Source organism: Homo sapiens, chromosome 8 (genome assembly GCF_000001405.40).
Source record: "Homo sapiens chromosome 8, GRCh38.p14 Primary Assembly".
In the NCBI taxonomy this organism is placed as follows: Eukaryota; Metazoa; Chordata; class Mammalia; order Primates; family Hominidae; genus Homo; species Homo sapiens.
Genome location: NC_000008.11, coordinates 76,085,356 through 76,373,713, shown reverse-complemented (window position 1 = coordinate 76,373,713; position 288,358 = coordinate 76,085,356). Strand labels below are relative to the sequence as shown.

At 34.4% G+C, this 288,358-nt stretch overlaps 1 long non-coding RNA gene and 1 pseudogene across 5 annotated transcripts, besides 1 other annotated feature; both read left to right on the top strand.

The window, feature by feature from the left end:
- The first annotated feature begins 65,093 nt into the window (after positions 1–65,093).
- On the top strand, positions 65,094–240,441 carry LOC102724858 (uncharacterized). 5 transcript variants are annotated; one of them, XR_001745961.3, is made up of 5 exons: positions 65,106–65,261; positions 67,247–67,376; positions 210,700–210,753; positions 219,536–219,626; positions 219,717–223,125. It is a non-coding gene; the product is annotated as an uncharacterized LOC102724858 (long non-coding RNA). The 5 variants fall into 5 exon arrangements; XR_007060968.1 differs by lacking the exon at positions 219,717–223,125 and adding an exon at positions 231,907–240,441 and having other exon boundaries at positions 65,111–65,261; XR_929062.4 differs by lacking the exons at positions 219,536–219,626; positions 219,717–223,125 and adding an exon at positions 214,649–215,249.
- On the top strand, positions 107,982–108,171 carry RNU2-54P (RNA, U2 small nuclear 54, pseudogene; annotated as a pseudogene).
- Positions 171,546–171,840: a silencer, noted in NCBI's record as "tiled region #13261; HepG2 Repressive non-DNase unmatched - State 24:Quies". NCBI's record gives its function as "represses a minimal TATA promoter and a strong SV40 promoter by Sharpr-MPRA in HepG2 cells {active_cell/tissue: HepG2}" and the evidence as "EXISTENCE:reporter gene assay evidence [ECO:0000049][PMID:27701403]".
- Positions 240,442–288,358: the final 47,917 nt, after the last annotated feature.

Genomic DNA, 288,358 nt, shown 5'->3' with positions numbered 1-288,358 from the left:
ACAATTTACAGATGTATTTAGGAAAAATGGTGAAATTTTTCCTTGACTGCCACCTTTTCTCCATTTTTTAATCCTCAGGCTTAAATACTATTACTATTTTGCTATGTGTCCTAAGAAAGCTTTTATTTTAAGAAATAAAAATGAAATGCTCAGGAAGGATTGTGGGAAGGGTTGGAGGCAGAGAGAAGCAAGGAAACAAGGTTCCTTTTTTTTTTTTCTTTTTCTTTTTTCCCTTATCAGTGATCAGGCTGAGAGCTGTGTTTTCCTACTTTCTTCCTTGGCCAGCAGATACATTTTATTTTTTTCTATCTCACTTGAACTATACTTCTCCAAGGATCCTGATTTGTATAGAAACTCTCATACATCTTGGTGTGCTTTTTTTTTTCCCCAACATAAACATTTGTTTTTGAGAAGTGTAGATATAACTAGCTGCTTTAGATGGCTATAACATGTTTAATAGTGAGGATGTCAGATTGTCTATTTTAATATTCCCCTGATGGTGTACATGTTTTTCGTTTCAAGTTATTCACTCTTATAAAGTGCTGTGATAAACATTTCTGTACCTGTCGTGCTTGTAGTGCCTTTTCTTGGCAATGGCTCACTCTTTCCTCACCACAACCCTAGATATCAGAAACAAGATCAGAGAGGTTACTACCTTGTTGAACCAGATCCAGGTGGTAAAGGGGAGGGTGCACTTGAATGCAGGCCCAGATTCCAAAACTAGTTTTCTTCCTACACAAATTATGTCTCTGGCCACCATATGCAATATACAGTATCATTTTTAAGTGCTCTAACTCAGCAATAACAGATTGTTGGTAACCAATGTAAGAAAATCTCATGTTAACATTTTTCTCCTAGCTATTCTCCAACTCCAACATGTGATGCTTCCCTTGTTTTGTGTGTTTGAATGTTGTCCAGTTTTTACCAAACTCAGCACGCTTTCTCATTTTTTGCTCAGTCTTTTGCTATGCCATTTCCGTGGTATGTCTTGCTTGATCTCTCTGCACTTCGTTCTCCCTCAAACTTGTTTGCAGAATCTCCCTACCATAGATCAAAGCCGGAGACTTCATTCTGGTCTTAATTTAGCTTTCTAAAGCCAGCTTTTCATACAGAGGTAAGAAGGGAGGGTCACGCTTCCTTATAAAATGAAGCAATTTTGCATAATTATATGTTAAAATTTTCTCACATGTATAAAATGAACATAAGAAACTGACCGCCACGCGTGGTGGCTCACGCCCGTAATCCCAGCACTTTGGGAGGCCCAGGCGGGAGGATCACCTGAGGTGAGGAGTTCAAGACCCGCCTGGCCGACATGGTGAAACCCTGTCTCTACTAAAAATACAAAAATTAGCCGGACATGGTGGCGCATGCCTATAATCCCAGCTACTCGGGAGACTGAGGCAGGAGAATCGCTTGAACCCAGGAGGCTGAGGTTGCAGTGAGCCGAGATTACACCACTGCACTCTAGCCTGGGCAACAAAGAGCAAAACTCCGTCCAAAAAAAAAAAAAAAAAAAACCTGAAAAAAGCAACAAAATAATAATAGCTAATAAAAAATAATGAGTCTAACTCATTTGCCTGATAGTGGGCCAAATTCTTCACATGTATTTTTTTTTTAATACTTCTAATTTCTTTCTGAGGTTTTTAGTATTAGTGTGTTCGTTTTATAGGTAAGAAATTGAAGCTTAGAAAAGTTAAATAACTTGGCAAAAATAATTCATTTATTAGAGAAGAAACATAGATTTCAATCAGATCTGTCTGGTTTCAGAGACTTACACTGTGTTTCCTTCTTCAGGTGAATAATCAGATGCATAAGTATGATTTCTATTATACTGAGGGACAAATTATCTTCCTACAAATGTAATCTCTGAAATAATAATGGGAGTAAATGTTGAAATAGATTTATATATATGTATATATATGTGTATATATATGTATATATGTGTATATATGTATATATATGTATATATGTATATATATGTATATATATGTATATATGTATATATGTATATATATGTATATATGTATATATGTGTATATATGTATATATGTGTATATATGTATATATGTGTATATACATGTATATATATGTGTATATATATGTGTGTGTGTGTGTATATATATATATATATATATATATATATATATATAAATTTGACTTACAACTTTTCAGGATTTTATCCAAGGCTTAGGGAAAGGCAATATTGTGTATAAAACTGTGATTGTGTCTGTTGCCTTAATTTATTTTGTATGCTATGCTAATATATAGTTTCTGGGCTTCAATAGAAAGCTATTGCTAATTTATCATATTGACTTATTTAGGATATTTCTTATTTAAGACGAATACAGTAAACATTCAAGAGCCATAGATCTAGGGTAAAATACTTGGAACATATATTGAGATAGAATAATAAGATCCATTCAGAAGGCAGATTTAGCATGGGAAGTAAAGCTAAAGTAGGAAAACTAAAGATAGCATGAGGTCAAGACGAGGAGACTCCTCATAATAAACATTAATAATAACACCCCACCTGTAGGTCAAATAATTCTCATATGAATACAGTCTATGTGACAGCCTAGTAGAGACATCTCTCAGTGTCTGATGCTGCCTTTGATAAAAATATTGTTATTGTCTTAATAATATTTTATCAGTCTGTCATTGTATTTATATTCATTATATTTATTTTATTCAACAAATTATGAAATTCTTTTCAGAGTGTTAATAAACAAAATGTTGTGTGAAAAATAGAGAAAACATCATCACCATGGATAGAAAAACAGGCAGAATATGGTAGGATCTGAGAAGGTATAATTGCATGCTTTGATATTTATGATGAAACACCACAGCTGAAAGAAAAATAACAAAAATGCTATCTTAGCCCTTTATGAAACAAAGAAAACTTGAAGGTCGTGCAATAGTAATTTTCATCATTCCTTCCAAAGGTTTGGCAAGCTTTGAAAATTCATATGTAATAGCAGCTAGCATTTCTAAGTGAAAATACTTTAAAATCATCTTGGGATATATAGTCTATTAAGGGAAAAACTTCATTTTCTTTCCATAAAGAACATATAATTCTATTTCAGAACCTTATATTGAGTCTATTTAAATAAGTGTATTTTCAGTGCATATTTTTTATTGCATAGTTGATGGTTATATCTTCCTTTCTCTTTTTGCTTTATTTCAAAACAGGAAGTACATTTAGTTAAAAATCAAGGATCATATATTCAACAAATTTCTGAAAACTATTTTGTTAAAAAATGACTTTCTGGACAAAGAATAGGTTGAGAAATCTAAAATACTGCTGTACTTTCTCTTATTCTACAACGGATATTGTGAAAATCATATAAATACAAATTTCCTAGAGAATTGAAGGGAAAATATTTTAAATATTTTAAAGTTCTTAATAAAACCCAATTTCTTTTACATCAGTTGAACATGTTATAAGACAGCCAGAGCTTTTGCCTTATAGAATTACTTATTTATGTACATTCATATATTCTCTCATGAAAGTATGGCTTTTGTTGTTCTATTACTGGGAAACATGAAATATTTTTAAGTGATTCCAAAACTTGTTTTCTCCTGTCTAGGAACATAAAAATGAATAAATTCTAGAGGACAATTAACTGAGCTAGCCTTGTCCCAACATATGTCTAAAATAACTACCAAACAAGTAAAATATTTATTTCCATTCATGATATATCATTTTAAGTGATGCTTTTTAAAAATATTTATTACTTAAATATAAACATCTATTTGCTCTCTTGAATTCACGACACAGTTGTAGGACATCATGGGAGAGAATGAATTTTTTCATTGTAGTGTTGTTGATTGTTTTTTCTCTCCATTTCTGCCTTGCTTTTACCAACACTCCTTATTTTAAAAGAATTTTTAAATAGGGGAAACATAACGATTATTCAAAAAAGGAAAGTATGACTCTTACTTAAGCAGTTAATACTATGTGAATGTGCCAAACATCTGGGCTTTATATTACTTTGGTTAAAACATCTGTTACCTTTAGCTCTTTCATGTCTGTCATCCTTATAAAATTTCCCAGTAAGGTCTTAGTGATTCTTTTTCCATCCTTTAATTAAGATGTGCTTTAACTATGTAGTACTACAGTGAGTCACTTCCAGGAACTTCTTTATTAAAAAGTAAAAAAAAAATAATTAATTAGATACTTCACTTGGATGAAAATTCAAGGAATGATTATGGCTGAAATAAGGTAGAAAGGAAGGCATATTTATAATCACAACTTTAGGGGTAGACAGTTTTTTTTTGATGCAATAAATTTACAATTTATAGAGATACAACTGTCCTAATTGCAAAGAAAAATCCTGACCTACCATCCCAGGAATCAAAAACAAAGCCAAACTTCTCATTTCTTTTCAATTATAACACAATCATAATCTTATATAAAATATTGTTGAGGTAAATCCTACATATTAAAGCAGAAATTTTACTTCAATAATTTACTAAGTTACCTACTTGTCAATCTATTTTTTCTACTGAAATATTTACTTGGAATACCTTTTTTGGTCGCTATGCATTGACTTCTAAAAGTATTATTTTGACTCATATTTAGTTCTCTTTAGTATCCGAAAGCTGTCTAAACAGCTTCCTAGTGAAAATGGTAGCCCACTGCTAGCCCGCTGATGAGAGACGCTGTGTAGCAAATAGAATTTTGTGTCATTGGCTATGCCAGCAATGTGTTATTGCCTATGTTTTGATTTTGAGTAATAGGGTATACGTTCTTATTACTCAGTAGACTGTTTTTCCAACAACACAAAACACTGTATCTCAGCTTTACTAGATTTTCTGTTTGCTCTGAACATATTGCCTTAAATAAATTATTCTTTTCATATTTAAAAAGTGAGTCACAAGTATAATATCAAAGACTATACAAAGCACAATGTATTCACGTCAGAATCATCTTTGACCCATTAACCCTGAGAGGGAAGAGATGTCATGGGTTTTGGGAGGCAACATAAATGGCCATATTTGGACTTGCATATTTGAATTTGTAAACGATATTTAAGAAGAGCCAAGGAGATAAAATTCTTTTAACACTATGCTATACCTTATAAATTATAAATTGCTATTGTTTTGATTAAGTAAAAATACAGTTATCTTAAAGACAAGATCTTTTTTTTTCTACAGAGTCAAGAATCATGAAGATCGGAGGTAGAATGATACTCACAGAAATCAAATAAATAAAAAATAGGTTATTTACATTCAAAAATATTTCACGGTGAGAATTTTGCAAAGTATTGTAGGGAACAAGCTAAAAAATAACTGTTTCTCTTAGATTTGGGCATGCATATACTTCTGATTGTTCCCAGAAATTTACCATATATAATACTTTTGTTACTATAATTAATAAGAACTAACTATTGTGGAATAAGTTTGGTAGAAGCCATGGTCTGTTTGTGACAATTAATAGAGTGAGAACTAATTAGTATTTAAGAATGTAGCAAGAATTTACTCTCAATTAAAGCTGGGTTCCATGATGAGAATGTAGTTAATAAATACCATAGGAAAGCTTATAAAGTACTTTGAAGATAGGATGCAAGAGGACATGAAATCCTTAACTATTTTCATGGATATATTTTGCCATAAAAGACCATAATTTGTTTAGGGTGGCAATTGCCATTTCTGAAGTCGCCACGCCAGGAAAAACAGGTGGCTGATTTATGTCCCAAGGGTGCCAGAGTGCCATCAGTGCCATCTAGTGGCAGTCATGGTGAACTGAGGGTACCTGGCCCCTATGATGTAAAAAACTTGACAATAGGAACCAACATTTGAACGTCTTTGTCTTTTACTGTTGACAGAATTCACATCCAAACAACAGTAATGTTAAATATGAATAAAAGTTAAATGCATATGAAATATTTTATTACATGACTGATTCAATCATCATGGAATGGATTTTCTTGGACTCCTCAATATCCTTATTTTTAAATTATAATGTTGATTTGCCATGAATTTGACATGATTTGACAGTTATTGTGGCACAAATGTCAAATATAATAACACTTGGTTTATATATTTCCTATTTTTTGTTTCTCTCAAACTGATTTACACTAATTATATAAGCATTATATAAATAATCTGATCTCTCAATTTAACAGTCTCCTTTAAATCCATTCACTTTAGGTAAAACATTGTAACAAATAGCCTATGGAAGTATTTCCTCTCCCCAAAACACCAGCATACTATTTCTAAATGTATGAAAACCATTTGATATTTGGAGTTTTCTACATAGAAATGATGACCTGTTTTTAAAATATATTAACAGTGGATTCCTATAAAATAGATTACAATTGTTAGTTTTGACATTTCCAGATTGACCTCTTATTCTTCACAATAGTTTTTGAACAATCTTATCATAGGGCTAACAAATGACTACCACAGACTAAGAGGCCAGTAAGTTCCATTTGTTGTTAATGCAGAAAAGTGAGGCTGGGCACGGTGGTTCACCCCTGTGGTCCCAGCACTTTGGGAGGCCGAGGCGGGTGAATCATGAAGTCAGGAGTTCAAGACCAGCCTGGCCAAGATGGTGAAACCCCATCTCTACTAAAAATACAAAAGTTACCCAGACGTGGTGGCAGGCGCCTGTAATCCCAGTTACTTGGGAGGTTGAGGCAGAAAATTGCTTGAACCCGGGAAGCGGATGTTGCAGTGAGCTGAGATCACACCACTGCACTCCAGCCTGGGCAACAGAGCAAGACTCTGTCCAAAAAAAAAAGAGTCAGTTACCGGGAGTCAGGAGACTTATCCTAGTCTTGGTTAGCTTCTGACTTTATGGCTATGGTCACCCAATTCTTCTTTTTCCCACTTATTTCATCTATAAAATGAGGTAACTTGTTCTCAACAGAATCACTTAGGGAGCGATAAACAAGACCTACTATAACCAAAACAGCATGGTACTGGTATCAAAACAGAGATATAGATCGATGGAACAGAACAGAGCCCTCAGAAATAATGCCGCGTATCTACAACTATCTGATCTTTGACAAACATGAGAAAAACAAGCAATGGGGAAAGGATTCCCTATTTAATAAATGGTGCTGGGAAAACAGGCTAGCCATATGTAGAAAGCTGAAACTGGATCCCTTCCTTACACCTTATACAAAAATTAATTCAAGATGGATTAAAGACTTAAACATTAGACCTAAAACCATAAAAACCCTAGAAGAAAACCTCGGCATTACCATTCAGGACATAGGCATGGGCAAGGACTTCATGTCTAAAACACCAAAAGCAATGGCAACAAAAGCCAAAATTGACAAATGGGATCTAATTAAACTAAAGAGCTTCTGCACAGCAAAAGAAACTACCATCAGAGTGAACAGGCAACCTATAAAATGGGAGAAAATTTTCATAACCTACTCATCTGACAAAGGGCTAATATCCAGAATCTACAATGAACTCAAACAAATTTACAAGAAAAAAAACAAACAACCCCATCAAAAATTGGGCAAAGGATATGAACAGACACTTCTCAAAAGCAGACATTTATGCAGCCAAAAAACACATGAAAAAATGCTCACCATCACTGGCCATCAGAGAAATGCAAATCAAAACCACAATGAGATACCATCTCACACCAGTTAGAATGGCAATCATTAAAATGTCAGGAAACAACAGGTGCTGGAGAGGATGTGGAGAAATAGGAACACTTTTACACTGTTGGTGGGACTGTAAACTAGTTCAACCATTGTGGAAGTCGGTGTGGCGATTCCTCAGGGATCTAGAAGAAGAAATACCCTTTGACCCAGCCATCCCATTACTGGGTATATACCCAAAGGACTATAAATCATGCTGCTATAAAGACACATACACACGTATGTTTATTGCATCACTATTCACAATAGCAAAGACTTGGAACCAACCCATCAATTTTTATGGCTGCATAGTATTCCGTGGTTTATATGTGCCACATTTTCTTACTCCAGTCAACCATTGTTGGACATTTGGGTTGGTTCCAAGTCTTTGCTATTGTGAATAGTGCCACAATAAACATACGTGTGCATGTGTCTTTATAGCAGCATGATTTATAGTCCTTTGGGTATATACCCAGTAATGGGATGGCTGGGTCAAATGGTATTTCTAGTTCTAGATCCCTGAGGAATCGCCACACCGACTTCCACAATGGTTGAACTAGTTTACAGTCCCACCAACAGTGTAAAAGTGTTCCTATTTCTCCACATCCTCTCCAGCACCTGTTGTTTCCTGACTTTTTAATGATTGCCATTCTAACTGGTGTGAGATCGTATCTCATTGGGATTTTGATTTGCATTTCTCTGATGGCCAGTGATGGTGAGCATTTTTTCATGTGTTTTTTTGGCTGCATAAATGTCTTCTTTTGAGAAGTGTCTGTTCATATCCTTTGCCCACTTTTTGATGGGGTTGTTTGTTTTTTTCTTGTAAATTTGTTTGAGTTCATTGTAGATTCTGGATATTAGCCCTTTGTCAGATGAGTAGGTTGCGAAAATTTTCTCCCATTCTGTAGGTTACCTGTTCACTCTGATGGTAGATTCTTTTGCTGTGCAGAAGCTCTTTAGTTTAATTAGATCCCATTTGTCAATTTTGGCTTTTGTTGCCTTTGCTTTTGGTGTTTTAGACATGAAGTCCTTGCCCATGCCTATGTCCTGAATGATATTGCCTAGGTTTTCTTCTAGGGTTTTTATGGTTTTAGGTCTAACATGTAAGTCTTTCATCCATCTTGAACTAATTTTTGTATAAGGTGCAAGGAAGGGATCCAGTTTCAGCTTTCTACATATGGCTAGCCAGTTTTCCCAGCACCATTTATTAAACAGGGAATCCTTTCCCCATTGCTTGTTTTTCTCACGTTTGTCAAAGATCAGATAGTTGTAGATACGTGGCATTATTTCTGAGGGCTCTGTTCTGTTCCATAAGTCTATGCCTCTGTTTTGGTACCAGTACCATGCTGTTTTGGTTACTGTAGCCTTGTAGTGTAGTTTGAAGTCAGGTAGTGTGATGCCCCCAGCTTTGTTCTTTTGGCTTAGGATAGACTTGGCAATGCAGGCTCTTTTTTGGTTCCATATGAACTTTAAGGTAGTTTTTTCCAATTCTGTGAAAAAAGTCATTGGTAGCTTGATGGGGATGGCATTGAATCTATAAATTACCTTGGGCAGTATGGCCATTTTCACGATATTGATTCTTCCCACCCATAAGCATGGAATATTCTTCCATTTGTTTGTATCCTCTTTTATTTCCATGAGCAGTGGTTTGTAGTTCTCCTTGAAGAGGTCCTTCACATCCCTTGTAAGTTGGATTCCTAGGTATTTTATTCTCTTTGAAGCAATTGTGAAAGGGAGTTCCCTCATGATTTGGCTCTCTGTTTGTCTCTTATTAGTGTATAAGAATGCTTGTGATTTTTGCACATTGATTTTGTATCCTGAGACTTTGCTGAAGTTGCTTATCAGCTTAAGGAGATTTTGGGCTGAGACAGGGGTTTTCTAGATATACAATCATGTCATCTGCAAACAGGGACAATTTGGCTTCCTCTTTTCCTAATTGAATACACTTTATTTCCTTCTCCTGCCTGATTGCCCTGGCCAGAACTTCCAACACTATGTTAAATAGGAGTGGTGAGAGAGGGCATCCCTGTCTTGTGCCAGTTTTCAAAGGGAATGCTTCCAGTTTTTGTCCATTCAGTATGATATTGGCTGTGGGTTTGTCATAGATAGCTCTTATTATTTTGAGATATGTCCCATCAATACCTAATTTATTGAGAGTTTTTAGCATGAAGCGTTGTTGAATTTTGTCAAAGATCTTTTCTGCATCTATTGAGATAATCATGTGGTTTTTGTCTTTGGTTCTGTTTATATGCTGGATTACGTTTATTGATTTGCGTATGTTGAACCAGCCTTGCATCCCAGGGATGAAGCCCACTTGATCATGGTGGAGAAGCTTTTTGATGTGTTACTGGATTCAGTTTGCCAGTATTTTATTGAGGATTGTTGCATCAATGTTCATCAAGGATATTGGTCTAAAATTCTCTTTTTTCGTTGTGTCTCTGCCCGGCTTTGGTATCAGGATGACGCTGGCCTCATAAAATGAGTTAGGGAGGATTCCCTCTTTTTCTATTGATTGGAATAGTTTCAGAAGGAATGGTACCAGCTCCTCCTTGTACCTCTGGTAGAATTCGGCTGTGAATCCATCTGGTCCTGGATTTTTTTAGTTGGTTGGTAAGCTATTAATTATTGCCTCGATTTCAGAGCCTGTTATTGTTCTATTCAGAGATTCAACTTCTTCCTGGTTCAGTCTTGGGAGAGTGTATGTGTCGAGGAATTTATCCGTTTCTTCTAGATTTTCTAGTTTATTTGCATAGAGGTGTTTATAGTATTCTCAGGTGGTAGTTTGTATTTCTGTGGGATCAGTGGTGATATCCCCTTTGTCATTTTTTATTGCATATATTTGATTCTTCTCTCTTTTCTTCTTTATTAGTCTTGGTAGTGGTCTATCAATTTTGTTGATATTTTCAAAAAACCAGCTCCTGGATTCATTGATTTTTTGAAGGGTTTTTTTTTTGTCTTTATTTCCTTCAGTTCTGCTATGACCTTAGTTATTTCTTGCCTTCTGCTAGCTTTTGAAAGTGTTTGCTCTTGCTTCTCTAGTTCTCTTAATTTTGATGTTAGGGTGTCAATTTTAGATCTCTCCTGCTTTCTCTTGTGGGCATTTACTGCTATAAATTTCCCTCTACACACTGCTTTGAATGTATCCCAGAGATTCTGGTATGTTGTGTCTTTGTTCTCGTTGGTTTCAAAAAACATCTTTATTTCTGCCTTCATTTCGTTATGTACCCAGTAGTCATTCAGGAGCAGGTTGTTCCGTTTCCATGTAGTTGAGTGGTTTTGAGTGAGTTTCTTAATCCTGAGTTCTAGTTTGATTGCACTGTGGTCTGAGAGACAGTTTGTTATAATTTATGTTCTTTTACATTTGCTGAGGAGTGCTTTACTTCCAACTATGTGGTCAGTTTTGGAGTAGGTGTGGTGTGGTGCTGAAAAGAATGTATATTCTGTTGATTTGGGGTAGAGAGTTCTGTAGATGTCTATTAGATCTGCTTGGTGAAGAGCTGAGATCAATTCCTGGATATGCTTATTAACTTTCTGTCTCATTGATCTGTCTAATGTTGACAGTGGGGTGTTCAAGTCTCCCATTATTATTGTGTGGGAGTCTAAGTCTCTTTGTAGGTCATTAAGGACTTGCTTTATGAATCTGGGTGCTCCTGTATTGGGTTCATGTATATTTAGGATAGTTAGTTCTTCTTGTTGAATTGATCCCTTTACCATTATGTAATGGCCTTCTTTGCCTCTTTTGATCTTTGTTGGTTTAAAGTCTGTTTTATCAGAGACTAGGATTGCAACCCCTGCCTTTTTTTGTTTTCCATTTGCTTGGTAGATCTTCCTCCATCCCTTTATTTTGAGCCTATGTGTGTCTCTGCACGTGAGATGGGTTTCCTGAATACAGCACACTGATGAGTCTTGACTCTTTATCCAATTTGCCAGTCTGTGCCTTTTAATTGGAGCATTTAGTCCATTTACATTTAAGGTTAGTATTGTTATGTGTGAATTTGATCCTGTCATTATGATGTTAGCTGGTTATTTTGCTCGTTAGCTGATGCAGTTTCCTCCTAACCTTGATGGTCTTTACAATTTGTCATGTTTTTGCAGTGGCTGGTACCGGTTGTTCCTTTCCATGTTTAGTGCTTCCCTCAGGAGCTCTTTTAGGGCAGGCCTGATGGTGACAAAATCTCTCAGCATTTGCTTGTCTGTAAAGGATTTTATTTCTCCTTCACATATGAAGCTTAGTTTGGCTGGATATGAGATTCTGGGTTGAAAATTCTTTTCTTTAAGAATGTTGAATATTGGCCCTCACTCTCTTCTAGCTTATAGAGTTTCTGCCAAGAGATCAGCTGTTAGTCTGATGGGCTTCCCTTTGTGGGTAACCTGACCTTTCTCTCTGGCTGCCCTTAACATTTTTTCCTTCATTTCAACTTTGGTGAATCTGACAATTATGTGTCTTGGAGTTGCTCTTCTCGAGGAGTATCTTTGTGGCATTCTCTGTATTTCCTGAATTTGAATGCTGGCCTGCCTTGCTAGATTGGGGAAGTTCTCCTGGATAATATCCTGCAGAGTGTTTCCAACTTGGTTCCATTCTCCTCGTCACTTTCAGGTACACCAATCAGACGTAGATTTGGTCTTTTCACATAATCCCGTATTTCTTGGAGGCTTTGTTCATTTCTTTTGATTCTTTTTTCTCTAAACTTCTCTTCACGCTTCATTTCATTCATTTCGTCTTCCATCACTGATACCCTTTCTTCCAGTTGATTGCATTGATTACTGAGGCTTGTGCATTCGTCACGTAGTTCTCGTGCCATGGTTTTCAGCTCCATCAGTTCCTTTAAGGATTTCTCTCCATTGGTTATTCTGGTTATCCATTCATCTAATTTTTTAACTTCTTTGCCATTTGTTCAAACTTCCTCCTTTAGCTCATAGTAGTTTGATCTTCTGAAGCCTTCCTCTCTCAACTCTTCAAAGTCATTCTCCATCCAGCTTTGTTCCGTTGCTGGTGAGGAGCTGCGTTCCTTTGGAGGAGAAGAGATGCTATGATTTTTAGAGTTTCCAGTTTTTCTGCTCTGTTTTTTCCCCATCTTTGTGGTTTTATCTACCTTTGGTCTTTGATGATGGTGACGTACAGATGGGTTTTTGGTTTGGATGTCCTTTCTGTTTGTTGGTTTTCCTTCTAACAGTCAGGAATCTCAGCTGCAGGTCTGTTGGAGTTTACCAGAGGTCCACTCCAGACCCTGTTTGCCTGGGTATCAGCAGCGGTGGCTGCAGAACAATGGATATTGGTGAACCGCAAATGCTGCTGCCTGATCGTTCCTCTGGAAGTTTTGTCACAGAGGAGTACCCGGCCGTGTGAGGTGTCAGTCCGCCCCTACTGGGGGATGCCTCCCAGTTAGGCTATTCGTGGATCAGGGACCTACTTGAGGAGGCAGTCTGCCCATTCTCAGGTCTCAAGCTGCGTGCTGGGAGAACCACCACTCTCTTCAAAGCTGTCAGACAGGGACATTTAAGTCTGCAGAGGTTATTGCTGTCTTTTGTTTGTCTCTGACCTGCCCCCAGAGGTGGAGTCTACAGAGGCAGGCAGGCCTCCTTGAGCTGTGCTGGGCTCCACCCAGTTCGAGCTTCCCCACCGCTGTGTTTACCTACTGAAGCCTGAGCAATGGCGGGCACCCCTCCCCCAGCCTCACTCCCACCTTGCAGTTTGATCTCAGACTGCTGTGCTAGCAATGAGTGAGGCTCCGTGGGTGTAGGATTCTCCTAGCCAGGTGCGGGATATAATCTCCTGGTATGCCGTTTGATAAGCCTGTTGGAAAAGTGCAGTATCAGGGTGGGAGTGACCTGATTTTCCAGGTGCTGCCTGTCACCCCTTTCTTTGACTAAGAAAAGGAATTCCCTGACCCCGTCTGCTTCCCGGGTGAGGTGATGCCTTGCCCTGCTTCAGCTCATGCATGGTGTGCCGCACCCACTGTCCTGCACCCACTGTCTGGCACTCCCCAGTGAGATGAGCCTGGTACCTCAGTTGGAAATGCAGAAATCACCCGTATTCTGCATCACTCACACTGGGAGCTGTAGACTGGAGCTGTTCCTATTCAGCCATCTTTGGTCCACCCCAATATTAGGTTTTAAAAAATCTCATTGCTTCCTGTTGGATGTTACTAGAATACCAGATAATTATTTTGAAAATTGAAAATGCTAACAAGCATTTAGTTTGCTCTTCCTGCATAAAATGTATTTTAGGTTAACAAAATAGCGAGTAAGTGTTTTAGTCTGCTTGGATGCCATGACCAAATATCATTGACTGTGTAGCTTAAGCAACAGTAATGTATTTTTCACAGTTCTAGAGGCTGGAAAATTCAAGATCAGGGTGCCAACTGATTCAGTGTCTGGTAAGGACTCTCCTCCTCACTTCCTGGTGCCACCCTCTCCATGTAGTCTCATAGAATCTTTCCTAAGTCAGTGTTATTGGAGAGAGAGAGAGCAAGTTTCTGTCCTTACAAGGGCACTAATCCCATCTTGAGGGCCCCACCTTCACGAACTTCAGTAACTCTAATATCTCCCCAAGACTCCCAGCTCCAAATATCACATTGGGGGGTTAGGGCTTCACTATATGAATTTGGGGAGAGGGCATAAAAATATTCAGTCTATAACAATAAGGGAAACGTCTTTAAAAAAGAATTCTGGTTGTTAAAAGCAGAAGGAAGAGTAAAATAAAAATTAACCATTCTGCATGCTTTTAAAAATGAAAAATAAAAAAACATGCACCTAGATTACAATCACCCATGGATATTAAAACATTGAGATAAATGCTTATGGGCATATTTTTACTAGAAGAATCATGCTAACACCACATGAACTCAACAATCCGTTTTAACATCACTGAAAGTATGTGGTGGATTGAATGATTGGTACCAATTCCTTTTCTTTATTTTAGTCTTTAATTCTCTTTTATTAATATATAATAATTTACATACTTATTGGGGGCATGTGAGTCTTCCTTATGTGCAGAGAATGTATAATGATCAAGTCAGGGTAACTGGGGTACCCATCATCCCGAGTGCTTATCATTTTTATGTGTTGGTATCATTTCAGATCCTCTCTTCCAGCTACTTCAAAATCTACCTAATATTGTTGCTATGTGTTGTCACCCTGGTCTGCTCTCAAACATGAGACCTTTTTACAAGAAGTCCACCAAATGCTTGTTCCCATAGCCAACCTCTCTTCATCCTCCTCTCTCCCCACCCACTCTTATCCATTTCTGATATCTATGGTTGTATTCCCTGTGTCCATGAGATCAATATTTTTAGCTCCAACATACAGGTGAGAAAATACAATCTTTGTCTTTCTGTGCCTGGCTTATTTCACTTACCATAGTGACCACCAGTTCAATGCACATTACTGCAAATAACATGATTTTATTCTTTTTATGGCTAAATAGTATTCCATGGGGTATCTTTACTATGTTTTCTTTATCCATTTGTCTGTTGATGATGATCTCAATTCTGTAACCCTTTTATATTGCCAGGTTTCACTTGGTCTGGACATGCGATTTGCTTTGGCTGAGGTATATTTGTGGAACTACTATGCCCATTTCAAGGCTGGGCTTTAGGAAGTTTTACGGGTTTCCACCTATTTTCCTGTGCCTTTTCCATTCTGTCAAGAACAAAGCTGATGCTCTAAGGTGGATGAGAGAACTTTCAAGCAGAGCTCCCCCAGCCGTCAGTGCCTATATCTAACCACCTTCCTAATGTACAGATTTGCTGAAACACAGCTGACACACAGATCCTTGAGAATAAATGCTCATTTTTATACACCACTGAGATGTTGTGGCTTTCTTTTGTTCTGTAACATTATTGTATTAATAACTCACTGACACAAATGAGATAAACTATGTGCCTCATGATGAATGTAATAGGAAGGACATAACACAACCTGTGAATCATTTGTCTCCAAACAATGGAAAGTTAATCTAATCTATTCAAATGTTAAGAATAAAAGGATGTTAAACTTTGTCTCAAAGAAACAGTTGGACATTCTGCAAGTTAAATGACAGTTTTTAACAAAAATTGGGAAAAAATAAAAGGAAGAAAAGAGAGAAAAATGGAGAAACAGTTACAAAATAAAAGAGACTTTAGAAATACAACTAATGCTGCAAGTAGACTTTCGACAGTCATTTGAACCAACCAATTATAAGAAAAAGATGTGTGAGACAGTCAAGAAAATGTGAATAAAAATAGACATCAATGAATTATTGTCAATTTAAATATGACAATGCTGTGATAATTGTGTTTAAAAAGTCCTAAAACAGCTAACAAAGTTAACTGTTAATAAAAGTCTGAAATATGAGTTTTTCTTCATACTAAGAAAGTGAATATTCAGAAATATATTTAGTTCTTAAAAGTTGTATTGTGGATAAAAGTTAAATTCGAAATGGGTATCAAGAGTTCATTATTCTACACAATTGAAATTTGAAGCTCAATTTTACATTGCACCATAAATGGATAACATTATATGAACAGCCAATATGTCCCCTTCAGTGTCAGTTCTATTAATAATATGTGTAGTATTCACATAAGCACTGAATTCTGGAGAATTTACACAGTGGGGAGGCTGAACATAGAAAATATTCCTGTTAACTGTGATGCTGCATAATGTGTACGTATCTGTATATGTGTATGTACATGTGAATTTAGTCATCCCCTAAAACGGCACAGCATTTTCAATAACCTACACACATCCTCCCACATACTTTAAATCCTCTCTAGATTACTTCCTCTCTAGATTGCTTATGATACCTAATGCAATGTAAATGCCATGTAAATAGTTGGTGTATTGTACTCTTTTTTATTTGTATTTTTATTATTGTAATGTTATTATTTATTGACTTCCAAATACAGTATCTGCAATTGGCTGAATCTGCAGATGGAGGATTCACAGATAGGAAAGGCCAGATGTATATGTATATTTATATTATTTGTGTGCTTTTTCATGTTGTTTATCACAGAAAGGAAAACTCAAAATTAGGTTGTATTAAGTTCATGTTGATAGAACCACTCCTAGACTGCTATCCCCACCCTCCGTGCTCCTTTTTATTCTCATTAGTTTTTCAATATAATTACTAAAAACAACTTTGAAACACCCTCCTGTTCGTTAAATTGCCTGTTAGAATTGGCATATCCTATAAGCACCAATGACTTATTTCAACTGGATGAAGTTATCTAATCACTCAAAATCATGAAGGATCAATCAGTCAGTGGAAAAATCAAAACAATGCTCTTATTTCTGACAAAACCAAGCAGGTCTTGGACTTTTCTTTTTATAGTGTCATAAACGAATTAGCTAAAATATTTACAACAGCTATATATTTTTATTGATTAGTTTAAAAAGCATCTCCAAAGCACTGAAACTATAATGATAGTCTACCTTTCACTTAGCTTCCCATACCCTTGCAAGTCATCAACATACTCTTGGCTGCATCTCGGCAAATGACTAGCCACCTGAATTCATTCTACGGAAGTGTCCTGCTAAGCCAGAAGCAGACCATGTGCCATTTTGAATAGATGATCGTTATCTTGACTATGAGCTCCATGGGAAAGTTATTTAATCCCTTCCTTCTTTGGGTTTGTAGTTGGGACGATGGAATTGCTGATTCTTATTGCTTACTCTAACAGTGACATATGAGACATAATGACAAAGTTTCTAAGGAGTTTTGAAACTTTCAGAAACATATTTTCTAACACTTTGGTGGTATGTTCTCACCATTCATTTGAAATTAACGGGGAATTCTTTTGTTAATTTCTTGAATTTCCCATCTTATTAAGTAGTAAAATCTCAAATAAGAATGACTCCAAACTTTCTAAAAGCATTTGTTTCACAAAATGAGAAGTCATGGAATAATTTTGGAGTTAATGGTAGCTCATTATTTATCTATGAAAGGATGCTACTTTCACAATATGTAAAGTAGGAAATAGATTCTAGAAATAACACTTTTCAGATTTATTGAATAACGTCTTCAGCAGAAAGAAATGGCTAAATGCAGAACAACAAAAAATGTTCAAGTTAAAATTAGTTTCTTATATATATAAAGCTACTTTATAAGTCTGGCTGATTTGGTAATCGTCTAGCTTTTTTTTAATTATACAGCTTTTTTATTGAATATTGGCAAATTATAATTATATGTATTTGTAGGAAGCAAAGTCGTGCTATGATATACGTATACATTATTTGGAATGGTGGATATGTTAATTAGCTGATCTAACCTAGCTTTAGAAATGATAGCCTTCATAATAATGTTCGACTCAGTGATTTTACACTAACCTATAGTATGTGGCAAGAAAAATGCTTTTGTATATTTTGCAGCAGCAATTTTACCAAAGGAAAACTTTCCTGTTATTTAGTCATTTTAATGAACTGTTTATTTAAAAAGGGTGCATAGATAAAATTCACCATGTAAGATCAAAGTTTCAGTAAGAATTACAGACATTAGTAGTCTGTGTTTAGCATATGAGACTGTTTTAGGTAATTTAGGTTAGAGATTATGTATATGGTCACACACATATATACTTTTTTCAGTTCTGCTTAATGTGGCTTTAAAGTCATTGTGTTGATGATTCACCCTGTCAAATAATATCATCTTGTGGCTATAAATGATATGTTGAAAATCTGTTTTTGCTTTCTCATGTACTTTAAAATGTTTTTTATTTTTTATTTTTATGCATACATAGTAGGTGCATATATTTGTGGGGTACGTAAGATATTCTGACACAGGCATATAATGCATAATAATCACATCAGGATAAATGGAATATCCATACCTCAAGCATTTATCCTTTCTTTTTGTTACAAACAATCCTATTACATTCTTTTAGTTTTTAAACATACAATAGATAATTGTTGACTGTAATCATCCTGTTGTGCTAACAAACACTAGATCTTATTCACTGCTTTCTTATGCAGTTTTCAAAATGTCCCTGCTTAAGTTTGGGAATTTTTCAAATGCATACATTATATATTTATCCACATTTTGGGTATTATTCTACATTTCTACATTATGAGCATTTTGAAATAGGATTATTCCGTGTTGATACAGCACTTAGGATTGAAGAATTGAAAAAATATTCTAATACATTTATCTAGGAATTTAGTCATAAATGCATTATGGCAAGAACTGAAAGATAACCAAAATTATTTTGCTTTAATGCATTATTATTTTGTTGTACTGAATATTTCTGAGACTATGTAACAAACTAGGTCTGGGAATTCTTTAACTTGAGATTATCATTGAACCCATGTACTTTCCTTAATATAAAATCATATGTTACCAGAAAATAGCAGTGTTGTATGTATGATTTTTAACCTAATAAATATCAATTTGAGAGAGGGACACACATCATTTCTCTATATGATGGTATTATATAATTACACCATTTGAAAGGTTTAAAACCATCTTTTTGATTAGAATAACAACCTTTAATAAGCAATGTTTTGAAAAGTATGCTTTCTAATACCAGACATTATTACATTAAGAGCAGTCATATAATGACATTGTTTACAGTGGAATTTTTCTGTATTATGGAAATGAGTACTAACCTTATTATTAGCTTTCCTCAAGTAGTTGTTTACTTAATTGTGTACCATATGATATTCTTACAAGTAATACTGATTAATAATGGAAAAATAACACATGTTCCTTGTTCAAAAATTGTTGAGAATTCTATAGTGTTTACTGTTCTCTTGTGGTGCTTAGGGAAAAAAAATTACCAGACCTTTTCAGTACTTTTCTTATTAAAGGAAAGGATGGGAGAAAAGGATGATATAATTATTCAAATTTTTTTGTCTACAACTTGATTTTTTACAAAAAGAAAGTATTGTAATTATGTATCTTGACACCTTAACAGACGTAAACTAATTTATGTCCATAAAACATTCAAAACAGAATCTTCTCAAAAATGAAAGGAAGTTAATAGATGGGGGTGAAAAGAGAAATAGCAAAATTCTATGAGAAGTTTGAAAAGGTAGAATGACCATTAAAGAGCACAGGCATGCTACAATTCAATATTCTAGCAAAGCCTCTGCTTACAAGACTCAACCTATTTGTGTTCACAAAGTCCTAAGTTTAAAAAGGACATAAACCAAAAAAAAAAAGGAAAATGAGCTTCTATTTGAAACCTCAAAAACAAAAAGGGGGGCAATACTTCTGAGAATTCTTGGTTGTTTACAAACTCAACATTCTAATGTTTTCATCAAAAGCTTATTCTGGGAAGTTAATGAAGTAATCTTTTTGGAAAGTAATAGGATTTTATTCTCATGAGATTCCCCCACAAAGAGGTGGCCACTTCCTTAAATCAACCAGTCAGGTATGATGATACCTCAAGTCCCAACTGCTGGAAGCAAATAAATAATAAATGAAGATGGTATTTGAGTCTGAAAAAATCATCTGCGAGGTCAAGAACCTCCTTTTTGTGAACTCCGTAAGATGTGTCATGCAGAAACAAGAGTTAAAGGTTGGGAGCTTGACCACACACTCCACTTTGGCTTGTAAACTGAGAGTGGCTACTAACCCAGCACCACGTGAGTCACTGGTGGAAGTGTTTTCTTTTCTATTTTTTTTCTCTCTTTCTTTCTTTTAAAGGCATAAGTTCTTCTTTCACGCCAGGATAGCTGAGAGTGAGAAATACTAGGAAGAAAAGTTAGCATTCTTACTGAGCACAAACCTGCTGCTAAGCTGGTATTTTGTATTGATTTTTCCTGAAGCCTGTAATCTTGAAAGCTTGTAACAGAGGATGAGGTAAATATCATTTTATTTGCTCAAATAGGTTTAGATTAGATTGAGATGAAAAAGTAGGGATGGGCCAAATTAGTACTGAAAGCAGCAATTACAGATTATTGTTTCCAGCAGTAACTAGAATAGGTTATTTCACTGATAAAAAGGCTTATTGAAAAAATTGGTGATTTTCTTTATTTTTTAAATAAATAAGTAAAAGGAAAACATGAAATTAAAACTATGTTTAAGTATTAAAGTCATTGATCTTCTTTCAAATCAAAGCAGAACTTGAATGTGTAAATTTACCTACAAATATAGCCCCTTAACAATGAGTTCTTACAATGCATAAAGTGGCAAATCAGTAAAATACATTTTTGATTATGCAAGCATATTATATGTGATATTATTATTTAGCTTAAAAAAGTCTCTGAACCCTAAAGTCTGAAAGCATAAAATAGGCTCTAAAATTAATTCCTTAAATGACATGATTTCAGAAAAAATAGTGTACCAAACCATTCAAATGATACTGACAATAGGGCATGGAATTTAAAAGGTTTAACCATGTCTTATCTCAGAGTCTGTTTTATTTCTTCATCTTCTGAGCACTTCAAACATATAAGCTTTTATTCCATCTTTAGATCAGTAACTTTGAATTGTTCTACCTGTCATTCTGCAGTGACTAGCCCAGCTAGATGTCATACAATGATTGTTTGCACTTTCATTCTTTCACATTAAATGGCAATCATTCGGTCCTTTTGATTTGTTTCTTTTATTTAGCCCTGAAGTTTTTACACTAGAATCTCATTAAAGCTGAACTAGTGTACTCCTGTCAAAAAACTAATGGAAAAAAGTTTAAAAGTGAAATGTGTCCTCTATATTGTCACTACTAGAGAAGTTGCATCTATCAAGATTTTGCAAGTTTAGCACTTTGATTTATGTTCTATTGGGTCTGCTTGTCTCTTACTTTCTCTCTTCCATCTCATCTACAAAATGAGGAAAACCCAAAGAAACCAAGTTCATTTATGTAAAAGGAAGGACAGAAATATTTAGAAATATTTATGTTACCTCAAGTTCTCTGCTATTTAAATTATGTGTGTGTATACAGCTGAAAAAAAAATAACATTAATGTGTTTTGACATTCAGATGCTTTATTAGCAAGGCAAGTTACAATTGAAATCTTTTCAAAAATAAGTGTATTAAAATAGATCACTTAATGGCTTATTATATAAATGCTTATAGAGAACTCCATTTTTTCTTTCAGAATTAAGAAAATATTCTTCATATAAGGCAAATAACTTATGATCAAGGTAAGGATATCAATCATGACTAAAAATGAGAACTAATAAGAATGATAGTTCTTATATTGCATAGGATTTATTTATGCACAAGTATGTCCCATTGTTTTCAGAAAAAAAAAGTCTGGGTCATATTCATATAATCTAGGCACCACGGACAATGACAAATATATTCATTCAACATGAATCTCCTTTCATCATGTGCTGCTGTTCTGAAAGATAAGTGAAATAGATTGTGTGGAGGCTGATCCCTTTCTGAATTCCAGAAAATAAGATAAATGTCTTCAGAATGCTGGCAAATTAATCCCAGTGAAATTATGAACCACTGACTAAAGATCCGTCCAGAAAGGGATATAAATGGAAAGGGTGATAGCTGTAATTTTACAGGCACCTTTTCTATTCCTGCTGTATTTGTTCACTGATACTATGGTGTATTTTGCTCCTAAATTCTGTATCCAGAAATAAGATGTCCAATATATCTCAATTGAAGTCATAGGTTATATATATAGAATATGTGTGATTCTATTATAGCTATCTTTGTACTCAATATATAGATAGGATTTGAGATTTAGAATACAATTTCATTGTCAATCTCAAATATCTTTCTATTTTAATTATGCATCTATAAATAATTTTAATGGCATACAAGTGAATATAAGCTTTCTAAAAATATTGCTTGATAAAAAAATTTTAGAAAATCTGTTTTCTCTTGTCTTAAATATTTTCTGGATTGCCTAATGCAAATGAACATTTTGCAATGATTTATATAAGGAAGCCTCTAGATTACATAACACTAAATTATTTACTAAGAATTATGACCCCAGAAAGAGACAAATTTAAAGTACATTTTTTTTTGAAATCCTCTCAACAAAACAGCTGTATTTCTACCTTATCACCCATACAATGGCTTTCATAAGTTAATCTCCCCCCAGTATGTGAAACTTTTAATCAGCCCTCTGGTTCTCATTTTTTTTTTTTTTTTTTTTGCTTGTCATTAGTGTTTTATTTTTTAGTGTCAAAGAATCTAAAAAGCCATTTTAAAACAGGTACAAATTTATGCCTATCTAGTATATATGTTGCTTTTCTTATTTTATTTTATTTTTTTAATTTTATTATTATTATACTTTAAGTTTTAGGGTACATGTGCACAACGTGCAAGTTTGTTACATATGTATACATGTGCCATGTTGGTGTACTGCAACCATTAACTCATCATTTAGTATTAGGTATATCTCCTAATGCTATCCCTCCCCCCTCCCCCCACCCCACTAAAGTACATTTCTTATATAATACCATAAAACATGAGAAGGTTTACATTTACGAAAATGTACCATGTGACTTGAAGTGGATCTTTGCTTTTATATAATAAATATACATTATATATAAACAAACACAGACACACACACATATATATCATGTTTTAAATAAACACTTTAAAATAAAATTCAAAGTCATCTATTTGACATGAGCTACTGAGACAAAAGCATTTATTTAAACCTATATGCACCTTTTATGCAGAGTTTGAAGTTTCATATGTAAATGTGAACAGTATTTTATCATTTATTTGAGACTAGAAGCAAGTACTTGGAATATGACTACATGTATACTTTCACTTGATTATGCAAAAAACACAAACGGCTTTATTAAGTGTTATGATCTTCTTGATGCCAAGTCCCCATTCTTTCCTTCTCTCTCAGGGAGTTGATTACATTGCTTCGTTGTTTCTCCCTGTACTAGCAACACAGCCTGAGTGAGTGATTAGTAGGCTCACGATTGGACTTAAGAACTTTCATCTTCGAGCCCTGGTGTGGGGTCTATCCACTAGGTTATGCTGCTGCTCCTCTGGAGAGCAGAGCGGAACCCACCTGGTGTGGTCTGGGAGAAGATGCTTGTTTTCAAGGCCTGTCCCAAAGAAATGAATGCTGCGGCTTTATTTTTTTTTTCCTCCTCAGAGCAATCTTGTTTGAAAAATCAACATTGCTACTGCAACACTACTTGGATGAAATTTTGTAAAAATTGGGCATGCTGTGCCATACACTTTGAAAAACTGAAAAACAGAAATTTTTATTTGAATTAAGAAAATTCAAACAAATTGCTTTTCTGTAGTTGGAGGCCTGCTTGATTTTGAATGTGTCTGCAGGTTCCTGAGCTTGTTGCTGTATATTAAACAATAAGAAATTCAGGAACAAAATCAGCAGGCAAATAATATAAACAGAACTGGTGAATGCTGTGCCAATTTACCCAAACAAATCTTCCATTATGTCATGGTGATTATTTGAAATATCCCTGTTGCTTTCAATAGTTTGCTTATTTTATTGTAGTATATGTGACTAACACATTGGAAGTATTGGCTCCAGTTGTGGACACCAAGCAGAAACACAAAGACTACAGATTTTATGATACTTGAGGTAAAATTACAATCCAGAGATAATATTGAAAAGATAAAATGAAAAAAAAATTTTGTCTAATGGCATATATGAAGTTGTGTTTAAATTCTATTTTGCATTAGTAAAATGTGGTTAAAATCAACTTTTTTAAATAAAATTTTCTTAGAGCTCTTTCAAATAAAAAAAAATAAAATGCATTTATTGGACCAAATGTTCAAATTTGATATAAATTAAAACACTCATTACAAGGAAGCTATCAAGGAGAAAAGTAAATCAATTGGAAATAGATCAGAACTAACTTACCAGGTTTTGTATGAAATTACAGATTAGTCCTAGAGATGTGAACAAGAATTAAAAAGCACAGTTCATTTTGACAGATTCAGTGCCAAGAGAAAGCTTGTAATAGGCTTAGGATAGATGTTTAACTTGTTCAGTGAGGAAACCAATCTTCTTGCATTTTAAATGCAATGAGTTAATAAATGTTCATTGGATATACTTCCTGTACACAAAATTATAATCAAACTTTCTCAAAACCTGAAAAATGGCAAAGTATAAACAAACTACAGAATAAATTGACAACTGTACTTTTCACGGTGACAACAGTTGGAAATTGATACAGCATTTCAAAATGTCTTCCACTACAACATAACACCTCTAGTCGAAGCCAAATTTCCATTTGACCCATTGCCAGTGTCTCCAATATTTTTAGAAATCAAAAAAGTTGATTATTTAATTTGATCAGTTCACATTTTTTTAAGTTATGGATGGATTTAGGAGCTCCTGCTGTGTACAAGGCATGTGCTGGGCAGTATGAATCTGGAGGAGCTGCACTCAATTCTAAATATTTTTGTAGGTTATAGAGGAAATTAAGTCTGCCAACTACTAATTTCAATAGCATCTTCTATCATGAAACTGACACGTGTAACAAAATACTGAATTTTTCCATGAAGGAAAGTTTTTTTTTTGTCTAAAATGAGAGTTCAAATAAAAGATGTTTCATGCAGGAGATAACATTTAAGTTTAGCCTTGATGATGGATAGATTTTGAAGATGCAGAGTTGAGGCCAAAAGACATTAGAAACATTCTTGGGAGATGGTGTTATGAAGAAATATGTATAAAGGAGAAGATTCCCTTAAAGAGTATCATAGCTCTTACAATTCTAGAGTAACAATTTAAAAATAAGGTAGACAGTCAGTGCTTCCACTCTGATTCCAATTTATATTTGAGAAAAATAAACTTGACAGCACTTTTCCACTCTCTGCCATCTGCATACTTTTGTGTTAACTCAATAGAAACCAACAGTGGATGAATACTACTATGATAACAGTAATTGCTATCAGATTTTAAATGCCAGATATGTTCCTCTTTTACTGATTCACAAAAACAATGATGATCAGGAAGCCTGCAAATTCACCTTTTAAAAATCTCAGTTAGACCCTCAACTGCCGAGGCTAATTTTTTGTAGTAATCCTTGATCAACTCCTCTCCTGCTTCCTTTCAATGACTACTTCAAGTCTTTATTACTTGTCTCAAGGAGTACTACTCAATATCTATCTCCATCATTTTCTGTGGTCCTTCTACAACGTAAAGAAAGAATGATTATCAGTCTCAGAGAAAGAAGGGACTCTCCCTCTAACTATTCATGACCAATCTCTTCACTAGAGTTTCTCTTTATACCCCAAGCTCCGGACTCCAATCACCTATCTTGAAATATTTTCTCCCATCTGGCTTTCAATCAAAACACATATTTGGGCCAGGCACGGTGGCTCACACCTGTAATCCCAGCACTTTGGGAGGCCGAGGTGGGTGGATCACCTGAGGTTGGAGTTCGAGACTAGCCTGACCAGCATGGAGAAACCCCATCTCTACTAAAACTACAAAATTAGCCAGACGTGGTGGCACATGCCTGTAAACGTAGCTACTGCACAGGCTGAGGCAGGAGAATCTCTTGAACCCAGGAGTCAGAGGTTGCAGCGAGCCGAGATTGCGCCATTGCACTACAGCCTGGGCAACAAGAGTGAAACTCCGTCTCAAAACAAACAAACAAACAAACAAACAAACAAAAATACATATTAGACTCTCTTCTTTCTACAAACTGACAATGGAAAGAAGGGGGAAAAAAAAAGAACTGCTAAGATTCAGATTTTATGTTGCATTCTGGGGAAAACCTTTCTTCTGTCCAGCTTACACGGCATTCTGTGATTTTGTAGCATCCATAGTATTCTGTTTTGAAATGCCAACTTACATGTTTGTCTCCTCTGCTAAACGTTGGAAGCCTTAAGGTCAGCTATGGTATCTGATTCACTGTTAAATTGCGAGTTCTAACTGAGTAGAGGGTTGGTAAATATTTGGAAAATAAATCAATAAATGATGTGTTATGATTTTTCTGTTCCTTTATACTCCTTTAATTTTCTGAACTTTCAAATATGATCATGTATATTTTGGGTACAAGACAAACTAAATTAAAAATATAAACAAGAATAAGGATCATTTGCCATTTAAGATGATAAACTGAATGAATCTGTCAGCTGCTAGCATCCATAGCAGTTGTTAAAACTCTGTTTTTCTACATGGAAAACAATACTGATGTTTCTGATTTAAAAGAAAAAATATGAGAAAAAGGTAATTTTTTATGACAAAATATAGCAAAAGTCACAGGTTTATTTTAAGAACAATTGCATGTAGATGTCACAAATGGTTCATAGTAAATCTATATTGTATATTTCATCCAGTCGTACTTAAATTGGTATCTCCTTTATTATATTATTTTCGTAGTTTTAAGTATTCAAATGGGTTTGTCAACAAATTGGCATTAATATTTATGTTATTTGTGAAATGACAAAATTAACTCTGGAAAGTTTACTTTTAAATGTAATCAATTAATTTTAGATATTTGATCTTGAATAACAAAATAGCACCATCAAGTGGAAATAAACTCAAAATCCAGTGAAAACTACCTCTTGATAGTTTCACAGTTCTTCTGACATGAGGCTAGAGTTTACGTTTATTTTCATTTACTCAACTGCGACTTATCAGCACGTGAGCTGCTCCTAAACCAGCTCTACTCTTCTCACTGGGAGAAATCTTGGCTCTTCTTTTATTTTCCCTCAGTTTCCTTGCATCTTTCATGCCCCCACGCAATTTACCCTCCACCTGTCTTTATCTTACTCTTATATTCTTAATTTCAAAGCTTACACCACTTTTCTCCAGTAATCTAATTCTCAGTAATAAATTATTTTAGTATATTCTCCATTTGCCTTATTATATTTTATTGCTATATCTCAAGCTGAAAAGTAGCTTGGCTGCTGAAAGTTTTGTATATGTTTCCTGCAGCATGGTTATTGGCACATACTAAGTGCTCAGTAAATCCTAATTGATTTATTGACTAATGTAGCACATTGACTTTTCCTTCACATTTTGTCTTAGAAATGAGTAAGAAAAAGCAAATCACTTTTTCCTAGCAAAGATTCCACCTTTTTTTAAGTTAAATTAGACTAAAAGAGAAAAGGTTTATCTGTAAAAAAGTTAAAACAAAGTTGAGCATGAGAGTACAACAAAGACTACTGTAGCTACCAGAGATATTGCATTTGACTTCCCAAAAATCAAAAACAAATTGTATATATATATATATACATATATATATATATACGTCAGATATAAAAAAGAAGAATAAAGAGAGATAAGATATTTTAGGGCAAATTTAAAGAAACTTTAAGCAAAGGTTCAATTGGTCTCCTATATATACACATTACTTTGTGTTTATTCTAATAACTTTTAAAGTCAGAGAGAAATTCAAAATGATTTTTGATTAGCATAATAGCTAGATTAAAATATCAAGATAGATTGCAGAACAGGTATCATCTACATCAAACACTAATGTATATTTCTGCTTGTATCACTCACATTACAGTAATTGTATGACATTTTCAAAACTCCAGAAAGTTGTTTGAGAAATACTATAAGGACCAGAGTGAAAGCAGAGAGCTTCATTTATTAAACTATGTTCAGTATTGATTTAGTATTATTTACATCCTTCACTACTGAGATTACTTTAACAGAGAACACTAAATAGGTAAAATCCATGTGTAAAAACTGAGAAACCCAGATGACATAACTAAAATGTCTTCAACTGCCAGAAATCAGATTGGTTCTTTTGCTTCACAATACTCCTTGAGTATCTGGATATTATGCTTAAATTTGCCTGCCAAATTCATTAGATAGCCATCTTCTAAAAACTGAGAAAATATTGAACTTTTATGTAATAACCTGATTAAAAGCTGACCTTATACTTTTTGCTTAAGGCAGGAGTTTGAATAATCCTGTTTACAATGCAAGGCAATTGCTTTTTTTTTTTTTCTACAGCCCTAGTAAAAATCATGATTTAACTTCCTTTTTTTCTGTGACACTGTAAAACACAATGGCCCTTATAAAAAGCCTTAGAGATGCCTCCAGAAATATTAGCTCATCTATATGCCTTAGCCCATCTAATTAAATAGAAATTGTATGTCTTCAGTATAAAACTCCCTTTGATTAAAGTTAGTCTGAGAATATGGCTGAGAAGATAATGAATTTCAGTTACCCTATCTCCAAGAGATGCAGTGAAATGGCCCTTTAAAAAATTCTTTATAACTTGGATACAAACAATTTAATGAAGAGAACTTGAATTTTTCAAAGTATTGCTGAATTCAGCTTTGAACTCCCTGTCTATTAATGAAGCTATGTTTCCTAAAACAATAAGGCCTTTTGTAGCCTTGCAGATGCATTTCTGAAAACATTCCTATTTAATACTACATGCCATTGCCCCGTCTTCCTCCCAGTAACTGTCACTGACTGTCAGTTCCTGTGTGGTGGTGTTGCCTATGCTGTCAGATCAATTTTTAGAGATAGGGCAAAGTCACAATAAAATTCAGTAGAGTAGAAAACCCATTAATGTTGAAGGGCCTATGTATGTTGTATTCTCCAATGAAGCAAAGCTAGCAAGGATTTTAATAATGATGAAATCAAACATACAAATAGTCAAAACAAACATCATCAACAAACTCTTCTATGTCTCAGTGAAAGATCAAACAACACAAAAGAGTAAATATTGTCTCTGAAACTTTGGAAAGCAGCACTATAGGACTGGAGAAGAAAAGTATAAGGCTGTTGCAAAAAGCCAACAGGTCAAGGTCGAGTTTAAACCTTTTAGGATTGATTTAGCTGGTGACTCCAAGCCTTCAAGTTTTTGCGAATACCCTTCATAGCTTTTGCTATAAGTATCACCTGGGTTAAATAAAAACTACACTTACACAATAATTTTCTTTAGATTTACTCACTTTTTAATCTTAAGTAAATCTGGCCTCAACCTAAATATCAGTATGTATAAAATTAGAAGCTTGATATGACAATTTATATATATATAGTACGTACACTTTAAAATAAAAAAAATTAAATTAAAAATTTAAAAGTTCATCTGCCTAATTGCCCTCATGTGCCACTATCTCTACTTATACCAAGGTTTGGGAAAGCAGGGTCCAATTAACCATGTTTCTATAAAGAGAGAATATAGTCTTCTATGCCAAGGCAGAAATAACAATACCCAAATGTCAAATCAACTTAGTCTGGAAGTATTCTGTCTTGTATAGAAGCCTCCCTACTGAAGGCACAGCAGACGTGGGATCATTGAGCATTGGAGCAGGAAGGCTTTCATGAACATTTAGCCTAAATCCCTGGTTTAAGTGAAATAAAGTAGAGAGCCACGAGATTTAAATGGCTCCTCCTCTGCCCTGCAGCTGGTGGGAGGAGCTCCTGAGAATCCAGCTCTCCTGGGTCTCATTACTGTGCCTTGCACACTCTAATGCTTATTTCAATGTCACAAAAAATCACGATGCATTGAAACAGAACTGTAAAAATGCCAATTTTCACACCAATAAATATCAAAAATATAAAGTATAGTTTTAAAATATATGTTATGGTTAAAACAATAAAATACATGCCATCAGTAATTTGAGTAGAAGAATACAAAGTAATCATATGGTAACATCTGAAGATGAGGGCTTAAAGGTATAAGTGAGTTTAGTATAATATAAACTCTGTAGTGTTTAGCACAGCTATAGTGAAATGGTTATACAACTACTGCCAATTTAAGAATATGCAAGACAGAATAAGAGTGAAACCAGCAACATGGGAATGAGATTTGGATACCAAGAAAACAGTACAAGATACAGTGTAAGAGGTGGTGTGGAGTATTGGGATAACATAAGGGGTATTAATTAATGTCATCCTCACTAGGTTTCATAGTGGAGGTAGTAGGGTCGTAGTTTGTGGAAAGATATTAAAAAATTAAAGAATGAGAAAATAAATGGAAGAAAAAAGAAGTAGAATTCTAGAGAGGAATATCAGGCCAAGTGACTATTACTGGTTGTAGATTGGTTTAAGGTTGCTTGTCGGAAGCCTGGCATAGTAATAAGCAGCCTTTATCACTGACAGCGTGCAACCTTGATTTAGAGACTGTTTCTTCTATTCTGCATCTGTATTTCTCTATTAACTATTTCCTAGGATTCTTCTTCAACTTACTTTTACCTGGAGCTATTTCATTAAAACAGCAATTTAAAAAAATACAAACAACGACAAAAAGCCCTACAGTTTAAAGTTTTAACAGTTACATTTTTTCCCCATGGTTTGCCAAAGTCGTAATGACAATGATTTACCTTGTTAGTTAGTCTTGGAACTTTATTGAATACTTGTTGATTTGCCCTGGAGTTAGCTTTATTTTTACCCAGCTAATAATAATTATGAAGATAATAAAAAAGTCTCACATTTATAAAAGGCTATTATGTAGTTTGCAAAAAATTATATTAACTTTCTCATTAAAATCAGCATCACTACCCATCCATTTATTCACTCATTTTTTGCATGCTTTCAACAATATGAAGTGCATACTTCCTATGTAGCAATCATTGTTCTACAAGTTTAAGATACACCAGTGAGCCAAACAGAGAAAGTTCTTGCTTTCATGAAGCTTATGACATTATAGTGGAGGCAGCAGTCGTTAAAATAATCCCACCAATAGCCATAAATTATATATTCATATTAACACAGTGATGGATATATTGTAGGAAAGTATCAGTGCTATCAAATAATAAAATATGGTATGAATTTTAACTTCATTAGGTGCAAATAATAGAACAGATTTTGAGAAACTATTTTAATCTGGTACCAAAGAATGAGAAGGAATAATGCAGAGAGAAAAGTGGAGAGTAGCGGGTGGGGAATCAGAGAATTGGGATGAGAAGATAATTTCAAGTAGAAGAAAAAGACTGCCCAAAAATCCTTCCCTGGATGAGAGCATAGAGATGTGGAAAATCTAGAAGATTTATGTGTTTAAAGAACAGTGAAAAATGAGTTATGAAGAAAATAATCATATGCAGACTAATAAACTATGTGAAAGAGAATTTTTAAAACTACTCGACATTTACTCTCAAGAACCTCAGTAAAATCTCTTAATTTTGTTTGAAGGTCCATCCTCCCCGTTCCTTTCTTGTTCAGATCGAGCTGCCTACTACTAGCTTCCAGGCGGAATGAAGTATTAGCCACCACTGACTCATCAGTATCTCCCTTTCCTAGCCTCAAGGATGGATTTAAAGTAGGCAAGTCTTTTGAAATTACTAATTGAACTTACTTACACTTGAAGGAAAAGAGAAATGGCGGTGAGGGGAAAGTACAAAGATACACGGCATCCCAGAGAGACAACAGAAAGAGGAGTCAGTGAAAAAGACCATAGAAGGAGATTCATGTAGCTCTCATTATACCATAATGTACTATTTGTTATAGTATTTGCAAATAAGCGTTACATCCTCAATATGATCATTGGTCCCTTGTTATGTGGTTTATGTCTTATGTATTACATGTAATTGGCAGCATGGCCCTAGATAAGCAGTGGATGATCAATAATTCATTAATCAGATGTTTCTAGTGTGGATGTGATGGCAGGTTGCAGGGTGCTACCCGTACTTAAGTTGCCAATGAGCAATAGTATTGCATTCACAAATATGCAAAGCAGGTCAAGACTGCAGTAGAGAGAGAGCTGGCTCTCTTTTCTTCTCTCTGCCTCAGTGTGTCTCTCTGCCTCGGTGTGTCTCTCTGTAGAAGTCCCTTTCTACCTGCCTCTTTGGTCTTTCTCTATCTCACATATATTTCCATTTATGTATATGAATGATTAAAAGTTGGTAGAGAAACACTATGGCTTAGTGAATTTCAGTTTTCTTAAAAGACCAAATGATTTTTCTGAGCATATTAAAAGTAAAGATATGAGAAAAATAGAATGTTCTTGGTTCAACGAAAGAAAGAATAAAGCATGTCTTTTTAATCTCTGAAGAACAGAAGCCTTGCTGAATCTCTCCACTCTTCCTATTTTTGCCCAGTGAAGCAGACAAATTCAGAAACAGCCAACATTTATGACTTGGATGTGAATGGTACTGTTTCATAGTGACCATTAAAGAAATATATGATCTTAGGATAATATTCCAGAATTGGTTCTTATTATTCACACTATAAAGAGGCTAGAGATCCCAGTGAAATCCACTTGAAGATAAAAGATACTCAGAGCCCATCAGATACAAATTCTCTGCTAATTTTGTGAAAAATGCTAGGTTAGTCACAAATTAGTAAGTGTGCTTCTAAGTTAAAGAGTCAACTAGTATTAATTATTTTAAATATAGGATGATAATTTAACCTTATTTTCATATTGTTAGGTAAGCTGACACATTTTCTAAGAACTACTACTTTAAACGTTTTTCAGATTCTTAAATAATCTATAAAGGAAATTAGCTTTCAATGGAGGAGTATTTTAAAATTGTATTCTTTCTTCCTATTCCCCTGCCACAACCAGTTGTATTTTTCATATGGAACTTTATCATAATCGAACTTGTATACATGCACAAATTAATTACATCATAAACAAAATGCATTTGTTTTCACAATAAATGATATTCTAAAACTTCTTGAATAATAAAGAAAAATTTAAATATTCTACAAGCATTCATAGATATCAGGTATTAGATATCAACTCCATTGAAGAAACTATATAGAATTGAGAATAAATCTCTGAGGAGCCAAATGATGTGATTTGATCCAAACTTTTCATGTGATTCCACTCAATATTTTCCCTAAGAAAGAGTAAATTATTAGGATTTTAATAGAGTGGACTCTTTCTGTCATGTTCGATGATGAAAGTAAACTATTCATCACTGGCATATCTGGGGTTCCTCATATAGAAAAAAATGGTTTTTACATTCATTTACTAGCTAAAATAAGTACTGTAATGGTTCCTATTTTGTTCTCCTATTTGAAACACACTCTGTGCTTCAGAGTCCTCTCTCTAACCCCCAATTCCCACACATAGATACTTCTCTACCCATTATGTAAAGGTGACATTATCTCTAGGTGACTATACAGTTTATTCTAGGACTTTCAAGCCCTGAGAATAACACCTTAATTTCTTTTTATGAAGAAAGCTTTCTTTGAATATAACTCAAAGGGTGAACTACTCAATAGCAACAACAATAACAACAAAACATTTCTTTGGGAGTTATTAATAGCAATTTGGAAAAAAAACTAATATTTACTAAGCAGCAAATCAAACAATACAGCTCTCTATTCCATTAATAATATAGTCTTCAGGTATGATAACGATACTTGAATTCGAGTTGGCAACAATTTGCTAACTTTGGAATCTATATTCATCCTCCTTTCAGGATATTCTGTTGTTCTTGTCTGATATTCAAACCACTAGATATCAAATTGGCGAGTACCTGCTATGTGTCAAATCATACCAGATAAACAATACATTCTTAGTCATGTATTTGCTTTACAGTCTATGTTAATAAGCTTTAAGATGGTTTTAGATTTACAAAAAAGTATCAGATGATACAAAGTTCCCATATCATCTCCATACACTTTTCCTTATTACTCACATTTTACTTAATAGAATACATTTGTTATACTTAACTCAAATTGATACATTACTATTAACTGAAGTCTCAGCTTTATTCAGTTTCTCTTTTCTTTTCTGCAGTCTCATTCAAGATACTATGTTATATTTAATAGCCATGTCTCCTTAGGATCCTCTTGGATGTCACATTCTCTGACTTTCTTTGTATTTGATGACCTTGAGGGTTTTGGGGTATACCTTTCAGGTATTTTGTAGGATGCCTTACTACTGGAATTCATCTGTTGTTTTTCTTATGATTAGACTAGAATTACGGATTTTTAGAAGACGGACCACAGAGGTGAAGTGCCATTTTCATTACATCATATCAAGAGTACATAGTATCAATATGATATGTGATGTTGTTGTTGACCTTGATAGCCTGGCTGATGCATGTTTGTAAGATTGCTCCACTGTAAAGCTACTCTCTCCCTCACCCCCTTCCCTTTCCATATTGTACCTTTTGGAAGGAAGTCACTATGCTCAGCCCACACTTCAGGGGTGAGAAGTTATGACATTCCCCTTATGCAGTAGAGTAATTGATTTCATAATTGATTTCAAATTCCTCTGCATAGAAGATTGCTCTTTTTTCTCTCATTTATTAATTCATTCAATCATTTATATCAGCATGGACTCATGGCTATTTATTTTACACTTTTGGTTATAATGTAATGCAATTTCACTTGTTTTATTGCTCCGGTTGTTCCAGCTTTGGCCATTGGGCACTTGCTCTGTTGGCTTCTGCACCTCTGATGTACCCCATAATGTCTCTGTGTGTGTGCGTGTGTGTGTGTTGAGCATTTTCTTAAATTCTGACACTATAAAGCTCATCTAGTATATTTTATGCCCCCGTTCTAAAATCAGCCATTTCTTCAAGGAACTGTGGTTTGTTTTAATGGACAATGGTATTAAAAAATCTAGATGGGGGCAATATGTGTGCTTGTTGCAAGTAGGAAGTCATTTTTTAGATCCTCTCAGCTGACAAAGCAAAGAAGTGTGCATATATAATAACTCATGTGAAATGGTTAGGCTTTGTGTCCTCACCGAAATCTCACCTTGAATTATAATCCCCATAATTCTCACCTGTCAAGGGAGAGACCAGGTGGAGGTACTTGAATCATGGGAGTGGTTTTCCCCATGCTGTTCTCATGACAGTGAGTGAGTACTCAGGAGACCTGAAGGCTTTATAAGGGACTCTTTCCCTTTTGCCTGGCACTTCTCCTTCCCGCTGCTTTGTGAAGAAGGTGCCTTGCTTCCCCTTCACCTTCCGCCATGATTGTAAGTTTCCTGAGGCTTCCGAAGCCATGCTGAACTGTGAGTCAATTAAACCACTTTCCTTTTTAAATTATCCAGTCTCAGACAGTTCTTTATAGCAGTATGAAAATGGACTAATATATCACGTGTACCCAAATATCTAGAAATATTTCTATAGGTAACTATCTGTATCTATATCAAGTTAAATATAAGTTCTTATTGATGTCTCCATCTCTTAACTCATTACCACATAGTTTATTCTAGCCTCCTGTTTTTGCTTATCTGTAAATTCCCACTCCAACGATGAGAATCCAGGCTTCCACCACCTACCTTCTATTTATGTCATTGTTCCATTCCAGTGTACATACAAATCAGTATGAAATTTGTACCCTCATGGCCGGGCGCGGTGGCTCACGCCTATAATCCCAGCACTTTGGGAGGCCAAGGCGGGCAGATCACCTGAAGTCAGGAGTTCGAGACCAGCCTGGTCAACACGGTGAAACCCCATCTCAACTAAAAGTATAGAAGTTAGCAGGGCGTGGTGGCGGGCTCCTGTAATTCCAGCTACTCAGGAGGCTGAGGCAGGAGAAGCTTGAACCCGAGTGGTGGAGGTTGCAGTGAGCCAAGATCGCACCATTGCACTCCAGCTTGGGTGACAAGAGCAAGACTCTTGTCTCAACAACAACAACACACAAAAAAGAAAGAGAGAAAATTGTACCCTCATAAGAAGCAACTTTATCCACTGGAGTACAGTGCTTATATGCAGTTATTTACAAAGTTACTTCAGCCAGCACCTTTTCTTCCATCCTCTTCAGTGAGGTTGTTTGAAACATTTGTAATATAGTTATACAATTAGAGTTCCCCTTTCTCTATATCTTCTCCAGAATTTGGCATTTTCAGCTTTTTAAATTTTAGTCATCGTGATAGGTGTGTAATGGTATCTCATGTTGTTTTAATCCCTTTGTGATAAATGATGTTGAACTTTTTTTCATGTGGCTATTTTCTATCTATATCATCTTTGGTCAGCTGCCAGTCATATCTTTTGCTTGCTTTAAAATGGGGTTGTTTATTGACTATTAAAAGTTTTTTTTTATATTATGGATACAAGTTGTTTTTCAGACATGTGTTTTGCAAATATTTTTCCCAGTCTGTGGCTTGTCTTTTCATTCTCTTAATAGTGTCTTCACAGAGCAGAAGTTTTTAAATTTAATGAAGTCCAACATACCTATATATTTTACAGAACATGTTAGTCATTTAATTTGAAAAACATCCTTATATGGCACATTTATTTTTGCATATTTTACTGGTGAATAAATGTACTCAGATATGTTAAACAACTGGTTTTATCTCACACAGCTGCTAAATGCTAGAACAAAAGTTAAAATTATACTTGTGTGACTACAAACTTTGTTTTACTTATTGTCTCCCTGTTTTTATGCTGCCAAAAAAATTTAAATATTCTATAAAATGGATCCAATGCCCAATTTTATTTGTTGTGTGTGTACTGTACATAACACAGAGTGGCCAAAAGTCTGGACATTTGAGTTTGAAAGTCCATTTTTTCATCTTTAAAATGGAGATTGTTTTTTAAATTTTTATAGAATTGTAATGAAAAGTAAATGAAGTTACCTATAATAAAGCACTTGGCAATATCTTATCCAAATTAATTTAATCAATTTACCAATATTATCCTATTTATTATTATTTTATGGTATTGTCACTATTACTACAAATACCTGATGTAGTATAGTTCCTCTCGTAGGATAGATGCTCAATATATTTTCTTAAATAAAAAAATGTATTTCTCTACACACTTTTTAATTTATGGTATGGATTTCTGCGATTTTTCATTTATTTTCTTTTCTTGCAGTATTTTTTTTTATCATCACTAGCTTTATTTTCTTTCTTGTTGATACTTTTATCACTATTTTTTATTTGCTATTGTTGGCTTCTGACCTATAGGCTAAACCATTTCAGAATTTTCTGGTTATGATTATGTCTCATGTATTAGGCTCTGGAGTTCTTACTTTTCCCTATCAGAAAATAGCCGTTTTGACAGGTTTGACAGGATTTGAGAGAGGACCATCTGGAAGACCTTTCTTTCTGGAAGAAAACAAAATATTACCACTGTCTCTGTAGTGTGTAATGTCTTTCTTACTTAGGCATCTTCACCAAGACATACAATATAAAATTTAATGTACATGCAAAGACAAGGCAACTGGAGCTGAGGCCTCCGTAGCAAAAATATCATTAATGTGGTTTAACTATTTAGCTCATTGCATCAAGTATTCTCATCTTTTCCCTTTAGACTCTTTCACTCAAAAGACTTTCTATCCAAAACTGAAAATCACATAAACTCCTTTGCTATGGATTTGCTTATATTTTTGTGTTCTGCATCTTTAGTCCAAGTAACCAAATGATATGTTAAACTCCTTGAGACAAGGAATAGCATCCATCTTGTTTCCCATTTTACCTCAGTGCCTACCCTACATAATAGGCTCTTGGAAAATATTTTATGAATGCATAAATGAAAGTGAATCTAGAAATGAAGAACTCATATTTTGTTCTGGTAAGACGTGCAGTGACTACTTATTAAATAGAAATAATTTCTGGTTGAAGACAATTTTTGTTGTTGTTGTTCATCTTGACTTGTGAGTATCCCCATTGTTGCCCTATATGATTCAAACTCTTTCTTTCTATCCCTCCCTCCTTCCTTCCCTCCCTTACTTCTTTCCTCTCTCTCTTTTATCTTTTCATCTTTTCTTCTCCCTCTCTCTCCATTTCCTTCTATCCTTTTCATATAAACCAAGCACAAAAATAAACCAAGCATTGTACTGGATTCCAAGGATACAAGTAAGGTGATACAACATTACCCAATTATAGTCTATGTTTTTATTGTCTATAAACATTTATGGTCTATAAAGTTATTGTCTACTGACAATAAATACTACCTCAGTGTGCCAATTACATTCATTTATGATTCTAGCATGGCCTGTGTTCAGGGGGTCAGGCTTCAGTATAGTTTTTTTTAAAAAAAGGATGCCTCCCATTCAAACTTAATCTTCAGAGTGACAGATATTTATAGATTTCTACATTTTTTGGTATAGATTCTCCTTAGGTGTCTTCCTAATATCATTTTATCCAGTTTTTAATAACAGTTTATTATAATTAATTATAAAACTCTTACTGTAGAAAAGTATGAAAACGATAAAGAAAAAATTTAAAATACTCATCATTATTTAAAGTTATAAGGATATGTAACCAAATGCTTTGATATATTTTCCTGCAATATTTTTAATGAAATGTCACTGATATTATTTAAAAACTTATAATGTATATGTAAATTTTATCTAATCTTACCTAAGATTCAATCATAAATATTTTCTGTATCAAAAAAATTGCACTTCATGAAAATAACTTTCAATGTCAATATAATTTGTGGTCATTTTAATGTTTTTATAGCCCTTTAATATCTATTTTCTGCTTGTTTGTTGGCTAACATAATAACAGTGTTACCCATAAAACATATGAATTTCTTGGATTATTTACCAAGGATATATTCTGAGAAGACAGGAATGAGTGTCAATTCTTTACATATCACAACTTTCTTACATATCTGTGTACTGATAATTTTTATTATCTTGTTTTGCTGGAATATATCTTCAAGTTGTATGTTAAAGATTACAGGTGATTTTTTTTGTGTGTATATATATATGAGAATGTCTTTTTGTCACTTTCACAACCAAGATGTCTTGACTGACAGTGAAGTGTGTTTATGGGGAATTAATGTTTCAGTCTGAAAATTCTGTTCTCTGTCATTTGGTGTCACAGTGACGTTTAAGCCAGTAATTCTCTTTGTAGTTATCATTTATCCATTTTTTTTCCTGAATAGAATCTTATAGTATTATTTAACTTAAAAATTCTAATATTTTTGGGTAACAAAGTGTTTAGCACATGTAAAAACCTCAATAATATTTTTGAATAAAAAAAATCTCTGTAAGCATGCTAAAATGACTCCTAATAATGTTGCCTCTTTATCCTCTTCATATTCATGCCCTTGTAGAAGTTCCTCCTTTTGAGTATTGTCTGCATTTATTGACTTGCTTATAACAAATAAATATGATAGATATGATGGGATGTTACATGTAATATATGACTTTAAAAACACTGTGACTTTCATCTAGAGTGCTCTCACTCGCTCATTTTCTCTTGCTTCATGCACCTGGCAGGAAATCAGCTGTCAAGTTGTGAGGGATCCCTGTGGAGAGGTCTACGTTGCCATCAACCACATGGGTGGGCTTAGAAGTAGATTGTACAGCTCTAGTCATACCTGGACATGACTGCAATTGACCCCAGACCACACAAGACATCTTGAGCCAGAGGCACCCAGTGAAAGTTATGCTAAGATTCCTGAACCACAGAAACTGAAATATAATAAATGTTTCTTGTTTTCAGCTCCTAATTTTTGAGCTATTTTCTAACACATCTGTATATAATAGACTACTTTTCCCGTTGTTTCCTGGAATATGACAACTCTTTTCCTTTATTTATTTAGGATTTTATTTTCCAATGAGAAGAATTTATTTCAATTATGTCTTTATTAATTTTTTCTAATAAAACTGTTAAAGTTTCTTCCCTGCACATACCTACTTTTTATCTTCAAAATCTATTATATTAAGTCCTTTATATGTTTTTCTTCAATCATGAAATTTCTCAACTTTTTCTCTCACTTCACTGATTTTATTTTACTTTTTGGAACTTAGATGCACAGATTTGAATTAATCGTATTCCAAGTTTGTAAAACACTGTAATTTTGTTAATCCAAAGCCAAACTTTTTATCTGGTTTATTATTTCTTCTTAATCCCTTATCTCTACTCCCATCCCCTTTACCCCATAGACACCTACCTAAGCATTTATTTAGGTTTGTATGTATCCTTGTAACTTATATTGTTTGGCTGAGTGTTTAAATGTACAGAAGAAGAGTTTTGAAATAATTTTAATCTAACTTCTCATTTAATACTATGTTTCTACAAGGCATCCACATCACTACATTTGAGGATAGTTCATTAACTCCGATTGCTGAAAATTATTCTATTATATGCACATACCATGCACATTTTACATTTTATTTAGCCAACCAAGTGATCTCCAAACTCTTGTTATTAAATCCAGTCACTGTAATACAAATCCTTGTATGTACTTATGTGAACATTTTTGTGGATATATACCTAGGATAGGTTTAGCTACATTTAGGATGTAAAATACTGACTTTTATGAAACACTGGCAGACTGTTCTTCAAAATTTCTGTGCCGATTTGTACTCCAACCACCAGATTTTGAGGGCTCTTACTAGCTCAGGTTTTCAATAGCCCTTCATAAGGTTTGTCTTTATTTCTTCAAACCTGATAGCTAAAATTTGTAATATCACTGATGTTCCCTAACCCCGTCCTCCTTCCTCTGGTTACTAGAAAAGTTGTTCACTTCCTCATTTATAAGAAAGCTGTCCATTTAGAATCTACCAGTTTGACCGTAGTTTTTGTTAATGGGCTTCATGTATTTTTCTTGATGATCTGGAGAAGTACCATGGATATTTTATATATTAATGCCTGTAACTTTACACATTGTATTAACTACTGCTTTGGGGTTTGTTCCTGATTTTTGAATTAATCTATAATACAAGTTATTCAATTAAAGTCATTAATTTTGAGAAGCTTTAATACATTTACCTCTGTTAATTTTTAATTTTTAAGTTTTGATTAAAAACCATTTCCTAGAATCAGAGTGATGCAATGTGAGAAAGACTTCACTGGCTTTTGCTGGTTTTGAAAATTCTACAAGCCAAGGAATGTGGTCAGCCTCTAGAATCTAGAATAGATCATCATGGCTGACAGGAGGCAGGACTAGATTGCAGCTCCAACCCAGGCTGACAGAACAGTGTGCAGAGGCTCAAATCATGAATTTTAGCTCTAGAATGACTGCAAGAACAAAACAGGAATCCCAAGAGGACCCACAGACCCTCTGAAGGAAACAGACTGATTCTGCAGGACCTGGGAGATGTGCTGGCATCTATGGCTAAGAGACTCATAGATGGTTCACATCACAGCACTCTGTGCAGACAAGCCCCAGTACCAGCCCAGAGCCTGGAAGACACGCTGGATGGCTAGACCCAGAAGAGGGATAACAATCACTGCAGCTCAGCTTTCAGGAAGCCACATCCATAGCAAAAGGGAGAGAGTACTACATCAAGGGAACACTGAATAGGACAAAATAATCTGAACCATAGCTTTCAGCCCTAGACCTTCCCTCTGACAGAACCTACCCAAATGAGAAGGAACCAAAAAACCCAACTCTGGTAATACGACAACACAAAGCTCTTCAACACCCCTAAAAATCACACTAGCTCACTAGGGAGCCAAACCAAGCAGAAATCCTCGATTTACCTGAAAAGGAATTCAGGAGGTTAGTTATTAAGCTAATCAGGGAGGCACCAGAGAAAGGTAAAGCCAAATGCAAGGAAATTTAAAAAATAATACAAGAAGTAAAGGGAGAAATATTCAAGGAAATAGATAGCATAAAGAAAAAACAAAATTTCAGGAAACATTGGACACACTTATAGAAATGCAAAATGCTCTGGAAAGTCTCAGCAATAGAACTGAACAAGCAGAAGAAAGAAATTCAGAGCTTGAAGACAAGGTCTTTGAATTAACCCAATCCAACAAAGACAAAGAAAGAAGAATAAGAAAATATGAACAAAGCCTCCAAGCAGTCTGGGATTATGTTAAACGACCAAACCTAAGAATAACTGGGGTTGCTGAGGAAGAAGAGAAATCTGAAAGTTTTTGAAACATATTTGCGGGAACAATTGAGGAAATCTTTCCCAGCCTTGCTAGAGACCTAGACATCCAAATACAAGAAGCACAAAGAACACCTGGGAAATTCATCGCCAAAAGATCATTGCCTAGGCACACTGTCATCAGGTTATCTAAAGTTCAGATGAAGGAAAGAACCTTAAGAGCTGTGAGACTAAAGTACCAGGTAACCTATAAAGGGAAATCTATCAGATTAACAGCAGATTTCTCAGCAGTAACCCTACAAGCTAGAAGGGATTGGGGCCCCATCTTCAGCCTCCTCAAACGAAACAATTATCAGCCAAGAATTTTGTAGCCCATCATATATGAAGGAAAGATAGTCTCTTTCAGACAAAAAATGCCGAGAGAATTCACCAGTGCCAAGCCACCACCACAAGAACTGCTAAAAGGAGCTCTAAATATTGAAACAAATCCTGGAAACACATTAAACAGAACCTCTTTAAAGCATAAATCACCCAGGATCTATAAAACAAAAATACAATTTAAAAAACAAAAACAAAAACAAAAAACAAGGTACACAGGCAACAAATAGCATGATTAATGCAATGGTACCTCACATCTCAATATTAACGTTGGTTGTAAATGGTCTAAATGCTCCACTTAAAAGATACAGAACTGCAGAATGGATAAGAATTCACCAACCAACTATCTGCTGCCTTCAGGAGACTCACCTAACACATAAGGACACACATAAACCTAAAGTAAAGGGATAGAAAAAGGCATTTCATGCAAATAAACACCAAAAGCCAGGAGGGGTAGCTATTCTTATATCAGACAAAACAAACCTTAAAGCAGCAGCAGTTAAAAGAGACAAAGAGGGACATTATATAATGGTAAAAGACCTTGTCCAACAGGAAAATATCACAATCCTAGACATATATGCACCTAACACTGGAGCTCTGAAATTTATAAAACAATTACTAATAGACCTAAGAAATGAGATAGACAGCAACACAATAACAGTGGGCAACTTCAATACTCCACTGACAGCACTAGTCAGGTCATCAAGACAGAAAGTCAACAAAGAAACAATGGATTTAAACTATAGCCTGGAACAAATGGACTTAACAGATATATACAGAACATTTCATGCAACAACCACAGAATACACATTCTATTCAACAGTGCATGGAATGTTCTCCAAGGTAGACCATATGATAGGCCATAAACAAGGCTCAATAAATTTAAGAAAATTGAAATTATATCAGGCATTCTCTCAGACCACAGTGGAATAAAACTGGAAATGAACTCCAAAAGGAACCTTCAAAACCATACAAATACATGGAAATTAAATAACCTGGTCCTGAATGAGCATTGGGTCAAAAATGAAAACAAGATGGAAATTAAAAAATTCTTTGAACTTAATGACAATAATTATACAACCTATCAAAACCTCTGGGATACAGCAAAGGTGGTGCTAAGAGGAAAGTTCATAGCCCTAAACACCTACATGGAAAAGACTGAAAGAACACAAACTGACATTCTAAGTTCACACCTCAAGGAAGTAGGAAATCATCATTCTCAGTAAACTATTGCAAGAACAAAAAACCAAACACCGCATATACTCACTCATAGGTGAGAAATAAGAATAAACCAAACCCAAACTAAGCAGAAGAAAGGAAATAACCAAGATCAGAGCAGAACTAAATGAAATTGAAACAAACAACAACAACACAAAAATACAAAGGATACATGAAACAAAAAGCTGGCTCTTTGAAAAGATAAATAAAATTGATAGACCATTAGCAAGATTAACCAAGAAAAGAAGAGAGGAAATCCAAATAGCCTTATTAAGAAACAAAACAGGAGATATTACAACTGACACCACTGAAACACAAGAGATCATTCAAGGCTACTATGAACACGTTTATGCACATAAACTAGAAAACCTAGAAGAGATGGATAAGTTCCTGGAAAACTACAACCCTCCTAGTTTAAGTCAGGAATAATCAGATACCCTGAACAGATCAATAACACACAGTGAGAATGAAATGGTAATTTTAAAATTTCCAACAAAGAAAGTCCAGGACCAGACAGATTCACAGCAGAATTCTACCAGACATTCAAAGAAGAATTGGTACCAATCCTTTTGACACTATTCCACAAGACACAGAGGAAACACTCCCTAATTCATTCTGTGAAGCCAGCATCACCCTAATAACCAAAACCAGGAAAGGACATAACCAAAAAAGAAAACTACAGACTGATATGCCTGATGAACATAGATACTAAAATCCTTAGCAAAATACTAGCTAACCAAATCTGACAACATATCAAAAAGATAATCCACCATGATCAAGTTGATTTCATACCAGAGATGCAGGGATGGTTTAACATAAGCAAGTCAATAAATGTGATACATCACATTAACAGAATTGAAAACAAAAATTACATAATCTCAATGGATGCAGAAAAAGCATTCAAAAAAATCCAGCATCCCTTTATTATTAAAACTCTCAGCAAAATCGGTATACGAAGGACATACTTCAATGTAATAAAAGCCATCTATGACAAACTCACAGCCAACATAATACTGAATGGGGAAAAGCTGAAAGCATTTCCTCTGAGAAATGGAACAAGAAAATGATGCCCACACTCTCACCACTCATCTTCAACTTAGTACTGGAAGTCCTAGCCAGAGCAATCAGACAAGAGAAAAAAATAAAGGGCATCCAAATCAGTAAAAAGAAAGTCAAACTGTTCCTGTTTGCTGACAATATGATTGTTTACCTTGAAAACCATAAAGACTCCTTCAGAAAGCTCTTAGAACTGCAAAGTTTCTGGATACAAGATTAATGTACAAAAATCAGTAGCTCTTCCAAACACCAACAGCAACCAAGTGGATAATAAAATCAAGAACTCAACCCCTTTTACAATAGCTACAAAAAAATTAAAATACTTAAGAATACACCTAACCAAGGAGACGAAAGACCTCTACAAGGAAAACTAGAAAACACTGCTGAAAGAAATCATAGATGACACAAACATACATAAATACAGCCTATACTCCTGGATGGGTAGAATCAATATTGTGAAAATGACCATATTGCCAAAATCAATCTACAAATTTAATGCGATCCCCACCAAAATACCACCATCATTCTTCACAGAATTAGGAAAAGTAATTCAAAAATTTATATGGAAACAAACCAATTCAGTAAAGTTGCAGGGTAAAAGTAAACATGAAAATTAGTAGTGTTTATTTATATACACCATAAAGAACTAGCTGAGAAAGAAATAAGAAGACTAGACCATTTATAATAGACTAAAAAATATATACAGCTATGAATAAATTTAGCCAACCCGGTAAAAGAACTCTTTGATGTGTGTATATATATATATATGGTGCATATATATGTGGTATATATATGGTGTATATATATGTGGTATATATGTGGTATATATAGATGTGAGAGATATATATGTATATATATAGTGTATATCTATATATGATGGAATACTACTCAGCCATAAAAAGGAATGAATTAATGGCATTTACAGAGACCTGGGTGAGATTGGAGTCTATTATTCTACGTGAAGTAACTCCGGAATGGAAAACCAAACATTGTATGTTCTCACTGATATGTGAGAGCTAAGCTATGAGGACGCAAAGGCGTAAGAATGATACTTTGGTGACTTGGGGGGAAGGTTGGGAGAGAGGTGAGGGATATAAGACTACAAATAGGGTGCAGTGTACACTGCTCGGGTGATGGGTGCACCGAAATCTCACAAATTACCACTAAAGAACTTACTCATGTAACCAAACACCACCTGTACCACCATAACCTATAGAAAAAATTTTTTAAAATTCCTATCCCATAGTCAAAAAGATATGTATGTTTCTCCTTTAATATCTCATATAGAAGTATTTAATTCACTAGGAATCAATTTTTTTCCATTTTATAATGTGTAGATAACCTTGATTTTCTATAAGCAGTGAGGCAGTTTTTCCAATACCATCTAGGACTAAGAAATTCTTATGTTTCCTCTTAATTTGTTATGTGATGTCTATCCATTCTTCTTTCAGTGATATGTTTGTCTTTTTCAACACAAATAGCCCACTCTTAAATTTTATTATTTTAACTTTCTAATGTATCTTAATGTCTAGTAAGGCAAATTATCTTTCTCTAATTTTTAAAATTTTCTCCGCTATTGATCAAACTTTATTCTTCCATATGAATTTCAAAATCAGTTTGTCATACTGATTCAAGAATGCTAAGAATCCTGTTGGGGTTTTATTGTTATTTAATTGAATTTATAGATTTATTAGAGCAAACTGACATCATATTGTGTTATGTTTTGCCATCCATGAACATCATGTCTATTTCATTTATGTAGTTCTCTTTCAATGTTCTGTAATAGTCTGAAGATATTCATTATAAAGGACGTGTGTGTTCTTGGTTTTGTCCATTACTATAAAATCCTATTAAATGTTATAATTTATAGATGGTAAATTTTTGTAGATAAATCTTATATCTGAAAACCTTGCTGAACCCTCATATTTGTTTAATTAATTCATTGATTCTTTTGGATTTTCTAAATAGAGTCATATCTACAAATAAGAATAATTTAAATTCTCTGTCAACTGGCTAATAATTTACATCTACTTTTCATAGCTGCTGGTTTTACTTGGGGTTTTATGAATTATTTTGTTAATATTTTTTCATATTTATTTTTGTATATCATTAAACTTATTTTATACTCTTGATCCATCTGTAGTAATACTTCTGCTTCTGGTGATATATTTTGCTTGGTTTGTTGTGTCTCATTATTTTGGCTCGTGAGAATAGATTCTTTTTGGGCTCTAGGATTCTTTTCTAGAAAAAGTTTGGGGAAGTTAGAAGCCCACACCCTAGTCTCTGGTGAGGAGAGGGAAAGGGTTGATGCCTTGGATGGAGATGGTCAGACACAACAAAATTCCAGTTCATCACTCTGTCATTCAATAGCTCACCTACAGATCATCTAGGAGAAGCAGCCCTGGCAGGAGGCATCTACCTCGGCCAGGCTGAACTGTTTGGAGGTAAAAGGGTAAACGAATGAGTGTCAAAGAAATGCACTTACTTTCTTCAACTTCTCACCCTGCAACATTTTATACTTTCCTGATTTTACATCTCTAGACACCTGCATGAGAGGTTTGAGCCATTATTATAGATTGCCACAGGAATGGAACAGGGAATTATTGGCAGAAGGCAAGAGTGTGGGAAAGAGAAAAAAATCAAAAGGTTTCTCTTCAGTTCCTACTCCCAGAATGTCAGCCATGCTGTGCTCCAAGTGGCAGCCACCCGCTCAGGGTCTCTGGGTTATATAAAGTCAGAGGACAACTTTCACGTCATGGTTGATGTAAATAGCACTCTCTGGAGTTGGATCTAGCAACTCTAACCACTCTCTCCAGTCCCACATACAGTAGTTCAGAGGAATCATCCATTGATTCAGCTATTTCTAGTTTATTGTTGTTGCTGTTTCCTTGGCATTTCTCGTATCTATTTTTGTATACTATTAAACTTATTTTATATTCTTGGCCCATCTGTAGCAATACATTTTGTTTCTACGTTTACATGTTCCTCCATAGCTTAGCCAGGGTTTAGAGAAGGAACAAGCAGCCCATGGTATTACATAATCTTGGCCGAACCCAAAATAACTGGGTTTCAGTTTTAATCCTGCTTTTGAAGTCAGGTATTTCTCTCTCTCTCTCTCTCTGCTACAGTATTACAGTAGAAAGGACCTCCAGTGCTATAGTTAAAGAATATTGATAGTTCTCATTACTGTTTTCACCCTCACTTTAAATGGAATGTGCGTACGTTTTCTTCATTAAGTGTAATATTTGCTGCAAGTTTTGGCGGAATGACCTTGAGGAAATTCTCTCACATTCTTCATGTGCAGTTTTAAAATCCTAAGTAGGTTTCAAAGTTTGTATAATATTTGGTGTCCTGTAGAATTTTTGTTTTTAATTCCTTATAATGATGAATTCCAATGATAGGTTTTCTAAGTTTAATTGCCCTTCTATTTCTGGGATAAGTCCTACATTATTATGGCTTTCTTTTTCCTAACCCTGGAGAATTAGGTTAGCTAAGATTTTTTTTTTAGTTTTGTTCTGTTTTCTGCAACAACACATAAGATAGGAATTCTTTATTCCTTGACAATTTTTAACACTCAGGAAACCTTCTTAACCTGTCATCTTTATTTCCTTATTGCAATTTCCTCATTGTAATGTAGTTTATTCACATTTCCATTTATTCTTTTATCACTTTTGGAATTTTGTTTCCAGATATTTAGTTAGGTTTTACAAATTTATTTTAATTCGGTTGTGTATGATATTGTTTTTATGATCATAATTGATTTCTTCATATCAATTTCACTCTTCATTGCTTCGTTAAGATTTTAATTCTGCTTCTACATTTTTTGTTTCACTATAATTATTTTTTAATCTCACATTTTTTCTTATGTCACCAAATGATCTTTCATCTCAATCTATACTCTTTTTTTTTCTTTTTTTAAGACGGAGTCTCACTCTATTGACTAGGATAGAGTGCAGTGGCGTGATCTCAGCTCACTGCAACCTCTGCCTCCCGGGTTCAAGCGATTCTCCTGCGTCAGCCTCCTGAGTAGGTGGGATTACAGGCACCCGCCAACACATCTGGCTAGTTTTTGTATTTTTAGTAGAGATAGGGTTTTGCCATGTTGGCCAGGCTGGTCTCAAACTCCTGACCTCAGGTGATCCGCCCGCCTTGGCCTCGCAAAGTACTGGGATTACAGGCATGAGCCACCACTCCTGGCCTCAACTATACTTATATTATGCCTTTCCATCTCTGTTTCATTGAGTTTGCTTAAATCTCATACAGAGTTTAACATAGTTTCCTAAAATTATTATTATTTTTGTTTCCTGTGGCAAATGATTGTTAGAGATTGCCTTTTAATTGGAAGGATTTCATTTTCTTTCTGCTACAGTGCAATTTTTGTTGTTGTTCTTGCTATTATTTCCCCCAGTTTCTTCTTTTATTGCATTAGAAAAAATATCATTTTAGATTAAGTTCTGTTCTGCTTAGTTTTTTTGATGAACTTCAACAGCATGCTAGCTTTTTATTTTATGTCATTCACAATTTTTAAAATATAAAATTAATATTAGGCATTAAGTTATTAATCTTCAACAAATATTTTAATAAACATAAAGATTTACAAACATACTTTTAAAACTAGATATATTTATGTACAAGAGGTATGTATAGAGAAGTAAGTGACTCTCAATGGGCTAAGATAGAATGAAAAATGACTGTATAGTGTGAAAAATTATTAATAATATACTAATAATTTAAAAATATTTGCAACAAAATTCTCATCACTTAAACTTCAAAACATATATCATAATCAAGATGATTTGCAGAAGCTAGACAATTTGAGATGGGAGATTTGACTGGAATGAAGTGTTAATTGAAGAAACAGTGAGAAATACTATTCTAAGCACTGCGTCTCAGGTCACAGAATACTAACTACTGATTATTCTTTGTCTAAGTTAATTTTGTTTTCTGTACATATTTCCTCTATGATTCAATTTATATTAATAAGCATTTACTGACAATCCATGTACCAGGTAATATGTTAAATATTGGAGGTGATACAAAGGCGAGTCAGTACAAATTCTTGCCCTTCCTTTGCTTAAAATACTTTAAGTTAGATGAGCAGATTTTAAGAGCATAATCTCCTAATTCATACCACCTGCGTTTGCATCTTGACTCCAACCTTTACTAGCTGCATGAACTTGAGCAAGATGTTTGACATATTGGTGTCTCAGTGTCCACATCTGAATAATCATTTTAAGATTGTTGTGAAGATCAAATGAGTAATCCAAGTAAAGCACTTAGAAGAGGTCTTAACACATAATGTATTACCTGTAAATATTAGGCATTATTTTTATTAAAATGAAAACTTGATACAAGCAATTAAATTGAGTACCGTATAAAAAGTACAAAGAACACCTTTTAGTTAGGCAATTTTATCTAGAAATTATACATTTTGGAGCAGTATTCATTTGCGAGTGTGTCTGACTTTTTAATAAGTATATAATACTATTTTGTCTTCAGTTTTTATACTGAAATGGGTATACACCTGACTTTGTAATACACTCCCTTCTAAAGTGTTAGGATTAAATAAGTATTAGTTGATACTGTTACTTAAGAAACTACTTCAGGGAAAAACCTATGCCTTTATTTTCTCTCTTTGAGATGTTTACTTTAAAAAAATTTTCATTTCTTGGTCAGACAGTTAGCCAATGATTTAGAAAAAGTTAAAGTTTGCAGACCTAAGAAGGCTTCTGATATGGGTAATTCCTATTCATTTTTTTCAGAAACAGCTCTACAGTTAATAACGTATGACTTGTAATAGTTTAATTTATATCTGTGCCCTACAGTTATCTCCCTGTATCACTTGAAATCTATCCTAGTTAGTCTCATCAAATAAAAAGTATCCTTAGGTATAACAAAGGGAAAAAGCCTCGATCATTATTTAATAGATAGTCTACTAACTACTGGATAAAGTAGTTTTATTTAAACTCTGGGCACAAAACAATCGACCCCCCACCCGCAAAAAAAAACACCCAAACCACAAAAAAAATTGACAATATTCTCTGTTTCAAAGCCTGTGACCTGGCTTATATTGGATTATTTGTTTTTAAAAAGTTCACCAAGATTAAGGTTGTATAAAGATTTTTCTAAGACAAAAACTAAGTTCACTACTAAGAGAACCTTCCTAACTTGTATCAAAACTCAGTTTATATTCCCACAGATGTCTAACAAGCTCTGTATATGGTCTTGGATTATAGACAGGGAAAAATCAATAGCCTGCTGTCTCAAAGGCACCGATATAGATTATGAATCACAGCCAGGAAGTTGTCAGTGATTTCGGCTGCCAACAGCGCTTCAGTAAAGATATTTGCTACCTCATATTCTTTTAATGTGAAGCTTTCATATATGAAATAGAACAGGTCACTTTTGGACAAAAACATAAGAGAATTTTAAGTAGAGCAATGAGAGCACACACATAGCTGTGCTCTGGATTGATCAAATAAAAGCTACACCTTCTCCATTTGCCCACATGCTGTGTGAAAACAAAGATCCACATAAATGTCCTGTGTTGCTAGTTATTAGTTCCTTCTCCACCTGGCTGTATCTACATATACATACACATGCAATGGCTTGGATGGACTAGGCCAAGCCCATCTAAATCACCTTTTATGCCTCTAATAAAAAGAGCTCACTGGTCTAAGTGAAGAAAGTGCAAAACAACACTGAACTTTTGAGTTGAAATAGGCTTCAGATTCTCAAGTCAATCTTCTCTCATTGGTCGATGAGAAAACTGAGTCTCAGAGATAATGCAGGTGACTCAGCCAGATCAGTCAAGGAAAAGGTGTTGGAGACAAGATGAGAACCTTCTAGTGAATCACATTTACTCAAGATAGGTCTACAATATTCTGAAAACCCGTATGACAAACATTCCTCAAAGGTAAACACAATATTGTGTCTAAAACATTAGTAAATAGAGTCTAAAGAATATTTTAAGTGTTTTGAATTTAAGAATAAAAGTATTAAAGGTTTTTTCTCTATATATATTTATATATGTTTATATACGATATTATACCTATATTAATATATATGGTCAGCGTAAGATTTATGGCAAAAATTTTAAGCATTCCTCATGTATTTTTTGGAAAAGTGACTAAAAAAAGGTGTGAAAAAATTTAGTAACAGTCAAATGAACAGACTGGAACAGTGAATATATGAGACTGTCATTCTGTTACATGCCTGTTAACCTTTATGTGCATCAATTTCCTCATTTATAAAATGAGCATAATTAATATCTTGATACAATGCCAAGAGGATTAAATTTAATTTATGCAAATCATATAGTATACTTTTTAGCACTTAGCATTTAGGTAGTCAATACCTGGTTGTTCCTTTTATTACCTGATTTGTTTCAAAAAAAAAAAAAAGAGTCTGAATCAAATGTGCCAGAAAAGAACCAAATGCAGTGACGTGGCGAAAGTCAGAGATCTACACTAGGCTTTAATTGAAAAATTACTTAGAAGATGGGAGATAATAAAAATCTGTTCCTTTGATAACTTATGGGAGAATTAGAGAAGATAATGCTGTTCCCATTTTTAGAAAAAGGAAGAAAAGTTGATTCTGTAAATTAGAGCAGTTCAGTGTGAAAAATTGTGAAGATAATAGAATAATCAGCAATCAATCTAGTGATCTTCTAGAATACTCTCAGGTACAACACATATCTTTGCAAAGAACATATCTCACAGACAGTTTACATAGGCAAAAGTGGCATATAAGATATAATATATATGTGTATATGATTTTAAGAAGGTTCTCAATTCAATATCATATGATATTCTGATTAACAAGGACACCTCTGGAGCATGTTCCTTTCAGTTCTTAGATGATTCATAAACATAACTTGGAGGCCAAAGCCAAAAAAATGGCTTAGGAAAAACTTGGGCTACCATGAATGTTACTTTAAGAGTGTCCTCTGACATCAAATGCCGTTAAAAAATGATCTACTTAGTATTTCAATTATATTGTAGAAAACAAGAATTCTCCAATTAAGATATAAGCAGGAAGAAATAAAACAGGAGAAAAGAAGCACAAACTCCAGAACAAATGCAGATTTGGCAAGGACTGGTTGGACATGAAAGTTAACCTGCTTTAAACACATCAAAAGATGAATCTTACGAGAATCAGCCAGATAAAAATGTTAATGTTCTTTTAATTATGTGTTCTGTTATGTTCACTGCGCTAAAGTCATACAAAAAAATGTTGGAGATCATTCACAGAAGAAAAGCAGAGGTGTTTAAAGGGAGAAAATTGATTCCATGAAAAGTAAATAAATTGTGATGTCAAATTAGATAAGATCAAAGCTAAAGGATAATTTATTTATTTGTCTTTAATGTGGGATAGTGTTATTTCTGGAGTGTAATGTATTGTTCTTGACTGGGTGCAGTGGCTCATGCCTGTGATCCTACCACTTTGGGAAGCCCAGGCAAGAGGATCTTTTGAGGTCATGTGTTTGAGACCAGCCTTTGTAACACAGTGAGATCCTGTCTCAACTAAAAACAGCAAGGCATGGTGGTGCACACCTCCCAGCTACTTGGGAGGCGGGAGGTGAGAGGATCGCTTGAGTAGATTAAGGCTGCAGTGAGCTATGATCATGTCACAGCACTCCAGCCTGGGTGTCAGAGTGAAACCTTGTCTCCAAAATAAATAGATACACACATAAATAATAATATACTGTTACTTTTACAGAGGGCCAAATATTACATTTGACCCCGTGAGAGTAAGGACAGGCCACACACTCACTATTGCATCCTCTGACAATGTCTCACTGCCTGTACTCCATTAGTGTTTAGGGATAAGTGAAACAGAAAATCATAACCCGCGGTGCCTCAAGTTAGTCCCCTCTTGGATATTCTTCTGCCCTAAGGTACCTGTGATGGTTAATTTTATGTGTCAACCTGACCGGGCTAAGGGATACCCAGAAAAGTGGTAAAAAACAAAACAAAACAAAACAAAAAAATATTCCTACCAGGGATGTCTGGGACGGTGTTTCTAGAAGAGATTAGTATTTGAAGGAGTAGACTGTGTAAAGAAGATCTGCCCTCACCGGTGTGGGTGAGCACCACTCAATCCATTGAGGATCCACATAAGACAAAAATGTGAAGGAAAGGTGAATTCACTCTTTGCCTTGAGCTGGAGAGTACATCTTCTGCCCTCAGACATCAGCACACCTGGTTCTCAGGCCTTCAGACTTGGACTGGGACTTGCACCATTGACCCCCAGTCCTTGGACATTCAGAATTCAACTGGAATTGCACCACTGGCTTTCCTGGCTGTCCAGCTTGCAGAGGGCAGATTGTGGGACTTCCTAGCCTCCATAGGCTCCTGAGCCAATATCTTACAATAAATCTCTTACTACATATCTATGTATATCCTATCCTTTCTGTTTCTCTGGAGAACCCTGACTAACACAATACCCTTTAGAGTTCCCATTACATCTTTATAGTTACAGCTTTATCGTAAGTTTAGTTTTCTTTATATTAAACTTCCCCGATTCAAATTACTATGTACTTCGATCTCCTAATGGTACCCAGACTTTTAGTTTTCCTCTTTTCTGAGTCTTTATTTTTAAAATATGTTTCTCATACACACTACATTGCTCAGTTTGATTTACTTTTTAATTTTTCAGTTGAAGTTTTTTGTCCCTTTAAATGGATTGTGATTACTGTTATATATGTCTGGATTTATTTCCCTCATCTATCTTATCTTGTGCTTTCTGATTTTTCTACTTCCCCTCCTTCTTCCTCCATCTCTCTCTTCCTCCTTTCTTTTTTACTTCCTCTTTCTTTGTCTTTTCCTTACCTGTTAGAAATTTATATGCTTTAGTCTACTTTCTTCTTAGAATGTTTAGCATGTATATTTAAATTAATATAATCTCATCAATATCTTTACTCTCCTTCTGAAAAAATGTTTTGCTCATATTAAATCTCTTCTGAATTGTTTGCTATGGTTGTCAAGATTCTATCATAATTATTTAAGCTTACAAATTAGGCATAATCATTGTCACTTAATCAGCCATATAATTTGGGCTCATCAGAAAATTTATAATTTAATTTTTCTTACCCTTTCTTCTAACATTTTTACAGATTTCCTTTGGGGACCATTTTTCTTTCTTTTTCTGAAGTGTATCCATTAGATTTTTCTTTTAGTGAATGTCTGTTCTTAATGAATTTATTCTGCTTTTTCCCCTTTGATAATCGCTTCACTTTTTCCTTAAAATATAATTTTTGAAGTTATATAATACTGTGTTTACTGCTGTTTTTATGAGACTTTCAAGACATTTTATGTATTTATTAATTTTATTTATTTTCTTAAAGATTTTCCAGTTTTTATTTCCTCCATTTTTGCCTTGAGAATTCCACTCTCACTCTAATTAATGTTCATTTGTAGGTAATTTTTTTCTGACTACTTTTGAAATGTTATTTTTTGCCTTTGGAGGTTTGTAGATTCACTAAAATGTGAATATCATTTTATCTTGGAATTTTTAGCTCCTTTAATCTAAATGTTAATATCTATATTAGTCAGGGTTCTCTAGAGAAGACATTTAGTAAGATGTATAAGAGCGAGTGTGTGTATGTCTGTGTGTGTGTGTGCGTGTGTGCATGCGGAGAGAGGGATTTAGAGAGAGATTTATTTTAAGCAATTGGACCACACAATTTTGGGGACTGGAAAGTCCAAACTCTGTAGGGCAGGCTGGCAGGCTGGAGACCCAGGGAACTGTTGTCATTGAAGCTGGAGTCCAAAGGCAGTCAGAAAGCAGAATTCCACTTCCACAGTGGACCTCAGTTTTTTCTGTGATGCTTTTCTACTGATTGGATGCAGCTCATCCACATTACGGACGGTAACCTGCTTTGCTCCAAGTATACCGAGTTAAATATTAAGCACATCCAACAAATACCTTCATGGTAACATCTAGATTGGTGTTTCAGAGAACATCTGGGCATGATAGCCTAGCCAAGTTGACACATAAAATTAACCTTCATGGTATCTTTTATCAATTCTGGTAAAAATACAGGCAATATTTATTTCTATATTTCATTTGACTATTCTCTTTATTGTTCTCTTCTGAATATAACAAAAATGCATATTGGATTTTATTTTCTATCCTTTATATCTCTTATCTCTCAACGTTTTCATATTTGTGTTACATTCGGGAGGTTTCAAATCTTTTCTCAGTTTGTTAATCACCTCTCCATCAGTCACATGGTACAACCAAAGAAGCAGAACAAGTAGGAGATATGTGCTAAGAGACTTATTGCAGAGAGTTGGTTTATGAGATGCTGGGTCTAGCAAGGAAAGTTCAAGTACACAGGGCAGGCTTTTAGGAAGGTCAGGTTGAAACTCCAGTCATATGCTCCAGCTTCTGTCCCACAAGCAGAATTTCTTTTCTTTCAAGGAAACCTCAGATCTGCTCTTAAAATCTTTCATGTGACTTACTCAGGTGCATCCAGATTGTCCAGAAAAATCTCCATTACTTCATGGCAACTGATTACAGACTTCAGTCACATCTACAAAATACCTTCGTAACAACACGCCTAGATTGCTACTTGATTGAATAATTGGGGATGACTAGCCAAGCTGACACGTAAAACTAGCCAAGTTGACATAGAAAAATCCCTGTTACTTCATGGCAACTGATTATAGACTTTTGTCACATCTGCAAAATACCTTCACAACAACATACCTTGATTAAATAATTGGGGATGACTAGCCAAATTGACACATAAAACTGACCATCACAATCTCCTAAAGAGTGTCTAATTTGTTTTCTAATATAAAAATTTGGTTTTTAATTTCAATTATTATATTTTTCCAGATGCTCTACTTAGTTCTTTTTAAAAAATATCCAGGTTGCTCTTGGTGATATCTTGTACTTTACTTCTGAATTCCTTCTTTTATTTTTAAAGTATTTGACAAACATTCATTTTACATCGTGAATGTGATCATACCAAAATATGCAATTTTCATGGGCCTTGTTTCTTCTGGTTGTTGTTTCTGCTGGCTTTTGTTCTTGATGGCTTGATTTCTTGTGAGGAGTGTGGTGTGTGTGTGTGTGTGTGTGTGAGAGAGAGAGAGACAGTGGGAGAGAGAGAGAGAGAGCACTCATGCTGCTTTTTTTTATCTGTTCAAATTCTAAGATTATGCAGATTAAAATACACTCACCAAGTGATAATTTGACTTTACTTTTGCTAGGTGATTGGTGACACTCCAAGCCTGTGACCACGTTACACTAAATTTTGGCTTGAGCTCCAAAGGGGATGTACATTCTGGTCCTCAGGTCACATAAATGCTGGGTTTTGTTTAGGAATTCTCATAAGTTTCTTTCTCCATCAGCCCTCTTAGCTATGACAAAGACCAAAATAATCAACTCTTTGTCTTTGAAGTGAATGTTTTACTACTGTATCTACTAAGAGTATCTTAGCTTTATACTTGGTCTCTATCTTGACTTCCAACTTGAATAGGCCCCAAATTTGTCTTTTGTCTCCTAATGCCTGTTGGTCATTAAACCCAGATTTAGGCTTTGAGAGTAGAGCAGGATTTTTAGAGTGTACTCTTTTGCAATGACAAATCTTTATTGTTTCCCATTTTAATTGTTTCTCTTACTTTACTGATAGCTCAGCCATGCTTTTAAAGAGATGTTTCTTATATTTTAGGCAGTCTTTTAGGTGTTCTGCTCTAAAAAACATTTTTTTTCCTGCAAAATCTAGTCAACCATATGACTAGAAATGGAAGTATCTCATTCTCTTTTTCACATGTTTTCATCAGAATTTCATCCCCATTGCTCTACAGAAACTTCTTTTTTCTAGGTCAACAATGACATCCACTTGCCAGATCTTATATTCATCTTGCTGGGCTCACATAGTTTGACCTGAGCAGGACTTGACAGTTTGATCTCTTTCTTCTTCTTAGGAAAGTTTCTTTACTTTGCTTCTGCTCACTAAGTTTTTAAGTAAACTATACAGTTTACTTCCTGTGTCACATATTTGGTGTTACTTTCCTGAATCTGTCTCTTTTATCAGAACTCAGCCCTCAAACTCTATCTCTTCTTAATTTATACTCTTGATAATTGCATTTGCCTGAACTCTCATCCTGACCTTCCAGATTTGTAGATTTCTGCCTGAGGACTAATGAGATCTCAACAGAGCAGGTGTAAAATAGAAATTTTGATTTTTGTTCCTCAAATTTGGCCCTCTTAACTTGCCTCAAACTCACTAAATAGCACTATCATCCTTCTAGTTGTTAAGCCAAAACTCTAGACCTAGTTCTTAATCCTGCTCTTTCCTTTATACCTTACATTCCATTAGCTGCAGTCTTCTTACTTCACTTTTGTAATATATGCAGAGTCCAACCACTTCTCACCATCATTCTCTCTTAAATGAGTAACTGCAGTAGATTTCTTACTGTTCTCCCAGCTCTCATCCTTGCCCCTGAACTATCTGTTCGTAACACAACTACCAGAGTGATCGTTTAAAAATATAAATAAGGGCCAGTCGCGGTGGTTCACACCTGTAATCCCAGCACTTTGGGAGGCTGAGGTGGGCAGATCACAAGGTCAAGGGATCGAGATCATCTGGCCAACATGGTGAAACCCCGTCTCTATTAAAAATACAAAAACTAGATGGGTGTGGTGGTGTGTGCCTGTAGTCCCAGCTATTCGGGAGGCTGAGGCAGGAGAATAGCTTGAACCCAGGAGGTGGAAGTTGCAGTTTGCTGAGATCGCATCACTGCACTGTTGCTTGGTGACAGAGTGAGACTCCATCTCACGATTTTATCATTATGTTCAATGTACTCCAATGGCTTCTCATCTTATTCAGAGTAAAGGCAAATTGCTTGTAATGGCCTAAAATACTCTAAACACTCTTTCACTTCTTTCTGACTTCTACCACTCTTAATCTACTTTCTGGACTCTGTTCTGTTTTTTTATTCTATGTGTCTATACTTGTGCAAACACCCCACTGTCTTTTTTTTTTTTAACTGTAGATTACTAATTAATGAAAAATCCACAAAATTTGTTCTTTCATATTGACTTACTATCTTCTTGGCTTGTTCATATACATCTTAGAATAAGCTTGTTGATTTATACACACACACACACACACACACACACACACACACTTTCATACCTGCTGAGATTTAAACTGAGATTGAACTGAATCTGTAGCTCATTTTAAGGAGATGACATCATTGCAGTATTAAGAGTTTTATGCAATGTTTCTGCATTATTAAGAGACTCTGTTTTTCTGTTGGCAAATACTACTTTTATCCTGAATAAATATTAACTACTATTATCAAACGTCTTTTCAGCACCTATGATGATGGTGCCATTTTTATTCTTTGTTTCTCTGATATTAGTACATATTAATAGGGTTTCTTATGTTGTTTCCTCATTATCTAACTAGACTAGACCCTACTTGGTTATGTTTTTATTACTTGACTAACAACACTCCGGATTTGCTTTGCTAGTTTTTCATTACGAATATTCTTAAATGAGTTCTGTCTTTAGGTTTTTCTGCCTGTTTTTGCTAATGGGTTATGTTGTCTTCTAAAAACAAATTAACACAATTTTCTAATTTTTCTATGCTCTGGAACCATTTCTAGGAGACAATTTTTTGTTTCTCGTGGATTTAGAAGAAATTATAATACCAAATGAATCTGAAAACTTTCCTTGGGAAATCTGGAATATCAATTATGAAACATATTTTATTATTATTTATTCTGTTAAACCACTAAGCATTGGGAAATCATTTTTGTTAATTTATATATTCTTAGAATACTGTATTTCACAAAGCTTTTAAAAAGTATTAGCATAGGCATTTCTTTCTTTTTCTTTTGCTTTTGTTTGTTTGTTTTTGTTTTTTTTTTGTTTTTTTTAAATTATACTTTAAGTTTTAGGGTACATGGGCACAATGTGCAGGTTAGTTACATATGTATACATGTGCCATGCTGGTGCACTGCACCCACTAACTTGTCTTCTAGCATTAGGTATATCTCCCAGTGCTATCCCTCCCCGCTCCCCCCACCCCACAACAGTCCCCAGAGTGTGATATTCCCCTTCCTGTGTCCATGTGATCTCATTGTTCAATTCCCACCTATGAGTGAGAATATGCGATGTTTGGTTTTTTGTTCTTGCGATAGTTTACTGAGAATGATGTTTTCCAATTTCATCCATGTCCCTACAAAGGACATGAACTCATCATTTGTTTTGGCTGCATAGCATTCCATGGTGTATATGTGCCACATTTTCTTAATCCAGTCTATCATTGTTGGACATTTGGGTTGGTTCCAAGTCTTTGCTATTGTGAATAATGCCGCAATAAACATATGTGTGCATGTGTCTTTATAGCAGCATGATTTATAGTCCTTTGGGTATATACCCAGTAATGGGATGGCTGGGTCAAATGGTATTTCCAGTTCTAGATCCCTGAGGAATTGCCACACTGACTTCCACAATGATTGAACTAGTTTACAGTCCCACCAACAGTGTAAAAGTGTTCCTATTTCTCCACGTCCTCTCCAGCACCTGTTGTTTCCTGACTTTTTAATGATTGCCATTCTAACTAGTGTGAGATGGTATCTCATTGTGGTTTTGATTTGCATTTCTCTGATGGCCAGTGATGATGAGCATTTTTTCATGTGTTTTTTGGCTGCATAAATGTCTTCTTTTGAGAAGTGTCTGTTCATGTCCTTCGCCCACTTTTTGATGGGGTTGTTTGTTTTTTTCTTGTAAATTTGTTTGAGTTCATTGTAGATTCTGGATATTAGCCCTTTGTCAGATGAGTAGGTTGCAAAAATTTTCTCCCATTTTGTAGGTTGCCTGTTCACTCTGTTGGTAGTTTCTTTTGCTGTGCAGAAGCTCTTTAGTTTAATTAGATCCCATTTGTCAATTTTGGCTTTTGTTGCCATTGCTTTTGGTGTTTTAGACATGAAGTCCTTGCCCATGCCTATGTCCTGAATGGTAATGCCTAGGTTTTCTTCTAGGGTTTTTATGGTTTTAGGTCTAATGTTTAAGTCTTTAATCCATCTTGAATTAATTTTTGTATAAGGTGTAAGGAAAGGATCCAGTTTCAGCTTTCTACATATGGCTAGCCAGTTTTTCCAGCACCATTTATTAAACAGGGAATCCTTTCCCCATTGCTTGTTTTTCTCAGGTTTGTCAAAGATCAGATAGTTGTAGATACGCGGCATTATTTCTGAGGGCTCTGTTCTGTTCCATTGATCTGTATCTCTGTTTTGGTACCAGTACCATGCTGTTTTGGTTACTGTAGCCTTGTAGTATAGTTTGAAGTCAGGTAGTGTGATGCCTCCAGCTTTGTTCTTTTGGCTTAGGACTGACTTGGCGATGTGGGCTCTTTTTTTGGTTCCATATGAAATTTAAAGTAGTTTTTTTTAATTCTGTGAAGAAAGTCATTGGTAGCTTGATGGGGATGGCATTGAATCTGTAAATTACCTTGGGCAGTATGGCCATTTTCACGATATTGATTCTTCCTACCCATGAGCATGGAATGTTCTTCCATTTGTTTGTATCCTCTTTTATTTCCTTGAGCAGTGGTTTGTAGTTCTCCTTGAAGAGGTCCTTCACATCCCTTGTAAGTTGGATTCCTAGGTATTTTATTCTCTTTGAAGCAATTGTGAATGGGAGTTCACTCATGATTTGGCTCTCTGTTTGTCTGTTGTTGGTGTATAAGAATGCTTGTGACTTTTGTACATTGATTTTGTATCCTGAGACTTTGCTGAAGTTGCTTATCAGCTTTTGGGCTGAGACAATGGGGTTTTCTAGATATACAATCATGTCATCTGCAAACAGGGACAATTTGACTTCCTCTTTTCCTAATTGAATACCCTTTATTTCCTTCTCCTGCCTAATTGCCCTGGCCAGAAATTCCAACACTATGTTGAATAGGAGTGGTGAGAGAGGGCATCCCTGTCTAGTGCCAGTTTTCAAAGTGAATGCTTCCAGTTTTTGCCCATTCAGTATGATATTGGCTGTGGGTTTGTCATAGATAGCTCTTATTATTTTGAAATACGTCCCATCAATACCTAATTTATTAAGAGTTTTTAGCATGAAGTGTTGTTGAATTTTGTCAAAGGCTTTTTATGCATTTATTGAGATAATCATGTGGTTTTTGTCTTTGCCTCTGTTTATATGCTGGATTACATTTATTGATTTGCATATATTGAACCAGCCTTGCATCCCAGGGATGAAGCCCACTTGATCATGGTGGATAAGCTTTTTGATGTGCTGCTGGATTCGTTTTGCCAGTGTTTTATTGAGGATTTTTGCATCAATGTTCATCAAGGATATTGGTCTAAAATTCTTTTTTTGTTGTGTCTCTGCCTGGCTTTGGTATCAGAATGATGCTGGCCTCATAAAATGAGTTAGGGAGTATTCCCTCTTTTTCTATTGATTGGAATAGTTTCAGAAGGAATGGTATCAGTTCCTCCTTTTACCTCTGGTAGAATTCGGCTGTGAATCCATCTGGTCCTGGACTCTTTTTGGTTGTTAAGCTATTGATTATTGCCACAATTTCAGATCCTGTTATTGGTCTATTCAGAGATTCAACTTCTTCCTGGTTTAGTCTTGGGAGAGTGTATGTGTCCAGGAATTTATCCATTTCTTCTAGATTTTCTAGTTTATTTGCATAGAGGTGTTTGTAGTATTCTCTGATGGTAGTTTGTATTTCTGTGGGATCGGTGGTGATATCCCCTTTATCATTTTTTATTGCGTCTATTAGATTCTTCTCCCTTTTTTTCTTTATTAGTCTTGCTAGCTGTCTATCAATTTTGTTGATCCTTTCAAAAAACCAGCTCCTGGATTCATTAATTTTTTGAACGGTTTTTTGTGTCTCTATTTCCTTCAGTTCTGCTCTGATTTTAGTTATTTCTTGCCTTCTGCTAGCTTTTGAATGTGTTTGCTCTTGCTTTTCTAGTTCTTTTAATTGTGATGTTAGGGTGTCAATTTTGGATCTTCCCTGCTTTCTCTTGTGGGCATTTAGTGCTACAAATTTCCCTCTACACACTGCTTTGAATGCGTCCCAGAGATTCTGGTATGTTGTGTCTTTGTTCTCATTGGTTTCAAAGAACATCTTTATTTCTGCCTTCATTTCGTTATGTACCCAGTAGTCATCCAGGAGCAGGTTGTTCAGTTTCCATGTAGTTGAGCGGTTTTGAGTGAGATTCTTAATCCTGAGTTCTAGTTTGATTGCACTGTCATCTGAGAGATAGTTTGTTATAATTTCTGTTCTTTTACATTCGCTGAGGAGAGCTTTACTTCCAAGTATGTGGTCAGTTTTGGAATAGGTGTGGTGTGGTGCTGAAAAAAATGTATATTCTGTTGATTTGGGGTGCAGAGTTCTGTAGATGTCTATTAGGTCTGCCTGGTGTGGAGCTGAGTTCAATTCCTGGGTATCCTTGTTGACTTTCTGTCTTGTTGATCTGTCTAATGTTGACAGTGGGGTGTTAAAGTCTCCCATTATTAATGTGTGGGAGTCTAAGTCTCTTTGTAAGTCACTCAGGACTTGCTTTATGAATCTGGGTGCTCCTGTATTGGGTGTATATATATTTAGGATAGTTAGCTCTTCTTGTTGAATTGATCCCTTTACCATTATGTAATGGCCTTCTTTGTCTCTTTTGATCTTTGTTGGTTTAAAGTCTGTTTTATCAAAGACTAGGATTGCAACCCCTGCCTTTTTTTGTTTTCCATTTGCTTGGTAGATCTTCCTCCATCCTTTTATTTTGAGCCTATGTGTGTCTCTGCACGTGAGATGCGTTTCCTGAATACAGCTGGGTCTTGACTCTTTATCCAATTTGCCAGTCTGTGTCTTTTAATTGGAGCATTTAGTCCATTTACATTTAAAGTTAATATTGTTATGTGTGAATTTGATCCTGTCATTATGATGTTAGCTGGTTATTTTGCTCGTTAGTTGATGCAGTTTCTTCCTAGTCTCGATGGTCTTTACATTTTGGCATGATTTTGCAGCAGCTGGTACTGGTTGTTCCTTTCCATGTTTAGTGCTTCCTTCAGGAGCTCTTTTAGGGCAGGCCTGGTGGTGACAAAATCTCTCAGCATTTGATTGTCTGTAAAGTATTTTATTTCTCCTTCGCTTATGAAGCTTAATTTGGCTGGATATGAAATTCTGGGTTGAAAATTCTTTTCTTTAAGAATGTTGAATATTGGCCCCCACTCTCTTCTGGCTTGTAGAGTTTCTGCCGAGAGATCCACTGTTAGTCTGATGGGCTTCCCTTTGAGGGTAACCCCACCTTTCTCTCTGGCTGCCCTTAACATTTTTTCCTTCATTTCAACTTTGGTGAATCTGACAATTATGTGTCTTGGAGTTGCTCTTCTCGAGGAGTATCTTTGTGGAGTTCTCTGTATTTCCTGAATCTGAACGTTGGCCTGCCTTGCTAGATTGGGGAAGTTCTCCTGGATAATATCTTGCAGAGTGTTTTCCAACTTGGTTCCATTCTCCCCATCACTTTCAGGTACACCAATCAGACGTAGATTTGGTCTTTTCACATAGTCCCATATTTCTTGGAGGCTTTGCTCATTTCTTTTTATTCTTTTTTCTCTAAACTTCCCTTCTCACTTCATTCCATTCATTTCATCTTCCATCGCTGATACCCTTTCTTCCAGTTGATCGCATCAGCTCCTGAGGCTTCTGCATTCTTCACGTAGTTCTCGAGCCTTGGTTTTCAGCTCCATCAGCTCCTTTAAGCACTTCTCTGTATTGGTTATTCTAGTTATACATTCTTCTAAATTTTTTCAAAGTTTTCAACTTCTTTGCCTTTGGTTTGAATGTCCTCCCGTAGCTCAGAGTAATTTGATCATCTGAAGCCTTCTTCTCTCAGCTCGTCAAAGTCATTCTCCATCCAGCTTTGTTCCATTGCTGGTGAGGAACTGCGTTCCTTTGGAAGAGGAGAGGCGCTCTGCTTTTTAGAGTTTCCAGTTTTTCTGTTCTGTTTTTTCCCCATCTTTGTGGTTTTATCTACTTTTGGTCTTTGATGATGGTGATGTACAGATGGGTTTTTGGTGTGGATGTCCTTTCTGTTTGTTAGTTTTCCTTCTAACAGACAGGACCCTCAGCTGCAGGTCTGTTGGAATACCCTGCCGTGTGAGGTGTCAGTGTGCCCCTGCTGGGGGGTTCCTCCCAGTTAGGCTGCTCAGGGGTCAGGGGTCAGGGACTCACTTGAGGAGGCAGTCTGCCAGTTCCCAGATCTCCAGCTGCGTGCTGGGAGAACCACTCCTCTCTTCAAAGCTGTCAGGGAAATTTAAGTCTGCAGAGGTTACTGCTGTCTTTTTGTTTGTCTGTGCCCTGCCCCCAGAGGTGGAGCCTACAGAGGCGGGCAGGCCTCCTTGAGCTGTGGTGGGCTCCGCCCAGTTCGAGCTTCCCGGCTGCTTTGTTTACCTAATCAAGCCTGGGCAATGGCGGGCGCCCCTGCCCCAGCCTCGCTGCCGCCTTGCAGTTTGATCTCAGACTGCTGTGCTAGCAATCAGCGAGACTCCATGGGCGTAGGACCCTCTGAGCCAGGTGCGGGTTATAATCTCGTGGTGCGCCGTTTTTTAAGCCCGTCGGAAAAGCGCAGTATTCGGGTGGGAGTGACCGGATTTTCCAGGTGCTGTCCGTCACCCCTTTCTTTGACTCGGAAAGGGAACTCCCTGACCCCTTGGGCTTCTCAAGTGAGGCAATGCCTCGCCCTGCTTCAGCTCGCGCACGGTGCGGGCACCCACTGACCTGCGCCCACTGTCTGGCACTCCCTAGTGAGATGAACCCAGTACCTCAGATGGAAATGCAGAAATCACCGTCTTCTGCATTGGTGTGAGCTGTAGACCGGAGCTGTTCCTATTCGGCCATCTTGGCTCCTCCTGGCATTTCTTTCTTATGTTTCCATATTTCTGTTTATTTTCCCTTACTTATTTTTAGCCTTTTTAAATTTATATGTCTTATGTATTTTTCTTTGTTTCTTTTTTTTGCTTAAATATACTACTTAGAGGCTTCTCAACTATGTTGTGCTTTCCTATTGTTTTAATAATGTGGTTATTTTAAAATTTATTTATTTATTTAAAAATATATCAATTTCTGCCATAATTCTCATTTGTTCATTTTTTCTATGGCTAATTTTATGTTTTTAATTTTTTAAAAATATAGTCTAACTCTGAGCAATTTATTGCTTAATAATAAAAAAAAGGCTCAAAAGTTCAGCTTTCACATCACTGATTCAGTTTTTACAGTATGGATTCCTCTCTTTACTGCTTTCAAAGCAGTTTTAAAATTAGTTATTGTATCTTGAGTTTCCTTTCATTTTTTCCTTATCTCGTTCAGCTCCTTTTGCCCTTCTGTCTGGCTCCCAGCTAGCTCCATTTTATATCTCAGTCTGTTGTCTTATCCTCTCATCTTTCATCTCTTGTTTCATGGTGTTCAATTCTTTTCTTTTTACTGCAAGACAAAGCAGGCACTTTTTAAAATCTACTTCTTTATTCTGTAGGTTTGGAAAAACTTTTTAAGTAGGTTTTTTCTCTGATTCTGATGGGCTGAGCTCACCTTATCTTATTGTGTGTACTCTTTTTATATGCTATGTGTTATGATTTTTTCCTCTTTACCCACACACAAATGGTGGCATGATTATCAATAACAAATATGTCCAAAATCAAGTGCGTATATTAACCTTTTCTCCTCAAAGTCTAGTTGGTATCAGTGCCCACTGTAGCCGGCAGCAGGCCTGCTGATCCAGAGAAAAGCCCAATTATGCTGAGGTAGGGAGAAAGCAGCTGTTGATGCCCACTGTGTTTTCTACTTGGAGATGCTTCTGGAATTCTCTATGAATTACTTTCTAATATTCTTATTCTTACTGGAGAAAGGGATTCCAAGGCAAGGGTTCTGTCATTACCCCTCTTTCTAGCTCTTGCCTCTAGCAATCAGGTCCATTTGTTGCATCCAAATATTCCTCTCTTGTCTTTCTGCTTTTACTTTGTTTGTTGTTGTTGTTATTTCAAAATTTTCATTTGAACTCTATCTAGAAAATATCCAACTGAAATTCCTCTGTGTTATTTTTAGGTAAATTGTACTTCCTATTAATCCTGGATCCTGAGGCATGATATCTCTAATTTTTCTATCATTTAAATAATTTTAGAAGGAATTTAGAATAGGATAAGTTAGCACGCTGTGTTCACTATGAATCTTCAGCTAGTATCTGAAAGTTATGTTTATATAAATGTTTATTTTTTGCTGAGAACACATGTCCATGAATGAATGTGATTGAAATTGTAACACCTCATAATGGTGAATTATTAAAAGAATAGACACTGTATATTATTAAATTACACATATGTCTTAGTCTGGGTTCCCCAGAGAGAGACAGAACCAAAGGGAAATATATTTTTATACACAATGTTAAATTATATAAATATGTATGCAATGTTATATATATGTATAAATATTAAATGTGTAAATATATACACATAATATATATGCTTGTAAATAAATTTATTATATGGCATTGTCTCATGAAATTATAGAGGCTGAGTAGTCTCAAGATCTGAAGACAGCAGAAACCTGGGAAAGTTAATGATATACGTTGTTATACTCCAAGTGTGAGTCTGAAGACAAGGGAAGACCAACGTCCAAGCTTGAAGACAGTCAGATAGAGTGAGTAAACTCTCCCTTACTTTGCTTTTTGTTCTACAGAGGCTTTCAGCTGAGTGGATGATGCCCATCCACATCGGGGAGGGCAATCTGCTTTACTCAGACCACCAATTCAAATGTTAATCTCCCCCAGAAACACCCCCATAGACACAACCAGAATAATGCTTCACTAAATATATAGGCGCCCTGTGGTGCAGTCAAGTTGGCACATTAAAATTAACCATTACACAATGTTTTACTTCTGGTTTCATGAATTTTCACTATTCACACTCTGGAACCATCAAAGGTAGGAGCTCCCGTGTAACTACCTGTCAGCTAAATCTTTGTTAAAACAGACATATATATTGTCAGGCCAGTGACTTGCGCTTTGCAGACCTTTTGTATCGATGCTCTTGAGTTCCTTAAGATGAGCTGGTGGGGGGAAGCTGAATCTCCCGTGTGACAGAAGTGTAAGGAGAATATGAAAAAGTCATCCTGCATGTCTAGGGAGAGCAAGACTCTGAGAATAGGTTCAAAAATTGACCATGAATATATGTGGAAATAATATATGAAAGTCCGTTTGTATGCCTGCTTTCTATTCTGCAGTCAGTTTTCTCACTAAGAATATCCCATCTTCAGCAGAAATTTGTAAAGGAATAAAAATAAGAAGGCAGACATAAACACATAGAAACTGAAAAACCCACTCAAGGGATTTTGGTATGTCAGCCTAGCTTCTTTCTCTTCTAATATCTGCATTTTATTCACAGTATTATGAGTAAAGATTCATGTCTGCACTTACATAGAATTCAGTCAATTTCCAGCCGAGCCCAGTAAGGAATTTATCTGCATTTCTGCTGAGATTTTAAAAACTGCAGTATACCTTGGAAATTGTCAAAATGGTGATGCAATGTTAAACTTGCAAATCAGAAATGCAAATAAAAGTGTAAGTTTTATGAGGTTTATATTGCATTGTTTATTCTGCTCGATAGATTCTTATTTTTTAACTGCCTAGCCTAATAATAATCTGAAATACTGTAAACAGCATACGTGTTGGCATATAAGTGAATAAACCTTTGCATTTTGTTATTTCCTCTTTTCAGTCCTTGAAATTCCAGGCTTAATATTGCAGGGCTGGAAGCTTTTTATTCTGCCATGTGAATTGTACAAGTGTCTATCTATGTACGGGCACAATCCATTTTAAATATCCACAAATTTCCCTAAAGTCCCAAGTGGTTTCCTTGGCAACAAGGCTGCTGAAATGTAAAGGGCTAAGGTAGTTAGGATATTGCCTATCATTCTCCCTCTCTAGGTTATTTTAAATAGCTGCAATTTTCTTTGCACATTTGAAAAAATCCACAGTGGTTGGTGATGCAAAGGCGAATATGAGAGACATTAGAGAATAGTAGTACATCAGAGTCTAATTTGTGTGGACAAATTATTACTTTCACTACTCCCTGATTTGTGGAGCACCATTTTCATGTACCAAATTGTAGTACAAAAGAAGAGCAAACCATAAATACATCGGAATAATTTTTAGATAGAATGAGATAAAATATCTGCAAATAGCTTTTGACAATAGAGGCAGTGATTAATAATGGCAAGGTATCTATGCAACTTCTTTTCAATTCACCTGGAATAGCATGCTTATAATGAGGCCAGACCTTGGTACAATGAGTAGAAGAAAATTAAACACACTGAGGGGGACAAGGAATATTCTCTACAACCCTTCCACCAGATGAAACTTCAAATGCCTGTACATGCATTTAGTGACTTATTTTGTAAGTTGTCTTGGTAAATTATTTCAGTTGTTATTGTTTGCTCTCGTTTGTCAATCCACTTCTCACTGTACTTCCTCACAATGGTTTAGCATGCTGTAGGATTTATTTATTTTTAGTTCAGCCCATGGAATACATTCTACAGAGATTATCAAAGCAAAGGGACATTTCCCACTGTTAGCAATTTTGTGGATCAAACTGCACAATTTCCTTCCAGTGTCTCCTACTATGCTGCTATTTCCCATATCTGCATAAAGTCCCTAGCAATGAAGGCACTTGTCTAGTAGCAACAACTCCCCTGAATAAAAATAGCCTATTAAAAATTATAAGCCAGGCTTTTTAGACCCTATCTCACACCCCTATAAACACAGTGATCAGAAGCCTTTGGGAGAACCAAATCAGAATTTGTATCAGTAAAACATGGCAATCCCACTCAAACATCAAGTCCCCATGTTTTCTTGACTAGTACCTGCCATCCTACTGGATAGCATCCTTCCAATTCAGAAATTTGGAAAGAGATTGTTAATTTTGTTTCTTAATAATTTTCTTGTGTATAGGATAAGGAAAAAATGGAATGTGGTGATGGCTTTTGATGGCATATTAATAGTTTCTTATACAGATTTCTGATATTATAAATCTTCACTTACAAAAATTATTTTAAATTATATATTTTAAAAGTGATAAATGCCACTCCAACAAATTTTATTATTCTTAACAAATACCACTCCAACAAATTGTATTATTCTTAACAGATAGCACAACTCTTCAGACTTTCCAATTGAGATTCAACACCTGCCACCCTGGTTCTTTTTTACAACTTCTTTCCTTTCTTCCTTCCTTCCTTCCTTCCTCCCTTTCTCCATTTCTCTTTTTCTTCTTCCTTTCCTCCATCCCTGCCTCTCTCTGTTGTTCTTCTTTCTTTCTTTTTCTTTCCTTCTTTTCCTTCCTTCCTTTCTTCCTTCCTTCTTTCTTTCATTCTTTTTCTTTCTCTTTCATTCTTTCTTTCCTTTTTCTTCTTTCTCTCTTTTCTTCTTTCTTTTTTTCCTTCTTTCTTTCTTTCCTTCCTTCTCACCTATTCAACCAACCTACATGTGGTTCCAGGGTAATTACCAGAGCAAAAATCCTTAACAATAAATACAGTAGTTTTTGACTACAAAGATTCACAAATAGAGACTGTGGCCTATTTTTATATGCTTAATACTTACCGCAAAACATTATATATGTATGAAGCATTTAGTAAATGCTAGCTGAAAGAATGAATGGAAGTATATAAAAGGTGATTTGTGAGAATAAAATATGACTAATTCTATCTGAAGTAGTAGCTATTAGAAATCTTGCATGATTCTAGACTTCATGGCAAATTCTGAGCATGGCTGGACTATCAGATACTTAAAGGACAATGGAGGAAAAGCAAAATGGAATGGTTATAAGGATTTTACATTCATCTTAAGGAATATGAACTTTATCTTGTAGGGTAACTGTTCTTAACATTTTTAGTACATAAATCCTTTTAACTTTTATGATAACTGTGCATTATCTCTCTTTATCTCATTCTCTTTTGCTCTCTCTGTATGCATGTATAAAATCAGAAAATGCACAACTACCTGAAACCCATTGATGGGTCTTCTAGGTCGGGGGTCCCCAAACCCCAGACCATGAACCAGTACCAATCATGGCCTGAACCAGGCCTCACAGCAGGAGGTGAGGAGTGGGCCAGTGAACAAAGCTTCATCTGTATTTAAAGCCATTCCTCATCATTCTCATTACTGTCTGAGCTCCGTCTCCTGTCAGATCAGCAGCAGCATTAGATTTTTGTAGGAGGACAAATCCTATTGTGAACTGTGCATGCGAGGGCTCTAGATTGCATGCTCCTTAGGATAATCTAATGCGTGATGATCTGTCACTGTCTTTCATCACCATGAGACGGGACCATCTAATTTCAGAAAAACAAGCTCAGGGCTCCCACTGATTCTATGTTATGGTGAATTGTATAATTATTTCATTATATAATACAATGTAACAATAACAGACTAAAGAGCACAGTAAATGTAATATGCTTGGCTTATCCTGAAGCGACTCCCCATGCCTTGTCCCCGGGTCCATGGAAAAATTGTCTTCTACAAAACCCATCCCTAGTGCCAAAAAGGTTGGGACCATTGCTCTAGGTCCTTGCCACTCAAGCTGAGGTTCGTGGATCATCAATGTTGATGTCACATGGAAGCTTGTTAGAAATGCTGACCCTCAAGTACCACCTCAGACTAAGATTTTTTTAAAAATCTCAAAATTATCCATACACCTTTATATTTGAGAATTACTGCTTTAGGCATTAAATTAAATTGGCATAGTAAAAAATGATTAAGATACAACATAAGGAGAATAATAAAATGCTCAGATTTTCCACATTCATCTGCCTTTGCTTGTAAAATTCGACATTTTGGAATATTTGATAACTATATCTAAAACAACTGGATGCATTTTGAGAGCAAAAATCCTGCCTCTCACCAAAAATGGGAAGACATTTCTGAATGATATAAGAGAAGCAGAAGAGTATGCTAAATGTATTTGTCTTATTATTCTGGAATCCCTGGCTCTAATTCTTTCTCCATAATTAACTGTGATACCTTGTATTTAAGACCTCAGTTACTTCTTCTCATCTTATAGATGATGACAAAAGTCCCTTGCAAGCTCAATAGTCAAAAATGAATACTTTTGAAAAAAAAAAAAAACTAAAATGTGGAAAGGTAGTGCATGTGACAGTATAGTTTTTGTACCTCTTTAAGAGCCCATAGAAACAAGTAAGATAGAAAAAAAAAATCAAAACCCACAAAACTTTAACAGCAAAGGTAGGAGGAAAAATACCACTGAGTAGAGACAAGTCACCACGATTTGGCAGATCACAAATTTACCATAGTGTCAATGAGACGTCCTGCAGACTGGTTAGAGCAATAGCTGAAGTAGGAGGTGGCCTTCACAAGCTCCAATGTGTGGAGAGAACAAGGAAACTGCAGGAAATTTGAATAATTATGGAATAGTCCAGAACCTATGAGATCTCAGAACTAGTCAACCAAAACATCATTGCTGCATCACAGGATATTAGTTTTCTATCACTGTGTAACAAATGACCACAAACTTGGCACTTTAACACCACACATATTACTGAAGGGTTTGGGAAAATGAGTGCTAACTTGAGTAACTTTGGAAAATGGCTTTGACTGGAAACCGTAAGACTAAAGACAAAAGGATCTGCACATATCTGCACATACATACTGTACTCTAGTTGGTAAAATTGTTTCTTAGGTGGGAATGGGTTATCAATTCTAAAACTGCTATACCTGTAAATGAGAGTTGAACAAACACATGCATGGAGGTGGAGGGTGGGAGCCAGACTTCTCATTTTTGGAGTGGGTGGTGTAGGTAAGCAAGAGGCTTTTTATTAAAAAGTCCCAATAAATCACATTGTACTGGGTGACAGTGAAGGGTATCAGTATTGATGCTTTTTTAGCTTAATATAAATACAGATGGACAGATACAGAAATAATTATAGATATGTATGTACACATGAGTAGATATGCATGCATATATTTCCTAGTTCTGCCCACTGAGAGGGCATAGAAGCAAGAATGCTCAGTCTAGCAATGAGCAAGCCCAGTGTTCAGATCTTAGTTTCTAATGCCATTTGCCAATAGAAAGAACTAGGGTTCTTTGGAGAACTGGTTATAACTAGGGCTGGGCCAGGGAGTACACCAATGAGCCTAGAGCATCTTGCACTACCAGAAAGTAAGGAAGCAAGCACTAAAAAACAAAATGATAGGGGTATGTCAAAGGGACAGAGAAGACAACCTGGAAAAGACCAGAACATTTTGACTAACAAAATAGGTAATGTGGTATTGGGTTATGGCTCAAAGTGTAAAATAAACACCCATGAGTCAGCACTGACATAGTTAAATTATTGAATAATTTTGTAAATGAAGGAGAAAGACAAATCTCCTGAAGAGAAAAATTCCAAATAGTTTATGTGGATATCCCTCTTTTAGGGAGGTGGGGCTTAACTTCCCACTACTTGAGTGTGGGTGTGATAAATGACTTGTTCTCAAATATTAGAGAATGAAAATGGGGGAAATAGTCATTTTACAGTGGAGAAACCTGGCAAGTGATACCTTGGCCAGGAGATAAAAGTTACCACAATCAGTAATATGTTGTGTTGATAATATGCATCCTTGATACAATGTGATGAGAATGTCACTTCACCTTTGTGATCTTCTTCTCAAAACCTAATGCTCCATTCTAATCATGATAAAAACATCAACATGTTCCAATAGAAGGAGATTCTACAAAATAACTGACCAAGAATCTTCAATACCCTCAAAGTTATTGAAACCGCAGAAAATCTGAAAAACTTTCACAAACCAGAGGAGGCTAATGATATGATAACTGAATGTAATGTGGAGTCTTGGAGAATATTCTGGTTCAGAAAAAAGACATCATGGAAAAAATAATAAAAAACAAATGATACTATGGTAATCTAACATGTTGGTAATGGTTGTAAACTGAGTGTGAGGTATATGAGGCAACGAGGGAAAGAAAAAACTCAGTAAAACAAGTGCTACAGCCTTAGGTAGCATAGTCATGTAGTATATGTAATTACATATGTTCAACCACCTTGGCTCTATTTCATTGGTTGTGAAAAAAATACAGGTTCTGCCTACACTCTAGGGGAGAAGGTCATGAAAGCCACATTAATAGTCCATCTGTCACAAGAGCTCTGTGCTGAGGAAAGGTTGTGAGGATTCTAATTCACCTCTAGGATAAGGACTGGAGAGGCAAAGGAAAGTTAAGTATTCAGACGAAACTGCAGGAAGGACACAGACCCAGCAGTCCTCATAAACTGCAAGGTCACTTTGTAAAAAACACTGAAAAAATAAAGAAAAAAAAAGCTGCAGCATTTGTCAAAACCTACCAAACTACTCATTTTATTTTATGCAAATTATACTTAATAAAAATAATATAAAAATTAAAACATAAAATCATGGATCTACTTTGAAGATGCTATGAGTACATTTTCTGAAAAAGTAAAATTGAACACAATTTACCTCAGAATAGACAGAAAGGCTTAATCACCACACCAGAAGCACAGAATTAAAGTGCAAAAATAACACCAGGCCTATATGGATTCACAGGTGAACTCTAACAAACACTTAAAGGTCAGTAATCGCAATTCTACTTTAACTCACTTATACTATAAAAGTAATAAAATTTCTACATTGATTTAAAATAAATTGTATACCACTGATTTCCTAAATCTATCAAAAATCAAAGGCCCCCAAAATAAAACCGTATTTATGATTATCAATATAAATATCTCAAATAAAATATAGCTAATCAGAAACACAGCCTTTATAAAAAATAATACAGCATGTTCATGTGGGTTTATTTCATAGATGCATAAGTGGTTTAATATTAAGAAATCCATTAATATTATTCATCACATTTACAGAATAAGTAAGAATGTTTTTTGATCATTTCTATAGATGCAGAAAATTAATACCCTTCTCTCAGTACAACAGGATTGCATAGAAACTTACTTAACATAATCAAATATGTATCATAGAACAAAAGACAGCATCATACTTAATGTGGAAGCACAAGAAGTTTTCCTGGTAAAGTCAGAAATAAGATTAAGATGCCAACTAACTACCCAGCATCTGTATTGTAGATATTAAACAAGGCAATTAGAAAAAAGAAAGTAATCAGCAGCATGAGAAAGAGTCGAAAAGGGAGAGGAAATGCTGTTTCTATGTTTGCATGATAGGATAATACATCTGGAAAGCCCAGTGGAAATTATGGAGAAAATTACTACAAAAAAAGATAATTTATTAAAGTAATACCTTATAAAGTCAATATACAAAATCAGTAATCTTCAAGTATACATTTAAAAATGAATAAAATCCAAAATGGATGATACTATCTATTTTATGTTGGAGATAGATATATGGAGTATAAATAAAGAACTGAAGAAGTATTCCTGAAGGGTTCAAAGACAGACTTGAATAAATGTAAAGACAATATGTTTTGAATAGAAAATCTGTATCTAATCTCTATCTGTCTATGATCAGGTTTTTGTTAATTTGTAAAATAGACACAATTCTAATAAATATACAATTAGGCTTTTTCTATTTCCCAAAAGGTAGACAAACTATTTTTTAAAATTAAGATCATCTGTAATAACAAATAAGCATAATCATAAAATCCTGATATAGAAATGACTTGGGAAGAAGCAGTGGAAGACAACTAAGCCTGTTTGACATTATAACATATTGTAAAGACACTCTAACTAAAACAGTGTAATACTAGTGTATGCATAGCCTGAAAAGTTAATGTAGAAAAAATAAAATTTAGAATTATTCTTAATTGTATATGGAAATATGGCTTCTTAAATCGGTGAAGATAATATGAAAGGATAGTTATATATTTTAAAAGATAAAGTTGGATTCATTATCATGAGACAAATTTTAAAAATTCCAATTCATCAGAAACTTTAATGTAAAATGTGAGGGCATGAAAGTTCTAGAAGAATACCTAAGTGCGTTTTTCTATGATTACAGGGAAATGTTTCATAATTATTATTAAAACCCATAAGCAATATGGATAATTATAATATTGATTAAAATAAAACATTCACAAAAATAAATGTACATTTCTAAAAATACATTAATAAATTCACTTAAGATAAATATAAGTTAAAAGTACATTGATTTACCACCTCCCAGATATTAAAAATTTTGATAATATAAAATGTGGGTGAGCTTTTGGTAATATTACCATTCTTAGTGGGTATAAAAAATTAAACAACTTCACTGGAGAAGTCGTTGGGTAATTCTAGTAATATTATATAGGCATTTATTCTTTGATATGGTAACATCACTTCTAAAACTCTCTTTTTAACTTGTGCAGACAAATAGAGAGTGATACAGATAACTATCATTGCAGTACTATTTGAAAGAAGAAAAGACTGCAAACCACTTAATGTCCATCTATAATGGACTAGAATATAGAACACTATTGTCACACAATACTAAGCAGTTCCAAAGGGGAAAAGAGGAGTAGTTCTATACGACTGTGGAGTCATTTCAGAGTATATTAAAGAGAAAGCAAGAGGAGAAAAATTCATAAAGTATGTCACTGTTCTCTAAGAAAGGTTGGATAAAAACACATAAGTCACTTTTTTATGTCAAATAAAAACAGGGAAAAGGGAAGTACAATAGTCAAGAAAGGGTCATTCATGTGAATGGGAAAAGGAAATTGTGTGTGTGTGTTTAAGTTTATATGCATGTGCATTTTGGTATGTGTATGCGTAAGCAATAGAATCTAGACATCTCTTTTTTCTTTTTGGAGATGGAGTCTCGCTATGTCACCCAGGCTGGAGTGCAGTGGTGCGATCTTGGCTCACCACAACCTCCGTCTCCCGGGTTCAAGTGATTCTCCGGCCTCAGCCTCCCAAGTAGCTGCGATTACAGGCACGCACCACCACGCCTGGATAATTTTTGTATTTTTAGTAGAGATGGGGTTTCACCATATTCACCAGGCTGATCTCAAAGTCCTGACCTCAGATGATCCACCGGCCTCAGCCACCCAGAGTGATGGGATTACAGACATGAGCCACCATGCCTGGCCAAGACATCTCTGAATATATCTATTTCATAGATTTGACTTTGGAATCACATAAATATTCTGTATAACTAAAACTACTTTTTAAAAAATCCCTAAAAATGTAAAGCAAAATGAATAAAATGAATCTAATATTAGATCAAATTGATGGTATAACTCATAACCACCAAAGAGGAATTATTTCTAGATACTTTAAAACCCAATGATAAGATTAAATGTTCCTAGTTCATATACTGTGAAAAAAAAAGAACTGCAAATGAAACTCAAAAGTAGACAAAATTTAAACTCTGGTCAGTAATCATATTGTTGGAAGTAGTATTAGTATTATTATTCTGAAATTACTGCATGCATCTAATGAGATAAAACAAATAACTATGTTAGTGTCATTGAGAAACTGGATTTTAACTTAGGGGAAACAAGATACAAAAGTAAGATTAAAGAGGCTAAGTAAAAACCCTATAGTTTTGAATTTGAATTTAATATGAAAGTAAGATTTTACAATTTATTTTATTTTATGTTTTAAAATACATTTTCTAGCTCTGTCCACCAAAAGGCTCAGAAACAATCAAACCAGTAGCAATAAACAACTTGGTTCCCAGAATTTGGTGTCTACGTACCAGTTCTAACAGGGAGGAAACGGGTTTTGCAGAAATGGCTGATTTCATATTTTGGGCATAAAATATATGAGATAATCTTGCAAAGTCTTGGCATACCAGAAATAAAAGATGATTTTAATGATTTGTAGGGTCATGACCAATGGGCTTTGCCACAACCTTTATCTGAGCATCAATGCATGTAATAATTGCAAGTGTTGAAATGTGTCAAATATGTCTGAATACATGAGTTTATGATGATTATTTATAAGCAAAATAAGTTTCACAACCTAAAACCTCATTGGTCACATTTGCATAGAGTGACTATCCTGGTTTACAAATAACAGGCAGTGTGGATTATTTTGTTGTCCCAGTATAATAATGAATAATGTCCACTTTCACTTTGAAGTATGTCCAGCTTTGAACAATAAATTATATGTTCAACTTAGCTTTGAAGAATGACAGAGGGAAGATATATTAAATAAAACTTGATAAGCAAAAGTAAATAATTAAGCATTTTAGCCTGACTTTTCTACAGAAAAAAGTCAGAATAGTTATCTTTTACATCAAGATAACTAAATAATAGTTGAAGGGTTTTCCTTATGAAGTATTTCAGCTAATTAATGAATCAAATTTGATAAACTCTTTAACTTAATAGTTTTAAACCTCCAATCAATAAATGAATTTAGGCCATGATTATAATAAAAAAGACAACAAGATATCATATCGTTTATACTGGAATTATACTATAACATCACTTATAAAACATATTTGCCAAAAAATTAAACCTTATCAAGATTTTTTTGTCTTTTTTTCTAATCACCAGTTTACATGATATACAGTGGAGAAGGAAATATGTTAAATAACACTTTAAGGAGGCAATCTGCAAACTCTAGACTGTGGGAAACTAAATTTCTAGTTTCTTAAGCATGAGTTGCAAGAGGAAATAATTAAAAAGGCAGGAAAACCTATAAATTAAATGAGATTTAATAAACATTAACTCATTGCAATATACAAAGTTAATTTGGATATGGTTTCATACAAGCTCTTTAAAATATTTATGTGACAATGAGGTAACTTTACAAACTAATGAGATATTTAATGATGTGAAGTTGTGATAATTGATTGAAATATTTTTTTTTTCAAAACAGCATATTGCACATGATAATTATATACAATCTTGTCAATTAAAAATACTTTTTAAAAAAAGTCCTATTTTAGAAATGTGCACTGACATAAATTAAATCATATGTAAATCCAAGTTTTATTCTAAATAACCTGGGGGATGGAGATGTGAGAGTTATAGATAAACTCATTTGGATCATATGTTCACAGCTGTAGAAGTTGAATGACAGGTAGGTGGGAGGGGAGTGAGTAATTATTATCTCTACCTTTATATATGTTTTAAATGTTTCTTAACAAAATGTTTACCCAAAAGTGCAGGAAAAATGACATATATGGCTGTCTGTATACATAGATTAATCTAAATATGTTTAGTAACTGACTATCTTCATTTAGCCAAGTCATGCTTCTCTTGATTCAAGGAACTCTTGAGTTGGAGATGGGCAGAGGGAGATATTTCTTCCATACATGAAGCATAGTGTGCACATCCACTCAGACCTGAAATGGAGAATGAAGTCCATTCATGTGATTCCCGGACACTGCCACTTTCATAAAGTCAAAATTCCTTCATAAATAGGCTTTTCTTTGTCATTTAGTATTAAGTGGTAATACTATTTTGCCGTTAAAATGAAAAGTAATTTAAAAATTCAATAACTGGTTAAATGTACCCATATAGAGTCTATTTTTGGAACACAAAACTGAAAAATTACGCTGGGCACAAATTCTTTTTAGTTCAACTTTAAAGTGCCATTAAACTTACTGCTTCTTACAGAATGAGGAGTATGCTGATTCTTTAAAACATCAAAAATCTTTGCCATCAAGTCTTATCCACCACCTTGTTTAGGGAATATCTTTTATTAGAACATGCATCTTATAAGCACATATTATATATACTATCATCTGAAATATTTCTTGATTTAAAACATTCATTAGGACAATCATTCTCCTTTTCCTGATTCAAAGATCCATAAATGGGCACATTTAAAGAAACATATCAAAAGAAAAAGTCTGAGAGCTTAACACATGGAATCAATGCTGTATTTTTAACAATAAGATAATATTATATAAACTGAGGGAAAGGAGAAACCATTAACAGAAATACTGAGCATGTTTTGGTTTTGAAATTTTTTTATTGACTATAAATTTTCATATGCTTTAAAAAATTGTATTAGCGGGAGGGATCAAATTTTAAAGAGTGAGAGAGCGTCAATAGCATTAAAAAACTTCCTTTGACCAGACTTCCTTTAAGATATTTCATATGATATTCCTGCAATTACTCCAATCACATTATATTGCTTATTTAAAAAACTGGAGATTGTGGTCTGATTGAGTCAAAAAGGAAGATGTAAAATCCTGGCTATGAAGCTGAGATCCTTTAAAAGTGTACTATTTTCTTACTTCATTTTTAATGTTTAGATCATTTCCTCTTTTAGGCTGTAAGTTTAAGGATGCCTAAAGACCGTATAACAAATCCACTCAAAACCAATGAATAATCTCATAAAATATATAAGCAGTTTGGGTAAGGTAATCTTGTTCATTTTATATTTCCTTCATGATTCTATAATATATATAAAATATGGTTTATTATTTAAAATTATATATAAAAGATTTGGATAGGAAAAAAATTGTAATTGGGTTCCAAAGCCTTTCATCCCTAGATCATTAGTAACTAATATCTCAAACTCAAGAGAATGATGTATTTACCATCTACTTATCATATCCTCCAGAAAAATAGTACTCATGTGTAACAGAGTCACTGGTGTATCTTAAATTCACTGGTTAACTGAAAAAATATGGACTATTATAAACTTTGGTATCTCCACAAATTAAAGCAGTATGTTACTCAGTTCAAACTACCAAACAGTAACAACAGGTATTGTTGGCTGGCAAAATCAGAGGGCTTTTCCTTTTTACCTTATTTTCAGATGCAATTTGTTCTGGGCTTTGTAGTAAACTATAGCTACCTTTTAGTTTTAAATTTATGTCTATACTGTAAATTCCTATCCTCTTTATTTTATAGAGTTAGATTAATTTTCATCATAAGTAATGTGATGACAAAATATAAACAGAAAAAAACATGCAAATATTTAAGGAAATTCTAAATTCTATGACTGTTTCAGGTATGAAGAAACTTGCTCCTTCAAAGGTAAATTTGCTCTCCTAAGAGAAGGCATAATACCTCAATGGATTTTAAATAATTCATTTCCAGTGGGAAAGGACCCAAAATGTTACTTTGGAATAGTTCACATTTAAGTTAATTTAATTATTAACTTTGATACAGTCCAATCTAACTTTGAATCAAAGTCTGAGAAAGACAACAATTAAATACCAAGTGCTAGAATGGGGTGCTCAATAAGAAAACATGAATTTTCCCTATTTTCAGAAGAAAATTGATATATTCCTAATTTACCACAGACTTTTATAGCAAACAAGAAAAAGACAAAAATAGAATACAAGGCAATCAATGTTAATGATTAATATATCTCCTCATTCATTATGACTGCATAGAGCCAAATATGTTATAGGAAAAATTAGAAAGAATATCTACTTAATAGGCCTATTTGTTAATTGAATCACTCTTGCAGATTTCTTAAATTTCATTGTCCCTTATATTTTGACTATATGCATATACATATGCAAGAAAACTTAATACAAATGCATGTATCTATACATATATGAATGTATATATCATGTATATCAAGTTAGTTCTAGCTTTTCTTGAAATTCTCTGAATGGTTTTGAAAATCAGTTCTGCTTTTTCTGAATTCTCTGAAAAGTCATCTTTATTTTGTGCTCTTTTTGCACAGAATATAGCAATATAGACTTGACCGTGGTTATTAAAAGTCCCAATTAATTAAAATACACACACACACACACACACACACACCACCCTTCTTGATCATTTGATAACAGATACTATTTTTATCTGTTTCCTTAGTCTGATGACTTGGAATGAAATATTTAAATTTATTGTATAAATTATTCTTAAACACAAATTACCCAAAAATTATGATGCATGAATTTAGAATTAAAGACTCAAATCTCTTATGATTGTGTACATTTCTTCTAAGCATCAATAAGATGAATGTGGCTTTCCTGAAGGACATTCATATTAAAAAAAATTCATGAATCATTCATTTTGAGTATTGTGATAAATCTATGCTTACCTTTATGTTGTAATTCTTACTAGGACTACGACTGATTCTTCATGCTATGTATCCTTGTTATTAGTCCCTTTCTGATTGCTTTTATCTGGAACAGGAATGAGTAAAAGAAATACTTTCCTTTTGTGGTTCTGGATATTTTAAATTAATACATTGGGCCAGGTGTGGTGGCTCATGCCCGTAATCCCAGCATTTCGGGTGGCCAAGGCAGGCAGATCATTTGAGGCCAGGAGTTTGAGAGCAGTCTGGCAAACATAGCAAAACTTGGTCTCTACTAAAAATACAAAAAAATTAGCCAGGCATGGTGGCATATGCCTGTAATCCCAGATAGCTGGGAGGCTGACGCACGAGAATCATTTGAACCCAGGAGGCAGAGGTTGCAGTGAGCAAAGATGGTACCACGGCACTCCAGCCTGGATGACAGAGCAAGAGTCTGCTTCAAAATAATAATAATAATAATACATGATAGGTGTGCACTGAGATTTAATCAAAGGTGTTTATTTATCTGCTTACAGCGCAATCACTTTTGGAAGCAAAGTGTTGTAATGGATGAAACATAGAAAATATGGAGTAAACTTTATTGTAGCTCTGCCATATACTGCTAGGTATTACCATGAACATTACTATAGTCTCTGAATATTGGTTTCCTGATGATCCAATTAAATGATACCAACCATGCAATCAGAGAAAATTAGACAGTAACTACACTTCGTATTATTTATTGAGTACTGTGTTATATTATTGGCATGAAGTACCCCATTAGTTTAAAAAAAAAATCTTTGTGGCAAAGATATAATCCCATTTTTCCAAATAAGAAAATTGAGATTTGGTGGCAAAGTGAATTGGGGAAGGTGGTTTAACCTGTAAAATTGTCAAGTTCCGAAACTTTTAAATTTGTATGTGTACTTCCAAGTGTTGCCAACAAACCCCAAAGGGGACTCAGCTTGGGAGGGCTCTTGGCTTTGCCAAGAAATACTTCACGAGTGAGCTAGCAAAGCAAAGTAAAAGCGGGTTTATTAGAGCAACAGAATACAGGAAAATGGCTGCTCCAGAAACAGAGTAGTAGCAGCAGCAGCAGTCTTCGTGGATTGCTGGCTAGCCACACACACACACACACACACACACACACACACACACACACACACACACACACACACACACATATGGCTATTCCTTGATTATATGCTAAATAAGGGGTGGGTTATACATGAATTTTCTGGAAGAGGGGCAGGGAGTTTCTGGAACCTAGGGTTCCTCCCCCTTAAAACCATATAGCGTAACTTCTGGGGGTTGTCATGGCATTTGTAAACTGTCATGGCCCTGTAGGGGTTTCTCCTAGCATACAAATACACTATAATTAGCATATAAGGAGTAGTGAGGGCAACCTGAGGTTGCTTTTGTCACCATCCTGGTTTTAGCTAGTTTTGGGCAGTTTCTTTGCTGCATCCTGTTTTGGTCAGCCCCTCTTTTGTTCAGCAGTGTCTTGTGACCAGCGCTTGGAAAACAAGTCCTCCTGATCTACCTCACAAGGTCTATGTTCTTGAATACTACGGTAGACTAACTACACAATGATCTTAACTAGAGTGCACATACTTTTACTATACACCCAAAAGCACTATTTTAACAGTGATATTAGATTCATATTTGACTTCTTAACATCTGGGTCCTCTCTTACACTTACCCATCTTAGCGAAAGTATACTCCATTCATTTGGAGTTTTTTTAGCCCCAAACCATAAAGCCAGTCTTTACTCTTCTTCTCTAGCATTCTAACTCCAACTCCAGAGTAAATTCTGCCAGTGTACCTATAAAATAACTGGTTAATGTTTTCTCTTATATGTTAATGTTTTCTCTTATATTAAAAATATATTAAGTACTTTCTACTATTGTTTTTAATTTGCGTTTAGACTCTGATATAATGCTTTATATTTTGTAATGTGAGTCAAATGAGTTAGGGCACTTATAAAAACTCCTTTATCGGCCGGGTGTGGTGGCTCACGCCTGTAATCCCAGCACTTTGGGAGGCCAAGGCAGGTGGGTTACCTGAGGTCAGGAATTTGAGACCAGCCTCACCAACATGGTGAAACTCCATCTCTACTAAAAATTCAAAAATTAGCTGGATGTGGTGGTGTGTACCTGTAGTCCCAGCTACTCAACAGGCTGAGACAGGAGAATCGCTTGAACCCAGGAGGTGGGTTGCAGTGAGCCAAGATCATACCACTGCACTCCAGCCTGGGCGACAGAGTGAGACTCTGTTTCAAAAAAAAAAAAATTCCTTCATCAAGAGTCATTTGTAAAATGATATATTAGACATGTATGGAAATCAAACTCCTAAATCATAAATAAAATGGTGCATGCAGATGGTTTTTATATTGTGATTGTTTCTATTGCAAAAATGGCCTTTCTCAAATAGTTTTTTTTTTGTACCACAAAAGTAATTACATTTCTTATAATGCATTCTACCAAGCTCCAAATGTAGTAGGAAAATAGTGTTGTTATAGAAAAGTAATTAAATAATTTTTGTAAGCTATTTCTCACCTTGTACTCTATGCATATCAATGCTTTTACTTAAAAGTGTGGAAATATATATTTTGAAATTCTATGAATGTGAAAGAGCTAGGAGAGTATACATTTAAAATTGTGTGTCAACTGTAACCAAGTAGTAATAGCTGCTTGAAGTATTGTGTTGAAAATTCCTGCCTATATTCAGGGTCAGAAAGAAGATTACTCTGACTGATTAGTGCATCTGCCATAGGTATAGGAGAGGAAACTGGCAGCAAGGCACAAATTCATTATCTGTGAACATGGAAGAACAAAGTTCTGACTTTTCTTTAAAACTCCTGAATAGCAACTTCTATGAAAGAAGGGGTATATCTTACTCACCTCTGCTGCTAAGGAATTTAGCACATAGCATTGTACATAATATACTCATAATACTACTGACTAATTAAATAAAAGTATATAATAGTAAAAATAATTTACCCGTTCAAAAATAAATATGAATTTTAAATAATGTCACAAATGTTTTAAAAATTCATTATAAGATAAAGTAAAATGTGTCAACTAACTTGATTAAGAAATGACAAGCTACTAGTGAGTTTCTCCCCAATTTGTCCCCATCCCCGAGGGTAACATGTTTATTATCCTTTTATATTTGTTTATATTTGTACCTCTTTTGCTTTTGTTTATAATTGTGTTGCATATATATGCATGTTTTGCGTGCTATAAGTATTTGAAATGTATGTGACTGTTATAATGTATATCTCTGTATGTTATACTGTTATTCTGGGCCAGATGTGGTGGCTCACGGCTGTAATCCCAACACTTTGGGAGGCCAAAGCGGAAGGACTGCTTGAGGCTAGGAGTTCAAGACCAGCCTGGCAAACATAAAGAGACCCCTCCTCTCTAAAAATAATAAAAGAAAAACAAGCAAACAAAAATAAACTAACTTTGATGTCTTAAATACATATTCTCTTCCAGAATGTTCCAAATTTTCTTTTTAACATTTAAATCTTTAATTTTCTCTGTCCAGCTTTTTACGTATGAAGTGAATTTAGAATCTGCAATAGCCCGAGTAAACTCACTGCTGCAATCAAAACACACACATATACACACAACTTCAGTAGCTTTGCAAAATAAATGTTTATTTATTCTTCATGGAACAATATAATGTAGGTCAGCAGGGGCTCTACTCCATACAGTGATTCAGATTTTCAGGGTCCTTTCATTTTGTGGCTATGTTATCCTCTAAAGTCCTCAGTATTTTCTCCATTCTACTGACAAACAGATGAAGAGAATGAAAAATCACACATGGGAGGGTTTTATGGACCAGGCCTGAAAATGATGTAGGTCACATCTACTCATATTACAGTGGCCAGAACTCAGGCACATGGCTATGCCTAGCTTCAAGAATACTAAGAAATGTAGTCTTCATGTGTGCCCAGTAGGAAACAAACAAACAAAAAAACTTGATAAAAAATTAGGCATTTTCTGTTACAGAATCAAATTAAAATTTTTTTCCCATTAGGTATAAGCACAAATTAGAACAAGAAAGATCTTACTCAGTTTAAGAATGCAATCATGTAATTCATTCTAAGGGATATGTTTCAATAAACAGTGGAATTTCCTCATTCTCTTAGAATGATATAGGGAAACCTTACACCTGAATTAAAACATTATGAAGCTATTACACATTGAGGATAGTACTAGAGTAAGAATTCATCCCTATATAATTATTATACAATTAATGTGGTGTTTTAAAACATTGAAAAAGCTAAATACAGCAGGCATTTTTAACATAAAATTTAAAGATAAAACATTACTGATATTGAATGAAACACTGGTGTTTCAATTTCATTCCTAATACTGCTACAACAGTAAAAATTATATTGTATAATTTATTCCGTGCATAGCATAATGGTTTAAATACAAAACCTTATTCTGTATAAGATATTTTCCAATATAGCTACATTAAATTACTATTTAATTATTACAAAATTTTTATTAAGTTATCAAGTATAACTGTGTTTTACAAATGTCCTTCAAAGTGAAATTATCTAGATAGACTTTATTCTGAAATAAAAAATAAATTCAGAACCAATATAACATAAATATTTTATACATATTTTGCTTTAATATTGTATTAGAAGCAAATTGGGATCCAAGCCCTGATTTCATGTTTTGAATATTAACTGTTGAAGCTTCATGGAAATTTTCAAGAGTCTGTGAAATCCCAAGTAATCATTATTATATTGTAAAAGATAAAAAATATCTATTAAAAACTAGTATTCTATTAGGTCAATATAAGAAGGTACAAATGCCTCAAAATTAAGATGAACAAAAAACTATTGATAAGCTTACAAGAAAAAAGGACATTTTGGTTTTAACATGAACCTTAGAATCATATTTTCTGTTGAAGAATATTTTTGCTTAAATATAAATACTTTTGTTAGTAGGCAAGGGAGCTACATATTTATATAATCAATGAACTCCACTGTTTTAAAAGAATGTTTAAGACATTCATTAGGGTGGCTGGCAAGATGGCCAAATAGGAAGAGCTCTGGTCTGCAGCACCCAGTGAGATCAACACAGAAGGTGGGTGATTTCTCCATTTCCAACTGAGGTACCTGGCCTATCTCATTGGGACTGGTTAGACAGTGGGTGCAGCCCAAGGACGATGAGCAGAAGCAGAGTGGGGCAACACCTCACCCTGGAAACCCAAGGGGTTGGGGAACTCCCTCCTCTAGCCAAGGGAAGCCCTGAGGGAATGTGCCATGAGGAATGGTGCACTGCGGCCCAGATAGGATGCTTTTCCCATGGTCTTCGCAACCCGCAGACCAAGAGATTCCCTCCAGTGCCTACGCCACCAGGGCCCTGGGTTTCAAGCACAAAACCGGGCAGCCATTTGGGCAGACACCAAGCTAGCTGCAGGAGTTTTTTTTCATATCTTAGTGGTGCCTGGAACACCAGCGAGACAGAACTGTTCACTCCCCTGGAAAGGGGGCTGAAGCCAGGGAGCCAAGTGGTCTAGCTCGGTGGATCCCACCCCCATGGAGCCCAGCAAGCTAAGATCCACTGGCTTGAAATTCTCGCTGCCAGCACAGCAGTCTGAAGTTGACCTGGGATGCTCGAGCTTGGTCGGGGGAAGGATATCCACCATTACTGTGGCTTGAGTAGGTGGTTTTCCCCTCACAGTATACAAAGAAGGGCATTACATAATTGTAAAGGAATCAATGCAACAAGAAGAGCTAACTAACCTAAATATACATGCACCCAATACAGGAGCACCCAGATTCATAAAGCAAGTTCTTAGAGACCTACAGAGGGACTTAGACTCCTACACAATAATAGTGGGAGACTTTAACACCTCAGTGTCAATATTGGACAGATCAATGAGATGGAAAATTAACAAGGATATTCAGGACTTGAACTCAGCTCTGGACCAAGCAAACCTAATAGACATCAATAGAACTCTCCACCCCAAATCAATAGAATATACATTCTTTTTAGCACCATATTGCACTTATTCTAAAATTGACCACATAATTGGAAGTAAAAAACTTTTCAGCAAATGTAGAACAACAGAAATCATAACAAACAGTCTCTCAGACCACAGTGCAATGAAATTAGAACTCAGGATTAAGAAACTCACTCAAAACTGCAAAACTACATGGAAACTGAACAGCCTACTCCTGAATGACTACTGGGTAAATAACAAAATTAAGGCAGAAATAAATAAGTTCTTTGAAACCAATATGAACAAAGACACAAAGTATCAGAATCTCTGGGGCACAGCTAAAGCAGTGTTTAGAGGGAAATGTATAGCACAAAATACCCACAAGAGAAAGCAGTAAAGAACTAAAACTGACACCGTAATATCATAATTAAAGAACTAGAGAAGCAAGGGCAAACAAATTTAAGAGCTAGCAGAGGAAAAGAAATAACTAAGATCTGAGCAGAACTGAAGGAGATAGAGACATGAAAAACCCTTCAAAAAATCAAGGAATCCAGGAGATGGTTTTTTGAAAATATCAACAAAATAGATAGACCACTAGCCTGAATAATAAAGAGGAAAAGAGAGAAGAACCAAATAGACACAATAAAAAATGATAAAGGGGATATCACCAATGATCCCACAGAAATAGAAACTACCATCAGAGAATACTATAAACATCTCTATGCAAATAATCTAGAAAATCTAGAAGAAATGGATACATTCCTGGACACATACACCCTCCCAAGACTAAACCAGGAAGAAGTCGAATCCCTGAATAGACCAATAACAATTTCTAAAATTGAGGCAGTGATGAATAGCCTACCAACCAAAAAAAGTCCAGGACCAGAAGGATTCACAGCCAAATTCTACCAGAGGTACAGAGAGGAGCTGGTACCATTCCTTCTAAAAATATTTCAAACAATAGAAAAAGAAGGATTCCTCCTTAACTCATTTTATGAGGGCAGCATCATCCTGATGCCAAAACCTGGCAGAGACACAACAAAAAAAAGAATATTTCAGGCCAATGTCCCTGATGAACATCGATGTGAAAATCTTCAATAAAATACTGGCAAACTGAATCCAGCAGCACATCAAAAAGCTTATCCACCACAATCAAGTTGGTTTCATTCCTGGGATGCAAGGCTAGCTCAACATACAAAAATCAATAAACTTAATCCATCACATAAACAGAACCAATGACAATAACGACATGATTATCTCAATAGATGCAGAATAGGCCTTTGACAAAATTCAACACCCCTTTATGCTAAAAACTCTCAATAAAATAGGTATTGATCGAATGTATCTCAAAATAATAGGAGCTATATATGACAAACCCGCAGCCAATATCACACTGAATGGACAAAAGCTAAAAGCATTCCCTTTGAAAACCAGCACAAGACAAGGATGCCCTCTCACCACTCCTGTTTAACATAATATTGGAAGTTCTGGCCAGGACAATCAGGCAAGAGAAAGGAATGAAGCATATTCAAATAGAATAGAGGAAGTCAAATTGTCTCTGTTTGCAGATGACATGATTGTATATTTAGAAAACCGCATCGTCTCAGCCCAAAATCTCCTTAAGCTGATAAGAAACTTCAGCAAAGTCACAGGATACAAAATCAATGTGCAAAAATCACAAACATTCCTATACACCAATCATAGACAAATAGAGAGCCAAATCATGAGTGAACTCCCATTCACAATTGCTACAAAGAGAATAAAATACCTAGGAATACAACTTACAGGGATGTGAAGGACTTCTTCAAGGAGAACTATAAACCACTGCTCAAGAAAATTAGGACACAAACAAATGGAAAAACATTCCATGCTCATGGATAGGAAGAATTAATTTTGTGAAAATGGCCATACTGCCCAAAAATGTATAGATTGAATGCTATCCCCATCAAGCTACCATTGACTTTCTTCACAGAATTAAAAAAAACTACTTTAAATTTCATATGGAACCAAAAAAGAGACCATATAGCCAAGGCAATCCTAAGCAAAAAGATCAAAGCTGGAGGCATCATGCTACCTGACTTCAAACTATACTGCAAAGCTACAGTAAACAAAACAGCATGGTACTGATACCAAAACAGATATATAGACCAATGGAACAGAACAGAGGCCACAGAAATAACACCACACATCTACAACCATCTGATCTTTGACAAACCTGACACAAACAAGCAATGGGGAAAGGATTCCCTATTTAATAAATGGTGTTGGGAAAACTGGCTAGCCATATGCAGAAAACTGAAACTGGACCCCTTCCTTAAACCTTATACAAAAATTAACTCAAGATGGATTAAAGACTTAAACGTAAGACCTAAAACCATAAAAACCCTAGAAGAAAACCTAGGCAATAACATTCAGGACATAGGCATGGGCAAAGTCTTCATGACTAAAACACCAAAAGCAATGTCAACAAAAGCCAAAATTGATAAATGGGATCTAATTAAACTAAAGAGCTTCTGCACAGCAAAAGAAACTATCATCAGAGTGAACAGGCAACCTACAGAATAGGAGAAAATTTTTGCAATCTATCCATCTGACAAAGGGCTAATATCCAGAATCTACAAGGAACTTAAACACATTTAATAGAAAAAAACAAACCCATCAAAAAGTGGGCTAAGGATATTAACAGACACTTCTCAAAAGAAGACTTTTATGTGGACAACAAGCATGTCAAAAAAGCTCATCATCACTGGTCATTAGAGAAATGCCAATCAAAACCACATCTCACGCCATTTGAGATGGTATCAAAATACCATCTCACGCCAGTTAGAATGGTGATCATTAAAAAGTCAGGAAACAACAGATGCTACAGAGGATGTGGAAAAATAGGAAGGCTTTTACATTGTTAATGGGAGTGTAAATTAGTTCAACCATTGTGGAAGACAGTATGGTGATTCCTCAAGGATCTAGAACCAGAAATACCATTTGACCCAGCAAACCCATTACTGAGTATATACCCAAAGGATTATAAGTCGTTCTACTAAAAAGACACATGCATACGTATGTTTATTGCAGCACTGTTCACAATAGCAAAGACTTGGAACCAACCCAAATGCCCATCAGTGATAGACTGGATAAAGAAAATGTGGCACATACACAGCCATCAAAAAGGATGAATTCATGTCTTTTGCAGGAACATGGATGAAGCTGGAAACCATCATTCTCAGCAAACTAGCACAGGAACAGAAAACCAACCACCTCATGTTCTCACTCATAAGTGGGAGTTGAACAATGAGAACACATAGACACAGGGAGGGGATTAATATCATTACTTTAGTGGATATAACAGCATGAATAATTATCTTGATTTAGTCTGTGAGATTGTCAGAAATATAATTCTAATAATCAAACAGAGAGACTTAAATCACTAGTCTCTAAAATGAAGGTCTCTGGTGTAAAGTTAGTACCAATTTTGATAAGGATATGCTTATCATAATTAGAGTATCATATAATGGTATAATACTGTGTTTTTCAATGAATAAAATATTACGATATGTGCAACTAATTACTGATACATAATTTTTATCTTCAAATATTGATATATTTTATAATAAAAATTAAAATTATAAAGCAATACTAACAATATGATGCTTTATTAGAACAGACACGGCTAAATTTATAGCAAATGTTCAATTCCTGATTTGATGACCTAGATACATTGCACGTGTGATACACTGTATAGTAAATACAATACAAGGGTAAAGATTTTGAATACAGATAGACCTGGATTAAATCTAGAGTTCATCTTGTATTTACTGTATGATTGTGGCCTAGTTGCAAATTTTTTTCAAAGCAAAAGTTCTTCACCTGTAAAATGAAGATAGATTATAACACCTATCCAGCATAGGATTACTCTAAAGAATCAGTAAATTATGTAATATGCTTGGTTCAGGCTTGGAAATCACAAGCACCAAGTCTGTGGACATTTACATAATACTTGAACATTATTTCAGCAAACATTGCTACATCTAGTGATAAGCATGTGGTATAGTGATATGAAGGTATATATAGATTATATATGCTGTATATATAGATTATATATGCTATATATATATCATGACTGTAGGCAATTCATTAAAATAATAAATTTGTTATAATTTATCTGTAGTAATAAAGATTTTCTTAACAGTGATTACCTGAAGAGTCCATCACTGCTAAAAAATATGGCTGTAGTAATTCTCTGATACTTCTGCACACATGGAGAACCTCAAAGCTAACAAATCTGCATTCTTTCAGAAGATATTCTACAACTGATAAAATTATTATTCCATATCATAAAAAAAATGGATTTTTTTTAAATGTATTTATAATAATGGCTTCTAGTTTTGAAGGTAAATCCAGGCAGGAAGAAGTGAGAAATCAGGAAAGTCGTCTCTGAATTGTGCTATTATTACCTGACATTGGTGCACTGTGGAATAGGCATATATTTATATGGACTTCTTTCTCTTGTGAATGGTGTTGTTTCTTAACACCAAAACTAACATGTCTATTTTACATATCCGTATTCATACTTAATCACACAAATACTTGAAAATTCTATAGGTTTGCTATTCACTTCCCTCAGGGCAAATTAAATGTCATTTAAAATTTTCTTCTACATTTTGACTTACAATTTGAACTAAAATTCTATTAGGAACAATACTCTTTCATATTCCACAGGTTCCATATGCTATTTTTTTCACATATTTGATGTTGATCACCACTTTCCAATCAATCTTATCTTCTCTATATTCAACATATGCACAGTCTTTAATTTTGGTTACTTTTGTGTCAAGCCATTTCACAATTACAGTATCTTTTCTGTTTTTTACTTTCCATGTGAGATATGAATATAGCATAATAGAGTGGATAAAAGCATTCTCAGGCTATTTTCCTTCTGACATTTACTGACTGGGTAACCCCAGACCAGCTAAACTTTTTCCCTCAGTTTTTCCATCTCTGCAATAAGTATACAAATCTCACAAGGTTATTGTGAAGTTCATGTGAGATATAAATAAAATTAATTTTTTTTTGTTGTGAGATGCTCAGCTCAGTATTTATTCAATATTAATTATGATATTATAAAAAATTAACTTAAAGGTGTAAAAAAGGTGGAAGGCATCAAGGTTAGGGTTATGAAATGAGTACATGAGAAAGCACACAGGAAAAAGTTGGAGAGAAGATAGAAACAAAAAAGAGACTATCTCCCGTAAACATTACATCTTAGCTTTATGGGGAAGAAAAGAAAGAAAAAAATTCTTGTTTTTTACATAAAGGGAATTCTTGGGAATTTTGTGACTGACCTCAGGATGAGAATTGCTGGAAGTTTGATCCCTTAGTACAGTTTAGATGTCCATTCTTTGGTGCTTAGGTAACTTGCCTTTTCTCACCATAGAACTTATTATTCTATGTAGTAACTTCTTGTTCATTTGTTGGAATTCCCAAAGATCATATGCACTATGTAGATAGGAGATAGAAAATGCTGAATAAAATTTTCTGAAAGAATTTTAAGTATAAACACACTCATATATAGGGTTGAAGTTATATTATTTCTCTGAGCTATGGGCTATCTATGCAATGATGAAAACTCCTCACTCAATCTCAACTTTGCCAAGTCTTACAAAATTTTACTTTTTATAAGAGTAAAAATAATACAGCTTGAAAGATTTAAGAAAACACTTCAAAAATAAGAAATTTGAGCAGAAAACAAAATTTAGGGGCAAAAACCAACACTTTGCAAAAGAAAGGTAAATATGTAAAGGAAATATCTACTAGTAAATGGGATTAATACATTTTCTTACATCTGTATAGCTCAAGACAAATTATTGTCTACTTAATGCTGGTCTATGCTTTATGTATATATCAATGGTTACACAAGGAGACTTATAAGGGAAGAAAAGAGAGCTATACTAATTAGTAATTTTTTAATCTTTGAGTTTTTTCCTGTTCACATTTGTGAATATCGATACTAGTTTTTTTTAACAAAATAGTTAGAAATTGTGATTGTTTGAGTATTTCACTCTCTTTCTGGCCCCTTTCATCTTCCAAATTAATGGACTGTGTTTATCCTTTCCCAACTGTCTAACTGCCTATCAAACAAAACAACAACAAAACAGATGGGAGAATAAGATAATTCTCAGGAGATTTGTTAATACAGTGAGTCCTCCATATCCGCAGGTTCCACAAATGAAGGTTCAGTGAATCATGAATCAAAAATATTCACGAAAAAACAAAGAACTATAAAAAAATTCAAATTTAAAAACCAATATAGTATAATAATTATTTACATAGCATTTGCATTGTATTAGGTATTATAAGTAATCTAGAGATTACAGTCTATGAAAGGATGTCTGTAGGTTACATGCAAATATTATGCCATTTTATATCACTGACTTGAGCATTCAAGGATTTTGATATTTGAGAAGTGTCCTGAAACCAATCCCCTATGGATACTGAGAGACAACTGATTGGAATGGGATGGTAATATCAGATCATATGAAATTCCAAAATTTAATAGTGACATCCTGGAAGAGAATATATGGATGCAAATAATTTAGGCAGAATAAAAGTTACATTTTTATATGAGTATGACTAAATGAATGTTTCCCAAACATGGTTTATTTTCACACTCATCTGGGTAGTTATTTAAAATGTCATTCATAGCCCTGTTCTCAATCTCCTGCATTTAAATGTTTGAAATTAGGTTCTAGAATTGATAGATTTAACCAGCTTTAGTTCTTAGACAATTATAAAACTGCCAGCAGATGGACATGTGGGAGCCTTTACTATAAATACTTGGCCAGATATAGATCATAAAACTGAGCTGCAAAGAGTCAATGATACCATGGGGACCTTCAAATATCAGTAAAGTACTGTAGTATGATAAGAAATATATTTGGTCTTTTTTCAGGCTTCCTGGCACAGAGTTCCAAAAATCCTTGGAATTTCCTGAGTGATAGCAGTAGCTTTTGTTATTTATAATGAGCCTGTTTTGATCATACCTGAGTTTATGCTAATGAGGTGACTTGTGGTGGAGCTCTAGGTAGCCTCAGGCTGGGTTCAGTCCCCCAGAAAGACCAAGTGATTAGAAGATTGGAACTTCAAGCCCCAACCAACAACCTCCAGGAAAGTAGGGTAGGGCTGAAGATTAAGCTCTATAAAATCTCTTGAGCAATGAGATTTGATGAGCTTCCAGGTTGATAAATACATCAGGGTGAGACAGCCTAGAAATTCTGTGTCCCACTTCCTTCATACCTTGCCCTATGCATCTCTTTTATTTGGCTGTTCCTGAGTTGTATACTTCATTATAAACCAGTAGACATAGGAAAAGTTTCTCTGAATTCTATGAACCATTCTAGCAAATTATGGAAAATAAGGAGAGGATCATGGGAACCCTGAATTCATAGCCAGTCAAAATTGTGATAAGTATCTTCAGCAGGGGAAGACTTATGAAACTAAGCCCTTAACTTCTGATATCTGACACTAACTCCAGGTAGGTAGTGTCAGGATCGAATTGAATTGTAGGACACCCATCTAGTGTCAGAGAATTGGTCAGTATCAAAAAAGCCCAAACTTCTGGTGCCTGAAGTGTTCTGTGTTAGAGTGCAGAGAGACAGTGGCTATATGTTCTAACCTTTTTGTAAATTTGGGACATTTTCAAGTACTGAGAGAAAATAGTGATTTTTTTTTCCCCGTTGCAAACCACTTTATATCTCAGAAGATTAACAAAAAAAGAAACAAAGAGAAATGCTAATATAGATTTAAATTAACCAATATAGAGAATCTGTTTTGTGAAATGACAAAGATGTCACTTATGGATAAATTAATTATATCATATGTGGTTATATGTGCTGTTTGAAGTGCTAGTCTCAACATCTATTTTAAGTGAATAAATGAAGTAGTAAAATGTTAACATTGATGTCGTGAATATCAGACTTTGGCAAGAATAATTCAATATATTCATAGAAACCATGCTTTAACTCTAGATGTGGAAATGTTTTATAGGAAACTTTCAAAATGTGTTTTGACCATGGAATTCTGAATGACCTTGGTAAAAAAGAACAGGGAGAGTTATCTAGGAAGATCAAAGTGCTTTCTATAAAGTTCTCTGGTAAGCACAGATTAAAAGTAAACTACACAAGAAAAAAGCAAAGAGAGAATTAAAGAATATGGCAAGACATTAGCAGGTGTATTTCAGAACAGCAACAGGAATGCTAAATCTCAAAGTGCACTAATATTTCCAAAATCTCTAAAAAAGCAAAGTTTTTACTTATGTTGTGAACCAGATTGTGAAAGTTCTCTCCCTAGGCCAAATACTATAATAATAAATAGCTAAAGAGGAAAAGATGATCTTTTTAACCTCAATTTTGTTTTCATCTTTTCTTTCAAACGTGATAATCCTCATGTTGGAAGGAAGAAACTAAAATGATGAAGAGAAGTTAAAATTCCAAATAGTTGAAGAAATATGAACAGAAAAAGTATAACAAATTCTCCAAATGACTTACTTTTCTGGCTTAGGAAGTATCTAATTTAGGGTGCTGAGTAATTTTGAAGATAAGATCGATGTCAGTAATCTTTGAGGAGCTATTGATAATTGGGGAGCTGCCAGGAGAGTAAAGAAAGGAAAATGTCCTAAGTTTACGAAAAGGTTAGGCAGAGTCTTAAAACTATAGACCAGGGATCTTGACATTTATGCTCAGTAAAATATTTGAAGGAAATGGACGGATGATTTTTGAGTACTGGGAAAGGTCATAATTAGCAGCAGTGAGCACATGTTCACTAAGAATAAGGTATGGTAGGCTGTCTTTATTCCCTATTTTTGACATAATGACTAAGTTGGTATTCCAGAGGACTGATATAGAAATAGCATATTTGGATTAACGAGGCATTTTTAATCTTTTGCACAAGATAGAAATGTGTGAACTGTATGATAATAGCAATAAGCAGGCTCACCACTAGTTTGGTATTTTACCTAATGAATATTAATTACTAAAGTAGCATCGTCTTAGAAAGAAATAGATCTGTCCTCTTTTTTTTTTAGCTTTTGTTTTAATAACATGAAGAAATGTCAGGTGTTGCAATGTTAGGTGTTTTAAATTGCATATCACTAGTCCAAGCAGTAAAGATTTTATATATTTACAACTATGGAAGTGAATTAGCAGTAGACCAGGAACATGTGACATTTATAAATTTGAAAGACAACTACTTATGAGGTAGACAGCTGCAGCTGAGAGAAACAAAGGATAGCTTTATGGTCTAGGAAAGAACTTTAAATCTGGAAACCTTCAGATGTCACAGCTGGTACATCAATGAAAAAGATGCAAAGTGGTCACTACAGTTCAAGTCCAGAGATTAAGCAGAGAATTAGAATCATAGGCGACAACACTTTAGCTTGAAACACTCTTGAGACAGTTGGAAATAAGAACCAGGGCAGCACTGTAACCAAAAACATCCAGATGGAATTAGAAGATCTTTGTACATCTCTGTAACTTTGTACAGAGCCAAAATATAATTGCAAAAATCCCAAAGCCCAAATTCATAATATGCTTAGAAAAAACTTTACCACAACTGAGTTTGTTTTGAAATATGGAATTTCAGGCTTTGGTGGGCTAGAAATATACATATATTCTATCTATCTACCTACCTATCTATCATCTATATCACTCTCTCTCTCTATCCATTTATCTATCTATCTATCTATCCTTTGTATTTATCGTGGTTAAAAAAAACACATAAAATTTGCCATCTGAACCATTTTATACATACAATTAAATGGTGTTAAGTATATTCACATTGTTGTAAAACAGACCTCTAGAACTTTTTCATCTTGCAAATTTGAAACTCTATATCCATTGAACAACAACTTCCCTTTTTCCTCTTTCCAGCCTCTGGTAACAACTATTCTACTTTCTGTTTCTATGAACTAGGCTATATTAAATATATCTCACATGTAGTATCATACAGTATTTGTCTTCTTGCAACTGGCCTATTTCATTTATCAAAATGTCCCCAAGGTTCGTCCATGTTGTAGCATATGACAGGATTTCCTATGTTTTAAAATTTAGTAATATTCCATTGTATGTGTATATGACATTTTGTTTGTACATTCCTCTATTGATGGGCATTTGGGTCACTTCTACCTCTTTGCTATTGTGAATAGTGTTACTATGAGCATGGGAGTGCAAATATCTCTTTGAGATCCTGCTATCAGTTCTCCTGGTTATAGCCCAGAAGTGAAATTGTTGGATAATATGGTACTTTCCTTTTTAATTTTTTGAAGAAGCTCCATACTGTTTGTCATAACAGTTGTGTTACCAGACAGGGATCCCGATCCAGAACCCAAGAAAGGGTTCTCAGACCTCACACATGAAATAATTTGGGGCAAGTCCATAGAGTAAAGTGAAAGCAAGTTTATTAGAGAAATAAAGCAAAGAAAGAATGACTGGCTACTCCATAGTGGGAGCAGTGGCATTGGCTGCTCTCCTGAGTATACTTACAGTTATTTCTTGATTATATGTTGAACAAGGGGTGGATTATTCATGAGTTTTCTGGGAAACGGGTGGGCAATTCCTGGAGTTGAGAGTTTGTCCCCTGTTTAGACCATATAGGGTAACTTCCTGATATTGCCTTGACATTTGTAAGCTGTCTTAGTGCTGGTGGGAGTGTCTATTATTAACATGCTAATGCATTATAATTAGCATGTAATGAGCAGTGAGGACAACCAGAGGTCACTTTTGTCACCATGTTGGTTTTGATGGGTTTTGGCCAGTTTCTTTGCTGCAACCTGTTTTATGATCTTTAATGTCCTATGATCAGCAAGGTCTCCTATCTATCTCATCCTCTGACTAAGAATGCCTGACCTCCTGGGAACACAGCTCAGTATGTCTAAGCCTTATTTTACCCAGCCTCTATTCAAGATAAAGTCACTCGGGTTCCAACGCCTTCGACAGTTGTGCCATTTTACAATCCCACAAGCAGGGCACAAGGATTCTAAGTTCTTCATATCCTTGTCAACTCTTGTTATTTTCTGTGTTTTTGATAGTAGGTATTCTAAAGGGTGTCAATATTTTACTGTGGTTTTGCTTTGCATTTCTCTGATGATTAGTGATGTTGACCATTATTTCAAATGCTTGATGACAATTTGTATATAATCTTTGGAGAATTGTCTGTTCAAGCCATTTGCTCATTTTTAAATTGGTTTATTTTAATTTTGTTAACTTGTAGGAGTTCTTTATCAGATATATGATTTGCAGATATCTCTATCATCCATAGGTTGCATTTTCCTTTCATTAACTGTATCATTTGACTGTTTTAAAGTTTGATATAATCTCATCTAATTTGGCTTTCATTCCCTATGCTTTTTGGGTGTCATATTTAAGAAATCATTGCCATGCTGAGTGTCACCAAGTTTTTCCCCTATGTTTTCTTCTAGAAGTTTTATAGTTTCAGATCTCTAATAAAGTTTGAATTAATTTCCATATACGTATGATATAAGGTTCCAACTTTATATTTTTGCATATGGGTATTCAGTTTTCACAACACAATTTTTGAAGAGACAGTTTTTTTCCCATGTAGTGGTTGTGGCACTCTTGTTGATGATCATTTGATTATACATGCTTGGGTTTATTTTGGGGCTCTTTATTCTATTCCGTCAGTTTATATGTCTGTCTTAACATAAATACAACACTATTTTGTTTACTAAATCCGTATTAGCCAGAGTTCTCCAGAGAAACAGAACCAATAAGCAATATAAGTGTATATAATTATTATAAGAAATTGGCTAAAGTGATTATGAAGGCTGGGAAGTCTTGCATAGTTCCAGCCTGTGGCTAAAAGTCTGAGAATCAGGAAGACCAATGGTATAAGCTCCATTCTTAAAAGTGGCAGGTTGGAGACTCGAGAAGAGCCAATATTTCAGTCTGAATTCCAAGATCACAAAAGACCAATGTCTCAGCTCCAAAGTCAAGCAAGAATTTCCTCTTAGCATTTTTGTTCTATTCAAGTCTGCAATTGATTGGAAGAGGCCCATCCACATTAGGGAGGGCAATCTGCTTTCATTAGTGTGCTGATTCAAATGTTAATCTTATCCAGAAACACCCTCACAGACATAAGATGAATAATGTTTGACCAAATAACCTGAGCACACAATGACCCAGTCAAATTGACATATAGAATGAACTATTATAGTATCTTTGTAATATGTCTGAACTCAGGAAATGTGAGCCTTCTTTACTATTTTTCAAAAATGTTTTAGGCTATTCAGTGTCTCTTGAGATTAGATATAAATTTTAGGATAATATTTTTTCTATTCCTGAAAGGAAAATGCCGTTGAGAAAATAATAGAAATTGTATTGAATCTGTAGATTACTTTGGGTACTATTGCCGTCTAAACAAAATTAAGTCTTCCACTCCATGAAAATGGGAGTTTCCATTTGTTTGTGTCTTCTTAAAGTTTTTATAGCAAGTTTTGTAGTTTTCATTGTATAAATCTTTCACTTAATTCCTAAGTGTTTTATTATTTTTAATGCTGTTATGAATAGAATTATTTTTAAAATTTTATTTCTGTATTTATTGTTTGATATGGAAATACAACCAATTTTTGACTGCTGATTTGTTTTCTGCAATATTGCTAAATTCATGTATTAGTTCTAGCAACTTTGCATGTATGAGTGTATGTGTGTAACCTTTACAATTTTCTATATATAAGATCATACCATCGGTAAACAGAGATAATTTTACTTCTTCCTTTGCAATTTGAATGACTATATCTTTTTCCTTTCTAACTGCTCTGGCTACGACTTCCAATACTATTGAATAGAAGTGCTGAGAGTAGGCATCTTTGCCTCATTTCTCATCTTAGAGAAAAACCTCTCAGTCTTTCACCATTGAGTATGATGGTAGCTGTGTGCTTTTTATAAATGCCCTTCATTTTGTTAAAGTAATTTTCTTCTATTTCTAGTGTAATCAGGGTTTTTATAATGAAAGGGTTTTAAATTCTGTTAAATGCTCTTTCTGCATTAATTGAAATGATCATGTAGGTTTTCACCTTCATTTTATTAATGTAGTATATTACCTTGATCTATTTTTTTGTATATTGGACAACATCCTTGAATTCAAGGTATAAATCCCCTTTGGTTGTGGTGTAGAATCTTTTTTTTTTTTTTTGAGACAGAGTCTTGCTCTGTTGCCAAGCTGTAGTTCAGTGTCATGATCTTGGCTCACCGCAACCTCTGCCTCCTGGGTTCGAGTGATTCCCCTGCCTCAGCCTCCTGAGTAGCTGAGACTACAGGCACACATCACAACACCAGGCTAATTTTTTGTGTTTTAGTAGAGACAGGGTTTCACCACGTTGGCCAGGATGGTCTCAATCTCCTGACCTCATGATCCACCTGCCTTGGCCTCCCAAAGTGCTGGGATTACAGGCATGACCCACCGTGCCTGGATAGTTTATAATCTTTTTAACGTGCTGTTGAATTTGATTTGCTAGTGTCTTGTTGATAATTTTTGAATCAACATTTATCCAATTGGTCTTTAGTTGTCTTTTTTTTTATTGTCTTTGTATGACTTTGGTATTAAGGTAATGCTGATCTCATAGAATGAGCTTGCAAGTATTCTTTATTCTTCAATTTATTGGAAGAGTTTTCAGAGGATTGGTGTTAATTCTTTAATAGTTCAGTAGAATTCTTCAGTTAAAAATATCTCATTCTGATTTTTTTTTTATTTGGAGGTTTCTGATTACTGTTCCAATCTCCTTATGTATTACTGGTCTATTCAAACTTCCTATTTCTTCATAATTTAGTTTTGATAGGTGTGTGTTTCTAGGAATTTGTCCATTTCTTCTAGGTTATCCAGTTTGTTGGCATATAATTTTTCACTGCATTCTGTTATAATTCTTTTTAATTTCTGCAATATCTGTAGTAATACACATTCTTTTATTTCTGATTTTGAGTATTTGAGTCTTCCCTCTTTTTTCTTAATCTAAGAATTTTTCAGTTTTGTCCATCTTTAAAAAAATTATTAGTTTTTAATTATTTTTATTGTCTATTCGGTTTATCTTTGCTGTAATCTGTTTTTTTTCCTTCTGCTAGATTTTAGGTTTAGTTTGTTGTTCTTTTCCTAGTTTCTTGATTCCTAAATCTAGTTCTTTGATTTGAGGTTTTTCTTATTTTTCATGTATGTAATTATGAGGCAGAAATTTAAAAATAAATAAGCATTCATTCACTTCAAGAAAACTAACAGGCAAGTCAAGGGTTCAAAAGAAAAGAACAAGTTTTCCTCTGCCTAGCAAGCTCACTTCAAGGACAGTTACAAGATAACGCTGTCTGCCACTGTCCGGGAAGCCAAGGCCAAAGGAATGAGCTCCAGACACTGCCCCCTTCCAGAGCAAGGTTGAAGGGAAAAAAGAAGAGAGAGACAAATTCTTTTACTGTTACTCCTTTCCCTGGCTTCTTAAACATAACTATGTTTTACAAATGTCTGTATTTAGGCAGCTCTTGTTTTTCTTTTGATGCAGCTACAAGGTCACTAGATACGCAAGGCCACAAGTTATGCTAAGTCAACAGTTATGCTATAGATTATGTGACCTGTCACTGTATGATTAACTGCTTTTTTGCTTCTGTAAGTTTTCTTATAAAAACCCTGCTTAGTCTTTGCTCAATGCTCAGGTTTTTGGATGTGAATCCACTGAGCTGGTGCGTACCTAAAATAAACAATCCTCCTGTTCTCCATATCGGTCTCTCCAGTCCTCAGTTTCCCACAACAATTACAGCTATAAGCTTCCTATATCCCATAAGTTTTAGTATGTTGTGCTTTGATTTTAATTTCCAATTTTCTCAAGGTATTTTCTAATTTCTGCTGTAATTTCTTTGACTCATTGGTGTTTAAGAGGGTGTTGATTAATTTTTACATACTTGTGAATTTTTCTGTTTTCTTCTTGCTGTTTTCCTTGTGTTCCTGTTTTCTTGTGCTTTGATGTTTAGTTTCATATCACTGTGATCAGATAAGATACTTTGCTTAATTTCAATCTTCTTGAATTGGTAAGAGTTGTTTTGTGTCCTACCATGTGGTTTATCCTATAGAATGCTTCATGTGCATTTGAGAAGAAAGTATATTCTGTTGTTGGGGAGTGTTCTTTATATGTCTGTTAGGTTCAATTGCCTATAGTATTGTTCAAGTCCTCTATTTCATTATTGATCTTTTGTCTAGTTTTTTATTTGATTATTTAATGTAAGATTTTGAAGTCTCCTACCATTATTGTGCTGCTGTCTATTTCTCTATTGAATTCTATCAAAGTATGCTTTATGTATTTAGGAGTTCTAAGGTTTTCTGCATAAATGTTTACAAGTGCTATATCTTTTTAGTGAATTGACCCCTTTAACATTATATAATATGCTTAATTGTCTCTTGTGACAGTTTTTACTTAAAGTCTATTTTTTAATATTAATATAGCATCCCCCACTCTCTTTTAATTGTCATCTGCATGGGATATCTTTTTTTATACTTTTATTTTCATCCTCCATTGTCCTTAGAATGCCTTGCAGACAATATATAGTTGGATCCTGTTTTTTAATCCTTTTGGCAAATCTCAGTCTTTTGATCAAGAAATTTAATCTAGTTACATTTAAAGTCATTATAAATGGGGAAGGACTTACTATTGCCTGTTTGTTAATTGTTTTATGTATGTCTTATAGTTTTTCTGTCTCTTCTTTCCTCTCCTGCTGCCGTTCTTTACTTTTCAATGATATTTTGTGGTGACATGCTTTTATTCCTTTCTCATTTCCTTTTGAGTATATTTTATAAATATATTATTTGTGGCTACCATGGCAATTATATAAAATATCTTAAAGTTATTTTATCCTATTTTAAACTGATAACAACTTAGCTTCAATTGCATACAAAAACTCTACTCCCTTATAGCCCATCCCCCACTTTGTTATGAATTTTACAAATTGCATCTTTATGTATTATATGCCCATTAACATAGATTTATAATTTTAAAAATATTTTTGATTATTTTGATTTCTATGTTTCAAAATTGTAATAATACATGTCATGATAAGTGTCTATGTATTTACCTTTATCAAAGAGTCTTATATTTTTGTAGGGCTTTGTGTTGCTGTCTACTGTACTTTCATTTTATTTTGAAAAAAATCCCTTTAGTATTCCTGCAGAACAGGTCTAGGGATAACAAACTGCCTTTGCTTTTGTTTACTTGGGAGTCTTAATTTCTCCATTTTTAAAGAATGGTTTTGCCAGACACAATATTCTTGGTTGATAGTATATTTTTTCTTTTAGCACTTTGAATATGTCATTCTATTTCATTCTAGCATTCAAAATTTCTGCTGCAAGAAAACACTGATAATATAATGAATGCTTCCTATGTGATGGACTACTTTCCTCCTGTTGCTTTCAAGATTCTCTGTACTTGACTTCAGACAGTTTTATTCTATAGTGTGTCTCAGTGTGATTCTCTTTGAATTTATCCTAGTTAATATTTTCTGAGCTTCTTGAACTGTATGTCCATTTCTTTTCTGAGATTTGGGAAGTTTGGGGTCATTATTTCTTCATATAACCTCTTCTTTCCTCTTTCTCTTCTCCTTCTGGGATTCTCACAATGCATATGTTACTCCATGTGATAATGTCTCTTAAGTCTCTTCTCTTTTCTTCATTTTTTTTTCTTTTATTCCCCTGACATAATGATTTCAAATGAACGGTTTCCAGTTTTGCTAATTTTTTCTTCTGCCTGAAGAAGCCTGCTGTTAACCCTCTCTATGAATTTTTTAGTTCACTTACTGTATTTTTTTCAGCTCCAGAGTTTCTGTTTGGTTCTATGTTACAATTTCTGTCTCTTTGTTGATATTCTCATTTTGTTCATGTGTCATTTTTCTGATTTTATACAGTTGCCTATGTTCTCTTTTAGCTCATTGAACATCTTTTTGAACAATTATTTTAAATTATTTGTCAAGAAGCTCATAGATCTATCTTTCTACATGGGTCATTTATGGCATTTTATTTTTTTCCTCTGGTTGGGTCACATTTTTCTATGTCTTTTATGCCTTGCAGTCTTTTGCTAGGATTTTGGAATTCGGAAAAACAAACATCTTCCATTGTTTGTATATCAGCTGCCTGTATTACTCAGGGTTCTCTAGAGAGACAGAACTAATGGAATATATATATATATATATATATATATATATATATATATACAAAAAAATATATATATATATATTATATATACACACACACACACACACACACACACACACACACATACATGTAGGAATTTATTAAGTATTAACTCACATGATCACAAGGTCCTACAATAGGCCACCTACAGGCTGAGGAACAGATAGAGCCAGTCCGAGTTCCAAAACTGAAGAATTTGGAGTCCAATGTTCGAGGGCAAGAGGCATCCAGCACGAGAGAAAGATGTAGGCTGGGAGGCTAGGCCAATCTCTGTTTTCACAGTTTTTTGCATGCTTATATTCTAGTCACTCTAGCAGCTAATTAGATTGTGCCCACCCAGATTAAGGATGGGTCTGCCTTTCGCAGCCCACTAACTCAAATGTTAATCTCCTTTGGCAACATCCTCACTGACACATCCAGGATCAATACTTTGTATCTTTCAATCCAATCAAATTAACACTCAGTGTTAACCATTATATTTCCTAAAGAGGAAGAGTTTTACCAATCAGCAGAGCAAGAGTTTCTAGGACTTCTCAAACCCTTTTTATTCTCTTGCTTCCCCTAGCCTATGCCTTTGGAGCCATAGGTCTAATGTTCTTTGTTCTTACCTATGTTTTTAGTGGCTTTCAAAATCTGATACTGGACCCATGAACGCTCCAAGTTAGATAAGATAGAAATCAGTTGTTTTGGCAGTTCCCAGATGGTCTGGAATGTTGGAACTGGGCCACTCTTTTGTTTCCATTCCAAGAGAGAAGCCTAAATATGAGGGTTTTCTTGCAATTGCTCCACTCTATCTTCATAAAGGGAGGGCATAAATACATGCGCCAAAGGCTACTATATATATATATATATATGTATATATATATATATATATATATATATATGTGTATATATATATATATATATATTGCCCTTTCACTTGAATTGCTTCTTTATTTTACTATGACCTGGGTGATTCTCAACTGTTCTCCAGAGTTCTCACAAAGATATTTTGGTCTGTATATTATTGCTAACTCTGCGTCCCTGTGGCAGAAGGAGGTCCTGTAGCTTGCTAGTCTTCTATCTTGCGGACATCACTTCAGAACTAGAATTTTGAACATCATTCACCAAGAACAAAGCAGGCAGTTATCTGGTCCTGTTTAGGCTACTCTAGTGAAATTTTATCTAGAGCATTACATTTATTTTGAGACAGTATATATTAAGACCTACAGAAAATAACTAGACCATGTTTAAAGTAGAGAATGCAGAATTATAAAAGGGCTAAAAATTATACCATGTAAAAGCAGAGAAAAAGAGCTTGGAACATCAATAGAAATCAGAAAGTAATGGCTTATGTGATAAGATTTGATGATCTTCATCTTTGAACCTTAGTAACTAGTGCATACCAGGGGCTCGACAAGTATTATTCTAAAAAATCATAATATTATGGATTAGTAATGTATAATATTACCTCCAACCAGTTGAAATAATGTGTTTGTTCCATTGTCACAAATTAGCATTTGTGTATGTGTGTGTAGGTCAATATAGCTACCTGATTTTATATCTTAGGATACTAAGAAAGCAGAGAGGGTGAGCATGTTGCCTGTATTCACTTAGCAAATAAAAAGAATTTAGAATTTGTTTTGAAACTAATTTCATGCTGCTAAATAGACCTAAGCACATCTTCCTTATGTTTTTCATTTATTAAAAAAAAATATAAAATTTGTTCCACATGTGGTATTGAGAAGCTGAGAAACTAGGATGTAATAAAGGCTATTTATATCACAGAATAAGACAAAAACTACAAATCAGTGCTTTTTCATTTTAAAGATCCTGAACTAGCACACCAGTAAATATATGCCTTAGAAATGATAGAAACATGGAAAATGTTTTCTTACATTTAAAACTGCTGGTAGTCTAATCAGGTATTTGATGGGGAAAATCTCTATTAAATGTTTTCTATGGAGCTGTTCAATTTTTCTATTGAGAATCTAGATAAACCATATTGAAGACTGGTCCTAGTTGTTAATAATATCTAATTTTTATATTATAAATTGCAATGACAATTATGTTTACCACTAATTGAGGTCCCATTATACTTTAGGTACTCAGTCAGTCAATTTACATGTGCTATTATTTTCTCGTATATTTATTTTCATGTATTTATTTATTTTATTTGCTCAACAAATATTTTTCAAGGCCAAATAGCTGAGAAAGGTTTTATATGCACACAGTGCTTACCGTTGGTGAAGAAAATATTAAAAAGTTATAAGAAATCTTCTCAGTACTCCTAGTAACCAGGTGCTAGTGTACCCATCTTAACAAATGAGAAAAATAAAGCCAAGTAATTTGAACAAGAGTTTATTATTAATTAGTGGTATAATTTATATTCAAATTCAAATATATATATCTCTTTCAAGTTACACTCTTTCCAATTTATAAACTATTTTTGAAAATATTTATTATGACCTTCAAAAAGCTACCAATGTTTCTAATAAAGGGAAGATATTTACAGTAATTTGAAGTGCCAGATTAAAATATTTCAGAGTGATTCACTGATGTAAAGACAATGATGATTTTAAAATAAAAGTATGAATAAAATTTGGACTTAATAATTAAATACTGTAGCTCTTTCTATAGAGAATATTTGAACATTTTGAAACATACATCTGAATATCAAATATTAACCTCATGAATATCATTGATTTGTCCTTATTTTTGTCAACTTACATACTTTGATTTTATTCTGAAGAATATAGTCTTCTTCCATATAATGCAAAAAAGTCATCCACTTAAAGGTGGATGACTATTTGTGGTTTGGAAGAAGTAGGATTTGAACTATATCTTTCTCAAGTCAAGTATAGCAATATGGGAAATGCTTCTCTTTAATGAACACGAATATGCACCAGATTAGCATTACACTATTTGTAGTTACATACTTGGTCATAAGAAAATGAATAACATTGGGTTAGCTATTTGCACGTTAGGCTTTTCATACTTTATTTGCAGAAAGAGAGAATTGGATTAGATCATTTGTTTTCAATTGATTTCCTAGAAGTATTTATTATGATGCCTAAAATATGAACTCAATATTTTGAAAAATCCTTTATTTACTATATATGAAAAGATAATACGTTTATTAGGAGATGATTTATGATTGTTTCTCAGCCCTTTGGCTGAGATCAAGCGTACATCTGTTCTTTCCAGTTTAATACTTGGTATGTCCTCTATTTGAGGATGCAATATTAAATGAATTTTTGGAACTCAGAGATGGAATAGGAGCTTGCTCAATCCACTTCATATATTGACCTGGCCTATCAGTATTCTCAGAAATGGTACCTCCAAGAGGAATTTTAAAAAATACATTATTGACTTACTTTTCTTTTAAACATAACAAAGTACTGCATAATATTAAATTAGACCTTTTGATCTGAAATGTAACTATTAGTTACTACAGTCTAGCTAAATGGAAAGAATCAATATTTTACTTGGCTTACCATGGGTTAGTCTCCTTTCTTTGGTCATTTGTTATACTAAGGTATTTCAAAGATGAGTTGAGATATCTTGGAGACCATTAAATCCCAGGTAGGAATCCATCACAAATAATGACTGTTAAACTTCTTTTGAATTTTTGAAATCCTATGAGCCTTTCTCCTTTCTCATTTGAGCACTGAAATAAGAATTTTACATTGTTTTCCTGACTATGAAAGAAATACAGTCCTAGGACTCTTCTGGTAACAGTTAAATTAAGCCAACATTATTTATTTTGCATGGTTTTTTTTTGCATTACAGAAAGCCAAGTAAATAACAAATGCTTTTTTGAGGTCTTTTTCTTTCAGTTGCTACCCTAATCAGAAATTTTCATTTTCTCTTTCACTATTATAGTGGATAGTTGACATTTTAATATTGCTCGACTACTTTTCTATGAATATACAGTAATTATTGTCCCATTGATTGTGAGCTCTGGAGAAGGTAAAAAAATGTTTATTTTAGTGTCAAAAAGAAGATTAGAATGAAAATGGTTCCTTTTATAAGGCAAAATAATGAAAAGAATACCAATGGCCACTGGAAAGTTACTTTTTAAAATAAATTGTTTAATATTAATGAATTATTTTATAGCGATTTGCTATTTTTGCTCTTGTGGAAAAGTCATGACTTCTGAATTTATGATGAATTTTTATTATTAGTCTTCTACAAATTCCTCACATTTTATGAATTCCCGATAATACAATACTATTAATTCCAGATAATAGAATAGAAACACATACTATTTTATACACACACACACACACACACACACACACAGTTATATTTCACCTAATTTCAATAACAGTTTGCCTCAATAACTGCTTTACAATGTCCAGTGATCTAATTTAATGATCATGGCAATTTTACTCATGTTTGTAGTGGAAAGTCTGGAGGCTTAAGTGACTTCAACAAGGTAAACTTAATTAATAGAAGATTTGCTCTTATAACTTAAATATACTATTTGCAAATTCAATCCTGACTCATTAATTTACTGATTAATCTATTCCATGACTATTTAATGAGACATGTGTAGCAGTAAGGACCCACAGAGTTTCTCCTTCATGAGAATATACATTGGAGGATAGGAACAAGACAATAGCCAAGTGAACAAACAAACCAGGAGTTTTCAAAGTGGTATGAAGTAGTATAAAATAAAAAAGTCGAGTAACAAGATGGAGACTGAGGGGTTCAGGTGGGAAGGTTGACATGTTTATAGGCACACTTGTCAAGGATGATGACTTTATGGAAATAATATTTTAATTTAGAAATAAAGAATGAGAAGGAGAAAGCAATCTTTAGTGCTGAGTGAAGCTATTCTATGCAGAATAAATAGGAAGGTAAACATTTCTGAAGTAGGAAACAGTTGAACCAGTGTAATTTACAGGAAGAGTTTGGTTCTATAAGAAAGAGATAGAAAGAAAGCTGAATTCTAATAAATAATGGATAGGGCAGAGAGAGAAAAGGTTGGAAAGACATTTAGGAGGCAGATCATGCAGTCTTGTGAGTAGTTGGATATAGGGGAAGAGTTTAATGGAATCTACAATCGTGCTGGGATGGACCCTTCAATTTTAATCAGTGTATTGGAATGGAATCAGATCCCTTATGACTAGGAATGAAAACTATAATGATCTATCTTCCAACTATGTAAAATTGTAGGTGTTTCTCTCATTTTTATTACAATCAGATTCAACTAAATTATAAAAAAAAATGGTACAAGAGATAGGCTGAATTGATTTGAATGAACATGTGAGTGTGTGTGTGTGTTTGAATCCTTATTATCTTATCCCTCTAGGATAAGGCAAATTACTTTAATCACTTTTTAATAAAATTTATAGAAAAATATGTTATATCTCTACATAGCAGCAAGTGTCATGGCTTTTATTAAAAAAAACACTTCTTATATTTAAATATTTTTTCTTTCCTAAATTTAGGGATTAAAATCAGAAACAGTACACTAAGAAAACTCAAGCATTTTATGAACTAAATATATATTCCTCATATATTTTGCCTATAGAAGCAAGATCATGAAAGATGATACACAGTGGTCAGTCAAGCTGATGAATTTCACTATGAGAGTAGTCAGACTACTTGAATTCAGAACTCATTTATACTTTTAAAAAATAAATGCTCCAACTATTTTGTGTATGTCAGTCATATCTATAAATACTTATTATATCATATATTAAAACTGAATTTAAAAAATATCTCTTAATTTATTTGGGGAGCAACAATAATAAGCTCATAATATATTAACATAAATAACATTTTTGTTTTAAAAATGTATGTTTTCCAAGCCAAAACAACATTTCAGAGAAGAATGGCATTGTTTATATATTTTCAAATCTTTTTAATATCTTTTTAAATAGAATTTTCACATCTATTTCTATATTCGATCTATTGTCATATATTGTGTGGTTGCCATATGTGAAAGAAATCACAAATAAATAGTTGGATAAGAGAGTAATATTTAATAGTCTTTTAGATAACTGTGGATATTCGTTTTTGGCATGACACCAAAACCAAGTTGTAGTTTCTTAAAGGTTAGTTGCAGTGTGGAATCTGAAACTGTCCTAATAAACTTTTCTTATTCTGTCTCATTAAAATCCAGTGGTTTATCTTAAACTTTAAATGTGTCTTTACCCATGAATTAGGCTATACTATTATGCACTGGTTATTTGGAAAATAATGGTTGACTGAGTTTTGCAGATCCCTCATGTGTTGACACATTTCTTTATATGATATTTTAAAAACAATGTTAATGGTATCTCCTCTGTCTTATCAGAAAAGTCATTACAAATTAGGAAACTGTCAGGCGCTGAGTTTTACACACCATTACTTTTGCTCTGTCAGTGAAAATAAGAACAAGTAAAAAAGGCAAATAACATCTTCGTATTATTAATAAAACAGTTTTGACATTGCAGATCCCCTGAAAGTGTCTCGAAGATCCCCATGGGTCTGCAGAGCACATTTTGATAAGTGCTGCTCTGTGACACAGGCCGAGATAAGCTTAGATTTTATTTTTAGAGCATTTTGAAGCTTTTGAAAAATTTTAAGCAGAGGAGTAATATGATCTTGTTTAAGACTTAAAAATAACCATTTTGGCTACTAAGTGGAAAAGGATATTTTTGGGAGTAAGAAGGGAAATAGGAGAGAGATAAATTAGAAGGAATCATAAGTAATATAAGAAAAGAGTTAATGATGGCTTTGAGTAGAATGGTAACAGTGGAAATGGAGGAAAAATGACAGAAAGTTTTGAAGATAGAACCATGGTCTTGCCAAAAGATTAAATCTGAGATACATTAAGCTATGGTGACAGTTATAGAAGAGGCTTAGGAGAGGCATAAAATGTTTTGAAGAACAACAAAAGTTCTTTTTTATATAGTATTAATTTTAAAAATACTTCATTAACTGTGTTGAGGGGAAAATAGTATATATTAATTATAAAAATATTTAATTAACTGTGTTGAGGGGAACATAGTATCTTCTAAATATTACCCTTGTGTCCTGCAACCTTACTAAACACTCTGTATTAGTGTTAGTAGCTTTTTAATGGATTTGAAGGAATTTCTATATTCCAAATTATGCTTGAAGATACAGATAGTTATATTTCATCTTTTTTACTATGAATATCTTTTTATTTCTTGCCTTATCTCATTTGCAAGGGGAAGCCATCTCTTTGTATTTTTTTGCTTTTTTACTGATGCAGAATATTTGTACATACTTATCGGGTTCATGTGACATTATTTATAGACTGTGTAACAATGAAGTCAGGGTATTTGGGTTGTCCATCACCTTGACTATTTATATAATTTCTATATTTGTGGAACATTTCAAGTGCTCTCTCATAGCTATTTTGAAATACACAATTCATTGTTGTTGACTATACTCACTCTGCTATCAAACATTAGAATTTATTTTCTATCTAACGTATGTTTGTACTCATTAATCCATTACCACCCACTCTTTACAAACACTCTCCTCACTAATCCATATACCTTTCTTAGCCTCTGGTATGTATCAGTCTACTTTCTACCTCCATGAGAACAACTAATTAAGCTCCCACACATGAGTGAGACCATATAGTATTTGTCTTTCTGTGCCTTATTTCACTTAACACAATGACCACCAGCTCCATCCATGTCGCTGCAAATGACATAATGTCATTCCTTTTATGGTTGAATAGTATTCCACTATGTGTATATATACCACATTTTCTTTATCCATTTATCTATTGATGAACATGGGTTGATTCCATCTCTTGGCTATTGTGAATAGTCCTGCAATGAAGAGAGATATGTAGGCATTTCTTTGATATACTAATTCCTTTTCCTTTGGATAAATACCCAGTAGTAGGATTGCTAGACTATATGGTAATTCTATTTTTATTTTTTGAGAATTATTCATATGTTTTCCATAGTGGCAGAACTAATTTACATGCCCACCAATAGTGTATGAGAGCCCCCTTTTCTCTGTATCCTCACCAGCCATCTGATATTTTGCCTTTTTAATAATAGCTCTTTTAACTGGAGTCAGATGATATTTCATTGTGGTTTTGATTTGGATTTCTCTGATGATTAGTTATACTGAACATTTTTTATATACCTGTTGGCCTCTTATATGTCTTCTTTTGAGGAATGTATATTTATGTTCTTTCCCCACTTTTTAATGGGATTATTATTATTATTACTATTGAGATGTCTGAGTTACTTGTATATTCTGGATATTAGTTCCTTGTCAGACGAATAGTTTGCAATCATTTCCTTGCATTAAAGAGGTTGTCTCTTCACCTTGTTGATTGTCATTTTTGCTGTGCAGTTTTCTAGCTTAATATAATCCCATTTGCCTATTTCTGTTTCTGCTCCCTGTACTTTTGAGGTCTTAACCATAAAATCTTTGCCTAGACCATTGTCTTGGAGTGTTTATATTGTTTTCCTCTTTTATAGTTTCAGGTCTTACATTTAAGTCTTTGATCCATCTTCAGTTGATTGTTGCATATGGTAAGAAATAGGGGTCCGGTTTCATTCTTCTGCATATGGATATCCAGTTTTCCCAGCATTATTTATTGAAGAAGGTATTATTTCCCCAACACATGTTCTTGACACCTTTGTCAAAAATCAGTTGGCAGTAAATATGTGGATTTATTTCTGGATTGTCTATTCTGTTCCATTGGTCTATATGATTGTTTTTATACCAATATCCTGATGTTTTGTTTACTATAGCCTTGTACTATATTTTGAAGACAGGCAGTCTAATGCCTCCAGCTTTGTTCTTTTTGCTCTGGATTGCTTTGGCTATTTGGGGTCTTTTTTGATTCCATACAAATTTTAGGATTGTTTGTTCTATTTCTGTGAAAATATATGTTGGTATTTTGATAATATTTGCATTGACTCTGTAGATCACTTTGAGCAGTACAGTCAATTTAGTGATATTAATTCTTTCAGTCTGTGAGTATGGGATGTCTTTTTATTTGTTTGTCTCCTCTTTAATTTCTTTTATCAATGTTTTATAGTTTTTTTTGCAGAGTTCTTTAACCTGGCTGGCTAAATTTATTCCTAGCAATAAAATATTTTTTAATCTATTATAAATGAGCTAGCCTTCTTATTTCTTTCTCACCTAATTCATTATGGGTGTTTATAAATAAACACTACTAATTTTCATGTTTACTTTTATCCTGCAATTTACTGAATTTATTTATCAGATCTAAGAGCTTTTTGGTGGAGTCTTTATGTTCTCCTAGATATAAGAGAATATCATCTGCAAAGAGAGATAACTTGACTTCCTCTTTTTGAATTTAGATGGCTTTTATTTCCTTCTCTTGGCTGATTGCTCTAGGTAGGACCTCCAGAGGATTCTTACGTTGAATAGGATTGATGAAAGTAGAAATCCTTGTCCTATTTCAATTATTAGAGGGAAGGCTTTCAGCTTTTCCCCATTCAGCATTATGTTAACTGTGGGTTTGTCATATATGGCCTTTATTACACTGAGATATGTTCCTTCAATGCCTAGTTTGTTGAGAATTTTTATCTTAAAGAAATTTTGAATTTTGTAAGTGCTTTTTCTACATCTATTGAAATGATCATATGGTTTTTGTCCTTCATACCATTGATATGACTTGTCACATTTATTGATCTGTATATGTTGAACCACCCTTGCATTCCTAGGAGGAATCCAACTTGATCATGGTGTATCAACTTTTTGATATGCTGTGGAATTCAGCTTGCTAGTATATTGTTGAGAATTATTGCATCAAAGTTCATCAGGTGTTTTGGCCTGTTTTCTTTCTTTCTTGTGTTTTTAGCTAGTGTTGGTGTCAAAGTATGTTGGACTCATAGAATGAGCTAGTGAGAATGTTGCCCTGTTTAGTTTTTTGGAGTATTTTTGAGGAGAATTTTTTCTTAGTTATTTGAAAGATAGAATTTAACACAGAAGCCATCCAGTCCTGAACTTTTCTTTGTGGATAATTTTTTATTACTGATTCAATATAATTACTTGTTATTGGTCTGTTTAGGTTTCCTATTTCTTCCTGATTCAATCTTGGTAGGTGGTATGTGTCTAGGAATTTATTTCCAGTGGGTTTTCCAGTTCGTTACTGTATAGTCGTTTATAGAAATCTCTGGCTGCCTTTTTTTGTTTTGTTTTGTTTTTTGAGATGGAGTCTCGCTCTGTCGCCCAGGCTGAGTGCAGTGGCACAATCTCGGCTCACTGCAACCTCTGTCTCCTGGGTTCAAGCGGATTCTCCTGCCTCAGCCTCCCAAGTAGCTGCGACTACAGGTGCGTGCCACCACACCTGACTAATTTTTTGTATTGTTAGTAGAGATGGGTTTTCACCATGTTAGCCAGGATGGTCTTTATTTCCTCACCTCCTGATCTGCTCGATTCCACCTCACAAAGTCCTGGGATTACAAGCATGAGCCACCGCACCCGGCCAGCCTTTTGTGTTTCTCTGTTACCTTTGTAATGTCTCCTTTTTCATTTCTGATTATGATTATTTGTGTCTACTCTCTTTTTTTCTTTGTTATTCTAGTTAGCATTTTATTGACTTTATGTTTTCAAAAAAGCTACTTTTCATTTTATTGATATTTTGTATATTTTTTTCTATTTCGTTTAGTTCTCTGATCTTTGTTATTTCTTACTTTCTACTAATTTTTGGATTGACCTGTTCTCACTTTTCTTGTTTCTTGAGGTGAATTTTTATATTGCTATTTGGAATATTTCTACCTTTTTGATGTAAGCATTTGTTGCTTTTCTTTTAGAGACATCGGTTTGTTTTTTTTTTAATCCCATAGATTTTATGTTTTGTTTAGATTTTCAGTTGTTTCCAGAAATTTTTTGATTTCCTGCTTAATTTCTGTCTTGACCCAGTGATCATTTGGGACTATGCTATTTAATATCCATGATTGTGTACAGTCTCCCAAGTTTCTCTTGTTATCAGTTTTTAGTTTTATTCCATTGTGGTCTGAGAAGATACTTGATATGATTTTGATTTCTTTTCAATTTGTTGAGAATTGTTTTGTGTCCTAACCTATGGTCTATCCTGGAGAATTCTCAAGTGCTAATTAGAAAAATGTGTATTATGTAGCTGTTAAATTAAACATTCTGTAAATATCTCTTAGGTCCATTTGGTCTAATGTCCAATTTAAATCCAATATTTCTTTGTTAATTTTCTGACTAGATGATCTGTCTAATGCTGAGACTGAAGTGTTGACATCTGCAACTATTATCGTATTGAAGTCTATCTCCCCTTTAACATTTAATATTGTTAGCTTTATATATCTAGGTGTGCTCCAGTGTTGGAAGCACATATGTTTAGAATGGTTACATCCTCTTGCTGAATTGATCCATTTATCATTAAATAAAGGCCTTCTTTGCTTCTTTTTATAGTTTTTGACTTAAAGTTTGTTTTATCTAAGAAAAGTATAGCTACTCTGGCTCGCTTTTGGTTTTTGTTTGTATGGAATATCTTTTTACATCCCTTTACTTTCAGTCTGTATGTGTCTTTATAGGTGAGGTGAGTTTCTTGCAGGCATCATATAGTTAGGTCAAGTTTTCTTATCCATTCAGCCACTCTGTATCTTTCAAGTAGAAAGGCTAATCTGTTACTTTTCAGATTATCATTGATATGTGAGGGCTTATTCCTATTATTTTATTAGGAATTGATTTCTGACATTAAAATAATTAATATCATTATTTTAATTGACTTCTGGTTGTTTTGTATATTTTCTGTTCCTTTTTCTCTCTCTTATTATTTATCATTGTGGCTCAGTGGTTTCCTGTATTGGTAACATTTGATTCCTTTCTCTCCCTTATCTGTGTGTTTGCTTTACTAGTGGATTTTACACATTCATGTATTTTCATAATTGTAGCTATCATCATTTGCTTCCAGGTGTAGGACTCCCTTAAGGACTTTTAGTAGGGCTGGCCTACTGGTGATAATTTTTTTCCACTTTTGCTTGTCTGGTAAAAACTTCATTTTTTGTTCATTTATAAAAGATTACATTACTGGGTATATTATTATTTATGGCAGTTTGTTTCTTTCAGCACTTTGAATATATGATCCTATGTTTCTACTAAACTATAAGGCTTTTGCTGAGAAGTCCACTCTTAGTATCATGGGGGTTCTCTCATAAGTGATTAGTTACTTTTATTTTGCTATTTATAGAATGCTTTATTTGTCTTTGACTTTTGATCATTAGACTATAATGTGCCATGTAGAAGACCTTTTTGAACTGTATCTGTTTAGAAATCTCTAAGCTTCCTGTATGTGGATGTCTAAATCTTTTGTTAGACTTTGGAAGTTTCCAGCTTTATTTTATTAAGTAGGAATTTTTAAATCTTCTTTTATTTTGTCTTCACACTCTGGGACACCAAAAAATTTGAAAATTTGGTAATTTTATGATGTTTCATATGTTGTATAGGCTTTGTTTATTCTTTTAAATTATTTTTCTTTATTTTTGTTTGGCTGGATTATTTCAAAAGACCTGTCTTCAGTTACTGAATTTATTTTTCCTGCTTGATCTAGTCTATTGTTAGAGCTTTTAAATGTATTTTGTATTTCATTTAATAAATTCTTTAGTTACAGAATTTTTTGTGGGGGGGGGGGTTCTATCTCTTTGTTAAATTTCTCATTTATATCCCAAATTGTTCTGATTCATTTATATTCTTTTTTCTGTATTCTCTTGTACCTCACCAAGCTTCTTTAATATCATTATTTTAAGTTCCTTTCCTGGGACCTTATAAATCTCTTTTTCATTAGAATCTGTTGCTGGAGAATTATTGTATTCCTTTAGAGGTGTCATATTGTCTTGCTTTTTTATATTTCTTGTGTCATGTTGATAGTGTGCATCTGGTGTAACAGTTGCTTCTTCCATTTTTTTTTTTAATTTGTTATAGTGGGGGAAAACTTTTTTCCTGAATATGTATCTATGCTATTGGTATGAAAGAGTACTTTGGCTTTGATTCGGGGCACATGAAGTAATTTAATCTCTGCATTATTTCTTCAGCTCTAAACAGTGTCAATGGTGTCTTTGGTTTTCTTGGTGGTGTAGGGTGTTGTTGTAGTGGAGGCTGTGGTAAAGTTTTGATGGAGACAGGGACTAGATCTACATAGACTGTATCTTTGGGTCCCAGTGGTGGCAGTAGTAGGCTAAGCATGCCTGTCCCCAGGGAGGTGTGTGCTGGCACCAGTGTTATTGGTTCTAGGTGGTCTGATTCTTGGTCTTCCAGGCAGCTTGCTCAGGTGCCAGTACTAGCAGTGGCGTACCTGGTGGGTGGGCACATTTTCAGGCCAATGGGAAGCAAGCATAGTATGAGTGATGGCAGTAGCAATGGCAGGACAAGCCTCTGGCTCTCAAGTGGTCCATGCTGGTGTTTGTGGTAGCTGTAATAGGTTGAGTAGGCCAGTATCCAGGCCCACCAGTGACACATGAGGGTGTGTACCAGATGTGGTGGTAGTGGCAAGTTGGGTGGGCCCAAATTCAGTCCCCCAGGAAGAGTGCCAAGGTAAAACTGTGGCAGACTCAACTGGGTATTTCCCAGGCCCCCAGATGCCATGCTTGGGCCCTGACTGGGGGCAATGCTGGGCTGGGTTGACCTTTCCTCTGGCCCCCTGATGGTGGATACAGGTGCTGGCTGTGGCAGGCAGGAGCAGGATGATCTCCCAGGCCTCCAGGGGAATGTTCTGGTAGAGGCAGCAACAGCTGTATTGCAGCCCTGCTACTAAGGAGGGTGAGACTGCTTTTAACAGCAACAGTCATATTTAAGTGGCTGGGTAGCATGCACATTTTGGCCTGGTGGTGGCAGCCCACAGCAGCAGTGTCTGTAGGCAGGGGACTTTGTCCCTGGGGCATGTGAAAATGCATGACTGCCTCACTGTAGGCAGTGGAGTAATTGCCAGTGATTTGTACTTCAGCCCTGGCAGCAGCAGCTACCTTTGGTGGTGACTGGACATGGGGATTGTCAGTGGGGCTGCATGGATATGAAGATGCAGGAGCTGTGGGGCCCCCAGGCAGAATGCAGTATGGTGGGGACTGGGATCTCAATATGGCGCCTGCTGTGGCTGCTTAGGATTAGGGGTGTGTGGGACCCTTTCTGGAACAATACTGTCTTTTAGTCTCCAGGCAGCTTCCTTTGTTAGTCTTGGGCCTGTGATGTTCTAGGGGCTCTCCTGTGGCTAGGGTTGAAGAAATCTGCATTAGTCATGTGGGCTTCTGGGATTCTCCTACTTACCATTTTCCTTCATTGAGTCTCCAGACTCCCAGCTGATCCTGGCAAAGCAGGGTGCCTCACTTACCTCTCCTTCCCTGCCTTAGGTGTTCTCTGTCACTTCTCTGTTGGATTCCAATTTTCTCTCTTAGATGATCTATTTGAAATGTGATTATTTACTTGCTATTTTGGCTCTTCTCTGTGGAGAAAGTGAGTACCAGGTGCCTGTAATCAGCCACTTGAAGTTCCTCTTTAGGTAAAGCCGTCTTACCTGAAATTTTTTATGTTAAAACGTTTTTAACTCAATTCACCTTTTAAAATAGTTATAATGAAAAATGTAGTTACAATGCAGTTTGTATCTTTCAAGAATTTTATGCGTTTTTATCTAAGATGTTGAATTTATGGGCCTAGCACTGTTCGTACTACTCCTTGATTATCTATTAAATGCCCATAGGATCTATAGTGATGCCTGCTCCTTTATTTCTTACATCTGTAATATATTTTCATTCAGTTTTTCCTTTGTCAGGCTGGCTAAGAATGTATCGTGTTTTCTGATCTTTACAATGAACCAGGTTTTGGTTTCACTAATTTTTAAATTGTTTTTCTGTTCTTAATTATACCAATTTCTACTTTTTTCTTTATTTCCTTCCTTCTCCTTGCTTTGGGTTTAATTTGATCCTTTTTTTCTTTTTTCTGGCTTCTTAATACTGGAGTTTCTGTTATTCATGTGACATATTTCATCTTTTCTGTATAAACTTTATATTTCCCTTAGCTGCATCCTACTAATTTTTATATACTGTGCTTTCATTTTTATTTAATATAAATATTTTCTAATTTCCCTTAATATATTCCTTTAGACCGATGGACTATTTAGAAATACGTTGCTTACATGTATACATATGTAACAAACCTGAACATTGTGCACATGTACCCTAAAACTTAAAGTATAATAATAAAAAAAAGAAATATGTTGCCTAATTTATAAATATTATTTATTTGCTAGGGCTTCCATAACAGTTTGGGTGGCTTAAAAAATGGAAGTTTATTTCTTATAGTTCCGGAGGTTACAAGTCCAAGATAAAGGTGTCAGCAGGTTTGGTTTCTTCTGTGGCTTCTCCCGTTTGTTTGCAGATAACTGGCTTCTTTCTGTGTTCTTGCATGATCTTTTTTGTATGCATATGCATGCCTGGTGTCTCTGTCTGTCTTAATATTCTCTTCTCATAAGGACATCAATCAGATTGAATTGGACCCACCCTAATGACCTCATTTTAACTTCATTCCCTCCATAAAGACTCTATCTCCAAATATAGTCACATTTTGATATATTGGCGGTTGAGACTTCAACACATGAATTTTTAGAATACACAATTCAACTCATAACACAAATATTTGGTGATTTTAAATATATATTTCTGTTATTGATTTTTTAGGTAAATTCTGCAGTGTGAGTTGTATGTCTGTATGATTTTAATTCTTTTAATTTTGTTAAAGTATACTTTATCCCCAGAATATTCTCTTTCTTAGTGAATGTTCCATGTGCACTTGAAATAAATGTCTATCCTGCTATTGTTAGGTGGAGTGCTCTATAAATGTTTTTCTTTTGTTTTTTTTTTTTTGTTGTTGTTTTTTGTTTTTTCTTTGAGTCTTGCTCTGTTGCCTAGGCTGGAATGCAGTGGCATGATCTCGGCTCACTACCACCTCTGCCTCCTGGGTTTAAGTGATTCTTCTGAGTTAGACAGCTGAGTAGCTGGGATTGCAGGTGTGCGCCACCATGCCCAGCTAATTTTTGAATTTTTAGTAGAGACAGGGTTTCACCATGTTGGCCAGACTGGTCTCAAATTCCTGACTTCAGGTGATCTGCCTGCCTTGGCATCCCAAAGTGCTGGGATTACAGGCATGAGCCACTGGACCGGCCAAATGTTAATTAGGCCAAGTTGGTTGATAGTGGTATTCAGCTTTTCTGTAGCCTTGGTGATTTTCTGACCACTTGCGCTATCACTTACTGAGTGAAAAGTATAAAAGTGTCTGACTATAATTGTAGAGTTGTCTATTTCTTTTTACAGTTCTATCAGATTTTGTATCTTATATTTAGAAGCTCTCTTGATAGGTGCATATACATTTAAGATTGTTATATCTTCTTGGAAAGTTAACCTTTTGCTATTACATGTTTTCCTTTATCCCTGGTGATATCTCTTGTTTTAAAGTCTCTGATATTGACATAGCTACTCCTGTTGGGTATGGTTTTTTTTGCTGTTGTTGTTGCCATGGTTACATTCAGTGCATCAGAAGTGTTCAATTTCTCTGTGTTATTTTATGTTTAGAATGGGGGCTAGTTTGCCAGAGGATTATTTTTAATAACTACTCCACTTTCAGCTCTAGGTCTTCCTTTTGTGGACATGCCTCCGAGACTGTCTCTCCTTGCTCTCAGATAGCCTGCTGTTACATGTCATTCATTCAGTGCTTGCTTGCCTGGTGGTGAGAGTGGGAAGAGAATGTTCTCTGCTCTTCTATTTTCAGTTTGTGTCAGTCTGAGGCATCCATTGTTTCCCCGGGTGTAGGGTATAGGGTATTCTCATTTGTCCTATCCTGCTCACTATAGTGGTAGACTTCCAGTGGTCTGGTTTCAGGGTAAATGTATGCTCCACTGCAAGGGTAAAAATATATATTTTTTCCCTTTTTCCTTCCCTTAGCTTCAGTTGGTCTTCACAGTGTCCAAAGGGCAACAAGGTTTTCTGCTCTTTCCAGGTGGTTGAAGGCTTTTGCTTTTTTAGAGAGATAGAGAACATGGATTTGGGCAGAGCTTTTTGCCTTTGTTGTAGTGACTGATGCTCTCTTCCCCAAGCCTGTATTATGAGGAACATTTTCTCAGAACTCTTGTCCTGTCCTTGTTCTTTCTTGTGAGTATCTAGTGATGTATGTAGATAAGAGCTCTGAGCGAGTGTGAATATTTCTTGTGTCTGCAACTACTAGGGCTTCTATATTTTTATGCTAGCCACTTTAGCAATGTGTTAAAAAAAATTAGGTAAAATGTTACCCAATTTTATGGTGTCCAGCATCATCTGTCACTGGTGAACAAGTGCTCACATTATGTCTCTCCTTTGATACATCTGTATTTCTTTAGATTTGGGGTTAGTTAGTTAACTTTTAACCTCAACTCTCTGAGGAGCTTAAAAAAAGCTCTGAACTTACATTCTTTGCCACTATTTTATTTTATAGAAAGGAGTGATAAGTTTTCCAGTTTTCATCTTAAGCTGATGCCAAACATCTCAAGATCTACTCTTAAAAATTCAAAATGGGCCAGGCGCGGTAGCTCACGCCTGTAATCCCAGCACTTTGGGAGGCTGAGGTGGGCAGATCACCTGAGGTCAGGAGTTCGAGACCAGCCTGGCTAACATGGTGAAACCCCCAACTCTACTAAAAATGAAAAATTTAGCCGGGTGTGGTGGCAGGCACCTGTAATCTCAGCTACTCGGGAGACTGAGGCGGGAGAATCTCTTGAACCAGGGAGGCAGAGTTTGCAGTGAGCTGAGATCACGCCATTGCACTCCAGCCTGGGGGACAAGAGCGAGACTTCATCCCAAAAAAAAAAAAAATTCAAAATGGAAAGTTCTATTGAATCTATTTTAGATTTGAAACTATCCTATCCTACTTTGAGTCTACAAATATGCCTGAACTACTAAATATAGCTTTGGACTTTAATAGGTTCTTTATGACATCAAGATGCTTTAAGATGTTTCTTTGATATAAAACTTTTAGGAAAATAGTCAAACACACTTTTTATTAAACTCCAATCTTTAGTGTTGTTTCCAAAGATAGCCATCACAGAAATTTGTTACAAGTATTCTATTTTTAATTTTTAGAATGCCAAGATAAATTAGCCTCTTTTTATGTACATACTTTCTTCCTTTAAATAGTTCCAGAAAATATTGACTTCCTTTGACATAAACTTCATAACATACCAATAGGTTGAGTTGTTTATGCAGTGAAGAACCCTATTGTTGAATGTAATCCTAGGAAATTTGCCAACTATGAAATAGAGATGATTTGGCTTACAGGTCATCTTTTAAAGCCTCTACAGGGAGTTAAATAGTCAATCAGCCAATACGTCAAAATAAAGAACACTTATGATAACATATAATATACTTTAGTCATTTCCATTATTTCATCTTTGAGTTCTTTCAAGGATCTTATGTAGATTCAGTCCAATTTCAATTACTCCATTGATTATTTTTTCCATTTGACTTACAATGTTTATGTACATGGGCCTTGAACAATGTGGGGGTTAGGAATGCCAACACCCCATGCTGTCAAAAATCCATGTATAACCTCGACTCTCCAAAAGTTTTTGACTCTTCAAAAACTTAATTATTAGCAGTTTAATGTTGATCAGAAGCCTGATTTGTAACTGAAACAGTCAACACATTTTGTATGTTATATATATTTTACAGTGTATTCTTACAATAAAGGAAGCTAGAGAAAAGAAAATGTTATTGAGAAAATCAGAAGGAAGATAAAATATATTTACTGTTCATTAAGTGGAAGCAGATCACCATAAAGGTATTCATCTTTGCCATCTTAATGTTGAGTAGATTGAGAAGAAGGAGGAAGAGGAAGGGTTAGTCTTGTTCTTTTGGGGTGGCAGAAGCAGAAGAAAATCTACATGTAAATGGACCAACATCATTCAAATTTATATTGTTTAAGGGTCAAGTATACGTTACCATCAGTTAATTTAATACATTGGTTGCTTATCTCAAAAGAAAATTTGAGCTTGGCTCACTTCATAAAATCTTTATGGAATAATGGAAATTAAATTTCTTTCTTGTAGTGGTATTTTTTAAAAACGTAATTATTGACAGACCCTGCCTTTAATTATATTCTAAAAACCTTTTATTATCAGTGTTAACATCTCTTCTAGAAAAATCCTTATTAAATAGCAACAATGATTGATTGAATAGCTAAAAAATATTATGCACTTTAATGAGTAGTGGATTTGGAATGATTTTTACTTCTATTTTTAACTCTCATTTTTATCGCATCTGACCTGTTATTTATCATTTTATTTATTTGTTAATTAGCCTAGTTAAAAATGTCCTTTGGGAGGGGCCACTTGTAGTAATAGTGCAGTAGGAAATTCAGAACAATACTGACATTGAAAACACCTAGAAAAGCTAGAAAAATAAAGCTGTTTGAAGACACTGTAAAGTTAAGAAGCTAATAAGGAAATACGAGGTCAAGATATAAAAGAGTTGGAGAGGAAAGAAACCTAGAGAGGTGAGCCCATCATTTTAGAATGCTCTTACTTAGGAGATTTTTTACTTATGGGATTTTTCTGATTACTGCAGAGGTGGCTGAAGGGTTGAGAAGCTGAACAAAGCTTTGACAGCCTTATGGAGCCTGAGGACAGAAACTGGAATCCAAGGCCCTCAGGCTTTATGTTAGGTCATAAAGGTCTACAAGATAGGAGTAAGGGTTAATCAGAAATAGTTTAGTCATTTCAGGGACTAAAGCACAGTTTCTGCTCATCTCCTTGGAATTGGATTATGTGATCTGAAATTCCAAGTGCCTGTAGCCATCTGCAAGTACATAAGTATATTCTCTCTGAAGGAAAGTATAATCATTCCAGGCCTCAAATTATTTCTATGATATTATAAACCCTGGCACTCTGTCAAAGTAACAAGGTATGTAATAAGACTACATGATTTAGAACCAAGAAAAACAATAGAAATGGAAATGCAATCTAAGGTAATGCAGTAAATGAAATAATGAGACACAGAATTTGAAATGGCTGAGCTTGATATAATTAAGGATTTCAAGACAAGATTGAGAATTTTGACTGGCAACTAAAATGTACAAAAATAAGACTGATGAAAATTCAGGAATTAAAAAAATCAGTAAACAAATTTACAATTATGAATGTGTTTAACATTATATTAGACACAGATGCAGACAGAATCACTTACATAATGTATAGAGCAGAAAAAAAGTATCTAGAAGAGGCATGGAAAAATAAAAGGATGAAAAATGCATTTAAAAAGAAAAGGAAAGATATAAATAGTATGTTGAGAAGACCAAGCATAGATATAACAGGAGTTTCAGAAAGAAAGAGTAAAGCAAATAGGTGGAATCAATGTTTGAAACGATAATGCTGTTGAGAATTTTCTGACACTGATGAAATACATCAAGCTTCAGATTTAAGAATCACTGTGGATCCCATGCAAAATAAATACAAAGAAAATAAGAGCAAAATTGCAAAAAAGCAATTATAGAGGGAACATTTTAAAACCATTTACTGACACAAAATATATTACTTTAAAAAGAGCAAAAATAAGCTTGAGTTAGGTTTTCTCAATAACAAAAAATAAAAATCAGAATATAGAGAAATCATATTCTTAAAGTATTAAAATACATTGGAAAACTCTTTAATATGTTAAAGTTGTACATGGATGTATATACCTATAGGAAGAGTCATGAGACAAAAAGAGATCATGGCAAATCAATGTCATAGGGGGCAGGCATAGAGGGAAGCTGGGATGCCATAAGGGAGATTTCATGTGGCCTGTGAGATAGAAAAGGAATAGCAGGTTCCTAGATTCTATGAGGTTCTACTATAAACTCTATTTTTTCTTTAAGCATATTTATAGACTATTTGTTTGAAACAAAAGAGCTACACTGGAAGAAAGTTAAAACATGAGTTAAAACTGTCAAAAATTAAAATTGAAATTAGTTGCCTAAAGATTATGAGAAACACTTGGGATGCTGCTCTGTAATGATTATTTCTTCTCATAACGTTAAATGGTAATAATATACTGTGGTTATGGTTTTTAAGCAAATTTTAAGATGTCTGTGCTCCTTCCATAAGAAAGGCTAAGCATCTCAGAGAAGAAAGAAAAACAGTGTATCTGCAGATGTTTTACCTGAAAATGTTTCTCTTTTGGTTTTGAAACCATGCTTCCTTGCTATTTGTTCTCCTATAAGAGAATAGGAAACTATTGCCCCTCAAAGTCTTGAAAGTTTTGCTGAATCTCACCATTGTTGCAGTATCCACTAAAAAAAAAAAAATTCTGGAAGTGTTCAGTGCGACTCTGCCCCTTGAAATGGTGTCCCACTTTGGCCTTCAGAGGTGGAGTGGCAGGGAGTGGGTAATACTAGGATTCCTACTCCTTTCATTAGTAATGACAGCTGTATGGCTCAAAAACTTTTGGAAAATTAAATGATCACATTTTCATGTAGTTGGCTAGAAGCACTGCAGTTACTATTTGGGCTTTGTTTGACATCATTTGAATAAAAAAAGAAAGGCAGGATAAAACCTGCCTTTAGTTTTTCACCCTTCAATTAAAAAATATATTAATGTATGGTCTGGTTCAGAGAGGGAAGCAGTCCCTAATTTGGTAAATATGACTGGCTATTTTTAGCATTTGCTGAAAGAATTTATAATCAAATGGGAAAGAAGTTGCAGGCGGTGGTTCTCAAAGTGTGGTCTAGTAAATTTTATTTTGTCAGCATAATTATATTTTTATTAGAAATAAATTTTAATGTTAAAAGGTAGGACGTTGTCTAGGACCTTTACTTTTTATTATGAATTGACATAATAACTGTACATATTTATGAGGTACAGTGTGCTATTTTGATACATGTACACAATGCATAATGATCAAATCAGATTAATTACCATATCCCTCACCTCAAACATTTATAATTTCTTTCTGTTGGGAACAGTCAGAATTCTTTCTTCTAGCTATTTTAAAATATCCAATAAATTGTTGTTAACTATATTCACTGTATGGGACTATAGATCCCTAGAAATTATTTCTTCTGTCTCGCTCTAATTTTATATTCATTAAGCAGCTTTTCTTTATTTTTCTCTCCTTTCTATCCCTCTCACCTTCTAGTAACCACCATTTTACTCTCTACTTCTATGAGACCAACTTTTTTAGCTTTCATTCATATATATGTGAGAATATGTGGTATTCGTCTTTCTGGTCCTGGCTTATTTCACTTAATATACTCTCCTCCAGATTCATCTGTGTTTCCATTAATAAAATAATTTCATTCTTTGTTATGGATGAATAATATTTCATTGTTTATATATATATATATATATAGTTTTTTTTTAGTAGATTAGTAGTACTTTTTTTTTTTTTTAGTGGATACTGCAACAATGGTGAGATTCAGCAAAACTTTCAAGACTTTGAGGAGCAATAGTTTCCTATTCTCTTATAGGAGAACAAATAGCAAGGAAGCACGCTTTCAAAACCAAAAGAGAAACATTTTCAGGTAAAACATCTGCAGACACACTGTGTTTTTCTTTCTTCTCTGAGATGCTTAGCCTTTCTTATGGAAGTGTATATATATATACACACACACTGCATTTTAGTTTGTTTGTTTTTATTCCAGTACCACGCTGTTTTGGTTTCTACAGTTTTGTAGTATGTTTTGAAGTCAAGTAGTGTGATGCCCCAGCTCTGTTATTTTTGCTCAAAATTACTTTGGCTAATCAGGGTCTTATGTGGTTTCATACAAATTCTATAATTTTTTTTCTATTTCTGTAAAGAATGTTATATTTAATTGCAAGATTGCTTTGGGTCATTTTAACAATATTATTTTTTTCAATCTCTAAACATGGTGTGTCTTTCTGTATTGTGGTATCCTCTTCAGTTTCTCTTATCAGTGTTTTATAGCTTTTCTTTTAGAGCTCTATCATGCTGCTGATTAATTCCCAGGTATATTGTTTATTTACTTATTTATTGTGGCTATTGTAGATGAGATTGTTTTCTTGATTTTTTTTCCAGCTATAAAAAATTTTCATAATAACACTAGAGGTGATTTACCTTTTTTTCACTATTTTTCTAGCAAATATACAGTGAGTTTGTCAGATCCTATGTAATGTGTGATAATATCACAGCAGATTGAGTGCTGAAAAGATATAAGAATCCAGCTGTCATCTATTAAGCCAGATATTAAAGAAATTTAAAAATGTAAAAAATAAAAATGTAATCAAAATTGTAAAAATGAGACTACAGCTACTTTTAAAAACAAAGTATATCATTTATAATAACATAAAATGAGCTTATCATGGTTATTTTAAAACAAATTAAGAAATAAATAAATATTTTTAAATGCATGCTTTTATTTTTAATGGTGTCCATCAGTAAATATAACTCACAAAAACAAAAATTCATTGAAGCGCTCCATATTTTTTCACAGTGTGCAGAGGGTTTGAGACCAAAACATTTAAAAACTTCTATATTACATACTTCTCAATATAATAACCAGTCCCTTTATTTTTCATACATTTTTATTAAAAAATATGTATGTTTCATATTTACTTTAACAATCTTTTCAGGTTTCTTCAAGCAATTAAGGGTATTTAATTCTAGTTAATATTTTTAAATTAATCACATGATTTTGTTTGTTTCTAATCTTAAACCCATTTTGTTCATTATTATTGCAAAAAAAAATGCTCACTATAAGTCATAATTTCTGCCGGTACTTACAGCCACCAAACACAGGTCATGGTGCACCATTTTCTAATAATTAGGATGTAGTAATTTTTATTGACCAAGGTCTTGTTTAGGTTTACTCAAGGATAATGTAATGAATATTGGCTCTATATGTTTTGTAGGCACTGTAGATAATAAAATAAATAATATAATGTTGGAGGACATTATTTTTCATTTGGTAGGAATAATATGTAAAATTGCCAAAAAATAAGCAATATATAAAGAAAAATATTGGGTCTTGAGTTTAAGATTTTTAAAAAATATATAAAGTAAGATTGGTGTTTAGTATAATTATTAAAGTTCTCAAAGGAATGAGTGGGGCCTTTAAGGAAGTGTAAGATTTGAACAAGTAAATAAAGCTATGAATGCTTTATCATTTAGGAAAATAGTAAGATCGAAAGCACAAACAGCATAAAGAATGAAAATAGCAGGGCAAGGACAACCAACATCATCCAAACTTGGGGAAAAATCAAAGAAAAATTCCAATTTGTGAACTGGTAAAAGGGAAGTAGATATGCAAATGAGGAATAGAAGAAAGTAAAAAAAAAAGTCATATTTGAAAACACTGCAATGCATAGAAAACAAAATGTAATAATTTATTTATTTCACAAATATCTGTTGAGTGTCTAACATGGTTAGACCCAATGTTAGGTGCTTGGTATCCAGTGAAGAATAAGGTACAGTCTCTTTCCTGAACAAGGTCATTTGGTAATGGGTCCATATCATGGACAGGAGGTAGAGAATAAAACGTGGAATAATTGAAGCTATCAAGAGAAAATTCTTGGCTAAATATAGACATTCTGTATTATTAATTTTGTTATAATATTATAGCTTTCCCTATTTTTAAAATTATTAGACCATTATGGGTTTTATTATTTCATTAGATATGAAATTTTGCCAACAAAGATTACATAATATAGCTAATACTTGTTATAGGTTTTATGCCATATTTTATTATTTTCTCAATGCAGTGAACACCTCCATCATTCATAACTCACTTGCCTATAGTTTGTAGTCTGAGTCATTTTTTGTGTAGTTTTATTCTTTCATATAAACAATCAACAATTATTTGCTGACTGAGTGCTATGTTTAGGCAAAATTTTAAGCTGGGCTTTGAAGAGCAAAGAGGATATGGAAAGACACAAGTGGCAGGAGAACAGAGAGTAAAGGCTTTATAAGTGGAAGAAAAGTGAAAAGTTCCAAGAAATAAGCAAGATGATAAACCTGCTGAACGCAAAGGGAAAATAATATCATGAATTATGAGGAAATAATATGGATAGATAGAGTTGGGCATACTCTGGGAAGCCTTAAACATTATCAGAAAAGTTTAAACCTGAGCCAGTGTGTAATAGAAAACTATCAGAACTTTTTATACTGGTAGAAATGACATGATTATATTGGCATTTCAGGAAAACTTGTAAGATGTGTCACCCATTATATTTCTTAATTATCTATTTTCTAAGAAAAATAAAACAACAGAAATTAAAATGATAATAACACAATCATTATTTTATGTATTCTGCTGAAGACGTACTGTCCCACAATGTCATCAAAAGTATTAACTGGGAAGCTCCATTTGTTTTTGAATCTTCAGGTTGGTTACTATTATAAATTTCATAATATATATGGTAATAATATATATTGTAATATACACTTTATGTTTTATAACATAATATATAAACATATAATATAGATAGTAGACAAAAATTTCCTACCATATATATAATATATATCATGTATGGTAGACACACATTTTTGAAGACAATAGTAAACAACCTGGAGATTCAAAAATATAATCTACATATATGGTGGACAAATGTATATATTATAAATATATATATAATATATAATATATATATAATTTCACCATATATCGTAAAATTATAACTGGAAAATCTATGTATACACGCTCACACATACACATATATTCCCACTATACATATATATTTTCCATGTTCTTACAATACATATCTTTCTAATACTTATGATGTTTTTGTTAATCGAATGAGTTTCAATACCAAGAACTATGGTGAACTGGGATAGACATTTACCTCAAAGTATGTTTTAGTTTGTAGGCATTGTAGATACGTAAATAACCAACCAATTATGAGGCAATATACAAACACAAAATAATGTGTCTTGAATTTAAATTTTTTTTAATGCAAGGGCAATACTGATGTTTAGTGTAATTATTCTTTAAAGTTATTAGAGAAGTGAGTTGGGACTAAGGGTACATTAGCAATAGAAGGACCGATTCTAAGGTCTTAGAATTTATACAATACTTTTCTTCTTATCTTTTAATGTAGAGTTATTTTCTGCATAAGTGACAGTATTTGCTTATTTTGAAATGCTTCTATTTGGATAAGAATTCAACATATTTAGATTATTTAGGAAAAGTATAAAATGGTTTTAATGATTAATTACTTTAGAATAGATTTGCCCAGTTCTGTCAAATATCTTAAACAAGTACTATTACCTGACTTTACCCAAACTTCCAAACTATGTCTATACCAGACATCCTAATCATTCCCATCTGATGCTGGATTCAGCTTCAACATTTATACAATATGAGGATCTACCATTTCTCTTGCAATCCACGATAATTGGCATCCTCTTTCCAAATTAGATAATATATTGATAATACTTAAAGCCCTAATATTCTTTCACACAAGTTGAAAATTATGGTTGGAAAATCTATGTACTTAGATATACTGATGCTGTATGTGTTTATTCCAGTTTACTGGCCGATATTAATTTGAGAAATAGAAAAGAAACAGCTTGAATACTTTTAAACTTTTAGTACCTTTCATTGCTCTAAATTGTAAACCAATAAAGATGATCTGTTTTCAAAAGCATTGTCTAAGTAAACTCAACTCAATGTTTAATGATACTGTGAAAGAAATTGAAATCATTCCCCTAACTGATATGGTAAAATGTATAATTTATGAGCTTTTCATATTGATCTTTTAAAATAATTTTCTAGATAGTTTCAAAGTACATATTTGCATTTCTATTACTGACTTCAAAGATGTGGTATTAAAACATAAAGCAATAAATGACAAACATAGAGACAAAAACTCATAATATTCCCTGAAATTATAAAATTTCATATATATTCCATAAGTCTTAAATTTATATATTAGCATCATTCTTCAGGAAAGTGTGTGTGCGCACACACACACACACACATCACACCACAAACACACACAACGCTTCTTCAAAAGTTCATGGAAAATGTGTATTATCAAAAAGCTATCATGAATTTCAACATTTTTTGCACAAATATAAACTCATACTAATTTATTATAACATGTCTGTACAGAACAGAATCTAGCTGGAGGCATTAAGAAAGATAAGATTAGTTTGAAAAGGGCCCCCGTCAGAGTAACCTAAATTCTGTTAAAACTGACACAAGAATGTTTGTGGTAAACATTCAAATTTGTGCTGAAGTTGAGGTGGAAAAATGATGAAATCATTGATCCTTTACCAAAAGTTTATGGGGACAATGCACCAAAGAAATCAAGAGTTTACAAATAGGTAACTTGTTTTAAGAAGAAACAGAAGGAACAAGACAATATTGAAGATGAAGCCTGTCATGGCAGACCATCCACATCAATCTGTGAGAAAAAAATTCATCTTGTTCATGGCCTAATTAAAGAGGACAAACAATTAACAGCAGACACAGTAGTCAACACCAAACACATCACAGTTACCTTGGGTTACAAAACTTTGACTGAAAAATTAAAGTAAACTTTCCACTCAATAAATGCATGCCAAACAGTTGGGCCCCGATCAGTGCAGACAAGATCAGAGCTTTCACTGGAAATTTTAAACAATTGGGATCAAGATCCTTAAGTGTTTTATCAAATAAATTGTAACCACAGATGAAACATGGCTTTATCAGTATGATCCGGAAGACAAAACACAATCAAAGCAGTGGCTACCATGATGTGGAAGTGATCCAGTCAAAGCAAAAGTGGACCTGTGAAGAGCAGAGGTCATGGCAACATTTTGTGGGGATGCTCAAGACATTTTAGTGGTTGACTTTCTGGAGAGCCAAAGAATGATAACATCTACTTATTATGAGACTGTTTTAAGAAAGTTAGCCAAGTTTTAGCATGAAAGAGAAACCTTCTTCACCTCGACAGTACTCCTATTCATTTCTCTCATCAAGTAAGGGCAATTTTGTGAGAGTTTTTATGAGGAATCATTAGCATGCACCTTGCAGTCTTTATTTTTCTCTAACTTCTTTTTGTCTCCTAATCTTAAAAAAAATTAAGATATTAAAGAGAACCCATTTTTCTTTAGTTAATAATTTTAAAAAGACTACATTGACATGGTTAAATTCCCAGGTCCCTTAGTTCTTTATGGATAGACTAAATGGCTTATAAAAATGTCTTGAACTCCTGACCTCAGGTGATCCACCTGCCTCAGTCTCCCAAAGTGCTGAGAATACAGGCAGGAGCCACCGCACCTGGCCAGCCTGACCAACATTGTGAAACTCCATCTCTACTAAAAATAGAAAAATTAGCTGGGCATGGTGGTGTAATCCCAGCTACTTGGGAAGCTGAGGCAGGAGAACCGCTCGAACCTGGGAGGCGAAAGTTGCAGTGAGCCGAGATGGCACCATTGCACTATTGCACTCCAGCCTGGGTGACAGAGCAGGACTCTGTTTCAGAAAAATAAAATTAAAAAGTCTTGACCTTGATTCTGAGAAATAAATTTTGTATTTCAAATTTTGTCTTTTAATTATATTTTTTCTATGAACTTTTTGAAGTCTTCCTTGTATATTTATAGATTTATCTTAAAAAGTCAACTCATGAGATTGTGGAAACTGCCAAGGCTGAGATCCGTAGAAAATTCAGAGGGCAGGAGTTAATGCTGCAGTATTGAGGCAAAATTTCTTCTTCTCTGGAAAACCCAAATATTTGTTCTTAAGGTCTTCCATGGTTTGGATGAGGTCCCACTCAAATTATCAAGGACAATCTCCTTTACTTAAAGTCAACTGATTGTAAATCACAACCACATGTACAAAATATCTTCACAGCAAAACCTATATTAGTGTTTGATTAAATAACTGCATACCATAGCCTAGCCAAATTGGTGAAACTAACCGTCACAATAAATGCATGTCCCTCTGTATGAATAAGTGAGAAAATAGGAAAAGAACAAAACATGAATATAGCATAAGGAACGGAAAACCAAATACCACATGTTCTCACTTACAAGTGGGAGCTAAGCATTGAGTATACATGAACATAAAGATGAAAACAATAGATACTGGGCATGAGGCTACTAGAAGGGAGAGGGTAGGAATGGGGTAAGAGTTGAAAAACTACCTATGAGGTAGTATACCCACTACCTGGGTAATGGAATCATTTATACATCAAACCTCAGCAACACACAATTTACCCATGTAACAAAATTGTATATGATATATCTTCTGCACCTAAAATACAATTTGAGAACAAATCTTAAATATGAGATGCATAAAGCATACATAATTATTTGTAATGACATGCTTGATATTCATTATAATTAATAGAATAGGTATTTAGTATAATTAAAGCAAAATTGAAGTTCACATTAGATACAAGATCAAAATACAGATTGAAAATTTACATTTTACTGGTCACAGAGTCTCTGGGATTCGTCCATAATATTATCTCAAAGACTTTATAATCTATAAGAAGACAGGTGTTTAGATTACCTTCTGCATCTAGCGGCAAATTTGGGAGAGCATAGAAACAACAACATTTCAAATAATACATATGATATCTGTGTTTTTAAGGTTAATATGTAATACAGTCAAGATATGCTATGGATGAAAGAGATTTTCCAAGACTTATTTTTTAAAGAATACCTTAGCAATTCCCATTACATAATTTAGCTCTCTCACAATTTATTATAATTATTTCCTTATCAAAACAGAAAAACGATATTTTTTTAACCAAGGAAAAACATATTCCAAATATATCGTCAGCTTGTGAAAGGCTCATCAGGAAAGACAGTTTTGCTCAGAGAGGGTGGAGCAGAAAACACTGCCAACAGCCGAATTACATTTCTTTTCTCCTTTTTTTGGTCTTCATTCTATTGACAGAATCTGTGACAAGAGCCTGAACAGTTTTGTTGTTTCCAGATTTAAGGGCTTGTATTTGTAGCAGTCCCATCTTTTGTTAGAGGTAAGCACTAGCACAAAGTTGACGGAGGACACCATTATCCACTGATATTCTTAAGATCATATTACCTAGATAATCTTCTTGTCTTTCTTCTCCCAAACTTTTGCGTTGGATCCAGGAAAAGAAAGAGGTACTGAATTACTCTATTTGTTTTGTACGGAGCTGTAACTCAACCCTCATTCTCCTTCATTATTTTTTCAAACCATCAGGGCTAATTGACAGCAAGCCTTTATATCTAGATTTGTTCCCATTAGAAGTCCTTGTGTCCTTGACTACACAGGTAAGGTAAGAACTTTAATTACTGCCGTAATTAGATGTATTTTAGGCAGCTGTGCTTTGGCTTAACCAAAGGGAAAGCTCAGAAATGAGCTCTCTCCAACATTGATAGGGATGCTGTACTTCATGTTATTTTCTGAATAATCAAAAACTTGGCAAGTAGGGAAAGGAATAGTTACAGTTTGAGGGAATTGTAATCCTTTCCCAATTCTAACCGCTGTGCTCACTTCATCCCTAGTTGAATTTTTAAGTAAAATTTCATTTATTATCGTTACAGAACATAGATCTGTAAGGAAAATACTATAAAATATACAAGGAAGCTCTGAAAAATTCATAGCCTGTTGTACTAATAAAAAACCAAAAACAAAACAATAAATTTTTAATGTGGTAAAATGATATCTTAATTGATTATATATCATGTATTATAACCATTTAGTTTCTGTTAAGAGAACACATACATATATCTGTATGTGTATATGTATGTGTATATGTATGTGTGTGTGTATATATATATACACACATATATACACACATATACACACATACACACTCCTGTATATATACTTTAAAAAAATTATCTTCTCGAATCAAAATTATTCCTTCAGAACTCAAAAGGCATTACTCTAATGTGTTCTATCATCTACTGAAGAAAAGTCTAATGTCAATTTGATCTTATTTCTCTGTAAATTTCTTGACTTTTCACTTTCTTATTACATATAAATATATATAAACATGATATATTTTAATGTTTTATTCTGAAGTTTCACAAGTATATATTGTACCTATTATTATTGCATACCAAATTACAGTACCAAATTACTGCATAAAGAATTATAGTACCAAATATTTTGTTCTGGTTACTTACTGATGCATAAAACATCATGCTAAAATTTAGTGACTTAAAAAACAGCTATCATTTGTTTGTGTACAAATCTGCATTTTTGCAGGGTTTAGCATGGATGGTTAATTTCTGATGTACACAGCATCACCTGAAGTGGCTTAACTGGGGCTAAGGATCCACTTCTAAAGTGGCTTCCTTCATGGCTGGCAATTTGTATTAGTTGTCACCTGTGAACCTAGTGGGGGGCTGTTGGCCAGAGACTTCTGATTGTCTCCACATAGGCCTGTCCATGGGAATCCTTTGATTTCCCACAGAGTGTCAGCTGCCTCCTCCAAGAATGTGATCCAAGAAGCAGAAAGTAGAAACTGCCAGCCTTTCAAGGTCAAGGCCTGGAAACCGGCAAAGCTTCAGTTCTAACGTCTTCTATAGGTCAAGTAGTCACAGAGCTTTCCCAGATTAAAGGCAAGGAAACATAGACCTTTTTTTAATTAGAGATAATCCAAAAGAGCAAAAGACTTGCAATTAACTTTAATGTACTATAGGCCAAACTCTGACCACAAATTATTTACATTCTTTTCATGTACAAAATCCTGCCCACTCCCAAGATCCTAAATACATTAGCACAGTATGATATTGGCCTGAAGTTTAGTTTACCATCACCTAAACCAGGTCTAGGTACAGATGGTGCTCCTAGAGTGCGATTTTTCTCTCTGTTGACCTGTGAAGTAAATAGACAAGTTTCCTGCCCCCTACATTTGAACACATTATGGTGAAACAGGCATCAAATAATCACAACAGACACTTTTCTTTAAAAGGAGAAAGACCAGGAGACATGTAGAATTCAGTTGCCAATAGAAACTGAAATCCAGCCAGACACGTATCATCACAGTCTTGATTAAAACCCAAATCTGCTTCCTGAGAAGGAATCTACTTAGCTTCTGGCTGTGTTTTCCGAAGATTTGATTCAGCTCTCTGAGTCCTACCTTTCCCATAATAAATGGATTGTTTTAGCTGAGAAGTGTTTTCAGTCTTGTCCCTGCCCAAATAAGTTTGGAAATACAACACATTTTTAAAAAAATTTTTGACTGTCTCTTTCTCTTTCAGATGAAGCTGATACAGTATCTTTAAACTTTTTCATATTTTTTACTTATATTTTATGTTTTACTCTTTTTGAATTCTTATACATTAAATATTAGATACCCATTATTGAGAATTTATGTTTTTAATATTTTCTCTGTTTTTTTTAACCGTTCTGCTATTTTTACCCCCATTTGGCCATATATTATTAATTTTATAGTTAACTCATTGTTTTGAAATTTTAGATATTTATTTTTCATAAATTTCAAAAATACACTTAGTGTCTCTGAATTTTTCTATTTTGAGGCATCTTATTCTTGCTTTTGTAGGTGTGCTATTTCTTAAATCTCTTTGAGGCTATACCAAGTTTTTAATAAGTTCTCTTCTTTTCCTGAATTATCTCCATTTATCTGGGGTAAGCTGCTCTTTTTACATTTCCTTTTATCAAGGGAAATTATTATCCTTCACTGACCATTCATATTTACAGAATTCAAGTTTTAATTGATTTCTCTGGGCAACTGGTGTGGGTTTCCTTTATTACTGTGTATGTGGGATGGCTATTCCCTGTAAGTATCTCCTCTGAAATGGAAATGGAAGGCTTCCTGGAAAGTCTGCATATAATAGAAGCATATCGATGAGCAGGAATGAAAATGGTTTTACTCTGTGACACTAACTCACATACTAGCAGACTTAGTTCTTTCTAGACAATACATTCAGATGAGTGTTAGTGGGATTTTAATGAATTATCTTCCAGTAACTGCAGAGGGAACTCACAGGCAATTTCCAGCCCCCTGGTTCTCAAACTTTAGTTTGAATTAGAACTATCTGGAAGGTTATCTGGCGTGGCTAATACAAAGTAGCCATATGTACTCCAGAGTGTTTGACTCAGTATGTGTGGGCATGGTCTAGGAATTTGCCTTTTAATAAGTTTTCAGCTGGTTGCATGTTATGGATCCACACTTTGATAACCATTGCTCCAGACCGACTTTCAATTAATTTCTCCCTACTTCAATCTATTCTTCCATCCCATTGTCCTGTATTTGCTGTGCTGCCTTTCCTTATTCTTGTTCTATTATTAATGTGTGTAACAAACCACCCAAACCCAGTGGCTTAAAGCAACAATGATTATTAATATTCTGCTTGCTGAACTCCTATTTCGGTGGGGCTCAGTAGTGATAACTCATCCTTAATTCTTTTAGTATTAGCTGCAGCAGTTTGAAGGCTGGGGGCTGAAATAATCTGAAATTTCATTTTCTCACATTTCTGGTATTTAAGACCCTGTATGAGGCTATGGGCAAAAATACCACATCTTCTCCATATGGCCTGACACATTCCTCAGTACGTGGTGGCTGGATTTCAAGGGTAATTATCCAGGAGAGCCAGATGGAGGTCATATTACCTTTTATGATTCAGCCTTAGAGGTCATGCATAGTCACTTCTGCTGCATTCTATTTATGCAAGTAGCTACAAAGTCCTTTCCAAATTCAAAGGAAGGAGGAAAAACCTTCTTCTTTTCTTTTTTAAAAAAAAATTAGTGTAGTGGCAAGACTCTAGAAGAGTGCGTTGGAAAAGAAATGTTGCAGTAAGTGTTGCTGCTATAAAGTTCCATCTATTATTATCCTTACTCTAAGCATAATTCACTGCATCATCACATGCAAAATATTGATACAATCACACTTTTCCTCCAAGGAAATCCAAAATCTCATCCATTATAGCATCAGTTTTATGCTCAAGGACCAGGATTTTGTCAACTAAATCAGGTCTAGGTGTGAATAAATTTTTTCATGTGTGTTTCCCTTGGTAAAACTTGTTAAATAGAGTTCTCAGTCTATAGACCAGTGAATTAAAAGGGACATATTCTTTGTCTTTGATATAGTCTTTGATATAGTCAAACAGTGATGGGTGGGTCATAGGATAACTGCTGTACATACTCCTATTCAAAAAAGGAGAAAGTGGGAGGAACACAGTATTCAAAGTTTCATAATTATTCTGGGATCCATTCAGGCACATATTTGAGCTCACTGATTAGGGCTCAGCACTACTGCCTGGGAATGATTCTCCATAGCTTCACTGTGACTTTTAGGCTCTGGGCATTACCCTCTGAGTCACCCTTTCTTTTCCATAAACAATGGCTATTGTTTGCAGCTGAATAGTTTTATCAACTTGCTTTATGTTAATAGTGATTCAAGGATCTAAAAATTAATTTTCATTTTGTAATGTCACTGTCTCTTTTTGTCTAAGCTGGTGATGTTTCCAACCACACAATTCCTTTTAAAAATTCAGTGAGTTTTCCATGAATCTTGTTATTTAGCCAAGTTATACTCAACAATCTTTTTGAGGTAAATCCTCCTCCACATTTGGCTTCTTATAAGCCTTCTCATATACAACACCCTTAGAATTTTTAGCCCTACTGTTTAATAGAGAAGATCTGTTAGACTTTCAGAGGGCTTTATCTGATTAAGTGAATTGCTCAGGCAATCCTTAAGACTTCTGAAGTATTAAGAATAACGCCATTTCCCACCTTGGATTTGATATTTACTCAGAAGTTCTTTGTCATTTGAGAACCTCAGATAAACTAATAATATGAAGCATTTTTATTTTTGAACTCAGTAAGACCTAGCTGCTTTATAACTCCTTTCAATTTCACTTAAATGAAAACATTTTAGCTAACCTATTTTCCCCTCTCATTTTATCAAATTCAGTAGGAAGAAACCAGGTGACAATTTAAGTATTCTACCTAGAACTCTCCTTAGCTATGTCATCCAGTTCATTAGGTATATTTTCTATCTTCCAGATTACCACAGACAAGGTGTGGTTACATTTTTTGCCTTTTGTCTGCTTTTCTCCAGGTTTCAGTAATATTTTCCTCATTATCTTTAAGCCATTACCAATAGCCTTCTAGAGGGCCATCAACGATTTGCTAATAATCTTGTTCACGGTCCCATAGTCTTTGTCTAATACCTTCCTCAAAGCTCTTACAGCTTCCACCTGCTAGCTGACCCCAAAACCACATGTTTTACATTTGTTATAACAACACACTACCCAATTAACAAAATTAGCTACCTATTGCTACCTAAAAATGACCCCAAAACTTGGTGACTTAAAAGAAAAGTAACATTAATTTTGATTATGATGTCACAACTTGCTGAAGGCTTTACAGAGATAGCTCACTCTGCACCATTTGGTATCAGCTGGGGCAACAGTTAGGAACTAGAGTCATATGAAGACTTTTGCATTTATATATCCCCCAGTTGATACTGGCTGTCAGTTGAGACCTTAATGGGGTTGGTGACCAGAATATCTGCTCCACGGGATGTCTCCAGGTGGCTTGGGTTTCCTCACAACATTAGGTCTGGATTCTATGGGGGAGCATCCCAAGAAGAGAGCCAGGGAAAGGCCATATCACACTTCACAGCGTAGTCTCAGGAGTCGCATATCATCTTTTTGGCCATATTATACACATCCATACAGTGAGACAGGTCCACCCAATTTCAAGGGAAGAAAAAGAGATTCTACCGTTTCATGAGGGAATAGCAAGGTTCTTCAGTAGCAACAACCTCATGTGGAGTTGGAAATATAGCTGTGGTCACCTTTGGAAAATACAATTTTCCACACCTCTCTTTCATCTATTGACATGCTTTCACCTATTTTCCATGTTTCAGAATTTTGTGCAATTTCTTATTTTCTCATTTATGTCTAATTTTTATTTGCTTTTCTGGGTTTATGTATTTAACCATTTCTTTGCTGACATTACAGTTGTGTTTCATGAGAAAAGATAAGCAAATGCATGACTGAGACCATTTTTTAAAACTGGAATCATTGGCTAGGCGCGGTGGCTCATGCCTGTAATCCCAGCACTTTGGGAGGCTAAGGCAGGTAGATCATGAGGTCAAGAGATTGAGACCATCCTGGCCAGCATGGTGAAACCCTGTCTCTACTAAAAATACAAAAAATTAGCTGAGCATGGTGGTGTGCGCCTGTAGTCCCAGCTACTCGGGAGACTGAGGCAGGAGGATCGCTTGAACCTGGGAGTCGGAGGTTGCAGTGAACCGAGATCACACCACTGCACTCCAGCCTGGCAACAGAGTGAGACTCCATCTCAAAAAAAAAAAAAAAAAAAAAAGCAGAAAACAAAAAACAAAACAAAACAAAACAAAACAAACAAAAAACACGAATCATCACTTTCATTTTTTTGTAAATAGCTATATTAATATTTTTGAATAAGAATCCCTTGAATTGAATTGCCTTTAATAATTACAATTGTATATTGAGGTTGAAAATTACATTACAGTAATGGGTCAATTAAATACTGCTAGTTGTGCCCTAGGTAACATTAGCAGCAAACAAAACTTAAATAATATGAATTAACAAGTCATATATGGACAATAAATTGATATTATCTAAAATAAAAGAATTCTTACTAATTTTTTAACTAATAACAATAAATCATTTAAAGTCATATAGTAACAACAGGGACCATAATTATAAACAAATGTGAAAGATTCTAATGAGAGACATTTTAATCATGTCCTGAACCATCCTCACTTGAATTTCAATAGTATTTCTTAAATATTCTGATTCAAATTAACTTCTTTGACATCTTTAAATTTGTTCCTCAGTCCCTGGGAACACTTCGATGTATGCTAGGGTAAAGTAAATACATTAGAAACAGATAAAAATACTTCACTTTTAGAGTTATAGGATTACTTGGAACTTACCACAGAAAACTTGAACACCATACTTACAAGCATAATCTTGAACCCTACATACATCTAGCCAATAAAGACAGAAGGACCAATTTGATCTATCTCCTACACTAGAACTCTAACCCTTTGGAGGCTATCTGGCGATTACACTTTTTAAAAGATAATTTTTACACCATCATGAAAAACCACATATCAATTTTTAATTTCTAACCAAATTAACACTTTTCTTATTACACAACAAAAGTGACTTTATTTAAAAATATGCAGTAAAATAAACTAAATAAATTTAAATTACTTACAATTTTACTTTAAAAGACATGCTAATATTTTATTAATTTCCTTCTATTCCACTGCTTTTTTCTTCTTTGTCTACCTCCTCCTTTCCTCCTTTATGTATTTCTTTCAGCGTTCCTCTGTAATGATCATACACAGCATTTATTTTTCGTCTTCCTAACAGGCACTGAGCTAGAATGCCATTATTTAAAAGTTTATTATATAGAGTTAGATATGAAAGTATTCTACATCTATGTTTACACAATTTTATGTGTTTAAACATAAAATTCATGTGTTCATCTTGTATTTCAAATATTTATTATCACAGTTATACATCTCTTAGGGGAAGAGTATTTTTTGCACTCAATTAGCATAGCCTTTTAGCTGGAGATTTTGGAGTTGGAAACTATAGTCTAGGGTGCTGGTAATGTGAGCTCATGTGAGCTCTCTGAATATGACTAAGACTCCTCCAAGTCTAAGGGGAAAAGAGTAAATCATGATGTCTATTCGAAGACATTTCATAAATGAATATCTTTCTGATTAAGAAGTCCATTCAATTTAAACACATTTAACGTGTCATTTATGACTCATGAAAGAGCAGACACAATTCTACAGGGATATGGGTTCCACCAGTGATTTTTATATTAAAGGAATTGTTTGCTTCAAAATATGATCTATATTATTTAAAAGTTCTCCTTCAACTGCATTTCAGCCCTGACTTCAAATAATCATAATCATACACACTGTTTCCTGACTTCTTAACAGCACCAAGACACGATCAAAAACAAGTGTACTTGAACAAGTTAGCTGCTTAGTAAAAACATTATCTCCGGAAAAAAAGAGCTGGGACAGGGACAACCATATACAAGATTTTTATTGTTGCAGAATGATTTTTTTCACACTTCAGCTATTAAAGGAGAAGCTCAGATCGCAAAAGGTGTATATTTCAAAGCTTCTTTCAAAGAGAGAGATTCCTTTCTGCTATAGTTACCTGAATGAGAAATAAATTGTAAAGGCTAACTGACCAATAAATGGATTTTAAAGGTGCAGTTTAGTTGGACTTTCCACCTTTTTCATTTGAATCCTGTTTTGATTACGATTTTTCAGAAGCTTTCAAATGTTTACAATTTATCATAAGGGTCTTCTTTTATACAGCACAGTATCTCCTTCCAGCGGGCACATCCCAGCATGACTCCAGCATTTATAAAGAGGGGATGACTCCTAATAGCCTAGTTTTTCAACTGCAAGTGGAATCAAGGCTAATTGCAACAAACCACCTCAGTTTAGTAAAACTAGAAGTCTCCTGGCCAGTCAGACAAATCCATTAGGATTTTATTGGGTCCTAAAAAGAGTTATGTGATTCCCTAGGATCCAATCCTTGTCAATCAGGCATGTTAAATTGGATTCTTGAATAGGGAAATCCCTTAGGGAGAGTAGATGTTATCTAGATCAGATGCAGTGATTTTTTCGACTCTGTGCTCACTAGGTTCTGTTCTCTCTTTAGTGAACCAATAAAACCATAATAAGTATTGATTAACCCATTACTGAGCATTATCCACTGGCTTCTGCCTGGCTGTATTTAAACACTACATTGTACTTTCACAGTGCCACTCTACAGACACTTGCCTTGCTGTGGCTGTCTTGCCAAAATGGTGCCAAGTGTATTTATTTTTAGTACAAACCAAATATTCCAATTACACTACCTCTGTCAGCTTCCAAGGTGTTCTGCTGGTTTTCTAAAGAAAGAAAATTATGCAATTGTTTTTGGTACAGTTGACTATATGGTAATTCAAGTGTTTGAATATTTTGAAATCTGAGATATTGTTTTCCACTAGGAAAAAACATAAAAATCTTATCACAAGACCTAAGTCAGTTTCCCTGTTGATTACAAAAAAAAAAAACAACAAAAACAAAAAACTGCCATTTAAATTAGTCTTGCATGTGTAATCTTTGAACAAATTATGTAATCTAATCATTTATGATGTCAGTAGAGGGAGTTTTCATTAGCACACAGCTGATTTCATTAACTATTGGAAATGTCATAACATTCAGGAGGCAGCAAAATCATAGTCTGTCTCAAGCTGTGAAGTTTTAGTGGACGTGTTTAAGATTCCCCTGTAAATTGACTGTTCACAAGTGAAGGTAAAATTTCTGGCAAGGCTGATCTATAATGTTTTCAGAATTTCCTTGTAAGCACTAGCTTATTCATGGCTGTCTGCTTTTCTTTCTGCAGGCTGCTTAATACTTAGAAATGCAAAGATCAACCAGACAAATTAAGTGTGATTAGAGGGGACAAGGTCATGTGCTGAATGGAGATAGGTCAATCTCAGGCATCAGAGCAAAAAAATAAAATAAAATAAAATTCACATTCACATTCACATTAATTATTATGCTTTTAGTATATATTTTGTTTCATATTTATTCTGACTACATATGCAGTTTTTAGGAAAGAATGTGCTTTGAGAAATCGATATATATTTGTTATTTTGGAGTTTATAGTTTGCAAGTCTATATTACCTTTTGTGTTCATTACAGAATAGTCATTTGATCAAGTGATTTTCAATACATTGTCAAAATAAATTACATTCACTTCATTAGATGTACAGGAAGTGTAGCCAAAGCAGGGACAAGTATTAATTTAGGACTCTGCAGAAACTGACACTCCATCTTATGACCCTGAGGCTGTATTATTCAAGATACCTAGTGATGGAAGGAAGTCTGTCTCCATAGCAATTACCTAAATCTTTTATCAGTCATTTCTGGAAAGAAAATTAGAGCAATTGTGTCAGGATGGTCATATGGGCAGAAATTGCACACTCATTCAAACCACTTATGTCTCTGATTTTGTCCTTGTTTGATAGCTGCTTTTGTTTACCACTCTGTGTTTGAAAGCTTGATTGGGCATGAGCAGATGTGCCAAACTGTAACCACAAAAGGTTGGTGTTTTGTTTTCTTCTCATTTCTTTTTTTCTTCCTTCATTACTTTATTTCTCTTTCTCTCCTCTTTTCTTGCCTTCTCTTTTTCTTTCTTAGCAAAACTACTAAATCTTACCACTTTTGTCTATTAAGCAAATTAGATGTCGTTAATAATGTGAAGAAACACAATTAGGAATAGTTGAAATAAGTTGCAGCAGTCCTTCCTCATTATTTATTTATTAAATTTAGTTATTATTAAACTAAACTTGGTAATATTTAACAGTTAGATGATTGCCAACTTGGGAAAAAGACTGCAAAGAATATATCCTTTTTCTTATATTTTATGACACAGGAATATTAATTGATTAGATAATTGATATCACACCAGTAAAGTCAATTGTTAGTGTGGAGGTCCATTGCCTAAATATGATTTAATTGATCTAGAATTTTGAAAAATATTCAAACAAATTAATAACCAAAGAGGAATTTTAGTCGCGCTGTGGAAACAGCTTCAAAAATCCCTCTGAACGTTTAGGTTTTTGCACCATTGGATTTTGAAATAAAAATAAAAAGCTTAACTCTTGATCAATGAGAGTTGCAGTTTTCTTTGAGTGGTATGAACAACGCAGTTTAAGCTTTCCCTTCAAGTTCCTTGTTCAGGAAAATTTACAATTAATGGCTTTCTTCAACAGCAAAGATATCCCCTTCTTCGTGGCTCAGCTAGGGACCTGCCAGACTAATCTATTCCCAGTGGGCTGGCCATGGTCCTTTACTCTATCTGTCTTAGCATATTGATTTCTGAGCTGTCTTATTGGTTCCTAACATAATTATAGCAGGAGTGGGTCTCTTAGTACAGCTAATACATTTACACTATGGCATCTAGGGGAGCTTATTATAACGGCATCCGGTAGTGCTGCTATAGTTAAGGGTCAGTTTCTATTTCCATTATAAACTCCATTTTTCAGTGAGTATATACCTTAGCAGTTTTAATTTATTTAAAGGTAAAAAAGAAAAAGAAACCCTGGCTTTGTGTCATCCAAGATCCACACATTTCTGCTCCTAAAAGTTAATAAAACTGAAGTCTCTATCCTTGCCATACTTTTGATATTTTCAGGAAAACAAATGATATTTTCTATTCTTATGGGATCTTTGACTTAGTAACTAATTTGACACATAGCTCAATTGTGGTATCAACAGAAGTGGTTTTAATACCCTAAACACGTTATGAATAGCATATATTATTATGTTTTTATCTATAAAAAGTGTGATGACTTTCAGCTTCCAAAGACTAAGGAAATATGTTTATCCACCTAACAGATAGATATTTGACGGAAACAATATTTCTTGAAATAGAAAAATTACCATCAAGATGATCTTTTACTGAAATGTTCATAATAGAAAACTCTAAATATGATAGCATAATATGTAAAGAAATAAATGTACCTCATGTAGGACAATTTTGTTCACTTAGCAAAATTTAAGATATAAAAAGGATTTTAAACAATTGACTAATAAAAATGTGGTTTGTATTTTTGTACGTTTAAACAGTATAAAGTTGTCTTGTCTCTAAACCAGCAACAGTTAATTTAGAGTTAGTTAAGCTTCCTAGCCATAGATGACTCACTCAATTCATAGATGAATATTTGAGACTTCAAACAGTAATAACCTATAACTAAATATTTCACTGTGTGGTTTTGTGTCCTAGCATCTTAGAATTCAGCATGAATTCTAGAACATATGAAAACTTATATGCTTGATTATATGTATTTTTTTTTACCATTCCTAGAAAGTGATAGAAGATGGTGCTAAAGGCTCCAAGTGAAATTTGTGGAAAGGTTAATTCATAGTATTTCAATTGTCCATGTCTAGATGTATGTTATACAAGCGCTAGTTAATCTATGGAAAAATGAAATTCATATAATAGCCACATTGGCATTAGAATTATTCCTATTTTTAATATTTAATAATAGTACAATAAATTGATTATATAGTATTAAATATGCATTTAAATTTATATATAATTACCATATATAATACATTTTATATAACATATGTAGGTAGATGAGCTTTTATGGTAAATCAAAATTTACTCCTCTAAGGAAAACAAACTTATAACCTGAAAATTCATTTCTAAATTGGATTTTTTTTCCATTATAAACAAAATGTAATAAGCAAGTTTTAACACTTTCAGTATGAAAATATCTTGAATATCAGCACTTGTATTTTTTCCTGCTGTAATACTGGATTTTATCTGATATTTTTGGAATGTTGTTTGATTCATCCATTTTACGTATTTTTATGGAAAGCATTGTGGTAAGCACAGAGATTGCAGAAAGATTAAAAAATAAAATTAAAAAAAATTGTCCCCAGTCTATAAAAACTCATATTTTTAAAAGGAAAAGATGTTGTAATTACCATAGTGGAGGTAAGTAAAAAATATTGAGGAATCTAAATTTCAGAAGACATAGTGATAATTCTGACAAAGAATCAAGGAATGCTTTACAAAGAACATTACACTGGAAATACGTTTTCAAAAATGGTAGAAGGTTTCACCATATGCTAAGTAGCTTTGAATTATTATGATTGATTGACTATGTCTTTATTTACCTGTCTTATAGCCTTACTTGCATGGAAGGCTGTTTTCTGTGTAAGACCATGGCAACATCTATTCTTTTTCTCATTCTCATTTATTTCTTTTAATTTATGGTAGACTCAGAAATCAAGTAACATATGTAAAGACTAAACAAGAAGCAAAAATTAATTAGTACCTCTCTAATTAATGTCTGTATAATCTATGATATTCAGGTACTTTAATTCCTGTACTTTACAATATCTATATTAGATGCTCTGAGCACCTCTTTGCTTAATGACCGCTGCATTCCAGTTATAGAAGGGTGCTAAATATTTAGTTCAAGTAGATAAAGTTGACATTTAAATGAGGATTGTTGTGCATTATATAAGTGCGGCCGATCAAATCTATGTTCACCTCTTTCTAGCAGAAAGAGGTGACTGTGGTTAGCTGTACCCATGTGACTGCCAGCTAGTCAATAAAATGTAAGAGAGGGGAATAGGTGCCACTTCCAGGTGACGGCTTTTAAGATATGAGTATACTTCCATGTTCTCTTTGATCTCTAGGCTAGATAACATGGCCCTGGTGGGTGGTGGAGCCACAGAATGGAAGGTACTTGAAGGTTCTGAATCATCAAGTAGGGAAGAGCCATGCTTCCCAAGCTTACAACTTCACCAACCAGGATACCAATTTGGACTGTTATATGAGGGGAAAACAAACTCTTAATCTACTTATCTGGAGGGAGATTACTGTAGTACGGACCACCTAAAAGAGTACAATATATTGTATGCATGTTTGACTATATATGGAGCCCTATATACATATTAATTACTGGCTCTAATTTTACAGATTGTGTATATGAGATTTCAGTTTCCAGAATTTTCAATACTTTAACTTTTAGTTTTGTAAAATATATTCGTAACAGCTGCTTTTTGTTTTATTTTACTTTTATTTTATTTTTTCAGAGAAATCCTGGGTAAGTTGACTAATGCAATGACTGTATGGGATGTGAAGCTACTAATGAGTTTTTCAATGATTTGACAAACTCAGTTCAAATAATCAATAGCAGCTTTCGACAGGACTTGTTCAAATTTCTGACCAAATGGACTGGTAGTTTTGTATCCGGCTGATGAAATATCACTATTTCCTGTTATCAGTTATACTCTTTAGATCAGTGTAAACATACAGATTCATACCATTTGAAAATCAAAGAAATTAACTAAAGATTAACCTCTCAACATGTGAATTTGAAGTTTATAAACTATATCAAATTAGAATAAACTTTAAAGACTTAGAATTTCAGCCACCCCTCTTGAGTCATTTAGATTTTGCCAGAATATTTCATGAAATATTATGGTTAGATACTTCATACTAAAAATAAACTTTAACTTGACATGTAAGTTTTTTTAAAACCGTTTTGTGGGTTCTATAGGAAGCATGGAATTGCAGTGGCACAGGAATTTTACAAATAATGAGGTGAAAACAGCTTAACCAAACTTTTTAAATCTTCAAAAGGATTCTACTCTGGTTCATAATAGATGTGCCTACAGATTCTCAGTCACAGCAAGATGGCTGGGCACTGCATTTCATATTCACAAAATAGGCTTTTTCTTGGTAAAGATGGTTTTACATCCCCTGTCATAACAAAGAAGGATTGCCAACTATTTATTTCAGTGTTCCTAATTGTTGTCAGAATGTGACCTAAAATCTGACACAGAATTTTTCAAAGTCAGGCTCCCACCCGGCATGTACATTTATCAACGTTTTTTCCACACTCACCTATGCAGCAGCACTTGTGAAGGTCTGTTTTTATTTAATTCTCAAGATTTTGTTGTTAATAGGAAAACTGTCTCATAAATTAGGGAAGTGCTCAATTACAAGCCTGACAGAGATTGATTTTGGTTCTGCTGTTGGTCACTACCAGCAAGTGAAGGCCGCAGAAACCACAACTCCAGCTAATGCTGGAATCGCTTCAGAGGTGCTCACTGAACAAGTGTTCATTAAGAAGTGAGAACTGTTGGCAGCATATCTGCATGTTGTTTGTGTTTATAGCAAGAATCTATATGAGTATCCTTTCACTATTTAGTTACATACACTCGTGACAGAATAACGTAACTTTCAATTTTTTGCATATATTAATAGATTTTAAAAAGCCAACAGAACAACTTAAAGGCTTTAGCTGCCACATATTTAAAAAGACAATATATTCCAAAGGTCTGAAATTGCAGTTGTCACATTGGAAATCCACAAAATAAAATGACTCACAAACTGAAAGACAATAGGCACAAATGGCAAACTTAAAAAAAATCCAACTTGGGCAGCTAAATGTCAGGAATTCTTTTCTGAAACTCATTAAAAAATAAGATTCAATCAAGTAGAATTATAAGAGAATTCTAATATGAAATATTCTAATAAAGGAATGCTTTGGTTCTAATCCTTTGAGATAAAAATTATGGTAGAGTTTTAGAAAATAATTTTTCCTTGGCTTTAGGATAGATAATCCATTTGAATAAAGTTTCTATTGCTTTTTTTGTTTAAATTTTCAAAATTACTACATGATAATAAAGGACTGATTTGATGTGTTTGGAAAAATAAAGATATATTTTCTGCCTCAAGTAATGGATAAGGAAAGTGGCATTTTAAAGTGAGTATAAAATATACCAAAACTATGATTTTAGAGAAATTATGTTTACTTCAATTCCTAGGAAGACCCATTCCTATTATTCCAGCATGGGGTAGCTAGCATAACAGCCTCTTTCCTTTACAGTCTTAATATTATACTTTGATTACTAAATAAGGTTTTTTTTTCTAGTTTTTGACCACAGATTACTTATTTTCATAATTAAATAAGGCAGAATAAGTGTAAAAGCTAAAAGTGTCTTAATTGTGAGGCTTATTCAAGATATTATTGGGAAGGTACACAAAACACTCCCTAAGTCTGATCTTTTGCTTTGCAGGATAAAAAAGGATACTTAAAAATGTATATGTATTATATCATTTTAGGATTCTGATATTCTGATACTACTTAGCTATCATCAGAAAGCTTCATATTTGGATGTACATAAGATTAAAGGAATGGTATATGCAAGATATTCTCTTTCTCTTCTCCTTACTTATTCACTACTAAGTAAGTTAAACATTTATTTATTCTCAACAATTTTATTGCAGAATCTGAAATAGGTAAATACTTCAAACTTTTTTTCCAAAATTATATTTTGGTTATTTTTCTGCTTTACCACATTGTTTTCAAAGTCACCTAATGGCTAGCCTGGAATATACATTGACTCCAACAGTGTTTTACAAACAGGCCTCATGAAATAGCACATTTGTTAGAAGTCGCGGATGAATATCACTATAGTTATTAAATTACTGTTCTTTAAAAAACATTAGACAAATAACAGGAAATCACGCTGTGCAGCAGGATAATATAATAAAGATTCAATTATAAGAGTTATGAACAATAAGTGAGCCTCTAAATGGCAAAGTTGAAAGTGGCCTTTGATTGTAAGTTAACATTTTCATGGTTTTGAACTTAAATCACTGTGTTTTCAGTGGAAAAAAATAGTGTGTTTATCTATATGGAATATATAATTTTCTATAAACCTATAGAGTAATAGCATTTGAAGAAAATTACTTTGCAGTTTAATTTAATGAACGCTATTTACACTTCCATTTCAGTTTCTAGTAACCAAACGAATGCTTTAACAGCTTTACTGGTTTCAAAGGACCCATGCCTCATGCCCGTCTCAGCTTTAGTTTACATGAAGGAAACTGAAAATGCAGATGTCACATAGGCTTCGGTGAGTGATAAGATGATAAATACTACATTTCATGAGCAGAAGTGTAGGGCATGGAGAAATTCCTAAAAATTTTAGAAATTCATAAGTCTCTTATTACTTTAAAAATTTTACCGTTCTTATTAATGTAATCTAATAATCAATTCTTAAATTGCCCTTTAATAATTTCACTGACCAGCAAAATCCTTCAAACATCATATCAAATATCATTACCTCTTTGAAGGCATTCTCACTCTCATCACGAGAGTAATTTATTACTTCTGTACACCAGTCCTCTATATTCTGGGACTGATTCTGTGGAAATAATTATAACTATCATTCTTGATCACTGACTCTATGCTAGCCATGTGCCTGTTATTTTATTTAATTCAAGATCCCCATAGAGGTAAAAAGAAGTAAGCACTATTGATATTCTTATTCAACAATGAGGAAGACAGACTTATGAAGGCCAAGCGGCACAGTTGACAGTTCAAACATCCTGGAGCTGGGACTGTAATCCAGGTCTTTCTAATTGTAAAGCTTATTCTCTTTCATCATTCTGTTATATTGTTTCTCACTTTAGTTCCAGGTATGACAATAAATAAGCTTAGCTCAAGGGTAGTCTGGAACATAAATACCACTCTGTGTTAGAGAAGACCTTTATGCTCCAGGTGATCCTTATGCTTGAAAAAAAAAAATGACGACAATAAAACAAGCCTCTGCATTTTGGTTCTCCCTACACAAAGAAAGAGTAACTTCTAGGAAGGATCCTGAGACCTGAATGAGAAATTGGGAGAGGAGGGCAAGTACATTGCATGATTGGCCCCAGTTTTCACCCCTCCATTCATCAACTCTTTTGCCATGGCCTCATGACAGGTGTGGTATTATGTCCCTTTCCCTGAGCTTTGAGCTTAGATATGTGATTTGCTTTAGGAAATGATAAATAAGCACAAGTGACAGTATCCCAGTTATGACCTGTGCCATAAGAGGTCTCACAAGTTTCTGCTTGCTGTCTTGCACCACTGCCACTGCCATAAGAAGAATTTGCACTTACTAGCCTGTTAGTCCAAGGAGGATGTAGAGCAAAGCTGCCCAGCTGGACACAATCCATAGCAGCTGAACCCCACAGCTGGCCCACAGACATGTGAATGATAGTAGATGATTGCTGCCTTAAGCCACTAGATTTGGAGATTGTTTGCTATGCAATGGGGTCTATGATTAATACACCATGTGTAAAGAAAAAAATCACATTGAATTAGTATTGTTCAGCATACACTATTTTCAGTAAATAAAATATAATGAAAATTGGATCTTGCCATCAGGATGTTTTAATTCTTAATATTTCTAAAGTTTATATTGATAAGCAAAATAAAACCATTGCATTCATAATCATTAAAAGCATACTTTTTAAAGATCACACTTAATCCTCTACTTCTGACAAAATCTTAAAGGAGTTGGGTAAGAACTGTCTGGGTCCCGGGTGGAGTAGAGTAGGTAGGAGAAAACAGGCATTAGAATAGATTAGTTGGTTAACATGTAACATTCTTCCTTTAAGGATGACATATTAAGACTAAATAAAGCACACATTATTTACAAGGAACCAATTTTGTGAAATTAAAATGTCAAGTGGGACCCTAGCATCACATTCACTGCTGTCTATATTATCTAGCTATAATCTGTAGCTAACTCAGAAATTCCAGTAGTGACTCTCAAGAATTAGAATTGGGGCTGGTGCAGTGGCTCACTGTAATCCTAGGGTTTTGGGAGGCTGAGTAGGGAGGACTGTTTGAGTCCAGGTGTTCAAGGCTGCAGTCAACTCTGACTGTGCCACTGTAGGGTGGCTGCAGTGACAGAGGAAGACCCTGTCTCAAAAAAAAAAAAAATTAAAACTAATATGATTCAGTCCCCAAAGTTCTCAGGGTAGATTCTTATATGACCATAGCCTAAGTACAAGATGAGATAACAAAGGGAAAAAGACAGTTATGGTCATGTTCTTGTGGCCAAAGAGCTACAAGAGCTTTCAGAGCTGAGCTATAATATTTTAACTTATGGCATGATGTTTGTCTTGCCCTTCAATAAAACTCAGCAATTCAATCAAATGTCTCTGGCCAGCTTCCACTTCATCATCGCAGCATGTAAAGCTTCATTAGTATTCCAAGACTTCTTTCTTCTACCACCCCTCTCTTCTTATTCAGAACAACAGCTTTTATTGTTATTTAGCACAGAAAATAGAGATTATAAGGCATGAACTACCTCGATGTTCTGCTCTTCCATTTGTTCATCTATTAGCACTGGCATCAATCTCAGAAATTGTTCTATGAGAAGCAACTTCTCTAACGCGATACTAATTTATTCATATGAGCTCTTCATTCCTGAGTACTCAGCCTTTCATTTTTCACTGACTCCTTTATTATATAAGTATGCTGACATATCTTCCACTTTTATTTACTTCCCAATTCAGTGTTCTCTCTAGACTTATCTCCATATAACTCTGCTTTAGAACCAAGCTCTTAGAAAGTGTAGATTAACTTCCAGTTCCAAGTTTATAAGTGCTATTTGTATCAGATTAATTTTCCCCCAGATACTACTACAAAAGAGAAACAAAATACAAAACAAAACTACTTGGAAACATTACAGAAGAAGCAATGCAAGGAGGATTTCAGGAGCTATAATTTTACAGGTAACAGGGCATGCAGACTTGAGCTCTGCATTAGCACCTGCTTTTGATCAGGGGTGATTCATCACTTCTTGCTATAGGAGAGTAGAGTTTTTTCAAAAAAGAGGCAGACTCTCTGGGAATAGTCAAAAGAGTTTAAAATTAGTGGCTGCTAAAGCAACTGATATTTGAGGTGGGAAATCTTATAGAGGAGAAAACCATAGAAAAGCAAAAATTTCCCTCAAAATGCTTGCTTACCCTTAAACTGCACAGGCAGAAGTTAAGAGCAGAGAAACAACTAACAGAAAGCAGTAGGTGGGATCCCAAAGTGACAAGCAAAGGTTTCAATAGTTGTGAGGTGCTACAGTAGCAGTGGTTAGAGTTCAAGCTCCACACTGAAAAACATTCCAGATCCTCAACAGGAACCTCAGAAATACCGTCAACACTAAACCAGAAATATTGACGACTGATTTCCCAACAGAAACAATGAAAAGAAGAAAATAGTGGAATGGCATATTAGAGTCCTTAACAAAAGAAACAAAACTATCAACCTCCAGTTTCCATACCCGGTGAAAATATTCTTCAAGGTGAAGGTAAAGAAAAAGTGCAAACAAGTCAAATGTCAACTGAGCAATGAATAGATAAAATTGAGTATATCCATGCAATGGAATATTATTTGGGAACAAAAAAAGAATGAAGTTTTGATACATGCTGCAACATACATGCTGTAAATCTTAAAGTAACTGCAAAAGAATATTAAACAACAAATCAACTGATAATGGAAAAAAATGAAATAAAAAGATTGATACAAGAAGAATTGAAAAGCTGAGGAATCCTACACCAATGAAAGAAAAATGAACCTGGTTTTAGAATGTTTCCCATACAGGAAAATCCAGGCCTTGATGATTTTAATAGTGAACTCTTCAAAAAATTTAAAGAAGAAGAAGCATCAATTTCACACAGTATTCAACGCTTCCTATGTGGCCAGTGATAGGAACTGAAACATCACATAAGGTGTCAGATACAAGCAGCACTTTGGGAGGCCGAGGCTGGTGGATCACGAGGTCAAGAGATGGAGACCATCCTGGCCAACATGGTGAAACCCCATCTCTACTAAATATACAAAAAAATTAGCTGGCGTGGTAGCGGGTGCCTGTAGTCCCAGCTACGAGGGAGGCTGAGGGAGGAGAATGGCATGAATTCGGGAGGCCGAGCTTGGGGTGAGCGGAGATTGTGCCACTGCACTCCAGCCTGGGCGACTGAGGGAGACTCCGTCTCAAAAAAAAAAAAAAGGGCCTACCCGTTTCATGTCTAGATGTCATGTATAGATGTAAATTCTTAAAGAAACTATGAAAAATAGAATCTGTCAATATATAGAAACAGGATAATATATCATGAAAAAGTAGATTTATACCACAAAATCAAAGTTGGCTTAACATTAGAAAATCAACTGATGTAATTTGCCTCACTAATGAGAAAAACAAAAAGATCATTCACAACCCAATAGATATACAGAAGGCATTTGACAAAATTCTACACTCATTTATTTGAAAAATCTCTTAGTTATATCTGGTTAGATATTGTAAGTGAATATGTATTAAATTGATAAGAAAAATTTAATAAAAATACATTATTAGTTTACAATAATTCGATAAAGGAGAAATGATGAAGTAAAAAATAAGAAATAAATAAATAGAAAACAATGCGATTACAAGATATTCTTTACATAAAATTATGTAGTAATTATATAGAAATAAATTGGATAAAGAACTCAGTTTGATGGATAGGAAAATTCACTACTGTTCTACCCAAGCTGTCTTAAAATTCTCTACGCATAAAAAGGATCTCAGCAGTTTATTCAAGTTCTATGTGCAGACTGTAATTCCAATATTTATGTAGAAATGCAAAGGGCCAACCATAGCTAATGTAATATTGAAAAAAACAATAACGGAGGAGGACATATATTACCTGACTTAAAGAGTTACTGTAACGTTTAAAGTTACAGTATAGTATTCATACAAGAATAGACAAATAGACAAGGAAATCAGCATAGGCAAGGTGGAAATAGACCCACCCACATAGTGCCACAAAAACAGCTGCAAAACAGTTGTCCAAGGATTTGTTTCTTATAAATGATGCTGTTTCTCTTGGATATCTATATGGAGGAGCGAGAGAACATGACCCATACATCATACCATATTACAAAATTTATCACAGAAAGATTGTAGGCTTTTCTATAAAAAGCAAAAGAATAAGTTTTTTTAAGAAAAACAGAAAAATACTTTCATAAATTTGAGCTGAAAAAAAAAGACACAGTAAACAGGACACAAGAATATTAATTAGTTGCACTTTGTTAAAGTTAAAATTAAAAATTTCTCTTTTTATGGAAACACCATTAAGACCTGGGAAAGGCAAGTCATGATATGACAAAATATATTTGCAATATATTTTTCATATTTTATATTTTAAATTTTGAAAAAGTACATATTCAGAATATATACTGGACACCAAGAAATTAAATAATAAGGCCGGGCGTGGTGGCTCACGCCTGTAATCCCAGCACTTTGGGAGGCCGAGGCGGGTGGATCATGAGGTCAGGAGATCGAGACCATCCTGGCTAACAAGGTGAAACCCCGTCTCTACTAAAAATACAAAAAATTAGCCGGGCGCAGTGGCGGGCGCCTGTAGTCCCAGCTACTCGGGAGGCTGAGGCAGGAGAATGGCGTGAACCCGGGAAGCGGAGCTTGCAGTGAGCCGAGATTGCGCCACTGCAGTCCGCAGTCCGGCCTGGGCGACAGAGCGAGACTCCGTCTCAAAAAAAAAAAAAAAAAAAAAAAATTAAATAATAAAAAGAGAGAAAGCCAAATAGAAAAATGGTCAAAAGATTTGAATGTGCATTTCACAAAAGAACACTAACATTATTAGCTTTCAGAAAGATATGAATGAAAAATGAATGAAACAACAATGAAATAGAGAAACAACTAGCCTGGCTAAAATGAAGAAGATGGAAAACACAAATGTTGGCAAAGATACATATCAACCCTCATAGGTTGCTGGCGGAAGTGTAAATGAACGCAATCATTTTGGAAAGCTTTGGCATTTCTCTATTAAAGATAAATATATGCCTACATTATGGTCTAACAATTTCATTCTTAGATGTATACCCCAAAGAAATGGGTGCATAGCTCCCAGAAGATAGGCTATAAGAATTAATGGTAGCACTGATTGTAATAACCAAGAATGGGTAATAAATGTAATAACTAAGAATTATTTATCAATAATGACTAAGAAACTAGTGGCTAAAAACTATTGAATATATTCATACGATGGAATGGAAAAGAACACATTTTGGATGGATGAATTTTGTGATCAACATTTGAGAAAAAGAGGCCATTTGCGTGTGTGAAGTTAAAGAAAGGGCAAATGCAATCTATAGTAACAGAAGTGAGTATAGTGGTTGTGTTCTTGGGATGGGAGGTTTTGACTGGGAGTAGACAAATTGGGGTCTTCTATGGAGCTGGAAATGTTCTATATCTTGAATTATTTGATACACATGTGTAACATAATATTCACCAAACCTGCCCCTTGCAGCTTTTGGTCTCTCTCTCTTTTTTTTTTTTAACCACATTTCCTGCCTCACTGCCACCACCACACTATCTACTGCAACTAGGTTCGCCCCTTACCACTCCAGTGAACATGTTCATGCTAATTAAGTTCATCAATAATTGCCCTGTTACAAAATTTAACGGATATTTTAAAATTCCAAAATTCCTTCACCTCTTTGATGTATTTCAAATCATGTATTCCTTTTCCTTCCTTCGCCACTTTTTTCTGACCCTGAATACCACAGTCTCTGCTGCCTCCCTGCCTGTACATTTTTTTTTTTTGCAAGGAGTTGTCCATGTCTTCTGATGCCATGTAGGTTGCCTTATATATATGATCCTTAAAATTCCTGCCCACCACCCACCTACCCACAGACAGATGGACTACAAGATATTTACTCTGAACAAATAAATTAGAAAAAGGGCCTCTCTATTTGGTTTAAATCAGCTGTACTCCAGGGAAGATGGCCTTGAAAATGGACACAGAGTCACATTTTAGCCTTATTTTTTTCCCTCAACCCTTGGCTAGGAGCCTTTATATGGAACTCCACCTGGAGAGTACTTCCTTGTGATACCCCATTTGGATTAATCTTGACAAAATCTCACTTATTACATGGTCTCAATTCAATTGTGAACGTCCCCATTAAACATTCCAGGCCTTGGGCAGCCTGGCAGAGGGCATCTGCTTCCTCTGTGTATCTTTCATCCTCCAGTGAAGCAGCTGACACAGCGTATTCCAATTGTTTGTTTGTCTGGCTCCAATCTAAACTGTAAGGGCAAGGAATGTGTATTTTCCATGTTATAAACTCAGTAACATATACATATATATATATATATATATATATATATACACACACACACACACACACACACACACACACGTATATGTGTGTATAAACACAATCAGTAAATATTTGTTGAATAAATGAATGAATAAATCCAGTAGCAAATGAAGACAAAATAAAAATATCTACAAGAAAAATACAGTAATTTAAATGATAATGTAAGATCCAAATTTGGGAAAATTGGAATCTCTAGAGTTTTGAAAAGTTGGCCGGGCAGGCGTAGTGGTTCACACTTGTAATCCCAGCACTTTAGGAGGCCAAGGCGAGTGGATCACTTGAGGCTAGCAGTTCGAGACCAGCCTGGCCAACATGGTGAAACCTTATCTCTACTAAAAATACAAAAATTAGCCAGGTGTGGTGGTGTGCGCCTATAATCCCAGCTACTCTGGAGACTAGGGCAGAGGAATTACTTGAACCCAGGAGATAGAGGCTGCAGTGAGCCGAGATCATGCCACTGCACTCCAGCCTGGGCAACAGAGAAGACCCTGTCTAAAAAAAAAAAAAAAAAAAAAAAGTTAATTTTAGTTCTGTAGACTGTCAGACTAAATTAAATACTTAAAGCTACTAGAACTTCACTTATATTTATTCAATGTATGCTTAGTAGATTATTTATACCTATCAATGACTAATATTTTATAAACAAAATAAGAATGATAGTCTGAAGTGGCTTGTTTTATGAATTCAATAATTTACACTTTTAAAATGATTTTTTGGTAATACCAAAGGAGAGCAATATCATCATCTGTGTTCTGATATTACAGCAAGAAAGTTACAAGTAAAATTCACTAACTCATCCATGAAAATAAACAATGGCATAGAAATTGACTTTGAAGATATTTTGCAACATTTAAAATTTTTGTATTTTGAATTTCATTTCTGCGGCAAAACTTATCTTTTTAATTATGAAAACATATTTAGATTTAATAATTGTGTATGAGCACATTTATTATACAAGATATTGTGCCAGACACAATAGGTTACATACAAGAATAAGTAAGTTATAATCTCTGCTTTCAAAGCATTCCGTCTCAAGGGAGAGAGATATGCAAACAGAGCTATGAGCTGAGACACAGAAATTACTTGGATTGACTTTCTGTAACATCCTCTTTCAACAGCGGAACCTGAGACATTACATCATCACCAGGTGTTAGAAACTATAGCAAATTTGTATTAAAATATGGCCATTCAACTATTATTTTGGAGCAATTCTTGGATTGGATGCTTTCTATGTTTGGTAAACAAGCTTTGAGGAAGAAATAGTAATGGAATCCCTTTATTTACAAACATTCTCATAGCTAGGTTTTTTTTTCAATATTGATCAAACAAAGAAACTTGGTCTGTGCATCTTTACTGCACTTCATACTTGTCTGTTCATCTGGCATGTGATCTCTCAGGAAAGATTCAATGCTCAGTGTCACAACTGAGGCTCTTCACTTACGTTGGCTCTTCCCTTTGTACTTACGTTGGGATATGTGTGTGACATTTCAGTGTGAGATGATTACTTTGCTCTGTCTCTGTCTCTTTGTTCTACTTCTACCCTCACTTCTACCTCTCAGTTTCAGAGTTGTTAGCCCTCTTGAGCAGATGAACTACAGCAACTTCTCTGCCTCTAAAAGTTCCACATTTTGAGGTACACTCAGACACAGAATTGTAGTGGGACACAGATGTGAAAGTTGAGGGTTTAGAGGTTTAAAGATTCTTCTTCTCTATCTTGTTGTCTCTGAAAAACATCCCATCTATCTGCTCTCCAAACTTCAATCTTTCCCCTCTTAATATAAGTGCAATTTACCAAAAATGATATGTTTTCTTCTAAATGAAAGGGAAGAGAGAGCAATGAGAAAGAGAGCAAGAGCTAGGGCACACTTTTTTTCTTTGTCAACTTATGTAGAGAAAATGGGGTTTTAGGAATGAGTTTGTTCAAGAGGTAAATGATGGAAGATTTTTAATCAGAATACTTTCTGTTGTCTGCCATTACAAAAATTTGTAATTATAATTGTACTTAGCTAACTGACTGGTGTTTTATATGGGGTAATATTTAGAGTCACTTTTTTCACAATTAGGTTGTTTTCAAGTTTTTCTGAAATGATGAGTGATAATATGAAGTTTATGGGCCGGGCGCGGTGGCTCACGCCTGTAATCCCAGCACTTTGGGAGGCCGAGGCGGGTGGATCATGAGGTCAGGAGATCGAGACCATCCTGGCTAACAAGGTGAAACCCCGTCTCTACTAAAAATACAAAAAATTAGCCGGGCGCGGTGGCGGGCGCCTGTAGTCCCAGCTACTCGGGAGGCTGAGGCAGGAGAATGGCGTGAACCCGGGAAGCGGAGCTTGCAGTGAGCCGAGATTGCACCACTGCAGTCCGCAGTCCGGCCTGGGCGACAGAGCGAGACTCCATCTCAAAAAAAAAAAAAAATATGAAGTTTATGAATAAAATAAAATATATCTGATCGAAACAAAGGAACAAAAAGGTCTTTCATTTAAACGATTTTTTCCTTCTATTTTGTTTTAGTCTTGTTTTATTCATTTTTAGCCTATCACTTAAGGTATTTAGGTGAGGAACATGTAAACTATTATGTACAAGTGACAATGGAGATCTAATCTATGCTATTGAAAAACTGAGGGTGAATGCAAAGACATTGAGAAGGAAGAACTGATGGTTTCAAGTAATTGTGTAAAGAAAGAGGATGGCAGTCTTCTTGCCTGAGACTGGGAAACCAGGAGAAGGAACAGTTTGAAAGGAAAACACTGAGTTTGAAAGTTCTTCCAATGACTCATGAGAAGCACTCCAGAATGCAGTGAAAACATAGATCAGAGTATTAGGAAAGAAGACAAATTTTTCATAGACTTTTGCATGGAAATGACAGTTGAAACGTTGACAAATGTCTGAAATTACAAACCAAAGTGAAGTGTTTTAAAAGAGACAATATTGGAGGCAAGAATGGGAGGTAGATTGAGGAAAAACATCATAAATTTGGGAAGACAAGAGAGTCCAGGTTGGTAGAAGGCAGGGCAGAGAAGTCAGAGAAAGAAGAGGTTCAACTATGTCACTCGATGCTAATAGGAATTGAGAAGACTGGAATATAGAATAGATCCAGGAGATATCATGGCCCAAGAAGTGCTAACATAAGGAAAAGTCAAACTATTTGAAGACTTATGGAAAAGAGTTGGGTAAAATAGTTATACATGAAAGCCAGAGGAAATAACTATTGAAGAAGTATTGAGAGACTAGTATGACATCAATAATCACAAATAGAAGGCCTTGCCTTAAAAAGGAATGGTTTGTCTTTCTCTGATGTACACAATGGTGATTATATACAAGGAGTATTTAATAATAAGGGAAAAGAGTTGAGGTTGACTCTCATCAAAATTTTCAGTATAGCAGGAGATTAAAGTATCTGCTTAGAGATATGGAATATAGTATATGTTTGAGGGCTTGAAGCAAGATGATTGGAACAGGTGATGTGTAAATTAGAATTGAGCCAAAGACTGTAGAATCATTTTTAGTATTCAACTAAGATTGGTTAGCACAAATTTAGAATGTTACCACCTTAAATGCTTTTTCCCCCAGAAATACTTCCAACTTAAGAATCAAGATAAATAGATAATATGCAGCTGAGTCTACCCAACGTTGAGTGAAGACATCAAAATATGACAGAAAAACAAGAGGAATGTGAAAACTTGTGAGACAAGGAGGAGGGACTTCCTTAACCTGTGTTAATGCAGAGAGTAAACAGATTCAATTTCACAATAAAACAAAAGCAAAAGAAATGGATAAGATGCTTAAGATTCAATTCAATAATAAGTTTTCAAATATTTGTGGGTAGTGGAAATTATAGAAGTTTATGTTCATATCAAAATTTTCTGTTCAGTAATACTTGAATTCTAAAAATCCAACTCAGAAATGTATCAGAAGTTCCTTATAAAACAAAACAAAATATGTATGTGCTGTATCAGTGCAATGCAGCATTTAGTATCATCCCATAAGAAGAAGCAAATGGAAAGAATGTCTTGAATGCAAATATTTACGTTAATCCTACCAAAAAGCAGAATAGCCTGAACTCTTATCAAAACTGCCCTTAGAAGTGCTTGAAGTGAAAAAAGAAAGGATAGTATATTCAATACGGGCAGATCCTAAAGCCAGACAGGAACAATAAACAATGACAAACAAGCCTGACTCATTGTGACTTGGAGAAGCAGAACTTGCAAGTTCAACAGGAGAGACACTAAGGTAAATGGATGGATGAAGAGAAACAGGAAGCAAATGCTGCAGCCATTCTCTAGTTTTTAAAATGATAACCTACCAAACTCCTGTTTCTATTTGGTTAAGTAGATAAGAAGGGCTTGTCTGTCTATGAGAGAGATTAAATAAAATATTTCCCAATTTTCATCTAAAGAAATAAATATTATGTATATTTCATCAAGGGAAATGGAATAAGAGAGCTGAAGATATTAGCAAAGGAGTAATTATAATGGAATTTATTACAACTTCAGCAGGGGAAAAATAATGAAGTACATTGAGAAATTGGGAGAAGAATGTGGTAGGGATGTACATGGATGCATCTCAATGCAATGGATTTTTGCATTGAGACAAAATATTCTTATGGAAGGGGCACTTGCAAAGCAGGAAGGAAAGATGTTTTAATTGGAGAGTGGGGTTTTAGCATCAGAGATTTTAGAAATTAGATGAATCTAAAACTGTTTCCTTGAGAAATGGAGATGGAATGGAGGAAACAGTCATTGGGATGAAGAAGTACAGATCAGTGTGTAAGCTGTGTCCTTCATATATGTTTTGAAGCCTTCATGTATGGAGACAGCAATTGAAGTGGAAAAAATATAAATCTAGGAGTCATCATCAACACGTTAAATGGCCGTAATAATTAGAACTAAAGAAACATCTGTGGGATCATTAACCCTTGCCAGGAGCTGTAAAGTGCTCGTCTTCATTAACCCCAACACGTATTTCTTGACAACTCATCTCCAAAAACTAGGTAGAAGAGAAGTATTTATAACTCTTGTTATATATAGGTTGTTTTTCCGAAAAGTTAGCTCTCCAGTGGCTGTGACTGGCACACTGGGCAGGTGAAAGGTCCTGAAAATAAGGTTCTTGTGCAGGCATGTTCCAATATCAACAAGGAAATGGCTCATTCACTGTGAAATTACATGATGATAAAAAATGCTGCTTCTGCTGTATAAAGAATACCTAAGCAAGGGTGGAGTTATACTCTCAGGAGGGTGAGTGAAAGATGGGGCAGTGTAAAGATGAAAGCAAGAGGACATGTGTTGCTCAGGAGTCATGAGGAGAGGTGGAACTACTTGTATATCTATGTAAATTGGGAGAGCATTGTAACACTCCAATCCAGCATGACACAATAAGCTAAGGTTTGATTATTTAAGTTGTTTTATGTCTTTACAGAGGCTCATATCTAGTACTTAAGACTCATGAATGCCATGTAATTATTCATACCAATTTTTTAGCTGTCATTCTATTTGCGTGTGTGTGTGTGTGTGTGTGTGTGTGTGTGTGTGTGTGTGTGTGAAAAGTAGCTGGAACCAAGTGAGTAGCCAGAACATTGGCAGGTTCTGCAATGTTCTGAGATAAAAAGCTGCAAGATCTGAGATACTATGAAGATTTTGAGTCAAGAGTTCGAGATTTAAATAAATGACAGTGAGATTTAAATTAACGACCAGCAATAAGAATGGAGAGGGAATGTTCCATCTTGAAGATAGGAGCCTCAAAAGAGGTTTTACAGGAAAAATCTATACCTTTAAAAGAGCTCTAGGGAGCAGATCAGACACATACTTCAACTTCCTGCTAGGAAATGTCAGGTTGCTGACAGGAAAAGTAGCTTCCATTTGAAAAGACTTAGAGGGAAGCAGCGATTTTAGGAAATACCTCATTTCAGTTAAAGAAAGGAGTTGGCAAATAAAAAACTAAAACTATGTTGCTATTATTTAAATGTTTGTTCCCCCACAAAACTCATGTTTAAATTTAATCGCCAGGCAGTATTAAAAGGTGGAACCTTGAAGAAGTGATTAGGCCATGAGGGCTCCAGCCTCATGGGCGGTGTTGGTGCTGTTATAAAAGGGCAAGTTTGGTTCCCTCTTGCTTTTACTTGCCCTTCTCCTGCCACCATGAAATGAAGGTCACCATGAGGTGCTAGCACCTTGATCTCAGATTTCCCAGTCTCCAGAACTGGAAGCCAGTAAATTTCATTATAAATTATCTAGTCTTAGGTACTATGTTATAGCAGCACAGAATGGACTAAGGCACATGAAAAAGTTAATTGATCACAAATTGGAACTTCCAGAGGATCCAGAAGTTCTGCAAAGGCTGAGAAGACTGAAGTTTAGAAAAACTATTAAGAGAGGGAAATATTAATAAAATATTAAGAGGAGGGAAAGGGGAGATATGGGCTTCCAGGAGTGACCTTGTAAAACAGGGATGGGAGTTACAGTGGAGGTCATAACAGTGTCTGACAGGAAGGTTGGTGAAGGATCACTTCTAATACAGGGGTCCAGATATTTTCTCAGTGCTTCAGCAGCAGTAGCAGCAGCTCTCCATAACACTCTGGGCACAATTTCTTCAGATAGTTTTTGGTCAGCTACCTTGAAAAAGCACCTCCAAGGTTTATATCTTAGTACTACAAGTAAAAATAGATTTAAGATATATCAGTATAAGACAGAGTATGGTAATAATCATAAAACAGTAACTTCTCTAGCAATTGTTAGCATGCACATTTATTACAAAATCCTTTAGGTTAGATCTTTTTTGTTTTGTCTTATTTCTCTTTATCTCCCAATCAGATAATTTGTCTTTTAACCAGAGTTAAAGGAAATGGTTTCTTTATCCAAGAAATTTGGAATGAAGACTGAGACTGAGTAAGTAGGTCATATCTGGTTAAATCCAAGATGGCTATGGAGTGCATATTTATCAGAGGCCCTAAGTGCATGTACTAGTTAGAAGATTAAAAGAGTCATTTTATGGGGGTTCAGAAGTTTTGTACTTTTTTTCAGGGCTGTAACTAATTTAGAGAGTGAAATAGAGATGCAGATTATAATCTAAGTAGGAGGAGGACAGGGCCACCAAATAATGATTCCAATAGAGGATCTTAAGGACCTCCTACAATTATCTTAATCCAGACATCGTAGAGTCAGGTTCAACCAACATTTGCTGAAAGTCTATCATGTGCCAGGCCACATTGCAACTTATCACCTCATTTCAACCGTATCATAATTTCTGTTGTTACTATTTATCTCCTCACAAAGGATAAATGATTCACAAAATGTCAAGGTAATACTTACATCTTTTGACTTTAAGTTTTGTATTTTTCCTACTTTATCTGGATCTCATTCCAAAATAATAAAACAGGAAAAACAAATAGGAAAGGAATTTGAGGCAAAGAGAGAATTAGGATAGGAAATTAAACCAAAATCATGACTAAGATTAATAAGTTCTCCCTGCTCGTTTTTTGCTAGTGGTAGCGTTTTGAGTTTACTAGCAATCCATGGGAGATAGAGAACGAGAGAGATTTAAAATTGATTGTCCAACAAAGGGGAAAAGTAAGAGCGAGGAGAGGAAAAGAGAGATAGAGAGAGAGAGAGAGAGAGAGAAAGAGAGAGAGAGAGAAAGAGAGAGACCTTTATCTCAGTACTAGGACATAAATGTTCTCACATAGGTCCCCATAGAGGACAGTGTAAGATAGTGGAGCAAAACCAATGCAGAATTTGGTTGAATGACAGAGTCAGCATAGGGATATCTCAGAACAAACACAACTTAAAGAACATCATTTTGAGGGTGAAGAATTGCAATCCATCCTTGGTTCATCATGAGATAAATATCACAGTTTCTTCAAGCAGATGCCTGGCTTTATATATTTTTGACTCTTTAAGCTCCCTTACCATCATCAACAAATTAGTAACCAAACCCATTTGATTAAACACTGAGCTTTATATCCATTCCTTTATATTTATTCCTACTGCTAATGAAAGGGCGTGGGCCATTATACTTGAGGGTTATCACAGCTGACTTTTAGCCAGTTTTCTGCTTTAGTTTTGCTTTCTTTCAGTCTGTTCACCACAGTGCAATCTCTTTGGATTAATTTGGTGTTTTTCTTTTTGCTCTTAAGATAAATACAAATGTTGTGAATGTGATTTCCAAAACTATGTAAATTATGCATATTATTGAATTTTTCTGGGACCATTTCTTATTGTTCTCTATTTCGAACATTGAAATTAGATATTGACCAGCACACTCTTGCTCTGTCTTTTTAAACATTCTAACCCTTCTCTCAGATATCTTTTTTTCTAAGAAACTTTTCAATGCTCCACTTTAGTTATATGCCCTTTCTTCGTACTCTTTTAGTATCTTACCCTGGCTTCATTATAGTATTTTTCACATTAATTCTAATCTTATATTTTTTTGAGTTATCACACAATATGAAAAAAATTAAGCACTTTGTTTCCAAGTATATCCCTAGCACCTTTCTTTTTTCCTAGTATATAGTAGAAGCTTGGTAAATATTTACTGAACAAATGAATAAATTAATAAAAGGTTAAGTGAATAACCATCAAAGCAATTAACCATACCGTAAAAGTAAAATAAATATAGGAATTAGCTCATGATATTGCTGCACTGTTTCACTCCAACTCCCATACTGAAGTGGATAAATAACTTCCACAAAACTTTGGTCCATAACTCAGTGCTGCTTTGTGCCTTGGTCTTTCTTAAGTACACTGTTGTAAACAGAGCTCTTCTTTTCTCTCAGACCTCTCACTCCTAAGTTTTAACACAAATTGAAACTTATTCAAAAGTATTCTCTCTCTGGACTTTCTTTTACCTAATGAAGATTTATTTTACATGAGATTTTTAGTCTCCAAGTGAAGACATTAGTATGAGCCAAAAAATGGTCAATATTCATCTATTTTTACAATGAAATGACTATTCCATATATTTAGTAATATATTTTATATATTTTAGATCTCCAATAGACTGCACTGCTAGCACTTCAAACACAATTGAATACGTCTGAGTGCATGACCAGGTTCTTTGCCTTGGACAGCTCCATTTTCCTATAACATTTAGGTAGATCCTCTAGCACTCACAAATATTATATAATGTATAACTTATGATAAAGTCCATAAACAATTTTATCAATTAGGATATGTTTTTCCTTTCTAAAGCTGATACTGTCAGGAACAAGAATCCTTTTATAGTATCTTTTATTTCTTCCAATTTAGGAAGAATATTCAAATCCACTATTAAGCCTGTCACTTATTTGGAAATTATATTGAATTTGACACAAATGCAATACATTTTTCTGATATGACAATATTTTCCAATGTATATAATCCTTGGAGGTCTTCACAAAAGTTTTAAATTGCCTTAATTCAATAAAGATCTTATTTGTTATTAAAGCATAATAGATATTTAATGTATTTTTAAAACTTAGGAAAATAGATACACTGTAAATTCACATTGAACTGATAAGTGATCATCAAAGATGAAGTGGCATTTACTCGGGAAGTCAAAAAGAAAATGAATCTAGAAACATATGTCTTAGAGAAAGCAAGAAAATGTGACGTTAAAATATTTCACCTTTTCTGGCTACTCTTCTAATTCTTTTTTCCATTTGTCTCCTAAATTAATACCTAAATACTAAAATGTAAATAGCAAAATAAAGGATAAACAGTTTCACAATTGTGTGCAACCAACCATCTCTTTAACGTTCACAAATTGGAAATATATATATATACATATATATATCTTTAATATTGTACAAGTTGTTCTGTGAAATATCTGTAGAAATCACAGTTTCATGCTACATGAGTTTGTGGTTGTGTGTTTTTTAAAGAAATACTTCAGCAGCTTACAATGTGATCGTTATCAAGAAAGTAGAATTTTTCTGAGGGCAGTGAAGGGGCATGTTTGTAAAATCTGTGCTGCAGAAATTGCTAGTGCATAAAAGAGGTGCTTTAAGGCGTTACTTCATTTTCTTTCTAAACACTTAATAGAGATTATGATTAACTCATATAACGTTTTAGATTAAGGTGTTTTAGTAAGAGTCCAGGATAAAACCAACAAAAATTTCACTATTGCCAATGATAATTCTCTAGTGGAGTTTAAACTAGTAATGATTTTCAATTAGTATAACAGAATAAGACAGATGTAGACATTACAACACAAATATTCGGTCTTACTTGTCAATAGTTTCTAGTTCCTTAGAAGTAGTTCATCAATTTAAACATATTTTTGAGACTACAATTAGTTTATCTGATTTCAAGAATATGGTACACATTGATGGTAAAAGAGCTTCTATTAGTATCCTTTGAAATGTTTATATTTAACCTGATAAAAGTTATTATTATTATGAAGATTTCTTACAACTTAACAGGAATTTTTCTTTTTGTGAAATTCAGTAATTTTCGCAGTATATGACTAGCCACACATTGTTTAAGAATTCCATGTTTTCGTTTGATCTCTCTAGTCTCTGAACTTTAATTTTGGGGAAAGAAAAATGAGCTAATACATGAGCCAAGGTGTGTGCTGGCTTGGGTTGCAAAATTCTGTGAGGAAGAATCCAAAAGCAAACCAGAAAACTTTCACTTCATTACAACTGCATTAGAGTAAGAAGTGTAGTCTCCTCTCATAGTTGTTTTATGAGGTGATAATGAAGGGAAAATTCTCTGGCCTAGACAATAACACATATTTTAAAGTACGTTAGAACAGATCACTTCAACCTACCCAACTCAGCTATAGAAAAGGGTTTTAATGACATCTTCTGGCTGCGAATAGACCTTTTTAAAATAAAAAGAATGACAAATCAAGCATATTAATGGATTGATAAAACGTAACGCTACCACACTACACTTTCATACTCTCCCACCGTCCTTTCTCTCCCTCTCTCTTAACAATTACCAGGCTTTTTTTTTTTTTTTTTTTTTTTTAATACACAGAAGCTTTCGTTGAGCATATCATGGTGATAGTTGTGATAATAGTAATCCAGATACCCTTTATTGGGTAAAACAATCTCATAATAATCTCATAATAGTCTTTACGTTTAGTTTTTAAATTTAAAATCACTTCCTCATGCATATTTCATACATCCTCCAAATTCTGTAAGAAAAGTGAGGGCTCACTAAATTGATTCACTTGTCCAAAGTCACACATTTACTAAGTAAAGGAGTGGAAAAAGAAGCCCCCAAAACAGAATAAAAGTGAAAAATATATAAAATTGTTGGTAAAGCTAATAGTTTAGTTGGATTTACATGCTTCAAGGAAGATTAGTTCTTACACTGAATAGTAAATAGAAGGTACCAAGCAATATTTAAAGAACAAATGAATTAAGGAATTAATGAATCAAATGATCTACTTATTATAGCTCTGCCTTAGATGAGTTTCTAGAGATTTGAGCTTCTTGTATATATAAAAGTATAGGGAGACCCGGAAAGGGAAATATTACGTATGATCTAAAGCAAAAAATATTCTAGTTAAAAAAAACTTTGTTTATTTAAATAGAAATAAATAGAAGAGTTTGGAAATAGAAACAAATTTAAGTACACAAACATTATAGATTCTAACTCACACCACTCAAATGGAAATTATTTTCTCCTTTCAGAAAATGCTAATATGCTTCAGACCACAAATGATACTTTCAATCTATAAAAATAAGACATTTAAATAACAGTGTAAATAATTATATGAGCTGTGATATTAAAAGTGCTGCTTTATATTCATAATATATTAAAATATTAGTTGAGGAAGAAAAGTGGAAAAATAGAAGACCAGGCCTTATTTTGTTGGTTGGAATTTTGAAGTATTAATATTTTATTCTATGAATTAAATATTACTACATTTAAATGTTATGTTTAAAATGAGGAAATATTTTTTAAACAGAACAGAAATGGTGCCTCTGTAAAGTGAATACATTGATAATGTTGACAAATGAATGTGGAAAGCTGTTGTTCAGCTGCCAATTTTTTCCAAGGATAGGTAATTCAGGCCCCACTTTTATTCCTAATAGTACATGCTTAGATTTAATGTTGAATGAAGCATGATAGAAGGACTCAGTGAAGGAGGAAGGATAAATGCTAATTAACTTGAACTGATCTGATGCTCTTCATTAGTGCTAAATATTCCTGAATTGCCACTGCCTACAGTTCCAAAACACAAAATCTCCCAATCTAGCTTTGCATATTTAGTAGCATATGGAGTCTTGTCAGGCAGCCAGGAACTTCCTCATCTACTTGATTCTGAAGCACGGGGTTGCCCCTAATTTAATACCTTGAACTGATTCTATTTAGGTTGTAATCTGCCTTAATTGCTATTAAGATATTGAATTGTATAAAACAGCTGTTAAATACCATTTGTGACTTAACTAGAATCATTATGTGGAATAGAAAAAGGCATTAAAAATTCAAAATCACAGTTTATTTTGAGAGCTAATTTCTTAATTAATGGTGTTTCAGAATTTTTCTGAAGTGTTTCAGAGTTTCTGAAGTGAAATATTCAAGAAGGTTTCTAATTAGAAGATGCATTTCAGAAGTTTACTACCAAAATTAAGAAACAATATTCTGAAAAGAAATGCACTTTGTTTATTACTCAAGAAATGTTAAAATATTTTATTCCTTTCATTTCATCCAAAGTGTGTACATTTGATGAAAGTATTTACTTGCATAAATTTTATTAACACAGATTAATGGGGATAAATTCATGCCAACTGTTGTAATAGGGGCTTTCTTGCAGGGTATATCACAGGAGTATTTTCAGGTGTTTTCATGGAACCAATTCTGACATCTTAAAATGCCCAGGAAAATGGCCCAAGAATGTGAAATCAGATTAATATGAAAATACTCTTCATGGTGTGCAAGTGATGACCTACTACAAAGTGCCTGAGACCTTCTCTAAACTAGAACTCCCATGGATCTAGTCAGACATTGCAATTTCTGCTAGGTTTACAGAGTTCTTTAACGTCCAAGGAATAAATTCAAGGGTGTGGGAATATTATATCACCACTGGACACCTTGAGAGAATAATATGTGAAAATCTCCAGAAATTGAAACTGTAACAGTGTTGTTACTAGAACTTAGGCAATCTAGACTATGCAATTGTGTCAGTGAAAGAAAAAGTTATATTAAATTAATGGAGTGATCAGGGTAAATCATCTCTTGATCCTAGACTATTTGGAAACAAACTATATCTTCCACCAAAATCTTTCAAAGGTCTTCTTTTTGAAATGTTAGAGATCAGCACATTTTCTTCTAGATTAATGTGATATCATATTTATTTTATGAATGACTACCTTTCACAAGAGACAGCTGAACCCTCGTGTGGCCATTCATAGAAGTCCCTAGTTAAGGAACAAGTGATTATGCTACCTTTGCACGGTCAGGATACCACGGCCATTGAACATAAGTCACTGGGTAGGCAGTGCCTCTAATACTGGTAATGCTAGAGGTGATGTTTTTGGTAAACAGGCAGGGCATGATTTGTCGAGTTCTTTTTACTTTTTGCAGTCCTTCCTTAGAGCATACCTGTGTTAGGTTAAAGGTGTAAATAATAGGGTGCTTATTATATCATTTATGAATATTAGGCTGTTAACTGTCAGTGGGTTATTCTGGTCTGATGTAAGCTTATGCAATGGAGAATGTCTTCATGTTACTTATACTAACATTATTGCTTCTATTAAGTAATGGATTAGTTTATGAAAGACTACCTTTCATAAAATAAATATGATATCACATTAATCTAGAAGAAAACGTGATAGTCTCTAAAATTTTGACAAGAAGACCTTTGAAAGAGTATTTTCATATTACTCTGGTTCCACATTCTTGGGCCATTTTCCTAGGGAATTTTAAGATGTCAGAATTGGTTCCATGGAAACACCTCAAAGTAGATATACCCTGCAAGAAAGCCCCTGTTACAACAGTTGGCAGGAATTTATCCTTGTTAATCTGTGTTAATAAAATTCTATTTATTATGATTACATTTTGATACATATAAATATTACAACATGTAAAGTTTACATGTAAATCCTACATTTTTCACAGCCCTGTTCATGCTAATTTTAAAGCTCTCTTAATCTTACAGTAAATGTGTGGTATTTTTGATTCTGATTTTAGATGTTCTATTTTGTTCTTGTATTAACCATTTTTGATGTTTTGACATCTGGGGACTTGCTGACTCTGAAGGGATTGTTTGTCCCAGGCCTAGCCAATTCCTGGAATAGTAAATGACTTTCCCGGAAGTGTGCCTTTCCTATACAAACCAAACAAATCAGAGCTCACCCATCCCCATCACTTCCTCTATTTTGCTTACACTCTGGGCCACTATTTCCCTTCCCTGATCACTCCAGGTGCCAGTACCAGAAAACTAGAGACAATTCCTACACCCCAGAGCCCACTGAAATTATTTAAACAGGCCAATCTCATGCCCGCTTATCCTGCCTTATCCATTCCTTCCTCTGGAAACCACAATAAAGGCTTCCACCCACATTATCCCTTACTCATGTCTCCTGACTGATCACAGTGCCTTCTCATGTGGCCCCGCCTGGCATGACATCTCCATTTCTCTTGGTAACTGTGAGTTACAAACTGTCATTCAATGCCAGTCATCTCCTGATCTGTTGGCCTCATCATACCTTACTAATAAAACCTGTTTTAAAACGGTTCCATTGATGTGTCTTTCTAATCCTACTCTTACAAACATTTTCATTTTTGTGATTTTTGTACTGTTCTCAAACATCTTATAACACAAAGGCCCTCTCCTTATTTTTTAAATCCCATCTTAATATGTTTGGTTGACTTAGGATCTGAGCAAGTTAATATGAGCATGCTCCAGGAAAGACTCTTCTATCATGTCCTACATAAAGCTAATGTTGGAAAATACCACATATAATTTTTAGAAATATCCATAATGATAGAATCTAGAATGGTGAAGAAAATGAGTACCAAACTGATGTCAAGAGATTGGAATTTTGGTTCAGATTCCACTAAGTAACTTTGTTACCTTAGAAACATCACTAAATTTTCTCTGTCTCTTGGTCTAGAATCTTAAAGAGAGAATGAGATTCTTTCCTTGTTAAAATTCCTGCATCTGACTGGGTGCAGTGGCTCACACTTGTAATACCAGCTCTCTGGGAGGCTGAGGAGGGCAGATCACCAAAGGTCAGGAGTTCAAAACCAGCCTGGCTAACATGGTGAAACCCTGTCTCTACAAAAATATAAAAATTAACCAGGCATGAGGGCAGATGCCTGTAATACCAGCTACTCAGGAGGCTGAGACAGGAGAATCGCTTGCACCCGGAAGGCAGAGGTTGCAGTGAGCCGAGATCATACCATTGCACTCCCACCTGGGCAACAGAGCCAGACTCCGTCTCAAAAAAAAAAAAAATCCTGCATCTATTTTTCTAATGCTATAATTTTACCATCTATCAAATGCACATGTAGTATGTGGGGCAGGGCCTGCCCCAAAGAAGATGCCCCACATGAGTTTGTGGGAACTAATTGCTGATTTCCATACACCTCGCCGTGCTTTCACCATCCTGGCTGTTTTTATGCAACTTTGTTTTCAATGTGTGTTTTCTCAGGATACTTTCATCCTTATTATAATCATCTATCTTTCCATCTGTTGTCTCAGACTGGTGATAAATCATGTCCACCTCCCACCCCCAAATATTCTGTGTTTAGAATTTTGACATTCAAGACAGGTCCATCTTCATTATGGTAGTTGCTTTGAACATTATGAGGTAGATGTAATTGAATAATAATCTAGATCAAAATAGTTTTATTCTGACTCAGTCATAAAATTGTTTGTTAGTCAAGATAAATTAATACAAGGCAACTTAAAATACTAAGAGTAAAGTAAATCTGAACATCTATGATTAAGCCAAAAGAATGATTAACTTTTGACACTTTAAAAATACTGAAAATATCTATTTTTATGTGAAGCTACAAGGCAGTAAGACAACTTATCATTGTCAACGATTTATTCTGCATGAAAAATTTTGTGATAAAGTTGACTACAAATATACTATCACATGTATCAGTGATAATTTTGCTTTTCTCTGAAAGTAACACACTGAAATGTATCATCGATTAAGAAAATAGAATATGCAAGAAGACTCTTTTCATTTATCAATCAATATTTTTTTTCAAACCTTTAGTCTTTTGCTCTGAATCTGCAAAGGAAAGAATTCGTGTGACATGGTTTTTTTTTCTGGTTTTATATTTCTAACTAGGTGATAATTGCTCAAAATAATATGTGAGACATAAAGATTTCAGACTCCCACAGACTTTAAAATACTGTGCTGCTGAAACATTGAAGAAGCACATTGGTAATGTATTCTCTATTGGCTTTATTGTCTTAATAAACTTAGTCTTAATATTTAAATGCAACAAAAAGAAAAAAGTATACAGTACATATAGTTTCTTTTTATAGCATCGTATCTAATACTCAAATAGTACAAACAGAGCCTATCTATGAAATGACAGTACCATTAAAAAATGAGTCAGCTCCTTACAGCTAAACAGCAAATATTCCTGCATTGCTAAACTATGAATAGAAAAAATAACCTATTAAGACTTGGTCTTGGGTACAAGAAGACACCATGAAGTATCAGAGGGCTTCAAAAAAGATCAGTGGTATTACATATTTGAGTTAATAAAAGTTAAGGGACAGCAGTTCTGCTAGGGCACAAGAGCCATTGTCTATGATGTCATATTCAACAGTATCAAAGCAGTTACTTTAAGTACATCAAACAATACTACTACAGATTATGCACCAGACTACATATTTGAGCCACTGAGAGCCGAGAATTAGCTGCACCCTTTAAATGTCCTGAGATGCTATTCACCTACTATTTAGAACTTTTGTAATATTTATAAATAATAAGGAGAATGGTAATAAACACTTAGTAGTTGCATATTCTTTTTTTGTAATTAAAATATTACTTTAATGTTATTTTATGTAATCAATTGTAGGATGATTTCCTAGTCGGTCTTCAAATAATGATGTCCATTTTGAAATGTATAATAATTGCAACCATTCATTAGGCACTGTCCAACAGGACAAACCTATGAGTTGTAGGTATTGTTATATTCATTTTATAGAAAGCTAACTGTGGCTGAGAACCATTACTCTGGTTGACATCAACATGTACCACTCACATCCCCCACTGTTAGGAGTGCTATCAGCAGACAGCCTTCAGGTATGAGCTCCTCAGGAACTTTCTCAATGATGAGAGCTCCTTTCCCAAGGTTAAACCTCTTCTCTCAGTGCTCCTCATCCAATGACTGATAGATGCTAGAATATAAAGTTGGCTATCCCTAAAGAGCCACTTGAGCTCCCGAGTTCTGTGATTTTCATCTGGGGCTTCAGCAAGACAGGCGTCGCAGCTTGACTTCTTCCTCCACCCACTCCTGTCTCTTTCCCCTCTTTTCTACAAATGTCCGTTACAAGGGCACACCTTCATAAATATCCTGAATGCTAGAATTTACCTCAAAATCTGCTTTCTGAGCAATCCATCCTGAAGCCCAGTTACTTATTGCTCAAGGTTATTTAACTATAGGCAATGAAGACAGGATTCAAACGCTCTTGTTCAACTCCAAGTTGACTCTCCCCTAAGATTTACTTACAGTCATTTCATTCTACAGACCTAATTCACAGGTTGCTTCATTGGATCTTCAAGATATGCTAACTTCTATTCATTCACAAAGCATTCCAGTGGATGACTAAATTTTCACTGGATTTAGCCACACTCAAATTATCACACAACTGTTTAATTATAGGCATGTGGCAATTTCAGTTCTAATTAAATTATTGTCTTCCCATGTCCCCATTTCTAATTAGCTTTCTCATTTCTTGAAGCTTTCTTTTAGTTTACAAGCTATTAAATTATATGGTTGTTCTAATTATGTATACACATTTGGTGTAATTTAAAAGGCTAACCGAGAAATGTTTTTTTAAATACATCATATTCATATTATATACATTATATTTTTTCATTTGTACCTGCTCAGATTTCCTTCAAAAATCTCTGGCACACTTTAACTGAATTTGTATTATCTGTAGCCTGACAGCTCTCAAAATAAGGTTTTAAATATAAAAGCAATTTCTAAGCTTTCAGCAAGATCATAACAATAGATCCATTTGCTTGTGGAATTAGCATCATACCTCAATGCTATCAATATGTCTGTGTAGGTTAGCAAAAACATACCTTGATTGCACTGAATGCTCCACATCTCAAAATGACTGTTACTCTGCATGCATCATGACTAATAAACACAAGCCTCTTTCCAAAGAGCATTGTTTCTAGAGGAAATAAACTGTTGTTAGTAATGTGTGTTGATTGTTCAGATCCTCTATTCAATGAAAAATATGGATGGCATTTATTTGTTATTTGTGCCTGGTAGAAAATAACTGAAGCATCTACTGTTTTTCAGATTTATTTCCGGGAAATAGTATTCTTTGGGAATACAGCAGAATCTACATGGCTAACTGCCCTGTGATCTGGGAACTATTTTACCAGAGCTGCTTGCTGCTGCCTTTACAGAAAATGGGTGGGGAAATTCTTTTAAATTAATTCTTTGGGCTGTTCTGAACCCAGACCTCATCCCCACCTTCAGACGTGCACTTCTGTCCTGGACACTAGAAGGGCTGTTTGAGTTTGGACTGAGCTGTCAGCCTCTCCCACTGGTGTCATCTCTTTCTCTTTTTCTCTTTCTTTCTTTCTTTTTCTTCTTCCTTTTTTTCCTCTTTCAAAGCCCCATTGTTGCAGAAGCTCAGCAATGGGCAGGGACTGAGGAAGTCTTTGAAAGGAGACCTAGCTCTACTTTGCCATCAGGCTGAGCAGCACTAAGCAAAACCCACCTCACATCTGTCTAAATCACACTGAAGCGAATGAACTTTTAAACAAATGAGCTGCATGTTTTTCTCTAATGCTTATTACTAGCTGTGCAGTGAGGCTGCACCGATTTCAAAGGCTTTTCAATTCCTGCTCAGAACTGCGAGGCTGTGGCAACGGTTCTTTGAAGAGAAAACACCACTATTGGGACAGGCAGACAGCTTGGGCTTGGCTCAAAGACCTCCAAAAGTGACAGGGAACAGCAGAGGGGATGGTTCTGGCTACAAGCAGCTCAAGAAATTAATATAAAAGAGGCTTTCCTCTGTCCCCTACTGCAAATATTTTCTCTTGCAGGAGGAATCTTTGGAACTTGTCATACATATGAATTCTCTTTCAACTCAGAGGGGCTAACTTTGATATCAGCCTTTTAGCATCAGTCTAGATTTTAGACATTTTAATAACTACCTTTGAATTTTTTTTCCTGAAGCTAAGCCTCTCTAATTCTGCTTTTACTAATTTAACATTTGTGGAGAATTCTGAAGTGACTTTTTAGAAATTTTATTCTTTTTATTGTCAAAAAAAAGATGTCTAAAAGAATGAGATATAAAATGAAAATATTTATGTTAGGGATACAAACTAAATTTTAAACAATTTAGTGTTTTTCACATGAAAGGAATCTGCAATACAAGCTTCAATCAATAGGATTTTAGAGTGCTTTGGTATGTTAATTGGAAATCATTCTAATCTGATCTACCACAGAATTTCTGTTAGGTGACCTGGATTAGGACAGTTCAAGTTACACCCTCTACCTAAAACTGATGAAGCTACGATTCTTCAAGAGTATCTTATAATTTGGACTTTTCACTCATCTACCCCAACTGTTATCTCCTTGATCCAAATTAGTGAGGTTTAATGTTGAAATTTAGGATAAGTCACAAATTCTGGGCAAACAGAGAAAAATCTGTGAAGAAAAGTAGAGGAAAACTTTATGTTAAATATTTCTAAAGCAGTGCCCACTGCCCAATGTCTCATGGAATTTCTGAGAACTCAAAATATCATCTCACAATATAGGGGATATTCATAAAGATTTTAAGTTTGCACAAAGGAATTCAACATGGAATTACATGAATAATCAACTTGTGAAGTCAGATAGACTTGGATTTATCACTAGATCTGCCATTGCGGAAGATGTATACGTTGGTTAGTTTTCTTACTATCTCTCAGTCTCTCATTTTGCATGCTCAAAGTCAGGAATAGATGAAATAATTCACTGAATAATATATAACTGGTAAATATTAGTTCCATTTCCCTCTTTTAAACACTTAAAGTTATAGTTCAAAAGTATTTTACTTAAATTCTCAAAAAGTATTTGTGACTGACACTTATTAAATCACCACAATTCAACTCTTTCAGAATTATTCCCGATTATCAGATTGTTGTAAATAGTGTGTTACCATTTTATACTGTACAGTTTCATTAACTTTGAAAATCAACACTACTGAGGTATAATTTACCTAAAGCATATTATGCTGACTTTTAATGTGCAGTTTGATGAGTTTTGACAAATACATATACTAAAAACTACCCCTCAATCAAGATATAAAACATATTCCAACACCTGCCCTCAAATTCCCTCATGCTTCTTCCCAGTGAATCCCACCACACCCTAACAACCCTACTTCCCTGAAGATGAGTTTACTTATTCTAGAATTTCACAGGAATGGAATACCACAGAAGGTACTTTTCTGTATCTGACCTCATTTTTTTTTAAATGCATCCTTGCCGTTTTGTGTATCAGAGGGCTTAATTGCTGACTTATCTTTCCTTTTAGGAACGTATGAAACTTTGCTTATCCATTCACCTGTTGATGAATATTTGAATTGATTCCAGTTTAGGATTGTGATGAATAAAACTGCTCTAAAAATTTTGTACAAGCTTTGTTGTTGACATATTTTTATTTGTCTTGGGTAGATATATAGAAATGGAACTGTTAGGTCATATGGTAAGTGGATGTTTGACTTTGTAAGAAACTGATGAACAGTTTTCCAAAATGGATTTACTATTCATGTTTTTACAAGCATTACACAAGAATTCCAGTTGCTCTATATCCTCACAAACACATGGTATTGCCAGTCTTGTAGGGGTCTGCTTGTATCTCCTTGTGATTTTAATTTGTATTTCTATGCAAAAATGCAGAACATCTTTTAATACACTTATTAGCTTTTAGCATATTTTGTAAGATGTGTATTCAAATCTTTTTTCCATATTTTAATTTTTCATCTTATTTTTAAAGTTTGTTTTATATTCTAATGTAAATCCTCTTGTCAGATATATATTGCAAGTATTTTATCTCAGTATTTGGCTTATCTTTTTACTTACATAGCAATCTCTGGTGTAAAGCAGACTTTACATTTTATACATTCCAAAATATCTTTTTCTTTTATTACTAATCATCTATGTGTCCTTTCCATGAAACTTTTCCTTAGATTAAGGTTATTCAGATTTTCCCCTATGTTTTCTTCTAGAAATTCTGTAGCTTTAGTTTCACTTTTGTGTCTATACTACATTTTGAGTGAATTTTTATGTGTGGTATGTGGTATGTTCGAAGTTGTTTTGTTTCCATGTGGATATTTAATTATTTAACTGTTTTTGGGGGGAAAATATTTTATTTTCTCCATTAAATTGCCTTAGCATCACTATGAAAAACTGATTTTCCAGGCATATGTCAGTGTGATTTTGGAGACACACTATTCTATTCCATTGATTCTTACTCAGTCCCTTGACTAATACAGCATTATAGTAAGTCTTAAAGCCATGTAGAAGAAGTTCTCTGTTTTTATGTTTGGTTTAAATCATGTTGGCTATTCTTCTATGCATTTTCATATAAATTTTAGAATTAACTTATCAATCAGTACAAACAAACATGATGGAATTTTAATTGGAATTGTTTTGACTCTGTAGATAGATTTGGGGAGAAATAAACATCTTAATAATATATCACTTAAACCAACAACATGGTATACTTCTCCATTTATTTAAGTCTGTTTTACTTTCCCCCAGTCATTTGTAGTTTATATGTTATATACATATTTTGGTTAATTTACTATTAATTATATTATAAATATTATGCCTTTGAAATTGGCATTTTAAAATTTTATTTCCCATGGTTGATTGCTAGTATATAGAAATGCAATTGACTTTTTATATTGATCTTGTGAACCATTACCTTGCTAAACTCACTTATCAGTTTGGTAGTTTTTTGCTGATTACTCAGGTTTTTCTGTCTAGATCACCATGTCATTGTTGAAAAAATGTTTTATTTCTTAATTCCAATCGGTAAGTCTTTATTACTTTTCTATTATTCGACTAGTGCAGAACAGTAGTGAATAAAAGTAGTGAGAGGGAACATCCTTGGCTAATCTGGAAATTTAGGGGAAAATCATGCAGATTTTCACAATTAACATGTCCTTTATTAAATTGAAATTTTCATTCCATTCATGTTTACTGACAGTTTTTCTAATCAAGAATGGGTTTTGAATTTTGTTGAGTTATTTTTCTGCATGATTTGAAATGATTATGTTTTTCTTTTTATATTAATATAGTGAAATTCATGATTGATTCCTGAATGTTAAACCAACTTTTCATCTCTGAAATTAATATATTTGGTTATGATGTATTATTCTTTATACAGTATTAAATATATTTGATAAGAGATAATTAAATATTTTTATAAACATAAAAACTGATCATTTAATTATTTTTTCAGTTAAATTCTTCCTTCTTTGCTTTGGTTTTAATTTGTTGTTTTTTTTCTAGTTTATTCAAGTGAATACTTGAAAACACTGATGTTATCTGTCTTTTCTTTTTAATATAAGCTCTGTCTCTCTCAACACTACTTCCTCAACATCCCACAGGTTTTGACCTCATGAGTTGCCATTAGAGTTCAGTTCAAAATGTTTTCTAATTTCTGTAATGATTTCTTCTTCAAATGCTAACTTATTTAGAAGTGTGTAGTCTAATTTTCAAATATTTAAGAATTTTTCTTGTATATTTCTATTATTGATTTCTAATTCTGTTGTGGTCAGAGAACATACTATGTATGATTTAATTTTTTTCAAATTGATCGAGACACATTTTATGACATAGCATATGGTTTATGTTTGTGAATTTTCCATGTGTACCCAAAAAAAAAGTTATAGGTTTTTTGTAGATAATTCTACAAATATCAAGTATGTATGTTGATTGATAGTGTTTTTGAAGTTGACTATATACTTACTCTTTTTTTGGTCTACTTTTTCTATCAGTTTCTGGGAAAGTAGTATTGGAATTTTTAGTTATAATTATAGAACCGTTAAGATCTTGTGGATTTTAGCTATATTCCACCTTCAATTTTACCTCCCCCAAAATGTTACATGTAATTGAAATCAAAATGCAAAATTTTATTTTATAGACTCTGCAGAAAGGAAACCATATCTTCAAAATGAAATTTTATGCTCATAATACACTCAAGTCTACATTAAGGTTAATGTAGTTAAATGAATTTTAGTACAATGCTGAACTCTTTGTGGGAAAAAAGTTCTATATAGATTACATGTTTCTACTTTAGTAATATGATAAAAGTATTATTAGATATTATTTGCCCAAAGTCCCCCAAGATGATATAATAGGTCATAGGTATTAACACACGGCTTTATGGAGAAGATGATACTTTAATGGTAAAAAAGTATAAAATAGGAAAAGAAAGATAGGAAGAATTTGCTGGGCAGAGCATGTTACAAAAAAGTGAACTAAACAGCCTGGTACAAGGAATTATTAGTTCAGTAGCCCAAGATAATAAAATGGGATGCACAAGAGCAGTGTAGGAACCATGTCACAGGATAATTTGTTGGTCTGTGAAGGAAATTAAGATAATCCTGTAGGGAATGCAAAAATGATTGAAGAGTTTGGAAGAGATGCTTCCCACTGGTAGTTTAGCTGGATTAGTATGACTTCAAGTTAATCAGGTTAAGGAGGACGAAATTAGAGAAAAGGAGATTAGGTAAGTAGCTACTATGATAATGTAGTCAAGAAATAATGCAAGTCTGAATCAAGGTTGGTTAATAGGTTTAAACAAGTGTATGAATTAGAAAAGTATTTAAAAGCTAAAATATGCAAGACTTGTCCAGTGATTGATCATAGAAGGTAGACAAAAAGAAAAACATATTGTCTGGTTTCAATAGTTTGGTGGATTTGGAATGGATTTAGAAGTCATCAATCTATGAACTATGATTGCCTGAGATTATCACATGGTGAACATGTGGAGAGAGTACCAGTCCCTAAAGATTCTGAGATTAAATTCTTGGGGAACATCAACATTTAACAAGTTGGACAAAGGAGTCAGGGTATTTTGAAGAAATGAAGAGAACTAGATGAGAGTAGTGGGACAAAAGTGAAGGGAGCCAAGAGCCTGATCATTATCCAATGCAGCAGGTTAGTGTTAGTGGATTTGGTAATGATGAGATCATGTGGAAAGTTACGGAGGGCACTTGTCTAGGGATAGTGGGGATGAAATTAATTTAAAAAATGGGGGAGGGGGCAGCACAGGGAATACAAATATTCCAAACCAAAGAAATTTTGGTTTGGGGTGTAGTATCACTGCTGATATAGTTTAGAACCAGTGTTGTACAATTTTTTTCACTTCTCTCTGATCAACAAGTTACCTACTCCTTAGTAACTGTCCCATAATAGATTCTAGCTGCCACCTGAAGTCTTTTCCAAGTCCTTGGACAAGTCTTACCCTCTTATAAGACATAGCAAATGTGGGCTACTTTTTTGAGAAGCTTGACTGTACATTTTATAGAGATTAAAGAGATGAGCTTCAGTGTTAACAAATCTGGGTTTGACTCTTGCTTCTAACACAAAAAAGCTGTAGGTCTTTGGGCAAAAATGAGCCTTTTAAGACTCAGTTACACCAAATGTAAATTGAGGATAAGAATGTCTATTTTATGGAATTGTGAAAATGAAAAGGGATGATGCATTAAAAATGGATAGCATATGCCTGATACATAGAGGCTATATATTAATCAGCATGCACTATACCCATAGAAATTTTTGTTTTGTTTTTAATTTAGGGCAGAATTTTGGCTATTAATTTATTTTATTTCGAATAAAATATTTGTTAAATTTTCTTTATTTTATTTCTTCTAGACCCCAGATGTCTAGAGGGTTGATTATTGTGTTCCTCAAATCATGGCACACTATCATTCTTGTTTCATTTATTATTATTATTGCTATTTATTCTCTTTTATAATCATAATCTCCTTTTCCTATTGCCACAAAATCATTCTACTGAGTTTTAATGTATATGTTTTGTGTTTGTAATCTAAGAAAATAGTTTTCTGTTCTTATTTTTGCAAATACTTTTGATCCGTCTAAAGAGTTTCATGTAATGTGATAGTCTATTTCTTTTTTCATGACAATGCGTATTTTTAGATATCTCCATGTTGTATGTAGTCTACATTGCTTTAGTCAACAGTATGTATTCTTGCCTTTTCACCTTTTTATATAGTGATGGTCACAGAAATTGCTTCCAATTTCTGCCACTATAAATAATATTTTAATGAACATGCTAGTGATCTGGGCTAGTGTCACATTTCTTTGGGAAATGATTACCCTGAGAGGGTATGATATGCTTATAGAATGGGATAATGCTTAATTTGTCTGATTGGTTCCAGTGTGTTCCCCATGCTGATTCTACCAGTCTATGCTTCCATCAGCAATATAAGAGGGTCTCTGATTCTTTATGTCTCCACTAACACTTGGCATTACCTATCTTCCCAATGTTTTTCAGTCAATTGATGTAAAATATTTCATTTTTATTTGCATAATCATAGAAATTGACAATGATTTTGAACATAATGTCATGCGATTATTTTTTAAATATTTATTTTTTAAACCTCTCACTAAATTATAGACCTAGAAGAAAATGGAAATTTAATAACATGTTAAGCAAATAAAAAACAAACACATTGCCCCAATTCACCTTAGGCCTTAAATTAGAACTACTGGTTCTTTGGTTCTTTCATTAAGCTTTACTGTTCTTGATATAAATCTTCAAATCATAAAATATTAAAGCTAAAAGTAGTCTTAGCCAGTTAGCCAAAGCTCATGGTTTTAAGAATGGGGACAGTTTCCAGATTTTGGAAAATTTTCTGAATCATAACAAAAATATAAAGAAATTTTGGTTTGGGGTGTAGGATCACTGCTGATATAATTATGTACCAGTGTTTTATAATTTTTTCCACTTATTTGTGATCAACATGTTACCTACTCTTTAGTAACTAGCCTTTAATAGACTCTGGCTGTGACCTTAAATCTTTCCCAAGTCCTTGGACAAGTTTCACCTTCTTATAACATTCTTTTAAACAGCAATTTTAAAACAGACATTATCAAGACTCCATCTCCATCACATTTTCATTTCATCGAAAGCTATATGCTTCTGAAAGGATTTTATTTGAAAGAGCTCTGACATCAGGTGGTCCTTCCGTCAGAGATCTAAATGTTCCATGGACAGAAATGCAAACGTAGATGTATTTTTTCTATTTATGGTAGTAGATTGAATTTCAATTTGGAGTGTAATTTACACCTTTCTAATTTATTGAAGCAAAACACCGCTAGCAACAAGGAAATCTGGTTTCTCTGATTTCTTGCTACTCTTCTGTCCAATTAGCTTTTTATTTATTTCTTCCCCATAGCCTAAACACAGCACAATTACTTAATTTTATTTTCTAACTCTATTTTGCTTTAGTAGACTCCAAGCAGGAAAATTTCTCACTCTCAATGTAGGATCCCTATAGGCCTCTGATGATTGTTTGCCGAATACAATATATGTTTGATTTCAGTTTATCTGTTAATGTAGATTTAATTTTTTACTAGTATTATTAACAAAATGCTATCTTTAAAAATCTTGATGATTCATTAGCTGTAACACTTACATTGTTCAGTTCATTTTAAACTCTTTCTCCAAACACTGGCATAACAATTAATAATATAAATTAGCCCAATAATTTATTCCTTTCAATTCCCCTCCCTGTCACCATTTTCAGAAGAGGTCTTGCTGAATTTCATATGGACATGAAAATTTATCCTGTATTTTTGACAATGCTTCTTCTGCTACTGATTTACATATTCTATAGGTTTCCTATAAATTATTACTGACATTCCAGGTAGAATTACAATAATAACCTTGTTATGAATGTGTCTCTCAAATCAGTAACTCTAAAAACAATGAAATATTTTATCATAATAGAACTAGAACACTAAATCTGTTTTTACCTTTTCATTACCATTTGAGGGGAATAGGGAAAAGATCAAGATCTCAGCAAACAACATGAATTTTTACTTTTCTGTGGTTTTATCCATAGTGTAAAACTATAATATTCAAAATGCATTTCAAATATGTATATTTATTCAATAGACCAGAACATAACTGAAAAAAAATAATCTAAAAATATATTTTAAAATGTCAAAGAATCTTCCAACAACTCATAGAGTATGGATACAAAGAATATGGGTCTTCCCAGAAAATGGAAAGCTAGGCAAGCGGGGATCTGCGCAAAATTAGTGCTGATCCTGTTTATGGTTTCAGTAAGCAGGTAGAGGTTGAAGTGCTTCTGATTCATACTTTTATTGCAACCAAAACCTTTACATTTTGCCACATTCAATGGAGTCATCAGGATCACTAATTGAGACCAAACACTAAACAGCCCAAAAGAGAAATAAGAAACATAGTTTGGGTTATAACCTATCTTATGCCCATTTATATTACAAGGGAATCCTCTATTGTTTTGCTATTCTCTATGATGTTCTAGTAGCTATAGAATCACCAGGTCTCTTCTCTGCGCTTGCTGTTGGGGACCTTGAAGAATTGTTTTTGTTTCATTTATTTATTTATTTATTTGAGATGGAGATGTCTTTGAGATCAAATTAAGATACGGAGCAAAACATTTAGTGTCAGCTGGTCTTTGATAACCCAGATTTTATACATAAACTTCTTTATATTTTTTTAGTGAAGAGGATTCTTATGTCCTATACTGATCTGGTTACAATGAAAACTATGGTCCTAGAATGACTTTTATGATTTCCTGTATACTTTGTCTTAGCTGGTTCTTGGTGCTTAAAAGAAAAAAAAATCATTTCTCAAATAAAATAAGGTGGCTCTTTGTCCTCTGACAGAAAGCAGGAAAAATTTTTAAGCATTTAAAATTAAACTTTTTTGGTGGTATGTCAAAATATTTTTATTATGATATGTTCATCTTTGTAGCCCTTAACTAGCCTGAGACTCTGATTGCACCACCGTTGATTTGTAGAAAATGTTGTTAGAATGTAATGTTGTTGTCAGTACTGAAACTCAGAGACTGAGTAGTCCCCAGAACTTGCTAATGGTACTAGTGAGTCCTCTGAGTAAATATCTGTGTTTCCTCATTCAGGCAATGTTGATAGGCTCATTGAAGTAGACATTGTCACTGCACTTAATATGTTTTGCTTCTTTGTGTCTCAATGTTCATCCATGTTTTTTGATGAAAAGAGGTATGGAAAAGCCATGGTTTCAGGCTGGGAAGGTCGATTCTGAATGGCTCATTTCACTGTGACACATAGCCCCTACTAGTTGACTTCATTGTATTATCTGCCATCTTGTGATAAAATGGAAGGAGGAGTGCATTTTCTGTCTTCTGAATCACAATAGTTATGGTACCAAATCTTGTACCACAGCACACTAGGAATACTCTCTTGCCTCCCAGTGGGGACAAACTTGAGTGGCATAGCCACAGTGCTCATGTAGAATAAAAAAAGATATAGAATAAGGATGAAAAGTTATATCCTTTTCATCTGTGAGCATACAGAAAATAAGGTACTCTATGAGTTTGATTATTAAGGTTTTCAGGCTTTGACCAATAATATTTTCATGAATTTTGCATAACATCCATGGTATAGTTTGGCTGTGTCCCCACCCAAATCTCATCTTGAAGTCCCATGTGTTGTGGGAGCGACCCAGTGGGAGGTAATTAAATCATGGGGGCAGGTCTTTCCTGTGCTGTTCTCATGTTGGTGAATGAGTCTCACGAGATCTGATGGTTTTATGAGGGAGATTTCCCCTGCACAAGCTCTCTCTCTTTGCCTGCTGTCATCCGTGTAAGGTGTGACTTCCTTCTCCTTTCTGTCTGCCATGATTGTGAGGCCTCTCCAGCCACGTGTAACTGTAAGTCCTTTAAATCTCTTTATTTTGTAAATTCTCCAGTCTTGAGTACATCTTTGTCAGCAGCATGAGAACAGACTAATGCAATCCACAAACTCAATATTATCTTTATTCTTTGTATTTAGATTTTAAGTAGATATTTGGCATAGTTAGAACTGTTTGTTGCTTCTTTGTAACTGGTAGAGCATAATTTGATTAAATGCTCAAAACTACTTGTGCTTCCTCCTTTAGAACAAAAACAAATTTCTTTTTTCAAGTTAATTGGTATAATTATTTTTTCTGAAATAGTGCTAATTCTTTTTTAAAGTCTTAGTTATTTGGAATATGCCATGTGCAAACTCTTGACAACATATGATGGTTGCAAGCTTTCTCACTTCACTACTACAACAGAATTAATTTCCAACATTCTAAGATATTTAGTGTATGTAATTAATAAACTAATCTATGCATCTACAGTATTGCTAGCCATGTACCATTCTGGGGAGAACTGAGAAAATAGTCACTAAGATAATATCTTACAGAACTTAATTCCCTTGTAGAATTTCATTTGAGAAAAATTGAAATTTAAGATATTTTCAAGCACTTTTTAATTGGCAGAATTTTTTCTTCAAATAAAATTCTATGTTGAGCCCCAGAACAGAAAAGAGGTAAAATCTGAGCCATTCTGGATGAACTAGGAGAGGCTGTCTGAGGAAATGGTGGCTTACTTCACTCCCCTTTCAGACACGAGAAACGCTATGGGTGCCTTTAAGCAATATCCACAGATGTATGGGACACAGTTACAAAGTATTGCTAAGCTTTGAGTTGCATAGCCTTGAACACAGATAATCAGGAAAATTCTAGTAAGAAACATGAACTTCCACACCAACTCTGCAGTAATACTAACCCATTCCCTTTAGTATCAAAAGAAGCCATGAAAGAATTTGTACTGCCATCTAACCTTGCAGTTATATGGTGGTACCCTCTTATTTGCCTGTTAGAGAAGTGTCAGAGGAATCCATCTAAAACAGAAGTTTAAATAAAATCAAGAATATCTTAACATAATGCTTGAAGGTTCAGGTTTAATAAGAAATAGTTTGTCATACCAAGAACTAGTAAGATCTCAAACTAAGTGAAAAAAGTTTATCAATGGATGCCAACACCAAAGTGATAGAGATGTTAAAATTATCTGACAAAGATTTAAAAGCAGCCATCATTAAAATTCTTCAATGAGCAATTACAAAGATACTTGAATCAAATTTTTAAAAATAGTAGGTTTCAGAAAAGAAAAAGAAGGTATAATCAGCCCTCCATCTTCATGGTTTTTACATAGTGCAGATTCAACAAACCACAGATAAAAAATATTTGAAAAAAACAATAAAATAATAATATAACAATTAAAAATAATGCAAATTTTTAAGAAAAGTTAATACGGTACAAAACTATTAGAATGACTTTTATGTTGAATTAGGTATTATAAGTAATCCAGATTTCTTAATGTGTATAAGAGGACGTGCATAGGTAATATGCAAATATTATGCCATTTTCAATAAGGGACTTGAGCATCTATAAATTTTGCTATTCATGGAGGATTCCAGAAACAATCCACTGTGGACTCAAAGGTACAACTGAATAAAGAAGAAACAAATGGAAAGTTTTATCTAACAAACACAATAATTAAAATGAAAAACTCAAAGGATTATGTCTTAAGTCTATTCAGGCTGCTATAACAAAATACCTTAAACTAATAATTCATAAACAACAGATAATTATTGTCCACAGTTTTGGATGCTGGGAAATCGAAAGGTCAAAGTCTCCAGCAAATTTAATGTCTGGTGAGGGCTTGCTCTCTGCCTCAAATGTGGTGCCCTCTAGCTATGCTTTCACAAGCTCTCTCAGGCCTTCTTTAATTTACAAGAAAAAAACAAACAACCCCATCAAAAAGTGGGCGAAGGATATGAACAGACACTTCTCAAAAGAAGACATTTATGCAGCCAAAAGACACATGAAAAAATGCTCATCATCACTGGCCATCAGAGAAATGCAAATCAAAACCACAATGAGATACCATCTCACACCAGTTAGAATGGCAATCATTAAAAAGTCAGGAAACAACAGGTGCTGGAGAGGATGTGGAGAAATAGGAACACTTTTACACTGTTGGTGGGACTGTAAACTAGTTCAACCATTGTGGAAGTCAGTGTGGCGATTCCTCAGGGATCTAGAACTAGAAATACCATTTGCCCCAGGCATCCCATTGCTGGGTATATACCCAAAGGATTATAAATCATGCTGCTATAAAGACACAAGCACATGTATGTTTATTGCGGCACTGTTCACAATAGCAAAGACTTGGAACCAACCCAAATGTTCAACAATGATAGACTGGATTAAGAAAATGTGGCATATGTACACCATGGAATACTATGCAGCCATAAAAAATGATGAGTTCATGTCCTTTGTAGGGACATGGATGAAGCTGTAAACCATCATTCTCAGCAAACTATTGCAAGGACAAAAAACCAAACACCATATGTTCTCACTCATAGGTGGGAATTGAACAATGAGAACACATGGACACAGGAAGGGGAACCTCACACACCAGGGCTTGTTGGGGGGTGGGGGGAGGGGGAGGGATAGCATTAGGAGATATACCTAATGTTAAATGACGAGTTACTGGGTGCAGCACACCAGCATGGCACATGTATACATATGTAACTAACTTGCACGTTGTGCACATGTACCCTAAAACTTAAAGTATAATAATTAAAAAAAGAACACTAATTTCATTCATGAGAGCAGAACCCTCAGGACCTATTCATCTCCCAAAGCCCTTGCCTCTTACCACCATCTCTGTAGGGGTTAGGATTCAACGTATGAATTTGGTATGGACCATATTAGAATGACTCAAAAGAAGAATGGATGGTACGGAAGAAAGAATCAGAGAAATGAAAGAACAATAGAAATTATCCAATCTAAGAAACAGAAAAAAAATATATTGAAAAAGGACGATCAAAGCCTCAGGAATCTGTGAGATTATGAAAAACACTTAACATTTGTCATTTGTTAAATTCTGAGTCACAAGAGTCTCAGAAGAAGAAGAGAAACAGGGTTAATATGAAAAAGTAGTTGAGAAAATAATGGCTGAAAAAAATCCCCAAACTTGGCAAAAGTCATGCATTTACAGATTTAATAAGCTAGACTAACCTTAACAGGATAAGCCCCTCAAAATACAAAACTGGATACATCACGGTCAAATTTCTGAAAACTAAACAAACATTTGAAAACCTCAAGACAGAAATGACACCTTGCCAACAGGAGCAAGCAAATTTTGATGAAAGCAGATTTCTCATTAAAAACTATGGAGGCTTGAAGAAAGTGACATTTTTCAAGTGCTGAAAGACAAGAACTGTTAGCTCAGAACGTTATATTCAGTGAAAATATCCTTGAGAATGCCTTGATGAAGAAAAACTATTTTTTTTTGCCAGCAGACCTACAATAAAAATTAGCTAAAGAAAGTTTTATAAGTAGAAAGGAATGACAAAGTAAACTGAGAATATCAGAAAGGAAGAAAGAACATGTTCAGTAAAAATATGTGTAAATAAGATAGACTTTGTTCTCTTGAGTTTTCTAAATTATGATGGATATTTGGATCAAAAATTGTAACAGTCCCTGATGTGGTTCTAAGTGTACTTAGAGAAAATATTTAAGACAATTACATTATAAATGGAGTACAGTAAAGTGACTTAAAGGGAGATAAGGATTCCACACTTCATTTGAAGTGATAAAATAATGACACTAGTAAATTGCCATATATATATGTATGTATATATATATATATATATATATATAAAATAAAATTTCTTGAGAAACGACTAAAGAAGCTATACAAAGAGATATACTTAAAAACATTCTAAATAAACAAACTTGAATGCTAAAAAGTTCAAATAACCCATGGGAAGGCAGATTAAAAAAAGAGAGAGAGAACAAAGAAAACACAAAATAAAATGGCAAACTTAAGCATTAACATACCTGTAATTAAATTAGACATAAATAATCTAAATGCAACAATGGAAATACAGAGATTTGCAGAATTGATTTAAAAAAAAAGATGTATCTGTGTTCTACCTACAAACAGTGATTAGATATAACTATATAGAAATGTTGAAAAATGAGATGGCAAAAGTTATATCACACAAACAATCAAAAGAAAGCAGGAGTGACTATATTAACTAGATAAGGGAGTCTTCAGAGCAAAGAAAATTACCAGAGACAGGAAAGAATCTGATTTAAAGATAAAAGGGTCAATCCACACTATGAAGGACAGTATTCCTAAATTTGTATGCACCAAATAACAGAGCCGCAAATATGTGAAGCATAAACTAATAAAATTAAAAGAAAAAAGTTAAGAAATTCAAAATTATAGTTAAAGACGTCAATACCCTTGTGTCAAAAAGTGATAAACAACGAGACAGAAAATCAGCAACAGTGTAGAACTCAACAACACCATCAAGCACAGTATCTAATCGTTGCCCCTAAAAATGGTCCAATACATACTATTTAAAAGGGCCTATGGGAAATATTTCAAGATAGTGTATATATTTGGGGATAAAACAATCTCAACACATTTAAAAGAACTGACAACATACAGAATGGATTCTTCAGCTGCAGCAGAAACAAACCAGAAATCGATAACAAAATGATAAGAAAATATCCAAACATACAAAAACTAACCAATACATTGAGTCAAAGAAAAAGAAAATATTTTAAAAGTACATTGAACTGAATGACAACGAAAATACAAGATATCATCATTTTTGAGACAAAGTTAATGTAATACTTAGAGGAAAAATTATGGCAATGAATGCATGTATTAAAAACTTGTAATCTAAAATCCTACCTCAAAAATCTAAAAAACCCAGAGCAAAGTAAACCCAAGGCCAGCAAATGGAAGGATATGGATAGATAAGAACAAAATCTATGAAATAGAAAAAGCACAACAAAAGAGAAAATTGTTGAAACTAGTTCGTTCTTTGATGAGATTGATAAAAATTGTCAAATGTCTAGCAAGACTGATAAAACAAGAGAGAAGTCACGACTTACCGATATCTGGCATATAAGAGGAGATATCACTATTGACCTTGCAGACATTAAAAGGATAATAAAGGAATATTATGATCAACTCTACACACATAAATATGACAACTTAGGTAAAATGAACAAATTCCTTTATAAACACAAACATCAAAACAGATTCAAGCAGAAATAGACAATCTTAATAGAGATAACTCTTAAGAAAATTGAATCCGTAATTTAAAATCTCTCCCCAGAGGAATCCCCAATCCCAGATTGGTTAATTAGAAAATGTCACCAGATATTTAAAGAATTAGCATCAATTCTATACAATCTCTTCCAGAAACTAGAAGAAGTGAAAACATTTTCCAATTTATTTTTTGAAGCTTATATTACTTTGATATCAAAACCAAAGATGTTACAAAAAACAACAGGTTGATATTAACTATGTATATAGATACAAAGCTCTTAATATAATATTACCAAATAGAATTTAGCAACATAAAGAACAAATTATACACCATGAACAGTGGAGTTTATTCCAAGGGATGCGTGGCTGGTTAAATATTCAAAATCAATCAATGTAATCCACTATATTAATTAACTAAAGAAGAAAAACTAGAAAATTGTATCAGCCTATATAGAGAAACTGGACAAAATGTAACACCCATTTATGCTAAAAATTATTAGAATAATAGAAATATAAGGGGAATTCCTCAACCTGAGAAAGAGCAACTAAGAAAAAAACCCCCCAAAACTATATGTAACACTATACCCAATGGTGAAAGATTTTACCCTAAGATTGGGAGCAAGGCAAGAACGTCTGCTCTGAAAACTCTTATTCACAAGTGTTGACAATTATATGAAAGGAAATAAAGGGCACACAGATTGGAAAAGAAGTAATGAGTGCCATATATATACATATATATATATATACACACATATATATACATATATACATATATATACACATATATACATATATACAAATATATACATATATACATATATACATATATATACATATATACATATATACATATATATACATATATACATATATATACATATATACATAGTGGAAAACACAAGATGTCTATGAGAAAATGTAAAAATAACTAACGGATAAGTGAACTCAGCAGTCACAGGATATAAGATAAACCTGTACAAATAAAATACATTTTTTATGTAATAACTATTAACATGTGGACACCAAAATAAAAAAATATAATATCATTTCCAACCATTTAAATCAAAATTGTTAGATGTAGATCCAATAAAACCTGTTTTAAGACTTATATGCCAAAACACTGATAAAAAAATCAAAGAAGGTCTAAAAAATGGTGAAACATATTATATATATGTATTGGAAGACTCAAACATAGTAAAGGAACTAGAATAGCTATAGCAATTTTTGAAAAGAAGAATAAAGCATAAAGAATGAGTCTACCCTATTTGACACTTAGTTCATGATAGGAGTAATACAGATTGTGCAGTGTTAGTGATAGACACATGGATCAATGGAGCAGAATAAACTACCCAGAAATAGATCTACGCAAAATCATTTTAGTGAAGAAGAGATAGTCATTCATCAAATGATGCCAATTCAGTTGAATATCCTTAGGCAACGACAACAACAATAAAACTTTCATTTAACTTTCATACCTTATACAAAAATTAACAAAAAAAATGGATCATGGATCTAAATGCAAAATGTAAAGATATAAAACTTTTAGAAAAAATAGAAGAAAATATTTGGGGTTTAGGGCTAAGAAAGGAGCTTTTAAAGTTGACATCAAAAGTATAATCAATTAAAGGACAAAAATGATAATTTTGATGGCTGCCATCAAAATTAAAATCTTTGCCTCTGTGAATGTTCCTGTTTAGAGAATAAAAACACAAATTTCATACTGGGAAAAACATTTGCAAGCCACATATCTGACAAAGTACTAATATCTAGACAATATAAAGAACTTTAAAAACAACAGTAAAACAAAAAAAATACAATACTAAAATGGAATAACGTTGTTTTTATGTATTGGAAGATGTGAGCTAAAAATAAAGGATATTTCAACAAAGACAATATAGAGATGAAAAATAAGCACATGAAAAGATATTCTACTTCATTAGCCATTGAGGTAATGAAAATGAAAATCATAATAATGTATCAGTACACACCTATTACAATGGCTAAAATTTTAAAAAGCATAACACTAACTGCTGGCAAGGATGCAGAGAAACTATATCACTCATGTTCCTGGTGAGAACGGAAAATGATACAGCCACTCTGAAAATGAGTTTGGCAGTTTATTAAAAACAAACAAACAGAAATGAAATATATTATTATCATACAAGTCAACAATTTCATTCCTGGGCTTTTATTTCAGAGGGGGAGAAAACACCATAGGTTTACACAAAAGCCTAAAATAATATGTGTATAGTGGCTTTATTGGTAATAGCAAAAAAAGGGAATAACAAAGATGTTTTTCATCAGGTAAATGTTTAAAAATTTGTGGTATTCGGCCAGGCATGGTGGGTCACACCTGTAATCCCAGCACTTTGGGAGGCTGAGGCGAGTGGATCACGGGGTCAGGAGATTGAGACCATCCTGGCTAACATGGTAAAACCCCGTCTCTACTAAAAATACAAAACATTAGTCAGGCAAGGTGGCGGTCGCCTGTAGTCCCAGCTTCTCGGGAGGCTGAGGCAGGAGAATGGTGTGAACCCAGGAGGCGGAGCTTGCAGTGAACCGAGATCGTGCCACTGCACTCCAGCCTGGGTGACAGAGTGAGACTCCATCTCAAAAAAAAAACAAAACAAAAAAACTGTGGTATTCATAACATGGAATATTAATCAGCAATAAAAAGGATTGAACTATAACCTGGCAACATTTCTAAAGGTTTATGAGTGAAAATTCCATTCCAAAAGATTAAATATTTTATGATTTTATTTATATCATACTATTGAAATGACAAAATTGTAAAATGGAGAACAGATGAGTGGTTGTCAGAGGTTAAGGAAGGGTGTCAGTGGGAGGAAAGTAGGTATAGGTATAAAAAAGCAATATGGGGGAATTCCAAGGTGATGAAAATACTCTATATCCTGACTGTCAATTTCAATATCCTGGTTGAAATACTGTACTGTAATTTTACAAGATGTTACTATTGGAGGAAACTGGGTAAAGGGTACATGAAAACTTTCTGTATTACTTCTTAAAACCACATGTAAATCTAAAATTATCTCAAAATAAAAAAGTTTAATTTAAACAAAAAACTAGTTGAAAAAGAAATCAAGAAGGCAATTCCATTTACAACAGCTACAAAAAAATAACATACCTGAGAATAAATTTCTTTAAGGAGGTAAAAGACTTTCACAAGAGAAACCACAAAACTCTGATGAAAGAAATTTAAGAGGATAGAAACAAGTGGAAAAATATTTTGTGCTCATGAATCAGAAGAGTTAGTATAATTAAAATGACCATACTATCCAAAGCAATGTACAGATTCAGTGCAATCCCTATCAAAATATCAATGACATCCTTCACAGAAATAAAATCTAAAATTTGCATGAAACAATAAGAGACCCTGAATAGCCAAAGCAGTTCTGAGCAAAAAGAACAAAGGTAGAGGCATTACACTACTAGACTTCAAAATATACTACAATACTATGGTAACCAAAACAGCATGGTAATGGCATAAAAACAGAAACATAGAACAATAGAACAGAATAGTTCCATGAAATTAATCATATATCTACAGAAATTAATCCATGTATCTACAGCCAATTGATGTTTTTCAGAGACTCCAAGAATATACACTGGAGAAAGGATAGTCTCTTTAATAAATGGTGCTGGGAAAACTGGATGTCCATTTGCAAAAGAATGAAACAAGACCCCTACTTCTTACCCTGTACAAAAATTAACACAAAATGGATAAAAGACCTAAATGTAAGACCTAAAACTATAAAACTACTAGAAGAAAACATGGGGGAAATGCTTCAAGACATTGGTCAAGGAAAAGATTTCATGAATAACATCTCAAAAACATAGGCAACTGAAGCAAAAATGAACAAATGGAATGTTATTAAACTAAAAATCTTCTTCATAGCAAAGAAAACAATCAACAAAGAGAAAAGACAGCCTACAGGATGGGAGAAGTATTTTCAAACACTTCACCTACCCAATGAACTGTATATTAATCTCCTAACTGGAGATTAATATAGAAGGAACACAAACAAATTAACGGTTTAAAAATCCAATTAAAAAATGGCAAATAATGTGAATGTTTCTCAATAGAAGACATAAAAATGACAAATATATTTTTAAAATGCTTAACACCACTTTTCATCAGAGAAGTGCAAATCAAGACTACAATGAGGTATCATCTCACCCCAGTTATGATGGCTATTATCAAAAAGACAAAAAAAAAAAAAATACTTGCTGGTGAGCATGCAGAGAAAAAAGAACTCTTATACACTATTGGAGAGAATGTAAACTAGTACAGTAGTACAGCCACTATGAGAATAGTCCGGACTTTCCAAAAAATAAAAACTATAGCTAGAACTACCATGTGATCCTTCAATCCCACTACTGGGAATTTATCCAAAGGAAAGAAAAACATTATATAGAAGAGACACCAGCACCCTCATCTTTGTCATAGCACTATGCACAATAGCTAAGATATTATGATATCTTAGCTATGTAGGTGTTCAACAACAGCTGAACAGATAAGGTGTGCTCTCTCTATATATATACAATGAAATATTATTCAGACAAAATTTAATGAAGTCCCATCATTCAAGGCAAAATGGATAATACTGGGGGACATTATGCTAAGTGAAATAAACCAGGAACAGAAAGGTTAAACATAGCATGTTCTCATTCACATGTGGAATCTAAAAAATAAAAAAACAGTGATCTCATAGAAGTAAAAAGTAGAACAGAAGATTCTAAAGACTCTAGTTTCTAGTGAGAGGGTAATGAGAGAATTGTTAAAGCATACAAAATTACAGCTAGGTAAGAGTTCTAGTGTTCTGAAGCATTGTAGGATGCCTATAGTTGACAATGACATATCATATACTTTCAAATAGTTAGAAGGGGATATTGAATGTTCCTAACACAAGAAATGATAAACATTTGAGATGACAGGTATGCTAGTTACCCTGATCTGATCACTACATATTACATATATCACAACATTACTATGTACCCCATAAATTACTGTGTCAAAAAAGAAATAAAATTTAAAAATAAAAAATAATATGGTAATTATTACCATTTTTAGGAATGCACATCAGTCTTTTTAATATTTGAAAGTCTGGGAGTTATCTTTATCATATTTTAGAAAACACAAAATATAGAAAACTTAAAAAACTAAACTTGTGCATTTGTTTCCTCCTTATATCATCAGAAAACTGGCAGAATATTTTTAATCAGTGAGATTTTTAGACACCAGTTATGCCTAGTGTCATTTATCATGGACATATGCCAAAGTAAATATTGCCTAATTCTAATGTGTGTTCTTTGCTGAAGAATTTGATTCTCACCAAACATGTTCAGCTACCAGAGAAAAATATAACCATTCTGCATCATCAACGTACAATTAGCTCATACACATTTTTCCTGTGGCTTTTCAGGGAGAAAATGTTTTCAGAATAACAATGTACATATACTTTGTATATATGCAAATATGTACTTGCCTATTCAATTAGTAAGATAGGTTTGGAGCATATAGTACATATTCAGTGTAGACAGAGAAAAACAATCATTGTATTTAGAGTGCTTTAGTTTAGAAATAATAAAAATGTCAGTAATTCAGGAAAGGCACCATCTTAATCAAGTTGTGATCTAATACATGGAACTTTAAAGCTTTATTTTATATGTTGAATGAATTTTATTTTAGCAAATCCTGAAAATAGAAGTGCCATCACATCTGGACTAAAATTCCCTCTTTTGGCCAGGTGCAGTGGCTCATGCCTGTAATCCCAGCACTTTGGGAGGCTGAGGTGGGTCAATCACCTGAGGTCAGGAGTTCAAGACCAGCCTGGCCAACATGGTGAAACCCCATCTCTACTAAAATAAAAAATTAGCTGGGCGTGGTGGTACATGTCTGTAATCCCGGCTACTCAGGAGGCTGAGGCATGAGAATTGCTTGAACCTGAGAGGTAGAGGTTGAACTGAGCCGAGATCACGGCACTGCCCTCTAACCTGGGCAACAGAGCGAGACTCTTTCTGGAAAAAAAAAAAATTAATTAATTTAAAAAATAAAATAAAATGCTCTCTTTTAAAAAATAAAACAAAAACTAAAAACCATAATGATATTACTTCATATTTTAAAACATTATATCAAATTAAGCTACTCTAGAATTTCCATGATTTTATACTCACCTCCTTTGCATTTTCAAAGGCAATGTTATTGCTACCAAGGAAACTTTTCTATGAACACTTGAAAGACAATATGGTCTTCAATGCCTTCAAAATTATCCTTTTGTCTCTGGCCAGGGAACACAATGAAGAATATTAAAGCAAGAAAGTAAGTGAATCCTTCAATGGGCAAAACGATTTGGTAAGGATCACAATTTGGGTCAGATCAGTTATATGCTATTGAAGATCATAAGACAATAGTAATGCTATTTACATCTTAGCATTGTTGAAATATTCTTCTCTGCTTTTTTATTGGAGCCTAGGGAAAATTATGTAATTATTAAGCATAATGGTGCTTTTGAAAAAAGAGATTGTTTCATGGGATCAAAAGACAGGCTGCCAAATTTACCCCCATTCTTTCCTTTTTCTCTATGTAGAAAAAGTAATTGCTTTCTGTTTATTCTTTGCCTATTCTATGAAATTTATTTTGAAGGTAGTCATACAAAATGCTGGCATGGAAAATAAGAGGTACTTTTTAGACTAGCTGTTATTTAATTAAATATAAAAAGCTAATTTAAAATAATACCATGCTCACAATAATGAGGCAGTTCTGATTGAAGGCCACTAGAAAGCTTTTAGCATACCCCTCAGAATCTGGCAGTGGTGGAGAGCAGTTGTCTCTTCACAGGTCGTTCTTCATCAACACGGACTTATCCTGGGAGATATACTTAACATCATTATAACTTCCATTTTCTCATTTCTCTTTAATTGGTTAGAATAATGTGAAATGACTGAAAGTGTTCTTCTTTGAAAAAAATTATATTTAAAGATATGTAAGAGCCAGAAGGGAATATTACAATCCCAAGTTGTGTCTTTTGCTTTAATTAAGAGGGCAAAAGACAAATAGTGGTATTTTAGAGTCACTTTCATTAAAGCATTAGCTGAACATTATAGGGACAATGGAATAGAGCATGGGGGTTATTGAACAGTGTAGAGCTAAATGACCTATTTCATAGTAAAATCAAATGTTTCTTAAACTTTAAGGACTTTATCAATCTTTTCCTTTGCCAAATCCTACTGCTTCCTCTTCCATATTCTCTTTAGTTACATTTGTCAGTTTAATTATTGAAAATTACTATCAATTAACATTTGAATTATGCTATCTTAAACACGAATCTCTCTCAGCCAATTTGCAATTAGATACTACTGTTACCTCAAATGTTTGATCTATGGTAGGTCTTAATTCAATAATCAGCATAAATGCATTAAACAGAGCTATAATTACACAGCTAAAGGGATGCCTTCTTTTGAAAATATTTTTTAACTATGTTTCTAGTGTGACTGAGGATCAAGATCATACAATCTCTAGATAAGAATCTTGGGATATTAATACATATAAAGTTTTAAAGGAATTAACAGACAAATGGATTAGGCAAATACAAAATTATACAGTTTTGTTTATTTTGTTTCTCTTTAGCATGGGACTCCTCAGAGCATTTATTGTGTTGATGCTTATTTTAAGTGGGACAGGCTTTGAGAAATACTATTCTTCCCATGGGATTAGTGGAAAAAAGAGTTCTCTGTGTACAGAAATATGAATAATATTCTCTTTTCTATCAGGCATGTGCAAAATTGCTTGACGAAGTTGTCTGGCTCAGGTGCATAAGAATAATGCATTTAAAAGAGTCATCTGCTGCCCGTTTTCCATTTGTTGGGATATTTGATCCAAACTATTTCACGTCTCCCATTTAACTTCTTGAATAAAAAATTAAAGCTAAAAGCCGGTCTAGCACAGGAGAAGAGCTGCAGAGGGCCAGCGCTAGGCCAGTGGGCTCTATTTTTGAAGCAGCCTTTTATTTCTGCATCTCTGATATCCAAGGCATAGCTTTCAAAAACACTTCTCTTGTGACTAGGTTGCTTTTATCTTTCCCGTTTTATTAAAGGAGTTAAATGGAAGGTATTCTGAAACTCCAATTTAGCTTTTATTTTTCAATAAAAATGACAGTCGAAAAACAGTGTAGCCACAGGAGAGGCAGGGCAACCTGGCACAGAGGGGGTGAAAGCCCGCTGAGCTGGGACTACAAAGTGTTTGGATAACAGACTCACCAGGCTTTCTAAATACCTTGGTGAGACACTGTAAGAAGAGGGCAAATAATAGTCTTCATCTTTGCATTCACCAGAGCTCTTTCTACTGTCATGAAATTTTTATTTAAAGAAAACTAAAAAGGAAACCATTAGAATATGGTTCTTGAATACTCTAATGTACTTGTTTTGGTTTGATGTGCCTTTGTGCCATAACTTTGAAAGTATAAATTTCACATTTTTCTAAGTCAAATAGCTAATCCCCTAGACCTCTCCAACTAATGATAACAGTCATTTGACAGTGTGTCCTTAAGTAATATCTGCTGAATGTATACAGTAATATCCTAAGTTGTGCACATACACTGACTTCATGAATAATCTTTTCCTAAGATATTTAGAAAATACTTGGGTTTAACAAAAGTTCTATAATCCTTGAACAATTTCATAACAATACCTCAATATCATTTTTCCTAAGGTACATAATAAATATTTAGAACAACATGATGTATTGACTTGTTTGATTCGATTTCTTACCAGCAACTACATAGGCCTAATGGCAGTCTTATTCACTAACTTACTTTAAGGACGATGTTACATACATGTATGGCACTAGTAATTGGTAGAAGATTCTGGTGTAGAAGGGTACATATCGAATCTAATAATCTATAACAAATCTTGCAAATATTGTCAGCCGCATTTTGAAAAATCCTAAATGAGCAAGGTCTTAACATTGATATTGACAAATGGAGACATGGAGGTAAGTGTGAGAATTGAGATGAAGTGAGGGGCAGATCTTTCCATAGTGCATTTCCAGTAGAGGCACAGAGTCAGACATCCCAGACCCTGGACTCTGCTCTCCTAAGACATAGTTCGGTGATCTGAGAAGCAGGTCTGAATGTTCTACCTGGTTTCACTACCTCTTGCATGGAGATTTTCTGACTTGATTTAAAGTTGAATACCCTTGAGTTTTGTGTGCAGTCTCATTATACAGCCAAGGCTTCTTCACTTGGCTCACTTCACTGAGCCATGTTAAAATTAGTGTGAATAGTTTTCCTACAAGAGACATGCAAATTTCCAAGTTTCTTCATGGCTCTGAGTCACCCAGTGAGAAATCAGTGTTAACAATTATCAGATTATTTCCAATTTTCAGTGTAAGAAGTCAAATGGTAATGATTTTTTATCAATCAGCTAATATGTTTTCATGCCATACACTACAAGAATCACCATAGTAGATGTAATAATTCAAAAGCACTAAATTGCTAATGTTGAGAGCTTACCATTTAGGATTAAGATTGATAAAGTGATTTCTTCAAATGTTAGAAGGAAGAGAAAAGCACAATACACTAATTATTTTACTCTTTTTTGAAAGGAATATCATTTACAGTGTTACATAAGGATTAAGATCCTGGACTCAGGCTAGACTGAATACGGATATGAATATGGATCCTGTTCTGTGTAACTTGCAGCAAATTATCTACCTTTCTGTGCCTCAATTTTCTCATTTGGAAAAGGGAATGATAATGCCTACTTAAGACTTATTCTGCATAGCTTAGTTAAAAGAGTTGAAATTAATAAACTACTTAAAATGTGTCTGAAACACATGTAATAAGGGTGACTTTGTGTCCGAAATTGGTGGGTTCTTGGTCTCACTGACTTCAAGAATGAAGCTGCAGACCCTCGCGGTGAGTGTTACAGCTCTTAAGATGGTGCGTCTGGAGTCTGTCCTTTCTGATGTTCAGATGTGTTCAGAGTTTCTTCTTTCTGGTGGGTTCGTGGTCTCGCTGGCTCGGGAGTGAAGCTGCAGACCTTCGCAGTGAGTGTTACAGCTCTTAAGGCAGCACGTCTGGAGTTGTTCGTTCCTCCTGATGGGCTCGTGGTCTTGCTGGGCTCAGGAGTGAAGCTGCAGATCTTCGCAGTGAGTGTTACAGCTCATAAAAGCAGCGTGGACCCAGAGAGTGAGCAGTAGCAAGATTTATTGCAAAGAGCAAAAGAACAAAGCTTCCACAGTGTGGAAAGGGACCCGAGCGGGTTGCCACTGCTGGCGCGGGCAGCCTGCTTTTATTCTCTTATCTGGCCCCACCCGCATCCTGCTGATTGGTAGAGCCAAGTGGTCTGTTTTGACAGGGTGCTGACTGGTGCGTTTACAATACCTGAGCTAGATATAAAGGTTCTCCACGTCCCCATCAGATTAGTTAGATACAGAGTATGGACACAAAGGTTCTTCAAGGCCCCACCAGAGCAGGTAGATACAGAGTGTCGATTGGTGCATTCACAAACCTTGAGCTAAACCCAGGGTGCTGATTGGTGTGTTTACAAACCTTGAGCTAGATACAGAGTACTGATTGGTGTATTTACAATCCCTGAGCTAGACATAAAGGTTCTCCAAGGCCCCACCAGAGCAGCTAGATACAGAGTGTCAATTGGTGCACTCACAAACCTTGAGCTAAACCCAGGGTGCTGATTGGTGTATTTGCAATCCCTGAGCTAGACATTAAGGTTCTCCAAGGCTCCACCAGAGTAGCTAGATACAGAGGGTCGATTGGTGCACTCACAAACCCTGAGCTAGACACAAGGTGCTGATTGGTGTGTTTACAAACCTTGAGCTAGATACAGAGTGTCAATTGGTGTATTTACAATCCCTGAGCTAGACATAAAGGTTCTCCAAGGCCCCACCAGAGCAGCTAGATACAGAGTGTCGATTGGTGCACTCACAAACCCTGAGCTAGACACAGGGTGCTGATTGGTGTGTTTACAAACCTTGAGCTAGATACACAGTGCTGATTGGTGTATTTACAATCCCTGAGCTAGACATAAAGGTCCTCCAAGGCCCCACCAGACTCAGGAGCCCAGCTGGCTTCACCCAGTGGATCATGCACTGGGGCTGCAGGTGGAGCTGCCTTCCAGTCCCCGTGCCGTGCGCCCGCACTCCTCAGCCCTTGAGTGGTCGATGGGACTGGGCACCGTGGAGCAGGGGGCTGCGCTCGTCGGGGATGCTCGGGCTGCACAGGAACCCACGGAATGGGTGGGAGGCGCAGGCATGGCGGGCTGCAGGTCCCGAGCCCTGCCCTGCGGGAAGGCAGCTAAGGTTCGGTGAGAAATCGAGCACAGCGCCAGTGGGCTGGCACTGCTCGGGGACCCAGTACACCCTCCGCAGCTGCTGGCCCACTGCTCTCAGTGCGGTGACAGGCCCGCCAATCCCACGCCCACCTGGAACTCCAGCTGGCCCGCGAGCGCCGCACGCAGCCCCGGTTCCCGCTCGCCCCTCTCCCTCCACACCTCCCTGCAAGCTGAGGGAGTGGGCTCCAGCCTTGCCAGCCCAGAAAGGGGCTCCCACAGTGCAGTGGTGGGCTGAAGGGCTCCTCAAGTGCCGCCAAAGTGGGAGCTCAGGCAGAGGAGGTGCCAAGAGCAAGTGAGGGCTCTGAGGACTGCCAGCACGCTGTCACCTCTAACCTTCATTGTTAAATATTATTATAATGTGATATGAAGGGCAAGGCACACTTTCTCTTGTTCACCAGATTTTTGGCTTAATGCATTGGCACATTTCCCTCTTAATCTACTCCTAATACTACCTACTCTTGAGGCTGAAATGTTTACCCAGCCCTCTTTTTACTAGTAGTTTCAAGTTCATCAAAAAGTAAAATTAACTGGAAGGATACAGTTGATAGAATTGGGAGGAAAAAAAGCTCCATGGGCCGGGCGCGGTGGCTCATGCTTGTAATCCCAGCACTTTGGGAGGCCAAGGCTGGCAGATCATGAGGTCAGGCATTCCAGACCAACATGGCCACCACAATGAGACCCTGTCTCTACTAAAAATAGAAAAATTAGCCAGGCATGCTGGCGCGTGCCTGTAATCCCAGCTACTCAGGAGGTTGAGGCAGGAAAATCACTTGAGCCCGGAAGGTAGAGGTTACAGTGAGCTGAAATAGCCGCGCTGCACTCTGGTCGGGGCAACAGAGTGAGACTCCATCTCAAAAAAAAAAAAAAAAAAAAAAAAGCTCCATGATGCTAATAGTTGAATTTTCAGAGCCTCTTTTACATCACTTTTCATGGTGTGCTTTCCTGTTTGTCCCTTGGCATCCCTTTCAACATCTAGAAGATTGCCCAATGTATAGATGCTTGATACATATTTAATTTACTTTACACATTGTGCATAGATACTTGTTACATATTCATTTAATGTGTGAATACATAAATTATTTTAACTTATTACCAGGGGGAAGGTAGGGGGAAAATGTTGGCTTTATATTTCCAGCAAAACAAGCCATATCTATACTTTAAAATGCAGTTGTAAAGTTGAATATTTTCAATTTATAAATGATTGCAACAAATAATTGTGAAAATTTTAAAAATGCAATCACTAAAACAAAGACTTTAATGGTAGACAAATTTATGATCAGTGTAAAAAGTTAAAGAAAACAGACATACTAGGTGGATTACTTAACTTACATTAAAGCATCCAGATTAACTCTTATATTCCTCCTTTCATAATGAAGTTATCTGCTTTATTCAAAAAAAATCCTGAACCCGTGACCACTTATTTGGGTCTTATAGTTTCCATTTTGTAACATTGACTGATTAATAGATTGATTACCTTTTGTCTATTTTAATTAGATTTGATTTATTTTTGTTATTATTATTTGTTTTAGAAATGAGGGTATCACTTTTCTCACCCGGGGTAGAATGCAATGGTGCAATCACCGTTCACTGCATCCTCAAACTCCAGCACTCAAGCAATCTTCCCACCTTAGCCTCCTGAGTAGCTGAGGCTACAGGAACACACCACCATACCCGGCTAATTAAAAAAAAAAAAAATGTACAGATGCAGTTTCACCATATTGCCCAGGCTGGCCTTGAACTCCTGGAATCAAGTGATCCTCCTGCCTTCTCCCTTGACCTTCCAAAGCGCTGGGATTACAGGCCTGAGCCACTGTGCCAGGCCTATTTTGATTTTATAAAACAAAAGCTTCTTAAGAGATGTAATAGCACCAGTAATGGTATTCCAAAGAACAGATGATTCTATCACCCAGAGATAAGTAATTACTTAGGCAGAAAGAGTTCCTATTAAGCATGGAATGTAAGTTGCAGAACATTTATGACTGTATTAGAGACACTTAAATTTCAGCCTATCCTACTTCCCACGGTCTGAGGAAGTGGAAAAATAGGGTTATTGCCTAGATAATTCTGAGTAATCTTTCCTTTTGCAGAAATTGTCTGGAAAACTGTGATAATTTTCTTTCCTTGAGTCATAAGCCTTTTTTGCTGAAATTTGAGAGACACTGTTTTTTTTTTAACACTTTTAAAAAAATTTTTTACTTTAAGTTCCGAGATACACGTGCAGAATGTGGAGGTTCATTACATAGGTATACGTGTGCCATGGTGGTTTGCTGCACCCATTGACCTGTCCTCTAAGTTCCCTCCCCTCATCCCCCACCCCTCAACAGGCTCTGGTGTGTGTTGTTCCCCTCCCTGTGTTGATGTGGGAGAAACACTGTTGTGACTAGTTGAAGATATTCGGGAACTCCCAAACCCTCCCTAAATTTATCATCAATATTAAAAAGTCTTCTTTCTATTATATTTATGGCACTTAAACTGAAGCTTAGTTTCTAAACAGTCTCAATCTATTTTGTGTTATGAAAACAATCCACAATCCTTGAAAACATTCAGATATTGCAGGCATATGTTAACTTAAAGGAAAGGACTCTACATTCAAAAGTCCTACCCTACTACTCTTCCCCAAAGCAGCCACAGTTAACATTTTTATGTTCAATTTTCAAAATTTTTGACAGTGTACATTCATGCACACTTTATCTGCATGGGTTTTTATAATTTATACACATGATAACTATAGATAACTTTCTACTTTTGGATTTTTTAGTTAACAGTATATTGTGAAGATACCCTCATGTCAGGACACTGAATTTTGCATAATGTTACAAAATGTTGTTGTATCAAAATTTTTTCAACATTCTTATGTGGCTTCATTTTTGCCATTTCATATTGTGTTGTAGCAAACCTTCTTAAACGTAAATCAATGTGTGTGTATTTGGGTATTTTAACAGATGTTGCCAAATTTTCCTGCATGAAGACAAATTGATACTCTTACCAACAGTCATACCCAATTTGCCAACAGCCTAGGTCATTAGCACATCACATGTCCAAATAGTGGATGGAAAAGCAAGAACTTGTACCATAGATCTCAGGCAAGAAAATACTTACTACATGGTGTAGTAAGAGAGCAAGAAGCTGTAAAGACTGGAAGATTTCTTTGTACAGGAACAGAAGTAAAGATCTAAGGACCAGGAAATGATTTTTTAAAAGCATTAAATGCTTATTTTTTAAATCATGTATCCACACTTTCAATAAAATTAGAAGGAAGAATTCCTCCACATTCATCCATTCATCCATCACAATGGATGAATGTGTGGGGTGAATAAGTAAATTCAACCCACACATTCATCTATTTCATTAACAAATGTGTATTACTAATCGTCTTGATAAAGGACATTTTTATAAATTCACAGTGTTATAAAATTTTATAAAGACTTAATCTCTTTGTTTGCCAGCTTACTGTCTGCAGAGTGGGCATGTTACAAAAAAAGTATTATAAACAATGTTGTCAGTACTAAAATGGGAATAAAATAAAGTACAGGAGAAAAGAATAACAACAACAAAAAATTCTAAGTGAGTTATAGAAAATACAGAAAAAAAAAAAACTCAGGAAAATATTAGAGGTCCAATTGCCTTGAGTGCAGGGGCACAGTCTTGTGATATTTTTTTCTCTAAAAGTAGTTTGAAGTGTGTATATATGTTTTTGCGAATGTAAGTCTATTCTAGTATATGGCTCAGGAATCTGACTAGTTTTCAGAAAATAATGATGCTGAAAAGTAAACCATTCAGTATTTCTTTGCAAAAGATCTCCAGCTTCTGTGTAGATATATATTGAAATACATATTTGGAATGGAAGTTATATTTGTAACTAGTGTTGTCCTGTGAGACACTGTCATCTGATTTAAGTAGCTAAGCTTAGGGGTCATGTCTAGAAACTCATCTCTGAGTACTGAATGTATGTATAATTTTTATGTTGGTTTTTAGAAAAACTGTATGCATAAAATGCAGCTGTCTCCTCATTTCCTGGATTTCACAGCCTACCATTTATTGTGGTGATCCTGAGGAGTTGCTGCATTGCTTTTTCCACAATGACATTATGGATCTTAGAAGAAACAGAGTAGGAAATCTTGGGACAATGAGTTCAGGTTTTTAATAATCTGTTGCCAGGAGTTTCCACAATGCATGAGCAAAGTGATTTATTTCTGGAAATGGTAGACATAGTGATCTTCAACTAACCATCCAGCTGTACATTAAGTAAAGATGCACAATTGTAAAATGTGTCTGTGAATTCATAATTTGAGGGGTCACAATATAGGGGAAAAAATGGTCTAGCGAGTTAAACTCAGTGTGTGTCACTAATTTTACCTCTCAGATAAAAAGTAAAAGTTGTGGTAAAGAGATTGAGGAACTGAGGTTATATTCAGCAATCTTATGGTGGTAGAATAAACAAAAATTGGAGTCTGGGGTCTGTAAATGGTGAATGGACTTGTCCTAACAAGTAAAAAACACAACTTTGAGTCATCTCTATCCATAATTAGATTTAGGGAATATGGCCTTGAACCAACTGACAAAATAAAAAGTGTATTATTTCTAGGACAAGATAAGATGATCCTGAGCCTTATACTTTTTCAATAATATTTTATACACCAGAACCAAAAGTCAATAAAAAAATCTTAGGCATATAAATATATAAGACTTGAGCAAAACACACACACACACACACACACACACACACACACACACACGGAGAGAGAGACAGAGAGAAGGAAAGAAAATGTAGGTAATGGAAACAGATCCATAAAGGCTCTACATAATGGAGTTATCGGGCATGGCCTTTAAAATATATCTTTAAAATATGTTCAAAAGATTAAAAGACAAAAAGAATGTGTACAGAGAATATAAAATCATAAAAAATAGAAATTTTTAAAGAGAAAAATACATATCTAAATGTAGAAGTTAGTGGTTGGAGCTAACTGCATACTAGACATAGAAAAAAATAGAATTAGTGAACTACAAGATGGGTTAGAGAAAATACCCAAACTGAAATACTAATAGACTACTAATTCAACACAGTGAAAAGATCTAATACATCCCATTGGAGTACTAGATGAGGAGAGTGGGACAGAATCAGTGTTTGGTGGAGAATTTTCCAAAACTGATGAAAGAAACAGCCATGCAATGAGTAAACCTTCGGAAACCCAAACATGATAAATACAACAAAAACCATAAAAGCACATAATAATAAAACTTGTAAAGACCAACAAAAAACAGACATAGAAAACGTATAGCACTTTCAAATAAGCAAGAATAAAACTGTCTCCTGACTAACAACAAGAAAAGGAAGCTAGGAGACGATGGAAACCTTCAAAATACTGAAAGAAAATAACTGTTAGCTTACACTTAAATATCCAAAAATATTTTCAAAAATTATGGAAAATTAAAGACATTACACACATATTTAAATTAATAATTGATTTCCAGGGGACCTGCACTAGGGAAAAAAAGTAAAGGAAGTTATTTAATCAGAAGAAAAATAATACAATATGGAAACTTGAAAACAAGAAAAGAAATGAAAAGCATAAAGATGTGGGTCAATAAATAAATACTGAATAAAACACATAATGAAAATAATAGCTTGTGAAGTTTAAATTTTATACAAAATAAAAACACTCAACAACATAAAAATCAAATAGGGCTAAGTAGAATTAGAATGTTCTATGGTACACTATCTTGGAAGTTGTAAAAGTACCATACTAATATAAATTAGAGATTGATAAATCAAAGTTTTAAATTGTAATTCTTTTCATAATCACTGAAAAATAAAATATGTGTAACTAGCAAACTAATTAAGGAGAAAAATAAAATAACATAAAAGTTTAATTAATTCAGCCCCCAGGAGTCATGTGTGCAATGTTTTTCTGTTTAGCCAGAATACATGTTGAAAACCAAGATCTATTAGTTGTCTCTTCTCATTCTTGTCTCTCTCCCCATCTTAACACCAGTGTCTCTGAGATTCCTCCAGTTTTGCTTATTTTTTTCCAGTTATTCCCAAGTATTTATGCTAATTTCTCTCATAACAATTTGGGGGCATCTTGAATTTCTTCTTTGTCTCCTGTTTTTATGACATTAGTTTTTTTCTAGTTATGCTGAGGTTTGCCATTGTGTTCTGACTGACAGTGAATGAATACATTCAATCTCTTTTAATGATGTTAGGCTTGTCAAGGGGTCTGAAAACAGACAGGATGAAATCTAGCAGATAAACGGCCCTTTCATGGGCATTGCCAAGGAAGACAGAGGAGTTTATGTGTTCTGACTTAAGATAATTACTTCTAAAAATAAACATAAATATTAATATTCATATTTACATATTTTAAAATTCTTATTTAGGTTTAATAGTATCAAAGAATATGACATAAATTATAGTTAATTTTAAAGTCATAGAGTCTCAGGTTAGAGTTATATTTAAATGAATTGATTTACTCTCCTTTTGGATGGATACATGTAGTGTTATTTTTGTTTTATTCTTCACATACAAGCTTGCAATTTAAAATTGTATTCTTACAAAAAGTAAATATCTGCTCTTTTATATTTTTGCAAAACTGATTTTTACATTTTGGAGAGAAATGTGTCAATAAATGTCCAAAAAGTTTACATTTTAAGATATATTCATATTTTCCTCAAAGTATAATAAAAAATTATAAACATAATATAAAGCAATATATTTAATTCTTATAATTTTTGGTTCTTTCTTTAGATCATTCTGCAGCCTGGCTAAGGATGAAGATAACTGATAAACTATTATATACCAGTGAGTATTTCTGGCCCCTCTGTAGCTTGGGTTTTTTATTGAGAACAATTACTGTTTTATAGTGCTTGGTATGATTTGGAGCACAAAATTAAATGCAACAATTAGAGAGTATAATTTTTATAGAAGTGTCAAATAAAAGTTGTGCTATTTTGGGAAACCAAGAATGTTGGTTTAATTTAAACTGAGCACATTTTAGAGAGAACTCTGTCATCTTTTACTGATCTGTGAAGATAACACCTAGAGTTAAATTCAACATCCAAATGTTTAATGTGAACGAGTTTCTTGAATAATATACACTTCAACTTGCCTTGAACTATCAGAAGACAATTGCTCTAAACCAATTTTATTAATCAATCATAAAATAAAATTCAACTCACTTATTTTTCCAAAAATCTAAATCTCAATGCTTTTTTAAACATATGTTCCAGTCACATTTTAGGAATTCATTTCTAAAATGAATTTTAATAAGCAAAGAAATACAGCAAGAAATGTTGTGATTAGTACTGCAAAAATATGTATTTTTTAAATGGTGGCAGGAAAAAATTTTATTATTCTAGATATTTGTTTTTCATGTTTCATATTCTATTCATATGCTGTGGCTATTTTTCCAAAGAATATTGTTTTGCTTTTTTAAAACTAAAAATGCCAGGATGCATACAGTAGACGATCTTATATAACACTTTGCTCTTACATTAGTACTTTACTTTCTACTTCCTTAAATCAATTTCAATCCTTTCTCATTATAATAAAGCTTCCTTGTTCTTCGTTTAGATTTTTTCACTTTTTAAAAAATTTTGTTATTATTATACTTTAAGTTTTAGTGTACATGTAAAAAAAAAAAAGATTTGTTCACTTAATTCTTAGTTGTTTTTGTTTTATTTTCTACCGTTCACAGAATATTCTGAATCATCCCCTTTATTTCCACCTTCTACTACAAATATAATTCTGATCACTGGTTATAATTCATATTATACTAATTACCACCGCCATCTCTTTTAACGTATTTATTTTTCTATTCACTTGAGGTTTTATCACAGTTATGTATGATTAAGCAGCAATAATTTTTTCTGTACTCTTGGCTTTGTTCTTGTTCATTATATACCTTTCTTTCACAGGATTAGTACTCCTCATTCTTCTTTTTATTTGCTATATTGTAGAGTTTATTTTTATTAATTTGTTTATCAGATTGGCAGAATGCTGGTACTGTAGTCCCCCTTTATCCACAGGGAATACATTCCAAGATGTCCAGGGGATGCCTGGAACTGCAGATTGTACCAAACTCTACATATACTATATTTTTCCCCTCTGATACAGAGAGGGCTGCTAAGTGACTAACAGCCAGGTAATGTGTGGATACGCTGGACAAAGGGCTGATTCATGTCCTAGGTAGAACAGATTGGGACAGTACAAGATTTCATTAAGCTACTCAGAATGCTGTGCAATTTAAAACTTATGGATTACTTATTTCTGAAATTTTCCATTTAATATTTTGACCATAGTTAACTGCAAAAACTGAAACTGCAGATGAGGGAACACTACTGCATTATCAGTCTCACATCATAATTATGCTCCTTATTAATAATTTCTATTGACTTTTATTTTACTATTCCTGTTCTAAAAGTATTTTGAAATATTCTTTTTTTTTAAAATCCAAACTATGGTTCAAGACATCTGAGTGAAACTATTTTAATGTCTCGCCAAAAATTATACTCACATTCTTGGAATATTTTAAATTGTGCTCTGGTTATATGGGAGTACATTTGCCGAACCTACTGTTATTTATTCTTTTTTTTCTACCAATGTTCAGTTCTCTCCTTATAAAAGACCTATCAGTTTAATGATAATCAAATTATCTTTCATTAAGATGAGATTAACCAATTCTTACAATTCAGTATATTGTCTGCTCTTGGTTTTCTATTTTATGCCCACAGAAAGAAAAACAACAATAGTGTCCCCTGGGCATCCAAAGCCTTAGTCTAGAGGAAAACATAATCAAAGTGGGAGTGATTGACAAGGGAGAGAAAGGAAGACTCAGTTTCTTCAGAATTTCACGTAATCCATGACAGTTTTCAAAGGTTTACTACGTGAACTAAAACATGATTGGGGGAGCTATAACTTCGAAATCTACTGTAGTCCCTGGGTTCCTATTTGGAAGGTACTCCATTTCTTTGGGAGAAATTCACCACCCTGCCAACTGATTCCTTTCCTAGAGCCTGGATTCTAAACTGCTAATGTCAATAAACAAAACTTAGAACTTTACAAATCAAATCTCTCTGTAGCTTTTCAAATTTTTAAAATTTTAATTTTATTTGTAATATGTTTGAGAGTCTATTCACTCCTTCCTGTAGTCTTCTATCCTATGTGACTGGAATCCTGAATTAAGTGCAAAATCTGATTCCAATGATAACTACTCAAATCATTTTGGCAAAAAATAAAATATATCTGAGAGAAGTTTGCCAATAATATTGAATAACATTAGAAAATGTTCATAGACTTTTGAATTAAGTAAAATAACTGGCTACAAAGTTAATCGATAACATGGCCCCAAGTTTTGATTATAAAATATGTATATTTTATCATATGAATATAGAATATATATAAGCTGAACACATGTAAATACAACATAGAAACATCAAAATGCGAGGAATGCTCTGTCAAATTAGTGGAATTTGTTGACTTATTTTCTTGTTTATATTCCTCTCTACTTTTTATCAATAACCATCTATTTTATAATCAATACAAATCCATTTTAGTAGTTAATAAACTTTCACATTCTATTGTATACTCTTAGAATAGTGACTATGTCCTATGCATCCTTGAATCACTAAAATGAAAGATAAAACCATCTGCCACATGCAACTTATTATCTGTATTAACAGAACTCTACTCCACCATTAGGCTGTCTTCACCAATGTCATTTTACTATTCCACTGCCTTCATCAACCCAAGTTTGCTATTCCAGGAACCTCTTGCCCAGGTTGCAAGTAATTATATTGTTCATTTAGAAGCTTCCTGGAAAAACCATTTAAATGAACATCAGACGGTTAGGCTTTCCAATGGGTAATAGAATCATGTGAAAAGTCTTCAAAGCTCTGTAAACCCTCACTTCAAAGCCTTCTCACTAATATAAGCTATTATATCATAGTTCTTTTTCAATTCTAGTCATCCCTTCCCCTACCACCACTGCATTGAAAAACCCTCCATAAATCGGAGTCTGAAACCTCATAAATATCCTAACTTTGCTATTCCTCTTTCAGGAGGCCAGAAGACTCTGCAAGGTAGTGCTCTCATTTGTTAAAAACTTAGCTTTGTCATCTGAACAGGCTCACCTGGTGTTGGTTCTTTAGGGAAGCCTGCATTTGACCAAGTGCAAGTAGTAGAGGACCTTCCACAATAGTTATTCAATAAGTATGTGTTGAAATAATGTTCAAATATTTTAATTCACTGAACTATTGTTAATGTCTTAGCATCTCTAGGAATTCTCTAGAGTCTTTGACTCTACCCCCTTTGAATACAATCATAGAATAGCAATGTACTTAATTTTTAAGTACATTAGTGGGTGCATTTCCATTGAAGAAGCTAAATTTATACTTGGATATTTGGTCTCCCTTCAAAAAGCATACTCCAATGATTATTGTTCCATCTGAAAAAATGTTTTCCATACGGTTTCGTTTTATTTCCCATAGAAAATTTGATATTTAGCTTTATTACAACTAATGGTATTAATTAATTTTCATTGTCTGAGTTTTCTTATAGGGTTTGTTTTGAAATATTCAATTAATAATAGAATTTAGTGAAGCTACTAAGAAATGAAGTGAATACATGATTTCTGGATGTCTGTCTTTGTAATTATTTCTAGACCTTTGTAAGTAAAGCCTTCTCTTTTCTTCATCAGCTTAACATTGAAGAACTTAAGAATGTGCAATGAGAGTTAAACTTCGAATCACGCATGGCAATCAGTGCCTACTCATGCCATTTCACTTCAAAGGGACGGTGTCTAGAAACATTCTTTTTACAAGGCATTGATATATGTAAAGAATGTATCAATGAATAGATGATGGTGGTGTTTCAGTTACAAAAGCAGAGAAAGAAATTTGTTACTGAAGGCAAACTTGTACACCTGGGCAAAGCACTTGCATTCTTTTAAGTTCTGTCAAAGGTAGTACTTCTCAAACTTAAATATGCATGCAAATCACCTGAGGAATCACAGAAGAATTCAGATTCTCATGTGAAGGTCTAGAGTGGGGCTTGACCCTCTGCATAATAAGCTTCCAAGTGATGCTGATACAGCTTGTCCACTTTGAATAACAAGGATTTAGTTGAAAGAAACCCTGAATCATGGACATACTTTGATTTATCTCTGCTCTTTCTTGATTTGGACTCATTAAACCAACTTCAGATTACAATTTGCCTTCTCTGTTGGTTTATCTAAATAGCAGTATTGTTAATCCCAAGATTGTATCCCTTATGGTGAATAAACATGTGGACATTCCAGATTTATGCATTTAGGCATTTATTTCTGTGAGGTTGGTTAATGTGCATTTGTTTCAGATGAGGTTAATAAAATAATAATAGCTAAGACTTATTTTGTATTATTATTGCATCTTATTATTAAAATAATAATAGCTAAGACTTAATACTCTTTGTATTCATTCATTCTCATGCTGCTAATACAGACATAACTGAGACTGGGTAATTTATAAAGGAAAGAGGTTTAATTGATACACAGTTCTGCAGGGCTTGGGAGGCCTCAGGAAACTTAAAGTCATGGTAGAGGGGAAAGCAAACAAGTCCTTCTTCACATGGCAGCAGCAAGGAGAAGTGCTGAGCAAAGCAGAAGAAGCCCGTTATAAAACCATCAGATCTGGTGAAAACTTACTCACTGTCATGAGACCAGCTTGAGGATGAACACCCCAATGATTAAATTACCTCCCACTGTGTCCCTCCCATACGCATGGAGATTATGGGAACTACAATTCAAGATGAGATTTGGGTGGATACATAGCTAAACTATATCACAGTTTGACAGGCATAAATATTATATACACAGAACAATCTTATCTAGTCCTCACTGGAATCTTATTACATACTATTATGAGTCTTATTACATGGATAAGAAGATTTGCTTTTGGGAAGGTTAAATAATTTGCTTAAAAAAATAAGCAGTAAATGAATAGTAGAACCAGGCTTTAACTCAGGCTATCTGGCCTTCTGATAGACAGAATAATGGCCTCCATAGGTTTCTTCCTCCTAATCCTCAAATCAGTGAATATGTTATTTTACATGTCAAAAGAGACTTTCCAGCTGTGATTAAGTAAAAGATCTTGACATGGGGAGATCATCTTGGATTATTCAGGTGGGCTTATGGGAATCACAAGAGTTTTTCTAAGACAAAGAAGAATACAGGAGAATCAGAGTCAGAAAAAGAAAATCTGATAATGGAAGCAGAGGTTGGAATGATGCTCACTGAAGATAGAGGAAGGGGCCATAAGCCAAGGAATGCAGAAGGCCTTTCTAGAAACTGGAAAAGGCAAAGAAACACTGTCTTCTAGAATCTTCAGAAGGAATTCGGTCCTGCCTGTACCTTGATTTGGGGTCTAAACCTTGATTTTGAACACAAAATGAATGTGTGTTGTTATAAGCCACTAAATGTTTGGTAGTTTGTTACAGTAGCAATAGGAAACTCAGACAGGACCTGAAGCTTAAGTTGTTCAATCATCTTTCAGCCTCTCAGAATAAGATAGAGGCAGAGAAAATGGAAAGGATGACTGAAAGCAGCTTCTAAAAGAAAGAAGCAATAAAACTGATGACAACTGAGGAATAACTTTTTTTTTTTTTTAGTTTGTAATGGGCACGGTACTTGGCCCTTTACAGACAATATTGTGTACACCACCCTTGACAATTTTTTGAGAAATATCTCTCATGGCAAAAAGTTTTCAGTATTAGAGAATTAATTTGATTTGGGGTCATGTCGAAAAGTATTCAAGCCAATCATGCCTTGATTGCAATGATGGGAACCTCATTAGAAGATATTTTATGGCTTCAGAGGTAGAAAGGAAGAGATTTTAAATAGCAATATTAAATTTTAAAATGTATTATTTAACATAAATTTTTAAATTGACAGATAAGATGTATGTGCTTGTCAAATACAACATGATATTTTACTGATTTTATTGTTGGAATTTGAAACTTGTTCTAATGGTAAGAAATATGTTTCACAAATAATGTGGTAAATGCCAGCTTCATTGAAGTAAATGTACAGCATCTGAATTGAGTGCTTTTTGAAAGAACATTCATTCTGAGGTATAAGTTCCAATGGTGTTCATTAAAAATATAAACTTGTTGCTTTATAGACAGAGGTCATACATAAATCATTATTATTCTACTTGTGACTGAGCAACAGAGCATTGTAAGTGGGTGGCTTTTCTTTCTGAACTAACCTGCCTGCCCCGGGAGCCTGGAGCAACCACTTACCGTTTATGTGGCTGTGGCCAAGTTATTACCTTCTGTATGCATCGTGTTCACTCTTTGGTAAATGGAGATAATAATAATAATTGCATTTCCAGTATAAGGTTATTATAAGGATTAAATGAATGAATCTTTGGAAAACACTTAGAAAGCTTGGAGCGTAAGAAAACACTATATAAATAAATATTTGTAAATAAATCAGAATTTCTCAACTGAGAAATATAGAAAGTCTTACATTCTGAGTGAACAGCATATGCCTAGAATTTAGGTGAACAGAAAATAATTTGCAACAATGAGAAGTTGTTTTAACTGCAAAATTCACTGTAATGTTTTGTAGCTAATTTTTTAAAGATGTGCTTAGAAGTGTAAGTGGAAAAAATAGTTGGAACACCAAATTACAATATGTTTAAAATTCTTCTGTCATCTAAATGTCCTTAGATAGACTATATCCTATCTTCCTGTGATATATTATTATATTTACTTTTCATTTAGTATAATCTTCCAACCATTGCAGTGGGTAGCATTCTTTAATACAAGAATACAGACATATTGTCCTCCCCAAGTTTTTGGTCATCTTATTCTCCTTCCATAAAACTATATTTAATGATCTCTTTTAAACTGGCACTGTTCCCCAAATGTTTCAGGTTTAGACTGTTCACTCACCGTCCATTTCATCACTAACTATTTTCATTAGCCTCCAATTTGTGAGTAAAGTTCTCTAAAAATTTATATCCTTAACTTTCTCATTTCTTTGCTAAAAATAATCCATAATTATTTCCATCTTAATTTTTATTTCAGTGTCAGTTATAAATTACTCTCTTCTACTTAGTTGGAGATCACTTGAGACTTATTAGTTAATGATTGAAATCTCTTTGCATTCATTATTATTTCAGATTTTAGCCTTTTATTTGACAATATTTAATTTAATCCAATTCTAACAACATTTGCTGAAAACCCATTTGCAAGAAAACATAGTGCTAGGCTCTGTAGAAGTAAAACTATGAAGAAAATATCCTTTTTCTCAAGAAGCATACTGCCTGATAAGGAATGACATGTACATATATAGCTTTTTGAAAAAGTGAAAAAGATTAGTTCTGGATTTATGCGAAGGTTAAAAAAATGGTAGATAATTTCTTTGAATCTTGGGCCCAGTTTCACTGAAATCATAGCTTGGTCCCTTCTGCGTCTCTTGGTGACAATTAGGTCTAATGGTCTCATTTCCTTATGGGATATCAGGAGCTGAGCAAAGGATAAAATATTTTAAATCTTTTCATCAACTGTTGTTTGTCTTCATATATGTCACTAAATTTCCCGTAACTGTTCATTTCCCTTTACATTATAAGAAATCATAGAAATATTATCACATAAAGATCTTTATAATAATACACTTTTGAATTAGCTACCCACCCTCCTCAAATATTGGAAGTATTATAATTTCTCATAAGAAAGATCTAAGAGTTTGTGTTCATACAGAATGACTGCTAGTTAACTCGGGAATGAAGACTCTATTTCAGATTAATGTGCATTTCATATTTTCATATAGCTTATACTAATATTATTGCTTTTGCTTTTTCCATGTTATTCATAGATTTTAAAGCTTCAGAAATCTGGTTTTAAATAAGAAAGTCTTTACATGCATTTAAATATATCTAGGCCTAGTTGATTTGTTACCATTTATTTCCTTCATCAAGAATTCCAAGTAGTGGCATCTGCATGAGAGCTATTCATATGCTGCTTGAAAACTTCCTGTTTAATTGTTGGTAATAGAAAATCTCATTCTGCACTACAGAGCTTATTTATATTGAATTTTATTTCTACCATTGAAGAACAATTTGTGCTTAATACTCATGTCTGTTCTTAAGAGACTATATATATTTGTGTGTATAGGTATGTATAACATATATATGTATATGTATGTATACATACATATGTGTATGTGTATACCTATATGTTATACATATGTGTATATGTATACATATATATGTTTAAGTTAGACAAAATATTAAGGTAACAAAAACTTCATTTTCTTCAGGAAATTTGCATTAATACCCCCATAAATACAAAGGTTTCTTCTATTCTATTCTGACCAGTGAAAAATGCTTTTCTTGCTACCATCTCCTTTATCACCGGACTAAAAAAAAATTGTACCAGCAATAAACAACTGGAATATTCCCATTAATTTGGATGCTTTTGAAGAATAGCCAAAGGACATGGAAAAATGCAAAAAAATAAAAGTTATTAGATTTTTTGGTCACAGTTCCTCAATACATTAATTGGTTTTATTAGTGACTTTAATTTTTTTAACATCTTGTAGCTATACCAAAAAGGATTGAAATTATCCTGAAAAAGGATTGCTGCTATTGTTGCCTTCTCTGCATCGTGCTGTGTCCCCAAGAAGAAAACAGGTAGCTAGTTGCAGAAATCATCTTCAACTCTAGCTTTCATAATGGAATGACAATGCCAGCATATTATTCTTTCCTTTCTCTCCCTTCTAGTTCATGTGAAGGAAGAGATTAGTTCCACTCATGAAAATCTGAAGATTTATATTGTCTCTGGTTTCATGTGATTATGTCATGTGTGTCAAGAGCCAACAGTTAATAAATATGTACTGAACACACATTTCATGGTAGGCAAATTGCCACTTAATATCAATGTGGTTTAGGTTCTAACAGTTATAGTGCTTCCTGCTGTACAAGAGTTGGGTATCAAAGGAGGAAGAAATGAAACACTTCTCTGGAAATATCCACTTACATCTACTGTCCTAATAGGATTTAATGGTATTTGAGGATATCCTGAAGAAAAGAATGTGAACCATGTTCACCATTGGAGTGAAGATGAATGAAAACAGGTCTGATTGACTGTGGTAGGTAGCCCCAGTAGGAGTCAGGTGACATTAAAATATAGAAGATTTTGATCCTAAATTTAAGGGAGGAAGAGAGGTCCCAGCTCTATATGATACCGGTAAGAGCGTCCTCTTTTATCTCTTCCCCAGTAGAATTGCACTTTCAAGGATCCTGTTCTATGAGCACCATCCCCTGTATTTTCAAATAATTGTCTTCTAATATTGTACTCAAATTATTATTTGATCACATTAAATCCCACAATTAATTGATTTATCTTACCACTTGCTCCTTTTCTCACCTGGATCTATTGTTTGACTTTATAATCACTGACATGCATACAACTCCATAGCTTTCCATGTACCTAGGAAAATAAGCAAAGTTTCTAAAATCCAAGTTTCTACCCACTTAACACCTGTTCAAAGAGAACTGATCTTTGTTAAAGAAAGGTAAATGAGCATCCTGACAAGTTTCACAGTAAATCTGACTGCTAACTTCAAGTGGCTAGCAATTCTACATAGTACAATAGTCATTTACTCTCTTACTCTTCTAGAAAACTATTTTACACCTTGGCCTCTTTCTCTGAATATATTTTCCCAATTCTTTACTCTCTGCAGAAGACTTATTTCAAAAAAGAAATTTCACATGCTACCATATTCACATCTACTACTCTCTAGCTGCCAGATAGCTCTCATCATCATAAAACTTGCTTCAATATATTCCATCAACAAAAAGGAAAAAACATTGCCACAACCTCCCCCTTCCATTCCTCTTTTCCTCATCAGATAAAAAACATTTGAAGCAATTGTCAGTATACATATTTGTTCTTCCTCTCTTTGAACATCTTATATTTAGCATTTTCCCCGTCACTCACAAAAAAAACAGCTGTAGTCAAGATTATCAATTATCTTGGTTTGGGTTCCTCACAAAGTAAATCAGGAGACAGGACCTGGGTACAGATAGTTTATTTGTAGGTAAACAGAAGCACAGTTATGGAAGTGGAGAAAGTGAAATTGAAAAGTGGCAAAAGTCACCAGAAGTTGTATGAACCAGCAAGATTCTCCACATGGGACACTGGTACCCACTGGGAACCTTCTGAGAAATTGTGTGGCACATACCTTGGAAGTTGTTACCAGTTGAATACACCCTGAAGCTGAAGCTTCGGGTGAACTAAAGGATATGGGGCGGGGCATCTGCACCACTCAGTCTTATTTCTTCCATCTTACTAGCTCAGTTTCCTTTTCTACATTCTCCTCCTTTGAATAATGGGGTGTCCAGGTCCAGTTGTTTTAGGGTCCAGTTGTTTTGGGTAATCTCATCTAATTACAGATGAGAATTACATATAATGAAAATTTTAACTCCAAATTCACATATCTAATATCCACTTGACATGGCATCCCCACTTTGACTTTAGTAGCTCTTCTGCACAAACCATGTAAAATATATTTCACAGCATTCCCCTCCAACTTGATTCCTCTAACCTTCCCCAACTCAATAAATAGATGCTCCATTTTCCCAGTGTCCAGGCCTGTTATGTTCCTTCCTTTAGCATGTGTATGGCTCATTCCCTTACTTCATTCAGGACTCTCTTTAAATTACCAGAAACAAAAATCCTTCTGCAATGAAACTATGTAAAATACCATTCTAACCACCCTTAACTGTGCCATGTTTTTCTTTATACTCATCACCACCTGAGATATACATTTGACTTGCTTATTATTTGCCCAGTGCTAGAATGTACATTCCTTATGGGGACAATGTTTTATTCACTGCTGTGTCACCAGCAGCTAGTTCATGGTCTGGCACTTGTTAAAGACTCAACAAATATTTGTTGAATACATGAAAAAGGGTCTCTGAAAAAAAGCTAAAACAAACAAACATTTTTAAAAAATTGGAGTTTGATCTGCTGGAGGGGAATTACCAATAGGTTTGGAGAATGGAAAATTGTGATGATGCCAGGAACAGTATGGCAATTGACAAAAGACCCAATTCTAACACAGGTACTTATGCACCACATATGTGCCATGGGAGAAAGGACTTGGTGACTTTAAGAACTGGCAACACTTTGACACTTAAGTGACACTTTGGTGAATGTAGAGACTACATTCATTTTTATCTTTCTATCTCCTCACTGCTTATGTTCAATTTCAGAAACAGACCATTGTGAATATCTGCAATTGAAATGGTCGAAGCACGTTCTCCACCTTTTTAGTTCCTCACATTGTGAATCCTGTTTTTCCAAGGGGAATAAAAATTCGTCAAAATAACTGGGGAAAAATCTACGTTTCTCAACCTTCTTTGATACTAGGATACTGATATAAGAACTTAACATCTCTCAGTCAGACACACTCATGCAAACCTTTTATTTATAAGTTAGCTACATGAGGGGAAATTCTAAATGTAGGGCATCCATTTTGCTGGTGAAAGAGTTGGTGAGGAAGAGTTTCTAATGAAATCCTGGTCATACAGAAGTAGCGTAGTTTAGAGGTTGTCAATGGCAGCTGTCTCTTTGCTAGATCTGTGGTGCGATTTGGGGAGTTTATTTTGGCAGCTCAGCCTACTGTCTGTTCCTTTAACTCTTCCAGTAACTTTGTAAACACTTTATTATATTTTAATCAATACATTCGTGATCAAACCAGCTAGAATAGTCTGTTATCTACAAGTAAGAATGCTAAGTAATGCACAGTACACATACAACAGCCAAGAGTAACACAGAAGGAGCATTCTGACTTACTGTGGAAGAGCAGTAATAAGAGCTAGAGGCCATTATCCTTAGCAAACTAACACAGTAACAGAAAACCCAATACTGCGTGTTCTCACTTATAAATGGGAGCTAAACAATGAGAACACATGGACACATAGAGGACGGCAACACACAGTAGGGTCTATCACAGGGTGGAGGGTGGTAGGAAGGAGGGGATCAGTAAAAATAACTAATGGGTACTAGACTTAATACCAGGGTGACAATCCAAACAACAAAACCCTATGACACAAGTTTACCTACATAAGAAACCTGCACATGTACCCCTGAACTTAAAATAAAAGTTAAACTTTAAAAAAAGAACTTACAGAAACTTTCTAGTTAGAATTTTTTCTTTTAAAAAATATTGACTTTATTTATTATGAATTGAGCTTACAAGAGCCCCAGTGTTGAAGGGCAGATGACAAGTGTTTATATGGCATCAAAGGTGACACTAAGAATGGTCACTCTCTCGACTGGGCGTGGTGGCTCACACGTGAAATCCCAGCACTGTGGGAGGCTGAGGTGGATGGATCACCTGAGGTCAGGAGTTCGAGACCAGACTCGCCAACATGATAAAAACCCGGTCTCTGTTAAAAAATAATAAAAAAAAAATAGCTGGGCATGGTGGTGGGCCCCTATAATACCAGTATTAGAAGGCTGAGGCAGGAGAATCGCTTGAACCCGGGAGGTGGAGGTTGCAGTGTGCCGAGATCATGCCATTGCATTCCAGCCTGGGCAACAACAGCAAAACTCCATCTCAAAAACAAAAAAGAAAGAAAGAAAGAAAAAAAAATGTTCACTCTCTCTCTCTCTTTCTGTCTCATATCTGTAACCACTTCCTTCTTCATCTATATGTTGACAAACCTGATGAAAATCTCTGAAAATTGCTAAGTAGGAAATTGTAACCGTGAACACTGAGAGGACCTCACATGGTTTTATGAATAAAAAAGAAAAGATAGAGATTTAAAGAATAAATAAATCAAGCTTATGTGTAGGAAAAAATCAAAATAATACATCAGAATGTTAGCAGTGGTTATGTTGAGATGATGGAACTAGCAATATTTTTTGTGTATCTACTGTTGCACTTTATTTTCCAGATTTTCTTTAATGAACATAGATTTTTATGACAAGAAATAATAAGCATGTAGAAGGTCCTGAAAATAATAATCTTTGTCTTATTGATGCAATCCCAGTCAATCAGTTCCATACCTTAATATGGGCTGGCCTTCAGAAATATAGTGACTATAATAGTGACTGGAATGAAATCCTGGTATATGAACTGGCCGTCAGTTGAAATGTCAGGAAACAGGCTGCTTGACTACCAGTTTGCCTGGCTGTACTGATAGGCAATGGCTGGGACTACTGCAGGGCCATACTGTGTGGATATTAAGCAGGGGGAGATAGGAAGACATTTTTCAATGAGTAAATTCTATCCAACACTGAATTTTTTATGGTCAACAAAGCTATAGCTTGGAACCATGATGATTTAAACAATAGTGCAGTGGATATCTCTTCTCATTGTCTGGTAATATATGTAATTCTGGGGTTTAGAAGGATACTGGGTATCCTTAAAAATTCCATATCTCAAAAAATTCCAATTGCATGCCTACTGGAATGCAGATTTTGGTTTATAGGACCATATCTGTCTTTATTACTTTATCCATAGCACCCAATGTAGTACATGACACAAAATAGGAACTCCAGCACCATAATCATTTGTTAAATACACCACTGAATGAACACAGTTCAAAATTATTTGAGAAGCACAAATGTTTAAAAATCTAAATTGTGTAAGATGAAAGATTTCAAACTATAAGCACAATAGTTCTGATTTCATGAATGGCAAAGATAATTTTAAAATAGGTTAAAAATTTCATTCTTACATATTTTCATCAAAGTGACTACAAAATGACAAATGCCATACAATGTGTTTCATAAATGTCAGTTGCACCAAATATACCATAATATAAATCACTACTATTTCTTCTAATCTCAACAATTGATCATGTACAGGTAAATGTGATTGTGTAGTCACCCACATAAGTTAATACTGTAACAAACATCATTGCAGTTGATTGGGCTTAGCCTCAGCTCTCTGGGCTTTGCAAGGTAATATCAAAAACATAGTTTGTAATTAAACTGGAGAAAACACTTGTATGTTAAGTTATCAGAATGGAGACTGTCCACTCAACTTTCATCAACATTTTGAGTCAGGTCTACTCTTGTAGATGTCACAAACTCATAGTCTTACTGAGTACCAAGAATCTTTTCTAAAGCATCAACCAATGTATTAAGGTATTTAGGGTAAAAATGTAAAAATCCTACGATAACAGCTATGTGAGTTTCATTTTATTCAGCTCCTAAGCATTGGTGCTACCTAACACATGAAAAACACAATTACTTAGCATCACAGTGGACATAAAACCTCCAATTTTAGAAGGGCAGCTACAACAATGAATATTCTCCAAAGCACTAACAATCTTCAGTCTAATGAACAGTCTTTAGTCCCCTTCCTCATTGGATGTTCATCAGCATTTTTCTTTCTTTTTCAAAAACCTTCTATTACCACACTTTTACATGACAGCCATTTTTCAATGACACGAGAAAGGCTGAAGATGCTAAGTCCAAGTAAATAAATTTAAACAAAACTATATGAAAACAATATATTTCCAAATATTTCCCTCCTTAACTTCTACCCCCCACACCCCTAATATTCTAGCCAGATTAGACAAGGATGAAAGATTAATGGGGTTCGGTTTGGAGTCAGAAGACCTAGTATCTAACACTTGCTCTATTATTTAGTAGCTATATAGCCTTGGGCAAATTTTGAAATGTCTTCAAACTGTGTATCTTTATCCAGAAATTATTGATGATAAAAACTTAATGTTATGAGACATCATGGGGATAAAGTGAGATTCTATTACAAACAATATGTTATACTAATAGTTATTACTTTTAATTAATCAAGTTTATTTGGAACTATAACTTCAAAACAATATGTAAGAAATTTTTCACAATTATAGTCCACAATTACGCATCTTTATCTGCCAAAATACCAGTATTGTGTTATCCAGTAATCTTCATATACAATTTCTAAGTTTTTTTTTAGTGCCTGGCACCTAGTAAATTTTCAACAAATATTTAATACTTGACTAAATGAATATATTCACAGCCTTCATAAAATTACATGTGATACTGTATCTTACTATTGTTGTAAATGCTGATACCTCTGAAACAGATTTATTGAGAAGTCAACTAAGCCATGTGAAGAATATTTACATGGCGTTTCTTTCATCTCTAGTCCGTGATCCCATTTTCTGCTCCCTAAATTCTGAACTTAGGGTCATATGCCATGACTAAAATTTAGTCTGCCTTATATAAAACTCCAATTTTCCAACTGGTTCTGGGGTTCAACCCTTGCCTTCTCCACTAGCTGAATTCGTGGCTAGAATGGAGATTCTGCCACTTCTCGATTTTCATTTTCCTTGATTCTAAGCATTTAAAACAGGTGATCATTCCCTCCTTCTTTAAACCATGTCTTCACTTGACCTCCTTGGACACTGCATTCTCTTGGGCTTGCCCTTCTCCAGTGGCTACCTGTACTCAGCTTCTTTTGCCAGGTCTACTTCTCTTTCTGCTGTCTCAGCGTTGAAGTACTACAGGGTTTGCCCTTAATTTCCTTCTTTTTTCACACTCACGTTCAAAGCAATTTCACCCTGCCATGGTTTTAAATGCCATTCATATGCACATGCCACCCAAATACATTTCTTCCTTGTTACCCAGATTTACTCAACCATCTTATATCTCGTTACTGGCATTTCAAACTTAAAAGTGGCCAAGGCAGAACCTCTGATTTCCATCCTCATCCCATCATCCCCAGTTCAGGAAATGACTAACATTCATCCAGTTAATAAGACCAAAAAGGAGGAATAAACCCTGACTCTACTGTTTTCCTTACATTCCACATTCAGTAAGTTTTTCAAGAAGTATTTTTAGCTCTCTCTTCAAATTTATCAAGATTCTGACCATGTCTATGGTTCACTGTGTCCACTGCACCCAATTTAGTCCAAACCACCATCTTCTCCCTCCTAGATAGCATAACAGATGCATAGTATAATGGATGCAAGCTTGTTTCATCTTCATCCTGCCTTTATTCTAGAGTGCTTTTCTTTTCTGGAAGTTCTGGAAATTAGAAACCACATTTTCCAGACTCATTGCAGTAAGACTTCTTAAATGTGATTTTTCTTTTTCAGTTAGATATGTTGGCTCGAACTTGGAAAGACAGAATCTTTCTGAATCCAGATATCTTCCTGAATCTTTGGCTTTATTTTTCCTTGAGCACTAGCAAATTTATGGAAAATGAGTTTTATTCTGCAGCAGTATTCTAGGGCCCTGTCTCTAATTTCCTGAGTATGGAAAGGCAGTTGTGGCATCATGAATGATAACCAACAACATCTTGACTCTAGCTTTTTGATTCCTGTATGTCAGAAGTCAGGCTATAGCTCACTACTCTAATCATTCCATAGAATTTGTAAGCTAATTCCTTGCATCAAATTTCTTCAAGCTTAAAATAGCTAGTCTTATTTTTAATTTTCTACACTGACAGAACTTTTAATTGGTATTCCTGTTTCCACTCTTACCCCTTAAAGTCACTGCTTTACTCAGCAGAGAGAATAATCATATCATCTTACCCTACTTCACATCTTCCAATCTCCTCCCATCTCATTGAAAATTGACTTCATCTTCTTCACTACAAGATACAAACCCATTCATGATCTGTTCAGTACCTACGTTTTGAACACATCTCTTCCCACTCTCCTCCTTATTCATCTCACTCTGGACACTCTTAATTTATTCACCACTCCCCTAATAAACCAAGTATATTTTGTCTCAAGATATTTGCACTTATCTTCTCTTCCTGGAATGCTCTACCTTCAGATCTCTTGCTTTCTTATGCATTTCCTTCACATCTCTCTACAAATACCACCTTATGAAGGGAGATTTCACTCTAAATTTGTGTTACATATTTGCTATTTCTTGGCCAATCTCTTCTACAAGAATAAGGGTCCCATGAGGAAAGGGATTTTTCCTGTCTTATTCTTCACTCTCTTTATAGCATGTAGAATAGTTCCTGGCATGTGAAAGAAACTAATATATTATATATATATATATATTATATTATCATATATATTATCATATAATATATATCTATATATCTATATATCTGTATCTATATCTATATCTATATCTATATAAAATGGCAGGAGGATCAAGCCCAACATGACTACTTTACTTGGAAAATGAGAAACACTCTAAGATGTAAACACATAATGTATGCTTTATAATATACAGAGATTGTTATTGCTACTGTGTGAGAAGGAAAAAATATGTTGTTAAAAGTATTGTGATCTACACTAAAAGCAAGACCACCATATAGGTCCCTGGCCTTATTGAACCCTAGTTTATTTTTCATGATTGCTTCCGTAGCAGTTAAAAAAAGACTACCCATCAACTCATCATTCCAACATGGCACATGTATACCTATGTAACAAACCTGCACGTTGTGTACATGTACCCCAGAACTTAAAGTATAATAATAATAATAATAATAATAATAAAAAGAGAGAGACTAATGTCATTCAGGCAGCACTCCTTTTGTTGTTTTATTGTTGTTTTCATTGAATATTGAATATTGAAACCTCAAGTCATCGTTTTCTTATTCAATAGGTAAATGTTGCAGTCAACTCATGACAGGAAAAAAGGAAACACATAAGAATGATTAAAATGTGTCTTTAATTTAAGTATGTTGACAGAATAAATTTTTATTCCAACGGGTACAAAATAAAAATAAATTATATTTTCCAGGTGAAAAAGTTGATTGAGTTTTAAATACACTGTATTTAGTTTTATACACTGTATTTAGTTTTATACAGTGTATTTAAAACTAAATACATTGGATTTAGTTTTTAGCATATATATATACACATACACACATATTATATATATATATATGCTGTGTATATATGCAGCTATAACATACTATATATTAAATATATAATATATTTTCTATATATAGTTATATACATATACAACATATTTAAAACTAAATCAACTTTTTCATCTGGAAAATATAATTTATTTACATTTCTTTCATTTATTTTTATTTCACACCACTTGGAATACAAATTTATTATTTAAAAATATATATATTTTTTATATTTATTTATATATGTCATGGAACTCAGGAATATAGCATCTTCCTATAGCTCATATATGACATTACTGAAACCTTAAAGTGGTTTCAAAAAATAATGGAAATTGCTCTTCAATTACTGCTCAATATCATCTAGGTCAAAATTCAAATAATTGTTTTCAGCTGACATTGTCCAGTGTTCAAATGGGCAGAACTATATAACCATCTCCTGCACATCAGTTTTGCCGTTATTTGGGAGCATGGTGAGCCTGTCATAATGCTGAATTCTTTAAAATAAGCTGACTGACAGGTGTTGAAATGAAGATATTCTATGGTTAAAAACTCTGCTAGAAAATAAACACGAGAAAAATAGTTTTTAAGAGCTATGCCCTAAGTGCATCAATAACTTTATAAAAAATCTTTCTCCTTTTGTCAGCACACAATCACTGAAATTAGCCGAAGAATGAAGACTTTAAATTAAAAGCCAGCTGATACTGTTTGATTATTAGAATCTTTGGAATTCAAGTGGAAATGTGATGTGGCGATTCTGAGTGTGATTAGGTTTCTTTTGAAATTCGAGATTTGTTTGCATCTTATCAGTCCCTTCTTTTTCATTTTTGTAAAGTTCACAGTTAAGTGCCCCAACTTTAAGGATAAAATTCAATGAGCTTTTACAAATGTACACACCCAAAAAACAAAAATCTTAACCAAGATATAGAATCTTTTCACTAATATTGGAACTTTCCTCATGCCCTATTCCAGGCATTTCCATCTCCTATAGGCAACTATTATTTCACATTTTTTTAAGCTTTTCATAGTCTTAAGCTTCATGTAAACAAAATCAAAGAGTGTGAATTTGTGTCTGTTTTTTTGCCATAGCATAATAATAATTATTATTTTTAAGATGTCCCCTTATTGTTGTATATGTTATTGATTTTAAGTTGTTCTTCTTGGTAATATAGACATTTAAAGTTATCAATTTTCCTCTATGGCCTGTGTCCTCCAAATTTCAGTGTGTTTTTTTTTAACTCAAAATTCACTTGAAATATATATATTTTTTTCTTTATGGACCATATGTTACCTAGAAAAATGCTTTTGATTTTGAAATATTTCAGTCTTCCTATATCTTATTTTTACTGTTTTATAATTTAATTTCATTATAGTGAAAAAGATCTATAAAATTTAATTTTAAAAAGTGTTAAAAAACTTATTTTATGCCCAGAATATTAATTATCTTAAAAAATATTACATATGAACTTGAAAATAATATAAATACTGTAGTTTTAGGGCTAATATCTTATAAATCCTAAGTTACTTTGCTTGATCATGCTGTTCAAATATTCTATATTTTTACTGATTTTTGTCTAATTCAATCAATAATAAAAGTGGGTATTAAAACATTCAGCTATGATTATCAATGTATCTAATTTTACTTTTTAGATCTGCCCATTTTTTTCTTCATATGTTTTAACATTTACAATTTTTGTATCTTCTACTCAATTGCCCTTTCATTGCATAAATAGTCATTCTCTTTTTCCAGTAATGTTTCTCATCCAGAAGTCTAATTTGTCTAATACTGATATAGTCACACCAGCTTTCTTATATTGTCTGTATTTGCATGATATGCTTTTTACCTTCATTTTCCTTTTAACCTACCTGTATTTTTATAAGGGGATCAAATATGTGTCCAATATTTGATCAAATATGTTCTATTGTTTACTCCATTTTTAATATAATTATTGATATGACTTGATTTAGGTTTGCCATCTTGCTACGTATTTGTTGTTTGTCCCATCTTTTAATTGTTCTTTTCCATCTCTTTTCTTGTTTTTTTTTTTTATTAATTACATATTTTAGTATTTCTTTTTATCTCCATCTGTCTTATTGGCCATAACATGTCACACTCTAACTAGAATTAATATTTATCCTTTATATAAAGTATAAAAACCTTAGATAATAATTAGACCTAACTCTAGCCTTTTTGTACTTTTCTCACATAATTTATTAATACTTAAATTATAAACTCCACAATATATTAGTTTTAAATGTTCAAAAATTTTTTCAAATAATTAAAATAAGGAAAAGAAAGTAAGTTTTAAATATTTACACATAGCTACCATTCTTGATGCTTTTTATTGTTTTCTGTAGATCTGACTTTACATTTGTTGACATTTCTCTATACCTGAAGGCCTACTTTTAGTATATGTTGTAGTACAGGAAACTTAACTCAACTTTTATTTATCTAAAGATGTTTTTATTTCACTCTCACATGTGAAGAATATTTTTTTCTAAGTAAAGAATGTTGGATTGATACAATTTTGTAATGAGAAATTTTATTTACCAGACATACTAGTCATTGGTTTTTACAGATTTTCCATCTATATCCATATGAATTTGAGCACCAGAAATGTCTATAATTTTTAGGTCATTACCAGTTGTCTTCATTCAGTTAGGCATTAGCATAATATCATTGACTTCTACAGTCATAAATGCATTAAGAAAAATTTTTTGTCTTCTATAAAATCATTATTAAATGTATTTTTATCAGCGTCTCTCACATGAAGATTTATAATCCTATTTGAATTTAGAAATAGAAAAAATGTTTATCTAAATGAAAAAATTATGTTTTTTTCAATCTGCTAATTATATGAACCACGATATTTTCTTTCCTTTTTACCTTGGGAGTCAAAACTAATCTTAAGGATCAGTCTGAATAACTGCACTAGCATAAAGTGTAGCATAAAACTAAATTGCTTGTCTGTGTATTCTAACGTTCTCTTATTTTAATTGTACTTTTGAAAGTAGGCAGTGTATAAAGTAGAAATAAATATATAGATATTTTACATATTTGGTAACAATAACATAAATCAAACTTTTTATATGTATGTTTAATTCCTTTTCATTGGCAGAAAAGATGTTGACATGGAAATTTTACCAAGCCTCCACCCCCAGAGTTAGGGTTGTTCGAAAGAGTATCTCTTGTCTAGAGCTATGGCTATGTCACAAGCAAAAGAGCTGAAGGTTGAAAGGTAAATAAGCACAAAGGAATCATCAGTACAAAGAGAGACTGTGACAAGACTAGACAATTCTATTCAAAATTTTGAGAACTGGAGTATAACAAATGAGAATGAAGAAACCAATGATGGAAACATCAAGATGAGGCCCAATGGACCATTAGGAGGTGGGTCTATAAAAACTCTGAAGACAACACCATGCTACTTGTTGCTGGCTTCTGTATGTTATTTCTGACACAATGCTTAGGCAGTCTTGCTCCACTAAGAAAAAGCTGGTAGAACACATATAGACACTAATAATACGTTAATTATATTAAAAATAGGGGGCTTATTTTAAAATACAACTTAACTAATAGAGTGAAAACAATACACTGGTTGTCGTTAAACTTCCCCTTTTCTTCATTCATCAAAAGTGTATCTACTGAATACCTAACATAAAGAAATCATTTATACTGGGGTAAATTACACATCAATCTAAACTTCCAGAAAATTTTATTCATTATATAAAGTTAAATAAGGTTGTAAATATCTAGAGTCCAAGGTGAATGTGGTATATATCATAAGCGATGTACAAAAAACATACTGTCCGGGCACTGTGACTCAGGCCTGTAATCCCAGTACTTTGGGAGGTCAAGGTGGGAGGATTGCTTGAGCCCAGGAGTTTGAAACCAGCCTGGCCAACAGGGCGAAATCCCATCTCTACAAAAAATACAAACATTTGTCGGGTATGGTGGTGCAGGACTGTAGTCCTACCTATTCTGGAGGCTGAGGCGGGAAGATCACTTGATCCTAGGAGGCAGAGGTTGCAGTGAGCCGAGATCGTGCCATTGCACTCTAGCCTGGGAGACAGAGTTAAACTCTGTCACAACAAAACAAAACAAAAAATACATGCTGGGAAAGTTCAAAGAATGGGGTCATTTCCAGGGAAATTTCCACAGATGATGTCATAGACAACCTTGACTTTGAGGAAGAGCTAGGATATACAAAGTCCCAGATATTGGTGAGAAGAAATCACTAATGCTATGGTCATACATTTTTATGTTTTTTGTTTTGCAATGATAGCAATGCTGGTGGTGGTAAGTAATGATTGCATATCCCAATTTGGAGAGAACATGATACAATATGCCTTCTTGCATGTAATTCTGTGAAGAACGATCATTGCATGTATTGCCCATGAAATTGTAATTATAATTATAGCTTACATAATTAGAATATAATAAAATATAACTACTTTTTCTGTTGACTTGAGTGGCACAAATACCACCTTCTTTCCCACTAAATGTAACAAAGATTCCCTTTGTCTAACCGTATGCTGTGATCCTCCACCAGATTTGCCATGATAGTGGCTGAAGAAGGATTTAATCCCGTCTTGGGACAATTTGTACTATTTAGGGAAAGAACTCTGTAACTGAGGGTTAGGTAAAGGGCCTGCTGGCCAGCAACTCCCTTGCAACTCATCCTGTAATCATAGAATGAATGACATGCTCATTTATTTCTTTTGAAATACTTATTAGTCACAGCAGTAGGATTTTCCCAGGAGCAAATAGCTGACCAATTCTTGCTGCTGTGTAATAGAACTCCTTGGCCTCAGGGATCACTCTAACTGGGGATTCCGCTTGCACAGGTACGTGACACAGCCAAGGATGAAAGCAAAGGTGAACTCTGCCTTTGCCTGCCCGGGTCTCTGTGGGTGAGCTCTCAATAAAGGAGGAAAAGTGTTTGAAGCAGTGGCAGTTACTGGCTGACATAGTGACCAGCTGAAGTCCTTAGAGGGAAGAAGGTATTGGGAGAGGTGTTTAAACTCTGCCTGACTTGTTTAGTAACTCAGGCGGTCAGTTTCTCTGCTTGCAAAATGATGGGCATGTAAGATCCTTGGGGAATCCTGTCTTTCTGTTTTTTTGTTTTTATTAGTATAAAAATGATAGATGAAACTTTTTAATCTTTAGACATTCTAACATGTCACATTTATTATCAATTAGTGAATGTCATTTTATATATTTTAAAAAAAAACTTTTCCACATGCAATGAATGATGAGGCATTCTGAAGACAAATGCCTTACATTGTACCTTTTCCTCATTTATTTAATGGCACAACATCCGTTTTCCCCAGCTCGGCAGCTTTCTTTTACCTGACCTGTAACATGAAGACTGTAAGTTTCATGAAGGTAGAAATCTTGTCTGGCTCATCTTTGCCTCGCTAAAGTCTAATGTAATGCCTGGCTTGAAAATCAGTGTTTAATAAATATTAGGTAGGAATTACAATTATTCAACCACATGCTCATTTGTGCTCATTTATTTTGATATTTCAAAATGATTAATAATTTTCTCAAATTAAATGAAGTGCTAGCAGCACAAGCAATATAACTATAATCCTCTTTTCAACCTAATTTCTCTATATTATGAGTAGTGAATCAAGTGGAAAATTTCAGAATCATTTCTTAATCATTGGTATCTGAAAATTTCAGCTCACTTATTCAACATTTATTGAATTGCTACAGCAATACAACATGGATAACACCAAAATGTGTAAGTCACGGTCCTTCGACTGATGCAAAGTAGTTCCTGGTAGAGAATAAGGACTTAGTAATGAAAAGCTTCTTTTTATTGAGCAATTATTCCAGTCACTCATCTAAACAATTTATATGTATTATCGCATTTAATCATTAGAAAAAAACCAATTAGGTGGGTGCTATTAGGTTGGCGCAAAATAATTGCGGTTTTTACCATTGAAAGTAATGGCTATTAGGTAAGGATTATAATATTATTATCCCTATGAGCAAACCGAATGACAATGAAGTTATGTAAAGCAATTGCCCTGTGTTATTCAGCCAATTTGGAATTCAGATAGAATCCAAAACCTGAAGTCTGAGTAACTGCTGTAGTGATTGTTCTCGATATTGTATACTGATGGAGATTTTTTTTTAAATCTACTGGTTCTATATATAAAAACAACAACAGTAAGCTAAGGATATCTTCACTGGGTTTTCTTTTGGTGTCAAGGAATGTTCACAGAACTCTCAGAAACAAATTCGAAAGGATTCGTGACAAATGTGAGTCTGTTTTGGAAAAAACATTGCTAGGCATTTATTGTAATTATTCTACGAAACATAAATAGAAGTGGTAGAGAAGATTGCAGGCTTTCAGCTTTTTGAAACAAATCAATCTGTGTCTTCTTTCCCAGGTTTTTGCTTTCATATTAGCATACTGGCACCTATCGCTTTCCCCTGCACTTTATTCCATTTTCATTTTGTAATGTTTTCAGGCATGTTGGAAATATTTCTATTTCCACATCCTCTTCCTTCAATGAGTCGATAGGTTTTTAGTGGTAATTCGAGTAAATAAAAGCTTTGCCCTCTAAATTGTGAATTCAGATGAGATAGAGTAGCATTTTAGAGAATTTAATGAGTGAAATTAACTAAGTAAAAGCAATGAAAGGGCTTGGTTATGACACCTGATTAATAGGCTTGTAATCAGTAACTAAAAGGCCAGTGTTGGTGTACAGAAGCTGAGGATGGGGAACAGGTTTTCCCATGTGGAATTTACAAAATAAAATCATTGATAAGTTCAGTCAATATCTGGTAACTACCTTTGCTCAATGAACATAGGCATATTTAGGGAGTAAACATCGTTGTCACAAATTAGGCATGAAAAAGAACTGGCTAATGTACTGAAGAGTTCAGTTTTTGATAAAATGGGATGAGTCAGTGAATCATTCTAGGTAAAATATTTTAAAAGTTAAAGAAAATATACAGAAGAAATGAAGAGAGGTCATTGATGGATATAGTACAATGAGATTTATTTGGGTACAAATTATACTCAATGTCATGTAAGTGGCTAAGATCACTGTGAGAATGCAGAAAGGACGGGAAGAGAGAGAAGAAAAGACAGAGACAATGATGGTGATGCCTAGGCTTGGGTGTTTAGACAAAGTCCTCAGTTGGCGTCAGATGAAAGAAGACCAAAAGGTAAGAGTGATAATCTAAACAAATTATATGAATAATTAAAACTGTCCTGATTGTTACCAAATACCACAACTGGGGTTTCTTATTTGTTGGTTTTTTAAATAATGACTTTTACAGTTGACATTTCTCTCCATTCGTACAGTGAAATCTCTGTTAACTCTGGCCATATTACTGAGCAAGAAGGCTTTTTCTTATAGAGGACTGATAAGAAGTGAGTTATGATGGCCTTTGTTCTATTAAACTCTGATTGTGTGCTTTACCCAACCAACATTGCCTAAGTACCTGCTATGTATGAGGCACGGGGAGAGATTTTGATAGTATTTTTTTTTCTTCCAGGGAAATGTCACATAATTAGCAAAGGTTTGGAAGAGCTCTGAACCCATCCTTTTTTTTTTGCTTTTGTGCATAGATATTTTTACTTTCGTCCACACATATTTCTGTCCTAGCCCTTTTTCTCTAGAGAACAGAAAATTGAAGCAAGAGTTAGTGCTAATTGTTTATGTGGAAGGTGCAATCCCAAGGCAGTGAGATTAAAGGAAAAGGGGAGCAGGAGTAGACAGAGAAGGATGTGAAAAAATGCATAGTCATGTGTTATAGCACTGCCCTCTACTTTACACAAACCACAAAAATAAGCCCATCAATCGGCACGTGCATCTGTTTGGTTATGCATGACTCTTTAGATGGGCTCTATGGATTAAACATTCTACAGATAACTCTATGGAAGAATAGAAAGGGAGGAAACTTATTCTCTCACGGTTCTGGTTTTCCACTTAACAAACCTTGCCTATCAAGGAAGTAATTAACTGCCCTGAATCTCAGAGTTGTATTTTCTGGTCCTTTTGGTAGTTGTTCTGTAAACTAGATATTATGTGCCACATGTTTTATCTAACCAGGGAGTGATGGGATCGGGGAAGCCTGCCTCTTACAGTTTGTGACTGGTTTGGCCTTCAATCCAAAGGGAAAAGTGAGTTCAGCCCTCCTGGAGAGCACCAGACACTGAGTCAGTAGGCTATGGCAGCAGGGTTGTGGATGGCCCTTCTGGGAGAAAATACCATGAGATGGCTGAAGATTAACAAGCAGCTATGGTGCTGTAAGGTAATAGCATCAAGAAGATCCAATAGGATGCATTAACCTATGCCTAATATGATATTGAAACATTACTGGATTCTTCTTACAGTTTCTATGTTACCATCTCTTAGAATAACAAGTTACAAATATTGCTATTTATAACATTTTTATATTCCTTTTGTTATTTTCTCCTCATTTTCAATGTCCATATCTTTATTTCCTTACTAACTTTATTTACCTCGGGATTATTTTCACATGCACACTCTGCCTAAACAGATAGACACTTGCCTGCGTGGTGCAGGGGTATCATCCATCAGCTCTTCTAGTTATTCAGGCAATGCGTCTCTGCACACACCAACTTCATGGGACTCATTCTCAGCAAAGCTGCTTAAAAAAGTGGAGAATGGGATGCATTTCACCTCTACTTACTTCTCATATCTTTTCCCAGTTTTATAATGCTGCTTTTGAGAGCAGAAACATTGATGCCACAAACAAAACCTCTTTACCTTAAGGCTCTGTGGTGAATTCTTTCCAATATCAAGAAGAATTTATCACTCCTATTTCTGAATTCTGTAGGGCAATGACTCCTCCAGGGTGACCTTACAGCTTTGCACATGTCCACATAGGCCCTACAGACAAACACTTGGACTTGAACACAAGCTAATGTGAGTGTTGCCAGAATGCCTTTCAATCCTCCTGGAACACGAGAGGATGAGGGGCCTGTGAAGGGCTGCTATGAGGCCAGCTCCCACTCCCTTCTCCATCTCCCCTGGGGGGCTGCTGGGAGTGAGTTTCACAGCACCTTCAAGTTCTGATGGGGTGTGGGGCTTTCTTCCTGTCCCCTCACCATAGTATTGCAAATTGTAAAACAATTTAGAGCAGTCAAAACCTGGTTCCTCAGGAACAGGATATCCCACAACTCATGTTGCAGCCAATCTTGCCCCTTTTTGTTTTGATATTGTTCTTTTTGATGTGTGGAAAATGGACCATTGGAAACTGGCCACTTTTGCTATCCTTCCCTTCATTGTCGAGGGAAGTAATAAGCTGAATCTAAAAGTGACACATTATATTTTTAGCTGTTTAATCAGTCAGTCTTAATTTTTGGCCTTTTCTTGTGTGGGCTTGACAACTTCTCTCATTATTTTGCATATAAATTCTACTTTACATAATTCATTCTCTTCTGTTTAATATGTGTGGTTAGTAGTTAAAATGTTTATTTTCCCACTGGATTTAAACTATTTAAGCGTAGTGATTGTATATGTTTCGCATTTTTCTCCAGAAGACTGAGTACAATTCATGGAATATAGAAGAAACATGTCCTGAGTAAATATATGAATGAATGATCCATTTATGTATGGATCAAGAGAAATACAGAGTACAATATGGAATGTGTTAATTCTATAAGCAATACTTTCTTACCTACCAACAATAAATTAGAAAATTGTGGAGTTTTGAATCCCTTTTCATTATGATATGGAGGAATAGTGAGAGAGTAAAAGTGTTGATGAATTTGAAATATATAAGGAAATCCTCAAAGGCTTGGCATTTATTCTTTTTTTAATTATTGGTTAGGGGGAATGATTAAGGCTGCCTTTCATATTCAAAAGCTAAACTATCAACTCTGAAGGTACTTTTATTTGATTTTTTAAATAATAAAGGTGGAATTAAGATAGATTGTTTTTTCAACAAATATTTATTATGTACTCACCATGTGTCAGGCAATATTATAGATGCTATTCACAGAGCCACAAATAAAACAGGCAAAATTCCCATTCACATAGAACTTAAATTCATATTTTCTCACGCATTCCTCTGTGGATTAATTACAGCTTCCTTCTCAAACTTTAGTGTTTGTAAGACTCATGTAGGGTTCTTGTTAAAATTCACAGTCTGATTCAGTTGGCCTAGGGTGGGCCCTGAGGTTTGGCATTTCCAACAAGCTTCCTGGTGATGCTGACATGATGATGGCACTGGTCTGCCAATCACATTTTAGTCTATAGGTATTAGAGGACTTATGGATCTGTGATCTTGAATCTAATGGGTTTCAGTATCAGGATCTGTCTTCCTTGTAACTCCACTGGACATTTTCCTAATCCCCTCCTCACAAGCCCTTTCCTACCACCTTATAGTTCTTTTCTTGTTTATAGCCATTTACTTTAATCCTTCTTTGCATTTGGTCATGCTGTCTTTTAGCTGTGAATCTTCATTCCCTTTCTTCTGTTTCTAGATTTTTTTTTTTTTTTTGCCTGATTTGCACTGAGAGGAACTTTAGCTTTTGTTTAGTTTTACTGCTTTGAATTTCCAAGTGAGGACCCTGATTTTTCCTGGGAAATTTTCTCACTCCCAATCTTATACTCAGTTGCTAGCAATTGCCAGAAGAGGGGATTGTACATGTTTAATGTACAATTAAAGTAAATATAAGTTTTTTTTTTGAAAAACCATTTATTCTCTTTTTAAAATCTGATCCACCTGATGTCATCAAAGGTAATGTGATTATTTCTGGCCAAATTTAGTCACTTCCAGCATTTCCTAGTCATTTCCATTGTAAACTCAATTCATAATTTCTATTCTTTTTTCTTCCATTTAGGACTGTATCGGAAGGGGTATATATGTCAATGAGGAAGCAGTGTGAAGTTATTCATTATTGGTCTTCAGCCATGCTGGAATTGGCTGTTCCGTCTTCATATCCACTGATCTCCAAACATCAGCACCAAACTTCCTTGGCCTTTGCTGAAACACACTGCCCAGCTTAGTGCTAAAACAGTCATTTTCCTTTCTAAGGTCACCTGCAAAATTAAATTGGGTTATTTTCTGATTTCACACTAGGCAATCTATGTGCAGCACCTTCTTTTAAAGAATCCTTTGTCTCATTTTGAAAGAACTTTCACAACTTTCTTGGAGCATGCAGAGAGGATCTGACCCATTTTTCTAGAAAATGTACAGAGCCATTTTAAATCTACTGGCCCAGCAATGTACAGAAAATGACACTTCTCCCCAAGGCTTAGTCTCACTTCAGGACTATAATATTGAAATCAAAGCAGACGTTCCCTCCATCTTTTGATTTTCTGGGATTCTCTTCTTCTCATTCTAGGCTTCTTTTCCTCAGGAGGACAAGGTGCCAAACTTCTTTAGCATCCTGTAAAATCTGTACATTTCTGAGGGTGTTCTCCCACCTGCCCAACCATGTTTTCTTCTCCACATCAGTTGACATTTATCTAAGAGGGAGTAAAGAAGCCCATCTTTTTTATTTTTATTTATTTATTTATTTTTGTAGCCCATCCTTTTCTCTTGCAATCTTTAGGACAAGGAATTAGTTATTAACTTTTCAAAAAAAATTTTTATTTTAATATCGTCACTGTGTCTCTGACTTTGATGCCATTAAATGTTTATTTTAAAATAATAAGCTACATGATGACTCTTCTTTTTTATTATTATTTTTATTTATTTATTTATTTTGAGACAGTATCTCGCTCTGTTGCCCAGGTTGGAGTGCAGTGGTGCGATCTCGGCTCACTGCAAGCTCTGCCTCCCGGGTTCACGACATTCTTCTGCCTCAGCCTCCCGAGTAGCTGGGACTACAGGCGCCCGCCACCACGCCCGGCTAATCCATTTCTGAAGTGAGTGATTTGGATATATAAAGATGTGTCACATAAGAAGAAGTAAAGGGGAAGACTAATTAATTGGACTTCAAAATATGATTCTACCACGTACACAATGCTTTTAATTCCTTGGTGTTCTTGACCTCTGCTCTCAGTATATTTTATATTTCCAGCTCTTTTGTCACCACTCTATAATTCCTTACATGGCCTTCGGTGTATGTCATCCATTTTTTTTTCCATTCCATTTTTGTTGTATAATGAATACAACTGCAAAATGACTGAGAAGTTTTATTTGTTTTATCCAGGACCACAAATTCTTCCCAACTCACTGCCAGCCAAATACGTGAAAGTAAGAGTAGATATATGATTGTGTAATACTTAGTACACCTTGAAAGACAGAAACAGTTACAGACTCATTTTTATAAGCGATATATCTTACCTCTATTTTGCAGTCAAATATTGAACACCATGTTGTACAAATTAATAATAACTAGAGATTAGGACTTCATGAAGATGGAAAAATGTGTTGATGATGACTAAACTTTCACTCAGAGATTACAACTCTCTGTATAATACATTTTGTACTTTGCCCAACCACACACAACAGATTCCATATACCACTCCAAGTGCTTGCTTTTTAAAAAATTCATTTTTAATCCCTCCCTATTTTACATTGTTCAGATAGACTAATTTTGCCTTTTTCTTAACAAAGGTTGTATTTAGAAATATAATATGCATATAGCCACACAATGCTTCCTAGAGAGACTGTTTTCTTATGTCAAAGTCCACTTGTCAAATTTACAGATTCAATGCTATTCTTATCAAATTATCAACAACATTTTTCACAGAATTAGAAAAACTATTCTAAAATTCATATGGCACCCGAAAAGCAACTGAATAGCCAAAGCAATTCTAAGTAAAAAGATCAAAGCCAGAGGCATACACTACCTGACTTCAAACTATACTACAAGGCTACAGTAAACAAATCAGTGTGCTACCAGTACAAAAACAGACACATAGACAAATGGAACAGGATAGAGAACCCAGAAATGAAGCGACACACCTACAACCAGCTGATCTTTGACAAAGTCAGCAATAATAAGCAATGGGGAAAGAACCCTGTATTCAATAAAATGGTACTGTGATAACTGGCTAGCCATATGCAGAAGATTGAAACTGGACCTCTTCATTTCACCATAAAAATTAACTTACAATTGATTAAAGATTTAATGATAAGACCTAAAGCAATAACAACCCTAGAAGAAAACCTAGAAAATACCATTCTAGACATTAGCTTTGGCAAAGAATTTATGACTAAGTCCCCAAAAGCAATTGAGACAAAAACAAAAATTGACAAGTGGAACCTAATTAAACTAAAGAGCTCTGAACAGCAAAAGAAACCATCAACAGAATAAAGAGACGAACCTACAGAACAAGAAAAAAGTATTAACAAACTGTGCATCTGACAATGGTCTAATATACAGAATCTATAAGGAACTTAAACATATCAGCAAACAAAACAACTCCATTAAAATGGGCAATAGACATGAACAGACATTTCTCAAAAGAAGACATACATGTGGCCACCAAATATATTAAAAAATGCTCATCATTACTAATCATTAGAGAAATGAAAATCAAAACCACAATGAAATATCATCTCACCTCTGTCATAATAGCTATTATTAAAAAGTCAAAGAATAGTAGATTCTGATGAGGTTGCAGAGAAAAGGGAACACCTATACACTGCTGGTGGTGTAAATTAATTCAGTCACTATGGAAAGCAGTGTGGAGATTTCTCAAATAACTGAAAAAAGAAACTACTATTTGATCCAGCAATCCCATTATTGGGTATATACCCAAAGGAAAATGAATCATTTTACCAAAAAGACACATGCACTCATGTGTTCATTGCAGTGCTATTCACAATAGCAAAGACATGGAATCAACCAAAATGTCCATCAATGGTGGCCTATATAAAGAAAATATGGTACATATACATTGTGGAATAATACAGAGCCATAAATAAGAATAAAATTATGTCCTTTGCAGCAACATGGACATAGCTGGAGGCCATTGTCCTAAGTGAACTACTGCAGGAACAGAAAACCAAATACTGCACATTCTCACTTGTAAGTAGGGGCTAAGTATTGAATATGCATGGACACAAAGATGGGAACAATAGACACTGTGGACTGTTTGGTGGGGTGGGGGGGGCAGCAGGCACTAGGCATAGGCTAGAAAGCTATCTATTGGTTACTATGCTCACTACCTTGATGATGGGATCATTTGTACACTAAGCCTCAGTGACACACAATTTACCCATGTAACAAACCTGCACATATACCCCCAGAACCTAAAATAAAAGTAGAAGAAAAATAAATAAATAGAAATAACTTATCCATTTGTTCCCCAAAAAAGAACTTGGGCATATTTAAATACTCTATTAACAATAGCAATGTTTGAACTCAATATTCTTTTATTTCATTCAAAGCATTTAAGAAAAACTGGAAAATATATACATATATTTATGTAGACACTATATATGTGTATATATATTTGTGTGTGTATATAAATGTATACACATATAACAAGATATATACACATACAACAAGATAAAAAATAATCTGTGCTTAGTCTTATATCACATATTTTGCTGATGGAGTCCTTTGTGTCAGTGTAACAATCATTCATAATGAGTTTTTTTGTATTATATATACTTAAACTATGTGTTAGGAAGTGTTTAAACAATGCCTTGATACCTATTGAAAAGACAAAGTATGAAATAAATCTAAAGGCTTTTCTAGAAAATAATTTTTAAGTAGTGATATTGTCATAATGCTAATGCCTCTGTACTACTGTGTTCCAGTCTAACAGTTCCATTATGTTACTTTTTATAGATATTTTTACTATTAATTTTATACAGCTAGACTTTTCTCATGAGCAGATAAAGCACCTATGCTTCTGTAAAGTTGCAACTTTTGTTTATTTAATAATTAAATAAATATTCACCGTGCTTCTTCAGTGTTTCAGGCATTCTGCAAATTCCTGAGGATATAGTGGTGAAGAAGACATTTATGATTCTTACTCTCAAAGAGCTTTCATTTTAGTGGAGATGTGAGGACATTAAATAACATGTAAGGATGTAAGCTCTATGAAGCCTGGAATTTTCTCCTCTTTTGTTAACTGTTGTACCTAGCACGCAGTAAACACTCGACACACATTTGTTGAATGATCAAATATAAGAATGACTGAGTAAATATAAGGTTCTATGGAACTATAAAATGGAGAGATGATATTTAATGTAGTATAGGGGTCAAGGAGGCCAACTGCTCAAGTGAAAAAAAGGTAGGGCCATAGTAATTAACCTTATTGGAAAATTCTGAAGATGGTAACCAGAAGTAAACATAGACTAGCAAAGGAAGAAAGCAGTCAATACGCATGCCAGATGACCTCAGGAAACAGAGCAAGAGTTGATAAGACACTTGCTCTAGCGCATAAAAGAGATTTAGTGAGAATGGAATGAACCAAGCCTATGGAGAAGATTATAGAGATTCAAGTGTCTGTCATTTATAATAATGCTTGATTAGAGGGGCTTGTCTCCAGGTCCCAACTAAAGGAACACTGATAAATAATAATGGAGATTTTCACCCCAGTACATTGTGAAATACCTTTCTAATTGTTTCCTTAACTCTATTCTCTCCCCACTTTAATCCACCCTACTTATGCTCACAAAACCTTCCTCAATGGAACAAGTAGAAAATAAGCATTGTGGGAAAAATTGTTCAGACACAATAAGTGATAATAACCCCCAAGTCTCCACAATTCTTTTCTTTCACAGGGGAGTATGGTCATCTACATTAATCATGTCTAGATTCCTATAATTATTTCCAAACCCCAAAACTATAATGGATGAAGACTTACCATGGCTAGCACCCCAGAGTCATCTCTAGAAACAGAATAGAAAAAAAGGGGAGTTCTTTGGCCTATAATTTGGGGAATAAATTTGCCTTTTAGATTTTTGTTTGTAAGTCAGCATTCAGGACACAAATATTATCACTTTGTAGCACTGCTAGAGGAAAAATACCTGCTTTCTTATTGTCTGTTAATAACACTGACATGATCATTCAAGTTACTGCTGTTTTGGTGAACAGAGTAGCTCAAGAAGATTGTGTCTTAGATTAATTTCATAAATTCTCTTGAAGGAAAGAAAAGAGTAGTCAATTAGAATTTTATAAGAATGATATCCTTCCAGAAGTTGACTTGGTCAACTCAATGACTGTCAAAGAGCTAAAGGTCTATCTCCTGGAATTAAATAAGAGGCTGAAGGAGACAAAAATAGGCCAATCTTCTGTTTGAAAGAAGCAGAAACTTTCTAGGGCTTCAGGGTTTTAAGTCTCTCCAATTGCTTTTTAAAATTAGCAGTTTCACCCAGATTTTATTTAGAGTTCTCAAGTTTACTCAGTCTTCATTAAAATTCAGAGAAAAACTGGTAGAGTCAAATATCAGTAGGAAGTGGGCCCAATGAAAGGTCAGGTCTTACTGAGAGAATTTGGATCAGCTCAACTTTAATGACTAAATGCAGCCTTCTTAATTTTCTCTTGCATCAGCATTTAAACAGGGATCTCTACAATCCTAATTACTGACTAGAGTAACATTATCTGCCTTTATCCTTTGTTAACAGATATTACTTTTGCTTATTTCAGGAGCCCAGCCAGAAATCACCTACTGTATGCTCAATTATCCACCTCCCCACAGCAACACATTATTTTAATATAAACTTTTCACTGTAGTCAGCAACTATTGTGTATTTTCTTTAAATTGAGTTGTCATATCTTATTATAAGATATAAAAGGAAATGGCTGGAACACTTAGGGTTAGGCAGAGTCATTTTACTGTGGTTTGGCTTCTATTTTCGCATATTTTCTATCCAGCAAGACTTAACATGACCACAAGAAAATAAAAGAATCCATGAAATAAACAAAATAGTTAAAATGAGAAATATGTACTGTGTGTCAATTGGGCTTAGCCATTTTTAAAAATTAAAGGCAGATCCTACTTTGTGCTAACCTACTGTGCTGTGCAAGAAATGTAAATACATCCTTAATATGAAGATTAATCTCTAGGTTAAATCAGTTTCAGGTTTCCTTCCTGATAACAAATCTCATTTACATTCTGAACACCAAATGGGATTGAGCCAAAAATGGTTGCAAGCTATGTTTTTTGTTGTTGTTTTTTTTTTAAGTCCAGTCTGAACATAGAGTGACAATCTTTAAAGGTCCTCATTGATTGTGGTTTATTATTCAGTTATCTAAATGCTGAGCTCAAGAGTAAATGGGAATTCCTCATTACAATCTTACTATGAAATCAAGAAATGTAGACTAAGTATGTCGAAATATCTCTTCCACAGGATCTTCTGAACCTCCTGATGTTATAATATTGGTTAAAGAAATATCGGGCTAGATAATTAAAACAAGGATTTTAAATATAAGACCATTTCTAGTTCCTGAAAAAGTGATCAATTATAATCTATTATCTGCTTTCCCACAATGCAAGTAATAGCTTATTTTAAAGGAAGGTGAAAGAATGCTAATGAATTATTCATCAGCTTGGTTATTGCTCCCTTTTAATAATGTTAACTTTCTGCATACTTCACACTCAAAAGTATGACTTCCATTGACTAACACGTAAATGTTTGATTAATCAAGGCATCCGAGTCTTCTTTATTTCGATCATTTTATGTTGGAAAGGAGTATTCCATACAGTGTCCTTCAATAATTAGGATAAAAATGTTATATTCCACAAGAACATGCTGATGACAATAATAATCACCCAGATAAACCTCAACACTTGTATTTGCTATTAATTTTCATTTTGTAATAGCATTGTGGAAAGAGCTAAATTCATATAGCATTTACATGTTTGAGTTCAAATACATTATTTTAAAAGTAGCTGGGTAAAAGAAGAAAGGTCTGTTGGCAGGCTGTGGGGAAGCCAAACTATCATATCTTAGTTTACATTTTGAGGATCAAAATATTCAAGAATATTTTTATCCCTTTGTTGATAGGGTCCTAACTTGGAAACACTGATTTTTAAAAATAAATGATACAGAACTGTTTGTTAGTTTACATATTTGTTGAAATTTGGGTCAGTAGAGTATTCTTCATTGTTTGCCAAGTCTTAATTCTCTGGCAATGTACGTAGTATTATCTTGATTCACTTTTTTTTTTTTTTTTTTTTTTTCTGAGACAAAGTCTCACTCTTGTCGCCCAGACTGGAGTGCAATGGTGCAATCTCGGCTCACTGCAACCTCCGCCTCCCAGGTTCAAGCAAATCTCCTGCCTCAGCATCCTGAGTAGCTGGGATTACCGGCGCCTGCCATCACGCCCGGCTAATTTTTGTACTTTTAGTAGAGACAGGGTTTCACCATGTTGGCCAGGCTGGTCTTGAACTCCTGACCTCAGATGATCCGCCCTCCTCAGCCTCCTAACCTGCTGGGATTATAGGCATAAGCCACCCCACTCGGTCGATTCAATTTTTTAAAAATGGCATTATACTTTGTTTACATAGCTTTTGATTATCTAGGATGCTCTGCAGACCACTTCAAATGATCTCAAATCAACTGTGAGTCTAGAATGGATTTCAACAGTAAGCTAAGTGAGCTCCCTTCCCTCTAACTTCTTAAACAGTAAGAACACGTATGTTTTATTAAAGTATACAATATTAAATAAGATTACACTCAGAGAATGTCTGTATCACAGCTATCTATTGATGCATATAAAACTACCCAAAATGTAGTGGTTTAAACAGCAGTTATCTCTTTTAATGACAGTTCTGGACAGTTAAGTGTCTCAACAGGTCTCAACTGAATGTATCTCGTGCACCATCAGGAGTCAGCCAGGGGTCTCCCCTAGGATTTCAGCCAGAGCATAGGTTTAAAATCTGAAAAATGTGGTACAAATTCCAGCTTCTCTACCTCTGTACCCTTGAACAAGCCATTCAATTTATTTAAACATCCCTGTATCCATCCATAAAATAATAGGAATAATATCTACTCTATAGGGAAAAATTTTTCTGACTTATTTTGGCCAGAATGTCAATTAGATTGAGCCAAAGATACCTCTGATTAGAGACACTGTGTTAAATGAAAAAATCCCATGTCTCCTTTTATATATTTCTACCTTAGACCCCAGTATGAGTCTCTTCTATTCTAAATGCAGTAGTGGAATCAAGAAAGAGTTCTAAAGGCAATTTTCTCTCTACTGGTTCCTGGGTATATTTAAACACCAGTTGTAACGAACTAGGACTTTCCTGAGATCTGGTAATCTCCCCCTGATTGTAAGCTCACGATGGATCCAAAGGTTTCTATTCAAGTAGAAGTACGAAGCTCTATTTAGGACAGGGGCCTAGACCACATGCATTAGCTTGACTTTTATTTGAGCTCTGCTTACATTTTCAGAAATGTATGTGACTTTTAACATAAGACATTATTTCATTCCTGGTTTGCAATTTTTGAAAATTATTTTAAAATTTCCTATGACTCTATTAGGAACTCTATTGGAAGGGGGAGGTGAGTCAAGCATTCTTGGGCTTCTGGTCATAACCCCATAATGACACCACCAAAATAACTCCTGTAAATCCTAATACCTGCTTTGCAGCATTTTCAGGATTGAAGAATATTCAATCAACTTTAAACTAGGTGCAGTGGTGTGTGCCTGTAGACCCAGCTACTCAGGAGGCTGAGGACAGGAGCTGTAGTGCTCTATGATCACACCTGTGAATAGCCACTGTGTTCTAGCCTGGGCGACATTGCAAGACCACATGCAATGGATATTATTTTTGGTTCCAGGAGCCCTTGCAAATATCCATTTTTTGTTTTTTCATTAAAAAACAAAAACAAACAAACAAACAAAATAGAGTGCTCAATCAACTTTAGTTTCCTTCCTCTTTTATAACTCAACTTTTAGATATTTCTTATATGAAAAATAAAGTTTACACACTTTTATATATGACACTTAACGAGAAAAAATATAAAAATTCTATTACTCATTTAATTTTCACAAGTTCAGTAGGTACCTAAATGCAGCTGATTCCAGGTTGTAGCAATAGCCAGAAGAAATACAGGCATCGTGTTATACAGTGAGGTATTAATTATTTCCAATAAAATTCCTAATGATGTATTTAAACACTTGTCAAGCCCCACTATGCACCACATTGGAGTTTGTGAGTATGGAGAGAAAAAACACAAACTTTACATTCAATGAGTTTACTATCTAGTGAATGGATTGGGGCTGGGGAAGATGATGAGTTATAACATAGGCAGGTACAGCAATACCAAAATATGATGATTTCTGTTGTAATGGTAAGTAAGTGGTGGTATGAACACACAAAGGAGAAGCATCTGGCTTTCATCAGTGTGCACAGGAAAATTTCAAGGAGTAGTTTTCTGCTTTTCCTTACTAAAGCTTGACCCCATGGGTACCCTCTCCTCAACATTCCTAAACCCCTCACATATATTCCTTACCTAAAACTAGACCAGATATCCTTAACGTTTGCATCCATATCCCGTGCTAAACATTTTTCGTGACAATCCCCCATACTAGCTGCCTAAATAATAAAAATTAAAGATACTTACCATGACATAACATCCCTTTATGACCTGATATTTGCTCATTTTGAGTTGAACTTAATATATTCCTCCCGATTCTTTATGTTCTCCTAGTAAACCGCATACCCATCCTTCATGATGTTGCATATGCTGTTTGTTCTGCATGGGATTCCCTTAACACCATCATTTCCTTGGCAAACGTAAACTTCTTTTTCCAAATTCTGATGTCACATTTTCTCCTTTATATGGTCTTTTCTTACCATTTCCTTTCCATTCCAAGAAAACACCATCACTATAACCAAAATCATCCCTTCTCTACTTCACTCTGTGCCTTATTATTTTTTATCTATGAGGTGAATACAGTCATCCCTCAGAATTGGTTCCAGGAGCCCTTGCAAATATCCAAAGCCACATATGCTCAAATCCTTGAAATAAAATGCTGTTTTTACATATAACCTACACACATCTACCTGCATACTTTAAATCATCTCTAGATTACTTACAATACCTAATAAAATGTAAATGCTATGCAAATAGTTGCTATACTGTGTTTAGGGAATAATGGCAAAAAAAAGTCTGTACATGTGCAGTACAGACACTTTTATCTGAATATTTTTGATCCGCAGATGGTTGAACCCACAGATGCAGAACTCATGGATATGAAGGGCCAACTGTGTGTCGGTCTACAAGTCCATTCCTCCTTTTCTTTTTTCTTTTCTTTTTTTTTTTTTTTTTTTTTGAGACAGAGCCTCACACTATACACTAGGCTGGAGTGTGCAGTGGCACAATCATGGCTCACTGCAGCCTTGACATCCTGGTCTCAAGTGATCCTCCAACCTCAGCTTCCCCACTAGCTGGAACTACAGGTGTGCACCACCATACCCAAATAATTGGGGAGGTGCACCACCTCCCCAATATTTTGGGAGAGGTAAAAAAATTGCATGGAGCTAATACAGAGCTATTCCCTGTAATGGGAGATTTGATAAAATGCCTGGCCGGTTCCATTTGTATAAATGGTCTGGAATGGTTTATGGTCTTACATCAGTTCAGTCATTTAAATGCCTGAGTCTAGTTCTCATAGTTGAGCCTATATGAATCCAGAATCAGGCAACTAATCATTCGTATTGCCCTAAGCTGCAACAGTGGGAAAAGCAGCATATAAACCAGATGAAACAGCTTCATTTACAATTACAAAAGCAAGGGCTTTCACAGAACAAAAAGCAGTTTTGCTACAGCAATTCCATTTTCTAGATGTCATCTTATTTATTTGAGAAATATGCAAAAACACTGAAAATGAGTTTCTTTTTTGTGTACTATTTTTGAGTTGTTTTATTTAGAAGCTTGAAAGGAGAAGAGAATGTTTAATCGTTTTCAATATAATTCCATTTTATTTTTACTTTCATGGCTGTCTAATTTGAGAAACTTTTTACTTTGGGTCAGAAAATAATTATCCAAAACAATTCTTCACAACACTACTGGATGCCATCATTGTTGTATTCTTTGATATTGTGAGCTGAAATCACAACAGATTCTATTGTTGCAAGATATAACCATAAAATGTATGAAAGTGCTATGGATAAAATGATTTCTCCTTACATTGTCTTTTGTATATTTTAATTAATGTAGACTTCCTCTAGCAAAATATGAATTTTTACACAGAATAGAAAGTGTATATTATATTAGTAATGCAGTTAGAAAAAAATTATAACTAATAATGATACTGTGGTTTTTTCCTCAAGCACTGACATAATTTCAGTGGTACATGTGGGTCAAAGATCATTGGCAGATGACATTCATAATAAATTGGAAATAGAAGACAAAAGAGTCTACTATACCAGAGACCCTTTAGAGAGGGAACAAATAGTAACAATTTATTTTATTTTTTTAATTGGAAAAGAGTCTCTTAAATGTGGGTTTAAGGTAAGGGTTTAAGAAAGTTGATTCTGTCGTCAGATTTTGACATCTGTTAACTGGTTTTATAGAACAGAACAGTTTTTAAAGCTGGCTTCAGAGATCATTATGTAACTATATACAAGAACCAATAATGTCAGCATGCCATAACAACAAGTCACTGTGGTTCGATTTCAAATACTGCTGTGCATTTAATAGCTTCCTGAATGCATTGTGTTTTTGTCCCAACAATATGATTGCATTTTGGGGCACAAATTAGCAGATTAGTATTGATAGTTCTTATGTTCGATTAAAAAAATTCTGTATCTTGCTCTACATTTTCAAGTCAAACTTTTCTTTTCCCCGGAAAACTATCACATTCTTAAAACAAATAATCTGAAAATGATTTCATTGTAGGGTCCATTATATTATATTTGGTTTATCAATATTTTTTCTCTCTGTTTCCCTGTGTCTTGAATGTCAGACTGTGTTCTTGAATGAAAAGATTTCTGATTAGATATTTCCAAACTGAATATGAAAAACAATTATTTAAATTAAATATGAATAAATTTAGTATTTAAAATTTTGTTTTGATCTTATATTTATTTATTTTCCTTATGAACAAGTATCAAGGATTACTATTTTTCTTGCCAGTAAGGATGCATTCCATTGTGATAGGAAATGATATATTTCACCTCAAAATATAGTCAAACACATAAAACTAATTATGTTCTTTCTATGGATCTAGTATCCTAGCTTTACAAAAGATGTTCATCAAACTTTGCTTATGATTTATGCTCAACAAACCCCAGGCTCACACATACAGAAAGTAGCTGATAAGTCACATTATGCAAGAGGGATACAAAATTCAATTTTATCCGTGTAAAAAGCCCTCAAGCAATATTTGTTTGGTGAGAAAAATATAGACAGCAATTTTTTTATATTGCTCTGGTGTTGCATCTGAATATCATAATGCACTCTAATCTGCTACATACATTACAAATCCAGCCATAAGAACACACTTAAGATCCCCAAAGTTAACCTCTGAAGGGAACACTAAAGCCAAATACTCCTTAGATTTTCATTTCACTACATTAGCAAAGATGTCCTGGGGAAATGTAAAGGCCCCAGCTCATTTTGCATTTCCAATTGTCATACATAAACATGTAAAATAGGATATGGACGATTTGATCCATGGTGCATATGGATTACAAATAAATATGAAAGCCTTAATTCTTCCAGCTCCTGTTCACTTTTAAAATGTCTTCTCTATTATACCGGCAGGTGATTTTACCTCCTCTTAACCATGCAAAAACTATAGTGTTTCAAAGCTGCAGATTAGTGATGGTGGCAGCTTATTTCTTTTGGTTATCTGCAGCACCATCTTAGTGTCTTGAGGCATAAAAAAATATTATCTGTGTGACAGTTATGGCTGGAGCCATCTATACTGTTCTTGGTATCAGCACTCTAAGTGCGCTGAATAGAAATCATTCAGTTTAAGACATTTTCCGTAGTTTCATCAAAATCACAAAGTGCTTCAAGTTACTACTAAGGGTACACAAAATTTTTAGAGAATCTCTTATGCAGAAAAGCATGTAAGTAGTTTAGTTGGAGTTTGCTTTTAATGGGGCTTGTGCACGTTGATTTGCTAATCTTTTGTGAAGGCATTGACCATAGCAAGGCAACCTATATGTCTGCTTTGTTTCTTTACTTAATTTTCATCACAAATAATGTGCCACTCTGATTGCATAAAAGCATCAAGAGTATCTTCAATTACTGCATGCAGCCTCTGCTCACAATACCTTCCTTCATCCTGAATCTGGAGGATGATGCGGAGAAAAGAGGCAGGGTGGGTGAAGAAAGAGGAAATGCAGAGCTAGTTATGTATTACAAATGTCAGGCTACAGAGAAGGTGTATATATTCATATAAGATAATTTAGAAGCCAGAGTTGTGATTGCAATAATAGCTCATTCATATCTGCATTTCATTTAAATGCACTGTTTTGACTTACTGAACATTTGTCAAAGATGGTACAGCTAAACTTTTTCACATGACCACTGAGGTAATGACAGCATTACATTACCAGGAAACTGCATGACTTGCTGATACTTCCATTTCCACAGCAGCTTATGAAATAATCAAAATGTGTGCATGAAATGGCGGCCTGTTCTGAATTTATTTTAATACAGATGGGCTTATGCTGAGAGAGAAAAAAAAGTGTTGAACCCCTGACACAAGAGACAATGACTTTGCACAAAGCTGAATTTTACTAGCAGAGAAGATGGATATATGAGTATTAGACTTTTCATAGCTATAGGAAGGATAATCTTTCAATCAGATTAATGAGAAAATATATTGCATGGGCCCTACAGCACTTTTTGCTTTCCAGGCTAATGCATGATTTAAATCCCCAAAGTACATTTTCAGCATTACAATATCCTTTGATAATAATGTCGCTTGCACAAAGACAGATAAAAATAAAACAGTCCCCCTTGATTTTCCATTTTAGATTTGAAGTATATTTTCTGTTCTTTGCTGGCAATGAAGTGAATTCTATTGACAAGAGTCACATTTAATAAGACAAAGAGAATTTTCTAATTATGCTACCTGTCAAGATTGGAATCTATGGGATTGCAATTGCAATTGAAGAAACGGAGGAAGCAATTGCATATAGTCCCGTTTACTTTGGTGTATGATTACTATTTGCACTTAGATATTGCTAAATGTAAATCAAGCAAACACACAGAAGCACACATTGAGGTAAACACCAAAAGGCAGGTTTCAGAATAGATTCTACCATTCCCAATTCAATTTTCAGTAACCAATTTTCTGAAATTTTCTAATTCACCTATTGAAAACATAAACCAGTGGAAATAAAAAAGGGAGGGAGCTAACTCGCATGCTGTGTTCTATAACCAGCTACTGTGAAAACTTGTAGTGACAAACATACTTATTCAATAAATATATATTCATAATTATGCATAATAAATATCCACTAGAGGGAAGTAACTTTCAGGAAAAATACATACTAGGGAAAATAGATACAATGATTCTAGAATACTTCTATATAATTTTTTTATTTTTACCTAATTTGTATTACAACTGTGTAGAAATCAAAGAAAATCTCACCACTATTCAAATGATTCCCAGGAAGTTATCACATACTATTCTTCGTGAGCCTCTGGGGAACAGTTCCATGTGCCCCATCAAACATTACTCTTTTTTTTTTTCTCCCAATATCACAATTGTTGAAACACTATGGCATATTAAACAAGGAAAATAAATATTGTGCTTTCAATGATTTCTTATATGCTGTGTATAAATGAACTGGCACACAATCAATTATTATAAATATTATCAGTTAAAAGAATAATTGTACTACTAATACTCAGATGAAAATAATTACAGTAAGTAGGAATTTACCAAAATCACATTTTCAGAAATACAATGAAAAGAGAAAACATAATTAAGCAAAATATATAACAAGAGCTGGCTTATGATTAGGGGCTTAGTTTTTAAAGCGTTAACCTTTGATGTCCAAAAGTATAATTGATAAATCTATTAGGTTCTGTAAATACATCAAATGTTGATGCTTTGCATGAGTTTCAAATAGGTGTTTCTAACGCCTAAGCCATATTTTGGTTTGCTGACCATGCAGAGAGAATAGAATATTCTCAAAGCATTAAAGCATTAATTTAAAAATTAAACTCTGCAAATAATTTTTAAAATAAGCTATTAGATACTTTCAAAAGAAATCCATCAATTAGTATAGAGCCACTGCCTTAATGGTTTTACAGTAAGAAAGCCATTTGAATTAGTATATAATTTAAAAATTACTGTTGGAACATAGTTCTGAATGTGTAATGTTAAGGAATGCTTCATTCTATATCCACTCTTTCACAATATAATCTACCCACATTTTATGGGCTGTATTATGTCCTCTTAAAATTAATTTGTTGATGTCCTAATATCCAATAGCTCATAATGTGACAGTGTTTGGAGATGGGTCTTTAAAGAGGTAATTAAGTTAAAATGAGGTCATTAGAGTGGGCCCTAATCCAATATGACTGGTGTCCTTATAAGCAGAGGAGATTAGGACACAGACTGTGCAGAGCAAAGTCCAACTGGCACAAGCAAAAGACAGTCATCTACAAGTCCAGGAGAAAGACATAAGAAGAAATCAGCCCTGTTGACATCTCAATCTCAGACTTCTAGCCTCCAGAATTCTGATAAAATAAATTCCTGTTATTTAAGCACCTAGTTTGTGATACTATTATGGCAGCTCTAGCAAACTAATACATCACATCTCATAAAAGCTTTAGGTGTGCAAGGTTCAAGCCTCTTCTTAACATTAATGCATTTACCATTGAATTTTTGAATGATGGAGTCATCATAGGATTACCTAGCAAGCTACTCACATACCCTGGTTTTAAGTTCTCTGTTTCAGTTTATGAAACTCAATTCTTAGCAAGTTTATGGAATCGTGAACAAAGTACAAAGTCAGATTAGTAGAGGTTGTCTATATGGCCCAAATTCTACAGATATGTTGGTATCCAGTGATGTACATGTTATTTTGATCATATCATTTACAATGATGGGATTAATTGGATATTGGTCAAGCCATGTGCCACATAATGACATTTCAGTCAAAGATGGACCACATGTACAAAGGTGGTCTCATAAAATTATAATGAAGCCAAAAAATTCCTATTGCCTGATGATGTTGTTGCCATCTAACATCACAGTTCTAGGCATTACTTACATGTTTGTGGTGATGTTAGTGCAAACAAACCGGTGCTGATAGTCATATAAAATATAGCACATATGATCATGTATGTACATAATACTTGATAATGATAATAAACAACTGTGTCACTGGTTTATTAATTTACTATGTTCTACTTTTTATTATTATTTTAGAGTGTACTCCTTCTACTTATTAAAAAGATGTTAACTGCAAAACAGCCTCAGGCAGGTCCTCCAGGAGGTATTCCAGAGGAAGGCTGTTTGCTATTGTTGTAGGAAACAACAATACTATGTGTGTTACGGCCCCGGAAGACTTTCCAGTAGGACAACATATGGATATGAAAGACAGTGATATTGATAATCCTGACCCTGGGTAGGCCTAAGCTAATATGTGTGTTTGTGTCTTAATTTTTAATAAAATGGTATAAAAAGTAAAAATTAGAAATAAAAAAAGGAAAAGACTAATAGAATAAGGATATAGAGACAGAAACTATTTTTGTACAGCTTTGCAATATGTTTGTGTTTTAAGTTCGGTTATTGCCAAAGAGTAAAGAAGCTTAAAAAATGAAAAAAGTTTATAAAGTAAAAAAGTTACAGTAAGCTAAAGTTAATTTATAATTGAATGAATATTTTTTAAAATAAATGTAGTGTATACTAATGTACAGTGTTCATAAAGCCTATGATGGTGTACGGTAATGTCCTTCATCTTCACATTCACTCACCACTCATTCCCTGACTCATCCAGAGCAACTTCCAGTCCTGCAAGCTCCATTCATGGTAAGTGCTGTATACAGTTATACCATTTTTAAACTTTTACTTTGTATGTTTACTGTACCATTTCTATTTTTAGATATCTATTAAGTACACAAATACATAACACTGTGTTACAGTTGCCTACAGTATTCAGTACAGTAACATGCTGGATAGGTTTGTAGCCTAGGTGTATAGTAGGCTATACCAGTTAGGTTTGTGTAACTACACTCTGATGTTCCCACAAGACAAAATTAACTAACAATGCATTTCAGAACACATCTTTGTCTTTAAGTGCTGCATGATGGTATTCATTTCATATTGTGCTAAACAAACTCTACATGTTTGTAATGACAAGCATTTCCTGGGATAATGTAATTTTGTCCAAACTGATTGTGATGGCTAATACAAATTAAGAAAGTAATTTGAACTAACAGAGTATGTTACAGTCTGAATTGCTGAATAATAATTGACACTAAAAGTAACAATAGCAATCACATATTAAGATCTAGTATATTTCAGACACTAACATAAACAAATATTGTTTCATTTACATCTCACAACCTTGTATTTTATCCATGGTTTGAAAGAAAATGGAGACTTTGTGAAATTTAGTCACTTGCCTAGCTCACATAGCTAGTAAATATCAACGTTGATTCAAATCTAAGATAGCATGATCAGAGAGCCAGGCTCCCAGAGTCTCTTAGTAATGAGTGATGACGGTGGCTTAACAATTCCTTTTACAGTTCTTCATATTGAAAAAAATTTAGGAAAAAAATCTTCCTAATTTTGTTAAATTATAAAAAGTTAGAAACGCAGATAAGTAAAAGAGCAATATGGTACCAAATCCATTTCAGATATTTAAAACTCTAAGAAGATAGGAAGCAAATATTCAACTAAAGGATAAAAAATATTTATGATAGGTATTATTTAATAATGGTTCAGAAATATATACTCTATTAGTAATACCCTAAAGAGTTCAATATTTGGGCTTGTTAAAGGCTTTGTGACAAATGAGGTTACCCATTCTTTTGTTCAGAATGCCTCCTAGGAAAGGGAATTAGTCATCTTATCCTTTCTTGGGAGCAGGGGTTTGGGAAATTTTATATTTTTAGAGTAAACATTCCAATAGAATTTTCTGTTATATATGTCGATCAGAAATTGTAAAATAGAGAATATATTTGAATCAGATACAAATTCACTTTACTGAAAGCAAAAGGAAATGTAAATAATGGTGACTGAAATAATTATTTATTTATCTTACTTTAACAGAAGCTCAAATGAGGGCAGCCCTTCAAAGTGCAGCTGCTCAATGACCCAGGTTTGAGGATCCCAATGCACTATCTGTCTGCACCATCATTGGTGGCATGTAGCCGTTGTGTTAATGCTTGTTACCTCGTGGTTGTAAAATAACTGTCACACTTCAGGTATTAAGCCCATATCCAAAAAAATAAACAAAGAAAACAAAACAAAAAAATCAGGAAGCAAAGGTTGAAAGGCCCAAGTGCATTTTATTACTTTTATAAATTTCCCCCTAAGAGCCACTTTATGACTTTTGCTTACATTTCATTGTCTATGTCTAGCTGTAAGTCAACACACAGCTGTAAGAGTGTCTGAGAAAATAAGCATTTTCGCTTTCTGGCTTTTATAACATTGAATCAATAAGAAAGGAAACTGGCTCAGCTTCTGGGTTTAGGCTAAAAAATTATTAAACAGTATAACTACTTCATTGAAAATAAATACCCTGTAAAGTTCCTTAACAGTAAAGCAAAAAGAGCGTTTGTGCTTTCCTTCAGGTAAATAATGGAGGAGAGAAGAATGGATACCGTGGCCCATTTAACAGTTTTCTTACTGGGAATAGTCACGCAGCACCAGAGTTTTGCAGAGTATGCAAAGCAACAGATCAAGCCCATTTTATGGGAGCCTTATACAAACAAAAAGTGGAAATGCATAGAAAATAAATTTGAGTCTAAGAAATAACACTAGACATTATTAATGAAAACAGTAGACCCACAGAAAAGACATTAATGCTTATTTTCTGACTGGAGGTGATTTCTCAACCATAGGCAAGGAAAGTGGAACAAAGCAGAGTTTAAAAGCTTAGTTGAGGAAGCAAAGCTTAGAGTTTTGAGAGGCAAAAGTTTCTAGAATTTATAGGGTAGAATACCAGAGAATAGGGAGCAAAACAGAGAAAAAGTATCATCGTATCTTTTTCTGAATACCAATCTGTCACGTATAGCGTAAAACTTCATGAGGCTGGCAAAGAACAACTATATGAAAAGAACAACTAATGGAGCTCTATAAGCATAACAATTCCAGAGTGCTCAGAAAGATCTGGAAATAACACAACTTCTTGTCAGCCAGGGTAAAGGGAACTTACACTATATACATATATACACACATATATACATACACATACACATATATACATACATACACGTATATACATATGTATACACACACACACACATATATATATACGTTTCAATAGAGACCAAGATGGGTCAGGCTTTAGTAGTCAAATAAAACTATCTCTAGACTAAAGACAACCTAGAGCCATCTTATAAAAGCTGAAAAAACTTCATTGTTATGCAAGGAGTTTAACTGTCTGCCAGAACAAAGAAAGATATTCTATAAAGAAATACAACATACAAGACAGAGTTGGAACAAACTTGAAAAACCCAGAGTCCCCAATCTCAAAACTTACTAAAATACTACTGTAATCAAAAGAATGATGAACATATACACCAATGAAATAGACTTGAGAGTCCAGAAATAAACGCATATGTCTTTGGCAACCTGATTTTCAACAAAGGTACCAAGACTATTCAATGAAAAAAAAATTTTTTAAATAATATTGGGAAAACTAGATATTACATGCAAAATAAAGTTGAACTGCTACCTCACAGCAGATATAAAAATTAATTCAAAATGAATTGGTGTACTAAATATAGAGCTAAAACCACAAAACTCTTAGAAGAAAACATAAGGGTAAGTCTTAATGACTTTGGATTTGGCAAAAGAACTTTGGATATGAAACTTAGATATGAAGGCACAAACAACCAAATATATATATAGATATACACATATATATGTATATATATATGAATATATATATTTGACTTTATCAAAATTAAAACTTTATGCATTAAAGAACATTATCAAGGAAGGGAGAAAGGCAATTCATAGAAGGCAGAAAATATTTGCAAATCACATATTTGACAGCATTCTAGTATCCAGAATATATAAAAACTTCTCATGTCAAAGCGAAAACAGAAAAAACTAACTCAATTTAAAAATGGACAGAGTTGATTTGACGTTTTGCTAGAGAAGACACACAAATGATCAATGAACCCAGGAGAAGATGTTCAACATCCTGAGTCATTAAAGAAATGCAAATTCAAACCCCAGTAAGATACTACTTAAAAATTACTAAGATGGTCATTATAATACTTTTTTTAATGGGAAAGAAAAAGTCTTTCCAAAGACGTGGAGAATTGGAATCCTTGTATACTGCAACATCTCAGGCAGAATTCTTTCACTTAGAAATAAGTATTTATTATAAGATCCATTATTATTTTTTCAAGGCTTACTAACTCATTTCCTTTTGGTGTTGAAAATGTTTTATTGTACAGATGAACCACAGTTTGGTTATTCATTCACCTATTAAATAGCATCTCAGATGCTTCCAATTTTTGAAGATTTTAAATAAAGCTGCTATAAACATTTGCATGAATGATTTTTTGTGGGCATAAATTTGCAGATCAGTGGGATAAATACCTAACCCTAACTGTGTGATTGCTGTATCCTGTGGTAAGATTATGTCTAGTTTTGTAAGAAACTGCTAAACTGTCTTCTAATGTGGTTGAAGGATTTTTTATTTCCACTAATAATGAATGAGAGTTCCTGTTATTCTGCATCCTCAGCAGTAACTGATATTGTCAATGTTTGGGGGAGTTTAGCCATTTTAATAGGCATGCAGTGGTAATTCATTGTTGTTTTAACTTTGTTCTCTAAAAAAATTTGTGTTGAGAATTTTGTATATACCTATCTTCCATTTGTATATATTTTTTGTCAAGGCATCTTTCCGGATTTTTTTGTCCATTTTAATTTTTGTATTGTTGAATTTTAAACTGTTTTTTGTATATTCAGATACAAGTGTTGTGATTTGAAAATATCTTCTTCCAGCCTATGATCCATCTTTTTATTTTCTTAGAGTCTTTCACAGAGCAGAAACTGTTAATTTTAATAGAGCCCAATTTATCAATTTTTTTCTTTCATGAATCATGCTATTGCTGTTATATGTAAACACTCATTTCAAGGCTAAGGTTACTTATATGTTTTCCTGTATTTTCTTCTAGAAGTTTTATAGTTTTTTTTTCTAGTTTGGTCTATGATTCATTTTAAGTTAATTTTTGTAAAAGGTGTATGGTCTTTATCTTGTCTAGCTTATTTTTTATGTGTACATCTGATTGTTCCAGCACCATTTATTTAAAAGGCTATCTATTTTTAAAATGAAGTAAGAGGCTATCTTTTCTCTATTGAATTTCTTTTGCTTCTTTGTCAAATATCAGTTGACTTTTTGTGTGGATCCATTTCTGGGCTCTCTATTTTGTTCAATTGATCTATCTGTTTATTCATTTGCCAGCACTACATTTTATTGATTTTTATAGCTTCTTGTAAGTCTCAAAATTGAGTAATGTCTTTTCTTCATCAGTTAGGTGTTAGCTATGTTACATGTTTTGCCTTTTCATATAAATTTTAGTCTGTTTGTTAATGTCTACAAAATTGTAGAGTTTTTGATTGGAATAGCATTGAAACTATAGATTAAATTGTGAAGAACTGACATCTTAACGTTATTGAGCCTTCTAATCTACAAACACAGAATATTACACCTTTTATTCAGATTTTCAAATATTCAAAGAATATTTGAAATTTCAAAGAATATTCAAATAAATATTCTTTATTTCTTCAGATTTTTATAATTTCCCACATTTAGAGCCTGCATACATTTTGTTAGGTTTATACCTAATTATTTCAATTTTGGTGCCATTGTAAATGTTTCTTAAAAATAAGCAAGTCCAATTGTTAATTAATGGTAGTAGGAGAGTAATTGGCCTTTGTATATTAACCTCGTGTCCTGCAACCTTGATGTACTTGCTTACGTGTTCCAGTTTTTTTTAATTGATGGATTGGGATTTTCTTCATAGACAATTATGTCATCTGCGACTAAAGATATTTTACTTCTTGCTTTACAGCGTGAATACCTTTATTTCCTTTTCTTGTCTTATTTCCCTAACCAGGACTTTGAGTCCAATTTAGTGGTGAGAGAGGACTTCCCTGCCTTGTTGTCAATTTAGTGGAAGGTGTTCAATTTTGCATCATTAATTATGATGTTAGCTGTAGGTTTTTTGCAGATGTTGTTTATCAAATTTTTTAAGTTTCCTTCATTCCTAGGTTGCTGAGACTTTTTCATTATGGATGTCTGTTGGATTGTGATGCTGTATAAGTATCAGCTAATATAATCATATGATTTCTCTTCTTGAGCCTTTGATGCGTAGGAATACACGGATTGACTGTTGGCTATTGAACTAGCCCTGCATACTTGGAACAAATCTCCCTTGTTCATGGTGTGTAATTATTTTTATACATTGTGAGATCTTTGCCTTGTTTTTTTTAATTGCATATTCAATACTGAGACATTGAATATTACTGAGCTCTCAAAGAATTTTTGTGTAATGGTGTCTTCCATCCTTAGTTTATAAAGTATGCCACGTGAGATACTGAGTTTCTACTCTTTTAAAAGTTTAAGAAGAAAATTGGACAGTGCTATGGTGAGGATATGGTTTATTTTACACCATCAAACTCATGTTGAAATTTGTTCCACATATGGTGGTGTTGGGAGGTGGGGTCCAGTGGGAAGTGTTTTGGTTATAGGGGCAAATCCCTTATGAATGTCCTGGAGCTATTCTTGAAATAGTGGCTTCTCACTATCATGAGACTGGATTAGTTCTTGCGGGAATGGGTTAGTTCCTGAGACGGTAGGTTGTAATAAAGCCGGGACTCCTCTCAGGAATCTCCTTCTTTGCATGTATCTGCTTCCCCTTTGACCTACTCCACCAAGTTGTCAAGTAGTATGAAGACCCTTGCCAGAAGCCAGGGGCATGGACTTAGACTTATTAGCCTGCAAAACCATGAGCTAAATAAACCTTTTTCCTTTATAAATTGCTCAGTCTCTGGTATTCTTTTAGGGCAACACAAAACAGGCTAAGACAGCCTTCAAATAAATACATGAACACCAAGTATAGCAGAAGAAATAAGGCATACATGAGAAAGGCTGATAAAAGGTGATTAGAGATGATAACAATGGGAAAATTATTACAGCCAAAAATTCAGATTATGAGAAGGAAAGATGAGAAGATCAAAAATATGTGTCAAGTTTTGAAGAAAAGTGGATCAAACTGGACTGGAATAACTTATTCCTCATAAATGATTAAAACAAACATGCCAAACCCACATTTCTCTCTTGAGATTCAGTAGTCCCTCTCACTTCTGTTTTTCTACAAAAGTATACGTTTAAGTTACAATTATATTTCATTATTCATAGAAAATATACATATGCTTTTTATTTTATAAAATTCCTTGAGCTGGGAAACTGTTTTTATGCAGGTTCTGATTGACATTTATTTTATCAGCCTTGTAGAAGGTGAAGGATTCTAATTTAAGAAAAGAGGATATGATACAAATAGAGCTATTCTAAGTTATTTTCCCCATCTCATCATTCCATGGCAATTTAGAAAAGAGTCATATTATGATTTCTTTCCTTTGCAAAGTTTTAATAATGATAATGACCATGATGATGATTATACTAATTTTCCCACTTCCTCTAGCCATCAGTATATCATATACTATCACAATTGGCAAACTGTGGCAAATGTTTTACTAATAATTGAAAAATAAGATGCTTTGCTTCTGTTTTAATTCTGACATGTAAAGAGCTTAGAAATTATCACTCTGTTCTTACAAAGACAAAAAACTGAACTTACTGAAAATCGATAAGTTTTCTAGCACCCATCAGAGAACTGAGATTGCAGGGTAAACTGCCACTTAATCTAGAGACAGGCAAATTCACAGTTACAGCCAAGATATACTTACCTATAAATTACCTTGGGCAGTAACGCCATTTTCACGATATTGATTCTTCCTATTCATGAGCATGGAACGTTCTTCCGTTTGTTTGTATCCTCTTTTACTTCATTGAGCAGTGGTTTGTGGTTCTCCTTGAAGAGATCCTTCACATCCCTTGTAGGTTGGATTCCTAGGTATTTTATTCTCTTTGAAGCAATTGTGAATGGGAGTTCACTCACAATTTGGCTCTCTGTATGTCTGTTATCGGTGTATAAGAATGCTTGTGATTTTTGCACATTGATTTTGTATCATGAGACTTTGCTGAAGTTGCTTATCAGCTTAAGGAGATTTTGAACTGAGACAATGGGGTTTTCTAGATATACAATCATGTCATCTGCAAACAGGGACAATTTGACATCCTCTTTTCCTAATTGAATACCCTTTATTTCTTTCTCCTGCCTGATTGCCCTGGACAGAAATTCCAACACTATGTGGAATAGGAGTGATGAGAGAGGGCATCCCTGTCTTGTGCCAGTTTTCAGAGGGAATGCTTCCCGTCTTTGCCTATTCAGTATGATATTTGCTGTGGGTTTGTCATAAATAGCTCTTATTATTTTGAGAAATGTCCCATCAATACCTAATTTATTGAGAGATTTTAGCATGAAGGGCTGTTGAATTTTGTCAAAGGCCTTTTCTGCATCTATTGAGATAATCATGTGGTTTTTGTCTTTGTTCTGTTTATATGCTGGATTACGTTTATTGATTTGTGTATGTCGAACCAGCCTTGCATCCTAGGGATGAAGCCCACTTGATCATGGTGGATAAGCTTTTTGATGTGCTGCTGGATTCGGTTTGCCAGTATTTTATTGAAGATTTTTGCATCGATGTTCATTAGGGATATTGGTCTAAAATTATCTTTTTTTGTTGTGTCTCTGCCAGGCTTTGGTATCAGGATGCTGATGGCCTCATAAAATGAGTTACGGAGGACTCCCTCTTTTTCTATTGATTGGAATAGTTTCAGAAGGAATGGTACCAGCTCCTCCTTGTACCTCTGGTAGAATTGGGCTGTGAATCCGTCTGATCCTGGACTTTTTTTGGTTGGTAAGCTATTAATTATTGCCTCAATTTCAGAGCCTGTTACTGGTCTATTCAGAGATTCAACTTCTTCCTGGTTTAGTCTTGGGAGGGTGGTATGTGTCGAGCAATTTATCCATTTCTTCTAGATTTTCTATTTTATTTGCATAGATGTGTTTATAGTATTCTCTGATGGTAGTTTCTATTTCTGTGGGATCAGTGGTGATATCCCCTTTATCATTTTTTATTGCATCTATTTGATTCTTCTCTCTTTTCTTATTAGTCTTGCTAGCGGTCTATCAATTTTGTTGATCTTTTCAAAAAACCAGCTCCTGGATTCATTGATATTTTTAAGGGTTTTTTGTGTCTCTAGCTCCTTCAGTTCTGCTCTGATCTTAGTTATTTCTTGTCTTCTGCTAGCTTTTGAATGTGTTTGCTCTTGCTTCTCTAGTTCTTTTAATTGTGATGTTAGGGTGTCAATTTTAGATTTTTCCTGCTTTCTCTCATGGGCATTTAGTGCTATAAAATTCCCTCTACACATTGCTTTAAATGGAAAAAACTGCTTTAAAGTTCATAAGGAACCAAAAAAGGGCCCACATTGCCAAGACAATCCTAAGACAAAAGAACAAAGCTGGAGGCATCACGCTACCTGACTTCAAACTATACTACAAGGCTACAGTAACCAAAACAGCATTTTACTGGTACCAAAACAGAGATATACACCAATAGAACAGAACAGAGCCCTCAGAAATAATACCACACATCTACAACCACCTGATCTTTGACAAACCTGACAAAAACAAGAAATGGGGAAAGGATTCTCTATTTAACAGATGGTGCTGGGAAAACTGGCTAGCCATATGTAGAAAGCTGAAACTGGATCCCTTCCTTACACGTTACACAAAAATTAATTCAAGATGGATTAAAGACTTAAACGTTAGACCTAAAACTATAAAAACCCTAGAAGAAAACCTAGGCAATACCATTCAGGACATAGGCATGGGCAAGGACTTCACGTCTAGAACACCAAAAGCAATGGCAACAAAAGCCAAAATTGACAAATGGGATCTAATTAAACTAAAGAGCTTCTGCACAGCAAAAGAAACTACCATCAGAGTGAACAGGAAACCTACAGAATGGGAGAAAATTTTTGCAATCTACTCAGCTGACAAAGGGCTAATAACCAGAATCTACAAAGAACTCAAACAAATTTACAAGAAAAAAACAAACAAGCCCATCAACAAGTGGGCAAAGGATATGAACAGACACTTCTCAAAAGAAGACATTTATGCAGCCAAAAGACACATGAAAAAATGCTCATCATCACTGGCCATCAGAGAAATGCAAATCAAAACCACAATGAGATACCATCTCACACCAGGTAGAATGGCAATCATTAAAAAGTCAGGAAACAACAGGTGCTGGAGAGGATGTGGAGAAATAGGAACACTTTTACATTGTTGGTGGGACTGTAAACTGGTTCAACCATTGTGGAAGTCAGTGTGGCAATTCCTCAGGGATCTAGAACTGGAAATATATTTGACCCAGCCATCCCATTACTGGGTATATACCCAAAGGATTATAAATCATGCTGCTCTAAAGACACATGCACATGTATGTTTATTGCAGCACTATTCACAATAGCAAAGACTTGGAACCAATCGAAATGTCCATCAATGATAGACTGGATTAAGATAATGTGGCACATATATACCATGGAATACTATGCAGCCATGAAAAAGGATGAGTTCATGTCCTTTGTAGGGACATGGATGAAGCTGGAAACCATCATTCTCAGCAAACTATCGCAAGGACAAAAAACCAAACACTGCATGTTCTCACTCATAGGTGGGAACTGAACAGTGAGAACACTTGGACACAGGAAGGGGAACATCACACACCAGGGCCTGTTGTGGGGTGGGGGGAGGGGGGAGGGATAGCATTAGGAGATATATTTAATGTAAATGACGAGTTAATGGGTGCAGCACACAAACGTGGCACATGTATACATATGTAAGAAACCTGCACCTTGTGCACATGTGCCGAAGAACTTAAAGTATAATAAAATATATATATATAATATAAATATAATATAATATAAATATAATATAAATATAAATATATATATATATATAAAATATACTTACCTAGTGCAGATGCCACCCACTGGAAATGTATACTGCTAGAAGCACTTAAGTGGTAATTTTGATGGATTGCTGGAGCTGAATGTAGACTAACATAAAAGTTGGAACTCCCTGGAGCTGCCATCGTGGTAGGGGGGCACATTTTTTTAAGGGTTTTATCACTCAGGAATCGTACCATTTGGGAACAAGAGGATCACTGTAACATCTAAGAGAGATCCACTTATGATTGTGGCAGAGAGAAGGGAAGAGTAATCATTGCAAAATATGCCAACAACATTCTCCATAATGAATGCCTACATCTAGAAAAAAGGCCTTTTCCAGAAACTTCTATTACCTGAAGGAATGACATTCCTTCAACTCCACCTCTTTCTTGCTTCCTGCCTAATATAAAAGGGATAAAAAGGCTACAGCAATGGAGAAATGCTTATATAGGTCACAGCTCAGAGGTATGAGATGACTAAATGACTGAAATTCAGAAGATTACAGGTCACTTCCGCTTCTCCGTGTATGACCACCACATAAAAAGGGATCTGGTATAACAGTGAATTGTAGCTAAAACAACTGCAAAATTCAAACTCTGAGGAGGAGAAGGTAAGAGGAGACACACAAAAAGATACTAGGGGAATTAAAAATCTTTGGCACCTATGGCTATAGTAAACAATTAACACAGTTAAACTCCTAATTGCAGTAAGATAAATTCTTACATTAAGTGCCTACTTAACTCGGTTCCTAATATCCAATATAAATGTCCAAGTTAGAACAAAAATTTCACAGCAGGTGAAAAGATAAGCAAACAAAAAATGTCTAAGGAGAAAAAACAACATCATAACAAGACTAACATATGACCCAGATGATAAAATTGTCAGACAGAGTTTTAAATAACTAAAATAAATATCATTAATATATTAAAGTCTCTAAAGGAAAATATAGACAACACATATGAATAGCTTGGTAATGAAAATAGAGAAAAGGAAATTTAAAGGCATAATCAGTAAGAAATGTTTAAAATGTAAACATTATAACAAAAATGAAAGATGCTTTTGATAAGTTCATCTGTAGTCTGACCACAAATGAAGAAAATCAGGGAGCTTAAATATAGGTCAGTAATTTCACAAACTGAAATGTAATAGGAAAAAAAGGAATAAATAAAACAGAGCAGAATATCCAAGAATTGCAGAACAATTTTTAAAAAGTGTAACGTACATGTAATCTGAAGAAGAAACAAGATTAGAACAGAAGAAATATTTGAAGTAATAATGCTAGAGAACTTAACAAAATTAATAGAAGATATACAAGGACAAAACCAGGAAGTTCAGAGAACACCTAGCAGGATAAGTGTAAAAAATATTACATCTAGACATACCATATTTAAATAGTAGAAAACCAAAGACAAAGAGAAAATATTGAAAGAAGCCAGAGGGGGAAAAAACATCAAAACTATAGAGGAAAAAAGATAAGAATTACAGTGACCCCCCTGGCCAGAAACCATGCAAGCATGAGAGTGGAATCAAATATTTACATTGTAAAAAAACAAACAAATAAACAAAAAACAACCTAGAATTCTATAACTAGCAAAATCATTCTACAAAAGTGAAGAAAAAATAGACATTTTCTGGCAATTAAAAAGTAAGGAAATTTATCCACACTATCCTTGCAAAATGTTAAAAGAAGTTCTCCAGGCAGAAGTAAAACAATACAGGTCAAAAACTCACATCAAATAAATAGTGGAAGAGGCATTTATATAATGCATCAGTGGAAGTGGCACCACTCACCATCACCACTAGTGTTCCACTAGCAAAATTTTTGCTTCCAATTCCCACAACATTACATTCTGCTGACCTAGAGGTCTTAGTTTCAGAGGGAAGAAACTGCCACAAGGAGACACAATAATGATTCAATTAAACTGGAGGTTAAGATTGCCACCTGGACACTTTGGGTTCCTCCTACCTGTAAGTCAACAGGCTCAGAAGGGAGTAACATTGTTGGCTGGGGTGGCTGACCTGGACTATCAAGATGAAATCAGTCTACTACACCACAAGGAGTAGGTAAGGAAGAGTATGCATCGAATAAAGGAGATCCATTAGGGCATCTCTTAGTATTACCATGCCTTGTGACTACGGTCAATGGGAAACTACAACAGCCCAACCCAAACAGGACTACAAATGGCCCACACCCTTCAGGAATGAAAGTTTGGGTCACTCCACCAGGAAAAGAACACCACCTGCTGAAGGGGATACAGAATGGATAGTAGAAGAAGGTAATCCTCAACACCAGCTATGACCATGTGATCAGCTGCAGAAATGAAGATTGTAATTGTCATGAGTATTTTCTCCTTGTTTTGTTAAAAACATGTTTGTGCATGTATACACTCGTATTACGAAATTATCCTCATTTTATTTCCTTTTTCCTTTATCATGTGACATAAGATTTATTGACTTCACATAAGCATTTAAGTAGTTAACTTTATGTAATAGTATTTGGGTTGAGGATTGGTGCATTTACAGTTGTACAAAGGATAGTTTTATTATGTTAGATGTAATTATGACTTTTATTATTGTCTTTATTTGAAGATTATGTATGATCTCAGGAGATGTGTATGGGTTCAAGTTGACATGGGGTTGCCTAATATTGAATGTCAACTTGATTGGATTGAAAGAGGCAAAGTATTGATCCTGGGTGTGTCTGTGAGGGTGCTGCCAAAGGAGATTAACATTTGAGTCAGTGGGCTGGGAAGGGCAGACCCACCCTTAATCCGCGTGGGCACCATCTAATCAGCTGCCAGCATGGCCAGAATATAAAAAGCACGTAGAAAAAAATGTGAAAAGACAAGACTGGCCTAGCCTTGCAGCCTACATCTTTCTCCCATGCTGGATGCTTCCTGCCCTCGAACATTGGAGTCCAAGTTCTACAGTTTTGAAACTCGGACTGGCTCTCCTTGCTCCTCAGCTTACAGACAGCCTACTGTGGGACCTTGTGATCATGTGAGTTAATACTTAATAAACTCCCCTTTATCTATCTATCTATCTATCTATCTATCTATCTATCTATCTATCTCCTGTTAGTCCTGTCCCTCTAAAGAACCCTAATACAGAATCATTCAACAGTGGAGGAATGCACAATCTTCTCAAGTTTATATGAAACATTCATCAAAATAGACCATATTCTGCCCCATAAAATACACTTAAGTTTAAAAGAAAATAAAGTATACAAATTATGTTCTCAGATTATAGATTATAATTAAACTAGAAATCAAGTAAAGAAACATAGCTAGAAAATCCACGAATATTTGGAGATTAAATAAAACACTTCTAAATAATATGGATCACAGAGTAAGTCTCAAGGCAAATTTTAAAATATTTCAGCCTAATTGAAAAAGAAAATGTGACATGTCAAAACATGTGATATGCAGCAATAGCAATACTTTGATGGGAATTTATACTATTAAGTGTATACATTAGAAGAGAAGAGAGATCTAAATATCAGTAACCTAAGTTTTCACCTTTACAACCTACAGAAAGAAGAGGAAGGTAAGCTTAAACAAGCAGAAAATAAATAATAAAAGTTACAGTACAAATCAATGATACTTAAATCACACACAAAAAATAGAGAAAATCAAGAGTCAAGACCTAATTTTTTTGAAAAGATCAGTAAAATTGGTAAACCTCAAGCCAGACTCAGCAAAAGAGAGAAGACACAAATTATTAATATCAGAAAAGAAAGAGGATTCATCACTAGTGATTCCATAAACATTAAGAGAATAAACAATTCCATGAAAACTCCTACAAGAATTAGAATTGCTAAAATTTGCAAAAACTGACAATACCAAAAACTCATTTAATGCTAGTGGGAATAAAAAATGGTACATCCACTTTGGAAGATGGTTTGGAAGTTTATCAGTGATAAAAAGGTAATGACCTATAGAGCCATGAAAACACATGAATATGTCTTAAGCACACATTGCAAAACTCAAAAAAGCCTAACTAAAAAGTCTTCATGTTATAGGATATCTGCAAATGGCAAAACATACATGCCTTAATCTGGGCCCATCAGTGCCACCTCATATGACGTCAGGACAAAAGGAATTCACAAACATGTTGATGCTCATGCTGCTTGCTGGATAATGAGAAATAATAACTTTCTTCTTTGACACAGGATCTCTTGTCCTCTTTCCAGCTCTCAAAAACCATAGCAGATTATCTTATTAGTTCTCAAGTGGGATAAAACCTCAAACCTTTATGGTTCTTGACTATCTTTAAATATTAACATTGATTTGTTTTTACATCTGAGTAAATTAAAGAAACTCTATAAGGTCTAAGTGATAAGATTTCAAAGATTTATTCTGGAATTATCTACTAAATATGAAGGTTCCTCATTTTTTCCTCTGCTGTTCATTGTATTTGACCTTGTATTCTTAATAATAATAACAAAATTTATTTATCTACCTCAATGAACTATTTTGTATACATATTATCATGTAATCATCACGACTGAAATGGCATTAAATTCTTATGCACCAGTTTAAATATTTTTTTAAACTCCTACTGGTTAGCAAATACCTATTGTTCAAAACATTTCTCCCCAGTCTATTTCCCCATAGCTTCTGACACCCAATACCATCCCAGGATACATACATCTCCTTTTGATACAACAACTGAAGGATTAACACTTGTCCCATCCCAGGGTCAAGGAGTGGCTTGAGAAGCTAAGGTCCTCAGTGTCCATCTGTTCAAATTGTTTTAAACTGATGGTTAAAATTTTGAATATTACATCTGATAATATCTACATTGTACTGACAATGAATCTGAGGATCAAAAGGAAAGGTAATATCCAAAGTAGCATAGCATACAAACTCTGAGGCTGGGGTTTAGATGAAGAACTGATTAAATCAAAATACTTTTTTGTTTGTTTGTTTTCTGTGTCATTTGCTCCTGTTATTCTAAGAAACTATGCCCTCTTTTTTTTTGTCTTTGAAATTAGGAATGCTTACTTGTTCTACTCTCTGTATATCTACATCTATATCTGTGTCTCTATGACATGATTCTTTTTCTTATGAGGAAGAAGTCCTAGGTAACAGCACAATTGTCTCTAAGCTTAATGTTTAATAAGTACAAAAAAATCCTCCGGTATAAAACAAATTTCGGGGCCTATAGTGCTTCACCTACAGGAAACGTGTATATCATCTACTGTGGGTCCTAGTACTTTGTCTTACCTCAAGTGGACCCAGGAAACAAATACCCACGCCCAAAATACAACACTACTGAGATATGATGCAGAATCAAGACCTAATAATAATTTCAGTCCATGTGGGCCACAACACAATTGCTACTAACTTGAAAAATTTAGAGTTTAAAATATTGGCAGGGAGTGGGGGAGAAGTATAAAGTATACCTGTACTAGCTTTCTTTTTCTTAAGCATGAGAATATTTTCTTAAACATTTCATTTGATATTATTTTTTCCACTATTCAAGGCTCTAATGAAATTTTACATAGGTTAAACACAAATAGCAATCTACAGGAGGCCTTTAATAATCTCTCTCATAATCCGGTATGCTCATGTAAGTCTATGAATGTTGAATGACAGAACTGAAGATGCATGCTTCCTTTTTATTTAGAGAACATTGGAAAATATATACCTGGAGATCCAAAAGAAGCCAAACTGAATTCTAGATTCAAAAGGCCAGGGGCATCTATTTTAGAGTGGAAATTAAAATATTAAAAATATTATATAATCTTGAGTTAGCAAACTAATGACAGTTAGTGATTTTAACAGGATTAGAAAAGGAGAGTAGGAAGCAAAAATCCGTTCTGGTTTCTTTAAAAGTTACATTCCAGTCATTATTCTTACCAAATAATCAGAAACATGTGAATGAATTAAAAAGTAGTAACACTTTTTATAATAATACCTTTCTTGTGGTGAAATTTATTCATTTCTATACTGAAATACCGACTCTTCAAATCGACGAAGAACTTTGTTTCATCAATTCATATTTAAAGGAGTGAGCTATAGCCAACTCTACAGGCTCAACTAATTGGTTACTGCTGTAACAAGATAGCAACAAGAAAAGCTGTTTGTAGCAGGGGCTTTCAGCATCGGTTACAAATGAAATAACTAATTTAAGCCTCCTCAGGCTCATCACCAGCTGGTCAATATGGAACCATACCTTCAGAGAGATAATGAGAAGAATGGTGTTCTAGTTTAGTGATCAACAGCTACACTCTGACCTAACCTTCACCATCAATGTCAATAGACCACAGGAGCTCTCTATTTTCTGTCAAAAATCCTTAAGTTGGTTTGTACTGTCTGCCCAAATACATGTATTTCTTCTTAGCAAAAGAAAAAAACAAAACAAAAGGCGAAGATGATGATATAAATAAAAACATTTATTTTTTAAAGAAGACTCATGATAGATTATTTTTAATATAATACATTTTAAAAACATTTTACCATAGTTTCCAAATCTGAGCTTATAATTTAGCTAGTTCATGTAGACAGGAGAAGAGAGGATTGTGATCCTCTGTATTTGTTGATTTTTAAGAAGCAAAGCAAGTTTTTTGTTTTGTTTCTTGGCAGTATTAATATTTTGGAAAATCACCATGGCTGCTATAAAGGTGCTGTTGACTTATTGAAATGTGATTGATTCAGACCACTTTTAAATGAGTACATATGACTAAATATATAAAATCCCTCCGCTGCCCACACACAACTTCCTCATCATTACTTCTGGTTAGTCAAAAGAAAGGTGATCAATATTCTTTAAGACTACAAAGAAGCATTTCTGTGGATTTTGATCTTCTTTGCTACTGGAACAATGTCTCGTAATCTTTAATGTGCACAAGAACTGCCTGCAGATCTTGTTAGAATGGAGATTGTGACTTAAGAGGTTTGGGATAGAGCCAATTATTATACCTAACTAACCTGCTCAGAATGAAAATGATGCTGCTAATCCATGTATCGCACATAGGGTGGCAAAATACTAGAGAACACATCTGAGAAACCCTGGCTTCATGTGATGCTTTGAATCCAGTAAGTATCGTCTTACTCAAGAGTAAGTAATTGCCCACCTTTTATGAAACTAGTTCATTTTCCTGCATGATGAGATTCTAGTAGAGCATTATCACAAATATTGTAAATGTGCATGTAAACCGTAAAATCCTCACTTGTGGTACTCACAATGGGTAAAGGTTTAAAGTATGCTTCAAGAATGTTTATTTCTCTATCTGTGTATATTGGTTAAAAATTATGAGTTCCTGCTGATATCTTCAACAAAACAGGGTTTATTTTCACCTTCTCTATTTCCTTATTACTAACTCCCTTTTTCCAATAGAGAAAAACCTGCTTCTTACTATTCATTTATCTAATTGCTCAGTCCTAGAATTCACACAAAATGAGAATTGCTAATCCATATTACTGTGACAAACAACTACTAACTAGAGTACATTGACTATTTATAAGCTTTTTTGCATTTAGTCTTCAGTTATATAGTCAAAGGACTCTGTCCTACAGCTAGTTAAGTTAGTTCTTCCAGAGCATCATTCCCATCTCATATTTATAGTGTGGTTATTGTTCACTTGAAATTCCCTTTGGGGTTTTTCTTCTTCATCTTCCATTTTTTATTTTGTTTATTTATGTTTTAACTATGTGAAACTGACATGGTTCTAAATTGTATTAAACTGTATGCTCCAAGAGGTGTTATATCTCTTATCATTTTACTTAATTCCCATTTCTCTATCTTTTCTACCATATTCCTACCACTTCTTGTAGGGAATCACTCTCTATCATTTCTGCATATCTTGCCTTGCGTTTTCTTTTTAGTTGTTTGTATAAGTGAGTAGAATATATATCCCAGATAGATATTTATTAAAAATTCTATGTTTGAGGTGATAATATTATTATTTATAAATTTTCAGGTGAAGTTGGTTTATTTCTGGACTTTTTATTTCATTCCACTGATACATTTGTCTACTCATGCACAAATACTGCGGTTTTAAATACAGAGACTTTATAATGTTTAATGTTGGGTAGAGCTCAGCCTCCTCATAACTTTTTACAGAATGCTAGTATATTACAGAGATAATTTTACATTTTTCTGTCGTCAATTAACAGTATATTTGGGAAATTACTCTGTCTGTCTTTGTAAATATGTTCTAATTTTTTCAGGTTAATAGAACTTTATTACATGGGTATACCACAGTTTAATCATAAGCATTTTTCTGTTTTTACTATTTTGAAACTACAAACAATGCTGCAGTGAATAATCTGGGTATATGTGTTTCATATTTTTAGAGGTATACCTTCAAGATAAACTATGTGAAGTCGAATTATTTTGCCAAAAGATAGGTGCTTAGCTTTTTAAAATATATACAGTTTCCCCCTAAAGTGTCTCTACCAGTTTGCATTCCTCTAGCAATAAATGAGTGCCTTTTTCTCTACAGCTTCACCAAGAGAAAGTGTTGCTATGTTTTAAAATCTTCAACAATATAAGTGAAAAATGAAATCTGGGTTTAGCTTTAGTCTGCATTTTCTTAATTATAAGTGAAGTTGAACATTTTCATAGTCTTAAAGATATATATATATATATATATACACACATATATATACATATATTCACAAATTATCTATTTATATCTTTGGCCCTTTTTTCTATAGAGGGTTTGGACCTTATTCTCTGCTTTTTTTTTTTTTTTTTTTTTTTTCATAAATCAGGGAATACATTCAAAGTTCAGGGAGTTTCCAAGTCATCCCAGGTTTTACTTTCTGTTTGCTGCTGATTCTTCACTGCCCATGTGTGCAGGCGCTCTCTCACAGGGTAGAGAAAATTTCTGAAGAGCAATTAGAAGGTCTCAAGGTTGTAGAGTCTTAGGCTGGGAACTGGCTCACACATTTGTCACAAATTATATTTGCTAAATAAACTAAAAAGTTCGAGAAAAAAAATCAAAGTTATGATAGTGGGAAATTATCCTCCACTCCATAGCCATTTCTGTTGCAAAGTAAGTAAGCATAGTCAAGGGCAGAATATTGCACCATTTTTGTAAGCAATCTACCATATACATGCTGAAAGGGATGTGATTACAGAAAGTAACAGGATGGGTGATTCTAATCTACATTGGGGAAACATTCAAAATATTGTCAAGAAAGAATATTTGAAGCTAAAATATAAAGTTTGAGTAAGAACCAAAATAATTAAATAAAGTACTTAGTCAATTAAAACTCATATAAATATCTTTTTTATGAGGAAATGTCTGTTTCAAGAAATATATGATCAGAAACCATGTCACGGTTTAAACGCATTTTTCAAAGTGTATAAGTAACTTGTTAAATCACAAATTATAAATAAATATTTTTACTAAATATTGTTACAGTTGTATGACAGTACTGAAAAATCTTCTTAACTAATTTTCTGTTGAAAAGCAGAATCTGTAAGATCATACCCAACAGCTAGACTTAGTCTACTATACATTTCCACCAGTGGCTTGCTATACTGACTAAACATTTTAATCACATAGAGAGTGACTTTAGATAATACTGATGAAAGGGACCTAAGTGAAAAAAAAATCAATATAGAAGTTCTAGGGTTGGATCCCAGGAACCAATATTGTTTTGTTCAATTATTTACACACACACTCACACACACACACACAAACACACAAATAGGGACTTTGGGAAGATGACAGAATAGGAAGCACCAAGAATCTGTCCCCCCACCTAGACAACAGTTGCTCTTGCAGAATCTGTCTGATATAATTATTTGGGAACTCTGAAGTTTACTGAAGGCTTGCAACTTCTAGCAGAATTGTTGGACAGTAAATTAAGATTATTTTTAGACAATTTCATCTCTTATACTCAGTAGCAGCTACCCATCCCCTGCCTCTAGTCTCATGGCAAGCAGCTGTGCACATGTTCCTGGAGCAACCTGCAGTTTGTGGAGCCAGGGTGGGCAAAAAGACCATGTCCTCCAATATGGAGGATGTATATTCTGATTACTGATTGTTGCTTCTGATCACAGAGACACAAATAAATAAGTAGGCAGTTGTTGTTGCTGCAACTATCGCCTTTCTTGTGAGTCCTGCTCTTTGGGCTGAAGTGAATTTGGGGAAACTTAAAGGGCCTTTATGTGACCTTTGTTATTCCATTTTTCCTCTGTTGGGAGCCAGCTTTTAAAGACTAGACATTCAAAAACCACTGCATATATAGAGAAAATTAGAAAGTAACTGTGCATGCCCAAGGAAAGGCACAGGCTCAGAAAAGACCAGAAAGACATTAAGTTCATACCTCAGGCTGAACCCTGACACAGATATAAAGTACAGTTTTAAAATTAAAGAAGAGTAAAAATTAAACACACACACACACACCCCAAAACCTAGGAAAGGACGAGAATCTGATTTCCAAAGTTACCACATTCTTAGATTCAAATGTCCAATTTTCAACAAAAAAATCACAAAGTATTCAAAAAATAAGAAAGTATGGCCCATCCAAATAAATATAAAATCAACAGAAACTGTTCATAAGACCAATGCCCAATTTACTAGAAAAAGTCTTTAAAAGAAATCTCTTAAAGATGCTCAGTAAACTAAAGGAAGATGTGGAAAACCCACAAAAATAATATATTAGTGAAATATCAGTAAAGAGATACAAAACATAAAAAGAAACAAACAAAAATATGGAACTGAAAAGTACAACAGTTGAAATAAAAAAGAATCTCTAGAGGAATTCAAAGGTAAATTTGAGAAGAAGACAGAAGAAAGAACTAGCAAACTTAAAGATAAGACAATGAAAATTATTAAGCCTGAGATCAGAAAGGAAAAACACTGAAAAAAAATGAACAAAGCCTAAATGACCTGTGGGACACCATTAAGCAGACCCACTTATGCACTGTGAGGATTCCAGAAGGAAAAGAGAAAAAGGGATAGATAGATATTTGATAGTTTCATGGCTGAAAACTTCCCAAATCTGACGAAAGACATGAATATACACATCCAAGAAACTTAACAAACACCAAGTAAGATGAACTCAAAGAGAAACACACTGAGACACGTTATAGTCAAATTGTCACCAGATAAAGACAAATAGATAATTCTGAAAGCAGCAAGAGAGAGGCACCTCACCACAAACAAGTTATCCACAATAAGATTAACAGTAGATTTCTCATCAGAAACTTCAGAGACCAGAAGGGAGTTGATGTATTCAGTGCCAGTGTAAAAAATTATTGACCAAGGATTCCATATATGAGAAAACCATCCTTCAAAAGTAAAGGATAAATTAAAATGTTTCCAGATAAGCAAAAGCTGAAAATGTTTCTTACCACTAGACCTACCCTGTAGGAAATATTTAAGGGAATCTGCAAGGTGAAATGAAAGAGCACTAGACAGTAACTAGGAGCTGCATGAAGAAATAAATATCTTAATAAGGGTAAGTAATGGGCAAATATAAAAGTTAGTATTATAATAACTATGGTTTATTACTTCACTTTTTGTTTTCTATATGATTTAAGAGACTAATGCATTAAAAAGAATTATTAGTTTATGTTTGGGGGGCATATTATGTATAAAGACGTAATTTTGTGACATTGAAAGAGAGAAGCAGAGCTGTAAAGGAGTAGAGTTTTTCTGTTACTGAAGGTAAGCTGGTGTAAATTTAAATTACAGTGTAATAACTTTAGGATGCTAAATGTAATTCATAGGGTAATCTACATAAGAAATACAGAATACACAAAAAAGAAATGATAGATAAACCTACCATTTCACTACAAAAAACTGAACACAAAAAAAGTGGGACAAAAAAAAAAAAGACATATAGAAAATAATTCACAAATTACCAGAAGTTAGTCCCTTCTTATCAGATTACTTTAAATATTAATCAATTAAACTCTCCAATCAAAAGAGAGATTGGCAGAATGGATCCAATTATATACTGTCTACAAAAAAATTGACTTTAAATGTAAAAGAACAAACAGGCTCAAAGTGACAGAATGGAATAAAATATTTCATACAAATAATAACCAAAGGAGAGCAGGAGTGGCTATACTAATGTATTATTTTATTTGCATTGCTATAAAGGAATACTTGAGGTTGGGTACTTTAAAAAGAAAACAGGTTTATCTGGCTCATCATTCTGTAGTCTGTACAGGAAGCATGGTGCCAGCATCTGCTTTTGGTGAGGGCCTCAGGCTGCTTCCACTCATGGGGGAAGGTGATGTCACAGCAGATGTGTCACATGATGAGAGAGGAGGAGGCAAGAGAGAGAGGAGGAGGAGGTGCTAGGCTCTTTTGAACAGCCAGATCTCTCAGGAACAAATAGAGTGAGGCCTCACTTATTACCATCAGGAGGACAACAAATCAGTCATGATGGATCCACCTCCATGATCCAAACACCTCTGACCAGGCCCCACCTCCAGTATTAGGAATCAATTTTTGACATGAAACTTGGAGGGGAAAAATATTTAAACTATATTAACTAATAGACGAAATAGACTTTTAAAATGTTTACAAGAGACAAAGAGGATATTATATATTAACAAGAAGTTCAATACAGTAAGAAGATGTAACAATAATCAACATTTACACCTACTGAGAGACCATCAAATGCACATGTGACATTTTATGGAATAGCCCATATGTTAGCCCACAAATTAAGTCTCAATAGGTTTAAAAAGATAAATATCTTTTATATATTCTGCATTCTTTATATATTTTGTGTATTCTGTATTTATTTACTAGGCTACCCTGAGGATAAATATCACATAAAGTATCTTCTCTGATCACAATAGAATGAAACTAGAAATCAATAACCTAAGTAAAACTGGAAACTTCACAAAATTTTGGAAATTAAACAACATGTTTTAAACAACCAATACATCAAGGAAGATATCACAAGGGAAATTTTTAAATATTTAGAGATGAACTAGAGATGAACTGAAAGGCATACAAAGTGGTATACAGGCATACAGAGCAGACATCAGAGACTCAGGAATGGGGGAGGATGTGAGGGGAATAAATAATCAAAAATTACATATTGGGTACAATGTACACTACACAAGTGACAGACACAAAAAAATCTCAGACTTCACCACTATAAAATACACTCATATAACCCAAAACCACTTGTCCTCTAAAAGCTATTGAAATAAAAAATACATATTAGAAATAATAATAAATTAAAAATTAAAGTAATGAGAAACTTAAAAAAATGTAGAGATTAATGAGAATAAAAATACAACATACTGAAACTTATGGGACACAGTGAAAGCAGTGCTAAGGGAAAAATTTACATATATAAACAATTACACATTAATAAATAAGAAAGATCTCAAATCAACAACCCAACATTGTGACTGAAGGACTAGAAAAATAGGAACAAACTAAACCCAAAGCTAGCAGAAGGAAAGAAATCATAAAGATTAAATTAGACAGGAATAAAAAGGAGAATAAAAACTAATAGAAAAAATTTAATGAAACCAGAAGGTAATTCTTTGAAAAGATCAATAAAATGAACAAATATTTAAATACAGTAGGAAAAAAGAAGATTCACTGAAATCACAGGTGAATGTGGCAACACTACTACCAATTCCACAGAAATAAAAAGAGTTATAAAAGGGAACTGTGATCAATTGTACGCAAACAAATTGGATAATCAAGATGAAATGGACAAATTCCTAGAAAGACAAAACCCACCAATACCAAATCACAAGGAAATGGAAAACCTGAATAGACCTGTAACTAGTAAGGATATTGAATTGGTAACCAAATATCTCAAGACAAATAAAGGCCCCAGGCCTTATGGCTTCATGGGTAAATTCTACCAAATATTTATAGAAGAACTAATATCAACAATTCACTAACTTTTCCCAAATTTTAAGAGGAAAGAACACTTCCTCATTGTATAAGGCCAGCATTACTCAGATACCAAAGCCGGAAAAAGATGAAAAAGACACCATGAGAAAAGAAAACTACAGACAAATATATCTTATCAACAAGATACTAGCAAACTGAATTCAGCAGCATATTAAAAGAATTATACACTATGACCAAGTGGGACTTATTTCTGAAATACAAAGATGGTTCATCATCTGAAAATCAATGTAATACACCACATTATAAGAGCAAAGAAAAAAACGATTATCTCAATTGATGAAGAAAAAGCACTTGACAAAATTTAGGACCTTTTAATGACAAAAACATTCAACAAAATGGGAATAGAAGGATACTACCTGAGCATAATAAAAGCCATGTATGAAAAATTCACAGCAAACATACAGATGGAGTATCCCTTATTTGAGATGCTTGGAAAAAGAAGTGTTTAGGATTTGAGAATATTTTCATTATACTTAGGTTGATTATCCCTAATCGTAAAACTTAAGATCTGAAATGCTCCAGTGAGCATTTTCTTTGAGTGTCATGCTGGCACTCAAAAATTTTCATATTTTAGAGCATTTTGGATTTTAAATTTTTGGATTAGAAATAATCTGTACTTAACAGTGAAAAATTCCTCTAAGATCAGGAAAATGATCTAAGATCTGGATGCCTTCTTTCACCACTTCCACTCAACATAGCACTAGAAGTTATAGCCAAACAATTAGATAAGTGAAAAAACACAAAGGGATCTAACTTGAAAATAAAGTGTTAGCACTATCTTTGTTCATAGGTGATATGATCTTATATATAGAAAACCCTAAAATACCACAAAAATACTATCAAAGCTAATAATTGAATTCAGCAAAGAATCAAGATACAAAACAAATGCACAAAAATTTGTTGCATTTCTACATACTAACAGTAAACAATTTGAAAATGAAATTAAGAAAACAGTTCCATTTGAAATGGCATTCAAAATAAGAAAACACTTAGGAATTAACCAAGAAAGGGAAAGACATCAATGAAAACTACAAAACATTACTGCAAATAAAATTAAGACCAAATAAGTGGGAACACATTTCATGTTCATAGATTGGAAGACTTAATATTGTTTAAATGACCATACTACTCAAAGCAATCTATGGAATCAATGCAATCCCAGTGATAATTTTTGCAGAGATAGAAAAACCCTTCTTAAAATTTATATGGAATCTCAAGGGACCCAAAATAGCCAAAACAATTTTGAATAAGGACAAAGATGAAGGATACACACTTTCTGATTTCCGAACTTATTACAAAACTACAATAATCAAAACAGTATGGTACTGACATCAGGACAGATATATAGGCCAATAGAATAGAACAAAGAGCTCTGTTATGGTTTGAATGTATGTCCCTTCCAAAATCTATGTTGAAACATAATCCTTATTGTGGTGGTGTAAAGTGGTAGTTTCTTTTGGGGCAGTCAATAAGTTGAGAACCTCACCCTTTGAATGAACTGAAGCCCTTATAAAAGAGGCTTCAGAGAGTTCACCTCTCTTCTTCTTTTTCTAGGAGGTGTTTTGTTACAGCATCACACATAGACAAAGAAATGAAGTAGGAGTGTTGCTATAATAAATACTGGGAAATGTGAAAGCTGCTTTGGAACTGGGTAATGGGTAGAATTTTGACATGAATGCTGGAAAAAGCTTGTATTGTCATGAATGAATAATTAAGGGTAATTATGGTGAGGGCTCAGAACAAGGGAGCCGTATTCATCCTTGGACATTATCTAAATGGTTGTGAACAGAATGTTTGTAGAAATATGCTTAGTAAAAGCCATTCTGGGAGACCTGGGAAGATAGTGGATAGCAGACAGGACTAATGTGCAGCTCCCACTCTGATCGACAGAACAGCATGTGGAGATTCACACCATGAACTTTTGCTCTAAGAACCACTGCAGGAATGTATCAGGAAAACCTAAAGGATTCACAGATCCTTTGAAAGAAGTGGTACACCACAGAAAAATTCCACAAAACAGGCCGGGTGCAGTGGCTCACACCTGTGATCCCAGCACTTTGGAAGCCTGAGGTGGGTGGATCATGAGGTTAGGAGATTGAGACCATCCTGGCTAACATGGTGAAACCCCATATCTACTAAAAATACAAAAAAAATTAGCCGGGTGTGGTGGGGGGCGCCTGTAGTCCCAGCTACAAGGGAGGCTGAGGCAGGAGAATGGCGTGAACCCAGGAGGCGGAGCTTGCAGTGAGCCGAGATCCCACCACTGCACTCCAGCCTGGGCAACAGAGCCAGACTCTGTCAAAAAAAAAAAAAAAAAAAAAATTCCACAAAACAGATGAAAAACTGTGAGTTCCCAAAATGTAAGGGGGAAAATCTTACCTCTGAACACACATGCCCACTGAAGAACCTGAACATCCAGATTATGGAAGAAGGATTTAACCTTACCTAGATTTGAAATACATTTAGTGAGGAATATAAAAGTAGAAGTAGCAGCGAGAAGAGCTTTGTAGGCACTCATTCTCCAGCTCAAGCCCAGAGAAGCCATCCCTGACTATATTTCACAGGGTCCCTTGGATAAGGCATCTGGTGGAATTTGGGATGGGTCACAGGGTGAAAGAACATTCCAACTGAACTTTGCAATAATTTCAACTCAGGTCAAACTCTCTTGAATCTAGGGGGTGAACAGGAACTGCTACAGAAAAGCGTGCAGGAGCTACAGCCAACAGTGTGGGCAGGCAGGGAGGGGCAACATCTGATGGCTGTGCTTGCTTTCTCGGTGGGGAAGCTTATTGCCTGGATCAAGGTCTGAGATCCATGTGCAGGCTGCCTGGAGATCAATTCAGCTTTGTTAACAGGGCACAGTGGGAGTGAAACCAACTTCACCAGCTGTGTGAGCGTTGGATGAGGCCTATCACTACCGGCTTTCTCCCACTTCCCTGGTGACAGGGACAGCCATAATCCCCTCTGGAACGTAAACTTTTTGGCCTGAAAACCACCCCCATTACCCATAGTGGCCACAGCAAGCCCCACCTAAGGAAAGTCTGAGCTCAGACCTACCTAATTCTCGCCCGACCTAATGGTTTTTTGCTACCCGCCCCGGTAGCCAATCACAAAAGAAATAAACTCTTGGGAACTTCATGGCCCTGCCCATCACCTGAGAAACCTGAATACCTACCCTCGTCAATTTAGGGTGGCTTTTATCCCCTTTACCATCATAGCTGGTGCTCTCTTGAAAACACCACCTCCTAGCTGGAGGTCAACCAACTCAGGACATTACAGCAATTCATGACAGAATAACCCTGGTCAAAGCAAGAAGAAAATAACAGCTATTCCTTGGCTAACCAGAAGTCCTGAGTCTGTCCACATAACAACTTCACTGCTAGCATAACCAGCATTCAAGAAAGCCAGCACACTAAACAAATCTACAACTAAGGACTCTCACAGAGTCTACTGCCACCTCCACCAGAAGAGGTGCTGGTATCCAGGGCTGGGAGACCTGAAGATGGATCATATTACAGGACTCTTCGCAGACTTTCCCAGCACCAACCCAGAGGCCAGTAGCCTTGCTGGGTGGCTAGACCCAGAAGAGCAATAAAAATCACTGGAGTTGGCTCTCAAGAAGCCCCATCCCTAGGGGAAGGGGGAGAGCACCACATCAAGGGATCACCCCAAGGGATAAAATAATTTGAACAGCAGCCCCTGAGTTCCAGATTTTTCCACTGAAATAGACTACCCAAATAAGAAGGAATCAGAAAAGTAATTCTGATAATATGACAAAACAAGATTCTATAACACCCCCAAAAGACCACACTAGCTTCCCGGCAATGGATCCAACCAAAAAGAAATCTCTGAATTGCCAGATAAAGAATTCAGAAGGTTGATTATTAAGCTACTCAATGAAATACCTGAGAGAAGTGAAAATTAACTTAAAGAAATTAAAAAATAATAGAGAATATGGATGAAAAATTCTCCAGAGAAATAGGTATCATAATGAAAAAACAATCACAAATTCTGAAAGTGAAAGACACACCTAGAGAAATACAAAATGCACTGGAAAGTGTCAACAATAGACTAGAAAAAGTGGAAAAAGAACTTCAGAGCTTGAAGACAAGGCTTTTGAATTAACCCAATTAGACAAAGGCAAAGAAAAGAGAATTTAAATAACTAGATAAAGCCTCCAAAAAAATTGGAATTATGATAAATGGCCACACTTAAGAATAATTGGTGTTCCTGAGGAAGAAGAGAAATCTAAACGTTTGGAAATATTATTTCAGGGAATAATTGAGGAAAATGTCCCTGTCCTTGCTAGAGATCTAGACATCCAAATACGAGAAGCTCAAAGAACACCTGGGAAATTCATCACAAAAAGATCATTGCCTAGGCACGCAGTCATCAGGATATCTAAAGTCAAGACGATGAAAAGAATATTGACATGTGAGGAAAAAGCATCAGGTAACCTATAAAGGAAAACCTATCAGATTAACAGCAGACTTCTTAGCAGAAATACTACAGGCCAGAAGGTATTGGGTTCTTATCTTTAGCCTCCTCAAATGAAATAATTATTAGCCAAGAATTTTGTATCCAGAAAAACTAAGCTTCGTTAGTGAATGAGAGATAGTCTTTTTTAGACAAATTCTGAGGGAATTCACCACTATGAAGCCAGCACTACAAGAAATGCTAAAAAGAGTTCTAAATCTTGAAACAAAACCTCAAAATATACTAAAACAAAATCTCCTTAAAGCATAAATCTCACATGACCTGTAAAACAATAACACAATAAAGAATCACAAAGTATTCAGGCAACAACTAACATAATGAATAAAACAGTGCCTTACATCTCAATACTAATGTCGAATGTAAATGGCCTAAATGCTCCACTTAAAAGATACAGAATGGCAGAATGGGGAAAAAGAAAATCCAACAATCAAGTATCTTCAAAGTATCTGTCTTCAAAAGACTCATCAAGCGCTTAAGACTCACATAAGTGTTAGGTAAAGGGGTGAATAACAACATTCCATGCAAATGGAAACCAAAAGCAAGAAGGAGTAGCTATTGTTATATAAGACAAAACAGACTTTAAAGCAACAACAGTTAAAAAAAGTCAAAGAGGGACATTACATAATAATAAAAAGAGCAGTCCAACAGGAAAATGCAATTATAAATATATATGCACCTAACACTGGATATCCCAGATTTATAAAATAATTATTATTAGGCCTATGAAATAAGATACAAGGCAACACGATAATAATGGAAGGCTTCAATACTTCACTGACAGCACTGGACAGACCATCAAGACAGAAAGTGAACAAAGAAACAATGGACTTTATGCCTTAGAACAAATGGACTTAGGTATTTACAGAGCGTGCTACCCAACAACAGCAGAATATACATTATTTTTGTAAGTACATGGAACATTCTCTAAGATAGACCATATGACAGGCCACAAAACAAATCTCAATAAATTTAAGAAAATTGAAATTATATCAAGTATCCTATCACACCACAGTAAAATTAAACTGGAAATTAACTCCAAAAAGAACCCTCAAATCTATATATATACATGGAAATTAAATAACCTGCTTCTGAGTTATCATTGGGTCAACAATGAAATCAAGATGGAAATTTAAAAATTCTTTGAACTGAACAATATTAGTGACACAACTTACAAAACCTCTGGGATACAGCAAAAGCAATGCTAAGAGAAAAGTGCATAGCATTAAATGCCTACATCAAAAAGTCTGAAAAAGCACAAATAGACAATTAAAGGTCACACCTCAAGAAACTAGAAAAACAAGAATAAACCAAACCCAAACCCAGCAATAGAAAAGAAATAACAAAGATCAAAGCAGAACTAAATGAAATTGACATAAATACAAAATATAAATAAAATTAAAAGTTGGTTCTTTGAAAATATAAGTAAAATTGATAGACCATTAGCCGTATTAACAAAGAAGAGAGAAGATCTGATTAAGCTCAGTTAGAAACAGAACAGGAGATATTACAACCAATACCACAGAAATACAATCATTCAAGGCTCCTATGAACTCCCTTACATGCACAAACTATAAAATCTAGAAGAGATGGATAAATTCGTGGATATATACAACCCTCCTAGATTAAATCAGAAATAAATAGAAACTAAACAGGCCAATTGCAAGTAGCAAGCTTGAAATAGTAATTAAATAAAAAATGCCAACAACAATAAAAAAGAGTCCAGGACCAGATGGTTTCAGATTCACAGCTTAATTCTATCAGGCATTCCAAGAAGATTTGGTACCAATCTTACTGAATCTATTCCAAAAGACAGAAAAAGAGAGAATGTCCCCTAAATTATTCTATGTAGCCAGTATCACCCTAATACCAAAACCAAGACAGGACATAACAGAAAAAGAATACTACAGACCAATATTTCTAACGAACATAGATGTAAAAATCCTCAAAAAATACTAGTGAACCAAATCCAACTGCATATAAAAAGATAATAACTATAACCAAGTGAGTTTCATGTCAGGAATGCAGGGATAGTTTAACATACATGAGTAAATAATTGTCATACATCACATAAACAGAATTAAAAACAAAAATCATGTGATCATCTCAATAGATGCATTAAAATCATTTGACAAAATCTGTCATCCCTTTATGATTAAAACCCTCAGAAAAATCAGCATAGAAGGGACATAACTCAAAGTAATAAAAGCCGTCTATCACAAACCCACAGCCAACATTACACTGAATGGAGAACAGTTGAAAGCATTTTCTCTGAGAATGGAACAAGACAAAGATGACAACTTTCACCACTGCCATTCAACATAGTACTGGAAGTCCTAGCCAGAGCAATCAGACAAGATAAATTGAAATTATATCAAGTACTCTCTCATACCATAGTAAAATTAAACTGTAAATTAACTCCATAAGGAACCCTCAAAGCTATATAAATACATGGAAGAAGGTGCCTGATTCTCTTTCACCTTCTGCCACAACTGTAAGTTTCCTGAGGCCTCCTAGCAATGCTTCCTGTTAAGCCTATGGAACTGTGAGTCAATTAAACTTCTTTCCTTTATAATTACACAGTCTCAGGTAGTATTCTTAATAGCAGTGTGAAAACTGACTAAATACAATACCTAACCAAGGAGGTAAAATATCTCTACAAGGAAAGCTACAAAACACTGCTGAAATAAATCATAAACAACACAAACAGATGAAAACACATCCCATGCTCATGGATGGGTAGAATCAATATTGTGAAAAGGATCATATTGCCAAAAGCAATCTAAAGATTCAGTGCAATTCCCACCAAAATACCATCATCATTCTTCACTGAACTAGAAAAACCAATTCTAAAATTCATATGGATCCAAAAAAGAACCTACAAAGCCAAAACAAGACTAAGCAGAAAAAAATAATCTGGAGGCATCACATTACCTGACTCCAAAGTGTACTACAAGGCAATAGTTACCAAAATAGAATGGCACTAGTATAAAAATAGGCAGGCAGACCAATGGAACAGAATACAGAACCCAGAA